The sequence below is a fragment of the Neomonachus schauinslandi genome, chromosome 3 (genome assembly GCF_002201575.2).
Source record: "Neomonachus schauinslandi chromosome 3, ASM220157v2, whole genome shotgun sequence".
In the NCBI taxonomy this organism is placed as follows: domain Eukaryota; kingdom Metazoa; phylum Chordata; class Mammalia; order Carnivora; family Phocidae; genus Neomonachus; species Neomonachus schauinslandi.
The window spans coordinates 126,834,851-127,075,927 of record NC_058405.1 but is presented as its reverse complement, the minus strand read 5'-3'; the positions used below and the strand labels follow the sequence as shown (position 1 = coordinate 127,075,927).

General features: G+C 37.7%; 2 protein-coding genes and 2 pseudogenes across 6 annotated transcripts; 1 reads left to right on the top strand and 3 right to left on the bottom strand.

Annotated features, from left to right (window-relative positions):
- Nucleotides 1–6,579: 6,579 nt before the first annotated feature.
- Nucleotides 6,580–7,682, bottom strand: LOC110592117 (annotated as a pseudogene).
- A 14,004-nt stretch (nt 7,683–21,686) lies between these two features.
- Nucleotides 21,687–23,191, bottom strand: LOC110592118 (annotated as a pseudogene).
- A 10,036-nt stretch (nt 23,192–33,227) lies between these two features.
- On the top strand, nt 33,228–196,786 carry COBLL1 (cordon-bleu WH2 repeat protein like 1). Of its 5 annotated transcripts, none has more exons than XM_021702711.1 (15): nt 33,228–33,325; nt 135,354–135,542; nt 148,971–149,172; nt 151,238–151,466; nt 152,271–152,309; nt 157,204–157,301; nt 157,414–157,650; nt 173,749–173,902; nt 174,409–174,483; nt 175,638–175,757; nt 179,777–180,011; nt 181,023–181,117; nt 185,845–187,418; nt 189,304–189,480; nt 195,509–196,786. In XM_021702711.1, exons 1-15 carry the CDS (start codon nt 33,258–33,260, stop codon nt 195,593–195,595), a joined length of 3,579 nt encoding a protein of 1,192 aa, XP_021558386.1. In that variant the 5' UTR covers nt 33,228–33,257; the 3' UTR covers nt 195,596–196,786. The 5 variants fall into 5 exon arrangements, with proteins under 5 accessions (XP_021558386.1, XP_021558385.1, XP_021558388.1 ...); XM_021702710.1 differs by having other exon boundaries at nt 185,842–187,418; XM_021702713.1 differs by lacking the exon at nt 152,271–152,309.
- LOC110591800 (protein N-terminal asparagine amidohydrolase-like) lies at nt 119,775–120,723 on the bottom strand. The gene is given in 2 exon segments (XM_021702714.2): nt 119,775–119,961; nt 119,963–120,723. Coding segments are annotated over 2 exon segments (906 nt in total). The 5' UTR covers nt 120,682–120,723.
- Nucleotides 196,787–241,077: the final 44,291 nt, after the last annotated feature.

Here is a 241,077-nt window from a genome sequence, read left to right as displayed (position 1 = left end):
AAAAAAAAAAAAAAAAGAATGTACACATCCAACCTAACTTCTCTCTTGGATGGCTGACCCATAGATCAAACTGCTAATGACTTAACATCTTCTCATGGATGTCTAATAGACATTTCAAACATATCATGTCCAAAATTAAGCTCCGGATATCCACCCAACCCCTTACTTCAAATGTGCTCATTTTACTTTTAGTTGAGTACAATTCCATTTTTCAAGTTTTCAGTGCCATGATTCTTTTCTTTCTCTTACTTTCTATATCTGGTTTGTAATCAAATTCTGATGTCTCTAATTTCAAAATATAGCCAGAATTTAGCCACTTCTTCACAGCCAGAGGCTTGGTTTAAGACACCATCATCCCTCATCTGTATTACAGCAATAACTTCCAATGGTTTCCTTTTCTTGCTTACTCTCCTACAGACTGTTAAAAACTTGCTTCACATCATGTCATTACTCACTTAAAAACCTCCAATGGCTTCCTGACCCACCCTGAGTAAAAATCAAAGTCCAACTCTGACTTACAAGGCCCTATATATTCTAACTGCTCATTATCTCTGTGCCTCATCTCCTACTACTTTCTTGTTCCAAGCAGACACACTACCTGCTCTTAAGCCTTTGAACTTGCTATTTTTCCCCACATATCAGATGACTAACTCCTTCTGTTCCTTCAGATTTTTCTCAGCAGTCACTTTCTCAATGAGACCTTTCCCTCACTATGGAGAATAGCACAGCTTCCCCACCCAACACTTCTACTTGTCTTTCTCTGCTTTATTCTTCTCCATAGCATTTATCACTTTCTAATACCTTCCCTATCTCTCTCATTTATTGTCCACCTCTGCCACTAGCATACAAGCACCTGAAACTGTGCTGAGCACATAACATATGGTCAATCATTTTTTTGCTGTATGAAAGAATAAACAAATGATTTTGGAGGCATCCATTCACCTCCAGAATAGTTATGAGGATTACAGTAGGAATCCAAAAACAAGAAAACGTTCAGCTTTTGAAAACCAAAGTGTAATTTTTCAGCTAGTTGATAGGCTTGAGTATCAAAAGAAGCAAAATATTTTCCAAATTTCTTCAGCTCCCATTAATATATTAAGAACAAGGTTGTGCAAACTGGCTGTCAAGATTTTATTATATACGACAGGGAAGAGGAAATCTATGATCTGGCATCAGCAAATTTCTTTCAGAAAGGAAGGAGCAGAAAGCCTTTCTCTTCCAGGAAAGGTGATATTGGGAAGGAAGAGAGGCAGAGAAAACAACCCGTTGGATGTGTGTTTTCTGCCCACACCTCTCATGGTTAACATCACAGGAAGTGGGATATTAATTAAGTTGAAAGGAAAGCCAGAAGCAGGAGCTTTGGCCCATCTCCCACTGCATACCCTGAGACCATCTTCACACTGATACTGCGGCAGGGAGAGGAGAGTTGTAGAACAGTGCTCAAGCACTGGAGGGAAGTGGTTTAAAAAGTGGTTACAATGAGGAAATCAAAGCACTCCTAGAACAAAAAACTTCAGTGCAGGTAGACCAGACCAACCAGAAAGCATGTGGGAGACTCACACATGGGTGTGGGAGACACACCCAGAAGAAATAGGGGATCTGTAGTGCCATCTAGGATCAAGATAGTACATAATTGAGGGGAAACAATTAAGTTCTGGTTTAGTCAAGATAAACAAACCATAATTTCTTAGCCATAGATTTCAATGATGAACACTAGCAAGACTCTCATGGACTGGACCAGATTGAGCACAAGTCAGTGGTTATCAGTATCAACCATTGTAAATCCAAGAGTCAGACCAACACAAAAACCATCATGAGGCACTCCACCCATCTGATGGATCCTAAACTTTCCCCTCATCCAGATTCCCTCTTATGAAGGGGGCAGGCACAGGAGAAATATTCCTGAGAACAAGTGGGTTATTTAATTGACGAAATGTTTACCTAATCAAATTGTTTTTAACTAGAAAGGAATTGTGTAAACTGAGAGAAAATGATGTACACCATGAATGGTAAACTGAAGTTTTGATCCCTACCACAGTTACTCCTGAGAGTAAATTGAGGGCTCAGGACAATTTTATCAGTTATAGATAAATAAAAAGCCACACACATTCTTTGCATGTCTGTATAATAATGAATTTTCTACCCTACAACCACAGCCTATACATCATCCCTTGCCTCCCTAGCCAGTCCTGAATTAAAATACTATGGCCAGTCTGAAACCAACCTAATCAATTTTTCACTTGCTACTTCACACTGACCATTCTAGGACAGGATAGAATTTCAACCCTGTCTAGGCTCTTTAGTCCACCCTTCTGAGAAAACTTATTTAGACAGGAAAAATAAGCTTTTATAACAATGGAAATGTTGGTTCTTGACATAATTAGGAGTGCATCAAATACAAAAATATGTATATAGAAAAAAGATATCTACATAGTTTAGTCAACTTTCTTCTCCCATTGTTCCAAGGAAATTCAGGACACACTTTCCTCCATATTCATCATGCAGTCAACCAATATCAAAACTAGGAAATGACACCCTAAAATGTTTCCAAATGAAACACCAACCAAATATATAGTCATGTGACTTCAGGTAAAAAGTATAAATAAGGATATCCCTTAGTAAATGTAATACTTCTGAATGAAAATATTTTCTTTGAAAACAATGTAAAATACCTTGTTTTTATTTACAGGAAATTTCTTACTTTAACTCTATGTTTATCTGGGAAATACTAGTTCAATGTCATCTGTAATAGGGTCTCAGCTTTAGCATTGATCATGTAATAAAAGAATTTAATCTGTCATTTGCTGAATTTAATTGCTACTTCTGAAATAAAAATAAGGAGTTATATCCTGTTGTTGTTTTTGTTAGTAACTGGCTAAAAGAGTTTCTTGGCTAAGCAATCAAGCTAATTCCATAGTAATTACTTAAATTATAGATTGGTGTCTAAGACTTACTGGGGAAAACTGATGGTCATGAAGACTTATTGACTAATCAAGACCAACAATTCTATCCATCTTATAAAATCTCGCTCCAGCATAAGACAGGTAAGAATAATTGACATATCACTTAACAAAATACACTGTAATCTAGGTATTCAAGTCATTTAAAATACCCTTACTGGTTTTAATGTGTACATCAAAACGAAAGACATTCTGTAATAAAACTAAAAATAAAGCAAGAAAATACATATTTTATTGTTTTCCCCATGTGCAATTTACTAAAAATAGTTAGTGTGAAAAAATTTAAAAAAAAATTTTACTGCTAATATCACTATCTAGTGCTCCTAATGATCACATTCTATACTCAACCATTGATATTTACTCCTCTTTCTCTAGTGCTAGCTCTCATTTACCCAATTACAGTTGCTCTTAAACAGTAGCACATCATACTTCCTATAAGCATGATCTCTCACGTTTCTTTAATGTAAAAATAACTATAAGTGAGTGTAAATATCAGTTATCAATGAATTTACTGATTGGAAAACACTATTACAAACTTAAGACAAGCAAGGAGACAATAAATTACCAAGAAACAGATATGATTTTTAGGTTCAAAGAGAGTGATAATCTAAAATAACCAGTTGATTTAGAGAAATATAATCTTTTACTCTCATTTAAAATCACAGAAATTTCCAGAACCAAGAGCAAGGTAATTATTAAGTTACAACAGTGTTTCCTTGAAGATTTTAAAAGTTAATTGTTTAAAAAGAAAAGTTAAGCAAACTTTATGTCAGAGTAAAATTCCAAAGTTAAAAATCATCAATCACAATAAAATTATGAAAAGTTAGGTATGAAACCTAAAGTGGATTTAATTATATTTTTGATAATGTGTAATTCTGAAAAAGCTGAAAACATTACTCTAACACAAATGTAGAGTCAACATGTGCCAAAACTTTATTTAGCTATTACATAGGGAAACAGGATGTTAAATCTGGTTCCAGTGGCAGAAATACCCAAAATTACTAGTAGCAATAAAAAAAAATGTGTTCTCTCCAGTGGGCATAAAATATTTTCCAATTCACTTGGACTCACAAATATACAAACAAACACCAAACAAATAATCCCCAAAGATTATTCTTGAAGACAAAAGAAGGCTGGTCTCATTTTATCTTGACAGGTGGGTGTAGTAGAAGGTGTTAATTAACCACAAAAGCCTCCTTGCTGAGATGAGCTCATCTAGAGCCATATAGTGTTGAACAACTACGCATGCCAGGAAATTAAGTTCTGTGTAAATTTCATAAAGAATCTCATATTGCATTTTCAATAACCTCTATTATTCCAGATACAGTTTTTGAATTGTTCTTATTGGCTGTTTTATTCTGAGACCAAGAAATTCATCTCAACAGAGTTTACCAGTAGAATCTATAAATTTGGGTAGATTCTTCTCTCCTCAAGGTCCCGAAAATACAATGAGATTTCTGGGCTGCCAAGGAGTAACGTTATTTACAGCCTGTAAGCTCTGGAACACATATCAGACCAATTTTCTGGGACTGTTTTATGGGCATTGGTTTCACCTGTGAAGTACAACCTTTATTCCTTCATGGTGAGCTTGTCAGAACTGATGAAATGAGATTTATTCTCATACAGTATGATACTTCCAGGTATGGTCTTGGTTGCATAATCAATTTATCTAACTGTGTCCTGGTAAAAAGGAGGACGGATTCTGGTACTGAACTGGTACAGTTAATTATCATTGCCATAAAAAAAGCTAGAAGACTCACAAAGTATTTGTCCCTGAATTCTGAAGCCTCAAGGAGAATAAATTACTATTTAGAAAATGTTTTATTTCAATTTGCAAAAGCAGAATCTACTAAATTGAGGGCTAGGGAGAGATCAAGAAAAAAGAAAAAAAGGTTTTCTCATCTACCCAATCAGAAAAAAGAGCACTAAAAATATTATCAAAATTAGATTTCCCTCCTATTTGAATATTAGAAATTAGTTCAACAGTCCTGCTTTCATGAGAGGTCCTCTTCAGGACTAAAAAGAGTATTGATAATCCTGACTTGGTCTTTTAGTGTCTGACAGTTGTCTAAGTAGTGACATTTTAAGATTCATATCTTATACCCATAAGTGTGCATCTTGAAATATCAATAGTTAAAGGGTGCCTGGGTGGCTCAGTTGGTTAAGCATCTGGCTCTTGATTTCACCTCAAGTCATGATCTCAGGGTCGTGAGATCCAGCCCCATGTCAGGCTCTGCTTTCAGTGTGGAGTCTGCTTGAGATTTTCTCTCTCCCTCTGCCTTTACCCTTCCTCCCACTCCCTCTCTTCCTCTCTCAAAATAAATAAATAAAATTAAATAAATATATATAAGAAATATCAATAGTTGGGCACCTGGGTGGCTCAGTTGGCTAAGCGTCTGCCTTCAGCTCAAGTCATGATCCCAGAGTCCTGGGATTGAGTCCTGCAATGGGCTCCCTGCTCCACGGGGAGCCTGCTTCTCCCTCTGCCTCTGCCTCTGCCTCTGCCTCTCTCTCTCTCTTTGTCTCTCATGAATAAATAAATAAAATCTTAAAAAAAAGAAATATCAATAGTTGAGTATATGGTACAGTCTGAATTTGTTTTCTACTACTACTACCACTACTTACTACTATACCCAAGTATAGCAGCTTAAAACAACTTCCACTTATTATCTTACAGTTCTGTAGATCAAAAGTCCTGGTGGGCTCCATTGGGTTCAACGGTCAGGGTCTCACAATTCTGAGGTCAAGGTTTGGCTGGGATGGGCTCTTAACTGGAGGCTCTAGGAAAGCATCCCACTTCCAAGCTCATGTAGGCTGTTGAGAGAATGTAGTTCCATGTAGCAGTAGGTCTGAGGTCTTCTTTTTTTTTTTAAGAGAATATTAAATCATTTATTGATTACACACGATAATGGATGATACACAAGCTTTAATCCCGTCTATAATTTTAACTGATACCATAATTCAATTTACAGATATTGCATAGGATGTGCCAACAATCATATTAATAACCAAATAAACCCCAGGACTTTGCTTGGGTGACCCTTTTAATGGTGAACTCCATCACAACTCATTAACTGTCAGTTCAACTACACCAAGGTTTGTGGAGACATTGGCTTCTGTTCCCAAGCAGGTTGCAAATAAATTTCAAATGGAACCTGGCATCACCTTGAAGAAATTCTAACTTCACATGGTTAGGGTAGTTTACTATTCCAATTTTAGTATATATGCTGCCGAAGCGAGCACATGTTAGGGTAGTTTACCAAGATGGCTTCAGAGTAGACTAACTTTACACAGTGCATTTTAAAAACGACACATTTATTCAGCATCATGATCAGACTATTACATTTAACAATCAACAGCATGGGTAAAAAAAAAAAAAAATCTACATTAAAACGCTTTGTTGGAATGCTTTACACTTTCCACAGAACAGAAACTAAAATAACCTGTTATATGATTAGCCACAAATACAGTCCCCGAGTTTTTTGCCCATACACATGAGTATTGTCTAAAACATGTCTTCTTTGTAGCAGCTAGGCCCTGCCACCACTGTGCTTGGCTGAGTTCACAAATCTGTTGTAACCTGTAGCTTCCCTGTCACTTCTCTGGCTCTCCTCTCCTGCTAAGCTTTGTTTCCTGGCAGTAATGAAAACCTTCTGCCACTTCCATAGCTACTGCTGCTGGAACTGCCATAGTCAGCTTGGTTTCATGGTTTGGCAACGTATTGACCTCCACCACTTTGGAGCTTCTGCCTCCAAAGTTTCCTCCTTTCATGGGTCCAAAATTTGAGGATTGATTGTTGTAATTGCCAAAATCATTATAGCTTCTGCCACCTCCAAAGTTGCTTCCATCATTACCAAATCCGTTATAGCCATCCTCACTGCCACCACATCCACCACCAAAGCCACTTCACCCACTGAAATTCCCTCCACAACTAAAATTGTCATTCCCACCAAAACCACCTCCACGACCTCTTTGGTTGGATGAAGTACTAACCATCTCTGTTTGGATAGGGCTTTCCTTACTTCACAGTTGTGGCCATTCACAGTTTGGGATTTTTGAATGACAATCTTGTCTACAGAGTCATGGTCATCAAATGTTACAAAAGCAAAACCTCTCTTTTTGTCATTGCCCCAGTTAGTCATGATCTCAATCACTTCAGTTTTCCCCATACTGTTCAAAATAATCTCTTAGATGATATTCTTCAGTGTCTTCTTTCATGCCACCAACAAAAATCTTTTTCACAGTTAAGTGGGACCAGGTCTTTGAGAATCTTCTTGTGAGACAGCCCTCTTTAGTTCCACAACTCTTCCATCCACCTTGTGTGGCCTTGCATTCATGGCTGCATCCACCTCCTGCACAGTGGCATACATGACAAACCCAAAGCCTCTGCAGCATTTGGTGTTTGGGTATCTCATTACCACACAGTCTGTAAGTGTTCCCCATTGCTCAAAATGGCTCCTCAGACCCTCATCGGTTGTTTCAAAGCTCAAACCTCTGATGAAGAGCTTCCACAGCAGTTCAGGCTCTTTGGAAGACTCTGACTTAGATATGGCGGCAGTGGGAGAGGAGACTTTAATGATGCTTATTTGGCAGCATCCATGTGCAGAAAGGAGTAATCTAATGAATGTATCTCCGTCTGAGGTTTTCTTGTTGGCTGTCAGCCAGGGCCCACTGTCTGCTCGTAGAGGCTGCCTGTATTCCTTCTCACCTCACCCCCTCCATCTTGAAACAGCAACCATAGATTGAATCCTTCTCACACTTTATCCCTGGCTTTCCATTCCACTACCAGCTGGAGAAAACTTTTTGCTTTTAAAGAGCACCTGTGATTCCATTAGGTCCAACTAGATATACTCTTTATTTTAGGTCAACTGATTAGTAACCTTAATTACCTCTGCAAAATCCCATTTGTGGTGTAACAACATAATCACATGGCTCATCATAGTCACAGTCCTGAGGATTAAGAGAGAAACCTTGAAAGCTGGGGAGGTAGCAGCATTTTAGGATTCTGTCTACCAGGTAATACTTTTCACAAGGCTCTTAGACGGTCTTTCCAGCCTATAGTTTAGAGCAGAGTCTGCAAAGAAGAAAGAGGGGAAAGGAGAAGCTGCATGTTGATGATATACTGAATGAGGTTAATTTATTAATAACTAACAATATCAGGATGGAAAAGATCCTCTATTGGGGTGTCACTTATAACTATTTCATATGGATTTGATCAATGTTTCTCTTATGAAAAGAACATACTATGGACAATGTGGGAATTGGCAATTCCACATAGAAATGTTCTGAGTGTTACAAATAAATTACTACCTCATGATTTCAGACTCAATACTTCATATCTACAAATGATAGTTTCAGGTTACTTGGAGTCATTAAAAAAGTTAGTATGGGAGATATTTACATGTTTCACATTGTTCTTAAACTTCTCTCAAACACACAGAAAATGCTGATTTGAACTCCAGCCTCTTCTGCAAACCCCACAAAAGATGTTAAAAGAGAAAAAGCAGTTAAAGGCTACACTCCATTTTCTTTTTGAGTTCTTGCTATTCTGTCACACCAAATCATTATTTCCTTTCGAAAAACCATCCAGGTAATAACAACATCTGTTCTGGAATAGCTTCTTTGTTAAAAGAAAGAAATGTTGCCCCTCAGAACTCCTATTTAGTAGTCCTTTGTTCTCTTCTTTTCCTGTTTGTCTCTCATTTTTAATTCACAATTGTATTATCCCTCCACATCATCCACAGAGCACAACATGCCCTGCATTAGAATAGAACAAATACTGTTGTATTATTTTCTCAGGCCTTTTAAAAGGTTTGAAATGCCCATATTTATTGAGAGCCCCACACAGTAAGAGGTTCTACAAAAAAGGTGTCATATTTGTTTTCAAACATGATGCTATTTATTCTTCTCAGTAGGACAATCAATAGTAAATTATTACTCAAACAATGCTGGGGAAATTCTACAAATCCACCTACAGATTTTTACCCTATATTTTTATGACTACTGCCAAGAATTCACTATAACATTAGAGATCATGAAACAAAGCGATCCACGTGATGTAGAATCTGTAGCCTAGTAAAACAATGTGTGGCACTGGATTTGATCATTGTCTCTCCCAGGAAAGTATATTCCAAACCATTGTGCCTATGAGATTGTTTTTTCCAGATTTACACAATATAAACATTAAAAGAGAAAATTTGATGTTTCATATTGGTGTGATAATTCACTATATCAGGGATTGGCAAACTTTTCTGTAAAGGGATAGATGTTGAACATTTTTTAGGCTTTTCGAGTCATACAGTTTCCACCACAGCAGCTACTTGATTCTGTTGTCCCATGAACACAACCACAGAAAATATGCAAGCAAATGAGTATAGCTGTGTTCTAAAAAAATCTATTAACACTACATTTTTAATCTCATATAATTTTCACATGTCTCACATTACTTTTCTTTTGCTATTTTTCAACCATGACAAAATGTATAAACCGTTCTTAGCTTGCAGTTGTTAAGCCCTGCATTATATCATACATTAGGTAAACTCTAGCATTTCTCAAGCTAGTACCTAGGAGTCGTGGGGACAGCTGCTGTCATGGAACACTACAGCCACAAAACTCAACCTCTTCTTAGGGTTGATAAGAATAAACTATAGAAAGTCTGTCACCTCCATTTCTTGGGTCCTTTTCTCACGGGAAAAAGTGGTATATGTTAGTAATTGCTGTTATTATATTTGTCACTCATTCCCGACTATTGTTAACACCTACTATGTACAAATTACTCTGATAGGTATGTTGGGTGCCTGACATTACAGGTATGCATATATCAAAAAGGAATAAGGGAAGAACAAATAAAGACAGAACCAGACATAATAAACTAAGAGACCATGCAACTGACAGGAAGGCAAGAGCTCATATATTTGGGGATGGTGAGTGGACTTTTTTAAGGAAGGCTATCAGATGGAGGAACAATTTTGATCTGGCTTATAAGAGAGGTACACTATCAATATTAAATACTGAAAAAGGACATTCTAATTGTAATTTAGCTAAAGAAGTTACATTAAAAGCCCTGTGCACAAGTCCAAATCACCTCTTTTCTTAACAAGTGATACTTATTCACTAATAATCTATGAACTCAAATATTAGAAAGCACAAAGAAAAATACTTTAGGCACCCTAAAAGCCCTGAAAGTTTCGTATACTTACAAAAATCACCAATATTTACTAATTATTAAACCCAGAAAAATCCATCTACCTCTCCACTCAATTCAATCCAGTGTCTAAACCAATGAATTTCCATTTTGTGTCTATCTGTATAAACCTGCATAATACCGTGTTTTGATTTGTGCTGTGAACTTAGTATGTAAATAGTACTAGCTATATGGAGATGTTTGTACTAAACAACAACAATAAGCTAGGTGCTGTGTAAATAGATAAGATTTTCTTTTTTGTATGTTGTATATTTGATGTTGCTTTATGCATTAGATGTTATTCCATTAAATGCTCACAAAAAAAAAAAACAATGGAGTATGATATCACATTTTTTTTCACTGACTTACAGGAAAATTTCAGAGATACTTAAACACTGAAGAATTTATTTCAGATTATTGTTGCAACACATTTACTTTAAAATCCTAGCATTTACTTTATTTTTTTTTTAAGATTTTTTTTTTTATTTATTTGACAGAGAGCAGTGAGAGAGGGAATACAAGCAGGGGGAGTGGGAGCGGGAGAAGCAGGCTCACCACTGAGCAGGCAGCCGAATATGAGGCTCGATCCCAGGACCCTGGAATCATGACCTGAGCCGAATGCAGACGCTTAAGAACCGAGCCACCCAGGTGCCCCCCTAGCATTTACTTTAAAAATCCCTCTTTATACATGGGTGGCTGGGTGGCTCAGTCATTAAGCGTCTGCCTTCGGCTCAGGTCATAATCCTAGGGTCCTGGGATCGAGCCCCGCATCGGGCTCCCTGCTCCACGGGAAGCCTGCTTCTCCCTCTCCCACTCCCCCTGCTTGTGTTCCCTCTCTCGCTGTGTCTCTCTCTGTCAAATAAATAAAATATTTAAAAAAAAAAACCCTCTTTATACACATATTCTCAAGATTTGCTTACATTTCTACCTACATCTTTCTCTAAATTAGAGAAGCCAGCTAACCTTTGAAAAAAATCTGATCAAAACCAGTCACCCTCTGTTATCCAGCTGTTGGTAAGAATATTAATTTCCTGTGAGCACTGCATTAGCTGCAAACAAGTTCTCATATGATGTACTTTAATTAACATAAAGTTTGAAATATTTCCTAATTGCCCTTGTGATTTCTCTTTTCACCCATGAACTACTTAGAAATGTGTTAATTTCTAAGTATTTAAGATTTTCTCTCAATATCTAATTGTTACGAATTTCTAGTTTTATTCCATTACATACAGAGAATATACTCAGTATGATTTTATTACTCTTAAATATACTGAGTTTATTTCATAGCTCCATGTATGGTCTATACTGGTGAACATATCATGCAGTTTTAGGGTATCCTGGGCTATAAGTGTTAATTAGGTTTTAATGGTTTACTGTGCTGTACAGATCATCTGTTTATTTTTTGCCTAGTTAATTAGAATTAAATATAATGCATCTCCCTTTTTTTTTTGCTCCAGTCAAGTTCTTATAGGTACCATGTTAAAAAAAAAAAAGGGGGAAAAAAAGCAATACAAGAGAGCAATAACTAACTTTAGAAAGAGTTGAGTTTATTTTTTTTAACTTTTTTAGAAGGAGTTTAGAATAAAAAGGAAAAAAGGAATGATTCATACATTTGATGAAAAGTGGCATTTTGGTTTTGTGGTTTGGTTTTTTGGTAAAGAGCAGGCAGCTGCTGGAGTGTTTCTTAACTGAGAAAACCTCTATGATCAAAGACATCAAAGATAGCCATCTCTGTGTTCTCAACCACACCGCTCCCCATCTACAGCCAGCCAAATTGTCAAGTTGAAAGAGGACAGTTTAAAAAAGAGGGTGAGGATGGAAACAGTTGCACAGAATCAGAGGATTGGGTACAAACTTCCTCACTCTTTTTTCTCTCTCAAGACTGAATCAAGCGGTGGTTGATCATTCCTCTCTCTGCCCTGTCAAGAATAAGCACATTACGTTGGATGGCTCTGTGTGCTTAATGGAAGTTTTGGCTGAATCATCCTCATCCTCATGAGCTACCCCTGTGAGTGACATGGCAGGGGGTTGATGAAGTAATCTTACTGCCCTGTGTCACTTTTAAATGATTCAGTCTCTTTCAAGCACATGTTCAGTTTTTCAGATTCCTATCTCCATAACGTGGCCTCTGGGCATATAGGGGCTTATGTGAACTCATGGAGGAAAGTGATAATGGTGCCAGAGATCCACATATGCTATCTTCTGAATCTTGCTGGGCCTGGAGGATCCCTGTACTTGTTACCACTATGATGCAACTGATGCTTACTACATTTGAGTCATCCTCATACACTAATGCTCTTTGTCCTGACCCCAGGCCAGCCTATATTAGGCCCCTAGCTCCCTTAACACCTTCTAAAAGTTCTGGCTAAGGAATATGCATGAGGGCAGGAGCACTGTGTTGAGCTCGCTCATCTCTCCAATCCTTTTCACCATTGCACCACATTGGTATGTCACCAAGCTGGCTCTTGCTAGAGGCCTCAGGATATAGGTCACATCTTTAGGGTTCTCAGGTTATCCTGTACTTATCTGAGTGTTTCTAATAAATTCTACTTCTGGAATTTCCACCTTTGAAGTGGGGAGATGAGGACACACAGATCTGACCTTCTTCCTCTGCCGCTAAGTTTTCCTTACTCACTCGCCTAGGCTGAAAAGCTGTTTTCTACATTCCTTCCCTTTCTGCTAACACTTTAATTTAGTCACAGCCTTTTTCTTCAAGGAACACTTAGCCTGTTGACTTAGCATTAATGGCAGGTGCTGTTTCTCTACTCAGTGGAAGAAACTGTAAGATCTGGGCATATCAGGCATGTGTTCAAAATGCAAGATGCTGCATCACCAGGATCTGAAGATGCCTAACTGTAAAAATGCATTGGTGCATTATGTCAAATACAGTATTTCTATGATGGATGTCTAAAAGTTTCCAACATCTGGGAACTTACTTGCTTTTTAAAGCAGGGTGAAAATATTTGTGGGGAGACCATACAGTTGATTCTTTCTTTTCCTCCTAAATCATGAATGAGGTTATGGATTATATGAGAAGGAGAACATTTTGTATATAGACAAAAAGATACACATTGTGTGTGTGTGTATCTTTTTCTGTATATATCAATCTTTTTTGTATATATATCTCTTTTGTATATACACATACACACACACATATATATACACAAATATATATATATATCTCAATACCCCTTAAAGAGTCAAATTATACAGGAATACTTATATCAGACCAAACAGACTTTATTTTTTTTTTTAAAGGTTTTATTTTATTTATTTGTCAGAGAGAGATAGAGAGCACAAGCAGGGGGGGGTGGTAGGCAGAGGGAGAAGCAGGCTCCCTGTTGAGCAAGGAGCCCAGTGTGGAACTCCATCCCAGGACCCTGGGATCATGACCTGAGCTGAAGGCAGATGCTTAACCGAATGAGCCACCCAGGTGTCCCTAAAATAGACTTTAAAGACTACACCAAGAGACAAAGGAGGACACAACATAATCATAAAGGGAATAATCCAACAAAAGGATATAACAACTGTAAATATTTATGCACCCAACCTGGGAGCACCTAAATACATAAAGCAATTATCAACAGACATAAAGGAAGAAATTGACAGGAATACAATAACAGTAGAGGACTTTAACACCCTGCTTACATCAATGGATAGATCATCCGAACAGAAGATCAACAAGAAAACAGAGGCCTTGAATGACACATTGGACCAGATGGATCTAACAAATATATTCAGAACATTCCATCCAAAAGTAGCAAAATACATATTCTTTTTTGAGGGCACATGGAACATTCTCTCAAGTAGATCACATGTTAGGGCACAAATCAAGTATCAATAAATTAAAAAAGACTGAAATCATATCATATGTCTTTCTGACCACAATGGTATGAAACTAGAAATGAATCATAAGAAAATATGGGAAGAACACAAATACATGGAGGTTAAATAACATGGTATTAAACAATAAATGGACCAACCAAGAAATCAAAAAATACTTGGAGACAAATGAAAATGAAAACAAAGTTTCAAAATCTCTAGAATGCAGCAAGAGCTGTTCTAAGAGGGAAATTTATAGGAATACAGTCCTACCTCAAGAAGCAAAAAAACAAAACAAAACAGGGGCACCCGGGTGGCTCAGTCGTTAAGCGTCTGCCTTCGGCTCAGGTCATGATCCCGGGGTCCTGGGATCGAGCCCCACATCGGGCTCTCTGCTCTGCGGGAAGCCTGCTTCTCCCTCTCCCACTCCCCCTGCTTGTGTTCCCTCTCTCACTGTGTCTCTCTGTGTCAAATAGATAAAATCTTAAAAAAAAACAAACAAAACCAAAACCACAAACAATCTAACTTTACACCTAAAGGAACTAGAAAAAGAAAAAGAAACAAAGCTGAAAGCCAGTAGAAGGAAGGAAATAATAGAGATTAGAGCAGAAATAAATGAAATAAAGACAAAAATAAAACAAATAAACCAAAAAACCAACAAGAGAATAGAGCAATGAAACAAGAGCTGGTTCTTTGAAAAGATCAATAAAATTGATAAACCTATAACCACACTCATAAAGAAAAAAAGTGAGAGGACTCAAATAAATAAAATCAGAAATGAAGGAGGAGAAATAACAACCAACACCACAGAAATACAAACAATCATAAGAGAATATTATGAAACATTATATGCCAACAAAATGGATAACCTAGAAGAAATGGATAAATTCCTAGAAACACATAACCTCCTAAAACTGAATCAGGAAGAAATAGAAAATTTGAACAGACTGATTACTAGCAATTAAATTGAATCAGTAATCAAAAATTCACAACAAACAAAAGTTCAGGACCAAATGGCTTCACAGGGGAATTCTATCAAACAATTAAAGAAGAGTTAATACCTATTCTCAAACTATTCCAAAAAATAGAAGAGGAAGGAAAACTTCCATATTCAGTCATTGAGGACAGCATTTCCCTGATACCAAAACCAGATAAAGACACCACAAAAAAAGAAAATTGTAGGCCAATATTGCTGATGAAGATAGATGCCAAAAATCCTCAAAAAAATATTAGCAAACTGAATCCAATAATACATTAAAAAAATCATTCAACATGATCAAGTGGGATTTATTACTGGGTGGTTCAATATTCACAAATCAATTAACATGATATATTACTTTAACAAGTGAAAGTAAAAAAAGACCCATATGATCATCTCAATTGACAGAAAAAGCATTTGACAAAGTACAACATCCATTCATGATAAAATTCTCAACAAAGTAGTTGTAGAGGGGACATACCTTAACATAATAAAGGCCATATATGAAAAAGCCACAGCTAATGCCATACTCAAAGGTAAAAAAACTGAGTTTTTCCTCTAAGACCAGGAATAAGACAAGGATGTCCACTCTCACCACTTTTACTCAAAGTAGTACTGGGAATCCTAGCCACAGCAATTAGACAAGAAAAGGAAATAAAAGGCATCCAAATTTATTAGGAAGAAGTAAATTTTTCACTTTTTGCAGATGACGATACTATATATAGAAAACCCTAAAAATATTATATACAATAGAAAAATCACACTCATTCCCATTTATTCATTCACTTAAAAAACATTCAAAACCTATGATTTGCAAGAAAATTTACATTTTTAAAATTTTTTACCTGGAAAGAAAACTGTCACCAGCCAATTAGTGGGTTACCCCTGTACCATCTCCCATTAGTTGGAGCAGAACACCTGGACTTAGGACCCAAGAAAATTAGAGGAGAGCCCATGCTTGGTTTGCTTTGGGCAATGGTGTTCCTGTAGCTTCTTTCTGCTTAGGCTCTTTCTGCTACAGAGGAGAGTAGTTCCTCAGTGTGAGCCAGGGGACAGGCCCACAGGTTCTCTCCAGGCACTGTTCAAAGTGCTGGAGAGAGAGCAGTATAAAAAGCAATTAGCACCTTCACCCTTATGGAGCTTTCCTGTAAGCCAAGGAAATGTACACTAACAAGCATATAGGGGTAAAAATGATATCCTCAGAACTTCATTACTATGGGAACCATGTAGAGATGATTTCCAAGGCAACATTATTATATTGCCTTATAGGTGACACCATGATCCTTACAGTGGAGTTAAATTGCTATTAAAAAATATTTGTTGGGGCACCTGGGTGGCTCAGTCGTTAAGCGTCTGCCTTCGGCTCAGGTCATGGTCCCAGGGTCCTGGGATCGAGCCCCGCATCGGGCTCTCTGCTCTGCGGGAAGCCTGCTTCTCCCTCTCCCACTCCCCCTGCTTGTGTTCCCTCTTTCGCTGTGTCTCTCTCTGTCAAATAAATAAATAAAATCTTTAAAAAATATATATATATATTTGTTGATCTTTTATCTTAGTGGGAATGAAGACGTTATAATGTCTTTCCTGACCACTGTAATGATTATAAAGTCATTTCCTGCCTCCAGACGAAAAGGCTGGCACATGTTTTCCTAAGTGTTTTTACATTATTTTTTTTTTAAGATTTTATTTATTTATTTGAGAGAGAGAGATAGTGAGAGAGAGCACGAGTGGGGTTGGAGAGGGAGAAGCCGGCTCCCTGCTGAACAGGGAGCCCAATGCGGGGCTCTATCCCAGAACCCCGGGATCATGACCTGAGCCAATGGCAGATGCTTAACCAACGGAGCCACCCAGGTGCCCCATTTTTACATTCATTTTGATGAAGCACACCCTACTACGAGAATAGTAAGTGTTTGCTAAATACTAGTTTTGATTATTTGTGCAATGACATATGCGAGGTGATGTGAACCAAATAGTAACAGATTTAAGGGTTGAAAGCTTAAAATATTACTGAGAATTGGGAAGTCAGTAAAAGTTAATAAGATTGGAAGGAAAAATAATGACATAGATTTCAAAAGCTAGAGGTCTATGTTATTCAAAAGATAATGACATATTAGTCATGAGAAAAGTATGAAAACAGTGATGAACTCTGATTTCAACTTGTGAATTTTTACAATTTAAATATCCAATATATTAAGTAATTTAAATTATTGTAGGTGTGGATGTAAAATTGGGATAACTATTGGTGTAGATTTGGGAGTTATTAAAAACAGAGGCTAGGCGACGTCATAAAAACAGATGAGTTTCCTCAAAAAGTTTGTATGAAACTGAAGAATATGGGTCCAGCATTACTACTTAACTCATAAATGGGAAAAATAAAGTCAGCAAAGATATTTTCACTCATTTGGAAGTAATTCTTTAACTGCCTGCCAAACAAGGTTGAAGTGCTAAAAAGAAATCCAACCAAGAAATACATAGCAATGAAAATTTATCAGAAATGACATACTTCTGAACTTGTCTAAACACTTCTGAACATTAGTAGAAGTAGGTAAAAAGGACAGCATCATTTTACTCCCCAAAAAACCTGCTTTGGCAAGCTAGCAATTTACCTTTGCCCTCTGTTGGGTATATGTGAAACCCTCAAGGCTGTGTGCTGAGTATTTGTTCAGTTACACATTTTTAAAATTATCATTTATAAAATAAACTTGGCCTTTTATATGATATACACATCCCACCTTTAAATTCAAAGTTGCCCCTGAGTTTCAAATTTCATTCTTCAGTTTTGTAATCACAAATGTCCCCTTAAATTGGGTCCATGTTGTCTTTCAGATTGAGAAATCCGTTCAGTGACTGCATATTAGGTCAAGCAGCTTCCACAATCAGGAATGTTTGTGCATCTGCATTTTATCTATCCAAATTTACATCTATTGAGGGCTCTTTCTTTAACAAAGCCTTACAGAGATTTCCTCCTAGTCAGAACTTCCGGAGTTTGCTTTCTGAGCACCTGTTGCAGTGCTGTCCTTTTCTGTGGGCATGTCTTATCACACCAAGGAAAAGGAGCAAGCTGCTAGAAGACAAGAAACTTGTTTATTCTTTATGTTTTTACTTTGTCAATTCAATAAATGCGTGATGGACCTTATGCCCACTAAACTCTGTGCTAAGCACTGGGGATAGCGACATCCTTAAGGAGCTCTGTCTACAGTCAGGAATCTCAATTATTTGGTATATCCCCCAGTTTCTGTCTCAGGAGAGACAAATGATGGGCAGTAGCAGAATTTTTTTTTTTTTTTTTTTTTTACTATGGCTTATCTAAGAGGTTCTCATATTTTGAAAGGAGAGTACTTTACACTTGGGCCTTACACATGGAGGGGCAGGGTGAGAGGAGATGGGAACACTAGGAATCAATATATATATATTTTTTAAGATTTTATTTATTCATTTGACAGAGAGAGGCACAGTGAGAGAGGGCACACAAGCAGGGGGAGTGGGAGAGGGAGAATCAGGCTTCCCGTGGAGCAGGGAGCCCGATGCGGGGCTCAATCCCAGGACCCTGGGACCGCGACCTGAGCCGAAGGCAGACGCTTAACGACTGAGCCACCCAGGCGCCCCGGAATCAATATTTTTAACATGTACAACAAGTCACTATGCTGCTCAGAGAGGTGTGAAGTCCTCTGTCACTGATAAAGACCAAATCCTAGAAATGTCACAGAATTATTAAATTCCATAATTATAGCCTTATCTAAAAGCTATTTATCTTTTATCTCTGCTTTTGCAAGATTTTATTAACATAATTAGTGGCCAATGATTAATTAAACATTTTGAATTTGCATTTTAAATATTGGCTCTGCACCTTAATCTGGGAGTTTGGGCATGAAATCTTACCTCTCTGAGAGTCAAAATGGGGATTAGAATAGTAATGCTTCAAGACTTTTGTCAAGATAGTATTTGGATCTTGACATTATTTATTAGTGCAAATCATTACAATAAACATTTATCAAATAACAAATAGTGCATTTTGTTTAGGTCAGGATATTACTTTCATTAATATATTTTTATTAAATATCTAAATAGTAAATATAAATGAATAAGTAAACAAAAGTAAATAATACATGTATCATAGTAAATGTATAATACTATTATAACACTAAAACATATACATAAAATTAAATTAATAAATAAAACTAAATGGATAATACTAAATAGTAAATGTATACTACTGATAATGTAGAAATACCACACCCTGCAAATATTCCCTCCCACTCACCACCCAGCTTTTGTTTTCAAAGATTTTATTTATTTATTTATTTATTTATTTATTTATTGTGGGGAGAGAGTGCTTCAGCAGGGGGAGGGGGGGGAGGGAGAGGGAGAGAGAGATTCTTAAGGAGGTTCATAGCCAGCATGGAGCCTGATGTGGGGCTCAATCTCAGGACCCTGAAATCATGACCTGAGCAGAAATCAGGAGTCCAGCGCTTAACTGACTGAGCCACCCAGACACCCCCCAGCTGTTGTTTAATAGCTCCTCAATCTCTCCCCATTTAGTATCCAAAACTCAAAAGTACTAGGTAGTTAATATCATCTCCTGTGAGCTTTTACACAAGAAAGCTAGCTTTAGTAAACTTAAATGACAAAAATGAACGGCATTTTGATATATTCTTTTTAAAAATGATTTATCCATTCATCCTTCTTTTTTTTTTTTAAGATTTTATTTATTTATTTGAGAGAGAGAGAGAGCACACAGAGGGATAGTGAGAGGGAGAAGCCGACTTCCCACTGAGCAGAGAGCCCGCTGCAAGACGGGATTCCAGGATCCTGAGATCATGACCTGAGCGGAAGGCAGAGGCTTAACTGACTGAGTCACCCAGGCGACCCCCATTCTTCACCCTTTCTTAAAGGATTCCAATATATACAGTTGATGTGGGAAACAAAGGCAGAAGGAAATGTAGATAAAATTAAATGTCCTTATAACCTGCAGCCAAATACTTGAGACAGGCAGAGTATAATGTTCCTCCAGAAAACTCTTAATGTTAATGCCTTGCTAGAGGGAAAAACAACTTTAGCTTAACAATAGAAGGCCTCCAGTATCCTGGGAGTCTTCTTTAGCATATGAAAATCCTTTTTGGAACTTCCCTTATCTTTTTACTTCCCCCAACCCCAAAGTATATAATCGGTTGCTCCTCACAATCCTGGGGTAGGAGCTCTTTCTGCCCATGGGTCCTGTCCCTTTGCTTTAATAAAACCACCTTTTTGCACTGAAGAAGTCTCAAGAATTCTTTCTTGGCCATCTGCTCCAGACCTCACCAACATTCCAAAATACATCAATAATTACAACTTTTTTAGAGATTGAACAAGTAGGGTATTATCAACTTTATGTCGACAATTTTGAAAACTTATATAAAATGATTAAATTAAGAATTTACATGAAAAGGATAAATATACTCAAGGAGAAATGAAGAAGCTTAAGATCTTTGGGCCACAGTGATCTCATAAGATAAGGCCAACTCAAGAGCCCCCAGGCCTCAGTTTCAAGGAAGCCCCCTAAGTGATATACCCTGTCTGTCTTTCTGTAACTGAATGTGTTAGTGCCAAAGTCTTGCATTTAAGTTACTGACAAAAGTGAATACAGGTTACTTGTGGTAATAAAAATACATTATAAAATAAGTGATAATCTAAAACATCATGTTTAGGTACGAATAGGGCCATAAGATGATACTAAATCCAATTCTTACTTTTTCTTAGCCAAGATTTTACTTAAAAATGACTTGAATTATTGACTAGAAGTATTCAGAAACATGCTTTGAGGAATAGCTGCTATTCAGCTCTAGTTAACAGTGGTGATCAATTGAGTTTCTTATGTTTTAGCAAAAAATTAAAAAAGAAACTGATTTGTAAATGTAAGCGCTTTTTTTAAATTCTGAGAGAATAAAGTAATTCAGAGCTTGGTAACTAGAGTCAATAAATTCAAAGCTTTCCATTTTAAACAGTTACATTGTTTCCAGTTTCTTATGAAATTATGGTTATGAAATATAGTTATTTTCTTTTCTAAAACATGCTACTATAGGGGCACCTGGGTGACTCGGTCAGTTAAGCATCTGCCTTTGGCTCCTGTTGTGGTCCTGGGGTCCTGGGATTGAGCCTAGTGTGGGGCTCCTTCTCAGTAGGGAGCCTACTTCTCCCTCTCCCTCTAGCCTTCCCCTGCTTGTGCTCTCCTGCTTTCTCTCTGTCAAATAAATAAAATCTTTAAAAAATAAAATAAAATAAAATAAAACATGCTACTATATAACAATCCTTTGTAGGAGTGTCTGTAAACTCCTTAATTGTTCAGATTCTATTCCTGCCTCAGCATTTAGTTAGCTATATGCCTTTTGAAAAGAATTATGACACCTTTAGTGTAGGATTGCCAGATAAAATACAGGATGCCAGTTAAATTTGATTTTCAGATAAACAACAAAAAATTATTTTGCATAATTAAATATTGCATGGGACATACTTATGCCAAAAATTATTCACTGTTACCTGAAACTCAAATTTAACTTGGTATCCTGGTTTTTTTGCTTTTTTGTTTTTTTGTTTTTTGAGGAGATAAACCAATTTTATTGTCCATTACTATGTTACACAAACATCTAGGAATAACAGATGGGTACAGAAGTAAATGAATAGTAAATAAGAGGGCAACGGAAATTTTTTAAGTTTGGATTATTTTCCAGGATGTTAGGCTGAAAACCATCTCAAAGCATGTGTGTGACTGATTTCAGAGTCGGTCTGTTCCCTGGGCAAGGCCTGCCATAAATTTAAGATGTTCAATGTCTTTGTGTGCTCTAAACTGGCTCTTGACAAAACTTTTGAGATCTATGAGAAAAGTAATGTATTCCTGGTGCTCCAGAGTTGTGCTGAGCTCCAATAACTCATCTGCAGAAGTGTTAATCCACCCCCTCAGTCTGCCAAGAAATCCATCAGGTGGTCATATAAGGCTTAGGTCATGGAATTGGTGTTGAGTGTCCTTTCACGCAGACTCGCCAATGGACTGAAAGTTCATTTTCCTGATAGAGAAAATGTCACTTTTGTCCTCCTCTTCTAGCCCAACCTCATCTTCTGGGCTCCTCCTCCCCATCAAATGTTGGCAGGATGCTCTTGTGAATGTTGAAAGAGGCAGTGATCTTTTCTCTGGCAACTTTCTCCAATAATTCAGCTTCTGTCCCATTCACTTCCAGCTCCTAACCTCCAGACATCTTGGGAAGGAACTTAATGCTCTGTATCTTCTTTTCCTCTTTAATTTCATCATTCAGTAATTCAACAAAAGTTTTGTCCTCCTGGGTGTGCAGAGCGTCGCAGCTGCACCAGGCCCATGCACACACAGAATAGTCCAAAGGTCTGCACGCACTGTCGGGGCGTGGGGGTGCGTCTGGCACGGGGTCAAGCCCTAGCCAAGCCCAGCCTGAGCATCATGCAGCGCTGCAGAGGCAGCATCCCAGCCGCAGACAAGTGCAGGCGCAAAGGATGACCCAGGCTGAAGATCCTGACCCTCGCGCCGGGGAAAGTCCTGCCCCTGGGCATCCTGTATTTTTATTTACTAAATCTGACAATCCTATTTTTTTTAAAGATTTATTTATTTACTTGAGAGCGAGAGATAGCGAGAGAGAGCACGAGTGGGGTGGGAGGGGTATAGGGAGAAGCAGGCTCCCCGCAGAGCAGGGAGCCTGATGTGGACTCCATCCCTGGGACCATAACCTGAGCCAAAGGCAGGCGCTTAATTACTGAACCACCCAGGCTCCCTGACAATCCTATTTATAAGTCTCTGTTTTCCAATAAATGTAATGGATGGTTCTTTCTCAGATTTAACATCGTATAATTCCTCTCTGTGACAGACTTTTTTATACAGTACAATCATTTGTTACTTATTCATAATTCAAACTTTCCAACTCTAGAATATCAAAGCAATTTATCACTGTCTTATTGATGAAGAAACTAAAAGTTATGAAATTATTTTCCAAACTTTCCTTCAGATATGGGGATTATGAATTCCCACTAATAAAACTGTAACTGTAAAATGACTAACTTCACTGAATTGCCTTGACTTTGAAGTTTAACGACATGCTAATGCTGAAATAACTAGGTAACTTACTGGGTTTTTTGCTAGACTTTTACAGCCAATATCATTTGAAGCACAGAACTCACAAATGGAAGGATTGTATTCCAAAACTACCATTAGCATGTTCTACCAACTCACTTTTTAAATTCCTCAACTTCCTCTAACATTATAAAAAAACAAAAAGTGAGATATTTCAGAAAGAATTGGAAGGAAGCTCTTGGGTGTTGAAATAGTGTTAGCAATAGCTCAGCTTGTTCTATAGCATTGACAGATTGCAAAATTTATAACATGCACAAGAATCATGCCTGCAGCTACGAGGCAATACTTAATCCAAATCAAAATATATAGAAAGTAGACTCATACTTGCCTGACATAAAACTATGTTTTAGTAACATTCCAAATAAAAGGTCACTGATAGTCATAAATAGTTCCCATGCAGTCAGGGAATTCAGAGGTTAAAACTGATACGGTTGTATATCAATCCTTCGCACCCTCAGAAAGAACATCTTAATTCCATTTTCATGTTTTTATTCCAAAGATAACTATACATTATTTACTTAGTACATTCCCAGATCTCTGTATGAGAATATTTGTTCTTGACTCAAGTTATCCACCTTATTTATTACAACAGAAAACTGTAAATACAGATCTAGAAAATATATACTAACTGAATTTTTTATACAGTAGCTCCTATAAATACATAATCATACAAAAACACACCAAAGAAAATCACCTTATGCAAATAATCTTCTACCTAAGTATCTTATGATGTCTGATAAATGCTATATACCCAGAAGAAAATATTTTAGTCAACAGTGATCTGCATAGCTCCTTCTACTACCTTTCTTTTGGAGTACTTTTTTTTTTTTTTTTAAGATTTTAGAGCACAAGCAGTGGGAGTGGCAGAAGGAATGTCAGAGGGAGAAGCAGGCCCCCTGCGGAGCAGGGAGCCCCGATGCAGGACTCCATTCCAGGACCCTGGGATCATGACCTGAGCCCAAGGCAGTCGCTTAACCTACTGAGCAACCCAGGCATCCCTGGATACCCTACTTTAAAATCAACCTTTGAGTACCTTTTTAATTCAGACTTAGACTTGTATGGTCAAAGCTGCCTGAGTACCCTCGATGTGCTAGACATTCTGTTCAGTCTGTTAATGAAATAAGTATTATTTTCTCCATTAACATATAAAAAGGACTCAAAGTTGATACACTCACATATATACAGTTTATAATTCCACCCTTTTCTGTTTCCTATCATTTTTCCACTTCTACCACAGTCACCAGTGCAAAATAGTTAAAATAGCCAATAATTAATGATCAAAAAATGAAAAAAACTATATCTGGTATGTGCTAGATATAGTAATTTCTATTACTTTACCTGGACTTTTAGTAGTGTGCTCTTTCCATCATACCATCCATATTCCAAATATATAGTTTGTGAGTTATTTTCCTTGACTGGCTGCCTTTGATATTCCCAGGTAATTTTTTTTTTTTTTATCTTGTAAGTAGAGGGAAATAAACAGTGTAATTAATTTAGGTCGAGGGTAGCTCACTCCAGAATGCATCTGAATTTCTGATCATCTTTAAATTTTTGTGTTTTGCCTTTCTGACCTTCATATTTCTTGGATGAAACTGGAAACATTCACAGTCTCAAAGTCTCCCCAAACTAAAGTAGGTCTTTTGGGACAAGACAGGTTTAGGTAGCCAGTACCTTTGACCTAGGATTCAGAGATGGTAAAGGATATTTAGCATGATATTTATATAATAATAATTTTCTGTGGACTAACCCCTTGCAGCAAGGTAACTGTAATGTTACTAAAAATAATAAAACAGAAAAAAATAACTTTTGCTCCTCATTTTGCCACTTCACTAGTATTGAGTCCTCAGGCAAGTCATTTGCTTCAATTTGCAGAACTGTAAAATAGAGATATCTCTGCAAACTCTTAAAGGACTCAAACTAGACTCAGTGAAAGAAAGCACTTTCCAAGTTGTTACAACATGAAGTTTTGTTATTAATAGTCCGTATACATAAATTCAATAGTTTTTAATGCAATGAACTTGATTACTCAAGTAATCAAGATGGAGACTAAGACTCATTATAGAGATAAGGAAATGAAGATTCAATAGTCGAATGACTTGACCAAGGTCATCACAGGCACAAAAATCCAGAAGCTCCCAGCGTGAAGCAGGAAGAGTTCTGCTTTACAGACTAGGCCTTAACCAAGACAAAAGTGGCTTCCATTCTTTAAGGGTTTCCATCACCCTTACTGGATGCTTATTTTGCCTTCACTGAATGCTTATTCTTTCCCAGAAACAGTAACTCTTCTAATGTTACCCAGATAGGGAGTAGCCAAGCCAGGGATGTGAACCCAAGTCTGTCTGGCTCCAGAGCCTGAGCTCTTAACTGCTGTGGTACTTAGTTAACCACACACATGCTCAGCCTCTCAAGAGAAAAGGCAGAGGAGTTGGATGAGGAGCTCCTGGCAGAATGAAATATGCTGAGACTTGTTAGGTTTTATGTCTGGAAAGCCAGAGTCAGTGGCTGCCTCGGTCAAAGTTGTACATTTTGAGACACATGGAAACCAACAAGTATTTAAGGGCTTACGAAGCTCCTTAAGGGAGAAAAGTAGCTCCCATCTATAGTTACAATTCAATAGGCAATATTAGGATATAATTAAATTTATTTTTTTGTCCTTAGCCTATTTTTGTTTTTTAAGAAAAGGGAGAAAACATCCATATAAGAATGGTGTTTAAATTATAAATCACAGGGCGCCTGAATGGCTCAGTCGTTAAGCGTCTGCCTTCGGCTCAGGTCATGATCCCAGGGTCCTGGGATCCAGCCCCACATCAGGCTCCCTGCTCAGCGGGAAGCCTGCTTCTCCCTCTCCCACTCCCCTGCTTGTGATCCCTCTCTCGCTATGTCTCTCTCTGTCAAATAAATAAATAAAATCTTAAAAAAAAATTATAAATCACAAGGTTAATTTTAACAGAGCTGATACTTTTATTTTGAACTTCTAATTTCTTTTTCCATTTTTTAAATTCAATTAATTAACATATAATGTATTATTGGCTTCTGAGGTAGGGGTCAGTGATTCATCAATCTTATATAATATATCCAGTACTCATTACATCACATGCCCTCCTTAATGTCCATCACCCAGCTACCCCATCCCCCACCGCCCTCCCTTCCAGCAACCCTCAGCCTGCTTCCTATGATTAAGAGTCTCATATGTTTTGTCTCCCTCTCTGATTTCGTCTTAGTTTTATTTTTTCCTCTCTCCCCCTATGATCCTGTTTTGTTTCTTAAATTCCAAGTATAAGTGAGATCATATGATAATTGTCTTTCAAACAGAGCTGATACTTTAACAACATAAAAGGGCTCACTGTTTTCCAATGAGTTAGACAATTACTGCTAATAACAGAATTATAGAATCTAGAAACAGAAATTCATTTTGACAAAAAGACATCTTAGAGAGGGAGTAAGAAAATGGATTTTAGAAAACTTGGTGTTGATATAGCAGAATCTGTAGCTTGGAATTTGGATGGGCACTGAAAACTCTGCCCTCCTGCCTGCCTATAGTACGAAATATTTTACATGTCTGCATGACCATGCATGTTTCCAGAGGCCTCACTTCTATCCTGGAATGTGTGCATGTTAATAAGTCTTTGCTTAGAAATATATATGATATTATAGAAATATAGTGCCATTTATAAGAGCCATAGCATACTAAACTCAGGTATTTCTTCTTTTGATAATTAGGTTTGAAAAAATGTTTTATTTTTTTTTTATTTTTTTTATTCTTATGTTAATCCCCATACATTACATCATTAGTTTTAGATGAAGTGTTCCATGATTCATTGTTTGTGCATAACACCCAGTGCTCCATGCAGAATGTGCCCTCCTCAATACCCACCACCAGGCTAACCCATCTTCCCACCCCCCTCCCCTCTAGAACCCTGTTTGTTTTTCAGAGTCCATCGTCTCTCATGGTTCGTCTACCCCTCCGATTTCCCCCGCTTCATTCTTCCCCTCCCGCTACCTTCTTCTTCTTCTTTTTTGAAAAAATGTTTTATTTTATCTATTGGAAGAGAGGTAGGGATCCTGCAAATGACTATTGACCAATTTTCTTTAGATTTTCACTTGACTGAGCCCCACAAAAATATTACTGATGAACCTAGTGGTCTGTCAGCCCCTCCAGGGCAGAGGCAGTGTCTTTGCCATCTTTGTTTCTCAAACTCAATGCTAGGTATTTCAGATATTCAATAAATACTCCTTTTATTCAAAATTTAATTCATAAATATATAATCTACTTGGAAATTCTATGCTAAGAAAATATACAGAAATTTTCTAAATTTTGAAAGATAAAATATAATAAAATTGATAAGAAATCATATTTATTTTGGTATTTTAATTTTATTATTTTAAAATTTATTTTATTATTATTATTGATAATTATTATTTTTATTATTTATTTTTATTATTATTATTTTATTTCGGTACTTAGTCTCTAGAATGCTTGCATATTAATGACCCCCCAAAAGATAAATGATATAACATGATAATATAATTATAATTCCAAACACAAGGCCATGAAAAGCACAATTTATATTTTATTCTATAAATAGTACTATTCTTATTTTCTTTAAACTCTGATACAAGTAAATGTTAAACTTCATAGAAGAAAAATGGATTTACTGATATTTTGGAAATGGTATAGCCAAATATGACCTCTTCTGTTTACTAGTATAAAAAAACCTATAAAAAATATAACATCCTCCACACGCAAGTACCCTCCAAAACCATACGTGTGGTCCACAATACTTAAATAGGAAATATGTATTAAACACTTAAAAATATAATCATTATATTACCATTTCATTTGAGTATGTTACTTATTTCACATACTATAAATTCTATGAGCCTTCTTTACAAATAAAAATGGCTATGATTACCATGGTTATTAAAAACTACATAAACAATACAACCTTTAGTTATTGTATATGCTTTTAATTTTTTTTTAAGTAAGCTCTACACCCAATGTGGGGCTTGAAATCATGACCTTGAGATCAAGAGTTGCATGCTCCATGGACTGAGCCAGCCAGGTGCCCCTGTTTTGCTTTTTTTTTAAAGATTTTATTTATTTATTTGACACAGAGAGAGAGAGACAGCTAGAGAGGGAACACAAGCAGAGAGAGTAGGAGAGGGAGAAGCAGGCTTCCCACTGAGCAGGGAGTCTGATGCGGGGCTGCATTCCAGGACTCTGGGATCATGACCTGAGCCAAAGGCAGACACTTAATGACTAAGCCACCCAGGCGCCCCCCTGTTTTGCTTTTAAATAAATGTAATTAACAATTGCTCCAGAAGTAATTTCAATGGACAAAACTAATCTGTAAGTTTTACATACATTAGACATTAGACAAACACACAATCATTTAAAAATTTAATCATTTTTCACAAATTCCTGCAAATATATTTCTGTCTTCAGAGCAGAGTGCCCCCCCACTTGTGCTCTCTCTCTTTCAAATAAATAAAATCTTAAACATTATATATATATATAGAATTTATTTTGACCTTTGAAACAATTACTGGGCAGTTTGAAAATGAAAGGCATTAAAATAAGATGATAAATAATTGAAGAAGGAAAAGCAGTTATGCCAATGGTAAAGACAGAGACAGTGGTGACTAAGTAGAAAACCTGTCAAAGATTCCTGGCTGCCAGAGGAAAAAAAAAGATTTGGGTACTTTAGGATAAAGCTCTCTCATGGAGTATTTATATGGAAGACACTGACTTCTAACAACACTATGTTTTAAGTCAGTAGGAGTATTCTAAATTATAAGAACACGATAAGAAGATAAATTGATAATAAACTATAATGTATATATTCCAGACTTGGGAATAAAGCCATGAGCCTGACTTTTAGCTCTCTGTTGTCATCAATAAACTCTCATAAAGACCTTAATAATAGGGGCGCCTGGGTGGCTCAGTCGTTAAGCGTCTGCCTTTGGCTCAGGTCATGATCCCAGGGTCCTGGGATCCAGCCCCGCATCGGGCTCCCTGCTCTGCGGGAAGCCTGCTTCTCCCTCTTCTACTCCCCCTGCTTGTGTTCCCTCTCTCGCTGTGTCTCTGTCAAATAAATAAATAAAATCTTTAAAAAAAGACAATAATAATAATAATAAAGACATGCTTGCCTGAGATTAAGGGGCTTCTATGAGATACAAAGTCTGAAGAGATTCATTAAAATTGAATACTACCTTCCAACATCTCTGATCTTGCTATATAAAACCTGACACACACGCACACACATACACAATCTAGTAAGGCGTAAAATAAGCACTTTCTTTAGGCTATACTATGCTAAAGTGAAGTGCACACGAAGATATTTATCACCTCTGAAGTATGATTTTTTTTTAAAAGATTTTATTTATTTGACAGAGAGAGACACAGCAAGAGAGGGAACACAAGCAGGGGGAGTGGGAGAGGGAGAAGCAGGCTTCCCGTGGAGCAGGGAGCCCGATGCGGGGCTGGATCCCAGGACCCTGGGATCATGACCTGAGCCGAAGGCAGACGCTTAACGACTGAGCCACCCAGGCGCCCCTGATTTTTGTTTTAAATAAATCTATTCAGTGGCACGTATACTCGAATATTTAAACATACTTAAATATTAAAAAGTTTTTCATTGTCCCAAATAGTTTACAAAATATTTAGACAAACTCCAATTCTATTTCTCCAATAATTTTTGCATTGCCCACTTTATACAGTGTTTGCTTTTTATATGAGCACATACATATTTATTAAGTATGTAAACCTTTCTCCATTTCAATACTCTCCAAGCAGAAATCTGAAACCTAAACTATCATTCAAAGAGATATATAGCTAAATGGGTCTTCTTTCTACCTGGTGATTTCGAAACTAACCCCATCAGGTAGCTAACCATGTGGACAATAAGTCTCTCCCAAAAGGGACAAACTCACCATCTGTTCCATTTAAAATGGTCTAACAGTTATTTTAAATTGAAAACACCTGTCCTGATTTAAGTTTCCACTTGCCTCTTAAAATTTCACTGAGGAATAGAGTATTAAAGGATTTCTTCACTCCTTTATTCATTCCACAGATAGCTGCAAAGAGCGTTCAGTGTTCTGGGCAATCCTTTCAGGTCGCAAAGGATGAGACATGGACCCTTAAGTTCACCCCCACTACACACCCCGTTACTGTGTAACTGAAAACTGAAAATATCATGGGGCCCAGGCCCCACCTAACAGAATTTACTGGGGCTAAGAAAGGGAAGGGCTAATTCTACCCATGTAGTCAGGAGGTCTTTCAGAAGAGAAAATACCTAAGTACACGCATTAAAAATGGTTGGATGGAATGAAGGGAGGGAGATTTCCAGAGAGAAATTTACCAAAATCTTGGAAACTTGGGTAATTTTGCAACAGTTGAGCATAACCAGAGGAAAGGATTGGGAGGAGATAGTTTATAGCAACTGTGATTACTGTTTTGCTAATGAACTATGTATGTAACTAGCAGACTCTAGGGAGTGTAGGTTAGTACCATATGAAAAGAACATCAGGTCTAGCCTATTAGTGATTCGGAAAGTTGTCAACCATGATTATACCTAAGGAAGGCTAAGTAATACTTCAGTATTACTTAGGATACTTCAGGATACTTCAGTCCTGTGCCCTTCCATCTTAATACTCAATTCCACCATTGCAGCAGCTAGGAAAGAGAGCATAGAGTCAAGCACTGGCCCTTCAGTGATTCCACCAGGAAATGAAAGGTTTCATGTCTGTTCACATTTACTTCCTAAAACAAATTACATCGCTCTACCTAATTTCAGTGGGGCGGAGAGTGTAATCCTACCTACGCCTAAAACTAGGAGGACAGGAAAAATTGGTGATCATTGAAACGTTATGAAAATGTTTGATGTTTCAGGTTAGACTAATGGAGTCAATATTTATTAGCATGTCATAAATTAAGATCGAAACTAATTAAAGTTTAATTTTGATTTTTGTGATCGAAAGTCAATAGACTAGTTTCACTGTTACTCAATGCTTGCATTACTGTCTGTGCAAGCAACTGTAAAAGTTAGTCATTTAGAGGCATGATTAATTCATGAAATTGTTTAACCTTAGAGACTAAAAGCCAGACATATTTAATTTAATTGATTAATATTTAAATCAGGTAAAATATTAAAATGCAACTTTTTCTGATTCGGTTTCATTATCTAAATAAGCCACTTTTCCCCCCCCTTTTCCTATGTAAAGATACATTGAAAGGAATTATGCACAGAAAGGAATACATAGTAATGAGTGCCCATAACAGACAAATGGCATATTGCTAGGTATTTAGTATGTTAGTTTCAGCAATCTTTTTGATTGCTACAATGCTTAGATACTAAGGAGCATTTAGTCAAGACTTAGTTTTACATATCAGTTTAATTTTTACCATCTGTCAAACGTTATCCTATCACTGGGGTGAAGTGGCCAACACAGATTTGTTACGTGATGCTAATATCACAAGAGGCCTCCTTTACCATGCTTTCACCTAGTCTCTGCAATATAGTTCATTGAAATATTTTTATTCTTAAACTGTAGTCTAAGGTTAATTTCTTAATTTCACGTTATTTTTCTGAAAGCAAGCCTTTGGGCCCATCAAAAATGGCTTGCACCTTACAATTGGCATTTATAATATACAAGATATGCAAATATACCTATTTGTCAGGTGTAAAGAACCATCTACAGAGCAGGCGCATGGGAACTAAAATGTACAAACAAGCACGCAGCTGCATCTGTGATTCTTTTATTCCTGTAAAATTTCCAAGAGGTGAATAAAATCGATCATTTGTTCTTAGTTAATAGATTATCATCAGACATTATTTTCCAGTCCTCACGTCACAGCTGTTATATGCTTAAAAAGAAAGAAATACGCCTCTGAAGACAGGGCAAGCTTAAACCTGCCACCGATTAGAAAAATCAGTGTCACAGGTGCGTTTTTAAACGAATAGCAACCTTAGAGGTCAAGTTGGCGGGGGGGGGGGAAGAAACAAACCGCCCTGTATGTGGAAGGTCGTACCACAGGGAGAGCGAGCTGCAGGCCCAGTTGGGCGAGTTTCTCTCCGCACTTCCGCGGCAGCCCAGGTCCTCCCCTCCGGTCCTCGCAGGGCAGGTACCCTCCCTTCCTCCCCACCTGTTCGGCTCCCGCGCGCCGGGTTTCCCGAAGCGACGCCCTAGCGATGGGAATGGGAACGCTCTGCACGGGAGTTTCCTTTCCGTTCCGCTCCCCCAGCCGAACCCCAAAGACCCGAAATCGGGTGGGAGGGAAATTCCTACCCGGTTCTCGCCCACCCCCGCCCCTTTTTGTCTCCGGCTCACTGCCTCTCTCGCTCCGATGCCACCGAGCCTCGTCACCACTTCTGGGTGGCCGACCGGCGGAGGTGGCGGCGAGCTCCGGAGCTCTGGGCAGGGAAATGGGGCAGTGTGAGTGAGCCGGCTAGGGGAAGGCCCCGCGGCGCCCGGTGAGGGCCAGCCACCCCGCCCGCAAGGCAGGGGGAGGCGCTGCCTCGGCCCGGCCCGCGCGGGGCTGAGGCTGGGAGAGGCTGCCGCGCTCTACGCCTTCAAGCCCCGGCTTGAGAGACCAACTACGAGCGCGCGGTCCGGGGGAGGGAAGAGTGGGAGAGGAAGCCGCGGGAAAGGACAGGCGAGCCAGTCTCCTTCTGAAAAGAAAGTAGGAGGCCTGGGTGGGAAAAGAGGAATTAGCCCTCCCAACTTTTCTTCGCGAAAAGTTTCCCCAGGGCGTTTTGTTTGTGCAAACTCGGCCAGGGGAGCCCGGAGACGCGCTGCCGGAGTGGCGGCGGTGCCTGTGAGCCTCGCTTCTTGCCCTTCTCCTCCTCCTTCCAGCCTGGGCAGCTCCTCTCCCGCCCCAAGAGGCGCCAAATGGCTACCCAGTAAGCCCCACGGGGCGGGGGCTGCAGCGCCGCCTTCCGCCGCCGCAGCAGCGGGCGGCCACTAGGACCTGAGGCGGGGGGGCCCCGCGGGCTGGGAGCCTCGGCCCGCAGGTGGGAGCGCACCCGGAGGCCGACCGGCCCGGGGCTGGGGGGCTCGGGCGGGCTCTTGACGCGCGGCCCGCCCCGCTCAGGCCTCCGGTAGCGCGCGTCCCGCCCTGACCAGCCGGCCTCTCCCACTTTAGTAGTGACACGCCGCCTCGGAACTGGAGTCCGCGCCGCGCCCCGCAGGGCGATGGACAGCCGAACCCCACGCTCGCAGGACGCCCTGGCGGCGCCCACGCCTCCCGCCGCCCCAACCGGGTAAGCCTAGAGCGCCGCGCCGAAGTTCTCCCGGGAGGGCGAGGGCAGCAAGGCCGCCGCAGCGCGTTTACCTGACTGGCAACTCGCTGCCCTGCCAGCTGCCTGACTCACTGGCGGCGGGATAGGCAGCCGAGGAGGCTGCTTCCTCCCGGCCTCCTTGGAGGGCGCGCGGGGGCGAAGGGATATGGTAGTTTTGATTGCTTTTCTGCTGGGGCTGCTCTGAGTTGCCGAAGGGCAGCTGAATGCTAGGAATTGGGTGAGAAGTCCTGGAGCAAAAATTGTAACAAAGAGCCCCTTGTTTGGTGCTCTGGAAGAGCGGCGGACGATACCTGTATGTGAGCTCTTGGGAAGGGGGAAGAAAGTTTCTTTGGCTGAGGGCTGAGGCCCGGGCAGGTGAGCAGTGTCAAAGTGACTGTAAGGAAGGGGCTTTCTGCGAGCGGTGGAGGGCCGCGGGAGGGCGTACCAGCTGTCAACCCGCAGGACAGTTCCGGGACCCGGCAGGGTGAGCGCCTCTGATTGGGGGTGTGCGTGCCTGTGGCCAATTGCTGGTGCCAGAGCGTAGCGCAAAGTCAGACTGCAAACAACCATACTTTCTTTGAGTCCTCTCACGTGTTTGAAGAGAGATTGGAGGGGAAGGGGCTGTCACATGGTGAGTTAATATTAAATGAAGCATGTCTTCCTGCCAGATATGCTAATAATCACCTTGCTAAGCGTTTGGGTAAACAGTAATGAGAACAGGTAGTTCTGCAAGAGATGGGGAGAACCTGAAAATAACCTTCGTCTTGGTAAACAGTGAAGGCTGTTTGGGCGCTCTTTGAGCTTCTGAAGTGGGAACCGCTTTGATGTAGTGTAACTTTTCCTACATATGTTCCCCCAACTCAGTTTCTTTTGTGATAGTTAATCTGAAGGCTCTAATGCCCTAAAGAGAACACAAATATTCCAGAAAAGAAACGTTAAGGAAAAATCGACTTTGTAACTAATGAATGAGAGTTGTGCAGTTTCCCTGACTGAAGAGTAGAGAAGTCATTTTTCCCTGGAACATGACAGGCGTTTCCTTAGAAGCAAGTCACAGCATGTTTATTCATCAGAGACCATGCGAACATTGGCAGTTGTCTAGAGGAAACATGGAAAAGTCTCAAAGCAACATGACTAATATAAAAGATATTTAGCATAATGCTTACGTAGAGGAAACATGTAGTGTATGAATTCTTTCATTTGTTCGAATTGTCTTCTCCCCTCTGCAAATAGCCCTGTTGCTGTTGACTTCCGTTCCTATTTTCCCAGTGTTTTCATTGTTCAGTATTATATATTCTTCCATTTATTCTCTCATCAGGATGTGTGAGTAAAGAAATGTATTGCTGGAAAATTCTTAATCATCAAAGCATGGGCCTCTAAATGGAACAGCCGAGATACGTAAATGGAAGATGAAACTTTCAGGAATACAGAAATGTATTTGAGTGCCACAAAATAAGATAGTATTAAACCGGTGGATTTGAAAATGTATTAAGGGACAATTAAAAAATGACAGCATATGCATATACACGAAATATACTTACTAAGTGTTCAGAAATCAATACTTTTGAGTAAAATAGGTAAGATCAGATGGCTTTGGGATGAAGGAGTGGAAAGAGCTATCTAATGATAAGCACGACTTCAGATTTCACTTTTGAGAATTTAAAGCTTAAGCGGATACATTCTTGAAAATGTACAAAACTACTTTATCTAATTCTTCAACTATGAAGAAAATACTTTTAAGGAATTTGACCCTCTCTCCAAATTTAAGGTGGGACATCTGCAAAAATGCTTCAACATCCTATCTAGAGTAACACCCTGGCTGTATCATTTTACCTTACATTCTATTTAGAGAAGTGATCAATATCTGCAAAGTATAAACATAAAAAAAATGTCATCTTTCACTTTTCTATCTTGTCCCTTGGCATATCCCAAGTGCCTGTTATATTTGTTGAATATTCAGTACAGTATTGTTTTTGTTCTTTTTCTCAATCCCAAAACGTTAAACATGATTGGATGGTGGGGAAAGAAGTATCCTAGATATGGGTTTATGGGAGGTGGCAGGGAGCAATCTCAAAGTGTTACAATAAATTATTGGGTTTGGGAAGTAAATTCCTTACTATAAAACTAATTAAACCAGGACTCATCACCCTAATAACCTATGAGGCCTAGTTTAGTCCTCCTTGGATATCCCTGCTGTAAGGAATCCCTCTGTAATTTTCCAAGTTTTACATTGTTGTAACAGGTCATTTTAAAGAAATCTAGTGCAACTCTATATTTTACAAATGAGAATCTGAAGCCTGGAGACACTGAGTGACTTTGCTGAAGCCCCAGAACAAATGAGTGGCAAAACCTGAAGGAAAACCCAGGACTTTGGTTGCCTAGTTCATTGCATTTTTTTTTTTTTTTAATCTTTAACTGACCACTGTAAGATACATATAAATTTCAAAGAGTCAGTTTGGGTACATTATCTTTAGAACTCCTACTGCTTGTGTTTTTTACTTGCCCTGAACAGATAGCCCCCCTTTGTTTTTTAATTTATTGAAATTTAAATGTCAAAACTAAATGTAGTTAACGTTGCTTTGAGGGACCTTAATGTTTTGATTCTGAAACAAATTTTCAGGAATGGACCGGGGTAAAAAACCTACTTTATAATTTTGCAGCTTTGGAGCTATGGAGTTCATTGCAGGCACAGAAAAAATTAAATGATTTAGCAGCTACTTTTTTAAGCTATTATTTGGATGCACTGCTGGCTCTAAAATTTTACTGATTGTATAAACTGAATTCTTGTTAGCTAACATTGATTACTTAGAAGTTGACTATCTTAGCTGAGGTTGCAACATGAGAATTACCTAGGGATCTTTAAAACTAACACCCATGGTCTCACACCTGCTACCCATTCTGATTTTATTTGGCCTATGCTGGGACAAGCTGTGGAGAGGTTTTAAATGCTGCTTCAGTGATTGTAGTGTGCTATCAGATCTGAGAACCATTGATTAAGTGTCAACATCTGAGATGGAGGTGAAGCCATAAATGGAATAGGGGTTGCTATTAATCATTTTTAGGCAACTCAGGATCCTCACTTCCAGCTTTAGTTTGCTTCTTTAAAGATTCCATTTAGGTGCTTTATAGTAATATTTAAAAAAAATTGCTACTCCTTTCTGAGGAAGTATATATATATATATTTTTTTAAAGATTTTATTTATTTATTTGAGAGAGAGAATGAGAGAGAGCATGAGAGGGAAGAGGGTCAGAGGGAGAAGCAGACTCCCTGCTGAGCAGGGAGCCCGATGCGGGACTCGATCCAGGGACTCCAGGATCATGACCTGAGCCGAAGGCAGTCGCTTAACCAACTGAGCCACCCAGGCGCCCTCTGAGGAAGTATATTAACACCAATTTGCACTTGTGGAAACCGAGGCTCTGAGAGCTAAACTAACAAACTCAGAGCCACACAACTTTAAGTGATGAAAGAGTAACAAAAACAAGATCTGATCCCCATTCCTGTGCTCTTCCTCAGTAGCCATGTTGGCACCCAATGTTTGCCACTATGGATTACTCTGAATGGCCAAAGTATTTTTATTTAGAGTGGCTTTATAAATGTCTTGCCCTGACTCTTTTAAAAATCATGTTTATATGTTTAAAAACTCCTACAAATTCTAATGCATATGAAAAACCCCAATGCCTAGGATTTAAAAGGAACTTAAATGTTTGGTTTATGTCTTCAAAATATTGAACATTTTCATGTGTTCGGGATGATATAACACATAGTTAACTGACAGCCTTCTTTCGTCATATGACAAACTACTTATTTTTGCTATTAGGTGGCTATTAAATTTATAGTATACTTTCAAATTAGGAATTTTTGATTACCAAATAAAAAAAATGAAATTAAGGTAATATTATAACTTTTTGTCCAAAGTCTAATTTCCTCTAAATGTGTTAGAGGATATTGAATAATGTTATGACCTTATTACAGTATTGAAATGCCAGGTGTATTTATATAATACACGCTTCATGTTATTGAGACAACTGCTTTCATTTAATTAGTCAAAACTTGTGAGCCCTTACGTTATATAAAACACATTTTCTAATCACTAGGAGATTGGCTGCTGATGTTAAGAGCTTTACCAAAGAAACTCTCTTAAGTCTGCAGGAAAAGAACATGATGTTAGTATAGAAATGGTACTTTCATGTTAGCTTTAAAACATTATGTTTATGCTTCAAGCTTAATATATAATAGCTTAACTCTCTGATCAGCAAACTATGGCCAAGCAAAGTCAGTCCAGAAGGCTGAAATTCACCTATTTGGTTTTAATTGTAACTTGTTGTTGTTGGTAAAATGCATATAACAAGATTTATCTTAAACATTTTTAAGTGTACAGTTCAGTGGTACATTCATATTGTTGAACAGCCATTGCCACCGTCCGTTTCCAGAACTCTTTTTTCATCATGTAGAACTGAAACTTCATACCCGTTAAACATAGCTCCCCCTTTCCTCTCCCCCCATCCCCTGGCAGCCATCATTCTACTTTCTGTCTCTGTGATTTTGACCACTCTAGGTAGCTTGTATAAGTGGAATCAAACAGTCTCTATTTTTTTTGTGTGTGTGATTGGCTTATTTCACTTAGCATAATGTTCTCAAAGTTCATATTGTAGCATATATCATAATTTCTTTTTTAGGGCTGAATAATATTCTACATTGTGCTTATCTGTGGATGGACACTGGGTTGCTTCCTTATTTTAACTATTGTGAATAATGCTGCTAGGAACATGGGTATACAGATATCTTTTTAAGACCCTGCTTTCAGTTCTTTTGAAGTAGAATTGCTGGATCAAATGGTAATTCTATTTCTAATTTTTTGAGGGCAACCATACTCTTTTCTATATTGGTTGTACTATTTTAACATTCCAACAACAGCGCACAAGGGTTCCCAACCCTTGTTGGTTCCTGTTTGTTATTTTTTTTAAATAGTAGCCATCCTAATGAGTGTGAGGTGGTATCTCATTGTAGTTTTGACTTGCATTTTCCTAGTGATTACTGATGTTGAGCATCATTTCATGTCCTTATTGTTTATTTGCATATCTTCTTTTGAGAAATGTCTAAGTTCTTTGCCTATTTTTTAGTTGGGTTTGCTTTTTTGGTTGAATTTTAGGAGTTTTGTATATATTCTAAATATTATTCTCTTATCCTCTGTTTCTGTAGAGTTTTACTGGCACACAGCCATACCCGCTCATTTGCCTATTGTCTATGACTGCTTTCTCATTATAGCTGAATGGTCCAGACAGAGATCATATGGCCTGCAAAGCTAAAAATATTTACCTTGGCCATATATAAAGTTTGCTGACCCTCCTGGCCTAACTTATGAAATCGATAAATGAAGTAGTGATTATTATTTAATTCAAGTTTATTTACTGGCAGGATGACTTTTAAGTATTAAACTTAGATATAAATTGGAACAAAATGATTAATGATTAATGTTCTGTTTGCATATAACAAAATATATCTTATAGTAAGAGATTTTGCAGAGTGGTGATTAGTGATTTTTTTTTTTTTTAAGATTTTATTTATTTATTTGAGAGAGAGAATGAGAGAGAGAGCACATGAGAGGGGGGAGGGTCAGAGGGAGAAGCAGACTCCCTGCCGAGCAGGGAGCCTGATGCGGAACTCGATCCAGGGACTCCAGGATCATGACCTGAGTCGCTTAACCAACTGAGCCACCCAGGCGCCCGATTTTTTTTTTTTTTTAAGTGAAGACAGGCGTGGTCCCTTGGTAAGCATTGCAGAATTTTAACATATGATATTGGAATATATTTTATTTTTATTTTTTAAATATTTTATTTATTTATTTGAGAGAGAATGAGAGAGAGAGAGAGCACATGAGAAGGGGGAGGGTCAGAGGGAGAAGCAGACTCCCTGCTGGGCAGGGAGTCCGATGCAGGACTTGATCCTGGGATTCCAGGATCATGACCTGAGCCGAAGGCAGTCGCTTAACCAACTGAGCCACCCAGGCGCCCTGGAATATATTTTAAAGAGAAGTTCTAAACTTCTGTGCTGGAGATACTTTCATGAAAAATGACTACTACATAATTAAGATGTTTAGGAACAAAGCTGAAAGAGTTCCTATCTAGGTCTTTGAGTTTATACCTACTTTATGAGTTAAGTCAGACTGCCTCTATAATTTCTAGCAAGTGTTTTTGTTTGTTGTTAAAGATATTTCATATCTGTAAGCTTTTAGTGTTCTAACATTTGTATGATAGTTGTTGTAAGGCTTTTTTTTTTTTAATGACTGCTTTGCTAAATCTTTCCCCCATCTGTTACAGTAAAAATAAACTAAAAGTATGGGAGAAAGAAGTTTCCCAGGACTATTTATAAAGGGCCAAATGTCTTCAGTTTTGCATACAAACTTCCATATCTGAGGAATGAATCCCTTAGAAAAGCTTCTTAAAGACTGACTAGTCTTAAGAAAAAATAATGGAGTGAGTGCGGGTAATTTATTATTATTTTAATATAGTTTAAGTTCACAATGCTGTTTATAAATGTAAATAAGTTAAAACTACTTAATGGCTTTACACATAAACAAAGCTGTAGAGTTGAAATGTGGAGTAATTTGACAAAGTACTTTAATTGGGATGGTCATTTCAGGATTAAGACAGCAAAGAATGCCAAGGCAGGAGAAAAAGTCTATTAAGCTCAACTCCTAGAATGCTGAAAACTTGGTACTATTTGTAAGTTTTAATACATTTTAAATCGTGATAAATCCTTACAAAGGTCAGAATTTCCACGTTTCATTGGCAATAAATTAAGGTATTTGGGTTTCCAATATGTGTTGTGCCCTATGTTGGGCAATAACCTGATTATATCCGTGCTTTTTCATGCTATATAACTCTGGGATATTGCTCAGAAACAGGCCTTCAGAAATTTTGTGGGAGGAGAGCACATATACTACTGAATCAGGTGGGTTTCTTAACTGCCCACTCTTTAGAGAAAAAATAGAGCCCCATTAAGGCTTTCAGGCTTGTGGTTATGAGGTGGTGACAATGCAGATGCTAGGGAAACGGAGAATTGCTTCAGAATCCCTCCTTTTAATTCTCCCTGGTTACTCTTGTTCTCTCCCTGTTAGAAACACTCTGCGCATTGAAATTAGAGCTTTAGAGATAATGTAAACAATTATACATAAAGTACTGTAGTCTTCCTCCCCCTCCTTTATCCATGGGGGATATGTTCCCTATGTTCCAGCCCCCAGTGGATGCCTGAAACTGGGGATAGTACCGAACCCCATATATACACACACCGTTTTTTCCCCCCTACGCATACACACCTGTGATAAAGTTTAATTTACAAGGTGGGCACAGTAAGAGATTAACCACATAACTAATCATAAAATAGAACAGTCATAACAGTTATATGTAGCGGGCACTTTTGGGCAACAGGTTGGAGCAATGGAATGTAGAGCGGGTCCACAGAGACCACTTGGCTGAATACAGACAGGCCCTTCAGGGGACCCACCTCAAAATAGCCATAGGCCCTAACTAACCAATGGGCTACTTACAACCTGGCACAGTTACCAGAAAGGGAAAATTCCGTACATCCCCAAACTTCCTCACTTTCCCTCTTTAAAAGCTGCCCCTACCCCTTGCCTTCTTGCAGTCAGTCTCTCCCTGGCTGTCCTGCCCGAGGCTCCCTTGCTGCTATTCAGTAAACTTTCTCCTTTGTTCTGCCTCAGGTGAATTCTTTCACCGCGCCCAGCCACTGGCTTCCACCTGATCCTCGCCTCACATTTGGGGGCCCCCATCCGATGGGGAGAGACACCACATTATATAATATGTCATAAAAGTTATGTGAACATGGTTGGTCTCTCTCACTCCCGCATGTGCTCATGCGTGCACTCTTTATCCCCCCCACCCCCCAAAATACGGGACTGTACTCACCCTTCCAGTGATGACGTGGATGAGAGAACGCCTCCCTGAGGAGATGAAGCGAGGTGGGTGACGCAGGCCCTGTGACGCAGGCCCGGTGACGCAGGGTGAGGCTACAACTGACCCTTGTGAGGATTCCTCAGAAGCGGGGGGTCATCTGCTGACCGCTGGCAACCGAAACTGCCCAAAGCGAAACCGCTGATAATGGCGACTCCTACTGTCTGGGTTAATAGGAGAGAGGTTTTCTTCTGTAATTGCCTCAGACTTGTAGAAAATTACTTTGGACAGAATTAAGAGTGAAATGCCATATTTTGGGGGGAGGGGATTGACTTGTGAAAATAACAAAAGTGGTTCAGAGGCGGCCCTTTGAAGTGGGGTTGAAAAAGCACCTGAATTATAATAATTTAAGTCCATGATATGGTTAGGTTGACTTTAAACAGGGTTGAACGCCAGTGACATCAGAATGTATTTTTTTTTTAAAGATTTTATTTATTTATTTGAGAGAGAGAGAATGAGAGAGAGCAAGCACATGAGAGGGGGGAGGGTCCGAGGGAGAAGCAGACTCCCCGCCGAGCAGGGAGCCCGATGCGGGACTCGATCCCGGGACTCCAGGATCACGACCTGAGCCGAAGGCAGTCGCTTAACCAACTGAGCCACCCAGGCGCCCAGAATGTATTTTTAAAATGGTAGTGTCATTGGAAAAAGTGCTTTGTTTTTCAGTGTGATTAATTTTGGAGGATTAACACCAAGGTATGCATTCCACTGTACTTTTTAAAATTATAACATTTTACTTTGTAGCCTAATATTACAGCTTATGCACTTATACCAAGATATATTTATAAGGAAGTAGAGTTAAGATGCTGAAACCTAAATGGGACATTTATCACCAGTCCTTGAGGATTTTCATCTCTCTAACCTGCATGCACATGCACACATGCTATTATTTCTGGAGAAATGGAAGTGAGGAAGTATGAGATGACCCCCAAGGGGAGTAGTGGTGACAGGAGCCAGAATTTTAACAGCTGCTACAGTTGTGTATCAGTTCAGATCTGCTGGAAAAACAGGAAATTGAATTGCTAAATGGGAACATGGCTACCACCCTACCATTCCCATGTCTAATGGACATGCTGTAGTTTCTAGGACAAATTAAGTCAACAGTGGTCAAGATAATTATAAGAGCTGCTGAATTTATTATTTCCCTTGTGCTAAAGTGGAAATGTCAGAGAGAGGAGCAACCCTTAGTTTCTCTCTTGTTCTTTGATGCCTGCCAGTCAAGTATCACTGCTTTAATAGGAAAGAGGGTGACTGTCTTAAAGGACCTCCTGGTCTCAGGCAGCCCCCATATTCTCGGGCGTTCATGATTTGGTCATTTGCTGACAGCAAAACTCCGGAGTGAAGTGCCTACTAGATTATGGGCATGGTTTCTTCCAGTCTTCACTTTTATTTAAGATGTCCATTCCCAGAAAGCAGCTAGATGCTTTAATTTCAAGTGAGTATCTTTTTGCTCTGCTTTAGGAGAGCAAAGCTGGAGGTGGCAGAAAAGAATTTTAGCATATGAAAATAAACTAATTTTTAAAATTTTATGTTGTGATCCCATGCTACCAGCCTTCTATCTTCAGTTTGCTCTTTCTCTGAAAGAGGGTAGGTAATAGTTTTATTACCTGTGAACATTTCCTCTTGTAGGAAAGTTAGGTATGACTTCATTTGAATGAAAAACCTGAGTGCTCTGAAAGGGGAAATAGACTGATTTTCCCCTCACATTTTAATTTGGACAAATTTTTATCTAGAACTTATTCCAACCTGTAATTTACTCCAGTTTGCCATATATCATTTTTGAAATACAACCTTGTTTGAAAGGAGCAATATCTAACTTATGTCTAATCATCTGTGATCCTGTGTGTATGTAGAAAAACATAGGAAATTCATTCTTAGATGATGCTAAGAAAATTTAGTCCTGAAGTTTGTGCTGGTATCCTTGTGAAGCCTAGGAACATGTTTCAACCTAACTTGGTAGTTATAAGTGGTATAGACTTGAATTTACTAATGGGCGTTTTTAGAGTTTTTCTTCTTTTTTTTAAAGATTTCATTTATTTGACAGAGCACAAGCAGGGGGAGTGGCAAAGGAGAGGGAGAAGCAGGCTTCCTGCTGAGCAGGGAGCCCATTGCAGGGCTCCATCCCAGTACCCTGGGACCATGACCTGAACTGAAGGCAGATGCTTAACTGACTGAGTGAGCCACCCAGGCATCCCTAGAGTTTTTCTAATCAAATTCAGGATTTCATATATAAGTTGGGGATGCACCACTTTGGGATTTTCATTTTTTTGTGAATCATAGTGATTTAGGACACTAAGCAGATTATGCAAGCTCAGATTAGTGGCAATTCTAAGAGTTATCTGAAGGTGTTGAATGAAATTTGCTATTATTTTTGGTAAACCAAACCATTTATTTTTTGTATTCTTCCAGATATTGAGCACATCAAGTTGGTGGTGATCAATATTTGACTATCATGGATTTGGATTAGTTAAACTTAGGCAAGGTAGAGACCAAGTTTCTGGAACCACACAGATAATTGGAATGGTTTGAACACCAAGACACTGTTGGTATTAAAAGAACAGCCATGGGGGCGCCTGGGTGGCTCAGTCGGTTAAGCCGCTGCCTTCGGCTCAGGTCATGATCCCAGGGTCCTGGGATCGAGTCTCACATCGGGCTCCTTGCTCGGCGGGGAGCCTGCTTCTCCCTCTGCCTGCCTCTCCCCCTGCTTGTGTTCTGTCTCTCTCTCTGACAAATAAGTAAAAATAAAATCTTAAAAAAAAAAAAAAAAAAAAAAAAAAAAACAACAGCCATGGGATACTAAGAAATGATGGGCTTGCTGAAGGCATACACAGTTTGGGAGGCAGGGGAGCAGTACACTGATGGCTATTTAATTCCATCTTTTACCATCTGTTGATCTTCACAGGGAATTTCATAAGATTTCCTGTCAAGAAGCAATTTTAAAAATTCTGCTGGCACTTGGCCATTTTAATAGTTAAAGGCTATCTAGAATGCCTTGCTCTTTGAATCAAACCTAGTCAAAACCTCTGCTTATTGTGCTGGTGATTCATTCTGGTGTGTGGTCTGTGTGATTTGGGCTGAGTTGTGGATGGCTTTGCACACATTCTCTCTGTGGCCTTAGGAGTATTTCCTCAAAATGATCTTTATCAGTGCAACCCTACGTCAGACATTCTTGAGGAGTAAGAAAAGGAGGGGTGTGCTTTGCAATTGAGAATGGTGGCTTTTTTCCCCCCCTTAAACTTAATACTGCTAATTAAAAACAGTTTTCATTGATATATGCATTTTAAGCTCTAAAATGAGCTATGTCGGGGTGCCTGGGTGGCTCAGTTGGTTAAGTGTCATCGAGCCCGCATCAGGCTCCCAGCTCAGCAGAGAGTCTGCTTCTCCCTATGCCCCTCACCCTGCTGTGCGCTCTCTCTCTCAATATCTTTAAAAAAAATAAAATCAGCTATGTCAAAGCAGAAAAAATTTCTGAAGTATTGTTTTGTTTTGTTTTTTTTAAAGATTTTATTTATTTATTTGACAGAGACACAGCGAGAGAGGAAACACAAGCAGGGGGAGTGGGAGAGGGAGAAGCAGGCTCCCCGCTGAGCAGGGACCCTGATGCGGGGTTCCATCCCAGGACCTGGGGATCATGACCTGAGCCGAAGGCAGATGCTTAATGGGACTGAGCCACCCAGGTGCCCCTGAAGTATTGGTTTTTAAAATGGGAAAATTTGAAATAAATAGTAATACCCTGTACATATGCAATCTGATTTTTCATTTTATATTTAAATACATTAAGTGTCTCTCAGTCGTATATAGTACTCATTTACTTGAGCCCTTTGTGAACTGCTTATGCTTTTACACTACTGCTTCATGGGAAGAAATTAATTTTGTAGGTTGTGAAAGGGAATATTTCCTGATTCTTCCCTACCCCCCCCCCCACCTTCTTCACCTAGCCAAGTAGATGCACTCAGTGCTAAATGGAATTGTAGAGATAATTAAGTTCTTAGTTGGGGATATAAATGAAGAAAGGAACAAGAAAATATATTCAATGAGTGGAAAAATGAAAGACAACACTCTCTGGTGGTGAAAGAAAAGGCAGTGGTGTTAAATGCTAGATTTTGCTAGTTTAAGCAGTGTGAGGCTTGACGTCTTTAATCTCTTGTGCTCTTATGCTCAGTTGGTAACTCCAGTTTGTGAAACACTTCTGTGATCTTAGGTTGTTACAGAGCATTTTCTGCCAAAGACCATGTATAACCTCTTCAGAAGTATCAAATATGCTTTTGGGAGGAGAGATTCTATCCGAAATATATTTCATAATTATTCTAATGTCAATAATTCTTTACATTGGTGTTTATAGGTCACACCACTTACTCATTATTTATTTTTTTTAAAGATTTCTTTCTTTATTTGAGAGAGCGAGAATGAGAGAGAGAGCGAGAGAGTACATGAGAGGGGGGAGGGTTAGAGGGAGAAGCAGGCTCCTCACCAAGCAGGGAGCCCGATGCGGGACTCCATCCAGGGACTCCAGGATCATGAACTGAGCCGAAGGCAGTTGCTCAACCAACTGAGCCACCCAGGCGCCCCACTCATTATTTTCTAATAGGCAATATATCCAAATGGCACAAAATTCAAGAGGAATATGACCAAATAGCGAGAGACCTCTTTCTAGTCCCTTGGTTCCTGGCATCCAGGTTTTCTCTCCAGAGGCAGTGTCACCAGTTCTTTCAAATCCTGGTAGGATACTGTTTATCAGTGCTGTCCAGTGGGAATATAATGGGAACCACAAATACAATTTAAAATTTTTTAGGCACTACATTAAAAAATTCAATTTAAAAGATATGTTAGATGATGCAAATTAACATGATTCTAGTTCTACAAAACACGAATGTTATCTTTAACAAAATATTTTGCACTGAGTCGGTTTTGAAATGTAATTATATAAAATTGAAACGTAAATTCTTAGTCACACTAGCCACATATCCAGTGCTGAAAAGCCTTATGTAATTATTGGCTAGCATATTGGAGAGTGCATCTCCTTACACTCAGGAGGAAACGAGTGTATGTATGTATATTGTTTCTCTTATACACAGTTAGTGCTGCTTTGTACCTTGCTTTTTTTACTTAATCATAATAAGTTGGTAATTATTCCATTTCAGTACATAAAGGGCTCTATTTTTTCCCCCTAGTATTATGTCTTTGTAGGGATGAACCATGACTTATATAACTAGTCCCCTATTGATGGATACTGGATTTATTCCCTCCATACCACTCTTTGCTATTATTAGCTGGTCATTTTAACATTCTTTACACGTTTACAATTTACTGTGCTAATACTCTTTGCTGGTATTTTTTTTTTTTTCTTTCCTGGTATGTTTGATTAAGTTAACTAGATTGTGAAAACCTAGAAAGCAGAGGCCATGTTCTTGACTTCTTTTGTGTATACTGCTGGGTTTAATTGAATTTCCTGCACGCACCTAGACACCTAATGATGAGTTATTGGATTATTTGAATTTGTGTGAACCTGAGCAAGAGGTCAGTGTTGGGGATGAAGACCAGTGGACTTGTTCACTAGAGGGGTAAAAGCTCATTTACACAAAGCATCAAACTGAGTATTTAACATTCATTTTTGTAGCCGTTAATCAAAATGAATTGTTAAACCACCATCAGATGTTACAGCATTAAAAGACCTGTTGTAAATCTCTTAGCACTCTATTATAAAATTCCATTCTTGGTCTGGTGGGATCTTTTAGCATTATTCCCTGCAGTGGTGTTTATAAGAGAAATATGCATTTCGTTAGTAGTATAAGTGAAAATTCTGAGTAATGTTTCCATCTCAAACTTAGACAAAACCAAGTGTTTGGCTCTCATGGGGAGGATTAACAGGGCCTCAGTGGTATATGGTTATATGCAGCCTAAATATTCCTATTTGAATAATGATAGCAGAGTAACATTTGATTCATAGAATATAGGTTTTGAGAATGAAGCAATTAGTCATTAATTGCATGATTAATTAGTGCATAAGAATTCCACTCATTTGTGTCAAGACCCTAAAACCTAAATTGTCAAGAGCCTTGCTATTTTGATTCAGTTATTCTACTGGTATAAGAAATTAGCCTTTTGATGTGAGCAACAGTAGCTAAAGAAAAAGAACAAATAATAAAGGGTGTTTATTTCAGCTCATGAAAGGAGAGTTTGAGAATTTAAGCGTATCATGAGTGGAAGAAATTAAATTGTCGAAAAATCAGTACGAGTGCTCTTTCTCCCCAGTGTTTTTGAAAGTTAAATTTCAAGATGTGTACAAAACTATAAATTATAATAGAAAACAAGTTTGCTCATTTTATTTTTCTAAGAATATTTTTGGCAGCAAATCGACATTTTACATTGTCTTCAAATAAAATGAAATTCTAAGCCAGAATTCATCAGAAAAAGAAAAACCCTTGAAAAAGTAAAAGTTTAATGTGTGGCCAGGTGTACAGCATTCCATAAAGCATTTTAAGTGAGGCTAATTTTCTCCATTTAACTCTGCAGTCTACTTTATAGTTGTCAAGTGTGGTGAACCAGTGTGCCTTCCAGAAGCCAGAATAACACTCAGCAGGTAGCTGTTGCAGAATGGACTTGGTGACAGAGATTTGGAACCCAGTCTCTATTCTGCCACTTGTTGGCTGGGTACTTTCTTTCCCTCATTGGGCCTCCGTTTCCTCTGTGGTGGAAGAAGATAATTATACAGCATGAAAGTGTGGAAATAACACCAGCACATATCAGGCTTTCAGTTTATGCTTGTTAAATTATTAACATTACCTGCTTTTTAGGAAACAGCTTTGTGTAATGCTGACATTGTTACTATACTGAATGGAAACCAAGGAGCGAGAGAACGTGTCTGTTCTCATTTTTCTCTCCCAGGAAATGGAAGATGGGGTTGGTTTTCTTCATTGGTCCCCCATGAAATCTCTGTGCCAGGTGCAGGGAAGTTATTCTTGGAACACTGAATACAAAATGGATACGAATCTTAATGAAAATCACGTTCCCTTTTAGAGGAGAAAAATGCCCCCTCTGAGATTAGGAGTATGTTACCAAGGTGATTGCAATTCTGATTGTTTCCTCTCTTTGCCATTGTGGGAATTGCCTTATATTTTAGTATTTCACTTCTCTGTAAGATGAGAGTAACTCTAACTGCATTTCTTTGATTTTGTTAGGACTGATAACGTAGTGACTGAAAATTTTCTATTGTAATGTCATGTACAAGAACATCATTATTCAAAAGAGGGAATGGGAATTTGAGACGCTCTTCTAACCATAGGCTCTCACATATCACAGAAAATCTTTTTTTACATAGTGATGACAGTGACTATCATTTAGGGTGGGAGGCTAATGGGCAGCATTTGTTCTAGATTGTATAAAGCTATAGCTCTTTAGGTTCTGGTGGCAGCATGTTAGCATGGTCTGAAAGTTAACCCTACATACCCTTGACTAAAAGCCTTTATTAGAGCAAATACAATTAAATAGTCTTATTAATGTTTTTCTGGATTTGCTTTTTTTTGGTAATATAGGAATATTTTTCATATTCTTGCAGATAAGTTTGGATGTCAAAAAGACTATTCAGAATTTCTTAACATAATTAAGATCAGCTTTTTCTTAGTATAATGAAAAATTTTAGACAGAATGAATTATACTTATGCCTAGACTCTGCACTTGCAAAGTTTCTTGAGCATTAAGGTGTTCCCAGTAAATTTTCTTTTAAATAATGTGTGTTTTTTTTTTTTTTAAAGATTTTATTTATTTATTTGAGAGAGAATGAGAGAGAGCACATGAAAGGGGGGAGGGTCAGAGGGAGAAGCAGACTCCCTGCCGAGCAGGGAGACCGATGTGGGACTCGATCCAGGGACTCCAGGATCATGACCTGAGCCGAAGGCAGTCGCTTAACCGACTGAGCCACCCAAGCGCCCCATTAAATAATGTGTTTTATAAGAGAGTAGGTAAAATAATATGGAACCTTAGTTACTTCAGGGATTGAACAAATATTTTTAAATTCAAATTTCCACTGATTAAAAGGATCAGAGTTATAGTAATTTAGGAACAATGGGTAGTGGCTTATTGGACTCTGGTCATACAAACATTGAGCATTACTGAGCACTGACTATTCGCCAGTTACTGTGTCAAGTGCATGACAGGTGCTACTGCATTTAATAGTCATTAATCACTCTGTAAAGTAGATGTAGTTGTTATCCAGATTGTGTAGAAGAGGAACTGAGGCTTACGGTGTAATTTGTCTAGGGTCACATAACCAGGCAGTGGCAGATCTGAGTGGAACCCAAATGTCATTTGAAATCCATATGGTTTGACCACTTTGCACCTGCTCTCCTGTTCCCCACACCCTCCCCCCAGAACTCCAGGGGTGGCAAAGCCAATATAATAAATAATAGTAGGAGTGACAGTAAATAGGACTACACACATTTTTGCTGATATTTTTCTGATTACAAAATTGACATGCTTATCATAGAATATTTGAAAGTAGTAGGAATGTGTAAAGAAAAATCATCATCTAGGCTACCTGAAGAGATTACAGTTGTTAACATGATTTGAATTTTAGCATTTTCCAAGGTGCTGCCTTGCGCACAGGGAGGGGCAGAGGGAGAGAGAAAATCTTAAGTAGGCTGCACTCCCAGTATTGGAGCCCACCAAGAGGATTGAGGTCATGACCTGAGTTGAAATTATGAGTCGGAGGCTTAACCGACTGAGTCACTCAGGTGCCCTTCCAAGGTACCTTCTGAATAAGCTAGAAGTCAATTTGTTTCCTGTAAGAACAACTTCCATGGTCAAATAATTGTGGTTGTGTGAGTTAAACAAAATTAAACTGTTTTCTTCTCTTAAAATCTCAGGGATTTTAATGTAATATACAGAATGGACTTCCAAAATGGAAACATTAAAAATAACATTTTCCGGGGCGCCTGGGTGGCTCAGTCGTTAAAGTGTCTGCCTTCAGCTTAGGTCATGATCCCGGAGTCCTGGGATCGAGCCCCGCATCGGGCTCCCTGCTCGGCGGGAAGCCTGCTTCTCCCTCTCTCACTCCCCCTGCTTGTGTTCCTTCTCTCACTGTGTCTCTCTCTATCAAATAAATAAAATCTTTAAAAAAAAAAAAAAATAACATTTTCCAAATTTATCAGAAGAACCCTGATTTATATCTTAAAACCAGTGTTCTTTCAGATATAGTTTAGGTAATGCTGTGGTGTGGATAGAATGCATCCTTCTAGACTTCTAAATGTTTGGATTTTTGACTATGTATTATTTTCATATTCTTTTTCTTCAGGATTATATGTTATTTCAGTTATTTGAAATGCACTTAAAAATGCTTTTTGTGTGGGATGACTGGTTCGCTCAGTTGGTTAAGCGTCTTCCTTCTGCTCAGGTCATGATCTCAGGGTCCTGGGATCGAGTCCCGCATCAGGCTCCTTGCTTGGCAGGGAGCCTGCTCCTCCCTCTGCCTGCTGCTTCCCCCTGCTCGTGCTGGCTCTCTCTGTCTCTGAAAAATAAATAAAATCCCTAAAAAAAAATCTTTAGGGGCACCTGGGTGGCTCAGATGGTTAAGCGTCTGCCTTCGGCTCGGGTCATGATCCCAGGGTTCTGGGATCGAGTCCCGCATGGGGTTCCCTGCTGGGCGGGAAGCCTGCTTCTCCCTCTGCCTCTCTCTCTCTCTCTCTCGCTCGCATGAATAAATAAATAAAACATTTTTAAAAAAAATCTTTAAAAAAATCTTTAAAAAAACAATAAAAATGATTTTTGTGGGGCACCTGGGTGGCTCAGTTGGTTAAGCGTCCAGCTTGATTTTCGGCTCAGGTCATGATCTTGTGGTTATTGGGCTCTGCCCTGAGCAGGGAGTCTGCTTGAGATTTCTGTCTCCTCTCCCTGTACCCCTTCCCCAATTTGTGCTCTCTCTCCCTCAAATAAATCTTTTAAAAAATTGCTTTTTGAAATAATTGTGCAACAAATCTTTTGCTTGTGTGTATATTTACATTTTTTTAAAAAAATTTTCACCTGTTAGTGTTAGACATTTCGATTGTTTCCAGTGATATCATTAACTGTGCATGATAGGGTATAAGTTTTGTATTTGGGTGAATGCAATTCCAGAACTGAGAGACTGCAAAGTCTGCAGCAGTGAGGAAACCAGTCCCAGAGTTTTTTAGTTAGAAACTGAAAGCCTTTGCAAGTTTCAGAGAAATCTGTGTGGAAGGTCCTGTGACTTGAGAAATACAGATTTTGTTAGACTTAGGATAGGGTTATGTCCCAATAAACCCATCATAAATTGAAAATATAGGAAGTCAAAAATGCATTTAATACACCTAACTTACCGAAGATCATAGCTTAGTCTAGCTTACCTTAAAGGTGCTCAGAACACTTACATTAGCCTACAGTTTGGCATAATCATCTAATACAAAGCCAATTTTATAATAAAGTGTTGAATAGCTCATGTACTTTTTTTTTTTTTTTAAAGATTTTATTTATTTGATAGAGAGAGACACAGAGAGGGAACACAAGCAGGGGGAGTGAGTGAGGGAGAAGCAGGCTTCCTGCCGAGCAGGGAGCCCGATGCGGGGCTCGATCCCAGGACTCCAGGATCATGACCTGAGCTGAAGGCAGACGCTTAACGACTGAGCCACCCAGGCGCCCCTATCTCATGTACATTTAAGATTTATTTATTTGAGAGAGAGAGAGCGCATAAGCCTGGGGAGCAGTAGAGGGAGAGAGAGAAGAGCGGGAAGCCTGATGCCCGGCTCGGTCATGACCCGAGCTGAAGGCAGATGCTTAACCCACTGAGGCATCCCTCTCATGTAACATATTGAATACTGTACTGAAATGAGCAACACAATGGTTGTTAAGTGTATCAGTTCTTTACACCTGTGATCACGTGGCCAACTGGGTCCTGCACTGCCCCTGCCCCACATCATTAGAGAGTATCTCTATATTGCATACCTCTAGCCTGGGAAAAGATCCAAATTCAAAATTCAAAATACGGTTTCTGCTAAGTCCGTATCGCTTCTGTACCATCATAAAGTTGAAAAGTTGGAAGTCGGGGACCATCTGTAGTCAATTATTAGAGTAAGCTGGGAAGTTGAGTGTTTGTGTGTGTAATTACCTACTTGGTTTGGAAGTACTGTATATGTTTTTTCAAATGCAGTCTGTGTGGTCCCTGGGCCAGCAGCACTGGGGGAGATCTTTGCTCTGGTCAAGGAGGATGAGGGCCGGGAATCTTGGGCTCCACTGAAGGATGAAGAAGGTGAACTTTAGGACAGGTATGAATTTTGAGAGGGGGAGTTTTGAATTTGAATTAGTTGGGGAGGATTGGGTTTGAAGCTACTTAAGAGGTAACCAAGTGTAATAAGAATAAGGCATCTTCCTGAAAGTATCAACAGCTCATTAATTTTGTTTTCATTCAACAGATACTTATTGAAAGCTTACTATGTGTCAGGTACTCACCAGGCTGGACACTGGCAGCTAATTGTATTGAAAATATTACTATATGTGGGGCTCCTGGGTGGCTCAGTTGGTTAAGCAGGTACCTTTGGCTCAGGTCATGATCCCAGGGTCCTGGGATCAAGCCCCGCGTCGGGCTCCCTGCTCAGCGGGGAGCCTGCTTCTCTCTCTCCCTCTGCCTGACTCTCTGCCTACTTGTGCTCTCTCGCTCTCTCTCTGTCAAATAAAAAATATATATATATTACTATATGTACATGGAAAATGTATTCATGGAATAAAATCCCTTTGGATTGAAAATATGATTCAATCTTATTAAAAATACACATCTTTGAACAATTTCCAAGGCAGTGTAAACAATACTCTCTCTGTTTTAAAATAAGGAAAGTCCAAATCTCTGAAATGCCAATTACTATGCAATTTCGGTTTTTTTTTTTTGCCTTGTTTAACATCATGTCTGGTTTCTCAGATGCCTTAATGAACCTTTTCAGAATCTTTATGCAACTATAGAAATTGTAAATATCTATGTGCCCTTTCCCCACCGCCTTAGCACTTCCCCCTGAGATTAGTTCTCATTGGACTCTGGGAAGTTGCTAGCACTGACTTTTCTTAGCCAGAACCAAGTATCAAAACTGTCTTTCTCAGCCTGGGATTATTAACGTGAGACTGGAGAATGCTGCCCTCACTGGCGCAGTGGATTGCAAGGTCCATTGAGGTGCCAAAGGGAAAATTCTTAAAGGGAATATCCAACAACCTAGGAGGCCTGAGGATCATTGCTATGGCAGCAAGAGGTGGTTCTGGCCTATTCCTTTCGTGGCTGGGCCTTCCAGGGCCCCTGGCTCAGCAGACACAGGGCAGAGCTCCAGTTTGATCTCAGGCGACAGTGGGGGTTATTCTTCATCTGGCCAGACCCCAGCAGTCACCTTTGTTGCCTTAAACTAGTAAGTTCTCTGTGTGAAGTGACAGTCAACGACATTCTAGGAATAGTCTAGGGGCTATAGGCTTGGCATTTCAGGGAGACTTGGTGTTCAATCCTGGCTCACCCATTGAATAGTTAGGAAATTTTGGACAAATTAACTTCTGTATATCTGCTTGCTTTTTTTTTTTTAATCTGCAAATGAAGATACCTATCTCATAGACTCATGTCTGGGATTAATTAATTAATTAATTTTTATTTATTTATTTATTTTTTTAAAGATTTTATTTATTTATTTGAGACAGAATGAGAGAGAGAGAACACATCAGAGGACGAAGCAGACTCCCTGCCAAGCAGGGAGCCCGATGCAGGACTCGATCCAGGGACTCCAGGATCATGACCTGAGCTGAAGGCAGTCGCTTAACCAACTGAGCCACCCAGGCGCCCTGGGATTAATTTATACTTAAAACCATGAAATACTAATACAACTCCTTGCCTATGATAGTAATTTTACAATTAACGATTTTGAACATCAGCATATGAAAGTTCATAAGATTGGTTTAAGCTGCCCACGCTCAGTTTTTATTCAGTACATTAGTAGTTAATATTTGGTTAAGGATCATTGTTTCCCAAATATAAATAATGCTGTTTTGTAACTCACGAGTTCATAGAATATGATTCTTTGTAAGCAGATTTTCTGGCCCTTTACAATCATTAGAAAAGACTCTACCTGGTAGATGTGGAGATAGTGAGCACACAATGTGTATATTGTAGACCTTTATCCCTTTTTCCTCTAGGGAAAAAAAAAAATAGCCAACTAACCAAAGATGTTCTTTCGCTGAATTTTATTGTTGGCAGTGGTTCCTAATGAAAAGACCTTATCTTTGAGACCACAAGACTGTCCCTCATGTATAAGAAGACTAGATTTTTATTTTGTAACTTCCCTATCCACAGCTTAGATTCCATTCCTTTTTCGGAAGCTGAGTAGCAGAATACAGGCCTAGACCCTCCCACTATTGGTCACATACTTTCCACATCTGTAAACCATAATCAGCCCCTTTACATTAAATATGGTACCTAAGATGAGACCTGCTTATGGGTTGTTTGTTGATAATACATGTCTTTTTTTTTTTTTTTTTTAAGATTTTATTTTTTATATATTTGACAGAGAGAGAGAGAGACAGCTAGAGAGGGAACACAAGCAGGGGGAGCGGGAGAGGGAGAAGCAGGCTCCCGGCCGAGCAGAGAGCCCGATGTGGGGCTCAATCCCAGGACCCCGGGATCATGACCTGAGCCGAAGGCAGACGCTTAATGACTGAGCTACCCAGGTGCCCCGATAATACATGTCTTAAACAAAGTGAGTCCGTTTGAATAAGTTATGCATTTCCTTTCTGAATTCTTGATGAGCTTAGTTCTTTTGACAGCACACATTCTCCTGGGTATGGGGTGTGAGGTGACCTCTGCATGAAGGTGTTCTTTCTCATTGAGCTTGTTGGTGCCATATTCTTGTCATGCCGGATTCATTTCCTCATGGATACGCATGCAATTAAAAATTGTTAATGCCATTTGCAAAGAAAGGCAGGTTATTACTTTGGTCATAAAGAAGCAAACAGCTGCATTTTTTCTCATTAAGGTATTCTAGTCAGGTTATCACTGGTCATAAACTATTGAAAATTGGTGAGAACCATCAAGGTCATAGAGAAACAATTTGTGATCATAGAAGAGGGTAGCCCACTATAGTATGTTCACATTTTGACCTGGTGTGTATTTTCTAATAAATACAAGCATTCTTACTGAGACTGGCTGCAATTTGAACAGTATGAACACTTGTCACGCGTATTATCAGAGATGTAGACAAATTTTAAAGATTGGTTGAGCATCGTTGAGTTCCCTGACAGTACTTGTATATTTTATGAAATAGTGTATGTTTTATGAAAATAACAGTATCTTGTTCTTTGCACTAGATTGTTCCAAATAGGGAGAGAATTCATAGATAAAAAAAAAATCTAAGGGCAAAACTAGAGTTCCTACCCACTGCCCCCCTCCACCACCTACCTACCTCTGAAATAACTAAAGAAAAACCTTTCCAAATATTCCTTTTTTTTTTTTTTTTTAAGATTTTTTATTTATTTTTTGACAGAGACACAGAGAGAGAGGGAACACAAGCAGGGTGAGTGGGAGAGGGAGAAGCAGGCTTCCTGCCCAGCAAGGAGCCTGACGTGGGACTCGATCCCAGGACCCTGGGATCATGACCTGAGCCGAAGGCAGACGCTTAACGACTGAGCCACCCAGGCGCCCCAAATATTCCTTCTTTTAAAAGTCAAGGACACACTTTAAATGAGAGTTAGTGAAAACCTCTCCTCAGGATTATACACAGTAGAAACATATCAAGTGTCTGAACAATTGTTTCCTTCTCTACTTAAAATGCACTTTGTGTTTGACACTTTGGCACATTTCCTGACATTGCTGAGCATTCATTGCATTTTTCCAGTTTGATTAAAAAAAATTTCTACATTGTCAACCTTGATGGTTTTGTCTGATAAGGGAAAATGATTTTGATTATTTTAAATTTTTATTAGATCATTACTGAGTTTGAGAAACTCTTCAAATGTTTAATTTTCATTTGCTTTTCTCTTAAAAGTTCATTTCATACTTTTGTTTCTATTTTCCTCTTATTGATTTTGTAAAAGCTCTTAATATGTATTTTACACTAAATATGTAAAACCTTTTGTGTCTTCACTCTAAATATTCCCCCTGTTTTATCATTTATCATGCAGCTTTGTTTATGGAAGCATTTTTTTTTTTTTTAAAGATTTTATTTATTTATTTATTAGAGAGCGAGCGAGAGAGAAACCGCATGAGAGAGGAGAGGGTCAGAGGGAGAAGCAGGCTCCCCGCCGAGCTGGGAGCCCGATGTGGGACTCGATCCCAGGACCCTGGGATCATGACCTGAGCCGAAGGCAGTCGCTTAACCAACTGAGCCACCCAGGCGCCCTATGGAAGCATTTTTAGTGTTCTAGTTTTATATTAGAGGCAATTCTATGTGTTTTCCTTTGCCTTGCTTAGAAATGCATGTACATTATAAGTCTTTAAAATATTCCCCTATCTTAAATTTATGATAGATTAAATATTTAACAGAAACAAACCAAAGTTTATTCTTTTGTGGTATGAGGTAGTGTCTAAATTAAAAAAAAAAAATTGCCTCAACATGCTCTATTGAACAGTTGATTTGAGATGGCACCCTTATATATTAAATTTATTTTTATTCATGTGTTAGTGGGCTTTGCATTCAGCTCCATTGATTTTTCTGCTTTTCTATCCAAAATGTTTTGCTTGCAGTGTCTCTATAGTATGTTTTAATGGTCTGGTAGGGTAAGTCATAATGGCCAGTGTTCTTTTTAAAAATTCTCCTGGCTGCTCTCAGGCATTTGTTTTTTCACATTGAAGTTAGAATTGGAAATGAGAATTGATTACTTGCATTCAGTTTTCATATAAATTTCTGGGGAATTGGTATTGTAACTACCTTTTGTTGAATTTTGTCATTCAAGAACATGTCCCCAGCACTATTTTCTTTCCCTGTTGCCTCACTTCTGTCACAGAACACGAGGTTTTACCATTAGGAAGGTATGCCTTCATAGTTGCAACTGTCAAGAGCAAATCATCTTGAGGGCTACTGAATTATCTGGATGTCTTCAGTGAAGTAATTTACTTTGTTATGGTGGTATAGTGTGGTGGTTTTCAAAGTGGGTCCCTGATCAGTATCAATTGGGAACTTGATAGAAATGCAGATTTTCAGACCCCCTCCTGACCTGCTTAATCAGAAAGTGGGAGGGGGGGAACCCAGCAATCTGTTTTAATAAGCCCTCCAAGTGATACTGATGCATGGGAAAGGTTGAGAACCACTGGAGTACTGGATAGAGCATAGCTTTGGAGTCATACAGGCTACAATCTCACTTTAGGTCTTTATTCAAGTGTAATTTTGGGTACGTGACTTGTATATTTAAGTCTAGATATCCTCATCTGTAATATGGGCTGTTATGAGAATTATCTATCATAAAGGGTATAGGCAGTGAGTAGCAATTGTTATCAGATTGCTTTCTTTTTTTTTTTTTAAAGATTTTATTTATTTATTTGCCAGAGGGAGAGAGAGAGGGAGAGTACAAGCAGGGGGAGTGACAGGCAGAGGGAGCAGCAGACTCCCCGCTGAGCAGGGAGCCCGGTGCGGGGCTCGATCCCAGGACCCTGGGATCATGACCTGAGCCGAAGGCAGACGCTTAACCATCTGAGCCACCCAGGCGCCCCCAGATTGCTTTCTAATAAGGGCTGTAGTAATGTACAGTATGAGTTCTAGATAGTAGTGGTAGTGTGCAGGGGAATGGAGGAAAGTCTGGAAAATAAGGGGTATTGTTGGTTTTGATGGGTTCTGGATAACGGGTGGATGCCCAGGAGGGCATAAAAATGCCTGGTCTGGGGTGGTGAGGATAAACACTCTGTTTTGTTCAAGGCTGGCACTTTTTAAGTGGGCAGACACAGTAGGCTACTGTTACTGAAATCCCCGGATTTCATTTTTAGCAATATGTGTGGGATTAAATTATCATAGTCCCACTGTTACATTGAATAAAATAAAATTCGGACCTATTTCTCTAGTTTTAAAATCTCTATCTTAGCAAATTTCTAAGACATTGAAGGAAGGATAACTAGAATACGCAAGTGAAATAAGGATAAATACCTTCATTCAAATGTAAAGATTAATACACAAAAGTAAATACATAGAGGGGTGCCTGGGTGGCTCAGATGGTTAAGTGTCTGCCTTTGCCTCAGGTCATGATCCCAGGGTCCTGGGATCAAGCCCCACATCGGGCTTCTGGCTCAGCAGGAGGCCTGCTTCTCCCTCTGCCTCTCCCCCCTGCTCATGCTCTCGCTCTATCTGTGTGTCTCAACTGAATAAATAAAAATCTTTAAAAAAAAAAAAAGTAAATATGTAGAACCTTACCAGTCACTGGGAAACTGGAACAATGTTGATTTACTCAACGTATCAATAAGTTACTTTATGCCAGAATGTGGGCTAGGTAGAAGCCATAAAATGCTGAATATAAGTTTTAGCTATGGCTCTTGAACTGCTCATAATTGGGTGGTAGAAATTGCCAAGTGATGTGATACAGTTTATGGCAAGGCTAGGAATAAAGGCAGACGTGGATGTCTGCAAGAGCCCCAAAGCTTCTTGGAAGAGGGACCTCTTGAGCTGATCTTGAAGATGCTATCACAGGAGAGATATGTAGAAAATGCTCTAAGAACTTATTTAGTGATTAGTTCTGCTTGAAGGCACTAAGAGGTCTTACAGTGTAGGTGACTTGAAGGATAAATGGGCATTGCCAAGCCAGAAAAGGAAGATGTATATTGTAAATGGAGGCACAAACACACCAGAGTACCCTGAGTATTAGAGAATGTGGAATAGTCCTGGGCAGAGACAGGTAAGGCTACAGGTAAAACTGGGCCCAGTTGTGCAAGTTCTCCTAAGATTATGGTGGACTGAGAAAGACTTTTTGTTTAATATTTTGTCTTGTTTTTGGATAAAAGTGTTTTATCTTAGTTGGTGCTAGGTTTTTTTTTTTTTTTTTTTTTTAAATATCCTTTGCCATTACACTCACATTAGATAAGCAATTTAGATGAGTTCAGAAAACATTGTGATACAAGTTCATGCTCATGTAACACAAATTTATTTATTATTTTTTTTAAAAGATTTATTTGTCAGAGAAAGCACAAGCAGGGGGAGTGGCAGGCAGAGGTAGAGGGAAAAGCAGGCTCCCCACTGAGCAGAGAGCCCGAAGTGGGACTCGATCCCAGGACCCTGGGATCATGACCTGAGCTGAAGGCAGATGCTTAACTGACTGACTCACCCAGGCATCCCTATAACACAGTTTCAGTATGGGTCTTATTCAGCCTTTTCTCCGGATTGAAGACTTTCTAGCTATGGGTTCAAAAATTGGTTAATCTAGACAAAGCCTCTTCTACCAGTGGCCGTGGCCTGGAATTATTCTTGTTACCTGAGTCTCCATTGTTAAGTGTCCTCTCAGCATCCATTGACCAGGTCTTCCCCACTGAGCCCATAGATGTTTCTTATACCTCCCTGGAGCCCTGCCCTGAACTTTAGGCAATTTGGCTGGGTCCTGACTCCCTGGCTAGCTAATTTTTTCTTTTGGGGCCTGGATTTCTGTGGCCTCAGTAACCAGCTGTGAGCCTGCTATGAATTAGAGCAACACACCCCACCCACCCCCAAACATTGACCACATCCCCAGCCTAACTTCTACACATACCACAAGTGCCTTGTGACCTTGGCTCTTGTATTTCATCTACCAGATGGTATCCCTTTATTATAATATAGATGCTCCTTATAACCAGTATCAAACCTGTATTTAGCAAATTTGGGGGAGTTATCTTGACTTCGGACCACACATCCTAGTCAACCTTTTTTATCCCTAAATCCCAACTCTGTGTACTATTCACTTTTACCCTGAGTAGAAGAAATGTATTTGTATATTATAAGGATTATAAATTGTTTAATCCTGTGGGCTCTTAGAATATAGTGTTCTTTTTAATTTCTTTTTTTTTTTTAAGATTTTATTTATTTGACAGAGACACAGCGAGAGAGGGAACAACAAGCAGGGCGAGTGGGAGAGGGAGAAGCAGACTTCCAGCAGAGCAGGGATCCCGATGCGGGGCTCAATCCCAGGACCCTGGGATCATGACCTAAGCCGAAGGAAGACGCTTAATGACTGAGCCACCCAGGCGCCCCTTTATTTCCCATTTCTTGATGTTGTAGTTTAGGCCTGGACTATTTTGATAGCCGCTTCTTGCTCCTAGTTTTTATTTTTAAGATTTATCATACTACAGGGATATTTTCAAACCATGAGTCAGTTCCTATCAGGGTCCCCTACTCTCCCCATAAAGGTCTTTTTGCCCCTATAGTAAAGGCCAGACTCTGGAGTAGGCATTGGGAAGGCATGGATACCTCATCCTAACTTTCCTTTCTGGCCTCATCTCCCACTGTCTCTTTCCACCTAATTCTTTTCAGACTTGGAATATGGACTGTGGCTCTTACGCATACTGGGGAGTTTCAGCCTCCTTGTTTCTGTTTAGAGTTTCTTCAGTGTGGAATTCTACTGGCCCAGCTCACTGCCCAAAGGAATCCACACATTTTTCAAGGCCCAATTCCAAATTCCACCTTTTCCTTGAAGCTTTTACAGGTCCTCAAGCCAGATTTATTTCTCTTCCCTTTTGCTTTCATGGTCCTTTACCTCTAAGTCTGTCAGAGCAAGTATTACCTTGTCGTCTTCTTTTTTTTTTTTTTTTTTTTAAGATTTCATTTATTCATTTTGACAGAGAGACAGAGAGAGAGGGAACACAGCAGGGGGAGTGGGAGAGGGAGAAGCAGGCCTCCCACTGAGCAGGGAGCCTGATGCGGGGCTCGATCCCAGGACCCCGGCCAGGATCATGACCTGAGCCGAAGGCAGACGCTCAATGACTGAGCCACCCAGGCGCCCCACCTTGTCTTCTATTTGTGTTTTGTTCATAAGCTTGTTTTCCTCACTAAGTTGTAAGATTCTTAAGAGCAAGTTTTATTTATCTTTTTGTCCACAGTAACATTTGCTACTTTATTGCATCTTTTTATCTACAGTAGTACTTGTTCACATTATTTTGTTCTATATAATGGGTTTTTTTAATTGTTTGTCCATATTAGGATTTTGGTGGTCTAAGAAAGTTTAGGCATAGAGGGGTGCAATGGAGGAAACTGCCTGTTTCTTCTAGCCCTTTCTTTTCCTTCTCTCCCTCATATGTATCAGATGGAGGAATCTGGATGAATTCTAGGGGCTGTGTGAAGAGGAATGGTTTGGGATAGAATATTCCCCATGGATCTTTAGGGTAGTTGTAATGCTTTGTTTAAAAATTGTTTGAAAATCATAATCCTTATCATTTATTAATATTAATACCATGTAATGAGGCAGCACTTTCACATACACTAACTCAATCCTCCCAATACCACCATGGGGTTCATGTTTTATCTCTTTATACAGGAGGAAACACTGAGACTCATGCAGTTTTCTTAACTGAGATTAATTAAGGGATAGAACCAGGTTTTCATGGGAGGTCTGCCTGATTCCAAAGCCAACATTCTTCATCACTGTATTCTCCTTTATAGGAGCATTGGGAAGTATGCATTTCTGACCCCACCTTCCTGTACAGAGATCAAATCAAGGTTAGCTTCAAGATCAGTTCATAGTAGAAAAAGTGGTTTCAGTGTGTGCCTTTCTTCAAACTAATGCTTATCAGCTTGTAGATGCTTAAGATGTCAACAAGGTAAATTAGCCTATCAAGTTGAATTATAAATAAGAGAAGTTAAAAATGTAAATATTGACTCCAAGACATTTATATAATATACAGTCAGGAGTGGACAAACACAAAGAATTAATTGATTTTGGCATTTCCTTCTTTGCTGTATGACTGAACTGGTAAATAAGAGAGCCTGTTGAAGAGTGGCAGATTTCCGAGAACAGTGAGAATTGATCTGTTTTTCCAAAGTTGGGAGTGGATTTACTTTCAAATGGAGAAGAAATGGAGATATATGAATTGAGGTATATTTTGCATGCATGTCTGCCTAGTTTTCCTTTCCATGATACATGGAAGTTCTGGATTCCCCCCACCCCCACCTCTTTCTCTTTAACCTGGGACTTCCTATGAAGGATCTTTTGTCTTCCGAGAACTTTTGATTCAAGGCATTGTGGGAAAAAGATCAGCAAAAGAGATACAATATTTTTTGACTATCAGTACTTAAACATTGAGATAAAAATGAATGGAAAATTATTAGATGATTTATTTCAGTATTTGTTGAGCACTTACTATATTCCAGACTCTCTATTAGGACAGGGGATAAGATAGACTCAGTAACTTCTTCAGAGAATGCTCAGTTGATGATCCAGCAGAGGCTAAAGACTCTTTAATTTTACATATGACAGCAAGAGTAATAATACAAAAATTGACCAATATTAAGTTCTTCTTTAGATGCTGGGTTTTATGCTAAGTACGTTAAATATATGAGAGCATTTTGTCTTTATAACAACGTTGTGTGAGAAATAGTACTTTCCTTGTCCTTATCAGATATAAAAAACAAAACCTGAGAGAATGAGAGATGAAGCAGCTTCTCCAAGATTATTCTTGGTACCTTGCGGCTGTAGTCAATCCAATCAAAATACATATGATTTTAGCATAAGAAAGTCTAAAGACTTTCTTTAGAGATTAGTTTTCCAAAACATCTTAGAAAATAGCATTCTGTCTTTACTGACTTTGTCACATAGACTCGGGTCTGAATCAGAGATGTGCTATTTTCTTATTGGGTAACCTTTGGCAAGCTACTTAACCTCTCAGAGCCTCGGTTCCTTTGCCGATAAAATGGGGATTAAAATACATTTTGGATGTGTTTGAAAAACACATGGTCCTAGGGCTCTAAAATTTTAGTTCACATTCATTTTCCTCTTTTGCTTTTCCATAAAATGACTGAAAACAATCATGTGATCCTATAAAAAAGGTATTAGTGAGTTTTTCGGCTTGACCACCAACAATTTTCTTGTAAACAGCTTGAGGAGTTCCAGCAGACTAATAATGTCAGTTGTGATGCTGGAGAGTAAACACTGGACTCGAAACTGTGTTTAGTTTGCTACCTTATTGTCCGTTTCTTATTTTAAGAGGGATGGAAATGCTTTCATTCAATAATTAGCTCATGACTTTTTATTACTTGTTGATACTTGAAAGGGCTACCAATCCTGTAGTCAGACAAAGAGAAATAATCAGTACCTTCAATGTTCCACCAGGGAGATGGGAGTCAGTTACATAATGGGAATAATGCTGCTTCTATCTCTTTAGCTAAACTAAACAACCATGATTCTAGATAAAATATTTCCACTGATAAGCTTCTTGAATGCCTAGTTTGACTTTATAATTTCGTAACGTTTGGTTACCCCCATGAGGTCTTTTGAAGGTACATAGTTGTTTATTCAGTGGTTAAAGTAAATGAATGACTATGAAATCTTTGTTGTTGATTAAACAAAGATGTCATAAGACAGTGCGGATTTTCATTAGGGTATTGTTCTGTTTAGGTGTGCTGAAAAACTATATTTAAGGTAGCAACTGACAACAATAAAGATGTATAATACTGTATTTAACATTTCCATGTACATCAATCCATTTGATGATTTACCTATATAAATCATAATTAGAAGTATATGTGACTTCCTAAAATATAATTCTGGAAAAGTTGTTTCAAAATCAGTTTTAAAAAATTTTTTTTTTAAAGATTTTATTTTTAAGTAATCTCTATGCCCAACATGGGGCTCAAACTTAAAACCCCAATATCAAGAGTCACACACTCTACAGACTGAGCAGCCAGGTGCCCCTAAAAATCAGTTTTTTTTTTAATTTGGAAATCTAGGGGCACCTGGGTGGCTGTCATTAAGCGTCTGCCTTCAGCTCAGGTCATGATCCCAGGGCCCTGGGATTGAGCCCCGCATCGGGCTCCCTGCTTGGCAGGAAGCCTGCTTCTCCCTCTCCCGCTCCCCCTGCTTGTTTTCCCTCTCTCACTGTGTCTCTGTCAAATAAATAAATAAAATCATAAAAAAAATTGGAAATCTAATGTTTGGTCTTATGTACTGAAAGATATTATTTAAAGGAACTAATTGTGAAGTCTTTGAGGTGAATAATCAAGCTCAAATTTATACAAATTATATAAAAATTTGCATTAAATAAAAAAAGACTTTCTATCTCAGTATACAGTGGATTGTAACCACATAATAACACTTAAACAATAAATTTTTAAAAATATTTGTCAGAGAGAGCACAAGCAGGGGGAATGGCAGGCAGAGGGAGAAGCAGGCTCCCCGCTAAGCAGGGAGCCCAATGTGGGACTTGATCCCAGGACCCTGGGATCATGACCTGAGCTGAAGGCAGATGCCGCCTAGGCATCCCAATTATTTTCTTTTTATAAGATCCATTCTATGTTAAAGTAAATCATGGCCCTACTTTTTAACATGAAAATCAGCTAGCAATTATCAAGTGTTCACTATAAGCTAGGCATTGCACCAAGACCTTAATATGTATTTTATTTTTGTGGCAACTCAGAGATGGGTGCTGAGATGCTTGTTTTACAACTAGAGAAATTTAGGCAGAGAAAGGGGAGTTCTTTCCAAAGTTAGAAATTTGGAAGGTGGTGGGAATAGCAGTGTGGACCCTTTCACATTCATTAACCACTAGTCTGTTCTCTAGTATTACAGAAATGTTTGTTCACCTTTTTATGAAGAGTTTTTCTGTGTAAATAAAATTTATCTTTAATTTATTCTAGAATATAAATAATAGATGTGAACTTAAGTAGATTATAAAACCAGAGGAAGACCGGGACAATGTATACCTTACCAAATCCCTGTATAAATCATAAATGCCTAGTACACAGTAGGCTAGTTGATTCATTTGTAAGTACTGAATCAATTAAAATGTTTTTGTAGAATAGTGATATGAAAAAAATCACATATATATGATTTAAATTTTGTCTGTTAGTCACAGTTGAAAGGCATTCAAGCATTCTTGACTGGTCTAGAAATTAAAATGGTTTTGTTCTCTGTGGTACTGGGTGTTGGTGAAAATAAGTCTCAAAATACCTTTAGGTAGTTGTGATGTCTTATAAAAATGCTACCACAGAGAATTATGAGTTTAGATTTATAGTTGTGAGTAGATTAATTTAGAATTTGACTTGGAGAATATAAATGAAACCTTTTTTCCCCTTGAACTTTTGTAGAATATTGTTCAGGTTCTTGATTTATTTAGTCTTAACTTGGTGACAGAAACCTGGATGTACTTTTCGGGTGTGCCATTTTCTAAACTCTCTTGTTGATTCCATCTTTAATGTTTTTTAGATAGTTTTTTTTTTTTTTCCTGGAAGTCAGAATACCTTTTAAAAATTAGTGGGTGGCTCAGTTGGTTAAGTGTCTGACTCTAGGTTTTGGCTCAGGTCATGAGATTGAGCTCCGAGTTGGGCTCCACGCTCAGTGTGGATTCGGCTTGTCCCACTCCCTCCCTCTCTGTTCCTCCTCTGCTCCTCCCCCCCACAAAATGAATAAATAAATCTTTTAGAAAAATAATACAAATAAAAATCTGTTGTGATAGAGCCAAGAAAATTGAGAAACTGGTGCACGTATTTGCATTTGAGTATAGAAAATCTAACCCACTATAGAACACTGGTCACACATGTTGGATTTTAGCCCTCTACCAGAGTTAGTATTTAGACATTTTGTATTTCACTGAACCTAAGATGCCATCAAATTTTCGACTCACCATTATTTTATATACTACTAAAAGAAGAAAACTGCCAATTAAACTGGTACAGTGTTCTTAAAAATTTTTATTAAGTGATAATTTATGGTAAAATTTACCTAGTTTAACGTTCTGCAAGTTTTGACAAAGCTCTGTAGGTTATAACGTGCAGTCATAAAAAACCTTCACAACCACTGGCAAAATTGAGATATAGAACAATTCTTTTTTTTTTTTAAGATTTTATTTATTTGACAAAGAGACAGCGAGAGCAAGAACACAAGCAGGGGGAGTGGGAGTGGAAGAGGGAGAAGCAGGCCTCCTGCAGAGCAGGGAGCCCGATGCGGGGCTCGATCCCAGGACCCCGGGATCATGACCTGAGCTGAGGGCAGACGCCTAACGACTGAGCCACCCAGGCGCCCCAGAGATCTAGAACAATTCTGTTATCACTTAAATTACATTTAATGAAATTGAAAGGGATTTTAAATTAGTTTGACACATTTTCATTGTATCCTTGCACAGTCATAAAAAGGAACATACAAACAAAATAAAATTCTTTTCGTAAACTTCTTATTCAGAATCTGACTCTTCTTTTAAACTCACAGTTGTCAATGACTTCATTCAGTCTTGTCCTCTGTAGTCAGGAGCATGGAAGATGATATAGCACTTCTAGAAATATGTTCTGTTGCTTCTGGGATTTTCTTTCAAGTTGATTATGTCCATTATACAAGTTTAGACTACCATTTTCTTATTTGACTAACTTTAGTTTTTAGGTTTTTTTTTTTTTTTTTTAAGATTTTATTTATTTGAGTGAGTGAGAGAGCATGCACAAGCAGGGGGAGCGACAGGCAGAGGGAGAAGCAGGCTCCCCACTGAGCAAGGAGCCCGATGTGGGACTCGATCCTAGGACCTTGGGATCATGACCTAAGCTGAAGGCAGACACTTAACCGACTGAGCCACCCAGGCATCCCTTTAGTTTTTCCTCAGTTGAGTAACATGGCCACTGGAAGTTAAGCAGCTTCTGTTCAAAGTCAGTAGAAACTTTCTGACTAATTGACACTTGAAACCTTAATGTTAGTCTTGCTGGAGGTATAAAGTCATCGTTCTCATCAACTGTTTGTTGCTTTAAATATCTTCATCATCTCCAAGAGATTTGGCATTTTCTTTGCCTTCTGTTGTTTTGCTTGGTTGGCAGTACCAATATGCATAGCAGCAATGATACACATAATTGCCTGGAGTTGATGACAATGTAGACACCTGGGACCACATGTGGGTATGCCTGCATCATGATTGTCACCTGGACAATGGCAACTGTAAGATGCCATTGAGTGTAAGACACAACTAGGTTTCATACTTGTTGAAAAAGTGAAAAGTGTGGATTAGAATGGATAAAATAAGGTATTATGTCCACCACTGCACATTTTTATGCATGAGGAGATTGAGGGTATACAGGTATCAGTTTAGGGTCATAGAGCTTGGGAGCAAAGCTGGACTGGCTTTCTGTCTGCTAGCTTTAAGTTGTTTTCATAATACTCCTGGGAGAGATGTTCTGATCTCGCAGGAGGCTGGTGTGGTAGCAAAAGTATTAGTTTGGTGGTCAGACTAGTTGATTGATTGCATTCTGGTTTTTGCTTATAAACTTGTGGCTCTGGAAGTTATGTTATCTCATTTTGACTTTAGGGTGTTTCCTTTAACCTTTTTTTTTTTTTTAAGTTTGTTTTTTATTTGTCAGAAAGGGGGGGGTGCACACGCAGGGGGAGTGGCAGAGGGAGAAGCAGACTCCCTGCTGAGCAAGGAGCCCGATGCAGGACTTGATCCCAGAACCCTGGGATCCTGACCCAAGCTGAAGGCAGATGATTAACTAACTGAGCCACCTAGGCATCCCTCTTTTAACTATTTAAAAATTTTAGCTCCTGAATTTTTATTTTATGATAATTGTAAATATTTTTGTATTGCTACAATCTTCATTAAATTTTTAATACCTATATCATATTCAATTGCATTGATGTGTCATTTATTTAACTCTTATATGGCACATACTTCATTATATAATTTTAGATTATTTTCTAATAACTTGGATTTTCATTTATCTAATTTTTCTGATAACTTGGATTTTTAGAAATGAAAAATTTTAAAAACCAGTTTCCTGATAAATATTTATTCTGAAAATATGGTATGAGAGACATATATATATATATTTTTAAAGATTTTATTTATTTATTTGAGAGAGAGATTGAGAGAGAGAGAGAGCATGAGAGGGTCAGAGGGAGAAGCAGACTCCCTGCTGAGCAGGGAGCCCAATGCGGGACTTGATCCCGGGACTCCAGGATCATGACCTGAGCTGAAGGCAGTCGCTTAACCAACTGAGCCACCCAGGCGCCCCAAGACATATTTTTTAAAACAATACCCCAACCCCAAATCCATTTTTCAAATATCTTAAAAAAGATTTTAAATTTATAGAATGTGTCTCAAATACCAGAAAAGGAAAATATTCCATACCCAAGCATCCAAAGATATGTTTATTTTCATTAGAAAATGTTAGGATTTTGAGATGATAGAGATTCAGACAAAGATCTATAAAAGTGAATAATTCTTTTTTTCTTATTTTATCCTTATATATTTTTTCTTTCTTCCTTTGAAAAAATATCTGATGATATGAATTTGATATTCTACTTTTTTTTCTGAAATGAGTACAATTTTCTGAACATTTGGCATTTATTTTAAAGACGACTTTTTGTTAAAATTGTTTATTGGAAAATATCAGTGAATATTACTAGAATTATGTGACTTTAAATATAAATATTCTAGTTATATGATGTGAATGTCATGCAAATATATTTATGGCACAAAATTTTGAGCTGGAGTATGTAAAGGTACCTATGTTTGAAAGATTACATACCATGCTCAGAGCAACTCAATACTAGAAGATGGTAACCCTGAGCATTTCAAAAGTAATATATTTGTGATATAATTAATGAAAATGAGGATGATAGTGTGTAACTGGATAATTTATTTAGATATTTACAACATGGTATTTGTTTATAACGTTGAAGTTCAATTAAAAAACAGCTCAAGAGAATGCTGTATCCTGTTATTGGTACATCAATACATTTCAGTCTAAAATTGGTAAGTGACCAGACTCTGGACGAAAGAGTTGCAGGTTTGTTTTGTCACTATTTATGTTCTTTAGAGAAAAAAAAAATTGGCTATGATAAAGTCAGTTACTTAGAGGATAAATGTTGTCTTCTCATTGTCATCTTTGGATTTCTTAATACTCTGAGGCTTGTCTGTTAGTTTTTGAAAGACCAATTCTGTAATTTTGATGTTTTATATTTAGCTTAGGCAACTAATCCTGTAGAATTTAAGACCATGAAATGATGTTTATATTTATCTTCTGATCTTGCAGATGAAAAATTGGGACCCCCAACATGACTTCTTCAGAAATAAGGATTTTGCTGTCTAGGGAAATTTTATTATATAATGTAGAAATAAATAATCAGATTTGTTATCTAATAATGAATTTTTAATTCCTTTGTAGTCTGCTGTTTATACCAAAATGGTTTCTATGAATGTTATTTAACATACCTACCAGAATACTAAAATATATCACAGCATATATCTTTTCAACATCACGGTTTCTACAGAAATGTGGCAATAGGTTCTTGCTGAAGGCTAATTCTTAAAATTCATCAAGTGTAGATTTTATTTATATCCAATTGAAATGATATGGTTTATCCTCTAAGTCAAAATACTGTTTTAGATTAGCATGAGCATATTTGAACTACTTAATGTATTGGTATTTTTTGAGGAGAATATAGTCTGATAATTAAAGAATTACAAGTGTGGGGGTGCCTGGGAGGCTCAGTCGGTTAAGCAACTGCCTTCGGCTCAGGTCATGATCCCAGACTCCTGGGATCAAGCCTTGCATCGGGCTCCCTGCTCATCAGGGAGCCAGCTTCTCCCTCTCCCTCTGCTTGTGCTCTCTCCCTCTCTGTCAAATAAGTAAATAAAATCTTAAAAAAAAAAAAAGGGAATTACAAGTGTTTTCTAATGCTGTTGACTAATGTACATTGAGACTATTTAGGGAATGTTGTAGAAGGTACCACATTGTTTAGCTATAAAAAGAAACATTGTTCTTACACTTTAAGACTATGTGAGTAGAGCAACAAACTGGCTATGTCTGGTTGAACAATTTCACTTTACTTAGTCTCTTTCAAATGCAGTGATATAGAAACACTATACTTTAAAATACTGTGAACTTTTGTGCACTATACTTAAGACAAAATTTTAAACTTAAAAAAGTCTGTTTTTATTTTTTCAAGTTTCTGAAGTACTTTAAGAATCTTTTCTGGGTGGCTCAATCAATTAAGCATCTGCCTTTGGCTCGGGTCATGATCTCAGCATCCTGGGATCGAGCCCCACGTTGGGCTCCTCACTCAGTGGCGAGCCTGCCTTCTCCCTCTGCCTCCCCCTGCCACCCTGCTCATGCTCTCGCTCTCTCAAATAAATAAAAAAATCTTAAAAAAAAAAAAAAGAATCTTTTAAAATACTTAAGTACTTTAAAGTATTTTATTAATATTAATACTAAAGTTACACTGTACCTTGGAAAACTGAACTGAAAGCAAGGAAATAGGTAAATATGGTCAGAGTAGCTAAAGCAGATGTCATAAAGTTCAATCATTTTTCTCAAAGATCACTAACAGATTCCTTACTCAAATTTCGGATTTTACTTAATGTTTAACCCTGACAGATATGACTGATTTCAAAAAGCAACACCGATCTCTTGTAAATTTGATGAAAAAGAGAACAAAAGTGTTATAATGGATTCCAAAAGTTTTTATAAGAATAATAGATAATGATTTATGTTAATAGGTTAGAAATTCCAGATGAAATGGATGACCATCTAGAAAATATATAAACTAAAATTTTGAATCAAGAATAGAGCTGTTCAATCAATGAATTATAGAAAAAATGAAAAAGGTTACCAGAGGTCTATCTTCTAGAAGGTTCTGGGATTAGTTATGGAGGGAAGACTATTTGGTTTTCTAAGGGATGGATAATACACTCTTTTTTTTTTTTTTTTAAGATTTTTTATTTATTTATTTGACAGAGACACAGCGAGAGCGGGAACACAAGCAGTGTGGGAGTGGGAGTGGGAGAGGGAGAAGCAGGCTTCCCACAGAGCAGGGAGCCCGATGTGGGGCTTGATCCCAGGACCCTGAGATCATGACCTGAGCCGAAGGCAGACGCTTAACGACTGAGCCACCCAGGTGCCCCAATAATGCATTCTTTATAGCTTTACAGAGCACAGAAAAAGCTAGGAACTTTGAGTTTATTTTACAAAATTAGCACATTGCTATTGGCATTTTATAAAGAAATTGCACAAAGTGAAAGAAGCTATCTTATGAGTATGGCTATAAAACGCAAAACTTAAAATGCAAAATAAGATTACGTTCATCAGTATATTACTCTGTCACTGAGTAGGATTACTGCAGGAATTTTATTTTATTTTATTTTTTAAGATTTATTTATTTGACAGAGAGAGACACACAGCAAGAGAGGGAACACAAGGGGAGTGGGAGAGGGAGAAGCAGGCTTCCCGCAGAGCAGGGAGCCCGATGTGGGGCTCGATCCCAGGACCCTGGGATCATGACCTGAGCCGAAGGCAGACGCTTAACGACTGAGCCACGCAGGTGCCCCTACTGCAGGAGTTTTTAAAAATGGCTTAATGGTAGAAAACTATTCATATATCACTTTAATAAGTCAAGGGAAAAAAATCAGGCTCAAGGTTACAGAGTTTGTAAGATGGCAGAACTAGATGTCAAACTCAGTGTTGTAATATACAAGGTAGCCAGTCATTATCCAGTCCTGGGAAGTCACTCTTCTTTCTCCTTACGAATTAAAATACTTATCCTAGACTTCTCTGAGGTCACCTACCCTATCTCCCAGTTTTAGCAAATGACCGTCTCATGCTCAAATAACTCCAAGGCTAGAGGCTAACAACCTTCTCAGCAAATCTAGGTCCATGACTTCATGGTTGTCCATTTGTTTTGAGAGTGTTTATTGAGTGCCTGCTCAGGACCAGCCACTGTACCAGTGTGTGGGGAGACAAATGTCAATAAGAGGTGGATCCTGCCTGGAAAAACTCCTGGTCTCTGAGTACTTCTCAATATTGTAATAAACTGTTTTTGAGAAGATACACTTTTTTTGCTTTTAGTGATCATTTTTATTCTACCCCATTAGAAAGCAATATAAATTTATGGGTTTGATGTTATTGCTTAGAACGAAAGTTGATTAAAATATATATATAAAACATTAATAGTACCCTAATATGACAAGTCGGTGGGTGGGTGTGGGAATATGAAATGACTCACTGGTATGAAAAAGAAAATATCAGAACTTCTATTAATATGTAATGTAAAAGAAACAGAAGTTAAGCTTTATCAGTTTTTTTTTTTTTAAGGTTTTGTTTATTTGAGAGAGTGCAAGCATGAATAGGCCGGGGGGGTGGTGCAGAGAGACAGGGAGAAGCAGACTCCCTGCTGAGTAGGGAGCCCAGCTCGGGGCTCAATCCCAGGACCCTGAGATTATGACCTGAGCTGAAGGCAGCCATTCAACCTACTGAGCCACCCAGGCCCCAAAGCTTTATGGGCACTGAGGACATCCCTCATGTTGTGGGTCAAAGAGGCTATGTGTGATGTTGGAGATGCATTGTGGGAAGAGGGTGAGCATGCTGTGCTGGGGCCACCTTGCTAGCCTCCCCTGGTTATTACCTTTTAGTATATTGCAGTTTACCTGTGCCTGCCAAGTGTTCTGCGCATCATATTATTTATAAACTAATCTTCATGATGGTCAGGTGTGCATGCCTGCAAAGAAATCACACATTGAATATGATTAAAAATACAAGCACAGTGAACTACAAGGAAATAGCAAAGCTGACAGTTATGGTCTTAGTATAAGCTTTTTGTCAGACATATAAGAAACAATCCGATAATAATAAGTGTAGCCCAAGTCAGCTTTTTCCTTTCACTGATGTTGGAGGTTGCTGGTCTGGATTATTCTATCTGGTTTTCCTGCTTCTGGTCTAATTTTCCTCCAATCCATTCTCCATATCAGCCAGGCAGTGCACCTAAAATGCAACTCTGATTGTCATTTTCTTGCTTAAAACACTTTTTTTTTTTTAATGCTAAGGGCCAATTCTGGTTTTTGTTAGATATACTGGTGGGAGTCCTGCCTTCCTCTCCAGTCTTACCTCCTTCCCTCCCTATTTCTTTTTTTTTTTTTTTTTTTAAATATTTATTTTACAGAGTGAGACACAGCGAGAGAGGGAACACAAGCAGGGGGAGTGGGAGAGGGAGAAGCAGGCTTCCCGTGGAGCAGGGAGCCCGATGTGGGACCCGATCCCAGGACCCTGAGATCATGACCTGAGCTGAAGGCAGACGCTTAACGACTGAGCCACCCAGGCGCCCCCCTCCCTATTTCTAAAGGATCTTTTTCTCTCTTACCTGTGCCTAGAGGACTTGCATCTCTCCCTTCACTAGGCTGTATCCTTTTCATTATTCGGGTATGCTGAGCTATCACTTCTCCCAAAAGATCTTTTCTACCTCTAACCCAGGTGAGGTGTGTCCTGATGCAGCCCATCGCCCAGTCAGCTTGGCGTAGACTTGCTCTATGGCTTCTCTCCATTTTGATAAACTTTAGCAAGTATCTCTAGGACTTACCTCCATGACCGTCCTGATGTGTGTAATACATATTTATGATTAAATTGATTAAAACTGTGTTTTGGAAGCAAAGTGAGATGGGGAAAGGAGCCTGTACAGTATTAATTGATAGAAGATATTATAAGCTTTTTTTATCCCAAAATATAGTGAAGGATTATAAGCAATGTAATTTTGTTTGATAAACTTTGTTTTTTAACTTTTCTGTTTTACCACTTCTTTTTTTAAAGATTTATTTTTTTGACAGAGAGAGACAGCGAGAGAGGGAACACAAGCAAGGGGAGTGGGGGAGGGAGAAGCAGGCTTCCCGCGGAGCAGGGAGCCCAATGCGGGGCTCGATCCCAGCACCCTGGGATCATGACCTGAGCCGAAGGCAGATGCTTAATGACTGAGCCACCTAGGCGCCTCTGTTTTACCACTTTTTAAGGACAATATTACATATTGTTATTAATAATACGTTTATTGAAAGGCAGAGAAGTGTGCAGTAACTTAATGTAAAATAGTTAAATTAATTTCTAAATTCTTCCACAGGCTTTGGTTCTTTTTCTGTGATCAGGTTTACAATCTATGATAAGATCACGATGGTTTTAGATTTTTAGATACAGGGAATTTTTTTTTCTTGTATTTGAAGAAATATTTATGTCCTTTACATGAATTAAAACCCTGTACTGTAACCTTTTTTATTGAAGTGTCAATTCCTGTTCTTCAGAAAAAGAAGGACCATTTAGCACTACTATGTTGCCTGATTATTGTTTGATTTTGGACACCTTCTACTCCTGTCTTCCCTTAATTATTCATTTCTCTTTTTGCCTCCCTCTCTCCTGTCCTCCCTTTCCTTCCTTCCTCCCTTTTTTGAGTTTGATTTTTAAGTGTTATTCCCAACTTGTTGGTAGAAAATGTAATTGGATATTTCTCAAGTCATTGTACAGAATTTAAAAAATAGTTATATGCCAAAATACTGGTATTTCAAAGAATAAAACCCCTTAGTATTAAAATAAACTATCTCCGAATTCTACTTTAAGTTTTTGCAAGATTCCTTTAGCGTATGTCCCTGAACATAATTATGTTCTGACATCAGCACATCATCCAGTGGACCTTACTTGGAAAATCAGTCAACACTGCCTGATGAATAATGGAAGCTGGGCACACAACCTTTTTTTGACTTTAGTAGTCCCCATTCCTTGCTTTTTCCTGCTGCCCTAGGCCAAGTGCACTTTGTTTTCCACATTTAGATCATTCCCTGCCCCTATATTTATTACTGGTGGGTGCACAAATGTTTGCATGCATGAATTGTTAAACCTTCAGGGTAGAGGTGAATGTTTGATCTATTGGCCTGATGGTCAATATTCCTGTTTGATGATATTAGATGATACCATGTGGAATTCTGGTGAGTGCTTCCCATATGCCAAGAATTACGTTATGAGATTTACAAAAATACAAATCTCTTATATATATATATATATTTTGGCAGATTCTAAACTGTAATTTCCCCACAAACATACTTTTCTTTTTGTTACTAGCATTCATTTGTGAATGTTAATCTGTTGTCTAGATAATTGAGAGTTGACTGTGAATAACAAACATAAAAGATGTTAAATGTTTTATGTCTTTTTTTGGCATAAATTTTGATTTAGTTGCTAAACTGTATTTCTAGGTTCTAAGCTAAAATGAACTTTTACCTTTACGTCAAGTGTAACTACAAAGAATCAGAAAAGACGTTATGCTTATTTTTTCCTTTTGAATGCTCAAAAAATATGAGATTCAAATGACTTGCTGAGTTTGTAGGAGTTTGTACTATCCTATCTCCCTTTAGCCCATTATTCAAATATACAGCATGTTCATCGATAATGGAAGTAAATATTTGTGCAATTCCTTTCTCACTTTAAAGTGGAATGGAGGCTGAACAGAAAGAAAATTAATTGTCAATTCCCCCCCCCACCCTTTTTTTTTTTTAAGTAGGCTCCATACTCAGGCATGGAGCCCAGCGTAGGGCTTGAACTCACGACCTGAGAGCAAGACCTGAGCTGAGATCAAGAGTTGGATGTTTAACTGACTGAGCCACCTAGGCGCTCCTTAAACATTTTTGATTAAAATAGGTAAATTGGCTTTTATTTGATGCACAGTTCTAGGAATTTTGACCCATTTAGAGATTCTTGAAAACTCCACCCCAATCAGGGGCTTTTTTGCCATTTGTAGACCCTCTTTAGTCAACTAAGTCTTTTGCTGATTTTTAAATTGGGCTGGTTGTTTTGTTGTTGAATAGTTATTTATATATTCTGGATATAAGTTCTTCGTCTAATGTGATTTGTAAATATTTCCTCCAGACTGTGACTTGTCCTTTCACTCTCTTAACAGTATATTTTATAGAGCAAAAGTTTTTAATTTTGATAAGGTCTAATTTATCAAATTTTTCTTTTATGAATTTTTGTGTCTTATCTAAGAACTTATAATACCAGATCATAAAATATTATATATTTTAAAGTTTATAACTTTTCATTTGTATATAGATCTATTATTCATTTTGAGTTAAAATTTTTTAAGGTATAAAGTTTAGGACTAGGTTCCTAGTTTCCTTTTTTTGGTTAGCATTCACATGTCCAATTATTCCAGCATCATTTGTTGAAAAGACTCTCCTTTCTTTATTGAATTTGAACCTTTATCAAAAATAAGTTCTTCACATTTGTGTAGTTCTATTTCTGGACTCTGTTGCGTTCCATTGATCTATGTGTCTGTCAAGACCATACTGTCTTGATTACTGTAGCTTAATAGTCTTGAAATCTAGTAGTGTGAGTTCTCCAGCTTGATCTGCTTTATCAAAATTGTTTTCTGTTCTGATTCCTTTGCTTTACTGTATATTTTAGAATCAGCTTGTCTGTATCTACAGAAATCCTGCTAGGGTTTTGACTGGAATTGTGTTAAATGTATAGAACAATTTGGGAAGAATTGACCTCTTAATACTATGTTGAGTCTTCTAATCTATGAACATTGCATGTCTCTCCATTTAGTTCAGTTGTCTTTGATTTCTTTTATCAGTGTCATGTAGGTTTCAGAATACAGATCCTATATACATTTTGATGGAGATTCACCCAAGTAGTTCATTTTTGTGATATTTTAGAATTGTTCATTGCTATTATATAGAAATGCTTTTGGTTTTTGCAAAAGGAAATAAAAAAGGCATTTTTAATCTTTCTGTGCATTGAAACCCCTTTCCTGCTCCTTGACTCTGAACCACAGGGCTTTTTCTTGCACTCTGTCTTTGCATTCATTGTCTGCTTCTGAGATTTGAGCTGCCTTGAGTCCTGGCTGGGGTATAGTGGAGGGAAAAAGTCGTTAACTCACTGCCAAATCAGTGGTACTTTGAATTCTGGTCTTCTCCAATCCACCTACCCCAATTTAATTTCAGAGACCTCAAATTGTTTCTTCATGAATTCTGAGTTTCATAGCTGTATTGTAGTTTGTGCTTATCCTTCCGAAACAAGAACCAAGACCACTCTCTCTCTTGCAGAGACTAAAATTAAGTCTTTATAATCACATCTCAAATTTTCTTTACTTGTAGCAGGCAGTCCACCTATGTGTTGAGATCTTGTAACATTTCTTCCTTGTCTACTCCCTGTTAGGAAAATTACAGTCCAGCTCTTTTCCCAATTCTGAATACTCAGCTTTTATTTATAGTCTTAAAATATTAAGGGAAAATAGAAAAATTTTGGCTTGAGTAAATTATAATTGAAGATGAAATGTCAGAGTAACATACTTGTGATGATTTTCCTTAAAGAAGAGAAGCCATGGTTATATCTGAAAAATTGTTTGAATTCAGACTGCTTCTGCTGGCAGCCTTGGCAAACTTTAGAAAGGATTGGAGGATTGATATTTTAAAAACAAATTTGTGTGTGTGAAACAAATTGTGTGCAATTTGATATTACACATTTAAAAATTTTTATGTAAGTGATGAGACATAGAGGCAGATATTTTAAAGAAGGAATAAACTCCCCAAATTTGCATGAGCCTCAGATTTTATTTCTTTTTTATTCACTGCTTTAAAAAATGCTGATTTATCTAGCCAGAAATTCTGCAGTGAGAGCATTGAAAATTTTCATATTAAAATTAGGACAAATACATTTTCTTTTCAATTTGTTGGCCACTTTTATGGTTAAGATTTGTTTTAGGTGTGCCAGGCACAGGTCAGTAGAACCATGTATTTCTGACCTCATCTTCAGGAATAACTGATGCTTTCAATATAAATTTTAATAATTCTGTAGCCCAGCATAATTATTTAGTGTTAGAATTATATAGCTTCAGTTTCAATCTTGTTGTGCCTGAAACTGAAAATATTTAGTAACATTTGTATCTATTATGGCATGTTCTTGCATGGGGAAAAAGGAAGCAAACTAAAGGTCAATTCTGTGGTAGAGGAAGAAAGTACTCACCTGCTTTTAGAAAGTGGGTTAAGAGTGCTCTATATTTCCTCTTGTTTTTCTTGGAAAAGAAATGTACCAAAGCCCAAAAAACAATCGAAGCCTTGAAAAGACTAGCTGAGAACATATTTCACTTGTGCCTCCCTTTGGTGAAGGATAGGAATTGGAAGGGAAGAATGGGTATGTGGTCATGATGAAAATGAAAGAGCATAGATTTTGGGATCAGAGAGATCTGGGTTTGAGGGATGCCTGGGTGGCTCAGTCAGTTAAGGAGCCGACTTTTGGTTTTGGCTCAGGTCATGATCTCGGGGTCCTGGGATCGAGTCCCATTTTGGGCTCCATGCTCAAGGGGGGTCTGCTTGAGGATTCTCTCTCTCCCTCTGCCCTTCCCCCTGCTCTCTGTCTCTTGCACTCACTCTCTCTAAAACAAATAAATCTTAAAAAAGAAAAAAAAAGAAAAAGATCTGGGTTTGAATCTAAGCTCTGTCACTAAAATGGTGGATATATTGCTTAATGCCTCTGAGTTTCTTCTCTTGATTACAGTTGCTTTACCTCCTTAATATATAGACTTGTTTGATGAATTCAGCAGGAACAGTTGTAAAGGGACCCAAAACTATGCCTGGTGATAGTGGTGTACTCATTAAGAAATCGAGCCTTGGGTGCCTGGGTGGCTCAGTCCGTTATGTGTTTGCCTTTGGCTCAGGCCAATGGAGTCCCACTTCTGGCTCCCTGCTCAGCAGGGAGTCTGCTTCTTCCTCTGCCCCTCCTCCCACTCGTTCTCTAAATTTCTCTCTCTCTCTCTCTCAAAAAAAAAACAAAGAAACAAACATAGAGCCTTTATTGTACAATAGCTAGAGCAAACGAGGAAGTAGTTTAATAGCTGAGAACTTTCTGAAAGAGCATGTGCTAATGTTCAACCTTGATGAATAGCAAGGAAAATGATTAGCTTATTTAATAGGGTTCCTAGTTTTTGGCCTGAGTACCCAGGTTTGCATACATTCCTTAAGACTGAGATACAAGATAGTAATGGGTTTAGAGTAAGGTTTGGGCAGGATGGTAGCCTTGCATCTGTGGGTTAGCAGGCTCTTTTTTTCTTTTTTCTTTTCATCTTCCTTTAACTTCTCTTTTGAGTACATAAACACATATGTTCTCAAACACATCTCATAAACACAAATTTTTTAGCCCCATCTCATCTGTCTCACATGATAGTATAACTTGTGACCCACAGAGGATTTGTTTAGACATTTCAGTCTTTAAGGTGAGCTTGTGATGATGTTAGGTTGTTAAGAGAAGCTGTGGCAGAATAAAAAGTAATGGACTTACTGGTGATGATACGAATTTCTCACTGCATGTGTCTGAGAAAACTGACCATATTATGTGGCACCTGGAATCTATAGCCATGTGGGTCCAATTAGGAGCTAGAAGCCACATGGTAGGTTTGATGAAAAACTTAATATAAAGAATTACTATAAGAAAAAGAGTAAATATAATATATAAAGAACCACTATATAGTACCCTAGGCTGAGGGAGAGTAACCAAGGAAGGACAAACTCATAAAGGGTGCAAGACCTCCTTAGAGAATAGTATGGTTCAGCCCCCCAAAAACAGAGAATCCTCCTAGTTTAGCCAGGTTGGAGCTGCTCTGGAGTTGGTAGGCAAATAGGCCACCCTTTGCAGTGCAGGTGGGGAGCAGGTATAGACGTGCCGTGGAAGTCTGAGTGGTAGTGGGAGGTGGGGGAGCAGAAGTTTTCTCCATTGCATGAGTTGGTGGGGATGGGGAGAGTCAGGTTGGTAAAGGTTGGGGAGAGGTGTTGTAGAAGGAGCCACTCGTCAGGGTGTGACCTTCCAGGCCATAAGTGACTGTGTGGAAGCTGAGAGGGGCCCTGCCAACAGGCTCTGCACAGGCAGGAGGCGTTCAGAGCATTCAGTCTGTGTAGAGGCTCTGGTTTCTATGTCAAGAGGAACTCAGGTTATTTCCAGGAGAAGAGGCTGCAAGATCACAGAGGGGTGGTGTTCTGTGCCCATGTCTGGGGAAGGCTTTACCAGATACCTCTCTACACACTCACACTCCTGAACTCCAGCCCAGGCAGGGAATTCCAGGAAGCCCCTCTATAGTGTCTCTCAGTGCTCTCTATACAAAAGCTTAACATCGTCTACTTTAAAGGAGAAATGCTTAACGGTTAATGGAATCCCATTGTTTATCATAGGGCCTGCATTGAAGGGTATATTTGGCAATGAGATGCAGTAAATTGGTAACTCATACGGTATCTTCTTTTTTGAAAAAGTGAGGATTTATGCCAGTATATAGAATCTATAAGCTATGTAAATGTTAACTTGATCCTCATTTTGCCTTACATACTACTTCCTGTCTTCTGAAGGATTGATTTATAAAACTAATGAGAACTAAAATCATACCAGTGGTACATGAAGGACTTGCTGAACTTTGATCATAGCATCCCTTAAATCTGCTGGAAGCTGTTTAAGTTTGCAGCAGCTGGTCTCAAGTTACTGATAGTCATTTTGTGGCAGATGGTGTTTGGGTTGTAGTTTAAGGGGAGAAGCTGCAGGTCTGATTTCCCCTCTCTATTACCCCATCACTTTCTCCTCCTACCTCACTTGGCAAATGCCAGCCAGCAGAAGGGACTTAACATTGCCTTATCATGCTTGCACCTGAAAGGACTTCCCGTTACATTGATATTTTACCTGTAACTGATGACATCAACAGGATTCCTAGGAGTAATGCCTCATTTTCCTTCTAGTCTCCTGAATTCAGCGTTGACTTTTAGAATCTTTACAGGCAATACTAGATGTGAAAGAATTTCAATTAATTTTTTTCCTTCAGACAATTTTTTTTTAAAGATTTTATTTATTTATTTGACAGAGACACAGGGAGAGAGGGAACACAAGCAGGGGGAGTGGGGGAGGGAGAAGCAGGCTTCCCGCTGAGCAGGGAGCCCGATGCGGGGCTCCATCCCAGGACCCCGAGATCACGACCTGAGCCGAAGGCAGACACCCAACGACTGAGCCACTCAGGCGCCCCAGAGACAGTTTTATTAACTAAACTCCTTTCCCTTCCTTTTCGGAGGCCAGCAACTCCATGTATCATTATGCATATAAAATAAGAAATTGCTTGCCTGGACAGAAACCCAGCCTCTTTTTAAGGCTTTTATTAGTTATAATAAGTTCATGTTAATATTGCCTTATTATAAATATCCATTGTAGAAAGAGGATATTAATAAGCAAAAGTAAGAGAAAGTAACATTCTCTTGCCTAGAGATTATCCCTATTTATAGTTCAATATGTAGATTTCAGGATCTGTTTATTTCCATGTATATCAGTTTTTACCCAAATGAAATGCTGTTTTGGTCATGCTGTTTTATCAACTGTCTTTTTCTTTTAATGCTTGTCGCCTTTCCATGTTGATAATCTTATGTAATAATTATGTAATCTCAATCCATTGTCACACTGGCTCAATTGCCTCAAAAACATTTACAGGTACTTTGTTCTAATTAGGAGCTAATAGGGACTTTGCTTGGCATCTGAGTATGTCCTGTAAACTTCTCTAAGTAATGGCCCTGACTTTGAAGAGAGCAGACAATATGCCCTACACGGTATTGCACTTTCTGGATTTTTCTGTTGCTTCCTTTGGCGGTGTGTGTGTTTAGATTCCTTTTTTTTTTTTTTTTTAAGTTAGATCTAAGCAACATGGATTAAAATTAAATAGTATTTGACTAGAATGTACTTTAGGTAATGTCCTATATTTCACATGTCACATGAGGACCACCATCCCTGTGCTTTGTTCTTCAGACCACAGTGTCTGTGCTGCTTCCTGGGTCTGCCCAGCTTCTAGTTCTTGTATTTGGTATTACTGCATATTGAAAATCCTAATTTTTCAGCCTCATAAAAACCTTACACGTTTTCTTTAAAAGCGTTTTTAAATGTCTGAGTGAAACTTTGAAATAATTTTTAAAGAAAATGTACATTTTAAGGTTTTCAGTACTTTTCAGAGCTTTCTAAGATTAAGCATGTATTATTTTAGGCTTTTTAATATAGGATCTTAGGTCTCAAGAAAATAGGAAGGCATGTTAGATATTTTAGATATATGTTCTGTATGATTTTCTAAAAAGGCCTACTATGGCAACGTATAAACGCTGTAAGAGGCTGTGATGAAGATACTGCATACAGTCCTGGAGAGAGTGAATGTAATCAGGGGGTGGCCATTGGTCAGTCTGTTTCTTCTCAAAGCAAGGAAGGTTTAGGAGATAATTGCAATGGTAATTTTAGTGAAATATATGGAATAAATGGAAATGATTAGTAGTAATACCATGAAAAATATTTTAAGTGGCATTTATTTTGATTTTCTAAACCTTGAGGAACTGCAAGTTTTTATCAAAAGTAAAAGGTATCATTTTCCCATTGCAATTTCTGTTCTCTCAGTATCTCTCTGTGTACGCGCACGCGCACACACGCATCATATTCCTCTTTGGTTTCTATATCCTTTCAGTCTTCTTAGTGCTTCAAAATACTGTGTTGCTTTAAAAAAATTTTTTTTAAAAGACTTCTCCTTCTCAAAATGTCGTTATAAAGGAATAACTTTAAAAGAAGCATCTAGGGTAGTTTCCCTTTCAAAATAAATATATTTGATTACTTGTTATGTGGAAGCAACTTTTCCCTAGAGATGAAGAGGAGAAGAGTCCTAGAAGGAAGTGGGCTTAGTGAAGACTGGTAACTGTGATAAGTATTTCTCACAAGTCACTTTTGTTTGTATTGGCTCTTGCTGTTGGCATGGATTTAGAAGACTTAAAAATTCATATTCCTCACTTTTCTTAACAATAGTAGGTCTTAAAGACTCGCACATGTTGGGTGGGGAAAGGATTTGTGAGTTTAACAATGTCTTTTGCTCTTATATATAAATGGTGTTGACTTAATAAGAAAACACTAGAGCAACCCAGAGCAGGGAGGGTAGGGAAAGGGGTGTGGTGGGAAGGGGGTTGTCTCTGTCTTTGAACAGTCACATCAGCCTTTGTGTTGAGGGATGAAATTTCCTTTTGCTTCCTGGTGAGTTCCTCTATCTGTGCTGTACTGGTACTGAGTCCCTGTTCTTTCTCTTCTGCTATCCCTGCCTGTCGTTCAGTACTGAGCACCTGACTGAACGATGGAATTTACCAGATGGCATGAAGTTCACTGGGCCATCACTGTGCCTAGTAAAGGGTCACTGAAATGTCAGAGTTCTAAATATGGCATTGTATAATTCTTCAGTGTGTGTCTGCATTTTCCCTCACCTGATTCAGTACCTGCCCTGCCCCATCTCCTCCCCCAAAACACCCGAAAGGAACTTTTCTTTGTACATTTCTGAAAGTTCTAATCGGGACGTCCCCCAGGTATAAGCTACGTCCCAAACTCAAGGGCATTCTTTTTACTCCTTGTAAGTAGCATTTACACAAGTACAGTTTTCTTTTATCTTCTATCTATGGAATGCTTTATGGTATGCATAATTTAAGCCTTATAATCATGCTGTGGGAATAGGGACTGCTCTCACCAGGATACAGATGAGAAGGCTCTGGCACAGCCTCTGCCCCTTCAGTTTTGAGTTTTGGATTCTTCAGAGCGATTAGCACATTAAAAAGGCGGACAATTCTTTAGCTTAACACAGAGAGCTCTGCCGTTGATTTCCTCAAATTCATTCTTCCTCCTTTAAGTATGTAGGACCTGGTGCTTGCAAATAGAAAGTCAAATGATTTGGAGGGGGGTGGTCCTAATTATGTTTAAATAATTAAGTTATATAAAAATTGTTTTCATCATCTGGCACAACTTTTTATAATGCGAATTTTAAGACACACACAAATCTTTATAATTGAAAAGTGCTTTTCTAGTACATGACCCTAATGATTTTCATACTTCGTAACTGTTTACAAAGGAAGATACTTATGGTCTTATTAGTATTCCAGATACACAAAATGACACTAACTTGAGCTTGCTATAAAATAGGTACTTATGTTTGGTTTTGAATTGTTGAATGGTTCCTCCTACAAATATTTGTCTTATTATATAACATACTAGGATATTTTTATTTTTGTTTCTTTGGATTTTATTCTTTGCTCTATGTAGATCCATTAAAATTGGAAAGGAATTTCACATAGAACTTAACATGGAAGCTATAAAAACAAAAGTCTCAAAGTACAGCATGCTTCCAGGTCACTAGTGATTTCAGTCATAAGAATCTGTGCAAGAACATAGATAAATTATGGCAAAACATTATAATAGTGTCCTATTTGTTTTCCTCTAATATTTTCCAGCAAAATAAATGTCAAAATTACATGTAAAAGTACTTGAAATTAAGTTTTGCATACTAAAATATATAACATTTATAAAATGTTGATTTTTGGTAGTGCTGGAAATCTTAAGTTGGTATGAAATCCCCTCTTTTTTATTTTTAAAGAAAAGGCTACAACCTTTCTTTAACGGGTTTATAAACCACTGTCATGTAGCAGAGGTTTGTTCCATCTGGAAAAGATGTCCCATTTTTTCCTACAATTTAAGTGGTGTAGAATTCACTCCAGAAGGAATAAATTGAGTATTTTAAAGGTCTGAATCATGCTATGGGTTGGGTCCAGCCCATAAGGGTAAATTTAAGAGTTTTTGCTCCTTGGTGGGGGACTGCTTTTTGGAAGTAAGACACAGAAGATGAACTTGGTAATTTTTTTTTCTCCCAAGCTGAGTAGTGATCCCTGTTTGGAAATTTAGTAGAGTTTTGTGGTAAGAATGTTTATGGGTGGGAACTGTAGGGTGTGTCTTCCAATGGAATGTCCACTCCAAGGAGAGATTTCAGGATATAGTCAGCCTTGGAAGGGAATTAATCTGGGGGTAGAGCAGCAGCAGGTCACTTAATCTTCCTAAATATTAATTTTTGGGGCAGGAGTGTTTGAGAGGCAAGATCTTCACAGAGAAAGAGTATATGCTCAAAAGTGTTCTCTCTGTATACAAAGCATTAGTAAAAAATTGATATTTCAAAAATTTAAGTATTACTAGAAGTCTCTTTGAGCCAAAAAATTTTTAAGTGACTTGAAAAGGTAAGGAAACTTTTTTCCTCATGACATCTAGTATTTGTCTAGGTACTTTACATAGGCATTTTTAATACAAATGCTATAGTGATTTGTACTGCTCAATTTGAAAGTTGAAATTGAGACTTAAGGAGGTTAAATAATTTGCTCAAGGTCACATAGTGAGTAATGGAGTCTGAATTTGGTCTTAGGTTTTTTGAACTTGGGTTATATGTTTCATAATCATGATCCTATGTGAAAAGTTGACCGTTTACAATTATGAGATAATCAAGACCCTAACTCTTCTTTTAGGAGCCCATGGCAGTTAGCTCAGGAAGTGTATCTAAAATAGTATCTGTTATGTGTTTATCAAAGGTGGATTTGGGTTAAAAAAATAAAATGAGCACTTATCTTTTTTGATATCTTAATATAAATGTGTATTATCAGTTTTTAGTTTTAGAACAGAAAAACTAGCTGTTTTAAACAAAAAAATACAATGATGCTTATAAAAATGTTGGCAATTTGGAGAGGCAGTTCAAAATGGCAGTATAGGAAGATCCTGAACTCACCTCCTCCCAGGGATACAACAAATATACAACTACATATGGAACAATTCCCTCTGAAAAGAATCTGAGAACTAGCAGAACCCCTTCACAACGAAGGATAAAAGTTCCACACTGAGATAGGTAGGAGAGGCAGAGACACACTTGTCAAAACCCCACCCCTTGTGTGGCAGCCTTCAATAGGGGTAGGGGGAAGGTGTCTCAAAAAAAAGACAAAGAAGCAACCAAACGAAATATAAAGGGTAAAGAGTAAGGGGTTTATACCCCATATCATTCATCCCAATCCTTGGGTCCTGCACTGGAGAGACAAAACCCAAAATTTCTGGCTTTCAAAACCAACAGGGATTATGTTCAGAGGAAACATAGGGCTATAGGCAATGAAGATTCTGTTCTTAAAGGGCTTGTGCACGGACCCAATCATCCCAGGACCCCACTGCAAAAGCAGCAGTTTGAAAACAGCCTAGACCATAGGTGAAGGAGGTTCACTTGCTGAGCTTAGTGTCTGAAGAAGAGCAGAAGTCTGTGGGGACTCTTTGGGGACTGAATGCTGACAGATACCATTTTTATAGGCTCCCTCTACCTTGCTGGCCCCGGTGCTGGGTGGCCATTTTTTGTACTGTCACTGTAATCACTTAGCAGCGGATAAATGGCCCCATCTCCATGAGCCACTGGAGCAGCCCTGCCAGACACAGCCTTCTGAACTGCTTGTGCAATACCACTAGCTGCAGTAGGTGAGCAGCCCTTCCTATCACTCCCATGTTATTTGCACAGCTCAGTCAGACAGTGGGCAAGCAGCCCTGACCCTCTGTGCCACTGATGCAACCCCACCAGAGCCAATAGGTATATGCAGGTCACACAGGGGATGCCCCTTGAGCACCAGGCTCAGGTCACCAGAGAGGATTGTGTTTCTGGACCCAGGGGGTCTGAAACAATCGAGAGAGAGAGCTCCAATAGACAAACAAGGACTACGGTAAAGTTAAATGACAGGGTTCATGTCCTACACAGAGATACTTTTTCAAAACAGGTAAGGATCGCTGTTTCACAATATATAGAAACAAACATAAAGAGTCAAAATGAGGAAATAGGAACATGTTCCAAATGAAGGAACAGGATAAAACCCTAGGGAAAAAAACCTTAATGAAATGGATATAAGCAATTTATCTGATAAAGAGTTCAAAATAATGGTCTTTAAAGATGGTCATTGAACTCTGGAGAAGAATGGATGAATGCACCAAGAACTTCAACAAAGAGATAGAAAATATTAGAAAGTACCAAACAGAACTCACAGAGCTTAAGAATAGAATAATTGAACTGAAAAATATACTATAGGGAATCAATAGCAGACTAGATGATACAGAAGAACAGATCAGTGACTTGGAAGGCAGGGTAGGGAAAATCACCCAAACAACAGCAAAAAAAAAAAAAAATAATAATAATTTAAAAAATGAGCATAAAGGGATCTGTGGGATAGCATCAAGCATACTCACATTATAGAGATCCCAGAAGGAGAAGAAAGGAAAAAAGGGCCAGAAAACTTCCCTAACATGGGGAAGGAAATAGACATCCAGTCCAGAAAGCACAGAAAGGTCCAAATAAGATGAATCTGAAGAGATCTACACAAGACACATTATACTTAAAATGTCAAAAGTTAATAAAAAGAAAACCTCAAAGGCAACCGGAGAAAAACAGCTACATGCAAGGGAAACCCCATAAGACTCTAAATAAGTTGATTGTTTTTTGGCAGAAACTATAGGTTAGGAGGGAGTGGCATGATATATTCAAAGGGAAAAACTTCCAACCAAGGATACTCTACCCAGCAAAGTTATCATTCAGAATTGAAGGAGAGAGAGTTTTTCAGAGAAGCAAAAGCTAAAGGAGTTCATCACCACTTGACTGGCTTTATAAGAATTGTTAAATGGACTTGTTTAGGCTAAAAAGAAAAGGCCATAACTAGAAATAAAATATTTGAAAGAAATCTCACTGATAAAGGCAAATATTATAGTAAAGGTAGTAGATCGACCACTTACAAAGTGGGTATGAAAGTTAAAATACCAAAGTAGTAAAATTAACAATCAGGAAGGAATACACAAAATAACAAAGATGTAAAATATGATGTCAAGAACAGTAAACATCAAAGGAGAGTAAAAATGTATTTACATTTTTAATATTTTTTATGTTTAAAGATTTATTTATTCTAGAAAGAGCTCGAGCAGGGAGAGGGGCAAAGGGAGAGAATCCCAGGCACACTCCCTGCTGACCATGGAGCCCAACATGGTGCTCAGTCCCACAACCCCGAGATCATGACCCAAGCAGAAATCAAGAGTTGGGTGCCCAACTGACTGAGCCACCCAGGCACCTCAAAATGTAGTGTTTTTAGAATGCAGTCAAACTTAAAGGACTATCAACTTAAAATAGACTGCTGTATATATAGGTTATTATATATGAATCTCATGATAACCAAAAACCTATAGTAGATACACACACAAAAAAATACTGAGAAAGGAATCTAAACATACCACTAAAGAAAGCTGTCAAACTACAAAGGAAGAGAACAAGAGATGAAGAAAGGAACAGAAAAGAAAATAACCAGAAAAAGTTAACAAAATTTCGATAAGTACATACTATCAAAAAATACTTTAAATGTAAATGGACTAAATTCTGAAATCAAAAACATAAGGTTGGTGAATGAATAATAAAAAAAAAAAATCCCTCTATATTCTTCCTACAAGAGACTCACTTCAAATCTAAAGACACACACAGACTGAAAAGAAAGGGATGGCCAGAAGAAATTCCATGCAAATGGAAATAAGAAAGCTGGGGTAGCAAGACTTATATGAAGCAAAATAGATTTTAGAACAAAGACTGTAACAAAAGGCAATGAAGGGCATTACATAATGATAAAAGGACCAACCCAACAAGAGCATGTAATGTTTGTAAACACTTATGTACCAACATAGAAGTAACTAAATATATGAAATAAATATTAACAGACATAACGGGAGAAATTGACAGCAATACAATAATAGTAGGAGACTTTAATACCCTACTTACATCAAGGGATAGATCATCCAGACAGAAAATCAAAAAGAATGATTGATCTTAAATGACACATTAGACCAGATGGATTTCATAGATATCTATAGAATGTTGTATCCACACAGCAGAATACACATTCAAGTACAAACAGAACATTCTCCAGGATAGATCACATGTTAGGCCACAAAACAAATCTCAATAAATTTACGAAGATTAAAATACTTTCAAGCATCTTTTCCAACCATAGTGTATGAAACCAGAAATCAATTACAAGAAAAAAAAAACTGGGAAAAAAAAAAATACAAACACGTGAAGCCTAAACAATGTGCTACTAAACAACTAATGATGAAAAAAATTAAAGGGGAAAAAAAAATCCTGAGACAAATGAAAATGGAAACACAATATTCTAAAATTTATGGGATGCAGCGAAGGGACGTTCATATTGATACAGCCCTACCTCAAGAAACTAGAAAAATCTCAAACGAACAGTCCAACTTTACATCTAAAGGAACTAGAAAAAGAAGAGATGAAGCCTAAAAGTAATAGAAGAAAGGAAATAATAAAGATCAGAGTTAAAATAAATGGAATAGAGGCAAAAAAAGAAAACAGAGAAGATCAGTGGTAATAAGAGCTGTTTCTTTGAAAAGATAATCAGAGTTGACAAACTTTTAGCCAGACTCATCTAGAAAAAAGGAAAGGACCTAAATAAATAAAATCAGAAATGAAAGAGAAGTTACAACTGGTATCACAGAAATACAAAGGATTGTAAGAGACTTCTGTGAACGATTATATACCAACAAATTGGACAACCTAGAAGAAATGGATTCATTCCTAGAAACAGTTTTCCAAGACTGAATCGTGAAGAAAAAAAATAATTTTTGAATAGATCAAGATTACTAGTGAGATTGAATTAGTAATCAAAACAACTTTTAACAAGCAAAAGTCCAGGACCAGATGGCTTCACTGGTGAATTCTATCAAACATTTAAAGATTTAATCCCAATCTTTCTCAAACTGTTCCAGAAAATTGAAGGAGAGGGAATGCCTCCAAATTCATTTTATGAGGCCAGCTTTACCCTAATGCCAAAACTAGACAGACGCACAATAAAAGAAAATTACAGGCCAATATCCCTGATGAACAAAAATCCTTATCAAGTTATTAGCAAACCAAATTCAACTACATTAAAAGGACCATACACCATGATCACATGGGATTTATTCCAAGGATGCAAGAATAGTTCAACATCTGCAAATCAGTCAACATGATACAACACATTGATCATTTCAGTAGATGTAGAAAAAAACATTTGACAAAATTTAACACATTTATGGTAAAAACTCTCAAGGTATATGTAAAGGGAATGTACCTCAACTATTATAATAAAGGTATTTTGTGACAAACCTACACCTAACATACTCAACATTGAAAAGCTGAAAGCTTTTCCTCTAAGATCAGGAGCAAGACAAGGATGTCCATTCTCGCCACTTTTTTTCAGCATAGTTTTGGAAGTTCTGGACAAGCAGTTAGGCAAGAAAAAGAAATAAAAGGCATCCAAACTAGAAAGGAAGAAGTAAAACTGCTATTTGCAGATGATATCGTATACAGAAAACCTTAAAGACTATACCAAAAATGGTTAGAATTAATATTCAGTAAATGCAGGATACAAAATTAACATACAGAAATTTGTTGAGTTTCTATACACTTAAAACGACTAGCTGAAAGAAAAATTAAAACAATCCCATTTACAATTGCATAAAAAAAAAAAATACCTAGGAATAAATTTAACCAAGGAGGTGAAAGACTTGTACTCTGAAAACTATGACATTGATGAAAAAAATTGAAGACACAAATAAATGGAAAGATATATTGTGCCTCATGGATTGGAAGAATTTATTTTGCTAAAATAAAATGCCCATACCATCCAAAGCAATCCTTATCAAAATACCAACAATGTTTTTCACAGAACTAGAACAAGTAATCCTAAAATTTGTATAGAGCCACAAAATGCCTTGAATAGCCAAAGCAATCTTGAGAAAGAAGTACAAAGCTGCAGTGATCATGCTCCCTGATTTCAAGCTCTTCTACAAAGCTATTGTAATCAAAACAGTATTGTCCTGGCAGAAAAATACGTAGATCAATGGAGCAGAATAGAGCACCCAGAAATAACCCATATAACACATGTATTATTAATCTATGACAAAGGAAAGAATATACAATGGGGAAAAGACAGTCTCTTCAATAAATGGTGTTGGGAAAATAAAACAGCTATATGCAAAAAAATGAAACTGGACCACTATTTTACAACATATGCAAAAATCAACCTAAAATGGACTACGGACTTGAATGTAAGACCTGAAACCATAAAGCTCCTAAAAGAAAACAGGCAGTAAGCTCTTTAACGTTGATCTTAGTGATGGGTGAGACCTTACTTTGTTTTACATGGCCACATTTCCTGACTTTCCTTACCTCAGCCCTCATTAAAATATCATCTTTGGTTCTTTTTGGGGTGATTAAAATGTTCTGAAATGGATTATGTTGATAGTTGCGCAACTCTGAATATACTAAAAAACATTGAATTTTATATTTCAAATGGGTAAATTTTACCGTATGTAAATTATATCTCAATAAAGCTGTTATATTTTTAACATCTAAAAAAAATCACCTGCTCATGTGTCCTGTGGAAGATTTTTTTAACCCTTCCTTTCTGATGTTTCAAGATATATGGGTGACAGTTTTTTTTTCCATGCCTCTAGAGACTTTCTCAGTGAATAAATAAATATATAAATATTTAAAATAACGATTAATAGGTGCAGCTATACTTTTTCTTTCTTTTTTTTTAATTTTGAGAAGTTAGATATTACAGCAAGTGCAACAGGGAATGCTAGAGCTAACCTCTAGTTCTTAATTCCCAAATATCAGAAAAAAATAGCAGATATAACTCTGGGAGAGTGTTCTAAACCTATTATATCTCTGGAAGAATATTTTTCAGAGTACTTTTTTAGAGATAAGCTGCAGAGAATCAAGTGTGAGTACACAATGTAAACATACGTTTATAGTTATATACATTTTTTTCTGAATGGAAGTAATTTCAATATGCATTTTCCTGGAGATTTCTGAAGGGAGTTATCCTGTGGAAAGTACATTAGAAGGTAATAGTTCAAGTTTTGCAGAGTGTGGAAAGGAAGTAATTTCTAGGCTAGTGTTCTGTCTTTTAGCATTGTTTTTAGTTCAGGTGCTTAAACCTGTCAAAAGTTTAACTGGTTTCTAGAGAGAAGTAGAGAGTTCTCCAAAGCACTTTCCCCTCACTGATGGATGCTATATTATGTAAACCATTTTTTTCTTGAGTTTCTTGTGTAGTCCCTCCCCTTTTTTTTTAAAGCTTTTATATTTAGTAAGCAAATATAATACCAGTTATTAAAGGTTAAGGGAAAAAATTGGAGTCTCTTCGTTCATGTTTAGTTACAAAGGGTATTTATATTTGATATTTTTATCTTGATATTTATATTTTTGTCTTCATCTGTTTTCTCTCAAAGCGTTTGAGTATAAGAAGGAAAAAAAAAAAAACTGGTAAGCTTAAAAAACACACACATACACACCAGAAAACCCCCAGCTGGCTGTTTTGGAAGTGTTCACAGTTATAAAATCAGGCCAATATGCATAAAACATCCATCAACTTAAGAGCAAGAAAGTAAGTAGTAATCTTAGCAGAGAATTATCCATTTGTACTCAATTATTAGTTATTTTTGAAAATGTCCTATAAAAGAGGTAATTGCAAAGAGAATATCTGTAATCACAATCTAGATTTTGATATGAGAAGTAGGCTTGCTGATTATAGGTTTTCAGGTAGATATTTAAGTAATAATTAAATGACTCTTCTATTTTCACCTGTTCTGAAATTTGAATAGAAATAACACAAGGCTAAAAAGAGAGTTTTGAGAATTAACGGGTTAGCTACCACTAATGGGTTGGCTACAACATACATAGCTGTTGTCTTCTGAACCTGTGCTCTCTGACAGACACAGCTTCAACTTCCCATTTCCCTTTACTTCCTCACATGACTCTTGTTTTTCAAAAAGATTGCATTTCCTTTGGAAGATATTTATTCTCCTGGGCACAGAGGTAATATATATATATATTTTAAAGATTTTATTTATTTATTTATTAGAGAGCGAGCGAGAGAGAAACAGCGTGAGAGAGGAGAGGGTCAGAGGGAGAAGCAGGCTCCCCGCTGAGCCGGGAGCCCGATGTGGGACTCGATCCCAGGACCCTGGGATCATGACCTGAGCCGAAGGCAGTCGCTTAACCAACTGAGCCACCCAGGTGCCTGGCACAGAGGTAATATTAATATTGGTTTTTCCTTATGCCCTCTTTTTTGCTTCATATTTTTCTATATTCTTGGAAGAGAGGGCATAAAACTCAAGAATGTCACTGCCTTGGAGCTTCATACCATCTGGCCAAATACTCTCGACCACATTCATAGCTGCCCATCTCCGTCCGGTTTTTTCTCCGTCCCCTCTACCCTGTCATCATGATCTTTATTAAGATAGGGTATTTGACCCATCTACCACCCTATTTTAATGTTTTTGTTTTTATTTTTATTTTTTATTTTTTTTATTTTTTATTATTTTTTTTAAAGACAACCAGAGAGGGAACACAAGCAGGGGGAGTGGTAGAGGGAGAAGTAGGCTTCCCGCAGAGCAGGGAGCCCGATGCGGGGCTTGATCCCAGGACCCTGGGATCATGGCCTGAGCTGAAGGCAGACGCTTAACGACTGAGCCACCCAGGCGCCCCTAATGTTTTTGTTTTTAATTAGAAAACCTCTACTGTACTCCTGTAAACCATCTCTCTTATTAACAGGAATTAGCATACCTCTGATACAATAAATTCAGAAACTCCACTCTACAAATTCTTATTCTCTTTTCTTTCCTATTTAACCTATTCTGCTCTTTATAGGTCTTTAACATATTTTATTTTTCTGGTTATCTGGCTTCTCATGCATTTATTTCTCTGTTCTGTCTAAATTCCAGAATCAGTCATTTTAACTTTCTTCAATAGCTTGCTCGATTTCAAGCTTTCTCTTTTCCCTAGACAGACTTTTGTTCAACATGCCACCAACCTGTAAAACTGAATCAGCCTAAACTGTAGTATCTCCCATTTCAGTTCTCCAGCTAATGGGTGCTACTGGAGGGAGAAGGTGGGCCTAGATAACCCAGTGGTAGAGTGTTTGCATATATCTTTTGTAATTTTCATAACTTCCATGGAAGCTATCATTATCACCTTTTTCTAGATTAAAAGAAGGGAGGGGAGGGAGAAGAGGAAGAAGAGGAAAGGTGGGTTTGAACCCAGGCCTTCTGATGCATGATTGCACAAAGGATGCATTAGTTCCAGATGTGACATTTGCACATCAGTGTTTCTTCAAGATTGTCAGACTCCTGGGCTGCACTCTGGACCAGCTTTAAGACAGTCTCCATTGCAATGCTTATGGCTAGAGTAATGCCAGCCTCTAATTGATTTGGTCTTGAGTTATTGTCAATCTCAGTAGTAAGGTTGTGAGATTTTGCTACTGGTTTTAGGGTAATTAGGGCCCACTTATGTGGCTAGTTAATGGGAATCAATCCCATCTAGTCACCAGGACAGCTAAACTGTGTAAGAAGTATGAAATTGATGCTAGGGAAGCAATTGGTAAGCATTTGTTATGGTGGCTGATACTTTTATTCAATATAAAAAAAGAAACATTTTCAAATTCTAATAGTTTATTACCAGTTTGCTTACAGAAATTTAGAAAACTAAATCATAAGAGGAGACAGTCTGAAATCAATGAAATAATTTTATAGGGTTTACTTTCTTGAGACAACTCATATGGGAGTAGGGAAGGTATTGTTATTTTAGTAATTCCAGTTTGGGATTTTATGAGCCATATAAGCTGGAGGATAAAGAATGCAAAATAATAGAGATTGTAGTTCAAAGTGTAACTCAGGTGATTTCCCAAGTAGTGTATGGTGGATGGCAAGTAAATGTAGCTAGGTTATTTATTTGAGGGGTCAGGTTCATGGGGTGCAGAGGGTAGGTACAGGATTTGAAAGGTGTAAGAAATTACAATCAGGATAGGATATTAAAGTTTGACCTATATGATGTGGCGAAATTTCAGGTAATTACAAGGTCCTCTGGTGATGGGAGTACAGGTGTGAAGAAGTCAATGAAGCAGATAGGGTGTTGAATGGACCATCAATATGAGCTCTGAGATTTAAGTGAGAGCAAACAGAGCGTAAGTTTACTATGAGCCAGATGTCAAGTTCCTCAGTGTTTGTAGAAGGCGACCTGAAGTTAAGTGATTAACATGGATAAAGCAGCAATGTACCTAGATGGCCACCCCCCTTGGAGGAAGAGGAGTGTTGCTATTGAGCTAGAGTAATGCATTCCTGTGGAAGGTGCAGGAGGGATTTAGGAAGATGCTGACTCTGCTCCCTTCCCCTGATCTGCCATTTGGAGTTTGTGATGGAAATGGTGTAACTGAGGAAGAGGCAGTCTACATAAGCTTCTTGGGCATCAGAAAGCAATTCCAGAATTCCTATTGAAAGGGCTATGGGTAGGAGTTGGTGAGAAAGAACCTGGAAAAGTGACATGTAAGCCACTTAGTGGCAGTAATTACGGATCTGAGGCCGAGAGGTATGGAGTTAGGAAATAGACTTCATTCAGGCTCATTGTGCTGTGATTTGAGACTTTTTTTTGTTGTTTGTTAGTGTTATCACTGGCTATTTGAGCCATTCCTGCTAGACCACCCATAAAATGAGCTACTTGGTATTTTGCAAGTCCCGCTTATGCCTGTCTCTGCTCATATATGCAGTTTTCCAGATGTCTCTCCCACTCCATCTCAACGTCTGGAATCAACCTCATGTAAAACCATGTCAACCCTCACCTTCTCTGGGATGTTTTCTTCATAGATATATATTCTCTGTTTTATTTGGCATGACTCTTGAGATGCTTTGTGTGTATTTATTGCAGGACTGCATATTTTAGTTCATTTCCTGTACTACTGAGCATGAGTCCATTCTCTTTGTGTGTGTAAAATACCTTGTTGAATACGGCAGTCAAAAGGGACTCCCAAGTGTAGAAGGAGCCCTCCAGGTTCCTGGAGTTTTAATCCATGTGATTCCTGATTCATTTCTCCATGCAGCAGGGTCAACTTTGTTAACAAGAATTATTTGTATACTTAGAAAAACTCTAAATTGAACCTAAGACATATATGCGTCTGAAAAGCTAGATTTATTTTTATAGTGTCACTGTTTCATTTCAATCTCTTTATCTTCAGCTGCCTTTTTGGGGGGTGGGGTGGGGATTTCCTCTAGCTATTTATTAATCAAAGAAGACTTCAGCTGTAATTCATATATCAGCTTCCTATTTTCTTCCTGGAGAATAAGCCACAGATTTTTTTTTTTCCCCCTTTCTTGGGCTCAAACACCACTGAAAACCCCCAGCAAATAGAAAGCATAGTTAAAGGATGACTGGAATATCTGTACAAGGTTTATTTTTGCTACCATAGCAACTACCAGCAGTTACATTATCTCTCACTTTTGGAGCTCCTAGCTCACATGAAAAATGTTCGGTGTAACTGGTGTAGCTTTCGGTATTAACCTCTGCTGGAAGTTGTGGCTCAGTCCCCGGTTAATCATGAAGAGCTTTGCCTTTAAAAACAACAAAACAAACAAAAAGCAACCAAACAAAAAAAAGCCCCAACTCTTTAAATCTTTGACTACTTCAATTCATCTTGGGATTCTCTAGAAGTATTCTCATGAATATCTGACTACTTTTCCTTAGATATCAATTTAGTCTTTATATTCATTATTTTAAAAATCACTTATTGACTCTTCTAATACCGATGGAATAAAAAATGAAAATCACAAATTTTTTGCCTTAAATAATCCATAATGTAGGATGGGAAATAGATGATGTGTAATAAGTGAGTGTCCTTTTCTACGTGTTCGGTGAACACAGGACAGGAAACTAGGGTATTCAGTGGGAGGAAGGGGGAGAGAATGGGGGTGTCTTCTCAGAGGAATTAACATTAGAACTGGCCTTTTTTGGAGAACCAGTGTTTTGGACAACAGATGCGCACATATCACTAAGGGTTTCACAGAAGAAGCTGTGCAAAATATGTGTATTGGGAACTGGGTATATGCTTTAGCAATGTGTAAGGAACTTGTGGGACTGAAGAAATATCTGTGAATTCTTTAAAGAAAGGAACTAAAATTTAATTAGAGATTCAAAATAAAATAGGTCAGTAAGACAATCTAGGATTATATACATAGTGTTTGATTAGCTGCCACACGCTGTGCCTATCGTAATAGCACTCCCTTCTTCAAGGATCTTGTTTGAGAATATAAAACATGCATAAATGAAAACTTAGCATTTTAGTCAGTCTATAAAATTAATATGAATGAAGTTAAGAGTTAAGTGCTGTGAATGCTGTGAAATGAGAGAAATCACCAGAACCTGAGGAGAGAAAGGAAGCCATAGAAGGTTTTGGTGGCCCACTTGGACCTGCTGCTTCTCTTGCCTAGATCCTGGTCTTGCCCTGGATCCTGGTCTTGCTACCACCCCTTCCTCAAGGCTGCCTCGGCACCTGTGGAGTGTGTGACAACATCCACTCCCATGATTGGTGTTTGATGCTTTTTTGTTTTTTGTTTTCCTTCTCTAGATTCTATATTTGAGAGAGAGAGAGTACACCCAAGCGGGACGGGGGGGGAAGGGCAGAGGGAGAGGGAAAAGCAGAGTACCCACTGAGCTCGATATCCCCCACATGGGGCTTGATCCCCGGACTCTGGGATCATGATCTGAGCCAAAGACAGACGCTGAACCTACTGAGCCACCCAGGTGCCCCCGGTGTTTGATGGTTTTAACTTTGTATCTCTTGCATTATAATGTCTGATCTACATCGCGGGTGTGTTTGGAATGTCTGGGATGGAAGAAGAGATTTTAGTGTCTGGATTTTTAGTATCTAGATCTGGCCAGGCAGCCAGAACACGAGTTCCTGACATAGCTGAGGGCCATAGCCCACAACCCAAGAGACGTTGCTTCTCCCCCAACTCGTGTTCGTTCTCTCTTTCAAATAAATAAAGTCTTAAAAAAAAGATTATTCATACTTTCGTAATCTGTGGAAATCTAAAATTATAAAACATAAAAGGCAATACAAAGTAACAAGGGAATTAGAAATGAAAAATGTCCTAATAAATTATAAGGATAAAAATTCCATTTTTTTTCTTTTTTTTTAAAGATTTTATTTATTCATTTGACAGTGAGAGAGGGAACACAAGCAGGGGGAGTGGGAGAGGGAGAAGCAGCCTTCCCGCCGAGCAGGGGGCCTGATGAGGGGGCTCGATCCCAGGACCCCAAGATCATGACCTGAGCCGAAGGCAGACGCTTAACAACTGAGCCTCACAGGCGCCCCCAGAATTCCTTTTTTGCTACTGGATAGTCTTCTTGGAGGTTAAAGAAAAAACACCATTAAGAAAATAATGCATGGCTTTGTTCAGTTTAAAAAATATATACACTGATAATGTCAGTTATTTAGGAAATAATTTTTACATTTTTTCTAAAAAGCAGCAGAGAGATTTGGATACCTTCTTATGCTCTTGATATCTGTTGAAAATAAGTCAACTTTATTGGTTTTTCCCTGTGCATGTAGTTCCCTCATGCTTTAAAAAAAAAAAAAGTTTTGAGTATGGAGTGCCTATAGATAAGTCATTTCACAGTTCAGGCCTTTAAAATAAAATCAGGTTGGGGCTCCTGGGTGGCTCAGTCGTTAAGCGTCTGCCTTCGGCTCAGGTCATGATCCCAGGGTCCTGGGATTGAGCCCCGCATCGGGCTCCATGCTCAGCGGGAAGCCTGCTTCTCCCTCTCCCACTCCCTCTGCTGTGTTCCCTTTCTAGCTGTCTCTCTGTGTCAAATAAATAAATCTTAAAATAAAATAAAATAAAATCAGGGTGAAAAATTTAATTTGGAGCACATTTGGAATTAAATTAGACTTCAAGTTTAATGGATGGAGTATAGCTCCTAGATTCAAACACTACCTCCTAGGTGCCTCATGGACTCTCTAAATAGTTCCTCTCCTTAGGTATCTCACACATGAGCAGAATGCCTGTTTGGCTTATTGTGAGAAAGAATGAAAGAATGCTTGAGAAGCACTTTACAAAAAGCCTAGTCTGCAGTAAGTACACAGTGTGTGGGATCGTGATGATGCCAAAGCATTCTTTTATCTAAAAATTAAAATGTTAGGGCTCCTGGGTGGCTCAATAAGTTAAGCATCCAACTCTTGATATCAGCTCAGGTCATGATCTCAGGGTTATGAGATCAAGCCCGTGTCCGGCTCATGCGTTGGGTGTGGAGTCTGCTTAAGATTCTCTCTTTCCCTCTCCCTCTGCAGCTACCCTCCCCTCCCCTGCAAAATGTTAGCTCAGTACTGCTACAATTTGTTAATAGCAAATTTATTTTTAGTGACCTTTTACAGAACTGCTCTAGCCTTATCCATTAGTATCCATGTACTTTTTTTGGGGGGACATAGGGCATTATTGTGCCTTTTTTGTCCTATGGATATAGAGCACCTAAAAAATAAAAGCCTTTCTGATAAAAAAAAGTCTAATAAATCACTGCAAAGAAGATAAATGTCTGTTTTTCTCTATGTGGTATTCATTATGATCTACATGTAAGGTGCTGAATCTTTGTACTTTTGATTTTAAAGTAGTGAAAATTACTTTCACAATTAAAATGCAACATGAAAATCTGAATATTATGGAAGGAAACAGATTGCTCACTGCTGGTAAAATTCTGGAGGGGGCAAGTGTCTATTTGAAATTCTCCCAAGACGAAGGGAACGCCCAGGGGAAAATATGCACATCATAGGCAAGGTATTCTTAAAGGGTGTCTGTTCTGGAGTTTGACTAAGTGGAAGAGCAAATTATTGACTGAGAATTATATTTACTTCTTGCCCAGAGACCTCACAAGGTGACAGCATGTCTTCATGAAAACATAGCATCTCCACTGTGTCTGTTGCTTACTCTGCCTTTTGGATTTCCACTTCACCTAGCGAGACACTGGCAGTGCCGCCCAGGGCAAACATCATTTGGTTTCTAAATAAGGCACAAAGATGAAAATACACAAAAGTAGGGTGGTTGCTAAATGAATAGGAGTACCGCAGCTTCTGTCCGTACTATGCAGTGATAATATCTGTGTCTTTGTAGAGCTTATAACCCAATATCCTAGGAAGCAAGGAAAATAATCATATTTAGCTTTAAAATTAATGTTTAATTATTTTCCAAGAGGAAGCCACGCTAAAAAAGTTTATCTAGAAAAACCCCTCATGAAAAATCTCATAAAATTTTTCCATGTGATTCACCCAGAGGCCTTTAAAAAAAAAGTGTGTGTGTCTATGTTTGTATCTTTAAGTGTAAATTGACTAATAAGTTATAGATTTACATTTTTTAAACTGATATACTCTTTTTAAGGGATTGCATAGAATTAATTTCACTGTCAAAAATGTTTATTGCAAAGGCCTGCTTCTGTTTTCTTTTGGGGCATTAGAATGCTCAGTAAGTATTAGCGATTTCTATGGTACAGACACTGTGCTGAGAACTTTCTTTATATTAGCATATTAAACCCCTGAGTAGGTGTTATTATTACCCCATTTTACAGAAGAGGATCTAAGATAGAGTGAGGATAAATAACTTGCTCTAGATCACATGACCAGTTAATGGCTAAGCTAGGAATCTGCCCAGGTAGTTAGCACTATCTTGCCAGACTGCTTCCGCATTTAAGCGAAAGTAGCACTTTGCTTGAATTGTAGGGTAGTGGACTATTTAAACTACAGAAAGAATAATTATATCATATTTCTGCCTTTTAAAATATAAGAAATGCATGAAGCAAACTGTTCTCAGTAGGCCAAAGTGCAGCCTAGAGAACCTTCCCACAGATGGGGGCCTACCCCGTATTTCCTTCTTAACACATCTCTACTCTCCTTTCAATTTTGCATCTATACTAGCGGAACTCTACCATCTTAGCTCTTCTTTCCTTCTAGACTGGTTTATTGAAACGGTGGCTAGTGGAGGAATCCCAGTCCATGTGGTCTCTGCTGCAGGAGCTAAAGGGCCTTGTTGCTACAGGAGCTCCCAGGGACCCTCCTGTTCGGACAAGACAATCCTGCTGGGGCCTGAGTGTCTATGGGAAGCTGGGAGACATCCTGCAGTGGAAAGACTAGTGAGGTATCTCTTCCCAGAATTTTGATTCTGGGGAGTGGGGAGGAGGGATGGGGTGGGAGCAGGGTTTTGTGAGAACAGCCAGAAAAAATAAATAAAAGAAAAATAAGTGATAAATGCTTTGACAGAATTAAAATCGGATGATGTATGATTTCACTGATATGAGGAATTCTTAATCTCAGGAAACAAGAGGGTTGCTAGAGTGGTGGGGGGGTGGCAGGGATGGGGTGGCTGGGTGATAGACATTGGGGAGGGTATGTGCTATGGTGAGTGCTGTGAATTGTGTAAGACTGTTGAATCACAGACCTGTACTTCTGAACAAATAATACATGTTAAAAAAAAAAAAACAAAACAAAGATAGTAGGAAGAGAAAAATGAAGGGGGGAGAAATCGGAGGGGGAGATGAACCATGGGAGACTATGGACTCTGAGAAATAAACTGAGGGTTCTAGAGGGGAGGGGGGTGGGGGGATGGGTCAGCCCGGTGATGGGTATTAAGGAGGGCACGTACTGAATGGAGCATTGGGTGTTATACGCAAACAATGAATCATGGAACACTACATCAAAAACTAATGATGTATGGTGATTAACATCACATAAAATAAAAAAAGGCAAAAAAAAAAAATAGGATGATGTAATAGCAAATGGTTTGCTGCTTTAGACAAGATCCCTGAAAGTCTTATGAGAAGTTAACATTTAAATTGAGATCTGAGTGATGAGGAAAGAGGAAAGCACAGGGGGAAAAGAATTCTAGGTCTGGGGAAGAGCAAAGGCAAAGCCCCTAAGGTTGGGAGGCTTATGAATGACAGACCTACAAGAACATATGCGTTGTTAGGGCACAGAAGGCTAATGAAAGGAGTGCGAGACCCAGATAGGGCCAGTCTGGTTGGGTTTTATGCACTGATGAAGTTTTGGGATTTTCTCTTAGAACCATAGGAACCCTTTGGGGGATTTACAACAGAGAATGAGTTGACTGAGTTTATATTTAAAAACGATCACTGTTGGGGTGCCTGGGTGGCTCAGTCATTGAGCGTCTGCCTTCGGCTCAGGTCATGATCCCAGGGTCCTGGGATCGAGCCCCACATCGGGCTCACTGCTCAGCGGGAAGCCTGCTTCTCCCTCTCCCACTCCCCCTGCTTGTGTTCCCTCTCTCGCTGTCTCTCTCTCTGTCAAATAAATAAATAAAATCTTTAAAAAATAAACAAACAAACCATCACTGCTGAAGTGTTTAGAAGAGATTGGATTGACGCGTGAGAGCAGAGGCGGGGAGACTGTACTGTGGTATGTGTGGGAGGGGTGGCAGGTTGACCCAAGGTTGTAACGGAGACTGAGTGTATGGATTCAGAACCAGTTTTGGACTACATGTGAGGAGAAGAAGCAAAGTTAATTCTTAGATTTTGGGAAAACTAAGGGAGGAGAAGGGAAGATTTTGCTTTTGGCATTGCCAGATTTGACACGCGTAATTAGACGGCCAAGAGAGATATAAAGAAAATGGGCTGGAGCGTCTGAGTGGCTCGGTTCGTTAAGCATCTCCCTTTGGCTCAGTAGTGAAGTCAGAGTCCTGGGATTGAGCTGCAAGCCTGTTTCCCTGCTCAGCTGGTAGACTGCTTCTCCCACTCCCTCTACTCCTCCCCACTGCTCATGCTCTCTCTTAGATAAATAAATGAAAGAAAGAAAGAAAATGGGCAGTAATACCCCAGGTAGGGTGACCATGTAATTGATAATGCAATGTGGGACACCTTTGAAAATGAAGCAGGAGTGTGGTGGGATTTGGGTTTTACTAAAACTCAACTACTATACTAAAGCAGGGACAACAGAGGCAGATTGTGGCTCTCTTGGCAAACCAGAAGGTATGATAGGTAGGAATCTAGTTCCAGGAAAAGATTTCAGGATTGGTAATATCAGATGTTTAGATTAGTGCTAAGAAGTCAAGTGAGATGAGAACAGAAACAAGGTCTGTTCTTACCCAGAGCAACATGAGCGTATTTGGTGATAATAAAACTATAGGACAGTTATCAGTAAGGTTAGGAATGCCAGCCAAGTGGGAGTGGACTCATGAGCCGATATGAGCTTAAGGAAGTAGACATAAAAAGTATAGACATTTTAAAGAGGTTTTGCTGTGGGAGAGGGATGTAGGTGAAAAATAGCTAGGGCTCTTTTGGAGACCATTGATTCCCATCAAAACTGGAAGGGAATTCCAGTGGAAGTCCTTGGTTTATTTGAGGCCATAGCTTGCATCAAAGACAATACTGCACATGTGGAAAAAGAAATAATGCTCTGTGAGTGAAAATAATGGGACATATAATTTTGGACCACAGTTTCTGTTGCTATTATTTGAATAATCTGTATTTGATTTTGAATATCCTTAAAAAATCTGAATTGTTACAAAGATGATCTTTGATTTATAAAAGGACTTTAAAATCTAGCCTTTCAGATGCTACTTCATTCACTTCAGGGCCATAGTCTTTTAGTCTGGTAGGGGTAAAACCATGTAACTCAAGTATCAGCTTCCGTTGCCTGTTTTGGGTTTTTATGATGGGAAATGGTGTTTGCCTTGAACAAACTGAGAGAAGCCTTAGGGCTTCTGCAGGAAATATGCCTGTTCCCTTTTCATTTTTACAAAATCAAATTCCTGAGCTTTTCTCTGAATTTTAATTGTTTTTAATTTACCCAGCTTTCTTCAAATTACCATCCTACAAATAATTTTAAGATTTTTCTTAAATATCCTACAGATGTGTTTCTGAGCACTAGCATCTAACGATTAATTAAATTATCTAGTGAGGTGTTGCTTTAAAATTTAAAGAATCGTATATGTTTTGAATCTGCAAGAATTTGTAATTTTATATAAACAGATAAAAACAGTGAATACTCTAGTTTTTAAACTGCTAATTAAGGAGCAACTTTTTAAAACTATATATAAAACACATTCTCTTTAGAAAAGGAACCTGTGAAAATGTTACATGATCATTCCCGGAATGATTTTGAAAGACCAGTAAATTCCTTCTTTTACGTATTTGCCAGAGGTAAGAAGTGCCTGGCACTGACACACATGATAAACAGTAGAGTCAGTAACAGAACAGGACAGTTGGTGTAGCATTCTCTAAGAGTACATAGCCAAAGGAACGGTACCATTTCATAGAGATTTTATGAAAGAATTGTAAGTACCTATGATTTGTAAACTTATAATAACTTAAAATTCCTCAGCCTCTGCTTTTAAAAATGGTCTCATGTTGTTCTTTGAGCTATTACTACTTTTAAACATTTAATATATCTTAATATTCTTTTTTATAGAAAAAGCTGAAGAACTTAATGGTTTTGGGAATTGACATTTTAATTTGTACATTTATTTTCCTTGACACATTAGATGTATATGCAGTGATGTAATTTATGCTTTTTGGAAAAGAAGAAAAATTTAAATATAATCCATTAAACTCTGTGTGTATATATAATTACTGTTGTGTATTATGTTTTTATTTGATATACTTTCAAGCTTTAAGCCATGGTGACGTTCCTTTCAAATTATGAACATTTCAATAAATAATATGATAATCATACTTACCTAGAGCTTTCAATTTTACCAAGTACTTAATCACTATCTCTTATAATACAAGAACCCTATAAAGCATACTTAAAATATTTAAATTTTAAAATTTAAAATTTAAAAATTAAAATATTTTCTTCATTCAATGTCAGTAAATAAGTAAACTGAGATTCAGTGGTATTACGTTACTTAACAAGAAATTCAAACTGTAATTAGCATTTTGGACCCCAGGTTGGTGTTCTTTTTTTCAGGACCATACTGGCATGGGTTCTTTCTGTATTAACACCTCTTTAGTGAGTAAAAATAGCATTCAAATTTGCCTAATTAAACAAACACAACCTGTCCTTAATACATTACTCTTAGAGCAGACCCTGGGTGTAATATTAACTCTGTCAAGTATGATCCACGAGTAAGAAGGTTGTGAGTGGAAATTATGACTTGGCTGGTACTTGATTGTATGATTTTGCTTACTTAACTAACCAAAGAAAACAACCTGACTCATCATTTTGCTCAGAATACTGTATTTCCTTTGTAAAAATGTGTGTGCTGAAACTTCATTCTGTTTTTAGGGACCACACTAACCTCATCCTTTAAATAGATGCCTGGTGTAATGTAATCTTAGATGAAATGTGAAAAGTCGTTTTGTGTATGCTCAAATTTTGGGGTGGAGTATCTGTGGATAATCAAAATGCTCCCTTTAATTGAAACTCCAAATGGTTCCCACTGGAAGTCTGGGGACTTAAAAGAAATAATAAGGTAAAGAAAGTGAACTAACGTTGTCTTGTGGTACAAAATATTTTTTCCCAGCTTTATTAAGATATAATTGGCATATAACATTGTATAAGTTTAAGATGTAAGGTGTGTTGATTTGATACACCTATATATTGTGAAATGATTACCTCCAGAACTTCAGCTAAGTTCACATCACATAATTACCACTTTTTTTTTTTTAAATTTATTTGAGAGAGAGATTGGGAGACAGAATGGAGCAGAGGGAGAGTGAGAGAGAATCTTAAGCAGATTCCACACTGAGCTTGGAGCCCAATGCTGCGCTCGATCCCACAACCCTGAGATCACTACCTGAACCGAAACCAAGAGTCGGATGCTCAACTGCCCGCACCACCCAGGCGCCCCCTTTTTTTATGGTTGAGATCTCCCTTAGCACCTTTCAAATACATAATACAGTATTATTAACTGTAATCACCCTGTTATACATTACAGTCTCAGAACTTATTCATCTTGTAATTGGAAATTTGTACCCTTTGTCTAGCATCTCCCCATTTCCTCCACCCCTTAGCCCCAGAAACCCCCATTCTAGTCTGTTTCTGAATTCAGCATTTTTAGATTCCACATATAGTGATATGATACAGTATTTGTCTCTGACTTATTCCACTTAGCATAATACCCTGAAGTTTCATCCTAGTTGTCATAAATGGCAGAATTTCTTTCCTCTTTTCATGCCTGAGTAATACTTCATTGCATTTATATGCCACGTTTGCTTTATTCATTCATCCATTGATGGGCATTTAAGTTGTTTCCATGTCCTGGCTATTATGAAATAGTGCTGTAATGAACGTGGGAGTGAAGTTATCTCTTTGAGATCCTCTTTTCATTTCATTTGATAATGTACCCAGACATGGGATTGTTGGATCATATGGTAGTTCTATTTTTTTTTTTTTTTTAAGATTTTATTTATTTATTTGCGAGAGAGACAATGAGAGAGAGCATGAGAGGGAGGAGGATCAGAGGGAGAAGCAGACTCCCTGCTGAACAGGGAGCCCGATGTGGGACTCGATCCCGGGACTCCAGGATCATGACCTGAGCCGAAGGCAGTCGCTTAACCAACTGAGCCACCCAGGTGCCCCGGTAGTTCTATTTTTAATTTGAGGTAGCTCTATACTTTTCCATAGTGCCTTTACCAGTTTACCTTTCCACTAACAGTGTGCAAAGGTATTTCCTACAGCTATTTAGCATTTAAAGAAGTCTTCCTAGAAGTTATAAAATTACAAAAACCTTAGAGAATGGAGAAGTAACAATTGTTTGTACCTAGGAAAGATTCTAAGTGTTGAAATTATAAATGCACTTGCTGTTATAAAATATATCTAAAACCTGGAAAATAATTAGTTCATTAGGATCAGAGTGGTTACTTTTTTTTTTTTTTTTTTAAGATTTTATTTATTTATTTAACAGAGAAAGACACAGCGAGAGGGAACACAAGCAGGGGGAGTGGGAGAGGGAGAAGCAGGCTTCCCGCTGAGCAGGGAGCCCGATGCGGGGCTCGATCCCAGGACCCTGGGATCCTGACCTGAGCCGAAGGCAGACGCTTAACCATCTGAGCCACCCAGGCGCCCCAGAGTGGTTACTTTTTTTTAACAGGGGCCATGTTTCCGAATACCTTGTAGAAATCTGACTTGTGTAATTCAGATTTAGTTTTCCTATAGAAATAAATACATGAGATTTATGTTTTTCAGTTTTAATCACGAAGAAACCTTATCACATTTAAGACACACACATATAAAAATAGAAAATGCAATCTCACCATATTTTAAAGATCAAAAAGATGTATCAAGTTATTATCTGTCTGGTTAATTGCTGCTAAGCACACACTGAGGATTATAAACTAAGCAAATCCATTTATCCATGTAGGCCATGAGGTCAGATAGTTGAGCCTATAAATAGGCAGATTTAATGATGTCATTAATAAGAAAGAGGAGAATATACCTCTGTGGTATCTTACTTACTCCCACAAAGCGTATGTTCTTTAGAAAGCAAATTACTGAACCAGATGGAATAAGGAAAAAAACTAAGGTGAGTAACAGAATTATTTAACACAAACTCATTATACATTCAACATTAAGAGTATAATTATATTGCATTTTCATATTTGAAATGATTATGCATCAGTCTTTAGGATTAAATTTGGGTGTTTTCTACACAATCTTGGAGTTACATAGTCATGACTTTAAATGGAATGTTTAGATGCCTTCCTAGTGCTATTTAACTTTGTCAAAGGAAAGAGGTTATTTATTTACACAAAGAAAAAAGGCAGTGGTTAGTCCAAAAGCCGTATATATGGAGATAGACAACTAGAAACTCATTCTTTCGAAACCCCAACTGTTTTCAACCTTCCCACAATGCTGTACTTAGTAATGACTTCCCCTCCCCCCTTTCTTTTAAACCTTAGCCTATTGTCAATTATGTCCTAAAACTCTCAAGTCATCTGGATGGTCCACTGGTGATTCCATTTGTTGGGATAACTTGTTTGTTAAAAGTTTTGACTTTTTGTGAAAATGTAGCTAAGTTCTATTGTTTTTTTTTTTTTTTTTCCCAAAGAGAAATGCTAGAAAGCAAAATAAAACTATTGTTTAAATAAATAAAAAAAACATTTGAAGATTAATTGATGAGTGATTACATTTGGCTGTTGTTGTTTTTTTTTTTTTTTTAAATTCTTGTGGAATCACAGGATCATGCTTTTCTGATTTTCATAGCTGGAGAACAGGTTGGTCAAAGTTAGCTATCATTTCTTGAAGTGCAGACATAAGATATCCCATCAGCTTCATGAAAATAAGCCACAGTCCATCAAAAAGAAATAAAGGATTAGTTTTGCTTTTGTGATAAAATATAAGTAACAGTCTTTATATTTTCTAATTTTTATTTTTTACTTTTGAACTTTTCCTTAAGAAACGTGGTAGAAACAGATTAAGACACTAGAGTAAGAATAACATGTGAATGATGCTTATGAAATTTTCAGGACAAAAAGTAGCATATAATGATCTTTTTGTGAGAGCATTGCAATATATCCGATTGGTTTTTATTTTAGGATCAAAAAGTGAATGTCAGTTATTATTTTAGCTCCTTTATCTTGGCATTCATAATACAGGACACACTTATTATACCAGAATTCTTGTGCTAAAGCTGTTTTAATGGCTTTGATATTCTGAGAGCTATTTTTGAAGACTTTGTGCTGTATTGACCACCAGTACTTGGCATGTTATATATGCCTTTGTTTCTAGGTCCGCCTATTTCCTCAGGGAAAGTTTGTATAAATGAATGAGACTACTGTATGTTTCTTTGTCATTTCCTTCTGTTGTTTCTTGGGAGGAAGAATTGCAATAGGTTTTACAGTATTTCTACCCTAAATTAGCTACCTTTCTGTGAAGCTGAAATATATGGTGGTTAGGAGGGCTGGAAATAGTATTTTAGGTTGCTTAAACCAGGCGGATGACACATAATTTACTTTTCAGAATGTGGGTGATTTCCTTTGCTTGAAAAGACTGTGGTTTTATAGATTGTGAAAGCATGGTTCTAATGAATTAGTCTTTAGCATCCACGTCTCATGGTTTTCTTCTGGTGAGCTAGGGCTTCTTTTAGAGATTGTTGCAGAGAAAATAATAAATTATATTTATTGAATAGGTTCATACAGTTTTTTTTCTGTCATTCCAAATAGAATTTTAAGACCTCAGATTGTTGTTTCATCAGTCCCGGACACACATAGTAGATTCAGTAGCGGAATGGCAGGGGGAAAGGAAATGGGTGTAGAAATCAACTACCCTGGTTTAAAACCTAGATCTGCAGTTTACTGTGACTGAGAACAAGTTAATCTTCCTCTCAGGAATTCATTCCTTATGCTGTAACATACAGAAAACAGCAACTCTGCAAGGTGGTTGTAAGAATTAACTATAATGCATACATAGTTTCCCACCTATTGTAGCTTAATGAGTTGCACTTTTGATTGTTATGGGTGCTTCACCAGTGCTCATTGATTGATTAAACTGAAGACACAAAGGGAAAACAAGGTAACATCTGGGACTTTTCAATTTGGGACTTTTCATGTATAATTGAGTAAAATAATAAGCTATTAATTTTTTGAGTGCAGGAAATGCTGTTTTTGTTTTTCTACCCAAAACTAGTGATGGTAGCTTAATAAATGCTGTCGTGTGGTAGTGTGTGTGGGAAAAACTCATATTACCTCCTGGTTCAGAGTTCTTTCCAAAGTATCATTACTTTTTTTTTTTTTTTAAGACTATTTATTTCAGACAGCAAGGGAGAGAGAAAGAGAGCGAGTGTACACATAAGCAGTAGGTAGGGGCAGAGGGAGAACCAGATCCCCCTCTGAGCAGGGAGCCTGACCACGGGGCTCAATCCCAGGACCCTAGGATCATGACCTGAGCCAAAGGCAGACACTTAACTGACTGAGCCACCCAGGGGCCCCCTAAGTATCATTACCTTTATGTTTACTCTATCAGTGAGCTCATTTGAATTCATCTGTCATTTGACCTTTTTCATACACAGGAATATAAAATACATGGCTGATATTGGGGAGAATATATAAAATAATTTGGGGGAGTTGTCAAACTAACAATGTGAGAAAATGTTAGTAAAAGTTAAGATTCTTTATGATAGATGGGAGGAGGAAGAGAACTCTTAATGGTATATAGATGTAGGAATACTAGTGGTTGGTTGGTTGTCTCCATTGCTTAAGGACAGCCAGATTTTTTATGATTGAGAATAATTTATTCCTTTGCAAGTTCTCCTTGTTTTCTGAGAATCAGGGTCAGATGGTGAAACTTTCATTTCACACCAAATACATCAACTGTCATATTTCAGCATGTTATTAAGAAATTAGGATTTTTTTTTTTTGATTGGGAAAATATTTGAGCACCTGACTCAGTGTGTGTGTATCTGAAGAGACATCATTCATTCATTCAACAATATTTTATTAAGCATCTTCTCTGTGCCAAAAATATTCTAGATCCTTCAGGAGATAGCACTAAACTAGAGCGTTAAAGTACCTGGACTCAGCAAGCTTCCAGTCATTAATCAGATTTCACATATTTGAACTAATCTGTAGTCAGAATTGTGAACATTTACAGTAAGCCATTTGAATATTGTTACTGTATGAAAAATATATAATATGTGAACAGGGATTGTTTTGCTTACTGTGCCATTCTGTGCTTGCAATAAAGAAACACCAAAAAATGAGATGGGAAGGTAAACTCTTTCCTAGAGTCCTTTCTTCCTCAGTAAATATTATTTGGTTTTCAATTTCATTGTGATTTTTCAGTTCTGATGATGCATGCAAGATTTTACTTCTAGTTTTTTTTTTTTTTTTTTACTTTTTTTTAGATTTTTTACTTTGGAATTGAGAATAGTTATAAAAGCATTTAATTAATAAAAATAGGATAGTTCCAGATTATTCCTTCCCCAAATAAAAGGCATTATTTCTATAGAAGGATAAAAATGATGGTTTCTGGAGGGTTACACTTTATGTATTTATATCTTAATACTGCTTGGATTACTATCCTATTGAGAGAATTATTAGTATAATTTCTGACCTGTGATCTGATCCAGTGTTTTCACTTTTTACTACCTTTCTTACAGGATTAAGAGGTAGCTGATGTGTTTTTTGCTTAGCCTGCAAGTGTTTGGATGAACTATAAAAATAAGTTTGGGGCCATGATTTCTTAAAGATTTCTCAGTGTATGGATCAAAGTGCTCCAGCAATCTTATGTCCAGTAATACTGTAGAAGCTCTTAAACTTCAGTGAACTCCTTCACAGAGTCAAATAAGACTTCCATCTCCTTGGTGAAACATGCTGAAATGCCTGTGCTTGGCACAATGAACCCCTAAAGCCAGTAGGCTATTTTCTAGATTGCCTGCTGGTACCTCTTATTATATTTTATAAAAAATGTACTGTTGAATTTTATGTGAATGAGACCTGAAAAGAATAAAATAAAATGATAAAAATCAAGGAATTTGCACTCACATTGCTTGCAGGTGTCTTGAAATCCTTAGGTCACTTAAAAAAGACTGAAGTGGAAGGCAAGCCATTGTGTGCTACTTATGCAAGACCAACGGTGAAAATTCAATGTGTACATTTGCAAAGATAAGCTTTCACTCTACATCAAGGATCAATGAATGAATTTACATCTGTGTATTTTAAGTCAAAATAAAGTGCTTAAGGTTTACTTGAACTTTTGATTTCACATTTTAAGTGGTGTTTTAAATGAACTTCTGATTAGAGGGAGGGTTTTTCTTATATTTGTGTTCCTTCTTGATCATTTCCCCAAATCATTATTCCCAAAGTGTTTTCTTTGTCAATACCTATATATATATTAAATATATATATTTGTTAATACCTATTATAGATATTAAATATATATAATAACGTCAATACCTATTATATAAAAACTAGAAAAAATTTTCCCCAAATGAATTTATTAAATATGTAGGAAAAATATAAAAACATTTGTACAGTTCTGAGTTTAAAAGTACAATTTTGAACTACACATTATTGTATAAGCAACACTCATGGGGGAATCCCATCTTTTCTGGGTTTAGGTAGTGAAATCAGTACAGAAATGCACTTATGTTGTGTTTTCATTATACGAAGCTATCTCTTTTTTTGTTAGATGTGTTAGTCTATTCATTGATTGCTACTTTGTATCTTGCCTTAAAACAAATTAGTTTCATTATATTCATTATTTATATATATTGCACATTTAATACCCTAACTCACTGATCTGTAGTTAAAAGAAGAATGGCTTATGGAAAAGCCATTCTTGAACTGTCTCAATCTGAATCATGACTTTAAGTTATTTTCGTGCGCATGGAGGGATCTGGGAGGAATTACACTGAGTACTAGGAACATGCTATATTAGTTTTGTTGTGAAATCTCAACAAGAATGATATACCAAAAAGGGGTATGTGCAAAGACTTTCCTGTGAATGTTTATAGCAGCATTATTTACAGTAGCCAAAAAGCGGAAACAACCCAAATGCCCATCAATTAATGAATAGATAAATAAAATGTAGTATAGTCATATAATGGAATAATATTGGGTAATAAAAAGTAGTAAAGTACAGTTACATGCTGCAACATGGACAAACCTCAAAACTATTATGGTCAGTGAAAGAAACCAGAGAATAGCCAAAAGAAAAAAAGCCAGAGAAAATAATATTTTATGATTCCATTTATATGAACTATCCAAAAAGGCAAGTATATAGAGACAGAAAGTGGATTAGTAGCAACCTAGGGCTTCAGAGGTGTTAGGACTAGGACACAAATATAAAAAGAAAAATGATGATCTTCGCTTATTTAAAGCACTTACCGAGAATGTTAGAGTGGAAGAAACTTAACAAAGTTTTCAGCATAGCTCCTCATTTTGCATACAAAAAGGCAGAAGTGACCTTCATTTAGGAGATCAATATATATTTGATCTAGATATATTCTAAATATGCATTTTTGATTAGCCTTAGTAATTTCTTCCCCCCCCCCGATTATTTCTAATTGTTTTGTTCTTCTGTACCATAGGACATAAGATTGGGGGGGGGGGGGTCTGTATTAGTAATTTGCAAACACAAAAGGAGAGAGTAGTCATTACTCATCACTCAGCCCCAAAAATCACTTTTGATCTTGCTTTAGCTATCTCCTTCCCTGCCTCTGCTTTCTTCCCCTTTTCTCTTTTGAAGAAAATCCCACCCAAAGCCTTTTTACTCATGAGTATTTTATTATATATGTATGAGTGATAAGGACTTTTGTTTTTAGACATACCTTCTGTGGTATTATTGTATCTAGCAAAAATAACATGTCCTCTAATACTACGTTTTAATTCAAATTTCTCTAGCAGTCAGTCTGTCCATACTGGATTCAATTTGCCACATTTCTTTGGTGGTTATGGCCCTTAAAATCTCCTCTTCTATGTCAGTTCTTGCCCCAGTCCCATTTCCCCACTTTCCCCCACCCCCATTGTCGATTTGTAGGAGAAACTGAGCTGTGGCTATCCAGATTCTAGATTTTGCTTATTATTATATTTGCTAATTATTATATTCAACTATTCGAGCGTAAGTTAAAAAATGGCTTTATTTTTTTCATCCAAAAGAATTTTTCCACAGAATTGAGAGCAATTGAGCTAGCATTTAAGAATTTGTGGTAACTCGGGGCACCTGAGTGGCTCAGTCGTTAAGCGTCTGCCTTCGGCTCAGGTCATGATCCCAGGGTCCTGGGATCGAGCCCCGCATCAAGCTCCCTGCTCCGCGGGAAGCCTGCTTCTCCCTCTCCCACTCCCTCTGCTTGTGTTCCCTCTTTCGCTGTGTCTCTCTCTGTCAAATAAATAAAATCTTAAAAAAAAAAAAAAGGAATTTGTAGTAACTCTTAAAGATCGAGATTAGCAGGCTTTCAGAAATGGTGTTCCAAGACTTGATTTATTCTGTTTTATTGCTGCATTTCGTTTGGTAAAAAGATGAAGGGGGAGACATTGGGAAACTGAATCATTCCTCCCTGAGGTAAGATGAAGCCTAGTAGCTGCTTAGGACAGAGACACCCAATGTAAATGTAAAAGCCGTGGGTCTGGGGTTTGAAATGTGCTTCTCTTACCAGTCCCTGTGAATGGCCTCTTAGGGGAGAATAATTGAATGATGTTTTAACAGATTGGGTTTTAATTTTTATTATGTTACATATGGAATAAAGTCTGGGTCTTTTCATGTTTTTTTTTTTTTTTTTTCTAACAAAATAAGCTTTTAAATCAAATGCCTTGATGCTTGTTAAATGTGTGTGTGATTTGCCATCAGTAGTTTTTTTTATATAGAAGTACAGGTAAAGGACCTTTAATGGACATTTAAAAATGTGGCCCTTGTTTCTTATTGTGGATATGTTTCCTCTACATCTCTTTGTTTTAATAGCATGTATTTTTTTCTTATAACAGCATTTTCACTTCTTTATTGATATATCAGATTTGTGTTATAAATAATAGTATTTGTGCTTTTAAAATAGATCAAGAATTTCATTTGCATGTCTTTTACTGTGTCTATAAATGAGAACCTCTTAGTTCAGTTAGTCTATGAATAAGGGTCTGTGTAGGTAGGACTTGTTTAGTAATTGGCCATTAAATAGAACAATATGTATTGAGGGGATCATATTTTTCCAATACCTTTGCCTTTATTTTAGTCCAGTGGTTCTCAAAGTGTAATGTGCTGGATTACCAGTATATATCACCTGGACCCTATATATAGATTCTATTAAATAGGTACAATGTGGCCCCACTCAAGCAAATCTAATTAAAAACAAGTTCTGTAGGTGATTCTAATGCCTATCAAAAGTTTGAGAATCACTATCTTAGATAATCTATTTTTGTTGTAACTTTTTGTTTTTAAATAGTTTGATTTGCTAAAAGTTGCAAAAATAATGCAGTTTCCCTATGCCTTCCTCCAAGCTTCTCCCGATAATAATATCTTACATAACTATAATACATTATTAAAACCAGGGAAGTGACATTGGTGCAATACTATCAAGCCAGGTACAGACCTTATTTGGACTTCATCAGCTTTTACAGGCATTCTTTATTATTATCTATTGTTACTTGTTTTTATTTATAATTCTGTGACTTTTTACTACATAATGTAGATTTGTGTGACGTCCCACAATCAGAATACAGAACTGTTGTGTTGCACAGGAACCCCTTTGTATCACCCCTTAACAGTCACACCCTGCCTTCAGTCCAGGCAGTCGGTGATCTGTATTCTGTGACCTTAAGTTTGTCACTTTAGGACTCTTACCTAAATAGAACTTTACAGTACATGACCCTGTGAGACTGGCTTTTTTCACTCTGCGTGATGCCCTTGAGATCATCTGAGATGTTGAGTGTATCAAGACTTTGTTGTTTTTTATTGCGGAATTCATTATATGGATGTCCACAGTTTGTTTTATTCATGCTCACACTGGAGCACATTTGGGTTGTTTCCAGTTTGGGGTTGTTACAGAGTCAGCTGCCATAAACATTCATGTGCAGGTTTTATATGAACATAAGTTTATTTTTCTCTCATGCAAATACCAAGAGTAGATTGCAGGGTCATATGATGTGTGTGTTTAGCCTCATATTACACTCCCAATCTTTCCCAAAGTGGTTGTACCATTTTGCGTTCTACAAGCCACAAGTGAGAGATCCAGTTTCTGCACACTCTCGTCTGCACTTAAAGTTGTCAGTAGTTTTCAATTTAGGTGCATTGTGTTATCTCATCATAGTCTTAATTTGCATTTTCTTGATGGAGAATAATGTTAAACATCTTTTCATGTGCCTGTTTGCCATTCATATCCTCTTTGGTAGTGTTCAGAGCTTTTGCCCATTTTATAATTGGGTTGTTTTCTTTCTCTTGAGTTTATATTTTTATTTTTTAAAGATTTTATTTATTTATTTGATAGGGAGTGTGCATGCACATGGGTACACATGGGAAGCATCACGCAGAGAGAGAGAGAGGGAGAAGCAGGCTTCCCAATGAACAAGGAGCCCAATGCAGGGATCGATCCTAGGACCCTGGGAACATGACCTGAGCTGAAGGCAGACGTTTAACCAACTGAGCCACCCAGGCGCCCCTCTTTCTATTGAGTTTGGTGGGCTCTCTATATTTTCTGGATATAAGTCATTTGGGTATATGACTTGCAGATATTTCCCCCTATTCTGTGGCTTGTCTTTTCATCCTCCTAACAAGGTCTATTCAGACTTTTAATAAAGTCCAGTTTATCGATATTTAAAAAAAACCTTTTATGGATTGTGTCTTTAGTGTCATGTCTAAGAACCTTTTGCGTAAGCATTGGTCCCAAGAATTTTCTCTTGTATTTTAATAAACACTTTGTAAGTTTATATTTTACATTTAGATCAGCGTTAGGTCAATTTTTTTTTTATAATGTGCTACTTTAGATTTTAATATTTCCAAAGTTTGAGACACTATTTCCAAGTAGTTTTTCTAGCCAGTATTTGATAAAACCTCTAGTTAGGAAAATTCATTCCAAGGACTTTTCTTTATTAGTATGCAGTGAAAGTTTTGTTTGAATGTGGTTCACTCTAACACACCACTCCCCAACAAAGATTTAAAACTTTAACAGAGACTGACTAAATGCTGTTTAATATTTACCAAAGTACATATATACATACCTTGTTTTATTGTGCTTCACAGATACTGCCTTTTTTTTTTTTAAACAAATTGAAGGTTTGTGGCAACCCTGTATTGACCAAGTCATTGCCATCATTTTTCTAACAGCATTTGCTCATTTTGTGTCTCTGTGTCACATTTTGGTAATTCTTGCATTATTTCGGACTTTTTCATTATTATTTGTTACAGTGATTTGTGATCAGTAATTACAACTCACTGAAAGCTCAGATGATGGTTAGCATTTTTTAGCAATATAGTATTTTTTAAAATTTAATTTTCTTTAAATTCAATTAACATATAGTGTATTATTAGTTTCAGAGGTAGAGTGCAGTGATTCATCAGTCTTATATAATACCCAGTGCTCATTACATCATGTGTCCTCCTTAATGACCATCACCCAGTTACCCCATCTCCCCATCCCCCTCCCCTCCAGCAACTCAGTTTGTTTCCTGTGGTTAGGAGTCTCTTATGGTTTGTCTCCCTCTCCGATTTTGTCTTTATTTTTCCCTCCCTTCCCCTATGCACCTCTGTTTTGTTTCTTAAATTCCACATATGAGTGAGATCATATGATAATTGTCTTTCTCTGATTGACTTAATTCGCTTAGCGTAATACCTATCCTCTAGTTCCATCCACATGACTGCAAATGGCAAGATTTCTTTTTTTTTTTTCATGGCCGAGTAATATTCCATTGTATATGTATATACCACATCATCTTTATCCATTCATCTGTCAGTGGATATCTGGGCTCTTTCCATAGTTTGGCTATTGTGGACATTGCTGCCATGAACATTGGGGTGCAAGTGCCCCTTTGGATCACTACACAGCATATCTTTGGGATATGCTGAGGCTAGGACTTTTAGTACTATGTTGAACAGTAGTGGTAAGAGAGGACATCCCTATCATGTTCCCGACCTTAGGGGAAAGCTCAGTTTTCCCCCGTTGAGAATGATATTTGCTGTGGGCTTTCATGTATGGCTTTTACGATACGAGTTATGTTCCCTCTATCCCTACACTGTGGAGAGTTTTAATCAAGAAAAGCTGCTGTACTTTCTCAAATGCTTTTTCTGTGTCTCTTAAGAGGATCATATAGTTCTTGTCCTTTCTTAATATGGTATATCACCTTGACTGATTTGTGGGTGTTGAACCACCTTTGCAGCTGAGGAATAAATCCCACTTGGTCAGGGTGAATAATCTTTTTAATATACTGTTGGATCTTATTGGCTAGTATCTTGGTGAGAATTTTTGCATCCATGTTCATCAGGGATATTGGGTCTGTAATTCTCCTTTTTGGTGGGGTCTTTTTCTAGTTTTGGGATCAAGGTAATGCTGGCCTCATAGAAAGAGTTTGGAAGTTTTCCTTCCATTTCTATTTTTTAAAGCAGCTTCAGAGGAATAGGTATTAATTCTTCTTTAAATGGTTAGAATTCCCCTGGGAAGCCATCTGGCCCTGGGCTCTTGTTTGTTGGGAGATTTTTGATTACTGCTTCAATTTCCTTGCTGGTTATGGGTCTGTTTAAGTTTTCTATTTCTTCCTGTTTCAGTTTTGGTAGTTTATACAGATCTAGAAATGCATCCATTTCTTCCAGGTTGCCTAATTTGTTGGCATATAGCTGCTCATATGTTCTTATAGTTGTATTCAGTGTTGGTTGTGATCTCTCCTCTTTCATTCATGATTTTTTTTTTTTTTAAATTTGGGTCCTTTCTGTTTTCTTTTTGTTAAGTTTGGCTAGGGGTTTATTGATCTCATTAATTCTTTCAAAGAACCAGCTCCTAGTTTTGTTGATCTGTTCTACAATTCTTTTGGTTTCTATTTCATTGATTTCTGCTCTAATCTTTATTAATTCTCTTCTCCTGCTAGGTTTAGGCCTTATTTGCTGTTCTTTCTCCAGCTCCTTTAGGTGTAAGTTTAGGTTGTGTATTTGAGACTTTTCTTGTTTCTTGAGAAAGGCTTGCAATACACTATTTTTAAATTAAGGTGTATACATTATCTTTTAGACATAATGCTATTTATTGCACATTTAGACTACTATATAGTTTAAGTATAACTTTTATATGCACTGGGAAATAAAAAAAATTGACTCGCTTTATTGCAATATTTGCTCTATTGTGGTGGTCTGGAACCAAATCTGCAATATCTCTGAGTTATGTCTGTATTTGAGAGATTATTGAAATTGTGACTTGAAGGTAACTTTTGCTTTCATTTTATGATTGGTTAATCTAGGGGCGCCTGGGTGGCTCAGTTGTTAAGCGTCTGCCTTCGGCTCAGGTCATGATCCCAGGGTCCTGGGATCAAGCCCCGCATCGGGCTCCCTGCTCGGCGGGAAGCCTGCTTCTCCCTCTCCCACTCCCCCTGCTTGTGTTCCCTCTCTCGCTGTGTCCCTCTCTGTCAAATAAATAAATAAAATCTTTAAAAAAAAAAAGATTGGTTAATCTATTATTAGTGTGCTTGCTTGGCTAACATCTACATCCCCACTAAGTAACATATGTTAAGTGTATATATTTTAATAATTATAATATCCACATTTAAAGGTTCTTAGTTCCTTACCTAGCATACTTTTGAAAACCGGGAAAGTATTCCATCTAAGAACTTTCTTTTAAAGACTTAATTTTTTTTTTTTAATAGCAGTTTTAGGTTCACAGCTAAGTTGAGCAGCATGTACATAGGGTTTCCATATGTACCCTGTCCCCACACAGGCACAGCCTCCTTCATTATCAACATCCATCACCAGAGTGGTACCTTTGTCACAACTGATGAACCTACACTGAGACCTCATAATCACCCCAAATCCATAATTTATATTGGGGATCACTCTTGATGTTGTACATTCTATAGGTTTGGACAAATATATAATGACATGTATTCATCATTATAGTATCATTAGAGTATTTTCACTGCTCTAAACATCCTCTGTGCTTCACCTATTCATCTCCCCCTGACTTCAACCCCATAATTCCTGACAACCACTAATCTTTTTATTATCTCCATTGTTGTGCCAGAATGTCATATAGTTGGAATCATACAGTGTAGCCTTTTCAGACTGGTTTCTTGCACTTAGAATACGCATTTAAGGGTCTTCCAAGGTTTTTCACGGCTTAATACTTCATTTCTTTTTTTTTTTTTTTGCCAAAATAAGATTTTATTTTGGAAGTCATTTGAAGGACAGTAAGGAAGGAGACCTAAGACTCATCAGATGTAGATTCTGATGCGCATTCTTTGCAGCCCCCACGGTGGTCTTTGTCAGGCCAACAAGTTGCTTTCTTTGGTGATCCCGTGTTTAGCTTCCTGGAGAAGAGATCTTTTCCCATAAGCCACCTTCATTCTTTTTGTAGAGCAGAGCCTTGTTTCCAGGAAACAGTGCGCTGGTGGGAGATGGGTGTTTTTTTAAAAACATCAAGGTAGACCTAATATGTTCCACAAAGTGGGGCGGCTCAGCCAGAGGCGAAGTGGAAAGGTTCTCTAGTATCTTGCTGCAGCCAGAAATCCATGTGTGGAAAGGGCATCCAGGAATACGGTCCTATACGCAGTTGCTCTGTCTTTGCCTCGTAAATACTAATCATTGGTCCTCCTGTTAAAGCTTGGGCAGCACGGAGCTCCTCCTCTGGACCCCGATCTGGGAAGGATGCTCGGTAAATCTCTGCCGTCTTAATGTTGACAGCGATGCCATAAATTACTGGAAAGTGGTTTTCGTTTTCTTCCCGGTCATTTAATTCTGTCACACACAGTGTCACTAAGTGAATGTCCTCCTCTTGTCTGTCAAATTCACTAAGAAGCTGATGAGTAAGTTTTTGTGACAACTGCCTGTCGTCACTGAAGCCTCCCACGAGGTGCACTTCCAGCCTTCCACACTGAGTGTGGTCCGAGAAGGCTTTTATGGAGCTCATGATCAAGGGGACCTCCGCTCTGGTGTCGCTTCCATCACAGTGGGTCAAGCAGGTGGCCCCATTACCTGTGTGCCTCAGGACCACAATGTGACAAGTGGTGGCATCATCAGAACCCAGAATGGAGATGGAGCCATCCTTTGGGGAGGTCACTGCCAGCTCTCTTTGCTGAACATACAGAAGGCCCTGGGGTCCCACTTGTTGAACAGTCTGACCTCTTCCCTTCAGAGGCGGGTGGGCTCGCACCAGGTCCCCGGCGGACTGCGGCAGCCGCACTCGCCGCCCCTTGACGAGCAGCGGCATCGCAGAGGCGGCCGCCCGGGGAAGGCCCAGGGAGGCGGTGGCCTCCCCGGCCCCAGGCCGCCCCAATACTTCATTTCTTTTTAGTGATGAATAATATTTCAGATGTACCACATTTTGTCTGTTTACCTATTGGAGGACGTTTTGGTTGCAACTAAGAGCTCTTGAACTTCCTTTTAGCGGTGAAAATTTCTCTATTGTTTCAGAGACGTAATAAGATGAAACAATCTGTTGATAAGTTTTTACCTTAAATTTAATCAGTAACTCTTTAAGTTTTTGTAAGCATTTAACCTGTTTTGAGAAAGTGGAAATATATAGGGTTTTTTTTTTTTATACTTAATTTCTATGTGGCAAAGAAAAAGGAGGTCCAAGAGGTGTTGCATAGTTCTCCCCATGTTTTTGTTAATCATTTTTGAATTTTCAGATTGTAGTGTCAATCACATTTTTATTACCTTTTCAGACTAATTTTCATAAACTGCATTGACCCATATACATTGCCTGCAAGGCAAAAATTAACAAGGTTCAAACGAAGCTTTCATTAGATAATGCTGAGCCCGGTTGCTCCTGACACTTCTTACTTACTAGGCAGACGGCTATCTATGCACAGAGTAAATGGAGCACCAAGTGAGCACTGGGGCATGGATTTAGAGTTTCAATTTGTTTTTGAGGGAAATTATTTGCTAAATAAATTTAGTTTTTGGAGCTAGATAGGCATTCAGTTAATTTAGTTTTTTTTTTTTTTTTTGTAAGGTTCATTTAGGTTATCTTTGAAATTGTTCAGGTGGACTCATTTCATTTTTAAGTTGCTGATATCTGAGGACCTCCTGGTATTTCTTTAATCTATCCAGTTTCTTTCTAGAGCACTGAGCATACAGTGGGTGCCCAATAAATGTTGTTGACTGTCTTGTGACTCATTGTTTATATTGCTTTCAAGTCTGTTTTTCAACTTTGCTCATTTGTTTTGATGAATTTTTTTTATCTCCTCCTTTGATATGCACATTTCTACTGGAGGCTTTCCTTATCCTACCACTTGTTGATGTTTGACTTTCTTAACTTTGCATAAAATAAACATCCCCATTAGGTATTTAGAAAAGCCCAGAGACAAACTGAAATTGCAGCAACAATTATGGAACAGATGAGAAATTAAATATTTAATTTTTAATTTATATATACATTTTTCTAGTCTGTCTTTGTGTGGTAGTTCCTTGAGTGTGTATATATGAAGAAGAATGTATTCACTTAGGGGCACCTGGGTGGCTCAGTCGGTTAAGCGGCTGCCTTCAGCTCAGGTCATGATCCCAGGGTCCTGGGATAGCCCCACATGGGGCTCCCTGCTCAGCCGGGAGCCTGCTTCTCCCTCTCCCTCTGTCTGCTGCTCTGCCTATCTGTGCTGTCTATGTCTCTGTCAAATAAATAAAATCTTTAACAACAACAACAACAAAAGAATGTACTCACTTATATCTGTACATTTTTCTGTATTATACCTCAGTGAAAATATCAAGGGAGATTTAGGCTTTCTTTTGTATGGAATTTCCTTATTTGATAAAAGGAAGCAAAAATACTATGGAGGTTTAGATTTGGAAAAGTTATTACAAAACTTTTTAGACTACTTTTAAGATTTGTTATATTCAGTGATTCTGAGACCTTCCTAAATTTATACAGAATGGATTGACCTAAGTAGCAGCCTTCAGGCAGTGTTTCAGCATTTACAAACTTCTTATGAAGGTATATCCTCAACGCTAATTGAATACCTATTATATGTCAGGCATTATGGTAGGCTGGTGGTTCTCAAACTTGGCTGCACTTTAGAATCACTTGGGGAGATTTTAAAATTCCCCCAAGCCAATTAAATCAATTTCTGGGAGGGGGACCTTTAGGCCTCAGTGTTTTTTAAAACTTATCAGATGGATTTATCATGTAGCCAAGTTTGAGAACCACTGGGCTAGACAATATGCATTACCCATTTAACCCTCTCAGCAACCCTGTGAGGTGGGATATATTGTCCAGTTTTGTGACTGAAGAAATTGTTTCAGAGAGATTAATGACCAACTAACTAATAAGCGCAGACCCAAGCACAAACCAAGATCTCTGACTTATTTCAAAATCTTGAACTCTATCAGTACCTCTTAGTGATTCATATGTAGGTTCTTTTTCCTTTTTAATTGCAAATATATACTTTTTTCTTTCCCCTTGTTCTTTTCTACATGTAATATCTTAATGTTGTCACAGGGAGATTATACTATATGTATCTAGTGAGATATTTTTGTTTCCCCCCTGCCATGCCCCCGATACCCACCCCTCCAACCAAAGAAGGTGAAAACCAAATTATGCATTTATGATCTCAAGCATCACGAGTGTGTGTGTGTGTGTGTGTGTGTGTGGATAAGACCTTGGCTTAGAAACAGTAAAATTATTGTCCTAGCGACTTTGATAAAATGTGATACGTTGTGTGGTTTTTAGCTATTTTAGATATATAAACAAAATACAGACTAGAAATAAGGCTTTTGGTATTGAGAATGTTCTTGGATATCACTAAATGTTGAAGAAATTTCTCCAAAATCACCTGGTGATAAGTAGAATGGGAGTGGGGAGTGTGAATTATGTTATTTAGCATTTCATTAGCTGGCTACCATAGTGAATATTAAATGTTTCCTCACTAGAAATAACTTCTGGAAGTTTTATTTCTGCTATTGTAATGGATATCTGATTAAAATAGGAGAAGGGAGCCCCTTCTGTTTCTGGGTATAAGACAACTAAGCCACAAAAGCTTCATTTACTCTTGCTGATTTATCCTGGAAGACCTGGTATTACAAAGAGATTCTATTATGTCCCTGAACTCACTTTACACAATTGCAAAGTTCCTAAAAGTAGTAAAAAAAAAAAAAAAAAAAAGAAGACTTGAGAGGGATATAATAAAAAATGAATAAACCGAATGAAAACTATAGTTGAATAGTTCATTCTTTAAGAAATAATTGAGCATACTCTGAAAAAGGTGATGTATTCATCAAAAATACAAAAAAATATATTCATGATTTCTGCTTTAAAAATCTGTTCTGGCAGATAAGGTGGGGTACATTGAAAACTATGCTGTAAGACACAAGGCAGCCTGGGGTACTTTATTCCTCTACTGCAATTAGTTATTTGGCTTTCTCTTTATTCTCTCTACCATACTGTTAGTGCTAGAAGGGAAAACTTCTTTGGATTTACCCCACTTCATCTATGTAGTGTGTTAAGTGTGATAGCTCATCATAGCTACTTATTGAACAAAAGGATCTGTACAAATGTCCTACTATAAATATAAACAAGATACTGAAAGATTTTAAAGTAGAAGGACTTCCATGTGTAAAACAAGAAAGGGTCTTGAAAGACAAGGCATCCAAAGAGCGGTTGATTGCAAAGAGAATGTCCTCTTTGTGCATTGCAGGAGCAGTGGGTGCTTTTGAGCATAGTGGGTATGTCAGATCGCCCGATGCCGGAACTGAGGCGGAGGGTTTATTTAGAATTGTACTTTTCTAGATTGTCAGTTAGGGAGATGAGGCTGCAATCAAGATGTCATCTGGGGCTCAAGTCTCAGCCTAGGTGGGATCAGCTTTCAAGCTCACAGTCATGGCTGTTGGCAGTTTGCAAGTCCTCCTTAACTGTTGGCCAGAGACAAAGGGAAGCTGACAACATGGTAGCGGGCTTCCCTTAGAGTGAGTGAGAGTGTCTAAAACTGACACCACAGTCTTTTGGTAACCTAATCTCAGAAGTGACATTCTTTGCTACATTCTATTCACTGAACACGAGTCACTAAATCTAACCCACATTCAATGAGAGGGGATTACACAAGGAGCCAGGGTTACTGGGGGCCGTCTTAGAGGCTCTCTATCACAGTAATATATGTCATTTAACAAAGTATGTAAAAAATTATTTAGTATGTAATCGATATATAAAAATATTACTAATAGATATTTAATATTTTGGTGCTTAGCCTACAAAATGCAGTGTGTATTTTACACTTACAGCACATCTCTATTCAGATGGTGTATTTTCTTTTTTTTTTTTTAAGATTTTATTTATTTATTTGACAGAGAGAGACACAGCGAGAGAGGGAACACAAGCAGGGGGGGTGGGGGAGGGAGAAGCAAGCTTCCCACATAGAAGGAGCCTGATGCGGAGCTCCATCCCGGGACCCTGGGATCATGATCCGAGCCGAAGGGAGACGCTTAACGCCTCAGCCACCCAGGTGCCCTCTTTTTTTTTTTTAAAGATTGTATTTATTTGAGAGAGAGAGAGAGAGAGAGAGATCACAAGCAGCAGGGAGGGGCAGAGGGAAAAGCAGACTCCCCGCTGAGCAAGGAGCCCTACTCGGGACTCCATCCCAGGACCTCAGGATCATGACGGGAAGGCAGACGCCCAACCCATCGAGCCACCCAGGAGCCCCAGATGGTATTATATTTTCATTCGAAGGACTTGATCTGTATTTAGTTATCATAAAATTCATAGTTAAAAAATAGATCCACACACCTGAGTTCCAAATATACTTAAATGCAACTGAATCAAGTATCTGTTTTGAAGTAGAAATTAAATTGAACTAAAAGTATAATCCCTTAGTCACACTAGTCATGTTTCAAGGGCTTAATAGCCACATGGGTACCATATTGGGTATCAGAGTTCTGGAAGTTTGGCTGCAAAAGGAAGGAGGGAAATAAAATGATACTTGGAAGGAACAGGAAAGTGGAAATTAAGATAATAGAAATGAATGCACTTTGTGTGTGTGTGTGTTCCGGGGAGAAGGAAAAAAATCTAGGGTGATAGAAACCCAGGATATTTGGATTATTTGGATTTGGATTATTGATTAGATTTGGGTGGAGGTGCAGTGAGTACAAAAACCCTGAAGTGATGAATGGCTTGTGGTAGGTACCTTGTATTCTGAGTGTTGAAATGTGAAAGCATTGGGTGTGGGAGACTGAAACCAGAGGCTTTTCAAACTGTTTTTTGAGTTTGTCACTCTGTTCATCATTTTTTCCTAGTGTGTATGCCAAGACAGAGAAAGGCACTTGGAAATGGAACCATTTCCTGTGAACTCAGAGGAGAGAGACCCTTTCCTGACCAGGACCAGAGTGTTCTCAGAATAGAAAGAGCTCCCTGGGCATGGGGTTTCTGTCCAAGCCACTCTTTCAACCAGATATTATTTGTAAATTATCACAGAAAGTTTCTTTTTCTTCTCCATTTTGGTGACCAATAGTACTACTGTAGTATGCAGGCTAGATGGCATGCAAAAATACGACGTGTGCCCTGCCCTCAGGTCTAAGATATCTGAGCTGCCATTTTCCGGTCTCTAAACATTATTATGCACGGATCTCTGTTATGTTAGATGTGGAAAGGGACCTGATATCATCTAGTTTGATACCTGTATTTTGTAAATGAAGGAATGGAGGACCAGAGAAATAATTAAGTTAAGGTGACACAAGTAGCATTTAGGACCCTCCCCTGCTTTTTGATTCCCAGTACATTGTGTCCACAACTCCACCTGGAGAAGTAGCAGTCTCTGTAGGTGTGAGTGGGCATTTGCACATCTAGCATCTGCATTCCTATTTAAATATCAGGGATTAACCTTGTTAAGGTTATCGAGAGGGTTTGGTACCATGTTCTGTGTGCTTTGGAGCAAGTTTCTTAACCTCTATAAACCCCAGTTAAAGGGCAGTGACCACTGCCTCATGAAATTAAATGTAGCAAAAAGGCTCCTGCACCGTGCTTAGCGGTAGATACTAAGTAACGGCTCACATTTTTCTTCTCTACCACTTCGCTTTTGCTCATTCATTTTTTGTTGTTATTTTGTATGAATGTTTCAGCTCCCAAAGGGATGATATAGTATAAGAGTTAAGAGCACTGGCTTTAGAATCCAACAACTTGGTTTTAGATCTCCATTCCAGCAGTGATAGTTAAGTTCTTTAAACACGCTGCACGTCAGTTTTCTACATCTGGAACATGACAATGGGCACACTTACTGTATACAGGGCTGTGAGGATGAGTTAGTAGGGCAGTTTCCACCACCAAGTCAGCACTCAAGTGTTCTGTTGTTGATGATGTGGTAATAAAATAGGATGAAGCTATTTTATTTTTCTGTTGTGTCCGTTGGAGGCATTTTGGGGACATGAAAGCGCTAGCATTTAGTTAAGTGCTGACTTTGATGTGAAGAATACCTTTGCTTCTTTATTTGGTACATTATGGCAGACGTATCCGAGAGAGGAGTTCCATTAAGTTATTCTTCCCTCATATTAATCACGGTCCTCACTGGTCACGTTAAGCTATAGCTATAAACATCTGAGTTCTGACCCACAGCAAGTTACTGGGCAAAATGGAGGAGATTTCTTTCCAATCTAGAATTCAGTCTGTTCCAATTTAATCCTGTCCTCCCACCCCCTCCAATAGGCAGGAGATTTAAAGTCTTCCTGAGGATTGAATACTTTTACCTATGTTGGTCTCTTTGAACTTCTTACATCTCTGACTGGTCACAAAGTAGTTGATTCTCAGCAATCCACCAAGCTGTCATTCTCCTATGAACTCATGGAACTGATATAACCCTCCCTCTTCTCTTTTCTTCCCTCAATTAAATGATAAACACTTATAGACCACCCTGTCTTGCTGCACTTAACATTCTAGGTGTTAGCAGAGAATGAGAAAGGCCAGGTCCCAGCTATCATGGAATTTTCATTCTAGAGGCTACATCAAATAATACACAAGTGAATACATGAATGAACAGGATGATATCAGATAGTGATAAATGTGATGAGTACAAAACAGTTACATGACGAATAGGGACAGATGGGTGGAGATCGGCATTGGCTTGTCTTTTGTGTGGTCAGAGAATACCTCTATCAGGGGAAGCATTTGATCTGCAGTCTGAATGAGGTCAGGGAGCAGGCAATTTGAAGTTCTATGGTTAAGAGCACTTTGGATAGAGGGAGCAGCCATGTGAATCCTCAGAGAGGAAGGGTTTGGTCTATTTTGGGAAGGAAAGGATGCCAGTGTGAATTACACGCAGAGTTGAAACAGAGTAATCTGAGGGGAGCTGTGTGAATTACACATGGAGTTGAAACAGAGTAATCTGAGGGGAGCTCCGAGGTTTGCAGAGGCTAGGTCAGTGCTTTTGGAGACTCCCATGCATCAGAATCACTTGGGAGTTGTCAAATGCAAGTTGTAGGGTTCTACCCCCAGTGTTTCTGTTTATGTGGGTCTGAGGCAGGGCCTGCATTTCTAACAAGGTGCCTGGCGCCACTGCTTCTGCTCTGAAATCATACCTTGACAGCCACCAAGATGGCTCATCTAGGGCCTTGGAAGCCAAGGATAAGAATTTGGGTTTTATTCTCAGTGCATTTGGAGGCTGGTGAAGGATCATAGGTGGGAGGTGATCAGATTTACATATTTAAACAATCACTCCTGACTACTGCAGAGAGTAGATTTTCAGGCACAAGCGGAAAAACAGGAGAGACCGGTCAGGAGGCTATTGCAACTGTCCAAACAAGAGATGATGCTTTAATTGCCAGGGTGGTAACAGAGAAGCTGGTGACAAGTACACAGATTCAGGGTGTGTTTTAGAGTTAAGAGCCCACAGGACTTGATAGTGGCTTGGAAATAGATGATAGTGACAGAGAGGAATCAAAATATACCTAGGACTTTTGCTTGAGTTAATGGGATGTTTAGTGTAGTGCCATTTACAGGCATGGGGAAGAGTGGGGGAGGTTTGGATGAGAATGAGGATGAGGGGTGGAGAGGAGAATCAAAAGTATGGGTTATGAGATACATATTGAACATCCAAATGGAGATGACCATGAAACTATTGGGCATATAGATCGGAGTTCAATAAACAGGTCAGGATTGGGAAAATGAATTTGAGAGAGTCCTCAACTTAAAAAATGATAGTTAAAGCCTTGGAGTTTGATGAAATCCTCTGGAGGTGAGAGTTGTAGAAAGAGAAAAGGGCAGGGAAGGAGCCTGGGCAGGGAGATGAGGGCATTGTGATTGAGGAGTGACAGTGAAGAAGGAAGAACATAGTGGATTGTGTTGTTACACAAAGAAGCTGAGGGAAAAGAATTCCAAGCACAGTTGCTGCACAGCTATGAAGTGTGTCCTTATTGGAATTTAAGAACTTACTCATGTGTAACTGCGATGACTCAGGTAATTGTCTATTAGGTTTGGACACACATAGGTGATTAGTGACCTTGACAAGAGAAATGTCTATTAAGAGTCATATACTTTTTGGGGTCTCCCTTTGTTGCCTTTCATTTATTGCTTATCTTTTAAAGCCACTTTGCTGTATTCACTCTACTTCATATAGAAAGGGACCTTTTGTTGTTCTTAATTGCATTCCCTCAAGCATGTAGCACAATGTTATGCCCATCATTGGAACAGATTTTTATTGAATACAATCTTCTCTTATTTCATTGAACACAGCAAGAGACACTAAGAAATTGCTTTGAGGAACTGGTCTGCAATTTATAGCTGAAATGCGTGGTTTAGGGGCCACCAGACATGGCCAGTTATTTTGAAGGGCTGCCTCACCAACACTTACCGTCATCATACATCTTTTTTGGGAGCCCTCTATACTGAGATAGGGTGGCTGTTCAATTTCTTTTTGGTCATTAGAATGTAGTATGTAAAAAGCCTATTGTTTTAAGACTTATTATTCCACTTTTACATTTTTGTCTTTAATATTGAAGCTGTATTTTGTATAGTACTTCCCTGAGTGAATCTATAGGAGTACTCTATAAATATAGCAAACACATGAGATCCCAGTGAACTTGAGTAGCTTCTTACGGATGTACGTATATCTCATAGATAATTTAAAGCTTCTTTTCGTTCAAACTAAGGTATTTGAGTAGATTTCTGTTGTTTTGCTGAGCTCATTTATTGCTTCTTTTCATTTAGTTTAAGGATATTAATATTGACAGAGATGGAATAATGTTTACAGTGGGCACATGAGGGACACCTGGGTGGCTCAGTTGGTTGAGCAGCCGACTCTTGGTTTAGGCTCAGGTCTGTGATCTCAGGATTAGAGACTGATACGGGGCTCCACACTGGGGATGGTGCCTGCTTAAGATTCTCTCTTTCTCTCTCCCTCCTTCTTTACCCCTCCCCCACTCCGTGTGTGTGTGTGTGTGTGTGTTTCAAATAAATGAATCTTTAAAAAAAAATGGGCATATGATTTTGAAGTGCTTTATAAATCAAGTGATAAAAAAACCAATCAGTAGTAATAGGATACCGATTGAATTCTGTGTTAAAATTATGTTTTGATATTTTAAAAATGTTATTGCCTAGTGTGAAATTGTACCTTAATTTTCATTATGAAAATTGAATATAATATTGAGATAAATTTAAGGAATAAGGCAATATTTTTTGGGGGGGTGATATATATGTTTATTACCTTGATTATGGTGATGGCAACACAAGTGTATGCATATGTACAAACTTACCAAATTGCATACATTAATAATGTGCAGTTTTTTTGTATACCAATTATACCTATGGCTGAGGGGGGAAAACAATTATGTGCTTCAAACAGAAACATGCATTCATATGTAAATCAATTGTAAATGAGAGTATAGATGTAAATAATACTACTCAATTCACCATATTCATTTTGTGATGTTATGTCTTGTTATTTTTAAGCCTTGATTAATGAATTTTTATCCAAACCTAGAGGAGTTTTCTGTATCTTTTTAGTATAACTTCCCCTGCACCACCCTTGTGTGAAATTTGCTATTGTTTTCTGTTATGGGTAGCAGGCTCTATAGTGTGAAAACTGATAGTCAACCTAGGCCACTGGTGAAGAAGAGCTTATGTGAAAATCCCCTGGGTAGGAAAACTGGCTCAAACATTCCTATTTAAAAGGGATGGAGTGGGGTGGGGGTGGGGGGTTGCCTGAGTGGCTCAGGTGGGTAAGCATCTGCCTTGGGCTCAGGTCATGATTTCAGGCTCAGGGTGGATTCTCGTGGATCAAGCCCAGTGTCAAGCTACTCCTTCAGCAGGGAGTCTACTTCTTCTCCATGGGCACCTCCCCCTGCCCCACCACCACACACAGCCCGCCCTGCTCCTGCTCTCTTTCTCTCAAATAAATAAAGTCTTAAAAAAAATAAAAGGGATGGGGGCACGTCAATGACATTTACTGTGATTTTAAAATATTAATGAAAACTAGTATTCTTAAGCAGTAAATTATTATTGTTATTTCTCGATGTTTTTTTTTTTTTTTTTTTGGTATTACCAGAATTTCCTACACCTGGATTAGGTTATAAATTTTGATTATTTTCACTATACCTTTGGCTTTGGGTGACATTTAATTTTGTTATTGCTTCAAAGCATCTCAATCAAAAAATTAAGAACATTGGAAAAGATGTGAGTAGGTAAAAGGTATTTTAAAATTTTTGCTGGTGAGTAAAAGGCTGTTAAAGTCTAAAAGCTTCTCAGGATTCAGACCAAATCCAGGCCTTGACCCAGTATTCTTCTCACTAGACTACATTGTGTAGTAAGCAAACTTTAATTTGCAGACACATTCCCAAATTTAATGTAAATGGATCACAATAAAGAACCAACATATAAATGACCCTACAGGTTCTGCCTGCCTAAAGTCTACTTTTCTTTCAAGAACTGAGTCACATATCTCTTCTCTATGAAGTATACCTTTCCACTCCCACAAAGCTAGTTTCAGCATGCTCTCATTGCTATGAATTTTTAAGGTCACTCATCTATTTTATGACACTTTTTAATTTTTCCTTTGAATTCATTATTTAATTACTTAGACATTGCATCTACCCCAGTTGAATTTCTGGTTCACTGTAGGAAGGTCTTGGTCTGATGACCAATATGCTTTCCAATTAGTATGGCCAAATGTGACAAATACTTTATTATTTGAATAATAGGGAACACCAAGATTTTTTTTTTTAAGATTTTATTTATTTATTTGACAGAGAGAGACATAGCGAGAGAGGGAACACAAGCAAGGGGAGTGGGAGAGGGAAAAGCAGGCTTCCCGTTGAGCAGGGAGCCCAAAGACATGGGGCTCGATCCCAGGACCCTGGGATCATGACCTGAGCCGAAGGCAGACGCTTAACTGACTGAGCCACCCAGGCGCCCCCAAGATGTTCTTAATAGAAGTTCTGTGTAACTACTATTTTAACTAGTGCTTTGTTCTGCTCTCCCTTTATAAGTAGGCTTATCTTTAGTAATTGAAGATGAGTTTTCACCACAGACTCAAAGTACGTTAAGAAATAAGAGTCACACATAGAACGTTAAAACTGTTAATCAGAGTTCATTGTGGTGTGCAGTAGAGAGGAAAGACATCCCAAGGAATTTGACTCACTCCGGACCTTGAAGAATAAAGAATATATGTAAAGGTGGAGAGGATGGGGAGGGCTTTCAAATGGAGACCAGGATGGGCCACATTTGGAGATGATAAAGTGCCTGAGTGATAAAAGCCAGCCCTGGGCAGAGGATGGCAGCAGCGGGAGGTACCTATCAGACCACAGTACTGCCACTCTCTGAAGCCAAGTCCGCTGTGAACAGAGTTGTCCCAGCTGCTTTACCTCCCTGCCTGTGGCAGTTGGGCTTCTCTTCAGCCTTCCTGATGAAACCCTTAAAGCCCTCAGTTTCCCAGTTATTTCTTGCTAATAAATCCCGTGTGTATTTTTTAGTACTCATCATTAAAAAATAAAATACAATCAGTGTCTAAAAACCCAACAGATGATTCTGATGTAAAAACTCATTCTCTTCCTTGGTTGGGCAACTTTTTCTTCCCAGTTATATGCATTTAGGTACCTCTTCTTTTGTGCGGAATAATCACTGATGTAAACATTCATTCAATAAATGAGTGTCTGCTGTGTGGCAGGCGTTCCAGAAATTCTATGCATTTGCAAATATGTGTGACACAGGGCAGTCCCTACTGTCATGTAATTAATTACTCTTTAATGGAAGAAGATGTGATAAACAACTATGTTACTGGCTGATAAGCCCTAAGGCAAAAAGTAAAACAAATAGAGGTACTATCTTAAAGTTAGGAGCAGACCCTGTGAGGATCTTGAGTCAGGAATGTTACAGGAGTAAAAATAAAGGAGGTGGGGATTATCCTAGGTGTATTCAAGGAAAGGGCAAGAGACACAGTAGTGGAGGGCCATGAGCCCAGGGAGAGAGGAAATTGGAGAGACCAGAGGTAAGAGAGGACAAATTATAGGACTCCAGGTCTTATTCTGGGTGAAGTCAGAAGTCATTGGAGGGAATGAGAGGGAGTGTGGTGATCTGACTTAGGAATTCAGAGGATCCCTCTGGCAGCTTTGTTGAGAATAGAATGTAAAGTGGCAATGCTGGGAGCTGGGAGACCGCTTAGCAGCTTGAACAGAGGTGTTTGTTGATGGATTGGATTGCCAGCTCTCTGTGTTAGGGGATTTTTTTTTTGGCTTGAGCAACTGGAAGAACTGTGATTTACGGAGATGGGAAGACTTGGAGAGAAAAGGATTTGGTTTGGAGGAACTGGGAAGAGGACTCGGAAGTTAAATTAAGTTGGAGATTCCAGTTAGTCATATGACTCCAGATGTCAAATAGGCGTTGGATTTACAAATCTGGATTTGAAGGGAGAGATCCAAGGTGAATATTTGGCATTTAAAATTTTCTTCATACAGATTTTGCAAAATTCTTGTTACATATATTCACAATTTTTAAGATTCATTTTTGTTGCTGTTGTAAAATAAGTTTTTTTTATTATACTTTCTGACTAGTTTTGCATTTGTTTATATAGGCCATTGACTTTAGTGTGTTCATATACCAAGCTGCTTTATTGAATTCTCTTATTTATCAAAGTTTTAAAAAATTGATTTCACTGATTTCCCACCTCCTTTGACTTTTCTGTGGATTTTTACCAAACTGTTTGGTTCTGTGAAGTACCAGTTTCTTTCATGGCTCCATTTGATGTCCTTTGCCTGAAAAATCAATTATTTCTTGTTTTATTTCCTGTGAGTTTCTATTCATTCCCCTAAACTCAACTCATGTTTCCCATCTGTAAGACATTTCTGGGTTCCTAGGAAAGTTTCTCTTTCCATGAGCTTCTCTTTCCATCACCTGTGTGCCTACATTGGAGCAATCATCAAACTTTATCATGATTTTGTATCTGTCTATTAGTCCTTTGGAGGTTTGAACTCTTTTGGGGTAGGAACTGGGTCTTACCATTTTTCATCCCCAGTATTTAGCTGAATCTGCTACATAATTGTTACAGGATAATTGTATGTTGAATACATGAGTAGTTAATTTCTACATATTAAAAACATTTTGAAATTGGATAAAGTTTTTCTTTATATAGATTTTATAAATGTGTTAAATTTATTGTAACTTTTAAAAAATTCATTTTTGTCACTAGTGTAAAAGAAGTATTTTCTCAAGTGCATTATATCTCTGCAATTATACTCGTAAAAATTGAAGGCCTGTTATTTTAGAAAATTAATGTACAGTGTAGGAAACTTGTTTCTGCTTTTCGTGCTGTCAAGTGCATAAAGGTGCTTGGATTTATGAGACCTTAAATTTTGAAGATACTAAATGGGTGGATGTTACATATTTATTATAAAGAAGCTCTTTTATCTTGTTTGGTTTTTACTTTGTGTAAGAAATGGGGAGAGGGAGGAATTAAACTTTATATTTTTCTGGAAAGCGGTAGTAGTTATTCTTTGAAAAGCAACTAGCTTTTCATAAAGGCAACATTTTCAAAAGCTTTAATTTGCATTACTTAAAAATAGGTATATGTCATTACTAGTAGTTACTTTATTTTTATGTTTTATTTTTTCAACCCATCAAGTCATTGAATTGGCCCATGTGAATTTTTTCAGGATGTCTACTACCTGTTTCTGTTATAAATAGGTTAAGAGGTAATCCTAGTGACACTCTAACATTTATTAGAGTAATTATTGATAGAATTTTTTTCACTGAAGCAGAAATATATTTTATCAAATAACCAATCACAGTTCATTGTTCATTGCTAAGTGCAATGGAAAATATAGCATGCTTCTTTCTTGCAGGGAATTATAAATATGGGCAGAGAGAGGAAGCTGGTACCCAGAAAAAAAATGGAAAAGATGTTAAATTTATGGAATCTGTTGTATATGCTATATAGGGAGAGACTCTCTATGTTGAGGGGTGAGGGGAGGGTAGTTTCAGCTAGACCTCAAAAAGTAGGTAGGGGTTATCTGGATAGAGAGGCAGAACACAATAGATTGGAAACAAATAGAATGAAAGGCACATAGGTAAGAGCTGTTATAAGGTGTAAGAATGAGATGCTGATCTCCATCCTGACACAGTAAGGATTTTTATAGTTTATCTCATCAAAGAAAATGTTACACTCTTCCTTTACTATAATAAAACCACATTAATTGAACTTAATGGAGGTGAATATCAAATCTGTTTATTATCATGTTTCTTTTTATTACCAAATGATGTAGTCATATTGTTGAAAACAAAAGAAAATGCCAATTAAAGAAGGCAAAAAAAAAAAAATCCTTAATTTCAACATCTCTAATACACAGTAAACATTTTGGTGCACTTTTTTTTCTAGATGTGAAAAACATGGACACACACATTGTGTTTTTATTAAGTTAGATCATATTAGAAAGTTATTTTAAAAATCGGTAGATTTTATTTTCTGTGTTTTGTTTTTATTTAAGGAGAAAACCAAAAGCCAAGGCACCACGTCCTCCAGCTGAGACCAGATATGTTGATGCCTCTTCAGTTGATGATCCTGTAGAATCCTCTGCTTGCATCATGGAACAGAAAGAAAACATGATAGATAAAGACATTGAACTCTCAGTGGTGCTACCTGGGGATATTATCAAATTGACTACTGTTCATGGCAGGTACAATGCAGTAAATGAAAGAGCAGGAGTTCCTTTTCTTCTTCTGTCATTGATACCCTCTGTTATATATGTACTTCTTGATTTCTTCTTTGACAAAATACTTCATTCATCACTCAGGTATCTATTCAATATGCTAAAAGGTGATAACTTGTTTCTAATAATATTTTAGCACCAATGCTATGAATTCCACAATCCCAGTCAAGTGACTCTTGAAATTTAGAACGATTTTTTTCTTTTGCTACTTATTTAATAAGTTTTCTTAAAAAAAAAAAAAGTCTTTCCCAGATGAACAGTCATTGGTTATATTAATTTTGTTCAGTCCAACTTAGAAAGCCAACCAGACCTATAAGAAAATTCTTTCCCTTCCTCTTCCAATTATTCCTTCTTTTTTTAAGCTGCATCTCTGAAATTTGATTTTGCAGAAGTTGCTAAGTACTCTTAAAATGTCATACTCTTCTTATGTATCAAAAGAGATAAATCTACCTGTAAAACTAGTAGGATTTTTTATTTCTTTGAATGATTTCATTAATGTACTAAAAATGTGGATAAGTTTAATAGAAATGTAAAATTAAACTTTAACCTAGCAAGAAGTGAAAATGTGATTTGGGGGCGCCTGGGTGGCTCAGTCGTTAAGCGTCTGCCTTCAGCTCAGGTCATGATCCCAGGGTCCTGGGATCGAGCCCCGCATCGGGCTCCCTGCTCCGCGGGGAGCCTGCTTCTCCCTCTCCCACTCCCCCTGCTTGTGTTCCTGCTCTCGCTGTCTCTCTCTGTCAAATAAATAAAATCTTTAAAAAAAAAAGAAAATGTGATTTGGGAGACTGATATTTTTAATAACTGCATAAAAATTGGAAAAATGGAATAAAGCCAAGTGTAATTTTCCATTTCATTTTGAAGTGGAAAGTTACATGAGTTGTATACTTGGTCTTGTTCCACCTTTCACCTTCAACTGCCCATTTGTTATCAGGAGTCCTGTTTTAGAAATCTAAGCTGATTTGACCTTTGTATATATAGAGAGAATGTGTGTGTGTGAGTGTGTGTAGAACAAAAGAATAAGTAAGCAACATATTGGGTGTTGCATTCTTACAGTGTGGTTTTATCTAGAAGAAACTCTCATTCAAGATAACCTTAATCTTAAGATTTACCATCAAGTTTAGGTGTAACTTCACAAATTATTGAAAGTATGTGAAAATAGAAAGGTTCAGCATTAACAAACAATACATAGTATTGTGTATTAAATTCTCATTAAATTTAAGTAAGTTGCATTTTGCCGTTTATTTTGTATGAAGAGTGGTTTTGGAGATCATGCATTGAATTGTATTGAGGAGGTTGAAAAATCTGTGATTGTCCTTGGTGGGCTTCCAGCTCAGAGGCAGGTAATCACCTGGGTTGTGCTTCGTTTAGGTAAGGAAGGCATCTTGTGAGTTCGAGACTCTGGCTGTCATCTTCAGTCCTTGAAATATTACCCTGGTTTAAAAATAATAATGATAATGGATGTGACTAGGGGTAATAAAGGCAGTTCCTCTTATTTCCTCTGAAGTCAAAGTCCTTTTTAAAAAAGTCAGTATTTTTCCTAGTTCTTTACTGATGCTGAGAGGTAACAATGGTTTCCTCACCAGTATTCCTCAGACTTTCTTCTTAGGTAGAATTTTCCTTCCCTCCTCCCCTTTGAATATCTTAAGCTTCAGCTGCAGGATTCTTTTGTTCTAGAGTCTACTTTTCCACGTCCACACCTTTTTGAAAATGTTTCCATCTGGAGTACCTTACCACCCACATTTTCTCCAGTTAGTTTATGTAGCTCAAGTGAGATTTTTATTTATAAAGGCTTCCTAATCTTCCCAGAATGAACTGTTACCCCCAACTCCAAACTCTCTTGACATTTTATACCACTGAGTTAATCATATGTTGTTTTGTGCTATAATTAATATGCATGTCTTGTCTTCTTGAGTAAACCACAAGATCCATGGGGGCATCATTATTTCATAGTGCTAAGCACAGTTTCTTGCAATATAATAGGCATTTAATAAATACATTAAAATGAATATTGTCTCCCTAAACTCTTTTTTTTTTTTAAGTTTTTATTTTTTTATTTGACAGAGAGAGGCAGCGAGAGAGGAAACACAAGCAGGGGGAGTGGGAGAGGGAGAAGCAGGCTTCCCGCCGAGCAGGGAGCCCAGTGTGGGGCTCAGTCCCAGGATCCTGGGACCGTGACCTGAGCCCAAGGCAGACACTTAAGGACTGAGCCACCCAGGCGCCCCTCCCTAAACTCTTATGTAGTTGGAGGTAACAACTTAAATGGTATGTTCTGAAGAGACATTTGTTTGGATAGTCTCTGGTTTCGTTTCCTAGGATCTTTTAAATAAAGACAATTTTTCCACGTAGACAGCAAGGAAGTTACGTCCCAAATTCTGATTGCTTTTTAAAATTTGTTTAGGGCCGAAAAATTTTCCTGAGAGCAAAATTTGTTTCATATTGGTGTTTTCACTGGGGGGTTTGATTCAGGGACTTGTTCTTAATAGTTTATCATTCAGGAATGACTTAAGTTGTAGATGCAGTGACTCATTTTTTAATATTAAGTGTTTATGATTAAAAGTGGTTGTATGATTCAGGATTTCTTAGGAGTGATTATAAATATTTTAAGCTGCAATTTGGGATATCTTAAGAGTATAATTTGGAGTGGAGCGCCTGGGTGGCTCAGTCGGTTAAGCGTCTGCCTTCGGCTCAGGTCACGATCCCAGGGTCCTGAGATTGAGCCCCACGTCAGGCTCCCTGCTCAGCGGGGAGTCTGCTGCTTCCTCTCCTTCTGTCCCTCTCCCTGCTCATGCCTGCTCTCACTCTAGCTCTCTTTGTCTCTCTCAAATAAATAAAACCTTTAAAAAAAAAGTATATTTTGGAGTATCTTGAATGTTGTAGCTATGGTAGGCCCATGCTTAAAAAACAAAACAGTGTTTATAACAACAAACTGTGCAAAATACAAATGTTAGCTACCGAAAGTGAAAACCCATGACATGGATAACTTAAATTTCTTCTTGGTTTTGTTACTATAAATAGAATAGGGAAAGTTTCAACAAAATAGTACAAGAATTTGGTGGGAGATTAAGGAAGAGTAATTTTAAATAAGTTTATATATGTAATGTTTTCTTAGATAAATCAGAGTTCCATATTGTCACTGTGAACGGTCTTTAATAGAATTTTTTGGGACCATCTTTTCTTAATTTGTCTAAATATTCCTTGTGTATTATATTTATTTTGATAGTATTATTTATATGCATTTCCTTTGAAGAATAATATTAGTATTAGACTGGAATAAATATTTAGAAAACTTGTCATATGCTTCATTTAACTTTTCAGATATATATATATTAATTATATAAATATATATTTTTTCCCCCAAAATGTCTTCTTGGGGAAGATTTTTAAAAGTTTCCCTCTGTCTTCTTATACAACTAATGCAGAGATATGCTCAGAATGCTCCATTTGGAGGAATGTGAACGCATAACATTATCTTCAGGAGAATGCCCTTATTTGTACATTGATTTTTCACCAAAGAGCTTATTCAGATTAGGGAACACAATAAGGTCAGAGGTGGTAATAGACTTTATGCTCAGGGGGAAACTAAAAACTTGTCCTGAATTAGGTCGATAACCTTGCTCTGACTTACCAATCTTTTGGTACTAGAGCTTAATGATAATGCTTCTTTAAGGACCAGAAGTCACCCTTTGTCTGCCATCTTGCCTTTGCAATCCTTTGCTTACATTGAGGGTAGCTACAGTGCCAGCCTGCAAACCCTGGGCATTTCTGTGTTCCTGTCATGGATGATTGGATTGAAGGGAAATGGAATTAAAATATTTACTGTAGTGTGTGTGTGTGTGTAGCATATATATATATATATATGATGTGTGTGTATATATATGTGTGTGCATATATGCATATACACACATAAACATATATCTGTGTGTGTGTGCGCATGCACGTGTGTGCTGGCAGAGTAAACAGCCTTTTTCACCAGGCAGAACTGCTCTGTGCTTTGCTAAAAGTAAGCATTAAAGGATACTGCTGTTAGAGATAAGCTGTCTAGGGGTTGCGCTCCTCAGGAAATGCTGCACTATGCAACAGCATAAGTAATGGTGTCTACAGGTACTTGGCAAAGTGAATTTTTAATGAAAATGAGCTTATGGGCTAAACTGTTATAGACACTACAGAGAATAAGGAAATATGTGGGTATGTTTGCCTATCATTCTGGATCCTTACCTTATAGTCAGGTGTCTGTCCAGTATGCAATTAATCCTCACTAAATAAGTGTTCCTTTCTCCTTTGTTCTCTTTGGGACACTTTAAAAATAGTTTTCATTTGGGAGATTTGGTAAAAGATTGACATTAATCCCCTTTTTTTAGCTGGTGGAGAGAGCATCATAGAGCTCACACTCTCTCTCCTACAACAGGGAGGAATGGAATCAACACCATTTATAATAGACAAAGATACATTTTTCTTTTATGCTTCTACCATAAGTAGAAATTTGTTTTGATTTGAGCAAATCTGAGAATGAAATGAATGAAAACACAAATAAAGAAAGCATAGAACTTGAAGTTAGAAATCCTGGGCCCTATAGTTGATTCCGTAACTTGCTGTGTGACCTCAGGCAAGTCATCTCACCTTTCTTGCCTTTGCCTGTAAAATGACCCAGAGGCACGATACACATGATTTGTGACCTGATTTACCTGTCCCAACAGCACCAGTTTATCGCAGAGTTAAGAGTAAGCCCAGTTTTGACTGGCACTGGGTGGGTCAGATAACTAGCTCAGAAATGGTTTACGTGGATTACAGTGCCACCTATTGGAAAAAGTAGACTATGAAAATTGACAATACTGGATCAATGTGGGTCAGTTTTGTTTAAAAATAAAATCAATAACACAACAGTATGGATCTCGGAAGAGTTTCACAATTTCATAATTACATTTATTGAAAAGTGACAAATAATGACACGTGTAGTAAATATATAATAGGTGAATAGATTTCAAGAACACACTGCTGAAAATCCATTCCATGGCACAAATCATGTTGAACTCCCTAAGAATTCTTAAATTTTGGTTTAGGTACTGATTCAGTTGTAGCTGCTTAAAATAACAGTTAGAAATTTAACTGTTAAAGTATTTTAGTATACCAGAGCTGCTTGAGTTTTTATTGGTGAGACTGAAGAATCCTGTAATCTGGGCTGCAGTTCTGCCCTCCATAGCCCTGAGCCAGGGAGCACATAAGCCTCTGTGGGCTGATTGCTCTCCTGGTTGGTTGGGAAAAGGTGACAGAATACTCACAGATGTCCTCTGAGTGTCATTCCTAGGTGGACTACCCTCTTCTCCTTTCTTTCCTGGTATCCCCACCTTATAACAATGATCCTTGTTAATTTTCTTTTTAATTTTTTATAATTACAAATGCAATACTTGGACACTATTATATACAGTAGGAAAATGCAGATAAGCTAAAAAAGTTAAAACACCATGTCATTATTAAACAGGCAGCTTACAACTATTAACATTGTGGTATATAACCTTTTATTCATACACACATGCACAGACACACACAAATGTATATGTACACACATACCTATATAGTCACTTTTTTTACCGATATCATGTTGCACATGCTATCTTGTTAACCTATCCTTTTTTCAGTTAATGATTTCTAACTTTTGTGTCAATACAATTTTATCTTATCCTTTGTCCATATTTGAATTGTCCCAATTGCAGTGAGATATATTTATAGTACTCTTTTTTTTTAATAAGGGGTGTGTATGTGTGTTTAATAGGTATGTTATTAAATCACGGTTTTTGCAAAGGTAATTATTTATGACTGTGAATGTAATATCCAAGATAAATGACCGAGCAGATTTAGCCTAAAGTGGTGAATTTCATTTTTTTTTTTTTACTTTTAGAAATACCTATTTTTAGCATTTGATGTAAGAACTTTTGTCAGTTTAATACTGATCTAATCTATTATTGTCTTCAAATCTTAATTCTGTTACTTTCTTCAAAGTGTTTCCTATAGCATAATTCAGTAAGCATTCTCAATTTTGAGATTAGGTTTATTTGTTTTATGTACCTGATCCCCTTCATTTCATGCACATAGGAATAGTTAGAGAGCATTAGTTCATTTGTGAACTCATTACTGAACTAGGTTGGTTAGCATGCGATAAATAAATGTCAGCCCTGCAGGGAGTGTTCTAAAAGTTCCCATACTATCATTGGTAAGTCTAATTGGGTTGTTGGTATACATTTGTAAGGGGCAGCGAGAACTAATTCAACTCAACTCAGTTTTGAGGATGCATTGAAAATGGTATAATGCTTTACTGGTTACTAAGGCAGATTTAAAGAATCATAATAAGGAAGAATCTTATTCATAGAATTCAGCCCCTATCAGATACTTGAAATCTATCTATTCATAATAAGTCCTTATCATCATGCATCCTCATTTTCCTATGACAGTCCCTGTTTATACCTATTATCCCAGGTTAATTACAAATAGTGCCCCCCTTTCACTCTCAGGTGTCCCAGATTGGATGATAAATTATATAGCCACCCTACTGGTAAGTGGCTTTGTTTAAACACTTCCAGGGGTTGGAAATTCACTGAGGCAGTTATTAGACATCTTGCTGATCTGAGAGCTCTTTGGTAAACCATGACCTTCATTTTTGATAAGTTGGATCTTTGAAACACAAAAACGGACATCTTGCCTTATTTAGCAGGTAGCAAATCTAGGACAAGATTACCCCTAATAGGTGTCATGAATGCAGAAAGAGTCACCCTAGGATTTAGGGGGTGATTTAGTGATGTCATCATTCTTTGAAGTAAAACTGTAGCAGATAGCAGTTAGCCTGTTACAAACCATCCACTCCATCCTGAATCCTGATTTATGGTATTATGAGGCTAAAATATAGCTCTGTCAGGACTCAGGAAATTCTAATTTTGACTGCACCTTAATTGTGTATATGTTCTTCATTATCTGGTCATGTAACTTCTCTAACCTCAACTTTTTTTCATTCGTAAAGTAGGAGTAGCTTTTGTGGTGGTTGTGAGCTCAAATGAGGTAATAGATATGAAATTCATATGAGGAATTGTCATTTATTTCTAAAGGGAGTAGGAAATTTCATAGGGATTTCTCCATTTCAAAGGAGAGTTTTTAGAGTCTTAAAAAAAATATCTGCCCTCCAGGAAATTATTTTATAAGAGAAAAAAAAATCTGAAAATAATAATACATAGTAGCCTCTCAAATAATAGAATAAACCCAAATTCAAAGTGATGGGGTGATATGGAGGAGGACAATACTATTTCTTATTTGATTGAAGAAGTGATGACCAAATTCAGCCAATCCTTTTCTACTTTTAATAATTTGGCTCAAGTTTTGGCTGGACTGTGGGCATGTTTTCCTGCTTTAGCAAATAGGAACACAGGCATCTTTCCTGGGTTGATTCTGGGGTAGAACCTGTTAGCCAACTGCCGTTTGGTACATCAACATGGGATAGTTATCCTCAAAACAATTGTTGTTTTTGCTAAAAGTAATTTGGCTTCCAGGGGGATAATTCTAAACTGTACTCAGGGGCGCCTGGGTGGCTCAGTTGGTTAAGCGGCTGCCTTCGGCTGAGGTCATGATCCCGGAGTCCTGGGATCAAGTCCCACATCGGGCTCCCGGCTCAGCGGGGAGCCTGCTTCTCCCTCTGACCCTATCCCCTCTCATGCTGTTTCTCTCTCTCTCTCTCTCAAATAAAAAAAAAAAAATTAAAAAATAAACTGTACTCAGGAGATGATTTTGTTTTCTGTGGTGCAGTTTGTGACTGGCAAATCCTCAGCAGCCCCATTGCATGCAGAGCCTGCTTAAAGGTTAATGCCCTACTTTTACACTGCTAAGGCTCCTTTATGAGAGATTCAAGACCGTAATTCCCACTCTTAAAATCAGCTAGGTCAGGATCCTCTCTTCTGTGCTTTTAGTGCCAAATGCTGAGGCTTCAATGAAATACTTGAAGCATTTGAACTAGTCTGAGGTTATTTTTGGAAAAGGTCTTAACCCAACTTAATGCTTATATCTCACCTCTGTGTAAAGATGTCTTGACTTTAGATACAACAAGGCTACTCGTCCAGTTTGTAAATTAAGAAAAAACAGCTTTCATGGCTATGTGTGTGTGTGTGTGTGTGTGTGTGTGTGTGTTTAAAGCATATGAATCTCTTTTTAGTGACTTTGCCTTTTCATATATCCAATACCACGCAGAGAACTCATATATAGAGAGTTGTGTGTGTACTGTTGTATATTGTCTGCTATGTGTTTGAGATACCAGAATTAAGAGATAAATAATCACTGGTTCCTATAATATCCTCATTCAGTGATACTGACCTCACTGTGTACAGACATTGTATACATTGTATTAGGTCCTGGGAATAAACATTGCTAAGAGCTGGTCCTGCAAGAAAGGAGTTCATATCTGGGTATAAATGGAGCCCAGGTAACATCTTGAGGCCACTCTTTTCCCTCAGGTCTAGATAAGATTGGCCTGAACCCCTGTTCTAGGTCTTGTGGAAAGTTCAGTCTCCTTTATATTATTGTAAATTCCCATTTACAATATTATGTTAATGTTCTTGGAGCCTCCTCTGGCTCTGACTTTTTTTTTTTAAGATTTTATTTATTTGACATAGAGCAGGGGAGCGGCAGGCAGAGGGAGAGGGAGAAGCAGACTCCCCGCCGAGCAGGAAGCCAGATGCGGGGCTCAATCCCAGGACCCTGGGATTATGACCTGAGCCGAAGGTAGACACTTAATCGACTGAGCCACCCAGGCGCCCTGGCTCTTTTATGGTTTCTTACTTTTTAGTCTCTACCTTATGAAATTTCCTTTCTTTTCTTGATTTAATACCTCCCCCTGAAGCTACCAGGACCTTAGTGATGGTCTGTGGGTCACCAGGGAAAGGTGAGTAAGGGTATCACATAGCAAACCATTTAAATTAGCAGTTTAGGACTCCTGTTGGGTCCTTTCAGCAGCCCTCCCACGTTCTAGTGTTCCTGTAGTCCCGGCCTCTTCCTACTGCTTAGCTCCTTTTTCTGTTTCTGTGTCTTCTTACCCTTTTCTTCTGGCATTGGCTTTAATCCTATCAGCACCTCACAAAATAATCTGAAATCTGACTGAGTCCCTCTCTCCCCCCAAATTTTTGCAATAGCTTTGTAGCTGCTCCCCCAGACTATTCTGAATATAACAACAGCAACAAAAGAAAATTATCCTTTAAGCCACACTAAATAAATAAATAAATAAATAAATACAGACAGTGGCTTCTTAAATCATGTATAACCCCTATTATTTACATTTGCTTTTTAGTTTTACTTTAAAAATAAAACATGCCTTTTTCTCAAGTCAAAAAATGAATACAACAATCAGCATATAATCCTTTTAGATGTAAAGTAGACCCCATTGCTCCTCAGAACTCCAGTGGTTTTCTCTCTCACTTGGTAAAATCCCAAGTCACTCCAGTTTCAGTCTACCACTTTCACCCCAGCAGACTGCTTCCTATTTTCCCTTAAACATGTAGAGCCCACTACTGCCTCAGGTCCTTTGCAACATGTCAACTCTGCCTGGAATGTTCTTATTCCAGTTAACCCATTCCATTCAGCTCTCTGTTCTAATGTCATTTTTTTTTTTTTCCACTTAGAACATTTCCTAACCTCCTTTGTTATCTTATTTTTCATCATAGCATTTATCATTGTCTGATATACTCTATATTTTACTTGTTTCTGTATCCTCTTTTGATCGCAGGTTGGGAAACTGTAGCATGTGCATGAGAATTGGCTGGAATGCTTGTCAAAGCACATACTGCTGTGGCCCACTCTCAGAGTTTCTGATTCAGTGATTGGACTAGGGCTTGAGAATTTGTATTTCAACAAGGTCCTAGAGATGCTGATGTTGCTGCTCCATGAATCACAGTTTTAGAAACCAATGTACCAGAACTACTCTGGCCAATACGGTGGCCACTTACTACATGTGGTTATTTAAATTGAGTTTAAATGAAAAATTCAGTTTGTCAGTCCACTTTGTCAATGTATTTCAAGTGCCTAATAGCCACCTGTGGTGAGGTGGCCACTGTATCAGCCCAGATATGGAAAATTTACATATTGCAGAACAATTAAACAGCCCTGCTCTAGAACGTAATAAACTATATAGAGATGGATTCCTATTCTGCCACCCGCCCCCCAGAGTAATATCCCAGTATTTATGTGTCTGGTCCACTTAGCATTTACTTTAGTGTAAGGCATAAGATGGATACATACATTTTATTTATCAGATGGCCAGTCAGTTTTTCATACCCTTTGTTGAAAATTCAACTCTTTTTTTTAAAGATTTTTTATTTATTTATTTGAGAGAGAGAGCACATGAGGGGGGGAGGGTCAGAGGGAGAAGCAGACTCCCCGCTGAGCAGGGAGCCCCATGTGGGACTCGATCCAGGGACTCCAGGATCATGACCTGAGCTGAAGGCAGTCGCTCAACCAACTGAGCCACCCAGGCGCCCCGAAAATTCAATTCTTTCCCCAGAAATTTGGGATACCTTTATCATATGTAGTATTAAATTCCCATCTGCATTTATAGAACTTTCTGGTCTGTTGGATTTGTCTGTTGGGATATAGGAATATTTTCAAGAGAGAATTGGCTTCTGGAATTATTGAACAAAGAATTAAACAGAATTATAGAATGAATCAAAGAGTAAAGTCATAAACCAGTTCTATGATTTTTAGTTGATGCTTAAAGAGACATTTTTATTAGAAAATATTTAGGTGGTGTTGAGTTCAAAAGGCATGATGTAGGTCTATCAGCATGCAGCCTTTTTGCCATGAAGTCTGATATTGTATGCAAAGATTATAGATGACCAAACTGACTGAAGGAATAGGCCATTATTATAATATTGTTGGCCCATTATGCACTTCTTTTATTAAGTTAGAAAACTAATGTCACAGATAAAAATACAATACTTCATTAAGACATATCAAAAAGGTTAAATAAGTGTATATAAAGAGTGTTAAATTCTTACCTTTTAAAAATGGAAAATATCTTTTTCCTTAAATGTTTATATTTTTGTACATAGGGAGATGAAAAATGGTAGCACTAATAAATATTTTTATCTTGTTAACTTGTGTTTTTCTGGCAGAGATTCTAAAGAATGTACATTTAAGAGGTAAAAGATGTTTAAAGTATAAGCGTTAGTGGTTTTTACATTTATTACTTGGCACATTTATATGTGTAGAGAGAAATACAATCCGAACATATCACCATTTATTCATAGTTGTATTTACCTAGACATTACCTAATCTTTTTTAACTTTATTTACTATCAGAGAAAGGTGGTACCATTTCCAAGTCAAGAATTTGTATGTAGCATCAAATTTTTAAAAATTTTTATTTTTTGTTACCAAAAAATAAACTTGAATAATACCATTATGCTAGTCTTGATGTGGATGAAATTTAGTATCTATTACTCAATGCCAAAATTTGGGCGATTATAGACAAATTTACATATGAGCATACTAAATAGCTCAAGAGGACATAAAACTCGTAAATTATTATTGTGGAAGCATCTAATAACGATATAGGGAACATATTTTGAAACATATTCCAGAGAACATTTTTTTTTTTTAACTGAGGCACTTAGGTTTTTATTATTTTTCTTGATATATGTATAGTGGGGTGCTACTTGTAGGTGGGAGAGGAGAAGAGATGTTAAGGGATGGGCAACAGCCACAGAATTCGAGGGTGAGGTAGGTGGGTGAACACAGGCGATGGTTTGAGGATCCATATAAAGTGTTATTTAATCTCAAGGCCACACAATGTCAGACAACTAACCCTCTTCCAGGAGGAGACTGCCTCTGTGGAAAAGCTAAACCAGAGAGGCTACAGATCAGGGAACTCCACTTAAGAAAGTAGGGATGAGGTGCATATGAAAACAGATGTACTAAATTAAAAATATCATACTGAATGGTGAGATTCCTATCCTCATTTCCCTGTCAAGTTCCTGAAAGCCAGTAGCTAGGTTCATATTATGTAGTCAAGAAACTGGAGAATTTTTTACCGACATTTATATTTCCCCATGGGAAAAAAAAAACTGGCCACCTGATTACCATCAAATGAAGCCCATCAACCTATACCTTAATTCATGAAAATAGGACTTTTACAGAGTATTTTTAGTGCCTCAGTCTTGAATATGAACTAACAGCTTAAGATCACCAGACATTTGAGGAAAGCACATACCACAGAATATTTTTTAGTGTTCTTTTCTTAAGGGCTAACAATTAAGAAAGACTCAGAGACCACATTGTTCTGTTGTGGGTGTGAATGGAATTTAACACTTAATCACTATTTGATATTATACATTTACTTGGTTACTTTTTAATTGTCGGAGCACAAGTGCCCATAATGTTTTTCTGTCAAGGACCAGATAGTAAATATGTTAGGCTTTGTGGACCATTCAGTTTTCATCACATCTACTCAGATCTGCTGTTGTAACACACAAGCAGCCCTAGATAGTATGTAAACAAATGAGCATGGTTGTGTTCCAATAAAACTATTTACAAAATATAAGGCATGGGCCCATTTTGACCTGCAGATTATAGTTTGCTGACAGTTGGCCTAGTCTATCTAGTAGTGTAGATCTCTGAGAGCATAACACTTTATTGTGTCTCCAAGGGCCTAGAAAATATTAAATGTCCTTTGAATGAATTAAGAAATCTATACTTGAGAAGTTTGTGGGCTTCCTTCTGTAGATACTCACTGTGCTTTCTAAAGCCCAAAGAGTGGTGGTAGTTCGTTTGTTTGTTCTTTTTTTTTTTTTTTAACACCCAAAGCAGTGCTTGATCTCATGACACCAAGATCAAGAGTCCCATGCTCTACAGACTGAGCCAGCCATGTGCTCCAGGGTGGTGGTGGTTCTTAATGCTTCATTTTTATGCGATCTTTGGAATATAACCAGTTTATAAGCCAAAGACTGCTGGTATTCAAAATACTGTAAAGGAGAGCATTTGCTGAACTAAGTGCTCTTGGGTAAGGAAAGGACTTTTCTTAAAATTTATAATAATAGGATGACAACTTGGCAGATAAAAAATACAGATAATTAAACCAACACTAGGATCTAAGCTGTTTGAATACCAGTCAGGACTTTTTAACTATTATAATTCTGTCCACTTAGTTAGATACTTGGAGTCCAGGGCCCAGGCTACCATGTATATATCTCCTCCTGCAGTGGGGGAAAAAATGATCTTGTAGCTAGATTTTTAAGTTACTTTCACACATACTATTTTATAGCCTTGTTTTATCTGCTGAAAACAAAAAGGCCCTAAGAAAAATGCTAAGAACAGTAACTTTAAACTTAATGAAATTGTTTTATGGACTTTTATGATCAGTATTACTTCTGTTTTACAGTAAACCCATGATGGACTTGTTGATATTCCTCTGTGCACAGTATCACTTAAATCCATCCAGTTACACAATTGATCTGCAGTCATCTGAAAATAACCCCATTAAATTTAAGCCAAACACACCAATAGGAATGTTGGAGGTGGAGAAAGTCATTTTAAAGCCAAAAATTTTGGATAAGAAAAAGCCTACGCCTATAATACCAGAGGTAAGAATGTCACTGTGATTTTGATGTCTTCTGGCAAAAATACTAAATTGATTTTTCAGTCATTATCTGCAGCTTATATTCATTTCAAATGAAATAAAAATGGACTTTCCTGGTTAAATTTGATGTGAACATGGCTATTTTGCTTGCCTTGGCCACTTTGTTTAGGATTCATTTGGTTATCAATCTTTGGATTAACTAGAATTTGGGGAATACTTTTGATTTTAGACACTCTAAAGTGATCTATAGGACCATATCAGAATCTGACAATTTAAATGATCTACATTTTAACTTACTCTTTTAAAAAGTTTTTTTTTTTAAAGATTTATTTATTAGAGAGCATGAGTGCACAAGTTGGGGCAGGGGGAGAGGGAGAGAGAGAGAGAGGGAGAGAAGCAGACTCTTCACTAACAGCAGAGCCTTATGTGGAGCTTGATCTCACGATCCTGAGATATGACCTAGCCAAAATCAAGAATCATACACTTAACCAACTGAGCTGCTCAGGTGCCCCAGAAAGATTTTTTATTTAGAGGAAGGTTTTAGAATCTTTTAATGAGAATTTATTTAAGAATTTATTAAAATATTTTTTGGCTTCTCTATACTTGGTAAGTGGTGGTTCTAACTTATTCTAAATTGTTAATTCAAGCTATATAATGACTCAGTTTTCTGTAATATATGAATTAAGCAAAAAATATTTTTTTCAAAAATTTTTAACCACAATCATTCTAATATCAATTATTTATAAAATTGTTCTGTTTCTATAAGCTATAGAGGTAGAATTTTATGGGTTTCAAGAAATATTTTTTCAGGGCGCCTGGGTGGCTCAGTCGTTAAGCGTCTGCCTTCGACTCAGGTCATATCCCAGGGTCCTGGGATCGAGGCCCACATCGGGCTCCCTGCTCAGCGGGAAGCCTGCTTCTCCCTCTCCCACTCTGCCTGCTTGTGTTCCCTCTCTCGCTGTCTCTCCCTGTCAAATAAATAAAAATAAATAAATCTTTAAAAAAAAAAAATTTTTTTTTCATTAGGAATGTCAACTTTTTTAACTTCAGGAAATATATAAAGGCCAGTATATTAAATTAATAGTTTATTTACATGGCTTGAGGGTATATATTCTCATATTTTCTTCATATTGTTATGCAGCTTTTTATAAAGTTAAGAATTCTTATCTACAAAATACTGATATTAAGAATTAATTAGGATATTGGGCTATTACCCATCTAGGTACATATGTATCTAGGTGGCAGTAGTATTTATTTTACAGCATGGGATTATACATGGTGTTTTAGTTTAATGAATACATGTTAAGCTTTAAGGATCTGCACCCTGTAGATTTCGCTTAGCATGGTAACATGTTTCTAAGTTCCATTTGTATATAAGAGTTAATTACATTAAAATGATATGTTTAAAATCCTCTCAATAATTTTAATTAGTACTAGATATCTAAATCAGGGTTATCTTAATAGTCTTTACTAATATATTAAAATTAGCCAAAGTATTGTCAAATAATAGAGACAATAGGTAATCACAATAGCTAATGTTTATTTGTTGATCGTTTACTATGTGCCAGACACTATGCTAAGTTTTTTTATATGGGTTATCTCATTTATCTTCTTTTCAATAGAGAGAAGCACAAAAATTTTATATTTTAACCAAAATACTCTTTTTTTCATCGAGACAACAAACCATTAGATAAATATTCCTCAACTGAAGCATAAAATAGAACATGTATAACTCTGTATTATTATGGGCATTTGCTCATTTTATAATAAATATTTTAGGGAACAAACAGAAATATCAGTAGTATCAGATATGAGGCTTTTATGTTCCCTTTTAGATTTAAAATCTAATACCTTACAGGGATTATGGATTTAATCTAGATTATTTAATCAAATTATTTCATATTCTTAGAAATAATGAAAGAATATGCTTCAGGAAAGAAAAATAATAATTTCACACCAAAATAGAAAAATACTGTTTATTGTAGATTGATCTCTTATTGTAGACATCATTGTAGAAGGTTTTAGTAAATAAATTATGGTAATAACTATGGTTTTAATCTGTGTTTCAGAAAACTGTGAGAGTAGTGATCAATTTTAAGAAAACACAGAAGACAATAGTGAGAGTTAGCCCTCATGCACCACTCCAAGAACTTGCCCCCATTATATGCAGCAAATGTGAGTTTGATCCACTGCATACACTGTTGTTGAAAGATTATCTATCTCAGGAGCCCCTTGATTTGACAAAATCTCTTAACGACCTGGGACTAAGAGAATTATATGCCATGGATGTCAGCAGAGGTAAGTAAGACTTTTTGTTTTATTCATTTGACAGGATGTGCATATAAAAGCATGTATTGTATTTATGTGTAGGGTTTCTGAAGTTCATAATGGTGAGTTAATGGATCCTATAAATAGAAGTCAATACGTGTCATTGAGAATAAGAGGCAATGAAATGTAATAAAATTCAACTTGATTTCAGTTTTTGAAATTAGAATAAAAACTTGTCTTTCTTAGTTGTCATTCACTTTTTACACTTTTCCATCAATCTATGAATATTTTTGGTGGGATTTAACTTAATTCTTTGTGGCTGTAAGATTTAAACAGAAAATAAAGGTTTACATTTAAATTCATTGTTGTTTTAATCAAGTGTGAATTACTGTAGACTCACCATGGTTTTGTCTGAGTCTTAATTGTCATTCAAATTTCTAAGTTTCTTGACAAATTTTTTTCTAGGTTCACCCAAAATCAACTAGCTTATAAAATAAATCTAACTCCAAAAATTTTTAAATAAAAATAGCTTGCAGTATTAATCTATAGAAATAACTGAGTGTATTAAAATTTGGAGATCTTAGATAATGTTTGTTTCGATGCTAATTAGACAACTGCAAGCTTATTTATTCAGTATGAATCTGTTTTATTAGAAAAAAGGTTTAGTGAAGGATTACTTACTACATCCTTTGTGCATTGAGCCCTTCAAACTTTATCCTGAAATTGTGGATTTATATAATCCATAGACAGCTATTTCAACTCAGTGATGTTTTATACTTGAATAAACATCATCTTTACAGTCAATTTACCCTCTTTTACCCCCTCCTTCTGTAGCCACTTCTGTTACTGCCTTCAATAAATCATCTTTACAAGGTAAGACATATGAATCAGTAGAAAAAATTGTAACATGAAATTTCTACTTTTATTGGATAAATTGAAAATAAGCTTCTAATTTTACCTGTTTTCTTAACATTACTAATGTGTACATTCTGTAAGAAAACCTTTGGCTTTTATTTCCTGAAAAATAATTTATAAGCCCTCCCTCTTGATTTCTGAAATTAATACAGTAATAATATTTCAATAGTTGATTAAAAATATCATCCTAAGAATGTGAAAAACATTTTTTTAAAGATTTATTTGAGAGAGAGAGAGCATGAGCAGAGGGAAGAGGCACAGGGAGAGGGAGAAGCAGGCTCCCCGCTGAGCAGGGACCCTGGTGTGGGGCTTGATCCCAGGACCCTGGGATCATGACCTGAGCTGAAGGTAGATGTTTAACTGACTGAGCCACCCAGGCGCCCAAGAAACATATTTTTGACTCTCAGACAAGAAAAAATGATTTTGCTGGGTTCTTTAAGTATAGTTCCTGATAGTTTGGTGGTACCATGGAAGGATCTCAGATTATTTACATTGTACAGTTATTCAGAGTAATCAGGGTATATTCATCATAGGAAATTATTGCAGCGTTAAATTGTGAATATTTTATAATAACATGGAAAATGCTTATGCTAGCTTTTAAACCATTTAAGTGTGTTTAATACAGTGTAAAAAAATTTTTACGTAAAATTTCTGAAAGGAAGTACATAAAAAATTTTAATACTGGTTACCTTGGGTGGTAGGGCTGTGGATGACTTTTTTCATCCTTTTTTTCTTTATATTACAGAACTTTATAATGGGAATTTAACTTTATTAAAAATTAGCCAATAATAATAAAGTCTGGAAGCCTTTTTCCTCCATTAAAAAAGGATAAGCTCAGATAATTGATTACTATAATAATTACCACTCTACTAAAAAAAAAAACAAACAATAAACTATACACATTATGTGTTATTGGAATCTTCTTTCTTTACCACTGCCAATTTTCCCATAACACAATAAGTCTATATGAGTAATAGTGTGATTATTTATTATTAGTGGCTTGATTCATGAAGGCTAGGTTAATCAAAGGAGCTGGAAATTGTTATGTTCATAAAGTATATACTGGCTAATAATCAGAAGATAGATGTTTTAATTCTGAAACTGCATTAGCTGTCAAACTCATTTAGCAAGCCGATAGGGCAAATAGCTTTTTATCTGTCTGCATCACACTTTCCACTTCTATAATAACAGATTGGAAAAAGTGGTCTCTGTGCTTTTTTTCCAGTAGCAACATCCTGGCACTTGTACTTGGCTTTTGCTCCTACCATTGCCATTCTCTATATACATTACTCAAAGCAAATTCCATAATCTTATTGGCCTCATTTTGAAGGTGTTGAATGCATTGGTTTGTAATAACCCTTCCAGCCAAGAAAGTATGTATTTATTTAGAGTACTAAATGTTGTGAATGTAACCTTACGAGATTGGATAAGAAAATTAAGAAAGCTCCTTTTACGGTGTCATAATCTACAAGATCAATCCAAATGCTGTAAATGCCTCTGCCTCCTTATTTTGTCTAATATTATCAGAAGTCTTAGTACTTTGTATGCAGTTACTTATAGCCTCTCTTCTGGAAACAGGAAACTATAAATTTGAGTTGTTTTCTAGTAAGCTCAAGCCCTTGTGTTTCTTAGTGTTTAACTCTGACTTCTGGTGATCTCTGCCATAGAGCTGTAAGTGACTTAGCTTAACTAGTATGGAGGATGACAGGGTGCCTGGAAATTGCTTTACCAAAAATAACTTTGCTTATATGTATTGCACTGTACTACCATGTGAAATACCTACATTCAGTTAGTCTTCATCTTAAAATGAAATAACATTTCTTTTTTTTTTTTAAGATTTTTATTTATTTATTTGAGAGAGAGAGAATGAGAGATAGAGAGCATGAGAGGGGGAGGGTCAGAGGGAGAAGCAGACTCCCTGCCGAGCAGGGAGCCCAATGCGGGACTCAATCCCGGGACTCCAGGATCATGACCTGAGCTGAAGGCAGTCGCTTAACCAACTGAGCCACCCAGGCGCCCCATGAAATAACATTTCTTAAAAAAAAAAAGGGGAAAGCCAAAGGTATTATATATCATTGATGAGTAGATATTATATTGAATTTTACCACTTAATGCCTGTATGTCTTGGTGCAAGTTATTTAAACTGTGGTCACCAGGGCTTCAGATGTATAATGGGACAATACTATCTGCTTCCATTTCTTTACATTCCCTAACTTAGAAAAAGGACTCAGAATGATAACTTGTGATAATTTCTGATAATCCTCTTTGGATTGTTCTAGGAAAGAAATTAGGCATGTGAAAAAATCTGTAACCATAAAGTGCTATCCACATGTTCATCATTAGTTAGTATTGTCAGTAAACTCATTGTACAGAATGCATACTGCTTATTTAAAATTTAAAGCATCAGATTTATGAAGTTTTAATTTGTGAAATATTCTTCTTTATTGTGTTATTGAGGCATATTGCATTGATATACTTACTGGCATTAACAATCTTTGCTTTCCTGGAGGAGCCCCTATTTTGTCATAATTTATTTAATTTTTAAACATTTTTTTAAACAAAAAGACTGTACATGCAGTCCTAAAAAAGGGGTATATATTTAAGATTTAAATGTATTTAAGACCATACATTTACCTCTAAGTGCTGCTTTAGACATATCCCATAAATTTCAATATACAGTACTTTGTTTCCAATATCACTGAAATTATATTGTGATTTATATAAAACACATATATGCTCTTTAGTAGAAATGTTTTCAAAATTGATATATTCCCCACTCCTTGTTTCTCTCTTTCTGTCTTTTTTTTTTAAATTTGTATTTCATTTGTTGAAGAAACTGGGTCTTTTATCTTACCGAATTTCCCACATTCAGAATTTTGTGGATTGCATCCTGTGGTGCCATTTAATATGTTTCTCGATTGTCTCTATTTCTTGTAAATTGATTGTTGAATCTAGAGACTTGATCAGATTTGGGTGAGATATTTTCAGCAAGAATACTTCATAGGTGGTATTATATATTTCCATTAGCAGCCATGTAATAGCAAGTTATATTTATATATGTATGTATGTACATATCTCTGCACCCAATGTGGGGCTCAAACTCATGACCACAAGATCAAGAGTTGCTTGCCCTACCAACTGAGCCAGCCATGCACCCCACAAGTTATCTTTTTTGATGTTAGCTATCAATAATACTTGCCTGGATCTTGATTAGGAGTTGGAAAATAATCATTATCTGCAAATATGCCTTTATAAATTGAGATATTTCAGAAACAGCAAATTTCCCCATTCAGCTACTTGTCTACCTAGGTAGAATTCATTCAGAAGAGGCAGGAAAAAAGTGTGATTCTTTTCCTTCATCAGTATTTATTTATTTATATAGAGAATTTTTTTTAAGATTTTATTTATTTATGTATTTTAGAGAGAGTGAGTGTGGGTGGGGTGGGGGAGGGGCAGATGGGCGAGGGAGACCATCTGAAGCAGACTCCCTGCTGAGTGCAGAGCCCAATGGTGGGCTCGATTTGGGGCTTGATCTCAGGACCCTGAGACCCAAAACCAAGAGTCAGACGCTTAACGGATTCAGCCACCCAGGCGTCCCCCTTCCTCAGTTTTTAAAATAACAGACTGGTTCATTAGCAGTACATAGAGGTAAACAGTAAGGGTCAGTTATTTTTTCAGCATCACTACAAGTCATGGAATTAAACATATGCAAAATGTTTCCATTTATTAAGTAGTTCTATGATGCCCAAACTGTCCTGACCTTGGCCAGTAAAAACCATATCTGATTGATTCCTGTGCCCTTTTAAAATGATCCCAGTGGACTCTGATTTCTTTCTCTCTGCTATAATTAGATATTCCAGACTCATCTTTACAATCCTTGGTGTGGACAAAGAATCAGCCATTCTTACGCAATCGTGGTCCCTTTTTAGTGGGAAAAGGTGTTTAGAGACCATCTGGGCCAGGGCTACTCAGCACCACTGGACTTGTCATTGTTTGTAGGCCTTTTCAGTTGACATTAGGAAATACTTTTTGGAAAATGGAATGTTAATATGTAATCATGAGGTTGACGTTTGCCATTCTGATTAAAATGTGGTTTCTTAACTTTGACACTATTGACATTTGGGCTTGGATGATCCTTTTTTGTTGGGGGGGCTATCTTGTGCATTGTATTGTGTTCAGCATCATCACCGGCCTCTACCCAGTAGATGCTGGTAGCACATTCTCCTGCCCTACCCCTAGTTGTGACAATCAGAATTGTCCCCAGACATTGTCCAGTGTTCTCCGGAATGGGGGTGGGGCAAGATTGCCACCTAGTTGGGAAACATCGTATTGAAGAAATAATCTTTTGGAAACACTTAATAAAGTACTAAGTAATTATAGTGAATCATGCTTTAGAGAATAAAATATTTCATAATTGTTTAGCTCTGTGACAAAATAAAAATTCAAAATAAAGGGACAAACTGTTGATAGCTTCATATCTCATTTAATTCAAAGTGTCCATTTTACTTCTGAAATGTTGGTAATTATGGATAGAACAGACCCTGAGTCACAAAGAATTGAGTTTCTGTCCTATCTCTGTCATTGCTTGATGGTTGGCCCCAAGTATGTATATTCGTTTCTTTAATCTTCAGATTGCTCTGCTGTGAAATAGGAACAATAATACAAAACTTCCTTGTTGCTTTGAGAATTAAATAAGATATAAGATGCCTAGCGGAGTGCATGGTTCATAGTAGACCATAATTAGTAGCTTTCATCATTGTATAAATTTTTCAAGGGAAAGAAACTGAGGGAAAACTTGGAGGTAAATCTACAATTCCATGTACAAAAGTAAGAGGCTTTTCTTCTATTTTAGAATCCTGCCAAGTATCACAAAACCTAGACATTATGAAGGAGAAAGAAAATAAAGGGTTTTTCAGCTTTTTTCAGCGCAGTAAGAAAAAGCGGGAACAGGCGAGTATTTTCTTATGTAATATTTTATAAGATTCTTCTCATCTGTTTTTAATTGCATGTGCTTTTTTATCTTGAAATGACCTCTAGGTTTTGCCTTTTCATTCTTTATTAGACTGCAAGTGCCCCTGCAACTCCTCTAGTAAATAAGCATCGCCCAACTTTTACAAGGTCCAATACCATTTCCAAGCCATATATTTCAAACACCCTGCCATCGGATGCACCCAAGAAGAGACGGGCCCCGCTGCCTCCAATGCCAGGGTCTCAGAGCGCCCCCCGGGACCTTGCTCACATCCAGGAGAGGCCAGCTTCTTGTGTAGTGAAATCCTTGAGTGTGGACGAAACAGAGAAGGTACATAATTGTGTTTCGTTTTGTGTTTTTAGGATGGGGCAGAGGACCATCTCTTTTTCCTCTTGGCCTTTTCCACATAGACTGCTAGTAAGATCAGTAACAGTCACTAATATGTAATAAGATGAATAACTTGTTATTGATAACATTGGCACTGGGAAGAGATTACATATGTATGGTTCTGTGATGCAGTAAAGAATAAATGTGTCAATTTTAAGTAACTTTTATCTTCAAGCAAATAAATCACCCATAAACCTTAAAGTCCTGGCTTACTAAGGCCCAACCAGAGGTGCTTGCTTGATGCATGTATTGGGAATGCATATACTCAATTTTGAACTTTTTTTTTCATGGCACCAAAGTCTTTATGTTGCATTCATGGGTTTTTAACTAGATGTATCTTCTTGACCTGACTCTGGGATTCTCACAGGGAAATCCGGGTGTCTTGTTGGTACATAGACACTCTATAGTTTAAAAAAAAAAAAAAAAAGTCTTTTTATATAGAATATATTGCAGTTACTTTTATATACTCTTATGTTCAAAGCAGGGTTCTGGGTATGTCTTTTCCCCATAATGACTTACTATTGCTTCTGTGTACTACCACATTTCCCTGGATTATGTTGTTTTGTGGAAATCCATTTGCAAACTACTTTTCATGCCTATAAAATGTGTACATTCTTTGCTTTTTTCATGTGGACTGTAAATGAAGTTTTAAGTAAATGTGATTAAACATGAGACTATATATTTTGTTGCTTGTAATCAGACAAATTATTCAAGTAACTTTGAGAGCAAATTTTATTTTGAGATATTTGAGACACTGAGAAGTTTTCTTGTATCTACTTGAAGGGTTTTTATTTCCCCTTGGAAGTTCAGTAAACTAAATGCTTAAGTAAACTAATGCCTCCCAACCAACTAATAAACATTTCTTTGTTTTCTTAACTTTAAATATTTTTAACTATAGTTTTTTTTTTTTTTTTAAGATTTTATTTATTTATTTGACAGACAGCTAGAGAGGGAACACAAGCAGGGGGAGTGGGAGAGAGAGAAGCAGGCTCCCCGCCGAGCAGGGAGCCCAATGCAGGGCCTGATCCTAGGACCCTGGGATCATGACCTGAGCCGAAGGCAGACGCTTAACGACTGAGCCACCCAGGCACCCCTTAACTATAGTTTTGAATTGTAGTTTATAAACTATCATATATGCCTTTAGAAAGTAAATAGCAAGGTGGCTGGGTGGCTCAGTAAGTTAAGCGTCTGCCTTCTCAGGCTCCCGGCTCAGCAGAGAGTCTGCTTCTTCCTCTGCCTGCCCCCCGTACCCCCCCATGCTCATGCTGTCTCTCTCTCTCGTTTGCTCACTCTCGCACACTCTCTGTCTCAAATAAAATCTTAAAAAAAGAAAATAGCAACCAGGGTAGAAATGAACAAAAAAATGCTTAAACTCAGTAGTTATTTGAAAAATCATCTATTAAGCTGTCTTCTTATAGAAATAAAATTTTCTTGTCTAATGTCCCTGGTATAAAGTCTCACCTTAAAAATCAGGAGGATAGTTATATTTTCAAATGATAGAATCATTTGCTACAAAGTTTTCCAAAGTAACTACTTGGTAGTTGGGTGAAGTGTTACAGAAGAGGCGATTCTTAGATTTAGTATTAGCATCTGTGTGGGAGTACCTTAGGCAACAGGAACCATGTTCAAAGACACGGAATGTGAAGACTATGGCATGCCTGGGCATGAACAAGAATCAGAGACTGAAATTGAATGAGATAAGCAGAGGCCAAGTCAGGGTCTCCAAAGACTTCATTTTGTGGGTTTAACTCCTTTGCATTTCTTCATAGTAAGTCATTTAAAAGGTAGCACTTTCAGGATTGTTTTAAATTTTTAATTACCAAAGTCTGTCTTTTCTTTATGTAGAAATAAATCTTAGCTCCTGGTCACCCGGTGACCTCATGCATTGTAGTAAACTTCCTCTGTGCTTGGACCTGAAGAGGTCTACATTGTCCAATAAATAGTCTGCTTCTTAAAATTCTAGACTGTGTTTCTAGTGGCCTCACCAAAAGCCATTTCTTTTGATTCTCACCCTCTGCTCCATGACCAGTTGATGCTCCCATGTTAAGTAATCTTTTTTTTTTTTTTTGTATGTTGCCTTTGGCAAACTGGACATCTTTATATAATTTTCCAATTATTTTTTTCTTTTGATCTGGACATCTGGGTAGTTCTTTGATGTATTGTTAAGTAGGACCCAGAATTATTTGTTCCTCCCTAGAGAAGCTGAAGAACCATTTTTTATTTCTTCATTATAAAAATCCTTAACAAGTAAGCCATGGTTCGGGGTGTGTGTGTGTGCGTGTGTGCTTGTGTGCATGTGAACTCATGCTTTCCTAGGCATCTCTGCACTTATTTCCTTAACTTCTTCACCATATTTGATGTGCTAAATCACCCCTTTGGTCTTGATTTTTCTCTCTTCCTTGGTCCTGATTCTTTTTTTTATATTTCAGCTCTCTTTTTTTCTTGCCCCCACTTCCTTTACCTGTTTTCTAAATTTGGAGGTACCTGAATCCATGGTCTTAGCCTACATTTACTATACTCTTTCAGAGAAGATGTGTTCTTTGTTGAGTTCTCAACTGTAGTGGTATGAATAGTGTCCCCCCCAAAAGATATGTTCAAGTCAAGGATCTAGAGATAAGATCATTGTGGACTTTAGGCTGGGCCCAGATCCAAAGACTGCTGTTCTTGTAAGTGGGGAGGCACATGCACAGAGATAGAAAGGAGGAGGTCATGTGCTAACGCAGGCAGAGATTGCAGTTATGCTGCCATAAGCCAGGGAATTCTAGAAGCCACCAGAAGCTGGAAGAGACAAGGAAGGATTTTCCCATCGTACTTTCAGAGAGCTATGGCCCTGCCAACAGCTCGATTTCAGACTTCTGGCTTCCAGAACTGTGAAAGAATAAACTTCTGTTGTTTTAAGCCACTCGGTCCTGGTAAGTTGTTACAGCAGCCCTGGGAAACCAGTATATCAACTTTGTAATTCCAATCCCAATATTTTATTCCAGTTGCAGACTGAAGTCATGGTTACTTATTTACTCATCACTACCTGGAAATCAGCATTTGATTGATGATTTCAATCATCATGATTTCAATCATGATGATAGAAAATCAAGCTTATTTTTGTTCTCCCAGATTTAAAAGCTCAGGATAATTTTCAGTGTGTTTTCTTTTTATTTTTGCGTCCAATTAGTGAGTCCTTCATTCAGTCTCCCTTCCTTGTCTTTCCTTGTCCCCTTCTTTCCTTCTTCTGTAGTCATGCCTTAGGGAAATCCAGGGTGTGGAGTAAGGAGAAGACCAGTACTTAACTTGTCTTCCCAGTTCAGGAACTTTGATAACTGGCAGGTATTTTTGAGGCATTCAAGGCCCTCTACAAACTGATCAAAATGGGGGGGGGGGGCAGTTCTACTTTTGTTTCTTTCTTTTCAGCTTTGTTGAGGTATAATTGGCAGAGAAAACTATAAGATATTTAAAGTGTACATTGTGGTGATTTGAAATACATATACATTGTGAAAGAATTCCTGCCATCTGGTTAATTAACACATCCATCACCTCACATATTTATCTTTTTTTTTTTTTTTTTTTCGAGAGAGAGAGTGTGCGCACCCGAGCGTGAGTGTGCGCACAAGCCTGGGGGGAGTGGGGGAAGAGAGGGAGCAGGAGAGAGAGATTTTAAGCAGGCTCCACGCCCAGCTTGGAGCCTGATGTGGGGCTGGATCTCACGATCTGGAGATCACGACCTGAGCCGAAGTCAAGTGTCAGTCGCTTAACTGACTGAGCCACCCAGGTGCCCCTCTACTGTTTGTTTTATGTTTAAGATAAAAAAAATAGTCATTATTACTATAGACATTTTATATTAAACAACTTAGTTTTGAATTTGAAGCTTTAAAAAGGCACTGTTTTTGATGATTGAAAGTAGTAGACTGGGAAAAAGTATCTGGAAAAAAATTATTTTCAAATCCCTGAAGAATTTTGGATATATTCTTATCCTAGAGATTTTTATTGTTCAGGAGTCAGAATAAGCCACAAGGGTGCGCTGTTTAACAGACCTACAACAGTCTGATTTTTACACTTTCCCCCACCAAAGCATCCTTTAATAGAGCAGAAAGAAAATAATGGAAATAGTTACATTATATTAGAAATAGCAAATGCTTATCTCTTGTGTGTGAAGTGTCAGAAAATAGAGCTAGAGAGATAAATAACAGTAATGCATAACAAAGTGATTTCTAATTAATGCAGTTTTCTTCATTTTGAGCTTTCACTTCATGTTAGTATCCTCTCAAGTAGTCGTTGATATTCTGTTTGCCTTACATGGGCTTACAGATAAGTCAGTCTACCTGTAGCTTGTAAAAAAATTTTGTTCACCACGTCTATTTTATGCTTTTTGGCTGTCAGTATTTAATAATTGATCTCATTTCTGTGAGGCATTTCTCCATACTAGCAAATTAAAGTATTGGATAGTGATTTTGGAGCTTAAACTGAAACTCTTCACATAAAAGGCTGTTGGTTTTCTGAGCTAATTTTGGCAACTGATTGTGTAGTTTCCAAAGAGGATTCAATAAAAATCCAAGTCAGTAAAATAATTTATCCTAACCTGCTTTTTTGGGACAGTTTTGCAAATAAAATTATTTGATCCACCTAAAGAATACATTTTAAAGAATACATAGTTTACTGTCATTGCTATCGTGTTGTTTTTTTTTCATGTCCCTAAATTTCTGTGTACTCGTTTACATTTCAAGCCTTGTGTCCTGTTCCTTATAAAGGTGAATATACTGTCTTCTATGGAAATGTTCATTTGCAGAAGAAAACTATCCAATTAGAAATTTTCTGGCAGTTTTTCTCCGATCTCTTTGAGCATTCTGTGAATATGATTCTGCCTAAAGGTTAGAAATGCCATTTATGCAACAACATATGTAATGGATGGTTCCTACTCTTTTTTACCTAAACCATATCGCATGTATTACTGTATAAATGCATACAGTTATTTACAATAAGATTATATAGTTATTTACACAGATTGTCATTTATTTCACACATGACAGAAGTCAGAAATGCAATGACATTGACTTAAATTGAAAATCACTTAGAATTCTGGGATTGAAACTAAGTTCAGAAATCCAATATCTGTACCATGTTCACTGACCAAGTTTCTGTGAGGAGCACATTTAATAAAATCTGTGGCCAAAGGATGTCCTAGTATTATTGACAAATCAGCCTTTTATGAAGGCTGATTTTACAGTTGAAGAAGAGGAGAAAGAGTTGGACACGAGTTGCGGATCATCTTGACCCACAGAATCCACCGAAACTTTTGGAAAATTCTTTATTTTTGCACATTTGGTATGGTTTTGCTCTTTGGAGTTATGTGTGTATATAGCAGTAAAGCGGCTTTTCCCTGGCTACTAGAATGGTACCTCATTTTCTTTAGGTTATTGGCTTTTGGCTAACACAATAAGGAATTATCTTGAACTTTTTATTTCATCTCATTTTGCATTCTGGTGCAGACAAACACTCAAATGTTGAGAAATGGAAATACTTTGCCATCCAGTATGATGCAAGTGAAATTTAATACTTAGAGTGTGTTCATTTTTTAACAGCTGATTTAATTGTTTTTAAGAAATATTTGACATTGTTCATTTTTTACTCAATTTTACCTTTTAATATTTATCATGGTTTATAAGCAGGTAAGATGATAGATTGTCATATGTTTATAAAATGTGCAAGAATATATTTGGTCTTAGTTTCACTTAATAAGTTTTAATCCTAGATGTTTTATGCAGAGTCATTAAGGTTGATGTAAAAAGAACATATTTGTAATCTTTAAGTAATCTTTTTGTTTTTTTTCTCTAGATTGTCACACAACATTTGATTTTCCCCGCCACTTTCCACTTATATTTATCATATAGAAAGAAAACCACACACATAATTCTACAATTGCCTAGGAACAGTGGTTGCCATGGCATTTTTAGTTTGATATACGGGATACAGCTGTCTGTATTTCCAAAAATACGACTTGTTTCATTCAGTAGAGAAATGCACCAGTGCAGCATAATAGAATATAATCTCCTTCCCCCTTTTAAGGCTTTTCCGTATATATATAAATATACTTAGTCTTGGTAGTTTTAATCACATTTTCAAAGGGTCTTAATCACAAGAGCAAAATTAATGACTAATGCTTATATAGCACTTACTAATGTTTGAGACCAGGTACTAAGCACATTACTCATTTAATGCTCTTGAAAATCCTCTGAGCCATTACTTTTTAGGTTCCTGCCAGCTTTACCCCTGACCCAAATGTAAGGAACTATGCTCATTATGAAGTTGTTAGACTTTAAAGAATTGTACTATTCAAAGAACAATAGGTCTTAAATGGAGTTAATGTGGATTTCTCTCCTTTATTTATCAGTACACAATCATTGTGTCTCTCTGAAGCACATACTGAATTAATAAAATATTTAAAATAATCAGTGTTAGGAATCTTCCTTTACAAGTTCCTATAGTATGAAGCTTATTTAGGCTTTCTACCGCTATGACATTTGGGACCTCATGGGGGAGAAAATGCCTTTCTTTGGTAACCAGTATGTACCAGAGACCAGGGCAGAGAGAAGCAGGCCTCTTTCCTGGAGCCATGGGGATAAAACTATAGGTTCAATTGGATAATGCCTGCCATACAGCCTTGGCCCCCTTTCTGAGATGAACTGAGTTGATCCCAGTTTGTTCCCTTGATTGCTACTTTATTCTGGTGGGGGCCCTATACTCAGTTAATCTATAGATGTTCACTACTTCCCTACCCTACCCCTAGACACTTCTTTTTTTTTTTTTTTTAAAGATTTTATTTATTTATTTGACAGAGAGAGACAGGGAGAGAGGGAACACAAGCAGGGGGAGTGGGAGAGGGAGAAGCAGGCTCCCCGCTGAGTGGGAGCCCGGTGCGGGGCTTGATCCCAGGACTCTGGGATCATGACGTGACCCGAAGGCAGCCGCTTAACCGACTGAGCCACCCAGGCGCCCTCCCCTCCCCCGACACTTATTTTTTCTGATCATTGACCAGCAGAACCTTGATTACCACCATCATCTGTCTTTTTAACTTGACCTGAGCTCTGATTTCTCCTGATTTATCTTCTCTTTTTCCATCTGAGATGTATTACTGAGTTAGGCCCTCATCTTTGGGCATTTAAAAAATGTCATTAGTAAGGGATTACCACTAATAAGACTTGGTTATATGATATCTCAAAGTATTATAGGGTTGATGAAATGAAAGCACAGGTTACTTTAGGGAGAAAAATTTAAAAACCTTGCAAGAGTATAACCCAGGTTGTAAAATTTGTGGGTTTTTTTCTGATCTACATGGAGAAGGGCTGAAAAGAAAGTATATTATGGCAGAAGCAGTCCTACTCTGGCTTGAGAGCGAGTCTTGAATCTACCAATAGGTCTGTTGTTGTCATGATTTTTCTCATTGCCTTCTTTTGTCTTCTACCTTGAAAAGCAAGCCTTTGAACTTCTTTGTGGCTTGGGTTTCTCCTCTGTACAGTAAGATTTTGTAACTAAATTTCCAAAGGTCTCTTCCAACTCCAGTGTGATCAAATTATTTTATTCTTCTGTTGTCTTTTAAAATTGGCCTTTAACAGATAAAAGTGCTTTGTTACATGGATCTTTGGTTTGATCAGTGTTAATCAGATAGTGATACCTAGTCCTGGTATTACTTCTCTGAGGATTTTTGAAACTCCAAAGTATAATAATGAAATAAAACATTGATTAACTGACATCTTTCTCCCTGAACTTCTGACTATAACACAAAAGTCAACACCAGTACTTTGGGCATCAATAAAAAGAGGTAGAGGATACAGAGTTTGAGGAAGATATGCTCAGGTTAATGAGTTTGTTAACTAGAGGATGCAGGTGTTATCATTGACTAATGAGTTTGAATCTAGAACATTTTGAGAGAAATCTAGTGGCAAGCTTGGCCACCCAGAATCCTCTGAAGGGATTATAATTTTAGTAACCAAAAAAGATAAAAGTTACAAGTGGTGGTGGTATTTAGACACCTCTAAGTGAATCCAGCTCTAATCTCATTACTTGATGTCATAGAATTTATTTCAGCAAATTGATAGGAACACCCTTAAAATTGGCAGAATAGATGACTGCTTACATGGTGTGGGTTTAATAGCTCCAGGCCCTGATACCACTGCCCTGTTTCTCCTTACCCTACATACAGTAGTCTGGTACTGGACATATCTCCTCTATTTCTTACACCCCTTCACTGATAGGAGTTTTCTTCATCTAAGTTGACCTAGACAGGCTAAGACTTTCAGTGCTGTCAGTGAAGTATCTTAAAACAGGTTTATTGAGAGAACATGAAAGTAGGATATATAAGTCCTAGATTTTTAGGAGTCAGAGAAATCTATTTAAGGGGGTGGGGAGGGTGTGGAAAGAGATTCAGGGCAGCAATACAAACACTCCCTAGCCTCACCAAAATAGCGTTTTATTTTTAAAAACTTCATAAAGAAAGAAATTGGCATATAGGCCTTCATTCAGTACAAGTCAAAAAAATGCATGTGTGTGTGTATTGAAGTATAGAGGATATGTATAAAAGGTTGAACACCAAAACTTCTATGAGGTAACCTGTATTTGTTGGGATTTATAGGGATTTTTCTTTTTTTTTTCCTTACCATTGTATGCATTGTTTACATCTTATATGAGATTATGCTAATTTTATGATCAAATCAGTAAAACTGAATTCATTGTGATTGAAAAAAACTTCCCTTTACAGCTTTGCTTACTTTGCAAATTCATTACAATACCTCATACTTCTATATTTACTTTATTATAATTATACATTTTGAAGTTTAAGAAAACTGATCTGTTGTCTAAGTTGTAAAATTATTTTAGAAAGAATTCTTCCATCAAGAGTTAAGAATTCAAACTCAGGGCCACCTGGGTGGCTAAATCAATTGAGGGTCTGCCTTTGGCTCAGGTCATGATCCCAGGGTCCTGGGGCTGAGCCCCATATCGGGCTCCTTGCTCATCGGGGAGCCTGCTTCTCCTTCTCCCTCTGCTGCTCCCCTGCTTGTGCTCTCTCACTCTCTCAAATAAATAAATAAAATCTTAAAAAAAGTTAAGAGTTCAAACTTGATCTTTGGTTAGTTATGTAAAAGGTCACTCATTGGGGTATAATTCATAGTAAATTAAATAGTATGTTTTTAGTATTTATAGAGAATATCTAAGTTGGAGAAGGATAATGTGATTCTGGCACTTAAGAAGAAAAAAAAAAAGTATACGAGTTTTTAGACAGTTTCAGGGGGTGGCTTAGATTTTCTCCTCTAACCCATTCCTCCCCACATGTGGAAATCATAAACAGAAATAAAAAGCCAAAGCTTCTAATAGAAACATTTAACAATGTCCTTGAAGTTGGGCTACTGTATTTCTGTCCTTTGATTCAAGTTGTTTTCTTATTTTTCTATTTGCAATTTTTCCTTTACTCTTTTCTACAGAATATATTGATTTCAGTGACCCACATCTTATAATTCAACTGTGATTAATAAGTGATCTAATAACTTGTACAGAGCTAGTACTCAGTAAATCTACTGAATGCCGTTCAATTCTATTTTCTTCAGCTAAATTTAGTTCCATTTTGAACCAGTAAATCCTGATTTGGGTGTGAATTCTGAGGGATTAAGTATCTGGCATGGTTTTCAACTTGACCTTGTCACTTTCGCTGGAGTGTTCTCTTCTCTGTGCAGTATTTTCCTTTTCACAGACTGTAAAACTCAGTGATGTGCATTCCTGTTAGGCTGCAGTTTTCACTAATGGTAGGCAGACTTAGTGACTCTAACTGAAGTAAATAATTGAACATCTCTAATCATTAACCAAAGCGTTTTCCCCTAGTAAGTAGAAACCTCTCTGAGTTCTTGTTTTGTAAACCCTTTGGATTTAAATACAGTTTAATCTCAACTTCTTTTAAAAAATTTCAGTTATAATTTGGCCAAAGGAAATGTATCTTGGTGCTGAAAGCTAAAGACCATTCTAAAGAGTTTTTCAACTTTAATTCTTCACATTAAATTTATGAAATATTCAAATTTATGTATTATACACATTCATATACCCATCACCAAGATTTAACAAATTAGTGTTAAGTGTTGTGCTTTTATTAAATTCCTTTAAGGTAGGGTGGAGCTGCCTGAGGTGACATAAAGGTGGCATTTTTACACATAATGAATTACACACAATGAATTTGGCTTATGCAGTGGACTAAACACCAGTTCCTGAATGCTGGGCACTGTTGAGGTTTTAAGGTTGATCATAACGGAGATGGACTGTACGTACTAGGACTCTTACCACCACCATCACTGCAGACAGAGTACAATCTTAGAATATGTATACCTCCTTTTATCCATACTTTTCACTCTACATTAGAACCATCATTTGCTTATTTTATTTACAGATCACGCTCACATACTTAAAAATAGATGAGCTGCATGTTACATTAGTTAATATTTATGGAGCAGGTACTGTATACTAAGCCCTGTGCTGAGTTTTCACATGTCATTTCACATAAGTATCCAGCCCCTTCTGAGGTTTAGGTACTCTTACTTTTCCCACTTCATAGATGAGGAGGCTGAACGTTGCAGAGACACTAGATGGCCATGCTCCCTGGTTCAAGCCCTGACATTATCTCCAAAGCTCATTTGTTTGGTAAGCATTACACTAGGCCGCCTTCCAACTTGCAAACCCTCTAGAAGCCTCTCTCCAGTTAGACACAAACTCACTTTCAAAAATACCGGGTGGCTCATGCCTGACTAATGCAAGGGTAGAGCGGTTAGGAGACTATTAGGCGTATACTCCTGAAAGGCACAGGAAAACTAGGGCTTATGCATGCAGCTTAGTTAGACACTAATGGCCTTCCTTGCCTTTTTTCTTTCTTTCTTTTTTTAAATTTTTTAGCATTTTATTTATTTTAAATGTTTCAAGTTTTTATTTAAATTCTAGTTTACTGTAATATTAGTTTCAGGAGTAGAATTTGGTGATTCACCACTTACATATAACACCCAGTGCTCAACACAAGTGCTCTCCTTAATCCCCATCATCCATCTAGCCCATTCCCCACCTCCCCTCCAGCAACCCTCAGTTTGTTCTCTGTAGCTAAGAGTCTCTTGGGGTGCCTGGGTGGCTCAATGGTTAAGTGTTTGCCTTTGGCTCAGGTCATGATCCCGTGGTCTTGGGATCAAGCCCCAAGTCGGTCTCCCTGCTCCTTGAGGAGTCTGCTTCTCCCTCTCCCCCCGCCCCCTGCTTGTGCACTCTCTCTCAAATAAGATCTTAAAAAATAAAAGCCTTTTTTATATGCCTCCCTCTCTTTTTTCTTTCCCCTATTTTCCATCTATTTTGTTTTAAATTCTACATGTGAGTGAAATCCTATGGTATTTGTTTTTCTCTGGCTGACTTATTTCGCTTAGCATAATACACTCTAGCTCCATTCACCTCCACATCATTGCAAATGGCAAGATTTCATTCTTTTTTATGGCTGAGTAATATTCCATCTCTCTCTCTCACACACACACACACACACACAACACACACACACACACACACACCCCACATCTTATTTATCCATTCGTCAATGGACATTTGGGCTCTTTCCATAATTTGGCTATTATTGATAATGCTGCTATAGACATTGGGGTACATGTGCCCCTTTGAATTGGTATTTTTGTATCCTTTGGGTAAATACCTAGTAGTGCAATTGCTGGGCCATAGGGTAGCTCTATTTTTAACTTCTTGAGGAACCTCCGTACTGTTTTCCAGAGTGGCAGTACCAACTTGCATTCCCACCAACAGTGTAAGAGGGTTCCCCTTTCTCTGCATCCTCGCCAACATCAGTTGTTTCTTGTGTTGTTGATTTTAGCCATTCTGACTGGTGTGAGGTGGTATCCCATTGTAGTTTTGATTTGTATTTCCCTGATGCCGAGTGATGATGAGCATTTTTTCGTGTGTCTGTTGACCATCGGGATGTCTTCTTTGGAAAAATGTCTATTCATATATTCGCCCATTTCTTAACTGGATTATTTGTTTTTTTTGGGTGTTGAGTTTAATAAGTTCTTTGTAGATTTTGAATACTGACCCTTTATCAGATATGTCATTCGTAAATATCTTCTCCTATTCTGTAGTTTACCTTTTAGTTTTGTTGTTTCCTTTGCTGTGCTTCTTATCTTGAAGTCCCAATAGTACACTTTTGCTTTTGTTTCCCTAGCATTTTGTATGGAACTCATGATGTGTTTACTTAAGCATCTGGGGTGGTTTAGTGAGTCTGCTTTCTAGAAGTAGTCATTCTTGGGTTAGGAACCTCTCTATTCTTGTGTGCTGACTACGTATACTCCACCTGCATTCCTCAGTGTACACCACTTTTCTTGTTGCAGTCTATTTAGGAACACCTAGATCTTCTAACTTAAATGCTTCTTCTCTTGTGGGCTTTTACCAAGAAAAGGATGTTTGCAGTAGATATAGAACATCCCTTTCTCAAGGTCCAGGGGTTCCTCCACTTTGGTCTTAATAGTGATGTTTTATTTTAACACAAAGTAACTCCCAAGTTTGATTTCTGTTACCTTTCCTTCCTAGCTGATTGAAATTATTTTCTAATAGCCTTTAAAAAAGAAAAAAAAAGCAGGGGCACCTGAGTGGCTCAGTCAATTAAGCATCTGACTCTTGATTTTGCCTCAGGTCATGATCCTAGGGTCATGAGGTGGAGCCCTGTGTCGGGCTCTGTGCTGGGGATGGAGCCTGCTTAAGATTCTCTCTCTCCATCTCCCTCTCCCCTTCCCCCACGCTCTCTCTCTTTAACAACAACAACAACAACAACAACAACAAAACTCTTGTCTGTCTTGAAAGACAAGAAATACATATTAAGCTATTTCCTTGAACACTAACACTAATATTATTGCACCTTAGGACAAAACTTCCATTTCCATCATTAATCTGTTGCTGATGATCTAAACTCACCATTCTTATTCCTTGAAAACTCCTGCCCTTGGCCCATCCTACATAGGTTGTTAAATTTACAGTTTTGTCATAAACTTAATAAGTTTTAACCATTAATTATACCATGGAATCTAGTTATGACAGGTCATGTATATCTTTCTGGTACCACTCAGTGACAGTCATGCTGTCTTAATGTCTTCTTTCTTAGTCTCTGTGATCCATTTGCAACTCTAATAATGTATGTCCATTTATTTTCATGTTACACCTGCAAAACAGCGTAAAGGGAGTTAAGTTCTGTAGGATAAAGTTATAAAAGATGTGCTCCTTCAAAATGTGGTGTCTTTTCTTTTCCCTCAGCTGTCTTCATAAATGGTATTGAAAATTTTTTAGTAAAACTAAAATCTGTGTATTTTGGCAATTTTTAAATTCTTTATCCATAGAAATATCCTGTACAAAAAAAGTTTGCTTATTTTAAGACCTCTAGGGACATAAATGAAATATGTGAGTCTATTTTTATTTTGTCTTTGAGTTATGGATAGGTTCATATAAACTTGTGAGTCTGCAATATAAATTCCTCCCTTCTAATTTCTGTACCGTATATTTTATTATGACCAAAATTTAAGAGCTCTAACTCCTAAACAGATACTGTCATTTGAGAAATTCATGACTAATTCAAGTCACGACTGCTTTTATCAGGTAATAGAAAAGACCAATAAATGACAGTGTTTGGGAATCTGGCCTAACGGGGAGCACAAGTTTGTATTCTAGACCTCATGAAAGCAATCTGTCTAAGCATGGGAAACAAGTTTTCAGCGTGGAAGTAGGAGGAAAATCAAATGCTGCCCTAAATTTGTGCATTCAGCAGTTACTTATTGATCACTTACTATGTTCTTACTGGTAAAGTAAGTCTATGAGAGGAAGGGAGCATTCCTTAATAGGGCTTTACTAAGTAAATTCATCTGAGAAATAAAAATGGCATATTCTACTGCTTTTGATACTTATATCATTATTTTGAAAAGTGAAGTGCTGCATTGTTTTAGGAGAATTTTTGGCCTTTTTCCTAATGACTTCTAAACTTGTTAATTTTATAAGGTAGCAAATAAAGTTTCCAAACACAGAGATATATAATTAATCAATAAGAAGAAAACTTTATATTCTACTCAAAATGACATTTAAATACTGCTCATCCAGCTGTACGATACGGTGCATTTCCTCCTCAGCCCTTTATTGCCAAGGGTCCTTCTCTTGATTGTTTCAAAAGTCCAAACCGCAGTTGAGGATCTGTCCCCACATCCACTCTGGAGCGGGTGGGGGGTGAGGGATGGCCCTTAGATTTAATCAGAATTGGCTTTAGTGACTGAATCAGTCTGGGTTTGGGTGGCAGGCTTTAACTCTTTCCTTGATGGATTAGGCCTGAAAAGTTCTGGAGGAAGGACCGCAGTACTGAGGGGAGAGGAGGTTGGTGGCTGCAGCTGTTCCTCAGTTGGTATGGAGGCCATTTAATGGTTTGACTCCCCATCAGGTCAGCCAGGTGCCACCCTGTCTGCCCCCTGTTAGGAGGAGTTAACCTCAGTGAGAGGTGTTCCATCAAGTGCCTGCCATTGTGGACCTAACTGTGCTCTGTCCCTATGAGATGACACTTAGGGAAGGAGGTGGTCAGAGAGATCTAGGGGCTAGGCAGTTAACTGCCTTAGAAGCCCTCACCCAGACTTTGGCCTTTCCATGCCAACTCGGCAACTGTTACTTGGTTTTGAACAAAGTGACCTAAACAAACTTAGGTTTTGATAGGATCCTTTTGCTGGTATGTTGAGAAAGGGCTGTAGGGACACAGTGTGGAAGCAGAGTCCAGTTAGGAGGTTCTTGATGATAATCCAGACCATGTGGTAGCAGTCAAGCTGGATGAGCCAACGAGATGGACTTCCTGTGGAGTGTGAGAGGGAAAGGAGATGGGGAGAACTCCAGAGTCACTGGCCTGAACAGATGGAGGAATGACTTGCTCTTTCCTGAAACAGGAGAGACTGTGGGAACAGGATTATTTCTGATGGGAAAGGGGAAGGGAGGGATTATCAGGATCTCAGTTTTAGACAGGCCATGTTTGAAATCGCCTTAGATATTAAGTGGAGATCAGGAAGAGGTCTAGGACGGAGGGATAAGTCTGGAATTAATTGGCATATGAATAATACATAAATCCAAGGGAATAGGGGAGATTACCAAGAGAGTGAACATAGATACTGAAGAGAGTGTATGCAAGGACTGAGCTGAAGAAGGACCCTAAAAGAAAATGGAGCATTGGGATCTGTGCAGAGTAGGAATGTGGTAATCTGAAAGTAAGAAAAAGAGAAGTTTAAGAGGGTGGTCTATTCTGTCGAATGCTGCAAACAGATCAAATAAATGAGTTCTAAGAATTAACCACTAGTTTAGTTGTGGTGGTCATTGACGACTTTGATAGGAATAGTTTTAATGGATCAAAAGTTGGGAAATACCTGGTTGAAAGTGTTCAAGTGGGGGATGAGAAGTTGGAGACCAAAATCTACGAACAACTCTTTGAATCAGGTTAGATGATGTGACAGTGTGCCAGGAGGCACCAGGCGGCCTGCTGAGGCAGGCCTGTCTCCGGGTCTGCTGATGGTCACATGCCAGGTGTGTGAGCATTAGCCGTGTATAGAGTCGGTGACCTCAAATGACCTTGCCGTGGGTAGACATGGAAATTTTTGAGATGTTTGTCATTAATACGTTAGTACTAAAAAAGAAAGATTAATCAAGCCAGCTGTTTTAACATACAGATATTCTTCTTTCTCACCTCTTACTTTACATCCATATTTTCTCCATATTTTTCTCTGACAGCTAGTTTTTAACTATTATGCTTACGAGTCCTCCACATGATAATTGGTTGTTTGTACGCCATTCTTCCATCCTATTTTATTTTACTTTACGTATCCATCTCCTGGCACATGGCAGGTGCACCATAAAGGTTTTTTGAATGAATGACTCTTATGTTTCATATTGGCATATGAAGCAGTTGATGTAAGAGTCAGCGTCTTCCTGAAGTTCGCTATTAATTTCTAAGTGGAGATCGTGTCTGGTCATTTTGTTTCCCAGAGTCCCTGTGGAGCAGGCATAGTGAGAACTGGCTCACTGCAGCTCAGTAGTACATCTGTTGGCGATTCATCTTTGAAGAGGACAAAGCGAAAAGCACCTTCCCCACCCTCCAAAATACCCCTGCATCCAAGTGATGAAAGTAGTCCTGTCACTGGTAATGTTACTTTTCCCATTATGTGTGTATTAGGTCTTGTTTCATATAGACAGTAAAGTGATACAGGTTATAAATCAGGTCTTTTTACTAAAAGACAATACTTAAACTTAGGCTTTTAATGAATTTTAATCATATGAATTTAATCAATTTTATTATTTAATGAATTTTAATAATATTTAGATAGTCCCTGGTTATTCTCACTTTACCTTTTTAAAATCTGCAACATAACAAAAAAGAAAAGACAAATTTGTATAGCTCCCTGATCCTAAAATTGAGCATGTGATCATTTATGAATCTCTTCAGGACACTCTCATTCCAGGACTGACTACCTGTAGGAAGGGGAAGCTAAGTCGATTTTAGTTGTATCAAAGCTGGACGGTGAAGTGGCTTCTAACAAAGTTAGGGCTCTCTCTTCCCAAATTATATAAAAATAAACTAAGCTACTAAGGAATTGCTACATTTGTGAATGTGACTTGTTTGTAAGTTGTGCTGCTTCTGTCCCCCAGCCCCACAGGCAGGACGCACGGTTCCTTCGGATGGTGTTTTGGAAGCAAACTCTCCCAAGGGGCTGCGCAGCCCAGGTAGGACACCTTTTTTCCACATCATGTAGCTCCTGAAGAAGACCTTTCATGGCAGTTGAGGAATGAATCTAGTTATAATGCTCTGTCTGTGAAAGAGATACAGATGCTTTGACTCTATTTCCCAAATTTTATATTATGAAATGAAAAATTTTCCACCCTGGGTTGAGTATGAAATTGGCAGAACTCAAAATTTTAGTTCTGTGATGGTACCTTAAGAACTTTCCTTATGCAGTGTCAGGTTACCACTTATTAATGTCCTCCCCAAGAGGGACACATATTAGTCAGGAATGTACCTTAGTGTGTTCAGAAGAAACTTACACCAAGGTGTAAGGTACCATTATTTACACAACTGTCCTAGGTATGAATTTGACATACATAGTGTCCTAATTTAGTGGTAAAAATTTATCATGAAGTATTTTCTATTATATCGTCTCATTTTGGATTCTCCAAATAAATGAAATGCCAATAAAAATAAAGTAATTTAATACTGTTTCCCTATATTTTTAATAGTAGCTATTATAAGAATAAATTTCTTAATTCTTAGACTTAATGTTAGGTATAAATGAATCTGACAGACTAATGTCTAACCAAAAATAGAATATTACTATGCCAGTACTTTAGCATGGAGATAATTTTATAGGTATGAAAATTGCTCAATATAACCCTACCTAATTTTTATAATTAATATTCACAAACATGGGAGAAACTCAGGACACCCAAATGTTCCTAAATCTTTAATCCTTAGGTGATTTTTAGGAATTTGAGATTTTGACACATCTTCTATAAGAATTCTCCTGTCCTCTGTGATTAAAAACATTATCATTTTATACCGAGTCATGATTTTTCTTATTTCTTAAGTCTTACTTACTTTCTTATTTAAATAAGGAATTTTATTTAAATAATATCAAACTATATAAGTGAAATGAGAAGATGCGGAAGTATTAGAAAGAAGGTGTGAATGCTATTCAAACTTTGCTTGATACCTGTTTCTCTCTCTCTTCCTTCCCCCCCCCCCCCCCCAGTTACCTCTTCTTGTTTAATGCATGGATCATTGTGAGCTAACAGATCTGATTTCTTTGAAATGCTTCTTGTTCTCTGCTTGCCTTAACTCTGTTGTCTAAGTGCCATTTCCACAGATTTTACTTCTTTGGCAGAAGCCTCCCTTGGCCCCGGGCTCCCCAGTCTCGAACACTCCACTGTGCCCAGACTACTGGATGAAGCGTCCCTCTCCGAGTGCTCTCGAACGGCCGAGACAGCCGTAGCATCTCTAACATGTAGGTGATGGGGCCTTTCCTGCCTGGTGCTTTGTTTAATGCAGATTAAGATTATCATCATGACAACATTTCATTACTTGGTCATCCCTTGTATAAAAAGGTCTCAAAGAAATAGTAGTTTCCCCCTTTCACTTGAAATTCTCTTACAGGTTTGGAGTTTGATGTTTTCCCTAACCAAATAGATGAATATTACAAGGCATAAGATGAAAAAATAAGTGGCCTTGGAGGATTTCAGCATTTTCTTCTATTTGGCTTTCTGCTTTTTTTGGCAAAACTCTTTGAACTCTATTATTTACAGTGTTTAACTTTATGAATATAAAAGAATATATATATATATATATATTTATGTATATATTTTTTCTTTCTTGGACTACTCTTTTGTGATCTAGGCATGGCTTATTTTCTATAGTATTGCTTTTGATTGGGATTTTTATGTTAAGTTATTGGAATTATTTTGTTACCAAATGGCAAAAATGTATAGTTAGGTAATACTTGCATTTCATTATAAATAATTTTATTCAATTTTTTATTAACCCAGAATGAATCCTTATTTAAAATTATTTAAAATTAATATATCACATACTGCTTATAGTAATGCAAAATTGTGTGGCCAATCTGGAAAATAGTTTGACAGGTTTTTAAAAATAAAATTTAAGCTTTCATTTTCTGTATAATCCAGCAATCCCACTCGTAGGTATTTTCCAAGAAAAATGAAAACCTCTGTGTACACAAAAACTTAACATGTACATTATTTTAGGATTTTCATTCATAATTGTCCCAAATGAGAAACAGCCTAATGTCCCTAAACTGAGGAATGGATGAACTTTGGTCAATCCATACATTGGAATGCCACCTACCCATACAAAGGAATGAATACTATATGCAGGGACGCGGCTGAATCTCAAATGCATTATGTTAAATGGGGAAGCCAGTCTTAAATGGCTAGATGCTGAATGATTTCATTCATATGACATTCTTGCAAGGGTAAAACTATAGGGAAAATAGTTGCCAGGGTCTAGGGTTCGGGGGAGGGGATGATCACCAAAGGGTCCAGGGATTTTGGAGATTGATGGACTTATTCTATATCTTAATTGTGGTGGTGGTCACCCAACTATATATCTATCAAAATGAAGCATTCCAACATGGATTCCAAAAATGAATTTTACTCAGTGTGAATTGTATCTCAATTTTTAAAAAAGAAAACTACACTGTCTGGCAGCAACTGCAGTAGTATCTGACACAGTGAGCAGTTTTTGAATGAACGAATGAATACAAAAAACTAGTTCACCAGAATAGATGTAATTTTTTTTTAAAGATTTTATTTATTTATTTGAGAGTGAGAAAGAGAGAGCATGTGCCTGAGCAGGGAGAGGGGCAGAGGGGTTGGAAAACAGAATCTCAAGCAGACTCCGTGCTAAGCACAGAGACCGAAGCGAGGCTCAGTCTCACGATCCTGAGATCATGACCTAAGCTGATCTAAGTCAATGACCTAAGTCATTGACGGGGAGCTCTACAACAAGGTGAAGGTGGAGGAGAGCTTGTAGCTCACTGAGGATGGCAAGGTGGTGACGGTGCATCTGGAGAAGATCAACAAGATGGAGTGGGGGAGCCGCTTGGTGTCCAGTGACCCTGAGATCAATACCAAGATCAACGCTGAGAACTCCAAGCTGTCAGACCTGGACAGTGACACTCGCAGCATGGTGGAAAAGATGATGTACGACCAGAGGCAGAAGTCCATGGGGCTGCCCACCTCGGACGAGCAGGAAAAGCAGGAGATTCTGAAGAAGTTCATGGATCAGCATCCCGAGATGGATTTTTCCAAGGCCAAATTCAACTGTGTTTGCCTCCCTGAACTCTTGGGGCTGAGCCCCCAGACATCCACCTTCTTTTCCTACCCTCCCCTGGGACTTGGGGGCCTCAGGGCTGGGGCAGGCACACGACTGGCTCAGGTACACTGGTCCCAGGGCATCATGGGAGAAGGGCTGGGGCCTTGGGGGGGGGGTGTCTTATCTTCCCCAGTTGGCCTACTGGGGGTAGTACTGGCCAGTTATTCATTAAAACTATTTACTCCCAAAAAAAAAAAAAAAGTCAGATGCTTAACTGACTGAGCCACCCAGGCGCTCCTATGTGAAATACTTTTCATGGGCAAGAGATAAACAGGGATAACAGTAATTTGCTAAGTGTTACCTCAGTTAATCTAATTTGTAAAGAGCTTAATATATGCCAAGGGGCCATTTATAAAACACATTTGCATCTAAACCGGAACAAACATTAATTTTCTCAAACAGTTTTCAAATTATATAAATATACCCCTACTGCACAAATATATGCTATTGTAGACACATAATATTATATATTGGTATCATAATGATGCTTTCACATGTCATAATAAAACAAGACTTGCCAAAATACATTTTTTAAAAATTCACTTAAATTCAGATTCCTTAATATTTTTTCTGTTGAGTAATCTCCTTTTTATTTTTTTTTATTTATTTATTTATTTTTTTTAAAGATTTTATTTATTTATTTGACACAGAGAGAGACAGCGAGAGAGGGAACACAAGCAGGGGGAGTGGGAGAGGGAGAAGCAGGCTTCCCTCCGAGCAGGGAGCCCGATGCGGGGCTCGATCCCAGGACCCTGGGATCATGACCTGAGCCGAAGGCAGACGCTTAACGACTGAGCCACCCAGGCGCCCCGAGTAATCTCCTTTTTAAATTCACAATGAAACTGTCATTAAAAGTCTCCATATTTGTTTATGAAATAGCATAAATTGCATACTTTTCTGCCTAGAGATAAAATTAAAGACATACATTACTTTAAATACTCTTCAAATACGTTGAAGTTTTTATTAAATTTTGTGGATGTGCTGATCACTATAATGCTATACCATCCCCCCCCCATTGTGGTAAAATTAAACTTTGTTCAGCTGCTATTGTGTAAATGGAAGTGTTAAATTATACTTAAATAAGCAAAGATTCAGAACCTCATTCTTTGGTTTAAATTAAATTTCACAGCTAGTGTGTACACCAATTAGGATGTCTCCTCTTTTAAACTGTTGGCCATTTGTTGCTGGTACTAAAGGAATAACGATAGAACACACTCTTATACAATGAAATATTAACTGCAGCTTTTGAAGAGAATCACACACACACACACACACACACACACATTGATATGGGATGATTTTTCAGACATAGTTAAGTGGAGAAACAGAAGGTGAAAAACATGAGTTATAATATGCTTCCATTTATATAAAATGAACCAACATAAAAGAAGGAAGCATGAGTATGCATATCTGCTTGTATGCTCATTATACTTTCCAATAATATATAGGAAAAACCTGTTAAAGGAAGTTGCCTCTGAGAATCAAGCTGAGGGGGAATAATTTTCATTGTATAATACTTGTTTGTATTTTCAAAAAGTATATTAAGCATCTGAGTCAGTGGCTTTTAATCCTGGTTTTATATAGAATCACCTTAGGAGCCTTAAGAATTCTTGGTCCCACCCTTCAGAGATTCTGATTTAACAGGTGTGGGGAGGGTATGAGCACTGGTATTTTTGAAAGGGGCTCAGATAGTTCTCCATTGTAGTTCTCATAACTACCAAGTCAAATTTTGTAAGTATACTTGTATATATAAAATTTAAAATTATAAAATCTAATGTTCTTTTAAATAACATTTAGAGCTGTTATATGAATGTAAAATCATTTAAATTCAAAGATATATAAATATCGCTCAGAGATATGTAACTCGAAGATCATGAGTTTCAATAACTTTTGTCTCTATCATGAATAAAACCTAGCATGATAGCATATTATTTTTAAAATTGTGTATGTCTAATTTGACTATATGTTAACATGGTTATTCACCATTAGAAGAGTATTTTCTTACTAGTTCTGGACCAGCATTTAAAAGAGTCCAGCTAATTATTATTTTAAAAATTCCTTTCTTGCTAGGATTGCATGGGATGAATGAGGAGGCAAATTAATATTTAGGATTATATCTTCATTTCTTTGTAGCTGGAATAAGCTCTGATCATAGCCTTGAAGAGATAGATGAAAAGGAAGAACTGAGTGAAGTGCCTAAAGATGAGGCTGAAAATATTTCTCTGAAGTCACAAGATATTCCTTCTGGATCTACTGATATAATAAATACACTGAAAAATGATCCTGACTCAGCCCTTGGCAATGTTACTGGAGAGTCCTCACAAAACTCCAAAGAAGAAAAACAAGAAGCTAGAAACACAGATGGACAGTAAGTAGTCTATGTGCCTGAAGTGTTGGTGATAGTTTGTTTAATGAATACTAGTCTCTGAATTATAGATCTGATATTGTAAACACAAATATAGTAGTCCCTTTAGTTTAGACTCTTCACCATCATTATAAGAATGCTTACTTATAAAGTATCCATTTGCATATTTTGTTTTTAAATAAAATCAAATTCAACAGTTCTGATACCCTGTGTGAGATAAACCATAGCATTTAGTTAATTTGTGTGACTCAAATATAAAAGTATCTGTTTGTTTGTATTGTATGGGTTTTGCCTATTTTCTGTTTGATCTAAATGAAACATTTAATTTTTAATTTTCACCAAATGCTTCTCAAGAATTTTCACTGACATATAAAACCATTCAGCCCATTAGATTATGATGTTGTTACTAATATTATTTTTACAGTCAACTTTATAATGCAGAGAGTGCACTTTCCACTTGATCCTAGGAACTGAAATCTATAGTACAGTACACTTATATTGTGTTAGAAATGCCACATCATGATTAAAGATGAAATCAAGTAGGCAAACTAAACCATCTTTATCAAAGTTTTACTATAATTTGCGTGGGATTGTCTCCAAATTAAACCCTTCTATTACTTAAAAAAACCCAAAAACCAAAAACCAGTTGAGGTCAGTCCATATCCTGATTTGCCAGAAGTTGGCTTTGCCAGATGCAAGACTTAAATGTTTCATTTAGTTTCCTTTTTCTTTAAAAGACAAATAATAATAACAAAAATACACTGTTTCTGTAAAAGTGTCCATTTTACTAAGCTTCTTAGATCCTTCTTTGTAATAGGACCGCTCTTTGAAAGCTAATGGTTCATAGCAGCATTTCTTCTCAGTTGTATTTTTTCTTTGCTATTAAATTTCCAGTATTTGGCAGAAAAAAGATGGTTTCAGTCCATCTGTCTTTGGAAATTATTGTCTCTTTTCTCATCGTGTGTGTGTGTGTAAATAGTATCAATATATAACATACAATATCCTCTTTTGCAGAGGGCTACACATAATGGTATATAATACAAGCAGTGAAGAGAGGGTAGTTGACAGTGTAAGAAACTTGAAGTCATTGGGCCTAAACCAGGAGAATGGTGAGTTCCAAAAACACTAAAAGCCAACGTTTTCATAACACTTGCTATATGCCAAAGGGCCATTCTTAAAACTTTATATATGTCAACTCATTTAATCTTGTATATTAACTCATTTACGGGTCTTATTATTTTTAGTTCCACTTTATAGTTAATTGAACCACAATGATACTATGTAATTCGCAAGAGTCCCCATAATCAGTAAGTAGGGAACCTTGGACTTGAACTCTGGCAATAATACTCTCACGTGTACTATTAACTACTATGTGTACTATTTTTCTTGTTAAATCTTAGAGGTTGTCTAACCCAGATCTTGGATCTTAAAGATGTATACTCTATGCATCTACTTGTGGTCTATTTCTTTTTTTTTCTTTTTACTGACTCCCAGGTCCAAACCTGTTCTGCTTCATACTCAAGTTGCTTTACTTGGGTGAAACTTGTCAGCATGCGTTTTAATCTAATTATGTGATGTTTACATCTAATTATGTAATGTTATTTACCAGTATCTTCCACACCTCCACCCCCAAGTCAAGATAGTTTCTTCTCTTTGTTATATCTCACTCAGTTCTATCTTCAGGGCTATGCTCATTTTTTTTCTTTGCAAGGAATATAATTTTCCACCTAACTTCACCCATTCAACTACTATCCAAATCCTGCCACTTCACTTAATTTTGTTACTTGATTACTCGAAGCCATGTACTTCTCTAAAAGGTCTTGTCTCCTCAACCAGACTGGACAGTCTTTTGGGTCAGAGAAATTATATCCAATACTTTGAATTCCTCATAACACCTAGTAGAATACTGACCTGTTGTTAAAACATGTAAGTCATCAGCTTAAGATTTTTTGACTTTATGATGGTGCGAAAGTGATATGCACTCCATAGAAACTGTACTTTGAATTCTGAATTTCGGTATTTTCCTGGGCTAGTAATGTGCTGTATGATACTCTTGCATGATGCTGGGCAGCAGCAGCTGCGGCCCCCAGTCAGCCCCCCGAGGGTAAACAGGCCGTACACCTGCAACCATTCTGTTGTTCACTTTTGGTACAATATTTAATCAGTTACATGAGATAGTCAACACTTTATTATAAAAAAGGCTCTGTGAGAGATGATTTTGCCCAACTGAGGCTAAATGTGTTTTGAGCACTTTTAAAGTAGTGATGAGGCTAAGTTATGATATTCTTAGCTTAGATGTAATGAATGCATTTGACTTAACGGTATTTTCAAGTTATGATGAACTTACTGGGATGTAACCCCATCGTAAGTTGAAGAAGATCTATACTTAAGGTTGAATTTCAGAAAAATGATACTACACAAATACAAGATACAAGGAATGTACAACGGTATTTTAAGGAGATACGAAAGAATTGGCTTATGAATTCTCAAAGTCCAGTCTGTTATATTAATATGCAAAACTAGGTGAAGATTCTTAGAAAACATAGGGATATACATATTCATATTTGGATAAAATGTGCATTATCCCAGTGTCACAAATCGATAGACAGATATAGATATGTTGTTTTACCTATGTAGTATGTGTTGGTTAATTCGAATAGGTCTCTGGTTCATTTTCCCCATGGTCAGGGCCATCCTGAGATAAAATACTGAGAAGTTCTAAAAGTATATAATTTCCTCGTCCTTTTCCTCTTGATTCAGTTCTTCACAACATATACTATGATAGCCAATAGAATTTTACTGCGAAATCATGCTGCTTCCTTCTTTTAAAAATGATAGTCAAAAATCATTTTTGCTAAGATTTTGGCATCAAGTTAGTGCTAGGGTCACAGGTATATTTCTGTAATTTTTTTTGATTTACATTTGATTTTCAATGACCTTTGTCGACTGTAGGTGGGTCTTTTTTTCTGTTTTTTTAAATTAAAGTATTTAGGTGATTTTTAAAATAATTTCTATTATCTTAAAAGTAGTCTTATATACGTTTTTTCCTTCTTTTTTACCTACACTATATACTTGTTTCAATCATCGTTTTGTCAGATGATTCATTTTGTAGATGTTATTGTCAGTTTTGTGTAGGGAAAGGACAGGATAGCACAAAATCTACCTTTTCCTTCTACTGGCTATCACTGGAAAATGGCCTAACCATTCACTGACATTTGGTTAGTGTCATTATCAGGTATGTATGAGGATGAATTAGCTACAGAATTCAGCAGTGATTCTAGGTTTCCAGGCCTGTCATTGGGAATGATTGTGAGATTTTGATGAGAAAATCAGAATTAGAGAATAGCGAAAAATAGACATTTGGAGTTCTAAAACCAATTAGTTAGGGTTTATAGGAGAATGAATTTAAAATATGTTGATTTACTTTGTTTTGCAAAATTTTTTCTTTTTCTTTTTTTTTTTTTTTAAGATTCTATTTATTTATTTGAGAGAGAGAATGAGATAGAGAGAGAGCATGAGAGGGGGGAGGGTCAGAAGGAGAAGCAGACTCCCTGCTGAGCAGGGAGCCCGATGCGGGACTCGATCCCGGGACCCCAGGATCATGACCTGAGCCGAAGGCAGTCGCTTAACCAACTGAGCCACCCAGGCGCCCTGTTTTGCAAAATATTTTTATTGTGTAACTGGGCTATCCCTGTCTTCACTGGAAAATGAAAGAAAGAAGCAAGAGAGAAGGAAATACATTTACATTCATTTCCTGGTACCAGGGACCATTTCTTTTGTGCTCATACCAGTGTTGACAATAGCACTTTTCATATAGATATGAAAAATACTTCCCAACCAATTAAATAAGACCATAGGCAGAAATGTGTCTTTTTGATGATTCTGAATCAAATGTGTCACAAAATTTAATAATTATGAGTCACTGAGAGGTCATTTGTATAGACAATAAATATTCTGATAATCAGTTGCATTTTTTAGGAAGAATAAAAATGAATTCCATTTAAAAATTAGATATGTAATACAAGAACTTTGCAACATAATAGAAAATATAACAACCATGACCAAAAAAAACATGCAGTTCATCTTCAAAGATGAAGATATATATATATATTTTTTTAAAGATTTTATTTATTTATTTGACAGAGAGAAACACAGCGAGAGAGGGAACACAAGCAGGGGGAGTGGGAGAGGGAGAAGCAGGCTTCCCGCAGAGCAGGGAGCCCGATGCGGGGCTCGATCCCAGGACCCTGGGATCATGACCTGAGCTGAAGGCTGACTCTTAACTGACTGAGCCACACAGGTGCCCCAAAGATGAAGATATTTTATAAAAAATCGTTTGTATACAAATTTACCTGTCAACAACATACTTTTCTCTTGCATGCATATTTTTCTTTTTTCTTTTTTAACAGAGGAACTATTTAAAAGAGCTCATGACATTTTGGGCAGGGAAGTTGTTTCTTTATCTTATAACAAAAGTGAGTGATGATACAACTCCAGAGAAACACTTGACATCCTTTCACGATTTGACTCCCAAGGCCCACATTTCACTTGCGCTGTGCAAACTACCGTATCTGGAAGAGGAGGCCACTAAGGATTTTGAAGATGAGGGCTAGTTGGTCATCCAGGAGAAAGAATTCTTCTGGGCATTTGACTAGAGGAACCCAGTAGATAAATCTCTTCCCTGAGGACTAGACACATGGTGCACACTCACAGACCTGTGTTTCCTTCTACGTGCCTCATTCCAATTCTTTGCCATCATGTTGCTGGCTGGCAACCATTGCTTGTTAACCTACACACTGGAAAGTGACTTTTGTTTTCAGGAAATCTGAATTAGAATTAAGAGGAAAAGTAATGCAGGGGAGAGAGAAGTGGTTTTCTCTACATGGACTCTGACATGAGAATAGGGTATCTTTTCCCTCAGAGAAAAATCAAAACCCACATGATTGTTTTTATGTAGTTGAAGTCACCCATACTGTGACTAAAAAACAAAGTCCTCTAAGAGTCTTTAGCAAAGATACCTAATTAACAAGACAATCAACTTAGATTTTGTTTTTACTTCAACTCTTAAAGGCAATATTTCCATTGTTTGCCTTAATTAAAACTGGTAACATTTGCTGGGATTATTTCTCTTTTAATGAAAGGTGTTAAATACAAATACACTAGGGGTTATAGAAAAAGACCAGATCAAAATAGGAAAAAAAAAAATATATATATATTTTCAGAATTTGTCAATTTCTTTTGTCATTCTTAACATTGACCGAAATATGAAGTCTACCTATTAGGAGAAATGTAGCTATCTTCAAAAGAGTGCTTGTTCTGGGGAGTATCCTATCTGAATTAGCATGTTATATAAATGGCATATAAAATATAATACATATTTTTCACCTTTATACATCTGAGGAAACTGGGTTTGGCTGGTTAAGTAATGTATAAGTCCAGCTGGGCCCTAGACTCAGGTTTCTATGATACCAAAGCCCATGCCGTTTTTTTTTTTTTCATAATGCTACTATCTGCTTTCGTATAATTAGTGAGCTGAAAATTATCTGTAGAATTCAAACCAACCTTAAGCGACTGCCTTCGGCTCAGGTCATGATCCCGGAGTCCTGGGATCGAGTCCCGCATCGGGCTCCCAGCTCAGCGGGGAGCCTGCTTCTCCCTCTGACCCTTCCCCCTCTCATGCTGTTTCTCTCTCTCTCTCTCAAATAAATAAAATCTTTAAAAAAAAAAAAAGAATTCAAACCAACCTATTTCAGTTTGGGGGAGGCGGGCATTGAAAACTTGAGGTTTTTCTACTTTGTTCACATTTAACTTGACAATATTTTTTTCCTCTCAGTAGATCAAAATGAAATAATTGTCATTCCACCGAACACAGAAGATCATATGAAAAATGGAGTGAGGAGAACAGAAATCAATGTAGGAGGTGTTGCCAAAAATAACAATGTGGACATGGAAGCTGACAGACTATCAAACTATCAGGCACATAAAACTGATACTGCTGAAAGTTACAAGGAAAATCATCTAGCTGCTTCATTAGTACAAGACCAAAAACTGAATCACCCCAGTGAGGAAAAGACCAAAATGCAAGACACAGCCATTCAGACAGTCCCCTCCACTGAGAGCTTTGATGGGAATCACCGAGATCATAATTTGTCTAACTTCAAAGTTAATGAAAGTGTGCAAACTCCAAGTAACAATAAATCAACTCAACACTCATCTTCAAGTCCCCAAGATTCTGTAGATGCCTCAAGGAAATTCAGGAGTCAGGGCCCTGTAAAGGTACATTCAGAAAATCAACTCACCATAAAAGATCCAATTTGTACACATGGTAATGACCATCTTTTGCCTCCTGTAGATGGGAATGATAAAAATTCAGCTTTTTCTCATGTAAAGAATTATCCACTTTATAGACAAGACTATGATCCCAAGCCAAAACCTTCAAATGAAATCACAAGAGAGTACATACCCAAAATTGGAATGACTACTTACAAAATTGTGCCTCCCAAATCCCTGGAGATATTGAAAAATTGGGACTCAGAAACCACTGGCTATAATGATGACCAGGAGATGCATACTTTAGGAAGAAAGCCCACTGATGAGAGTGTGAAAGAAACTGCAGTCCAAACAGAAGATCTTGTGGTCTCTGAAAGTCCAAGGGAGCCACAGGCAGACGTTCAACTGAGGCTTACCCCGAGAACAGAGCATCAGGTGCTCCGCCCGGAGAGCTCGCCCTGCATCGCCATGGGGAAGCCTCTGAAACCTGCTCCCAGAATGACGAAAGACCCTGGCACAGCTCCTTTTGTGCCGAATTTGGAAGATATAAACAATATTTTGGAGTCAAAGCTTAAATCTCGGGTTTCAAATGCCCAGACCAAACCAAGTTCTTTTTTCCTGCAGATGCAAAAAAGAGTTTCGGGTCACTATGTGACATCTGCAGCGGCCAGGAGTGTCCACGGGGCCCCTAACCCCGCTCCAAAAGAACTAGTAAAGAAAGAGGAGGAAAAGGACGCGCGAGCCCCTCTGGGGCAAACTCTTTGTCCCGTCAGTGAAACAGCTCCGCCTCTTCCACGGCCGCGTATTAATAAACACACCGACCAGGACGGCAGCGGCCGGAAGGCGGCCGACACGTCTCCTCCTCCCGGAGCTCCGAGCCCCGCTCCTCTTCCTGCGAGTCAGTTAGCAGCACTAAATTTGAAGACTCTGAAAACTTTTGGGGCCCCGAAACCTTACTCGAGCTCTGCGCCATCCCCCTTTGCCCTGGCTGTAGTGAAACGCTCCCAGTCTCTCAGCAAAGTGCGCCCGGAGCTGAGCGGCGAGGGTGCGGCCGCGCCGCCTCCACCTGACTCAGAAGGAGGGAAGGCTCCGTCTGTACATAAATCTGTGGGCATCCCACAGCTCTGTGTGCGTGATGAGGTAACGTTACCTTCTTGAAAATAAGGGGTTCTGATACAGCGTGGTTTAAGTGGGGGTTGACAGGCATGTTGGTATGTTTGTGTATTAGCTCTGAATTCATATTAATCTAATAGCACGCTACCATAGGGAAAAGAGAGTAGTGATACATAAAGTCTGATTATTTACTCTCAGAGTTACTATAATTCATGTAACATGATTGGCTAGTACTATAAAGGTCATCATTCTAGAATGGTATCATCAGCAAATATTACAATTTAAAGTTTCTTTGCTCATACCTTTGCATAGTGTATCAGCTTATAGTTCTGACTCTCTGTTTTCCTGTTTTGCTTATCTCAGTTTGTTTACAACTTTTCTGGATGCTCTGGTTTCTTTTCTTCTCCAGTTCTACATAATAGCAAAATAAATAGTTTTAATTATATAGAAACATAAGCGGTGTTTAAAGACTAGATAAAATAACCAGACATTTCTCAGCTAGGCATTTTCGATCACATACACTCAACCTCAGTTACCAAACATTGATACATATAAATAATTTAAACTGAAACCAGAGTTTAAATATGTAATTTTCTTCATTTCCCATTTTTGTTAATTCAGTGTTAACTTTTCCAGTTACTGGTATGTTGACTAAAATATCATTTAACCCCTGTCTAACCTTAATAACTTACATAAAAAGGGACATTTGTTGACTTCGTGTTTGGTCAACTGAGTGTTATAATTTGCTAGATTCAAATAGTATAGTCAGAGGAAAGGATAACATTTACAGTATGAATTACAATAATCCCCTTGCAATTTTTAAAAAAATGTTTTGTGTACCTTTACTCTGATAGTGTTTAAAGAATACTTTCAGATTTGTGTGACAGTTCCAGAAGTATTTTATAGTACTTTTTCAAACATTCCTAGAGTAAATGAACGTTAACCACACTGCTAAGTAAAGATTTTTCCATAATCTCAAAGCAATATTCATCTCGAAGGATATTTCTTCATATATTTCACATTTATGTTTCTTAGCTTTGATATAATGTCAGGAAGAGATGTAGGATATAGAAATTAATTCTTGGGAACAAAGTCCGTGTTTCTTCTTAGGATGGAATGCCATTCCTAAACAACAGAAGTTTGATTTAGATAGTACAGTTTTTGAGTCATTGCCTGAACTCTGTTTAGCTCATCTTTTGTAAAGATGTTTGGCAGTTTAAAAAAGACATTTTTAAGATTATTTGATTAATAGTTTCCAGTTACATCAGTTACTAAATAGTCTTTCCTAAGAAGTTTAATTAAATTTTTGATTCTTAAATTTGGAAATTCCTCATATGTATTTTTAGTCCATGGGAAAAATAAAACACGGTCATCATTTAGCCCCTGTGACTTCCCGAAACACAAAATAAACTGTTACATGTAGCATAGTCATTAATATTTCTTTATTGGAAGATATGTTAGATTCAACCAATATAAAATTGTCAATTTGTCCATTTTGTACTGTCAAAAGTGATAATTTCACCACCTAATATGTTGTAACTATAAAAATGTGTTATTTTGTAGTCTGTGGAATTTTTGTTATTATTAATTTAGCTCTTCTAGCCAAGTCTTACTGGCAAAATCATAATCATTTGACTCAAGGACAGTAAAATTACCACTGTATTCATAAAGCAAAGAGAGGTACCACTTTTCTTCCTTAGCCTCATAAGTTCAAGAGAAGGGAAAGTAATACCCTCATCTTCCAACTGAGCTCTGGCAGCAGAAATAATCCAGTGGGTAAGGCAACTGAGCTATGTCTAAAACACCAGTGTGGCGAATAATGATTCTTAAAGAATACTGATGATGAAATTTTTTTTAAATGGCTCATTCTTCACTTGGTATTCATATAAATATCTTGCATTTATTTTTATAGGGAAATAACTCTGCACATAATGAACAGAATTCCCAAATACCATCTCCAACTGACTGCCCATCACTCATTCTTAAGAGACAAAGTTCTTTAACATTCCAAAGCTCTGACCCAGAACAGATCCGACAGAGTTTGCTGACTGCAATCCGTTCTGGAGAGGCTGCTGCCAAATTGAAAAGGGTAAGTTTTCTTTATCAGATGGGTGACAGTGGGTCTATTTTCAACATTGTCAAACTAATACTTAGGGGAAATTGTTTTCTGGCTTTGGAGTCTGAATAGGGAGGATGCCAGAAGTTACTCTTTGATGTCAAGGGTCATTTTTGAAGTATAAGCTGAAAGAGTCCAGAGTCTTACACATACTTAAAAATATGTCCGGTCTATTTTCCGCACCATGGTCCAGGTGCAGAACATGGGTTTTGCTCATTATTATATGACTATACACAGAAAGTACCCTGGACTCTTATTTTATAAATTATTTCAGCACAGTAAAAAAAAATTCTTTCAGGAAGAAAATCCCTCCTTATTCCAGAAAAGCGGCACAGCTATAGGAACCTGCAAGGTTTCAGTCATAGCTTCCACAGTGATCAAAGTTAACTACCATAGGGGGGGGGGTGGGGGGGGGGGGGGGCGTTGTTTTATAGGTTAAACAAAAAAATGTAGGGAAAATCTAAGGAATTTAGATGACATCGAATACAGAAATTCTGGTCTACTAATGCCCCGCCTGAGTGGCTAGCTCCTCCTTACTGAGATGTAGGAGAACTTCAGGAGAGGAGCTATACTTCTTTTTGGAGCAAATGCCAAAGAAATGTCACAGGGGATTATTTGTAGGTGAGTTTCCTCCCTGTGTTGCTTTCATCCACTCAAAGACGACATACGTGGTGAAGCCTGGAGCCTGGCATCCTAACTTGGACTTCCCAGAAGCTGTCCTTCGTCTCCCTAAATGTCTTTCTTGTTCTCCCCTTAGTTGTCTTGGTTGCAAGTTCCTCAACACCCAAGACAAGAAAAGTACTCATTATTCCCCTGACTCCCTAGGCATTTCGTTTTGTGAATTCCTTCTCTAATCATTTTAGAAGCTATTTAGAGAAGAGTAAGAGACTTGTTGAACAAAACACTGAGCTCAACAGAAACGAAATCTGCGAAGGGACAGGAATGCTGCAGAGAAAGAATGGGGAAGGCATCTCGGGCACATCTCCACGGCCGGCCCTGCCGGCCCGCACTAGCCCGCAGTAGCCACTTTCCTCCCAGAGCCACGAGTGACTGCCGTTTTCAAGGAGGGCTTGGCGCTCCCAATTGGGCAGACAGGGAGACAAGGCAAAATATTGCCTGCTGGCGGGAGTGGAGGAAATGTGAAGGGGTAATTTAGGGGCTTAGGTTTGAATTTTGTCAGGTATTTGTAGAGTCTGAATTTAGGTGCCACGTGGCAAAAAAAAAAAAAAAAAAGTGTAGTTTTGAATATTAAAACTGGTATTTCACAGGTCATGACATTTATATTTTTATGGGGAAATATGCCCATACAAATAAATTGTACATTCTCGGGCGCCTGGGTGGCTCAGTCGTTAAGCATCTGCCTTCGGCTCAGGTCATGATCCCAGGGTCCTGGGATCGAGTCCCACATCGGGCTCCCTGCTCTGCGGGAAGCCTGCTTCTCCCTCTCCCACTCCCCCTGCTTGTGTTCCTGCTCTCGCTCTCTCTCTCTCTGTCAAATAAATAAATAAAATCTTTACAAAAATAAAATAAATTGTACATTCTCACTTAATGAAAATATTTCTCTATTTCTCTTTCTAACCTTGTAAATTAAGGTTGAGTTTCTGATCTAAAGCTTTCTCAGTTCAGTGAACTTGATACGCATTTTTTAAGCACAATAGTACAAACACTGTACTAGATACTGGGGAGAGGAAAGTGAATAAAATGAAGCCTCTGCCTTCTGGGTGTTGGCAGCCTGGGACTGAGAAACAGTGGCCCATCAGGTCCACGGGAGAACCCAGTAACTACACGGAACATAGCTGCAGTGCCTTTGTACTCAAGTCAGTGGATACAGTAACCCGTTTCAATGGACAAGGTCGCAGAAAACAGTGCATTAAGTTGGGAATGTCTTTTAGGCCAGCAGAACTGCACAGGCAAGCAGCTGTGTGCTTGGTGTGATGGGCTCTGAATTGGCAGTCTCCTCACTTATAAAACTCTCATTGCTTCCAGAATGAGCTGGATGTGAATCAGCATAGAAAGCAGGCCCTAAATGATGATCCTATAATTGTATCCTGTTTATAACTCATTACTTTAGGTTCTCTCAAGGCTAAATGTTACCTCTTTCAGTAGGAGATTATCAATAGCTCTGAGTCTTTACAGTGTCAGTTCCTAAATTTTGTTTAATGAAAATTCCTTACATAATCCATTTTATTCCACTAAAAATGGACACAGGGTCTAGTAAAGTTAATAATATCCACACTCCATGATCAGTATTTTCACTTCTAATTATATACCCTAAAAAGGTGTGTGTTATGTACTGGGACTCACATGTAAGAATATTCATGAGATATTGTTTGTAATAGCTCCAAATAAATATAACCTTAATATCCCAAAAGAGGATAAATAGTATATTCAAAGAATGGACTAGGAAATAGCAATAAATTGGGCAAAATGCAGCTAAACACAACAGTGTGTAAAGGCCTATAAAAATATATGTGTAAAGTGTGACAAGCGTAGGTGGCAATTATTTTTAAAAGCGAGGAAGTAATTATACAGTTCATGATAGGGTTACTTCCACAGGGAAAGAAAAGGGGTTACTGTGGGCTTGTGGGACCAAGACAGGCACATAATTTAAGAGGGAACCAAAAATCTAAGTAGTCAAGATAAATATTAATGCAGTATTTTTTAAATGTCTAAATGATAGACTTTTAGTGATAGAGAAAATGTCAACATTTTAAAGACAAGCTCAGTAGGGAGCTGGAGCTATTCTTTTCTTGGCCTGGGTGGTGGATTATACATATGTTTGTGTTTGTTTTCATTGGGCTGTGTATTTAAGTTCAGGGCACTTTACATATATTATATTTAAAAAAAATTATATTGCAAAAGGAAGTAGAAATGGACACAAGAAGCTCTAATTCCTTGCAATCTTTGCTTAAGTCCCATATTTCTGTCCTGTACTGAACATTTCTCCTGGTTTGTTTTAAATTCTAACATTTCTTTTATAGAACAACAGCAAGAGTGCCAAATAAAATCTTCAGTGATTTTGACAGTAGGTTTAGATTGTTCATCAGAAAGTTGGCTCCAGGTTTGCCTATATTTTGGCACCCAAATGTTCAATTTAACTCCAGGTACCAACCTGCCTTATGGCTCTGGTTCATACCTGAGTAATTAACCTTCATTATAATAATTGGTTCACATTAGAACAATTATCTGGTTGACTGCTCTAGCATAAATGTAGTCATGAACATGCTATGTTTTTTCATATTTCTTAAGACTTTTTCCACACCTTACCCTTATTTGACCCCAGTGTAGTCACAGAGATCTGTCTTGTCTTCTTATAAAGTTTTAATAAATCCAGTTCAGTATTTGATAATATGTGTTTAGTGTTAAGATTTATATGTGAATCAGAAAATTGTTTTCAGAGAGTAAGAGATTAAGTAACCTATTATCATTGACTTGTGTTGAGACAAGAACTTCTTTGGCTGCTCTTGGTTCTTGTTGATGCTTCAGTTACTAAAGGTCATTACACTATTACAAGTAGAATATAGGTTTGTAAAAATAAAGTGGTTGATATTAACCATTTCCTCAGAATGTAAAATTTATCTTTGGCTACATGGAAATCTGGAAGGAAGAAAAAACTGGATAAGTCACCCAGAATCTTGCAGGCTTGTTTTATTTGTTTAATTGGTCGGCTTTTTATTCATATTTCCTTGATTGGAATTTGAACAACCTAAAGGCTTTAGGTTGGCACTTCTTTCTTTATATTTTTAAATTAAAAATGAATGATAGTTTCATAGTTAATGCTCCTCACAAGAATAAGAAAGCTACATGAATATTCCCAAAAATTCTTTAAAGGATAGACAGTCTGGGGCGCCTGGGTGGCTCAGTTGGTTAAGCGACTGCCTTCGGCTCAGGTCATGATCCTGGAGTCCCGGGATCGAGTCCCGCATCGGGCTCCCTGCTCGGCGGGGAGTCTGCTTCTCCCTCTGACCCTCCTCCCTCTCATGCTCTCTTTCATTCTCTCTCTCTCAAATAAATAAATAAAATCTTTAAAAAAAAAAAAAAGAAAGGATAGACAGTCAACTGGCAGATGCTCTTATCAGTAAATTCTTTAATGTTGCTTTAAAAAATATTTTTATTGTAAGTGTCATGTTCATTATTCAAAAAACTCAAGCAGTACTTTTTTACTTTATAAATGTTTGTAAAAAGTTACCATATTCCATTCAAGAAATATTCATTGATCTACACTGTGCCAGGTACTAAAATAAACATGCATATAATGTGGTATTAAAATAGACAAGGTTTCTGACCTCACATTACTTATGGACTAGTCTATAATGATGTCTTCTCATGCTCAAAAGTTTAGTATACAAATTTTTTAAATATCAAACAAAATGCCATCCCCCACCAAAGTAACTGCTCGTGATAGATTACTGTGAAACCTTCCAGAACACTTTTGTAGTATATAAACATATTTAAATACATACAAAAATAGAATCCTGTAAAACATTCAGAAATATCTCTTTGAAGTTTTCCATCTTATTACACACACACACAAACACACACACAATTCTTTTAAGACTACATAGTATTTGACTCTATGAATGAATCATGGTTTATTTGTTCCTTATTGATGGACATTTAACTGGATTCTAGTTTTTCCATTCTATAAATGGTGCTACAGTAAACATCAACAATAAACATATATTAGAGTCATCAGTGTGTTTTTTAAATGCTTAAAACAAAATTTCCTTCTTTTTTTTTTAATTTCAGGAGGATAGTGTCAACACTCTACTCCATTCTGGATTCATAGACAGTCAAGAAAGCTGATTAGTTTAGATGATCAATCTTCATTTAATAAAAGGCAACAAATGAAGCACAAGGAAATCAAATCCAAACTAAATTCGCCCATTTTATTTTCCTTTTCACTAACTTACTCTGTTGCTAGGCAGACTCTGTGTCCTTTTGTACTTTAGTTTTCTTCTTGTGTGAGAAGATGATAATGTTTGGTTACAAATCTAAACTAGCCAAATTGAAATCTAGAGATTAACCATTTTTCTTAAAATATTTGTCATGTTTATGGTTAATATTTCAAAATATTATACCTATTTACTATCCAGAATGCATATGACTTTTTAAAAATGTTCTAAATAATTTGGAATTTCAAGCTAATATTTAGGAAATTTTTAGTGTATTTCATTCATTTACCATTTATAAATACGAGACTTTGCCATAGAATTTTGGAATTTAGGAGTTTATTGGGAGAAAAAAACTACTTTTCATTCTGCAGTTGTTTTTGCATAACAGTCATAGGTTTGACTTTTTTAGCCCTTTGTATGAAAGCATTTTATTTTATTTTAAAGACTGTATTTATTTGCGAGCGAGAGAACACGAGCAGGGGGAGGGAGAGAGAGAGAAACATATGCCCCACCGAGCAGGGAGCCATACACAGGGCTGGATCCCAGGACCCCGGGATCATGACCTGAGCCGAAGGCAGATGCTTAACCAACTGAGCCACCCAGGCGTCCCTATATGAAAGCATTTTAAAAACCAAAGCTGTATTTTCTTATAAATAAGGGGTACCTGGGAGGGGAACTTCAAGTTAATATATCTCATCAATACAATTTTAGAATTTGTAAAAATTCTTTGCTTTGTGGAATTCACTTTATTTTTCTATATTCTCCAAGGCAGTTTTGGGGAGCCAGAATCAATTTAGCAAAAAATGCTCTTCAACAGCTTGGCCTGCAGTCTGTTTGTGCTCTTGTCCTTTGAGTTGATTTGGTAATTTTGTAAAGACTAAGATGTGTTAATGGATTATTTAACTTGTTTGTTGTGGAAATAACAACTCTCTCATTTTTAATTTTATGGTAGAGTGAACATTTCTTCTTGATTATTTGTGATTTATTGAATACTAAATGCTAAATATTCTCATTTACAATTAAGAGGAAGTTAAAATGTGGTAATTTTTGAAAATTAGCTTTCCCATTTTAAATTGATGGGTGCAAAATGTGTTTCTTTCTCTTAGGTTACTGTTCCATCAAATACAATATCTGTGAATGGAAGGTCAAGACTCAGCCATTCCATGTCCCCTGATGCCCAGGACAGCCATTAAATGTTGCCTGTGATAATGCACTTCACTTCTACTTCACAGAACACCTTCATCCTAATGGAGAATGTTGGCAAATGTATATTCAGATGTACACTAATATATTGTCTATTAAAGTGTAAGAATTTGTGCTGTGGCTTTTAATGCCAAAAGAAGAATTACAGAATTTATAAGTTATGATATTTTTGGCCCCCCCCCCTTTTTTTTTTTGCCTTAAAAGCTGAATATGCTGCTGTAGAACTTTAAGACAAGGTGTTAATGACTTTCGTTTTCTTTCAAATGAGAAATAGTCACCTTTTGTTGATTTCACTTGCACATTCTCTACAGTGGTGACTTAGACAAAAGGATAAATTGAGATTCATAGACTTATATTTGTGTGACACCTATATAGGTAAGCAAACATAGATCTGACATTTGCTGCCTTAATGTTACAGTTTAATTGGAAATGTTTGTAAGTTATATTAAGGTCTGTTTTGGCTGAAAGTACAATATAGAGAACTAATACCAAGTATATTTGGTTCAGCAGTTAAAATGATGAATCACTTAGTGTGCAAGTCTTGTATGTTCATGTAATTATAAATCAGTGGCAAATTTATGGGAAGCTCATAGTATTTTAATATTTTATTAACGTGGAACATTTGTTTTTTTAATCTTTAGAACTTAAATTGCACAAAGAACATTTTAAATATTTTTTGTATAGAATCATGACATTGTTGTCACACAGATATTATACATTTATGTGCCAGAAGCCTTACAAATCACCTTATGACAATGTTGATCTATTGTGACAATTATTTCACTTTTGATGTGTAGCAAGGAATAGGGGTTAGTCCGTGTTCATACTGGAAAACTTCAAAGGCTACTTGGAGGTTCCAGAAATCCTGGTTTTAATTAAAGTAAAATGATAAAGTCTTTATGTAGTTCAGATGCTAATATTCTAAATAATAATATATATTTACATTAAAGCTAAAACTGGTAAGCAAAACAATGCCTAATTTGTTGGCTTATAACCATACTGGGGTCTAGAGCTCATTCATGTTCTAGTCCTAATTTAAGAATCTAATAGCTCATTTATTCTAAAAGCTTGGTCAAACAAGTGAATGTGACGTTGGTTTTCACTAAAGCTCTTGGGATGTCTGCCTCTTTGGAAAATGTGTTGATTTTTTTTTCCCCCTGTTTAATAAAAGCAAGTTATATATTTGGTTTGTGTCAATCAGCAGATTTATGAATTTCACCTGTCGACCTATTTCTATCAGCCAGTAAACAAAAAAGTCATAGTAAGGCCTACCATCCATCAGTGTACATGTAAGCCCATTCAGATTCCAAAGTGCATGATCTAAGCATATAAAATGCTTAGCATAGTCCCTGGTATATGGCAGATGCACATTAAATGTTAAATGTTGCTGTTACTTCCTTAAATCAGACTTGAAGAGACCCTCATATATGGAAACTTAAGTTCTATTATTGTAAACCGTTAGCCAAAGGAGTGACTTTTTGTAAAATTATAATTAATTATCCCCTTGGAAAAAAATAAATTTGGATCCCTACTTCAAACCATAAACAAATATATATTTGAGTTGGATTAAAGACAACTTTTATTTTTTTATTAAGGATTGATTTATTTGAGCGAGAGAGTTGGAGGGGGGAGGGGGGCAGTGATGGGGTGGAGAGAATCTCAAGCAGACTCTGTGCTGAGACAGAGCCTAACTCAGGGCTCAGTCTGACAACCCTGAGGTCACGACCTGAGCTGAAACCAAGAGTTGGACACTTAACCAACTATGCCACCCAGGTGCCCCTAAAGACAACTTTTAAAAGAATATTTTAAAACTTAGATGAATATATTCAAATATATTCAACATTTTTCAGACCTCAGCATGCGAAAAATTATGTAGGACACAAAGGGACATTCATAAAAGTATAAATTTATATTAAAATTAAGACTTATATGTACATTAAGTCCTATAGAGTGAAAAAAGCCACAAGAATGTTTTTAATATAATGTATAAAAAAATTCCTAAAAGTCATGAAACACTACCCAATAGAAATATGCACACTGAAAAAACAAAGATTTCTTACAAGAGTAAATCTGAAAGGCCAAGAAATAAGGAAAGAATACTGTTCACTAATCAAGGAAATACTGGTTAAGACACAAGGAAGTACTACATCACACCCATCAAATTAGCAACAATGTCCGTTTCAAAATAGCAAGTGTTGTCAAGGACAACAAAGCAGTGGAACTCTTTCACTGTTGGTGGGAAAACATACTGGCACAACTATCAAATCTGCAATATCTAATAAAGATGTATTACCATGTTACTTTAAGCAAGTACTTCTGCATATGCATAAGGAGACCTTAACAATGGGGCTCTTGGTGACTCAATGTGTGCATGCGACTCGATCTCGGGGTTGTGTTAAGCCCCGCGCTGGGTGCAGAGATTAAAATACCTTAAAAAAAAAAGGTATGGCAGCCTTGTGTACAACAGCAGAAAGGAGTCCTAACCAGCACTCAACGTTAGTACATTCATATGATAGACTTCTGTACAACAATCGAACAAACCAGGGTTATGCATGTCAACATGGATGCAGCTCAAAAATGAGCCAAAAAAGCAAGTTGTGGAACACTGCATGTCTTATGACAACAGTTACATAAAATATGCAAAACAATACCATATATTGTGGCTGTATCCATAGGAAAAAAATACACAGGTTTGCTAGTGGGTACCAAGAAATGAAGACTGGACTGGGGAGATTGACAGGTGTCATCAATTGTGTTTGTAGTATTTTATTTTATAAACTGGTTTGAAAACAAGTGCATTTGACCCTTGAATAACATGGGGATTAGGCGTGCCAATCCCCTGCACAGTCGAAAATCCACATATTACCTTTTGACTCCCTCAAATCTTAAATAGCCTTCCGCTGCCTGGAAGCCTTACTGATAACATCAACATATTTTGTATGTTAAATTATTATGTACTGCGATTTTACAATAAAGCCAAAAAGAAAATGTTAAGAAAATCATAAGGAAGAGAATACATTTACACTACTATACCGATAAAAATCCACATACAGGTGGGCCGAAGCAGTTCAAACCCATTTGTTCAAGGGTCAAGTGTACTTGTATTACTCCAAATTTTAGCATACTTGAAGTTGTTTATAATTCAAATATTTTTTAAAGATCACATAGTAGTACTTAAGGGGATATGTACATGAACCATTAATACACATACATTCTGAAAAGATTGCCTTATCCACACTGTTGCAGGAGAAAAACATGTGCTAACCTCTCTAATCAGTTGGGAAAGAAATTTGAGACAAGTAGTTTTCACCAGCCATGTCCTTAAGTAATAGCAGAATTAAGATACAGAAAAGACTTAGAACCAATTTTCAGTTTTCATATTTAATTTTTTGCATATAGGCATTTTTCTTTTCCTTCCCCCATCAAGTTATTTCTTTATATTACATATTTTTAAGTTATCCAGATTCCATATAACTTATAGGGTATGAAATGAAATACTCTTCTGTCTCCAGCATCCCACTCCCCTCTCCAGAGATAACCACTGTTACTGTTTTTGGGTTTTTTTTTTTTAAGATTTTATTTTTTAAGATTTTTATTAAGATTTTATTTTAGAGAGCGCATGTGTGCAAGCATGCGGGTGGGAGGGGTGAGCAGAGGGGCAGAAGAGACAGATAATTTCCAGCACACTCCATGCTGAGAGCAGAGCCCAACTTGCAGCTTGATCCCACAACTCTGAGATCATGACCTGCACCAAAACCAAGAGTCAGATGCTTAACCTACTGAGCCACCCAGGCGCCCCAAGCACTGTTAATATTTTGATATAAATTCCTATATAGATTTACATCCAATACAATATATTTATACCCAATACATACAGGTATATTTATATCATGTTTTTGCATTTTCTTTGTTTTTTTCTTGTCATCATTATTACTGTTTGTAACATTAAAAAGTCATTCTAATATCATTTAGCAAGTTGCCTTTTACTCCAGCAATGTTTAGGAAGAACTTTTTGCACATAGAAATTTACCCTATCATATTTCAGTTCATAGTTCTACTTTTTTCTTGCTGTGGTACACAGTCAAAATACCTGGGCTTGAATCACAGGTCTGCCACTTACAAGACATGAGATCTTGAGCAAATTACTTATTTTCTCTGTGCCTCATTTTAACCTCTGAAAAACTGCATTAATACTACACCTTCCTGGAGCGCCTGGGTGGCTCAGTCGGTTAAAGCAGCTGGCTCTTGATTTCAGCTCAGGTCGTGATCTCAGGGTCTTGGGATTGAGCCCTGTGTCTGGCTCCACCATCAGCCAGGAGTCTGCTTGAGGATTCTCTCTCTCCCTCTGCCCCTCCCCCTGCTTGCACGCACACACGCGCTCTCTCTCTCAAATAAATAAGTAAATCTTTTAAAAATATAATACACCTTCCTCATGAAATTGGTTGTAAGGATTAAATGAATTTTGAGTTTGGCACACTATTCATTTTTTAAAGCTACATCTATTTCTTTAAGATAATTTATTTTAGAGAGAGAGAGAACATGTGAGTGGGGGAAGGGCTGAGGGAGAGAGTCTTCCAGCAGACTCCCCGCTGAGTGCAGCACTGACCTGGGGCTCCAGGTGGGGCTCGATCTCACAACCCAGGAGATCCTGACCTGAATGGAAACCAAGAGTCAGACCCTCGACCCACTGAGCCACCCAGGCACACCTAAAGCTATTTTTATTTTTATTTTATTTTATTTATTTATTTTTTAAAAGATTTTATTTATTCATTTGAGACACAGAGATACAGAGAGAGAGAGAGCATGAGCAGGGAGAGAGGCAGAGGGAGAGGGAGAAGCAGGCTCCCCGCTGAGCCAGGAGCCCGACGCGGGGCTCGATCCCAGGACCCTGGGATCATGACCCGAGCCGAAGGCAGACGCTTAACCATCTGAGCCACCCAGGCGCCCCTAAAGCTATTTTTAATACAACTATTAGTGAACAGGTATTATTTACCTAATATATTCCCCATCCTTCTGAAGAGTGCTACCCTCCTTCCCACTTTAAGGCCTGATCTGACCTTGACCACCAGGCATTAGCAATAGAATCCATACTCTGCTACCTGATCCAAGTCCTTAAATGAGACCAATCTTTTACCTGAGACCTGAAGTTGCTTGTACCTGAAACCAAGAGTCCCAACTGATACAATTATTTGTCTAGTGCCAGTTCATTTTCTACCCACCACCAGGAGACACAATAAATGTAAAAAGCTGAGAATCGAACTCATCATTTTTACTATTGATTCTGATGAATGACTTGAAAGAAAAGAACTGGCAATTAGAGGTCACAATGAAGACTTCCATGGGCAGAATGCTTTTTTCTTAGATTATTTTTGATGTAAAAATAGCTCATTTATTTGGTGTGTTAGAGTTTACACTATAGTATTTGACCGATATATGGAACAAAAAAGTACACAAAGAGATTGCTACTTTACAAAGTTCACACAAGCAGACAAGTGGCAGATTCCCACATCTAATGTTCAGTATGCTCTTTCCAATTGCCAAACTTCGTAAATGATGAAGAAATGTTACTAGAATTCAAGGGACATCAACACTGTAATCTACTTATTCTGGACCTTTAGTTGGTCTTCCTTTTCTCTTCAGTGCTACCACTTTCTTGCAAGTTTTCATTTTTAACACCTCAGACTCTTCATATGGATGGATAGATTTTGTTTATGGCAAGAAAAATGCCACCATGTGCTCCCTCAGAAGAACTTTTCTGACAGGTATTTCGAAAGGAATTGTGAAACATTCTGGTAATTTGTGTAGAGCTGTTGGCATTTCTGCTTCACAAACTGGAGAAATTCATTTGGAAGTCTTGCAAATTACTCATCTTGGGGAAAGAAAAGTGCTACATTCCAAACTTACAGTTTTCAAAACAAGCAACTTCTTTACTTTCCAATTGATTCTTATGTCCCTATCCACCCTTGTTCCTTGGGGTACACCACTGTGGTGGCCCCAATTCTTTACCTCACCTGCATCCATACCTTTCGCTGTTTGCACTTTCTCTCACTAAAGAGACAAAGCCCTTTCCCCACCTCTAGAAGTAGGTTTTGTGACTAACAGAATGAGGTGGAAATTGACTGCGCCAGTTGGGAGACTGTGCCTCAAAATTTTGCATGCGTTTGCATGCTCTCCCTGTGCCTGGAATGTTGCTGTGAGAAAGACATCTCTGAACTAGCTGGATGGTCCTCAGAAGAGAGTGAGAGATGTGTGGAGCAGAGCTCCCAACCGAGGCCAGCCTAGAGCTTTCAACAGTCAGACCTCCAGACCTGAGCAACTTCAGCCAACATCAGAAGGGCCACATGGCCACCCCCTCACTGACGCTCATGCGTGAGCCATAAATGCTACCCGTTAGCTATGCCCCTGAGTTTTCTTTTTTTTTTTTTAAAGATTTTATTTATTTATTTGAGAGAGAGAGAATGAGAGAGAGCAAGCACATGAGAGGGGGGAGGGCCAGAGGGAGAAGCAGAGTCCCTGCCGAGCAGGGAGCCTGATGCGGGACTCGATCCAGGGACTCCAGGATCATGACCTGAGCCGAAGGCAGTCCCTTAACCAACTGAGCCACCCAGGCGCCCTGCCCCTGAGTTTTCATGATTGGTGCATCTACAGAATTAATGTGGCAATAGATGAAATACATGCTCTTAAACAAACTCATACATGTATGACTTTAACCGTAATCATAAACTCATTTAATCTGTTCAGATTCACATACCCTATTTTCCCCCAGAGTCCCATGGACTATTTTATTTACTAGATCCAACACAAATCTACCTCGGACACTCTAACTCCCAACTAGCTCAAAACAATTCTAGCTTAATCATCCCCTTATGATTTGTAGTGCAGAAATATTTTCTCCCTTTCTCTATCTCTGTCTCTCATTTTATCTTCAGACCTGTGAGCCTAAGAGCCCAAATATCAAAGAGATCCACAGCCCCCTCAAAAGCTCTTTGGACTCATCTATAGTTCATAAAGTTGCCAGATAAAATACATACTTCCCAGTGAAATTTGAATTTCAGATAAACAATGAATTACTTTTCAGTATAAGTATGTCCCATGCAATATTTGTGTTATACTTAAACTAAAAAAATTAAAATTAAATTCAAAAATTTTTAAAGATTTATTTATCTATTTTAGAGAGGGGGGAGGGGCAGAGAAAGAGAGAGAGAGAATCCCAAACAGACTCCCTGTTGAGCACAGAGCCTGATGTGGGGCTCAGTCCTAGGACCCTGAGATCATGACCTGAGCCGAAATCAACAGTTGGATGCTTTAACCAACTGTGCCACCCAGACACCCCAGAAATTCAATTTAACTGGAAGTTCTGTATGTTTCTTTGCTAAATTTGGCAACCCTACTGTTTCCTGAAAATTTGGGAGGAGTAAATGGAAACAAGAAGGAGTATGTACCATCTGTAGAAAAGAGAAAGAACAGGCCCAGGCCCAGCTAAGTCAAGAAACCAGGAAGTGGCATTATGGAAAAGGGTAGCCCAAACTTCATTCTCCTTGATAGTTCACCATCTGAAAAACCTTCCTGTAATGAATGGGGAAAGGTTCATTGAAGAGTCCACAGCGAAGAAACCCTTTGGGTGACTTCTGTCGTTGGGTTTTAGATACCTTCAAATCATCCGAAAATAATATATATAAGAAATTATTTTAATGCCCTCATTAACCTCAGCATTATTATTATGATAATTATTAGAACAATTGTTAAATCTAGGTGGGACGTATATGGATTATAATTATACATGGTTTTCACTTTTCCTATTTTTTTTTTTAAAGATTTTATTTATTTATTTGACAGAGAGAGATACAGCGAGAGAGAGAGCACAAGCAGGGGGAGTGGGAGAGGGAGAAGCAGGCTTCCCGCCGAGCAGGGAGCCCGATGTGGGGCTCCATCCCAGGACACTGGGATCATGACCTGAGCCGAAGGCAGACGCTTAACGACTGGGCCACCCAGGCGCCCCCACTTTTCCTGTATTTTTGAAATTATTAATAATAAAGTTGGGAAATGAATTACTGAGATACTTGTAGCAACTAGCTGCACTACACGCGTGGGGGGAGGGACAGATTTATTTGTGGTCATTTGTTTCCCTTTCACCAATCAAGTTTAGGCAAGTCAGGGGAGATGATATAATGCAAGTATTCATTTGATAAGAGCAACTTGCTGTTCGCAAAGTTTACTGACAGGCTTGATGGTTAAGTGTTAACTAAAAAAAATACACTCCAAGATCTGATTGAACACAGCATTATTTGTAAGAAGGAGGAGAGAAGTAGGGAAAATAAAATGTGTTAAGTACCATCTATGCAACACTAATCCTCTGGGTGATCTTTGAGGTAAGTTTTCCCATCCCATTTTACACATGAGCTTAGAGCAGCTAAGGAATGCCCTCACCTAGGGTGGTGCTGAGGTTAAAGACAGATATATGATTCCATGGCCCTCATTTTTTCCACTATGCTCAGCTGCCTGTTTCCGGTCACAAATTTGTGCTTGAACAATCAATCATCACCAAGTTTTTGCGTGGTTTTTTTTTTTTTTTTTTTTGCAACAAGCTATCTCTTAGAGTATATCCCTAGCCTTTGTAACCTGATCTCTAGTGCCTGAAACTGGGAAAAATCACAATGAAGTGACCAGTATTTCTCTGAGAACAGTTATTCTGCCATTTTGAAACATGAAGGATGGCTGTAAATTTGTACTCGATATTGTGACACATCCCCACTAAATACGAATTGAGCACCTCATAGAACTGTGAGAGGTACTTTAGAAGAGAATGACCCTTACCTGCAAGGAGATTAGAATCTCAGAGAGAAGTGGCACAGAGGTAGAAATATGGAGTAATACAATTCAACAGTGCAGAAGATGTCCCAAAAGAACATCTGGTAGACAGAAGAGGCAGTGAAGGCTTTATGATGTAAAGATGGATCATGATCTGGACTTCCAAAAATAGACAGGAGTTGGTAATGTAAATAAAGGAACAAAGGTGTCCAAGCTGAAAATGTGAGCAGAGACTCTGAAAGCGGTATGCATATGGTGAGTCTTGTTAACGGAGCTTACGTTATTCCAGAGAGGCAAGTCTGTTAATTTATTCAGTGAGCATTTGTTGACCATTTTCTTTCTACCAGGCACTGAGCAGAGTGATAAGGAAACAAAGATAACTAAGACACAATTACTGTCCTCTAAGAATTATAAACTAACAAGTGTTCGTGAAACATGGTCATAGAAGAAAAGGGTGCTAGACAATTATGTTGCCTATTTTTCCATTGTGTCATTTGTCCTTTTATTTTTGATTTTTGGGAATTCTTTACATATTCTTGACACTAGCCGTTGTTCATTATATGCATTGCAAATATCTTTTTCATGTTGTAGCTTATTGTTTCTTATTCTTTTTTTTTTTTTTTTTTTTTGAGGAGAGAGAGAGAGGGGTGGGGAGGGGCAGAGGGAGAGGGAGAGAGGGAATCTTAAGCAGGCTCCATGGAGCCAGACTCAGGGCTCAATCTCATGACCCTGAGATCATGACCTGAGCTGAAATCAAGTGTTGGCCGCTTAACTGACTAAGCCACTAAGGCCTCCCTGTTTCCTATTCTTTAAGTTCTGTTTTTAATGAAAAAAAAAATCTTATTAAAGTAATTGAGTCAGTTAGTATTTCCTTTTATGGTCAGGATTTTTTTTTGTATCATATTTAAGAAATCCTTCCCTACCTTAAGGTCAGAAAAGGGTATTCATTGGAATTTTTTCTGAAAACAGTAAAGTTATTAAAGTCTGCATGCATTTGAAGTTGATTTTTTGTATGGTGTGAGACAGCAATCTATTTTCTGTTTTGTCTTCTATATGAAGAGTTCATATTTTCAACTCTATTTGCTAAATAACTATGCCTTTCTTCAGGGACCTAACACATCATCTTTACCATTTTCTGAAGTTCCTTAATTAATAAGTCTCTTTTGGGGTTCATTTTTTCTCTTCTATCAGTCAAGATGTATATTCCCGCACCAATATCACGCTCTCTTCCCTACTATAGCTTTATAACAAGCCTTCATATATTGAAAAGAAGTCACTCCTTTTCTTTCTCCTTCAGAAATGTCTTGGTCATTCTTGACTCTTTGCTTTCCTATTTAAATTTTAGAATAAACTTGTTAAGTTCCACAATACATGAATGGGAATTTTACAGAAGAGTTGATGTGTCTGGTTAATAAACATGAAGAATAGTTCAGCTTCATCACTAAACAAGGAATACACCTCACAACCACAAGGAGATACCATTTGAACCTACTCACAAAAATTCAGAAGTTTAACAATACTAACTTTTGGAAAGGATATGATCAACAGAATCTCTTCTATACTGTCATTGGGAGTGTAAATTGGTACAAACACTCTGGAAAATATGATGGAATTATGTAATGTTTAACATTTGCATATATCCTTTTACCTCTCTAGATCCAGTGTCCAGCCTTCTCCACCCTGCTCTGTATTCTTAGAAGCTGACCTTTGTAGACTTCATCAGTGGGTTCTCCTGCATTCTGGCTTCTCACTGGGCTCAGCCAATGAGAGATCCTGGCAAAACACTGGAGAGAAGGGTAGAGAGGGAGGTCCGGGTTTTTAGTGAGATCAGCTCCCTCTCTGCCAGGCTGTTGTTTGCCTGAAAAAAGCTAGAGACCTCTGTTGGGTAGTCCTCTCCTACAGCTGCTGCCACCCCCTTTAGGCTCCAGTAATCACGTCCTCCCCTTGCCTCTTCAGGGATAGACACTGTTATGGCTCCCTGCCCTTGCTAGTCCTAGTGTGCTTCATCATCCTGTAATAGATCCTTTCTTAAACTTTCCTCAATTACACAATTTGATCTCGTTCCTGCCAGGATCCTTATTGGTACAGCCTAAAATTCCACAATTTCACTGTCAGGCATACACCCAAGAGAAACTGGAGCAGGAATGCTTTCCAGGAGACATGTTCAAGAATGTCGGCAATACACTTTGCACACTTTGGTAATTAAAAAAAAAAAGTAACCCCAAAGTCAATTGTGATATATTTGCCCAATAAAGCATCATACAAAAGTGAAAATTAATTAACTATAACTACATGCAATAACACAAATGAGTCTTAGTAACCAAATATTAAGGGGAAAAAATTGAAGCAAGCCATAGAAGGCTATACATAGCATGATAACCTTTTCATAATATTAAAGATTATTTATTTATTTATTTATTTTTAAGTAGGCTCCACGCCCAGCATGGAGCCCAAAATGGGGCTTGAATTCACAACTCTGAGGTCAAGACCTGAGCTGAGATCAAGAGTTGGATGCTCAAGGGACTGAGGCACCAAAGATCTATTATTTATATGTACATACATGTGCTAAAACTTTTAAAAAGTAAGGCATGAAAAACACCAAAATTAGAACACAGCTGGGGCATCAGAAGAGAACAGGGAGGAAAGAGAGGCAGGGCTAAGAATCGATAGTAAGTTTGGTGGAAACACAGAAGACGAAAACGGAAGAGACTTGAAACAGGGGCCAAGATAGATTTTTCTAAAACAGAATTTTAAAATTTTAAATATTGTCTTTTAAGGAGATATGAAGAATTTTAAACCGTTTGATATTGTCTCTGTAGTAGCTAAACAAATACTGAATAGCTCCATGTAATCGGCTCTTCCCCATCCTATTTACTGGAAATTGAATTCAAGAGCAAAGCTGCAGCACTCCAAATCACTGCTGGGTTTGAGCTACCTCTGCACGATCAGTTACATCTATCCATCTGATAGAGAATATCCAAATTTCTTTGTTTCTTTTTTTGTATATTTGTTTCTATAAAAATGGGAAGAGTATCATTAAATGATATAAAGAGACATCCTGGCTAAAAAGGTTAAAGAAACCCTATTCCAAATAATAGTGTAAGTTATCATTGCTTGAATGTCAGTCATTTTAAATTCAGAATACACTCTATAACCAACATTTCCCTTAAATATCTAAATGGCACACGATCTTTTGCATTCCATAAAAATAACAGATCTTATTAGTGAATTCGATCCTCTGGGTTGAGTTGTTAATCCTGGTACTCTATTTATACAATTATTTTTCAAGTTTATTTCCTATTTTTATCTTGTCCTTCAACTGCAGGATAGTTCAGGGTTACCTATTTTTAGTGCACTCAAGCACCACACCGCGGAATCGCTTTAACACTTCACTCTATAACCCGGGCAGTCCTGGACTGCACCTCCCCGCCTTGCAGGCTGCCTGAGCTTTTGTAATCTGTGTCTTCCACTGTAGAGGGTGAGTCCAAAGTTTCCTATTCACCTATCATAAGGAATATCCATGTTGTTACAAGAAGAAAAAAAAGGCAATAAAATATTTTGACCACCCCGTATCTTGGAAGAGACCATCCCTGTATCTTGTCTAAGGAATAAGATAAGTCATGAATACAAATGTTGAAGGTAACGTGAATAATTTTTAGTAACTCTGGGACTTGGGCTCACTCTTTGTCCAGTCTTGATTTGGGGAATCCTAATTTGTGAGAATCGTGTTGTTTTATTTTTTAAGAAAAGAAAATCAGAGAAATAAGCTTGACTTCTTGAAGATGCTTTGACAGCTTTCTTTTCTTGTTAAAATCCTTGTCTAGATGAGCTCTCTGTGGAACAAGCTGACATTCATTTAAATAGGAATCTAAAATCTGCCTCAAACATCTTTGATATCTGAGTAGGGGCCAAAATGCCAAGTGCGTTTAAGGGATATCTGGTTAATAGTTTTGCAGATTATTCCAGTTGGCTCACTTCTAGAAGGCTGAGCAGTGGGATGAGAAGAAGAAAAGAAAAGAATATGGAATTCTGCCGCGGTGTCGTGGAGTGAGCGAGCAGCGGCGGGGTGAACGGGAATGTATGTTTCCTTCTTCTCCGCCATCAGGCTGTCCATGCCATCTGTTGCATAACGTGAGGAACAACTGAGTTCCTCTTCAACAAACACTGGCAGTTGCTCTTTTCATTTCTTCCCAGAAGTACTTGCCTTTATCAGGACAAAGGTCTCGGGAGCATCACAGAGAGTTTTGCTTTAAGGAATGTAGCAACACGAAATTAGGAATGCTTTCTTAAAACTCTAAGTTGTCATAAAGAAATGAGAATAAAAATGGAAAAATGCATGATTTCGAGGGTATCTGTCCAACACAATGTTCCTGATGTGAAATGCTGCCTGCTGCTCACTTGAAAGGGTATGATTTACCCTAGAAATATCAAAGATGTTGAGACTCAGTCACCAGGGTGTGGAATATCAAAGTGGAGTGTGGTTTCACTTGATTGCAATAGAAGAAAATGACACATGAACACTTATTTAGAGAGATGTTACATCTGTGTTCTATTATTCGCACTATATTGTCCTTAGCACTTAACGTAAGTGTAAAGTTATAAAGTTGTTCAATTATTTAATGACCATTTCCCTCCTACTAACCCTTTTCTCCATGAGGACAGAACCACATCTATTATATTTATCCTTCATCTGTAGTCCATAATGCAGAATACTACCAACAGCAGCTACCATTAATTTGCCCTTACCATATGCTCTTCTAAATGCTTTATCGATATTAATCACTTAATCTATAACAACAATAGGTATTAATTATTACCTCCATCTTACAAATGAAGAAACTGAGGAACAAATTCTCCAAGATCACATATCTAATAAATAGGAAACCAGAACACGAACCTACATACTCTGAGTCCAGAGTCCTCATTCTTCCATACTACCTGTCGTATTAAGCATGAGATACAAATATTTGTTGAATGAATGAGAAATTCACTAAACTACTTTTTATAGTTTGCCTAAGTGAGAAATAGATCATTTAATTTTTTTCTTCTACTCTCTCATTAGAAATATTGATCCAGGGGCGCCTGGGTGGCTCAGTCGTTAAGCGTTCTGCCTTCGGCTTGGGTCATGATCTCAGGGTCCTGGGATCAAGCTCCGCATCGGGCTCCCTGCTCGGCGGGAAGCCTGCTTCTCCCTCTCCCACTCCCCCAGCTTGTGCTCCCTCTCTCGCTGTGTCTCTCTCTGTCAAATAAATAAAATCTAAAAAAAAAAAAGAAAGAAAGAAAGAAAGAAAGAAAGAAAATAAATATTGATCCACCTCCCTACAAATGTTGTACGTAAATAGTGGTAGCCAAGAGGATTGACCTCACCAAACCATGACAATAGCCAAGATTCAATCTCGATACAACCATTACAGGATTTCCTCAAATTCAAAAGAGACATCAAGGAAATTTTGGTTATTCAGATTAAATTTGCTCAAAGTTGTCTTGATTTCCATTTAAGCATATTATGCCATAAATATACATACGTACATTAAAAAAGCACAGAATCTCTCAAAGCACTTGTAAAAATGGCTTACAAACTTAGAAGTTCCTTTAAGTGAATTCATTTATCGAATTTAAAAGCGTTCATTAAGTGCCCACTCTGTAAAGTGCAATGGCTTCTAACCATTTCCTCACTTCTTCCCAAGGCCTTTATTATTCCTTCTATAGAGTAGAGTAACTGAATGGTCACTTTCTCCAAATTTGTATTCACTGTGTATTTTAAGCTTGGCTTGACTATTGCTTGTCTCCATTTTAATAGGTTTTCACAAAGGAATAAATTTCACTGTTCCACAAATAAGTCTTTAAGAATCATAAGGAATAGCAGATATGTGTATTAATAAATACATTTGTTTGTTCCAAAAGTCTACCTCATGGTAAAACTGCAGTAACATTTCAGGAGGAGAGATTTTACTGCTTTTGCTAAAATCAATTTCATTCGGGAGTGCAAAGGGTCCTGAGTAAGGCAGTGAGGTCTGCGTTCTGGGCCAGAACATCAGAGAGCTGGGTCCCAGTCCCCATAATGCCATCAGTTCACTGGGAGAGCCTACCCAAGCCACTTAACTTCTCAGAGCCTCAGTTGCTTCATTAGTAATACTAAGGTTCTATTGAATGGCCCTTGTCTCTTCTAGAAAACATATATTTTAAGGAATTATCACATCAGTATTGTGAATTTAATAGTAACATATTTTAAAGTAGCCATTTTGGGGGGGTGGGGTGGGGAACCTGTCCTTTCTTGAAATCTAGGTTCCATCTAAGTGATATTGTTTCTGTATGAAGAAACAGAATGAGCTATGGTGAAGTGACTTGTGTAAATGATCTCATTCGGGAGGCACCGAGGGGACAGAGACTTGTCATTGCCAAGTAAGTCACATTTAAATTCCCTCAAGCCTTGAGAAATAATGTGAGGGAAAGAGCAAAAATAGCACAGTCATTCCTTTGGACCAAGTCGACTCTTAGGTCTCCTGAGAGCACCACAGCTGTGTATTCATCTATATGCAAAGAGAAATAATAAGAATCATCTATACTTGGCACATGGCGCTTTTCTATATACCAGTGCACTCATCTATTAATATGTTTTATGCTGAGCCTTTCGGTAAGGAAAGATACACCATGCACACTGCCTCATGCACAGACACATATTGAAGATGCTTTTTTCCCCTGGAATACAGAAAATTGCAAGAGCACACAGCCCCACGAAACCAACGAGAATGAAACTGGAGGCAGCTGTATCTGACTGAAACCGTGGAGAGAATTGAGATTGACAGAGTTGCAGGGCTAGGAGGTTAATGAGTCCATAGTCCTGCCTCCAGGCAGATCTGTCCTGAACCATTCCAGGCAAATGACAGCTCAGCCTCTTGGAAAAAAAAAGAAATCTTCATAACGTGCTTCACTAACATATTCCATTGTCTAAATATCCTTATCCTTATAAAGTTCTGAAAGCAATCTAAGTCCACACTCTTCTCTGTGTAATCTCCATGTTGACAGATATATAGAATAATAAATTGACAGAAACGTCAAAGATGATGAGAGTCTTAGAGATGGGTCACAGGATTGGTTATCCTTACCTTTCCAGAGACCTCCTAGGAGAAAATAATTAGCAAATCTGTGGATTGTGGTTCTAGTTACAGTAATACAGTTTTTATAAATAAGACCTATTTACCATGAGTCTCTAAATGAAAATTTGCCTTGTACCTTAAAGCAAGGACCTAGGTCTAGTAAACACAATCCTGAGCTGAAACATGCAATCAAAGAATAGGTTCTTTTTTTATTCTTATTTTTTAAAAGATTTTATTTATTTAATAGAGAGAGACACAGTGAGAGAGGGAACACAAGCAGGGGGAGTGAGAGAGGGAGAAGCAAGCTTCCCGCCGAGCAGGGAGCCCGATGCGGGGCTCGATCCCAGGACTCCGGGATCATGACCTGAGCTGAAGGCAGACGCTTAACGACTGAGCCACCCAGGCGCCCCCAAAGAATAGGTTCTTATGTAAAAAAAAAAAGCAAAGGAAGTACAGAGCTACAGAGCTGATGTGCACACAGACCCATACTTCTTTTTTTTCTTATTCTTTTTTGTTACAGTATTCCAATTTATGGATACTTTCTTACATAAATGCTACATAACAGATTACTGCCTCTTTTTTTTTTCTTTCACTTCTGGGCATTATGAGTGATGAATGTGTTGGCAGCCTTATATAGAGGAAAAGAGTAGGGTTAAGACCACGTTTTAAATCCCTTGTCTACTACTTATCAACTGCATGGTTTCAAGTAAGCGGCTTGATCTCTGAGCTTTACTGCCCTCACGTGTGAGACTAATCATATTTACTTCACACTGGTCTTGGAAAACAGAATGGGATAACTCTGGTAAAAGCATCTAGGATCTAGTAGGCACTAGAACAAATGTTAGTTGACCATGAATCTGATCTGCCACACTCCGCCTTTCTTGCCTCTTCTCCATTCCTTATAAGTTCTGAAAAGTGACTGAGGGACAAACCAGCCTCCTCTGTGTGTCACTAGACTGTTCCTGCTTCCATTTGGCCTCTCTTCTCTGTTGCTGATCCCCATGTGAACTCATGAGGGCATTTCCCTTAGAGACATAAAGGGGAAGAGCAAGGAAACTTTCTGATGCCAAGTTAAAATGAACGCTGGATTTTAACTTGAATTTTTAAAGGATCTGTGCATATTACATTTGTGCTAAGAACAAGTAGATGAAATTCAAATTCTAAAACACTATATTCATTTTTAGAAAGCTGTAATAGAGCTGCTTTGTCCAAAGGATAAAAAGACTGATTCAAAGATAGACTACTTTTTAGTTCAAAGGAGTGAGCAATAAAGTAACTATTACTCATTTTGAAGTAGAAATGCTAATATCTACACGATTTGAAAGAGATTTAAATAATGTTATCAAAGTAATATGTTCTTATTACATAAAACAGAGATAAATGTAGGGACATTTTATAACATCACTCCTAATTTTCTGATCCAGAGAAAACCACTAGCAATATTTGGATACATCTTCTCTCTTTTTCTGCACATATTCTGATGAGCAGGACTGCTTTCAAGTTCAAGCTCTGCCACTTACTAGTTGGACTTGGTCAAGGGTTGTTCAGTTTCTCTAAGCATTTGACACTACATCTGAAAACGAGCATCAGCTTCAAAGAGTAATTGCGATGACTAGTGAGATAATATGCATAAAGCACGTGCATAGTACATAATAAGCATTCAATTATGTCAGCTACTGTTATTAGGATTCTGGCTATGTATTATATTTTAAATGGAAAAATGGCAATTCAAGGAGAGAAAATGAAGGTCACTAACAAGCTACTGTGATCTGGGTTTTGGAGTCTGTGCATTACAGAAGATCCGATTTCTCACATAACAACATAACAGACAATTCATTTGAATGCTTTGCTATGTGGTTCCAGACACGATGATATCATAGCTCATTCAATCCTCACAGCAGTCCTATGAGACAGGTGGTACTATTATTCTTACTATTACTATCCCCATTTTACAGATGGGCAAACTGAATCGGAGAACAGGTGAAGTAGCGTGCAAAGTCTCACAGCTAAGTGACGAAGCTGGCATTTGAATGCAATCAATCTAGTTCCAGAGTCCACTCTTGTAAACAAATATAGAAGAGTTTAATATTGAGCAGGTATTTTTGTAAATATTACAGTTTAAGTCAAACATTCTAAAAAGCACATGATTTGCAATTAATTAGAAAAAGACCAGATAGAAAAATACCAAGTAAAGAATTAGATGTCCTATTCTTTTAGATAGCATTTCTTGCGATGTTCCCAGTTGGCCCCTTATGCCCATCCAGCAAATCTACAGGACCTCACATTCGAGCCATTTCTTCTGAACTTTGTAGGTAGCTAGAAATGGTTAGGCAGCAAGCAATGTTCTTGGAAAAATAGATTTGTATTACCCTTGGAAACAGACTGTGTTGCAAGAAAGTCTCTGGCATAAAACAAGGCCGAGTATACACAGTTGTCTCTCAGATGGTGTGGATTTGGAAACATAAGTGGACAAGCCAAACCCTTTAAGTCTTCCTTATCCTTTGAATTGAATTCCAGAATGTGTTTCTGATGTCACTATGTAGCATTTCTGTTTATCCTTACTTATTCCTGAATGATATTCCACTGAGTGGCTGTAACAATGACTATTGAATAGAAACAAGTTTCCTCAGTCATTCCAACCTGAGTGAAAGCTCCGTGCTCTCCAAGTTCATCTACTCATCCCTTTTGGATAGTGGGGAAAAAAGAAAAGAAAAAGCATCCCAAAGCCCAAGTGTGGTCAAATGATAAAGCAAAACTGCTGTCCACTTTTGGGTAAAACTGTTACATTCAGATATTGCTGATGAAAGTGTAAACTAGTATATTCCTTTAAAAAAACAATTTAGCAACACTTATGGAGTGTATGGGAAAATGTTCATCCCATTTGGCACAGTTCCCCCTATTCCTGGGAATTTATCCTAAGGCAGTAATTAAAAGAAAAAACCCCCATAGAAGTAGAGAGAATTCAAATGCAGTGTTAATTATAAATAAAACCTAAGGCGCAAACTGATTGTTCAACAATAGACAAACAGATAAGTAAACATCCATGGAATATTTTGTTCCCTCAAATAATTATAAACATGGACTGTATAATAACACAGAAAAACAAAAAGTTGAAAAACAGAGCACTAAGTGATCTGTATAGTTTGATTACACCATAGGATGTAAATAAATGCGAGGTAGCAGTGAATAATGGAGGCAATGATGCGAAAATAGAAAAAAGGACTGTGCGATTTTTTCTTCTTACATTTCTTTAAGTGTTGCTTGAGATTCGCAAAATAATTAACAAATAAGATTGCTGAAATGAAGAGGCTTCTTTGTCATCAGAAGAGCAAGTCAATCAATCGTCCTCTTCCCACACCCAGTGACTGAAACCAAACAACCAAATGCATCAAAAACTAAATTCTTTGCCTTCAAAGAGAGCTGGTATGTTTAGAGATTATATATGAAATGGCCCGTCTAGTTGAGAAAAGAGATTGAGAACTTCTGGAGTAGGGTCTTCAACTGGCAGTAAGATTTCCTTCAAAAAATTATATTCTTCCTTCCTTCTTTCCTCTTCCTCCTACCTTCCTCACTTCCTTCCTTTCTCTCTCTCTCTGCAAACTACAGCAAACAGAGATATGGCTCCTTTCCTCCTTCCTTTTACAAAAGCGCTTCCCATAGGCACCTGGGTGGCTCAGTCGGTTAAGCATCTGCCTTCCGCTCAGGTCATGATCCCAGAGTCCTGGGATCGAGTCCAGCATTGGGCTCCCTGCTCAGCGGGGAGCCTGCTTCTCCCCCTCCTTCTGCCACTCTCTGCTTGTGCTCGCTCTCTCTCAAATAAATAAGTTTAAAAATAAAAAATAAGATGAAATACCCAAGTACTTCCCAAAATCATCAATGTGGCTTTAAGCCTTCCTTTTTAGTACCTATTCATTTTTTTCTTTACTTTCTATCTTGCTATGACTATTTTACCTTTCATTTCTATTTGCTATGCATAGTTGATTCTCCAATATTCTTTTATTCACTCTCAATCTGTTTTGTGTCTCTTTTAAAGGATACCCTGGCTGACTGGCTATATTTTCATTGTTGGTAGTGGACAGCTTTAGGTCTTAAATAGCACTCTATTTGGTTAAATAATTTCTCAGAAGAACTAAATGATAGTGACTTCATGTCACTAAGAATATCCAATTATTCCTGTCTTTTATTTCAGTTCTCTGTTGCAAACAGAGGAAATGCTTTTAATTTATTTACATTTATTCTGTATAAATAGATGCCTTGTGAGGAAATTAAAGGCTCTTTTTCACCTGTTATTAAAATAGTTTCTGTTACTTAGGTTATATAGTTTGTTGTATGGTTGATTAGTATATCGATTTTTCATTCATGTTGGGGTAAACTAGCTAGGCATCTACAGATTTAGTCTGTCTGCAGTGATTATACCCTCATTTTGTGTTGCTAGTGATTTATTTTCTGAGTTATCCACACCGGAAACTTTTTTTTTTTTTCCCAAGTGGATCATTCATTGCCCTAAAGCACCTTTCAACTTAATAAATATAAATATAAATTGGGCTTTTTATTTGTCATGAGTCTTGATTACAGGCAAGGACTCTATTGTGACTCTATTTTTTGACTTAGATCTTTTAGCATTTGAAAATGCCACATATTCGTACAGAAAGTTATGCTTCTCCAATGGGAATGTAACACCATAGGGCGATTTCTCTGCTTTCGTAGGTGACATGTAAATGCACTTCTGAGGCCGCACTGAACCATCGCAGATGGATCCCGGAGCAGCCGTCATAATGGGACACTGGCACTGAGCCCTCATTTTACAGTACTCACTGAGAACCTGCTATGTGTTAGGCTCAATGCAGGGCCCTGGGACACAAAAGGAAACAAACCTCACCCTGTCTGCATCCTGTGCTCTTCACCTACAAAATGGGAAACATAACTTATGCATAAGGCCCCTTTTAAATATAAAGTCTCCACTAAATCTAATTGTTTTTATTTTAAGAATCATAGGAGATACATTTTAGTACAAGCAAAACTTTTTTAAAAGATAAAGATATTTTAAATGATGCCCGGTGCAATATTTAGAGTTTGGTAGACACTAACAGGGTAGACACTAACTAGGGATGGTTAGGGGCATCTTTGAATGTGGCCATAGATATGTGTATTTATATTTTCAAATATTTGTGTGTTGCAAACAAAAATTTAAATGTGGAGGCTGCCCCGTGCCCTCAGAGACTTGGGCAAGGCAATGAAACACGACCAACACAACACAATACGGCAAAGCAGAAGTTACAGGTTTTCTCGTGTAAGGTAAAATCATTGAAAAATTCAGCATACCTATTGAATATTTCTACTACCATGATGCTGAGAAAAAAGGACAGTCCTAGAATATTATATACTGATTTCAGAAAATCCAATCTTGAACATTCCAAATGCATAAGAGAAGTAAGTCTATTTGTACCATGTTACACAAGGAGTCATTTGTAGATTTTCTTTAAAAGGAACTCTTTAGGATCCTTCCACTAGTACATTTATAACATGATCCGTGTGCAAAGTTTCCATTTCTGTCCAGTTTCTCAGTAACAAGTCTATTGTGTAAAGCGCGGTCTACTTTCAATCTTCTTATACCGTACTAAGCAAGGCTGAGTAACCTCAAGGTCATTCAGACTGGTTGTTGGCTTCTGTAGGAAGACAGCCCCGAGCTATTTAAGGAATATCTGGCTGCTGGAGAGCTTGGAGCCAAATTTGTGGCTCATCACTAGCAAGTGTATGTTTTTTAGATATTAACCTTACTCCTGGCTCCATTTAACTTTTCCATTCTTAATTTTCCTTTACCATGTTTAAAAACACTTGTTAATTTAAAAAATTTCTAAATCTTTTTTTAAATCCAAGTCTTTCTATTTATTTATTTTTAATTTTTCTCTAAATCTTTCTATATGAAAAAAAAATCTCAGTAATCTTCCCTAAATTGTTTTTTGGTGCATATGTGGAGGTAAATAAATAAATAGGGATCAAATAATTTTTGTGATTATTGGGAAATGCAAAATACCAGAATTTATGAAAGAGCCCGTTGCCTTAATTTTGTTTATGCCAATATAGAAAATAAAGTAACCATTAAAAAGTGTCACTTTTTAACAGACAGTAACTTGTGTTGGTAAACACAGAGCTAGCATGGGAAAGTGACTTACTGAAATATATGGTTCTATTTGAAGTAATCCTAATAGTACTTATTTATAAATTAAATTCTAAACAACATATGAATCTGCATAAATAGACTGTGACATTTTGACAACTCTACCTCAATCTTTAAAATGGTGTATCAAAGTTGACTTACAGCATGGTCCTCATGAAAATACCTATGACATCTCCATTAGTACACACTGAAAGCATAGTAATCAGTGAAACTTCTGTGATTTCCACATGAATCAACAGTGGTGCATTGCTTAATGTAACACTCAATTACATCATGTTTAATTTTTGTGGAAATGTTTGGATATGCTTAAAATGTCTGTGGTAAATCATTTTGGGATCTCAATTGAATATTTTTTTTGTGATAAATTACTCCTAAATACTGAAATAATATTCTGACATAATGACCAATTTATTTTGAAAGGTTCCAACAACCTCAAATCATTATATTAATCTCTTTGTATGATCCAAAGCTTGCATCCTTCAGGAATTTATTTTACTATCCTGTAGCAAATAATTCTAACATTTGTAAAATGCTTATTTCCATCCCATAGATGGTTATCATTTTTTAAAACCCAGAATAATTTTGATATTTTAATATATTAAATATCATGGTGAGCTATAGTCTCTCCAATATGAAAAATGCTTACAGTTAAAATTTGACACTCTTCTTCCCAATAATAAGCTACTTAATTTAATATACTAAAGTAGTAATGCTCTATTTCTAGACTTGATTACTTTATTATCAAGAATATTTAGGAAAGCAGTTCAATTTCACAGTAGAGACTAGTTGAAATGTCACTCTTATGATTAGTACAGAAAAAATTTTATGTGAAGTTGAGAAATAAATCTTTTTAATCATAAAAATATTATCTAAAAACCAATAACTTCCCAGGTACAATGTCCACAACTATAAAATCTAGAAATGAGAAACTCTCTGGGGCCTAAATAACTACCTGATGAAACATTTAAGTCAAATAAACTCTATTTTGAAATTTTTACATCTATGTACTTGAAATGTAATACTTTAGAGTGATAATTCCTTTAAGAAATGTAATTTAATTAAAATAGATACAAATTTATATTATTCCAATAGTTACAAACTTACATTGATCTATGGCCTTTTGTATCATTTTCCAGAAAATGAATCAACAACAAATTAGGAGACTGTGTCTAGTCAGAATTCTCGGTTGAAAATAGGAGCAAAAACAAAGCAACATGATTCAGCAAAAAGGGAACATGGGGACTCAGTGGGCTTGTTCTGTATTGCAGCTGAGGGATTAAATGAATTTTATGACTCCCCTCCTCCACTACATTCTCCTTTGCCTTCAGCTTGAAACTCAGTGGGTCATGATTCTTGATCCAATATGGTGAGGGATACAGCCCCTGGTGGCCTTGCTTAAATAAGGCAGCTGTACACGACATTTTCTTGCTACCCACAAGAGTAACAGTAACTCTACTTTCCCTGGAGGGGAACAAGCAAACACAGTAACACAGTGACAACAGTAACCATCTTTTCTCTTTGGATTTTTGTTTTTGCTTGCTTACATAGGACGCGAAGAAGCAAATTAATTAGGTTCAGCCTTAGCTTCTAGTTCAGTGGAGCCCCTATTCTCATGGGGCTGTTAGAATCCAAAATCAAAAGGATGGAAAGCAAACAATTGGCAAAAGAGTCAGTAAGTATACTCCTAAGAGCCTCCATCACAATTTTGAACCCTAGGATTCCAGACTTGTATATTCTGGCCAAGGGGAAAAAGAACTCCGTGTGACGGTCATTTGTGCAGAACATAAACCATACCCTGGTAGCACATCAGACTCCCGAGGTGTTGACTCTTGGATAAAGCACATTTGAATCTTCGAGGATTCGTTCCTTCTGAGTAATGGGGCATGCAATAATACCAGTGAATTCCTTGAACATTAGCCCTTTGCCTTGTTCCTTTAACAAAATTAGTTCCTTTAAACTGAAGCCATTTTGCTTGGGATAACTTGGCCTTGTATAAGGCAACCAATTAATCTAGGGATCGTGTAATGACAAAGAAAAATGACCAGGGAAAGCAAAACAAACCCAAACTAAATAATCTACTGCAATAAGGAAAAAACTGCTGTTCCCCACACTGCACTGCCCTAAAGATAATAGGACAGTATCCCACACAGACAAACTAACACCAGATAGTCCTTTGGTTCCACTAGGAATCATGGTTTTCAGGAGTTCATGATCAGTTACCGATAATAGAAAATGGAGCATTCATCAAAGCCTTAGCCAGATGGCCATTGTATGCATAATCTTTATTCCCTCCACAGTGGACACCTAGTTCATGAATCCACTGGCCTTGCTGAGAAAGGAGGCTGGCCTGTATCTACTTAGGGGGTCATCTTATCCACAATAGAGGCCTTGTGGTGAACATATAACTTCCTGAGAAATATACTCACATTCTGGGCTCATTCTGAGAGATCATATCCATTCAACGTAACCTTTCCCCAAACTCCCTCCACAACCCTCTGGTCCTGCTTTTCCAACCACCTCGCCATCCAACTAGTCCATTAGTCACTGAACTGGGTGTAGGTTCCTGTTCTGGTTATCTTTGCTGCATAAAAAAATTAACCCAACTTAGCAGCTTGGAACAATTATTTTATTATGATCATGAATTCTGCAGATAAGGAATTCAGGTGGGCCACTGGAGATGGCCTTTCCCTGCTCTCTGAGGGCTGCTGCCTCAGCTAAGAGTCTTAAAGCCTGGGGATGACTCAGTGGCTCTGTGGGCTAGAGTCCATACCTGGTACCTAGACTGGGCTGACTCAGGGACTAGGACTGGGGACTGGAGCACTTACATGTGGACTCTCTTGGTGAACACACAGCATGATGCCACAGGGTAGTAGGGTTTCTTTCCCAGTGATCACAGAAAATAATTTAATTGGATGTTTCACTGTTATATAGTAGGATCAGGCAAATCAAAATTCCCTTCCTAAAATGACTAGGATTTTAAATTCCTTCACCCTCAACCAGGCCAGATGAAAGTGCTGGGTTTTGCCAATTTCACTGAGGTTCTGTGCTACAACTCACTACTGGTAACAACTTCTTTTAAATTGGGGTCTTGGGTGCATAACAAAAACTGACTCTGGTTCTACTAAGCAGAAAAGGACTCCAGTGGAATAATACCAATGAATTCCTTGAACATTAGCCCTTTGCCTTGTTTCTTTAACAAAATTAGTTCCTTTAAACTGAAGGGATGGCTTAGATAGTCCAAAGGAGGGCTAAAGAACCAAGCTCAGAAAGTGGGTCTGAATTAGGCACTAGGAAGTACAGAACATAGCTAAGCTCATATCTCATGATCAGCGTGGAGGGGACATTGCCACCAGCAGTGCTGCCATCGGATCTGTGCTGTCCCTGCTGACATGAACAGCCACTACCACCGTGACTTGACTTAACTGCTCTGTTGCCTCCAGAACAACCCCTACCTACCTCTGATTCAGTTACTTCCTCCATATCCAATATTCCTGCACAGAGCTTCCTGCCGGCCCCAATCTAAGTGACATGCCTGCATCTTACTTAGCTCTTGGGGTGAGAGGAGGGGATGAAGGATCTTACAGTTCCTTTGAGGGAAATGGGGCTTTGCCTCACCACATTTACACAACAGAACTCCTACCAAATAGGAAAGGGGCTTGGATTATGGGCAGTCAACAATAAAGCAAATACCCATTGAACATGATTATCTGATTATTTAATAATTAAAATGAATGGGTGAACTAACAGTGAAGTTTAATTAGTTCAAGCAATGGCTTTAATAATAAGAGCCCCCCAGTTCTAGCTTTGGTAATGGCGCCAAACTGGGTAAATAATTTAGCCTCTCTAGTTCTCTTTCTCATACATAAAATGAAGGTTTGACCTATGATCGCTAATTTTCATTATAACTAACTTCTCCTTCTTTTTAAAAATTATTGTCAGTGTTATTTGCAGAGGCTCATCCACATGGTGGAGCCATATGCCTAGGACTTGGCAGTATCCATTGCACTAGTTTTATACTATTAAAGAAACTCTTAGTGAACCAAATGGGCTAACTTTTGAAGTTACACTGGATTGCTTTTCTGTGTGTATATGAAAGATTATTGACTGAAGGTGGTTATGTTGGATGGTTATGCATCTAGTTTTCCATTGTGTATGCAGAAATTTGGGGATTTTTTAGACATAGTGTCATTTTGTTTTCTGAACTCCAACACAGCTTGATTGTCTGGCGATAGCCTATAGCTTGGAGAATGGCATACTCAGGAAACACCCTTCCCAAGAGAGTGTGGGTTCTTGGTACAGAAATCTTTTAATGAGAGATTTGGTTCCAAGGTTCTCTATGAGGAAATTTGGGGACTTTCCATTTAATTCACCTCATCTGAGTCATTCCTTCAGTGGCCTCAATGTCACCTCTGAGGATGATCCAAACTTTTCAAGACAATACAGAATCTTCTCTCTCTCCCCTTTGGGAAAGATCACAAGTATTCTTTGGAGAAAAAGATGATAGCACTCCAGAGTTTCTCAAACTTAAAGGAATCCCCTGGATGGATCTTCTGGCAGTCCAAGCCAAACCAAACCAAACCAAACCAAGACCAAATCTTCAGGAAATATTTCATTTGCAGTGGCTTCCCCCGTCCTCCTATTCATGAACAGGACGACACTTTCAATCTAGATCAATGTCTTATAAATTCAGAGAAACATGTATGCCTTTTGAACAAAAAAATGATTTGCCAAAATTCTGCATAATTTGCTATGCAGTTTACCATAGGATGGATCCAAACTTCCCAACAGTGGTATGACAGAGAAATCAGACAATTGAATAAGCATTCAGAAATGGCTATTCATCCAGCAACATAAAATTCCCATTCTTAGGAATGTTTGGTTTTATTTACCCAACCTGAGTCATGCCTGTGTTAAAGGGAAATTCCCAACGAGGTCCTGGATGTGACCATGGGGTGTGCTCCAATCTCCTCAAGCCACCACCAGACCAAAACAGGACCTCATTCAGTGAAGCTTACAGTAGGACTGGCTCCCACAATCTTGCTGTGGGACTGGCTCTTTGGTTACAGGGAAGTTCACAGAGCCGGAATATGCATCCAGAAGTTGCTTTTTGACCAGCTACCCTAAATTCCCATATTATGGCAGTCAGTGGTGGTTGTATTTTATCATTTATCACATAGGTATGACTAAAGGTTACTGGTTGGTTGAAGACTTAATATGGACAGATGATGGGTAGATTTCATAAGTGACATAGAGTTGTTTGAAACATTTTAGTTTTCTCATAATACACCAAGATTATTAAAAAAAAAAATCATAGCTGAAGAGACCGAGAGTAAGGATCTGCCTAATAAACTGATGGAAGGGAAAATCAAGAAGATGGTAAATGTTCATGCTTGTATTATGTAAAAGTTCTTCACAAAGGGCCTGGCGTAAAATGATAACAATGAACTAACATTTGTATTAGTTAACTTTATGACATGAAAATATTATTGTATCTACTTTCTAGGGAGAGAAACTGAGGGACAAAAACCAAAGGAGTTACATTGTCTAAGTACATCTGGATAGCTAGAGATGGGGTTGAGGTTTAAACTCAAATCTTTACCTTCCACAGCCTATGTGCTTAGCCACACCACTGGCTGTGATGGAGGCAGGCTGAATAAATACCCTATTCTTCACAAAATAAATACATCAAACACATGAATGATAGAACACCTAACTTCTTCTTGGAACACTAGTTTTTAAACCTCTTCTCCATTCCTTTAATAATTAATAAATAAATTATTAATTTATTTCATTAGGGTCTAAAATTCAGTTTATCAAACTGAATCAGTTTATCAGTTTATTCTGCCTAAACTTTAATAAAATCTGTTGGGTAACAGAGACATGACCTGCCTTGTGATAATTTTTTATACATGTGTTTACCTGTGATGTATATACTGTGTCATTGTCTTAATCCCCAAATTTATGAATATGTAAACAAAAACTAAAGCTCTTGTATTATTTATTTATTTATTTATTTTAAAAGCTCTTATATTTTTTAAAAAGCTAAATGAGGTTATTGAGTGCACTGATGACCTAGGTAGATAAAACAGATTTGCTGAAGGAATTGTTTCAGTGGCCTTTAGAGATCGGGGGTCAAGTTCAATTTAGCGTGGTAAACTTGTTCCAAAAATACATGTCATTTTAGGGGTCCTATTAATTGCTGAAGGGATATTCTTATGTGCTGTAAAAATGGCATTTTACATAGCTTCCTTTATCCATTTGTCACTATTCTCTGTTCCTTTTCGGGATTTCTAAGGATTTTTATTTCTCATTATATGTCCAAAGCAACCTTACTGTTTTCCTTATAAAGAATTTTTCAGAGAAGTATACAGGAGTCAATAAACAAGCACTAAAATATTTTAGATAACTTTTCTAGATTGTTCAACTGTTACACATGCCATAAAAATAACTGTTTTTGTATGACTGGTAATTAATTAACATGATCATCTGTATAGGAAATGGCTTGTTTTATTCACTTCCAAATTATGTCATTATATAGGCATCCATTGGTTTGGGAATGAATACTGAGAAACTACATTGGTTAAAAGATCTTTATCAAATAAGAGGAGACTTATTTGAGTCATGAAATCAGGGACTGGCAAACTTTTTCTGTACATGGCTAGAGAGTAAATCCTTCAGTCTTTCCCAGCCATATGGTCTCTGTGACGACCACTCAGCTCTGCTGTTAGAACATGGAAGAGCCACAGACAACACAGGAACAAATAATGGGGCTATTTTCCAAGAAGACTTTATGGTCACCGAATCTTAAACTCCATTTAATGTTTCTGTGTCATGAAATGTTATTCTTATGATTTTTTTCAACCCTATAAAAATACGAAAACAGGGGCGCCTGGGTGGCTCAGTCATTAAGCATCTGCCTTCGGCTCAGGTCGTGATCCCAGGGTCCTGGGATCGAGCCCCGCATCGGGCTCCCTACTCAGCGGGAAACCTGCTTCTCCCTCTCCCACTCCCCCTGCTTGTGTTCCCTCTCTCACTGTGTCTCTCTCTGTCAAGTAAATAAATAAAATCTTTTAAAAAAATAAAAAAAAATACTAAAACATTCTTAGCTGGTGGGCTTGCCGGCTATAGTTTGCTGACCCCTGCAGTGAACTGTGAAATCAGATGTAGGGTAAACAACAAAAATTCACCAATGGGCTGATTTCTAAAATGTTGATGATAAAGATAGAAAGATAGTAGCATTTTAATCATTCTAATTTACTTCTACTTTTTATCTCTCCTGGCAATTTTTACCTTGAACAGATAATTCACTTTTCTTTTGTTACTCCTTCTGCACTTACAATGCATCCCGAATCCAGTATCTTTTGTTCCTGTCAACCAACCATTTTGCCCCGATCCTGTATTATTCAAACCTTGCTTGATTTGCTATATCCTTGTTATTCACACCAGAAAATAAATGATAACAGATAGAAATCAAAGAATAGGTTAGCTTCTTCTTTGTTCTTGCCCCGATAAAAGGCATCATGTTCTATGTTTTTATGTTTAAGGTTTTTATAAATGCAATTTGTGTTCCTCTGTCCTTTCATCAATATAAAATGCTCTTCCCTCACCTTTCCCTTTACTTACAGGTTATCTTTAAAATATGGCTATGGTACTCTCATAATTTTGGCTGTTCTAATAATAATTTAATCTAAAATGAGGATTAATGGCTGTTTATTACATTGGCTCTGAACATTGGCCCCAGTAGAACTGGACAGAATTTGGAAGATCAGAACCAAAAGTACAGGCAGGACTATAAGTTGGGCGAAGACGTGAAATATGAATACACAAAGATAATTGTTTTAAAGATAAGGAGGTGGAGATAATAATATTGAACGAGAGTTCAAAGCTTGGCTCTACAGCCAAGGAAGAAGGACAGGCATATCAAGAAAATAAGTGACAAAAGTTCTAAAAGTTCAAAAATGTCTTTTCAAAGATGAACTAGACCATTGGACACAGCTAAAGAACACAAGTTAGTTGGCATTTTAATACAGATTATGGGGAAGATTCGTAAGCAACACAGTGTTTAAAAGATGTTAGTTTTATCATAAAATTACCAATATTAAAAAAATTGCAAAAGAGAAGAGACCACTTAAATATGAACAAGTTAATGAGCTAATAGATAGGTTTGGCAGCTGATAATATGGATCCTGAGCTGGAGAGGCCAGTGTTCAAAGATATGCGACTGGCAGGCATTGCAGGGAGCAAAGCCCAAGTGTAGATATTGGTATACAAAGCAGGATAATCAGAAGAATGGATCAAAGAAGATACCCTAGAATCTGAGTTATCAAGAATGGACTGAAACTTGCAGCAAAATTACCTGAATTTTGAGTTCCTGTCAACATTGAGAGAACACAGTCATAGATGAGGTTCTTCTGCTGGGGAATTAGAATTGGCAGGAAAATAAAAGAGAGAGACAGAGCGCTGTACTATAAGTAACATAAGAATGAAGTAACACCATAGTTAGATGACATAGTATTTTTTATGCAGTGAAACCTAAGTCTTTCAATTTCTTCATTTAAATTATGCCACTATTCAAATTAATTTATGTGTCATCAGTTAGAGATTAGTTAATATTTATTTTAGTCATGTCAATTACAAATATGGTCATAGGAAATGCATATTTGATTGTATCTGTCCTAAAATCTGGTACTCATGCCCTATTTGGAGAAGCCCATTTGGTCACATACTTGGTCCCACATCTTACTGACCCATCACTGAGTCCTACCACACAGCCCCTGAGCATCTCTCTACTTACCTATTTCTTTCCTTCCCCATTGACTCAACTTAGCTCCGGTCTTCAGCTTACTTTACGTGGGCTACTGAAATGTCTTCTCAAATTCTATCTTCATACTTGAGCCAGAATGATCTTCACAAAACAAAAATTACATCATGCCCCCTCCCATTGCCTTTAGCTAAGAGCCCAGCTCCATTACTGCCCAGCTGTGCAACTTTTGTAAAGTACTTTTAGTATTTGGGCCTCAGTTTCATTACCTATAAAGTCACCAGCTGTGAAGACTAAGTGAGATAAGTTTAGAGCAATATGGCACCCATATAAGCACTAGGAAAGCATTACATATTACTCTTATTTAGAATGACATCCAAATTCCTTTGTATGGTATTCAGCACCCCTCAGGATCTTGCCCTTGCTTTCCTATCTGACATTAACCCTCATCACTCCACAAACCATTCCATCCCTTGCACCAGTAACACTCTGCTCTAGCCATACTGAACTACTTACAGCTATCTCCAATTTTTTTTCATTCTTTTTCTTGGATCAGGGCCTTTGCACATACGGCTGTCCTGTCTGGAAAGTCCCTCCCCACATAATTTGCCTGATTAAATTCCATTCTTCTTCGGGACTTAGCTTCATGGTCATCTCCTTTGCAAAGGCTTTTCTGGTCTCCCAAACCTGGACCAGGTGCTCCTTCTGCCTACATGTCCTGCAGCTAACTGTGTTTACACCTGCCTTCATAAACTCATTGTAACTGCTTACTTCTTTGGCTAGCTCCCCTCCTTAGTCCACAAAATTCATGGAGGCAGAATTCCGAGGGCAGAGCCTGTGTCAGTGCCTGGCACATACAGCACATGCAACAAATAATTTGTTGCCTTCGTTACTGAATTGGCCACTTATGGCGTAATACGGTTGTTATTTCAAAAGCGAAACAAAGCAACGCAAAACATATTGGTGGCAATTACATAATCATCCTATTTGTTTCCTTCCCAAAATATTCAGACACACTGGAAATACATAAGTAAATGTGGCATTTGGAGTATAAATATGTCTCATTCAAAACGGAAGCTTGAAACCATTACATGCATGTTTAAAATGTACTGTAAAAATATGCTTAATGTTACAAGCTACAAATTATTGCACCAGGTAGAAAAAAAAAATCAAATTGGCAATTGACTAATTATATTCACATTTATAATTATTTCTTACCTTTTTTTGTTTTTTAGTTCAGGCTTCTCTCTTAACTCTGAGATAAACATGATGTTTCCTGAGCTTGACTTACTGGACTGTAACCCAGGACCGCCTGAATTGGACAAAGCACACAGGGGAAATACAAATATATTTTTATTCATTATGGCAGATGCTCTTTGAAACTTGACTTGTGAGAACAGAAGTTCAATGAATGTGTTTCACATTTGTTCTTCTGACAGAGGCCAAATGACCCAGTGTAAAGATCCTCAACTAAGTATCAAGAGAAAAACTTCTTGTGTCCTGGAGTCCTCTTTGTCACTTACAATAGCCTTGTGACTGTGAGGGTGTCCTCCCACATCTCCTACGTTTAGAATAGAGAAGAAAGATGTTTTAAGTGGAACAGTATGGACGGTAGAAAGGATCTGATACCTAAGTGCCAGGGAGTCCTGCTTTTGCTATTACTACTTGGGTGATCACTAAACCATCTGTTCCCATTTTCTCCTTCCCTCCTTTATATACTGTTAAGTGTTCAGCAGACACTGTCACTTTGTTAGGGGATACAAAAATGAAATGTGTGGCTCTCATCTAGAGGAGCTAAGAACTCAGTATAAAAGACAGAACTCCAAACCTCTAATCATATTGCTAGCCACACAGCTCAAATTTGTATGTGCATAAGAATCAGCTGGAGATCCCCTTAAAATGTAGGTTGTGACTCAGTAGGTCTGGGGTGGAGGCCAAGATTCTGCTTGTCTCAGAAGCCCCCAGGCGGTGGAGACTGCTGATCCCTGGGTGCTGGTTGGAGGAGCAGGGGCACTGAGATATAAACCGAGAGGCTCTAGAAAAGCACAGAAGAAAGGAAACTACGACCAGGAAGACCCCACAGAGCAGTTGGGATGGAGAAGAAAGGAAACTATGACCAGGAAGACCCCACAGAGCAGCTGGGATGGAAGCAGTTGATGGAGTTTTCACAGAAGGTGAAAAGGGAGGTAGTAAACACATTTGGGTAGAGGGAATTTTTCTATAGGACACAGAAGTGTGAATGGCCACACTGTGGGTATGGAAAAAAAGAGCAAGTTGGGGGAGGCATGTGGTAGGGAGACCCATTTCCAGGAAGCTAATAGTCCATGTGGACGATGATGAGGCCCTACATAACTTTAATGTAGTCATCTGATTATTCTAGCTCAGTTTTGTAAAAGGTGTGTGGTAGACAGGGCCTCAGGAAGGTGGGGCCAGTGAGGACAGAGAAAAGGAGAGAGATTTCTCCCAATATAGTTATGAGGTAAAAAATGACAGGACCAGATCCCTGACTGAATGTGGCTAAGGCATGCAGGATGTTTTTGGCTCAGAGGACCAGAAAACAGGTTTGTTTTTTAACTCGGGGAATCCACAAGGAGAAGCAGGTTTGGATTCAGTGGAGGAAGTGAAAAATAAAAATGAAATGATTTTTAAACACAAAATGTAATGATTGAGGGACAGAGAGGTCTATTTAGGTCTGAAGATCTACGTTTCTCCCCTTTGTTAAGTCCATTGTCCTTGAATACTGTGTAGAGTTACCACTTTCTATTTAGTAATAAATAAAACAACAATTTTGAGAAAGAATTAACATTTTACCCTCATTTCATGATTCCCCTCAGGGATTTTTCTCTGCTCACTTATAAATTCTCTTTGTGTATTTCTTAAAAGTTGACTGTCAGGACTTTTAATTGTATTAAAATCTTTTTTTTCTGAACAGAGCATCTTTTTTATCTTGCCCATGGGTGGGTCACATAATACAATTCATTTTCTATGTCTCTTCCTTTTAATTATTGCCAGCATCGTTTCAGCTGCTTTTGTTGAAAAGTGATTATTGACCTTTTCTCCTTTGACACCATCTTTTCATTTCTCGTGGGCTATATCTGATTATATTCCAGACTCCTTAAATAAGTCATTCTGAAACAATTGGTCATGAATAAATTATTTTTGGTAGTAAATGATATCGTGAGTCTCAAAGAAAGACTATACAATGAGATGAATTTAGTAAACTTTTGTCTCTATCAGTAGAGCTGAATTTTTTTCATAACAGGAGTTACAAAATCGTAAATCATCAGGGCCAGAGAGGTAATGTAGTAGATAAAGAGTGTGAATTTGAGAATTCTGGCATTCTGATGCTGTCATAATTCATGTTCAGTACTAAAGATGAAACTTGGCCATGGAGGCATTAGTGATCAGTGGGGGGTGTGGCAAACTGGAAAGCACAGGCCCCAGAGGGAGGGAAAGATATCTGCTAGTGACAGGGGATTGATCCATGGGGGAAGGCAGATGCTCTCTTTCAAGATCATCTGATTTTTCAAGAGAAGTAGAAATCTAGGATTTTTATTTTAAAAATACTACTTATAGTTGTTATAGGTTGAACTATGTCCCCTAAAAAGATATGTTGAAGTCCTAATCCCCAGTACTTTGGAAGTGACCTCATTTCAAGATAGGGTCTTTTTTTTTTTTTTAGGATTTTATTTATTCATTTGACAGAGAGAGAGAGAGAGAATGCATGCAAGTAGGCAGAGTGGCAGGCAGAGGGAGAAGGAGAAGCAGGCTCCCTGCTGAGCAGGGATCATGACCTGAGCCGAAGGCAGATGCTTAGCTGACTGAGCCACCCGGGCGCCCCCAAAACAGGGTCTTTGCAGATGTAATCAAGTTAAGATGAGATCATCAGGGTGGGCCCTGATATGGTATGACTGGTATCCTTACAAGGAGAGAGGAGAGATGCACACAGGGAAAAGGTCATGGGAAGGAGGCAGCGATTGTAATGGGGCCTCCGCAAACCAAGGAACAGCAAGGATTGTCAGCCATCACCAGAAGCCAGGACGAGAGGCATGGGGCAGATTCTCCCTCATTCTTGTTGACTTCTAGCCTCCAGAACCCTGAGATAGTATATTTCTGTTGTTGTAAGCCACACAGTTTGTGGCACTTTGTTACAGAAGCCCTAGGAAATTAATAAAATAGTAAATAAACATGCCTGTGAGTTTTATATAGTCTACTGCTGTATAATATTAAGTAATTTTGTTACAGATTAAAAAAAACTAAGGCATTTGTAAAAAATACTTCTATTTGGCTATACTTTGCTGGAATATGGCAAGTTACTTTGTGTCATTATCAACATTGCCATTTTCATTGACATCTTAATGCGGCAGACGACCACAAGTGTTTAAATTTATCCCCTCAATAAATATTAAGCAATTACCAGGTGCCAGCTACTGAGCATGGCACAAGGAGTAAAACCGTGAATAAGAACAGCCTTTTCCCTGAAGAAATTGACCACCATACTAGGAGTTACAATACAGGAGCTGTGATGAGAGAATAGCACAGATCGCTACAGGAAGACAGCAATAGGCTGGGAAAACCATCTGATGATGATGTGCACAGTTTAATTGTGCAGAAGGAGTGAGATGTTGGCTCATCTGTCTTACAACCCAGTATATATATATATATATATATATATATATATATATATGTATATATATAAACAGAGCTGAGGTTCCAACCCAGGACCTCTGACCCAAATCTCTTTTTACCTCACCACACTACTTTGGTTTTCTTCATCTGCAAAAATGAGGACAATATTACTCCTTCAAGCTTTCCTGAAGATTAAATAAGACCTATGAAACACACTGGCCCCCTGCCTGGTCATGGCAGAACTTATTAGTGCCCCCCAGATCCTGGTTCTCCCACCTGTCCGGGGTACTTGGAGGACTATATTTCCCAGACTCCTCACACCTGGGTGGAGCCACGTGACTAGTTCTGGCCAATGGGTCACAGCACAGCACGTAAGAGCCGGTGTGCCATTTTCCATGCTCTCTTCCCCTGATGCTAGGAGCAGGGAGACCATGTGTTCCAGATGGTGGAACTGCAAATGATGAAGTTTCTGTCAGCCTGGGTCTCTGAGCAACTATCAGAACAGGACCCCTGCCAACCCATGATGGAAATAAATCTTTGTTTTGTTAAACTACTGGGACTTGAAAGTAAATTTTTTGCAGCAATTTATCTTAGTTCATCTTGACCAAAGCACTGGTTCATAATACATGCTCCACAAATTTTCTTCTTTCTTCTTCTTTCTATCACAGGGTGATAGAAATAAGACTTGTATTAAAAAATATCAAAATTTAGGGCCTGTATTACCTAGCTGAATTTAATATATTCTTATTCCAGATCCTGAGACAAACCAAAAAACAGCTTATGACAGTTAAGAAAGTGTGTCCTAAGACTAGCTGAAATGAAAAATCCATTTGCTGTCAGAAAAGTCACCTCTCATTAAAGATCATTTCTCCCATTCCTCCCAACCAAATTATTTAAGCTTAAAAATAGCAAAAGGACCTTATGAAAAAAACATATAAATGCAAAAAATCCCAGTTTGAGGTTTCAGCCACTATTCTTAACATACCTTCAGAGGGTTTTGACTGTCATTACTACAAATAGAAGACTTCCAGGAAGGAATTATTCAACAAAAAGAAGTCTTTTATTTTCTCTACAAATTTGGGACATGAGGAGAAAGATGAGAGTAAATATAATTCCAAGTTTTCCGCTCAAACAAATCTAAATGCTTCTGTCTGCATTCAACGTCTTGATGATATGTTCTCATTTGCTAACTAACCGCATTTCCCATTTTTTTTCCCCCTAACATAGAGTCCATTTTAATCAGTCTCCTTAAAATCCACAAACAAGCCATATTCATCCTTTCTTTATGCCTTTTATCCATTTGCCTGAAATGCCCTTCTCTCTTACTTGGAGAATGAGCTCTAGGTCTACTTCCTATGGTTGTGTTTTGTCCTCTAAGATTCAGTGCTTTTTGTTGCTGTTGTTGTTGCTTTTACTTTATTTTACCATTATTCATATATATATATAATATATATAAACAATATAATAATATATATAAACTCTATATATAGAGAGAGAGAGGGCGAGACAATTGACATATAACATTATATTAGTTTCAGGTGTACTACATAATGATTCAATGTATGTATATATTGTGAAATGATCACCACAATAAGTCCAGTTAACATCCATCGATGCTTTTTTTTTTTTTAAAGATTTTATTTATTTATTCATGAGAGACAGAGAGAGAGAGAGGCAGAGGGAGAAGCAGGCTCCCAAGGAGCAGGAAGCCCGATGCGGGACTCGATCCCAGGACCGAGATCATGACCTGAGCCGAAGGCAAATGCTTAACCATCTGAGCCACCCAGGCGCCCCCATCGATGCTTTTTTATGCCTAGTAATTTTGTCTCTTATCTGTACTTTAAGTTTTCTAAGAAGAGCAATGATTTTTTTACACTTCACCTCCATATCCACAAAGCTTTGACACAGTCCTGAACACACCATCAGCAGTAAATAAATACTTCCTGGTTGATTGGTTTGTGAGTTTGTGTGGGGATGGATGGGTAATGCTGTCTGGTCAGGAAGAACAGAAAATTGAAGAGATTCCAGAAGGACTCATGACTGAAGTCAAAATCGGTGTTTGGGGACGGGAGGTGGGGGACTTGAAAATCATCTTCGGTAGTAGTTTAATTTTAAAGTGAGTATTACCAATTAGTGACCATTTGACAGTAGGCTTACCACAAGTGTCCCACTGGGAATGAAAGTAGGCAACGAAACACTTAAAAACTTTGCTGCTTGGGAATACCTCTAGAAGGCTGGAGAAAGAGGGCTTAAAAATGATGCGAGATCACATTTAAACATGATGCATCACACTGTCCGCTGTTGCCTCCACTGTGAGAAACAGATACATGATCACTGGATATACTGCATTATGTCATCTCACCCAAATTGTCACCTACGTTATAGACATAGCACAAGATGTCTCATGTAACAACAGGGAGTTTCCGTTAGCTAATAATTGTGTGATACATAGTCATGTGAAGTGAAGTATATCAGCACCAGTACATACGAGTATTTAAGATGTGTGGGGAGGTTTTTCTCAGCTGCGGAGTTGTATACTACGCCAATGCATATCTGTTATGATTGTTGTTTTCAGATACATTAGGTTAAACTAGGTGTTGAGTTTCTGAAAGAGGACATTCCTAAAAAGGAAAGTTCACATCGTAGACAGTGCCATGAACTGAGCTGCTTGAATGAGAGTTGAGGAGGGAGGGACTGAGGTAGCTGTTACATTGAGCTCAACTGATTGATTCGGTAAGTGTTTCTTGAATGCTAGGCATTGTTCCAGGCACGGATGGGCAGGTGATCCTGACAGACTTGTCCTCTGCAACCATGGAGCTTATATTCCATTTGGGGTGGTAGACAATGAACAAATGAATAAATGATCAAGACAGATTCAGACAGAGGTTAAGTACGATGAAGAAAATACAACAGGATGATATAACAGAGTAGTGAGGAAAGCGATGGCTAGAAAAGACTGTCTGGGGAGATGACATGCAGCACAGGCCTCAGTGACACAAGGGAGTAGCTTTACCATCATGTAGAGAAAGACTTGCCAGCAGAGACCGTTAGGCTGGAGTGAGCTAGTACGCTTGTGTATGAGGACAGTAGAAAGGCCATCATGATGGAAGCATGGCAAAGAAGCAATGTGGGATAAGATGAGACAGGAAAGAATGGGATGGGTCAGACCTCTAGGCCATGGGAAAGAGTTCAGGGTTTAATATGATTGTAGATTGGACCCCTCGCTTCCTGCCTGATCAATTCTGGTCGTACTGTATGTAATCTGTTTTCATTGTCCACTTGTTCCTAGGTTGTAGCTTCAGGTCCATCTTCCCTCCTTTCTCTCCTCCTAACTCCTGTTCTGAGGAATCCACCATCTTTCAAAAAGGAAGACTTCATGTCTGAGGGATTATTTGGAGAAAATACATACCCTGTGGTGCATTTGCCCTTCCTCAGAAAGTATAACTGTTCCTTATGTGTGTCTATTTTGCAACTAATAGAATATTAGTTCTGAAACTAAAATCTAAATATGAGAAGCTTTATTTCCTCTCTTACTGTGTTGGTGCCAAGGTCAACTTATCAATGCGGCACAGGACCTTGGGCCATCCATACTTTTAGGGGTTCACAAAAATGTTCTAACTTATCTTAAAATTAGAAGAAAAAAATGAACTTTTAGGTTAGAGAAAATGAGTAATATTAATATATTCATCTTTATACCATTGCAGTCATAAAATTTTAAATTTTTTTTTTTTATGGAAGAAGAGTCCCATGAAGGCAAAAGTGAATAGGGCCCACGAAAGTAATAATATAGCTCTCACTGGTGCTTATATGGTAACAGATACTAAGGTAATCTTTACTCTTCAATGTAATTATTATTCTCACAGAAAAACATTTTATTTTGTTCAATCTAGTTTATTGATTTAGTGAACTGTAAACTATTTGAATAGTAATTTTTTTTTAAGATTTTATTTATTTGACAGAGAGACACAGAGAGAGAGAGGGAACACAAGCAGGGGGAGTGGGAGAGGGAGAAGCAGGCTCCCCACAGAGCAGGGAGCCCGATGTGGGGCTCGATCCCAGGACCCTGGGATCATGACCTGAGCTGAAGGCAGACACTTAATGACTGAGCCACCCAGGCGCCCCTGAATAGTATTTTTTTGAGAAAGATTTTATTTATTTATTTGAGAGAGAGAGCACAGAGGGAAAGGGACAAGCACACTCCCCACTGAGCAGAGAGCCAGACGTAGGGCTAAATCCCAGGACCCTGAGATCATGACCTGAGCTGAAGGAAGACGCTCAACTGACTGAACCACCCAGGTGCCCCAGTAGTAATCCCTTAATAGTGAAAAAATTTTGTGTATCCCATAGATGTATATTAATTTATAAAAAAATATACAGCTACCAATGTACTATTACATTGTATGAAATACAACATAGTTATATAAGTAGATAAGTTAAAGGCTAGATTAAAGATGAAATAATGCTTAAATAATTTTTAAAGTTATTAATGATAAATAAAATGTTCATTCTTTTTTTTAAAGTTTTATTTATTTATTTATTTTAGAGAGAGAGAGAGCAGGGCGAAGAATAGAGGGGGAGGGAGAGGAAAGAATCTCAAGCAGACTCTGTGCTGAGCTTGGAGCCGACGTGGGGCTCAGTCTCATGACCCTGAGATCATTACCTGAGCCAAAATCAAGAGTTGGACGCTTAACTGACTGAGCTATCCAGGCACCCCATAAAACATTTATTCTTAATAAAGTTATTGATAATTGTTTTTAGTGAAAACAATATAAGTGAATATGCTTAATCTCTATGAAAGTCTTATTTTTACATTTAGTGATCTGAGAATTAAAGTTTCAGCTTTTTAAATCTGGTTTTAAGGACTAACATAGATGAAAAAATACTCCACAAAAAATCTATATATTCCAATGGAATGAGTACATCAAGGAAAGCACTTAGGAAACTCTGATACTCGTTTTTCAGTTGCATACCAATTATGCAAACATTTTGCTGAAATTCAGCAACTTGGTACCTTCTTGGGTACCAATCATTTGTTTTTGAAACTTAATCAGAAGTGGTTGCACTGTTATACTTTTAGCAGTGTGTTCAAGATCCACTGAAATCATCATATAGAAGATTTTTAAACAGATTATAAAACATTAATTATTTTTTAAAATTAAGAAGCTGTTATGAGAATATTTATAGAAGACATATTTACATCTGTTAAAATGCAGCAAAATCACATAACAATGGAAACATCTCTGAAGATTCATTTTTAAAATGCTTTTGCTATATTTATATTAATGAGAAAGAGTGAATCACTCATTATTAAAACATCAACTTAATCTTGATGGGATGAATTAAAAAATATTTCTTTTTTCAAAAAATATCTACAAGGTAGCATTCTATTGAGGCCCACTTACCACAACAGCAAAGTTCAGCAAATTTTGAGCACTTATCTAACTTGTAAGAGAAAAATGCATAACCTACCTTTTAATTCAACAACCATTTTAAGTACCTCCACAAGATAACCAGCGAACTTCTTTATATGACAAAATGATCATGGTCGTTGTCTTCCTCATTATAAAATACTTAAAGGTTATAACACTTAGAATAATAAATTTTAAAATTCACTTAACAGAACAAGGAAACTGCAACACATTGCAAAATACTGAAAGGGAACCCAAGAGTGATGGAGGAATTCTTAAAGAGCTTTGGGTGATAAAACCTGCCATTGGTCTACCTTACCCACATCGTAGGATCCATGCCTTCCTGATATACAGAGGCGGTGAGGGTGCCAGTGTAAATATGTATATTAAAGATTAGTACAGCTTAACTTATTTTCTATTTTTTAGACAAGAAATAGGAGGCTTGATATTTTCCCCTTGCAATAATGAATTATTAGGCTCTGGAAACCACTCTGTTAAACTGCCATTGGGTGTTTCTCATCTTTTTTTTTTTTTTTAATTTTTATTGTAGTTGTCTTTTCCTAACGTATTTACTGTGACATCGATTCCTTTTCTTATTTTTTGCCAATCAGAATGTTCTTTAAAAATGACAACAAATAAACACAGAGATTACAATTTCTAAATGGTTTATGCATTTATACAGATTCTTCTTGGTTTCTCATACCAGTTGAAATTAATAATAGAGATTAATTGAAGAAAAATTCTTTCTGCAATTAAAAAGCAATTTTCTAAAGCCTTTATTATTCAAAAAGAACTAGACTAAATTAGCAAAAAATATTCAGAAAGCTATGAAATATGCACATCCTTAAGACTGAGCAAACAAGTTTTGATCCTGAACAAAGAGATATTTTTTCACTTTTTGTTTGCTTCTATAAAAACACTGCATACTGAAACAGTAGAAATATGTTGTATGCTTATCAACCAAAAATATCAGAAGATAGAATAGTATTTCTATGGCTTTAGCAGTATGAAAGGCTAGAGAAGCAAATGTTGCTTATGTCAAATTGGAAATTTTAAAAAGTAAAATGGCATTATCTAACTTACTGAAGATAGGAAACCAGAGGGCAAAGAGGGATTAGCATTTCAGAGACAAAATATTAGAAAAAGTGTATATTAATAGCTGAGATAAAGTCATTCAATTGACTACTTTCATTTCAAAGTCTGCTATAACATTAATTGCTAGGAATTCCATTCACATTTGAATCAAAACTTGGTGTAGAAGAATATTCCTGAATGTTTTAAGAATTTACTAGGAATCCATTATTCATTAGTATTACCTATTACTTTTATTCAAAATAGCGGGAGAAAGTTTGGGAAAATAAGGGAGTTTTTAAGTAGCATTTTAGATTTTTTTTTTTTTTTTTTTAGTAAATGGCCACAAAAAAATTCTATTCAGCTCATCAAATTTGCCTTGGCCTAATCCATATTTACCAACTTACTTCCTCCTAGCTATTTTCATCATTTTCTATCATTAAACTAAGACAGTAGTTCTCAGTCTTGAAACCAGCAGAAATAACCCCCTGAGGGAAGTAATAACTACCTACCTCTTTGACCGCGCCTTCTCTGTCTACTTTGAGGCTTCTTCTTCCTCCTTCTGCACCCGAAATGTTCCTGACTGAGGTTAGTTCAAGTCTTTACTCTTTACTTTTCGTACCCTTGCCTCTGATAATCTCATTTACCCTGTGATTTCAATTATTGCCTCCCTGAAGAAGAATCCCAAATAGTTGACTCTAGCTGAGACTTTGCAAGCTATAGGCTCACATTCCAACTTTCTGCTCATCACCTACATTTGGATACACTACAAGCAATACAAACGCAGTGTCTACAAAACCAAACGCAAGGTCTTCCTATATCATCAGTTTAACTCCTCTGTTTCTGTTAATGCTGACTCAACTCCCCTACCTATGTTGCCTTGATACTCAGCTCTTTGAATCCTCTATCTCCCCTCTTACTGTCCCATCCTTACTAACATCACATGCATTATTTTTAATAACATCTTAACTAGTCTCCTTACTTCCAATTGAGAAACAGGTCAACTTGAATCATCATTCTGAAGCATGGCTTTAATCATGTTCCATATCTTCTTTAAAAAAGCTTTGTTTGCTTATGACTACTTTCAGAAGGATGTTCAAATTCCTCAATCTGCTATTCCAGAACTTAATGATGTGTCATACTTCTCTAGATTCATTTCCCATCATCCTATAACTTTTAGCTTATACACTAAAGTTGAATTTTATTACTTTGTGTTTCCCCAGTATAACATTCAATACCTTGCTCCTTTACCTTTGCTCATATTGTGTATCCTATCTCTAGGCTGAAGTACTGAACAACCTTTAAATCCTAGTTCAAATTAAGTCTTTTCTAAGAAGCTTTACCTGATGGCTCCAGCTTAGCTGTGATCTCTGATTTATTTAGTTTGAATTATTCCTATGGGCTCCATGATGTAACAGAAAGGGTATGGGCTTTGAACTTCTCTGTATCTATACCAAAGTCATTCTTTAGCTTTGTGACAATAGGACACTTATTTAACTACTTTAATTCTTGGCTTTAACATCTATAAAATGAGAATAGTACAGCTTACCAAGAAGTTCAAAAGAATCCTGTGTGATATGATTCATGCCACCAAGAGAGAAGCCAATTGAGTGGCTACTTCTCAGGATAAGAAGATAGAATTTTCATTCATTCAGATATATTAAATGCCAACTAAGGACCATGTACTTCAAAATAGAGAGTGATGAACAAGATAAATATAGTCCCTGCCTCCACGGAGCTAATAGTCCTAGAGTCTAATTTCACTGCAGCCCCAAGTCTAGTCTTCTACTTTGCAGAAAGACCTGAAATTGATTGGATTAGTAAATATGACTCTTGCTAAAAATATCACTAACACTGATACATAAAATCAGAATAGCAACTTCTTATTTATACTGAAGACGCAACTGTCAAACAAACTGACTACTTGACATGGTTTAACCAGGTAGCTACATGGAATCAGAATGAGAAGGGGGAGAGACTCAAATATTTGATAGTCTTGAGCTCTAATAGCCAGATGGGGCAATCTCCCAAACAGGAAGATAGATTTTCTTTCTTCATACATGTCTATAGAGAGATGGCACCTGGGATATCAAGTATAAGAGAGACCCTAGAATGATAGCCCTCTCCTATTTTCTTCAGCTTCCTGAATAATTTGCAGACAAGATTCCCAAATATTCCAATGGATCTTAAAGGTAGGGATGAAAATGCTTGCCACAGATCTCTGCACAAGGTATGTCTCATGGTGAAGCTGGTGGTAATGATGAGAGAAAAAGACAGAACTATGAGCTAAATTTTGAGCAGGACTTATGAATCCTCAAGTGGCAAAGAGAAATCAGTGGATAGAAAATGAACTCAACTGAGTATCTGCCATTAAGCTAAAATAGCAGCTCAGGGTCAAAGACTAGATTTCAGTATCAAGCCAAAAGAAATGTCATTATTCCCACACCTATTTCTAAGTTGTCAACTGTATTCCTATAAAATCATGTGCTTGCTAATATATTATCCAAATTTCTTGAAGGCTGAGACAAGGCCTGGTTTGGCTTACTATTAGGACACCATCCCCATTAGACAGTACATTCTGCATCAATGCTCAAGAAAGGAACAAACGACCCATCTTATCCTTAAACAAAGGACATATGTATCTAGGCATCATCTTCACATTGGGTAAATCCTCCTATAAGAGAGACATTTGGGGATTCGAAGAGGATATGTGAAGCAGGCCTTAGATAGCCTCAAGTGGTACTAGGTTGGCAGTGGAAGAGAAGTTGAAATCTTATCTCTAGCTTCCTCCTATCCCTTTGGTATTAAAGCATCTTGAATAAAAGAGAGATTCCTAAGACATAGCAGCTAGGCGTAAGTAGAAGGGAAAATACAGACTCAAAATAGCCTTAACAAAATAATGTTTCTCTGGCTTTGTCCATACCCATTTTGCAGGTCATTTAGCCCTTCACAAAACTGTAGAGTACACGGTAATCATTATAAGCTATTAACTATTGTTATCATATATTCATCTCTCCATCACTAGGTTCATTCCAAAAACATACAGCAAGATAACATTAAAAACAACAGCAACAACCAAAATATACAAAAAGAAGTCAAAGCCAATGCTGAGGATAAGGAAAGGAACATAAACCAAAACCAAACAAAGCATTTGTACACAAAGTGCATAATACTGTAAATAGACTACAATAGTGACACTGAACTTTCTTACACAAGCATTTGAACTTTGCAGATATATTCTAATCTTCCTGGAAAATCCAAGTTCCTTAGAACCATAAGCAAAAAGAGAATCCTTAGGGAAATAAGGATAGGTCAGCATTTCTCTAGGTATACTGGTCAGATTTCCTCAGGCCAAAATCCATAGTGCATTGCTGGTTTAAAAACTGTTACCTGAGATTTCAATTCCTGCAGAATGTTCCTTAAGTAAATTTTCATGTATATTTTATCCTGCCACAATTTCCTTCCTTCCTTCTTTCCTTCCTTCCTTCCTTCCTTCCTTCCTTCCTTCCTTCCTTCCTTC

What these genes read in the sequence shown, in the direction of transcription:
- COBLL1 (XM_021702710.1), top strand. Translation starts at nt 33,258, where the DNA reads ATGGACAGCCGAACCCCACGCTCGCAGGACGCCCTGGCGGCGCCCACG. An exon ending in TGAAAGTAGTCCTGTCACTG is followed by an intron (nt 173,903 to 174,408) that starts GTAATGTTACTT and finishes TCTGTCCCCCAG; the next exon opens with CCCCACAGGCAGGACGCACG. An exon ending in AGCCGTAGCATCTCTAACAT is followed by an intron (nt 175,758 to 179,776) that starts GTAGGTGATGGG and finishes ATTTCTTTGTAG; the next exon opens with CTGGAATAAGCTCTGATCAT.